At 44.5% G+C, this 288,358-nt stretch overlaps 4 protein-coding genes and 1 pseudogene across 21 annotated transcripts in view; 1 reads left to right on the plus strand and 4 right to left on the minus strand.

The window, feature by feature from the left end:
* Positions 1-7,596: 7,596 nt before the first annotated feature.
* On the plus strand, positions 7,597-78,907 carry CD99L2 (CD99 molecule like 2). 2 transcript variants are annotated; one of them, XM_081897673.1, is made up of 12 exons: positions 7,597-7,907; positions 50,010-50,075; positions 50,318-50,356; positions 51,897-51,989; positions 53,675-53,752; positions 55,203-55,295; positions 57,088-57,123; positions 61,087-61,152; positions 67,304-67,339; positions 69,563-69,685; positions 74,117-74,182; positions 74,272-78,907. In XM_081897673.1, the coding sequence occupies exons 1-12, from the start codon at positions 7,835-7,837 to the stop codon at positions 74,337-74,339; spliced, it is 837 nt and encodes a 278-aa protein (XP_081753799.1). In that variant the 5' UTR covers positions 7,597-7,834; the 3' UTR covers positions 74,340-78,907. The 2 variants fall into 2 exon arrangements, with proteins under 2 accessions (XP_081753799.1, XP_081753800.1); XM_081897674.1 differs by lacking the exon at positions 57,088-57,123 and having other exon boundaries at positions 7,598-7,907.
* LOC309362157 (PAT complex subunit Asterix pseudogene) lies at positions 20,784-21,259 on the minus strand (annotated as a pseudogene). The gene has a single exon. The product of its transcript is annotated as a PAT complex subunit Asterix pseudogene (transcript).
* A 1,423-nt stretch (positions 78,908-80,330) lies between the features above and the next one.
* On the minus strand, positions 80,331-131,897 carry MTMR1 (myotubularin related protein 1). 4 transcript variants are annotated; one of them, XM_081897616.1, is made up of 17 exons: positions 131,486-131,897; positions 126,220-126,325; positions 123,390-123,413; positions 119,553-119,603; positions 114,671-114,746; positions 111,651-111,745; positions 111,320-111,427; positions 110,912-111,010; positions 110,052-110,135; positions 109,023-109,172; positions 107,292-107,480; positions 106,247-106,432; positions 95,706-95,912; positions 95,303-95,395; positions 91,846-91,959; positions 89,638-89,814; positions 80,331-81,472 (listed from the first exon to the last, which is right to left on the minus strand). In XM_081897616.1, the coding sequence occupies exons 1-17, from the start codon at positions 131,668-131,670 to the stop codon at positions 81,314-81,316; spliced, it is 2,103 nt and encodes a 700-aa protein (XP_081753742.1). In that variant the 5' UTR covers positions 131,671-131,897; the 3' UTR covers positions 80,331-81,313. The 4 variants fall into 4 exon arrangements, with proteins under 4 accessions (XP_081753742.1, XP_081753743.1, XP_081753744.1 ...); XM_081897617.1 differs by lacking the exon at positions 123,390-123,413; XM_081897618.1 differs by lacking the exon at positions 119,553-119,603.
* Positions 131,898-134,611: 2,714 nt separating this feature from the next.
* Positions 134,612-165,657, minus strand: MTM1 (myotubularin 1). Of its 3 annotated transcripts, XM_081897635.1 has the most exons (14): positions 165,573-165,657; positions 165,168-165,234; positions 162,484-162,578; positions 160,083-160,193; positions 156,427-156,528; positions 152,520-152,603; positions 150,169-150,318; positions 149,247-149,435; positions 147,346-147,531; positions 146,466-146,672; positions 143,777-143,869; positions 142,502-142,615; positions 141,823-141,999; positions 134,612-136,657 (listed from the first exon to the last, which is right to left on the minus strand). In XM_081897635.1, exons 1-14 carry the CDS (start codon positions 165,639-165,641, stop codon positions 136,499-136,501), a joined length of 1,803 nt encoding a protein of 600 aa, XP_081753761.1. In that variant the 5' UTR covers positions 165,642-165,657; the 3' UTR covers positions 134,612-136,498. The 3 variants fall into 3 exon arrangements, with proteins under 3 accessions (XP_081753761.1, XP_081753760.1, XP_081753759.1); XM_081897634.1 differs by lacking the exon at positions 165,573-165,657 and having other exon boundaries at positions 134,612-136,654; positions 165,168-165,260; XM_081897633.1 differs by lacking the exon at positions 165,573-165,657 and having other exon boundaries at positions 165,168-165,260.
* Positions 165,658-188,852: 23,195 nt separating this feature from the next.
* Positions 188,853-288,358, minus strand: part of MAMLD1 (mastermind like domain containing 1) — a 131,429-nt gene continuing 31,923 nt past the window's right edge. For 3 of the 11 annotated variants that reach the window (XM_081897579.1, XM_081897582.1, XM_081897583.1), the window contains 6 exons: positions 279,909-279,980; positions 241,925-243,568; positions 196,607-196,750; positions 193,445-193,513; positions 192,358-192,439; positions 188,853-191,410 (listed from right to left, as the gene is read on the minus strand). In XM_081897579.1, the coding sequence (XP_081753705.1) occupies positions 190,362-191,410; positions 192,358-192,439; positions 193,445-193,513; positions 196,607-196,750; positions 241,925-243,568; positions 279,909-279,980 (3,060 nt within the window). In that variant the 3' untranslated portion in view covers positions 188,853-190,361. Of the gene's footprint in view, positions 191,411-192,357; positions 192,440-193,444; positions 193,514-196,606; positions 196,751-241,924; positions 243,569-279,908; positions 279,984-288,358 lie in introns of all 11 variants that reach the window. The other 8 variants (XM_081897576.1, XM_081897580.1, XM_081897581.1 and 5 more) reach the window with 4 other exon arrangements.

A 288,358-nucleotide genomic window follows, 5' to 3' on the forward strand; every position in this document is an offset into this window, starting at 1 on the left:
CCCTCTCTCCACATGGTGCTTTTATATCACAGCCCCTGCCGTTGTGCGATAATTTCTGTGCCCAGGTAAGAGGTGAGGCACTGGGCCCCTAAGAAGCTGCCAGGATTCACTGACAGGTGAAACCAAAGTATGATTAGCAGGAGACCCAGACCACACCCCACCACACCCCCGACTCTCACCCCCTCGAGAAAAGGAAGCAGGGGCGAAGGATGGCTGTCCACATTGGCTTTCACCAAAAGGTTCGCAGAGATAGAGGCTTAGTGGAAATGGATCGATGTGCACTGCCTGGGCAGCAGGGCTGGACTGCCCATGTGTCACGACCCTCCCCGCCCCCAGCAAGGCTTCAGCAGGGGTCAGCAGCTTCCCATTTTGCCCCAGGCAAACCTAGGGGTGGTGGTGGGGAAATGATTAGGCACAGTTACTTGGAATGCCCGTGATTCTTCCCACACAAACACATCCTCTCTTTTTTCGGGACTGACTCCAACCAACAATAGCAAAGGGTGAGCAACAATCTTTCTTAACCCACAGCTGTAGAACTGTAGAGCTGAAATAGACCATGAGAGTCATCTATTCCAACCGCCTGCCATACAAGAACCTTTTTGACCCACGAAAGATTAAGAGGCTCATGCTGTACTGACTGACCTGTCCCTTCTCCTTTGTGCAGCCTAAGAGCAGGGATGGGGAACCTCGGGTCTGAGGGCTGAATGCGGCCCTCCATGCCTCTCTGGACTGGCCCTTGGAACTCTCCCCAAGCCACATCCACTGCTTTGCACCCTCCTTGAGTGTTTCTGCCTGGCTGGAATGTGCCCCTGAAGTCTGATTGTGCCTCTTTTACGCCTGGGTGGAAGGCAGAAAGAAAGGTGCACATTTGTAAAAAGCTAGCCTACTGCACAAAAATTCACATCTGTTGCTCTACCCATGCTGGAATGTGGCCCTCTGGTTTTCCAGAAGGGAATTGCAGCCCTGAGGCTGAAATATGTTTTCCACTCTGCCTCAGAGTGTCAGACTAGGACTGGGGGGAGCCAGGTTCAAATCCCTATCCAGCCATTAATCTTACTGGGCAACTCGCTACCTCTCAGCCTAATCTACTTTACAGGGTTACTGTGAAGGTAAAATGGGTTGAGGAAGACTTAACAGGCACCAACCACCCTGATCTCCCTGGAGGAAGGATGGGTGTATTAGGTTAATGAATCAGGAACTCACGAATATTGCGATGTTTTTTCAGAAATGGCTGGGGAGTCGTGTCACCCATGAGGAGGTCACTGATACAGATCAGTAGGAACCTGTGATTCTTATTCTTCAGCAGCAGATTCCCTGGGGAAGGTTCACATCTCCCAAGGGGGGGGAATATGCATGAAAAATGTAATTTCATGGCATCTGAAGTGCTGCCTTGTGGCATGATACCCAAATCCTGTATGGCAAATTAAGAACAGTGCACATTTACTGTGCAAAGAAGCAAACACACTAACAAATCAACAGCAACAAAATTTGGAAATATCACCAGGCCATAGCTATTTGGGAAGGGGGATAAGCCTATGCTTTTTAAGGATATTTATTCCAGGGTTCTTCGCACACACCTGAGTAGCCCCTCCTCCCTTTGTACAGGTCTAATTCCCCTCCCTTTACAACTCACCCATTTCCTCACTATTCCACCCCCCTTTGCCCCAAGTCCTTCTACAGGAGAGTAGAGGTCTTCAGTGAGGGTGGAGGTGGTGCTACATGCTTAACCCTTTCCCCACCCCTGCTACTCTATTCCAAATTTTCCTCCAGCCTGTTTATTCCCCTCCTTTGGAAATACTCATCTAGAACCATGCAGGGGCGCAAGAGGGACTTGGAGTGAGTGGGGTTTGGAGAACAAAAGTGCTAAGATATGGAAGGGGTTCAGCAACTCCTCCTCTTGGCTGCTTCTTTTTTTTTGAAATCATCTGCTCCTATGGTGGGTTTTTGATGAAGGAATGAAGGAATGAATGAATAGCACAATGGCCAGTTTTTATTCAGTCTGGTCATCAAAAACCCTGCAGTTTTAAAGCAAAATGCCTCTGGTATCCAACACTCTGCTGTTATCCTTGAATGAGTTTAGCATGGGATGCAAAATATATTTGGTATGAATCTTATTGCACTTTTAAGCCCAAATTTGGTTTGAAGTGGCATGACGATCCATCTTAGCATATAATTTTAATCTTTTCAGCTGGATAACTTTAATTGATTTCAGTTTTGAAAACACACGAGTTAATTGAAAAACTGACTGGGCTCATGAGAAAGTTCTTGATACCCTTAAAACATATGAGATGGCATTTAAGTCACAGGATTTTACTATGTATTGATCTACATTCAGTTAATAAAGAAATACCACAATTAGTTTTCTCTCTGTGTGTAATAAATCACTTTCTGAGCCTGTTGGAAATTGGATTATACTGTCATTTTCTCGTACAAGTTTTGTTTATAGTTGCAGGCAACGTGCACTAGCTGCAGAAAGCTTCCTGAAACATGGTTGCATGTGATGCAGAAGGCAAGCAAGTTCAAAACGGCTGGGGAGAGAAACACAGACCCCCAGATCCAGCATGCTGGAGGGGCTTGGATGGAGCAGAGCTGAAGTGCCCCTCTGCTCAGCCCCCCCCAAAAAAACCTTTACCGGTTGTGAAGTTCCATCATTGGTGGGGAAACATCAACAACAAAAGCCACCCCAATGCGCTTGCCCAAATTATAGCAGAAGCTACCACAGGTGTCATCCCTGCTATTGGTAGCCAGCAGAACTCCAAAAACACCCCACTCCATGGGGTGGGAAGCAGGGCTTGGCTTGAGCAGCACAGGGTCTGCTTGATCCTCCTGCTGTCACATGTTGCCAACAGTGCTGCTCCAGGTCTTTTTGCTGCAACACCCTGGCAGTTGTTGCATTTTCTCCTCCCCTGCCCCAAGTCCATCAAGCCCATTCCATTCTTGAAAAAGAGAGAGGTTAAAGTCAGCAGTTTTAAGAATGTGCATGATAAAATGCAATTGCATATTAAAATACATGTCTGGGTAGAAGCCGCTCCGGTGCCTGGGACGGCGCATGAGCCGCTCCGGTGCCTGTAGGGCGCACCACGGGGCCTCCGGAGTCTGCCTGCCTCCTCCTACTCAGCTGCCCTACAGCTGGGGGGAGGCAGCAGGTGGACCATTTGCGCAGCGCAGAGCCTGCGTGCACTAAAGCCACCACATCTCTCCCAGGAGAGACACGTGGCTCTGGTGCACTGCAGGCCCCATGGTTAGTGCCCTCTCAGCGGTGACACCCAGGGTGGCCCGCACCTACCGCACCCACTTGCTTTGCCCCTGGCTACTTTAGCTTTAGTTTCAGTTGGTAAGGCTTGAGGATGTGGACAAGATGCTTGGATCAGTCAAGGCGACCACTTGCGCTCTAGACCCCTGCCCCTCTTGGGAGGGAACAGTTGGCTGGGCCAGAGAGGTGATCAATGTCTCTTTACAAGAGGGGGTGGTCCCTGCCTGTTTGAGGGAGGCAGTGGTAAAACCACGCCTTAAGAACTCTTCCCTGGATTCAGAAAGCCTAACTAACAACAGGCCAGTTGCTATCTCTCTTTTCTGAGCAAGGTTCTGGAGTGAGTGGTCGCAGACCAGATCCAGGCACTTTGGGAAGAAACTGATTACCTGGAACGGGGTTTAGGCCTGGTTTTGGCACAGAAACTGTTTTAGTTGCCCTGTGTGGTGACCTCTGTCTACAGAGAGACAAGGGAAACATGTCCCTGTTAATTCTTCTTGACCTCTCAGTAGTTTCAATACCATCGACCAGGTATACTTCTGAAGCGACTCTCCGAACTGGGGGTGGGTGGCACCGCTTTGCGGTGATTCCAGTCCTAATTCGATGGACATTCCCAGAGGGTGTTACTTGGGGAATGCTTTTTAGCCCTGTGGAACCTTCAATGTGGGGTTCTGCAGGGTTCAATCTTATCCTCCATGTTGTTTAACACCTACATGAAACTGCTGGGCCATTTTTATTTCCTAGGACTGCCAGTTATTAACTAGGGTTGAAATCCTAGGCACGTCTGCTCAGGAGCAGTGACACAGAAACCTAGGAAGCCGTCTTATAGTAAGCCAGACCATGACCAGTCCAACAAAGTTGATGTTGAAGAATCATTGCTTCGACACTGGTGATCTTTGCTGTACACTGGCTTTAGTTCTCCTGTCTTCCCAAGTGATGTGTAAAAATTTTCAGAGACACCATTGATAGAATCTTTCCAGGAGTAGGAGATGGCTTGCCCATTTTGTCTTTTCTCAGTTTCTCATTATTCAGTTCTCCACATCAGTTTGCCAATAAAAAACAACAATGAATTTTTGAGTTTTCCTCCAATATATGCACTGTATTTTTAATACTGCACAATATTTGGTTGGAGAACTGCATCACAAAATTAGAAGGGCAAATTTCAATAGATAGTCACTGTCTGTTTGCATAATGTTTTTGGGAGGGCAGGTTTGCATTAAAATGCGAATTGAATTTCTCCTCCCCCCTACTTAGAAGTAAGCTGTTTTGAACAGTGCAATTTATTTCTGAATGGTGCAGGATTGGGCTGCCTGTCACCTATTCTTTTCCTCCTCCTGAAATTTAGAAGGTAAAGTAATTCTTATCCCAGTGGTGAGAAAAACTTTGTCTATTTAATTTTTATGATGCTTTGCTGTTAAGGGGCTGGACACTTAAAATATATGTAACTGTTTGCAGAGGGTATGAAAATGTTTGTTTTTTCTCCTGTTTGTACATACCCCCTCTATGTTATATGTCTAGCAATCTATCTATGCCAGAAACCCCCTAATCCATTTCCTTCTGCTGAGACCAAATATATATTATAGCCAGCCCCATTTATCCAGGAGTCTAGACACCCTGAAGTATTTGTCTCTTGGGTAAAAGTAAAAGTAAAAGTGCAGAATTCAGATTTAAATTCACACTTCTGCATTTTTATGAAAAAAACCCTGCTACCATGGAACTGAAAGCTATCAATGAAACTCTGAAATGAGTTTGATTTCCTCTGGTAAACCTATCTTACAAACCTGTAAGAAATGCTAGAAAGATTCTAAGATTATCCAAGATGCTATTAATGCAACATATTTTGTTCTGCCATGAGAACTCATGGTTGCCATTATCTGAAAGTTTAAACAGGCATTTCTCATGGATTTCCTTAGCACTGAATGCATGTCAATATCATTTGAATCATTGTGTTCTATTAATTACTCACTCATGGGCAGTGGCCCAACCTAATATGTGGTTTATGTTGTAATCTGCATTTTTGTTACTTTCCACTAAAAGTTCACTTATGGTATGCTACCTAACTTCATATGGCAAGAACCAGTGTGGTGCAGTGATTAGATTGCTAGGCTAGGACCAGGGTAAAAATAAATTGGATGGCCTTGTGCCAGCAACCATCTCTCCGTCTCACAGAGTTAGGATGCAGGTGGCACTGTGGTCTAAACCACAGAAGGTGGCTGACCAGAAGGTCGGCAGTTTGAATCCCCACGATGAACTCCTGTTGCTCTGTCCCAGCTCCTGCCAATTTAGCAGTTTGAAAGCATGCCAGTGCAAGTAGATAAATAGGTACCACTGCAGCGGGAAGGTAAACAGCATTTCTGTGTGCTGCTCTGGTTTCTACCACAGTGTTCCGTTGTGCTAGAAGTGATTTAGTCCTGCTGGCCACACGACCCGGAAAGCTGTCTGTGGACAAACTCTGGCTCCCTCAGCCTGAAAGTGAGATGAGCGCCACAACCCCATAGTAGCCTTTGACTGGACTTAACTGCCCAGGGGTCCTTTACCTTTACCTCACAAGGTTATTACAGGGGTAAAACAGGGAGGCGTTGGGAGGGGGGGAACCATGCATGCCACCTTGAGTTTCTTGGTGGAATGGTGTGATATAAATGTGGTAATAAATAAAAGATAGACACCTCATTCAGGTGTACCAACTCTACGGGGCTGAGGCCTCTACAGCCCCTCCTCATGTCCACTGGGACAGGGCTCAGCCCCCCAATTGTGAGGGGGCAGAGGAGGCCTGGTGCTATGTTGCCCTGGGCTGTGCAGCATTGGGAAACGCCCTGCAGACCAGCGCAGCTTGGCACACAAGTGTTGCATCGGGAGGATGCCTGGTCAGCCTCTCCCAAATGCGACAGTCATCACGCACGCAATGTGCATCGCATGTGTGATATCAAACCCCCCACCCCCCATGTTGGCCGCAACTCAGCACCTGTGGCCTCACTGGTCTCAAAAAAGGCTCCACTCATCACTCCTTCTGAGAAATAAGAAGGCAAAACTCCAAGATTTGCAGAATTTTGTTATTTATTTTTTTAAAAGAAAAGCTGAATGTAGGTTGGGAAGGTGCATGGAAAACTAGAGGAGAGAGGGAAGGGGTATCCTGGAAGAGGGTGACTGAAATAGTGAACAGCAGCACTCCACTCTGCAATATTTTGTTGCAGAGCCCCTTTGTTGTCCACTTGCTGGATGGGTGGATCTGACCATTTTGATTTTCCTGTCCACCCTTCAGTTCTTTACACCTTCTCACCAGTTTGTGATTTTTTTAAAGTCTTAATGAAAAATTCACCTGCCTATTAGTGTGAATTCATCCTAATACCACATTTCTGTATGCAATTTTGCCTAGTGTACCCTCACATAATGCATTTTTGAATGCTATTTTCAGGTCTATATGCATTTTTACACTACTTGGCTGCACTGCCCTATTTGCAGAAGGAGGAATCTTGAAAGGGTGGCTGTATTTCGGCTGGTGCATTGTCTTGGAAAGGGAAGATTAAGTAGGTTCGGCTTAAAATGCGGACTGAGTCAAATTTCTCCCTAGCCCTCTTCTTATGACCCTTTTCTAAGGGTGGTCCTTTTGTTTTATTTTTGGTTTTATCCACTGTTATCATTGCCATTATCAGACAGCGACAGGCAGCCCTGAGGTCTTTTTTCCTCTGGCCTCTCCCTTGTGACATTTATCCAGTACTGTATTTACATGTTTTTGAAGAAGAAGGGGAAGAAGAAGACAAGGTTCATTGATGGAACTCAACAAGGACGCGCATCTGTTTCACTGCACTAACAGGCTACTTGTCAGAAATCTCAGATCTTTGTCACATAGAAAACAGTTGTCCGGCTTCAGGGACTCGGGAGAAATGGATCTGGCTGTCTTGGGCGAAATACAACGTGAGAAATTATCAGTGAGATAGTGGGGGTTTGCTGAGGAAGAACCCTGGCCAGCAATCCACCCGCACCCTGGAAACAGTGGCTCTCCGGCTTTGATCAGGTTTGCGGAGTGGGAGCGAAGGCGGGTGACCGGAGACGCCCTTTTTCGCGGCTGTCGGGTCCCTCAGGGTCAAGCCGCCGGCAACCAAACACCGCCGGCTCTTTCCGCAGCTTAGAGGTGGAAGAGCGCTCTCTCTCTGTCTCTCAGCCCGCCGCCCTTCCACAGCCAACCGGTCCAAGGGAGACTCCTACGACTGTCTCTCTTTCTCCCCAAACCCTTTTAACTCCGGCCTCCCCCTCCTTCCCCTGCCCTACTCTCTCCCTCTTCCCCTCCCCGCCCCTCTCCACGCAGGGCCTGCCTTTTTGCGACTCGTGCGCCCCTGCCCTCGCCGCGTCCCGCCCCCTCTCCTCTCCACGCGTCCCCGGCGCGCTCCTCCCCTCCGCGCCGCCGCCTCCTCTGCTTCTGCCGGCGCCTCTCGTGCCTATCTTTCGCGGAGGCTGCAACGAGCGCCCGACCGCCTGCCTAAGGAAGCCGCCGCCGCCGCCTGAAAGCGGGCATTTGCGCCACGTCGACCCGGGGGCTCCCTCTCCGCACCGTGCGCCTTAGCCGTGCGCTCCTGCCTCCCCGCCGAAATGACCGCGAAGCTTTGGCGCCCCCGCCTCCTCCTCCTCGCCGCTGTCGCCTTGGCTGCCCTGAGCGGGAGAGGTAAGCAGGATCGGGCTCCCTGTAGGGTAATCAACCGGCCCATCCCGCCCGCGTTGCGCTTTCCCTCAAGTATACTGGGGAGAGAATCCCCCCCTGGCCATCGAAGCTCCTCTCCCCTTCTTTCTCTCCGGCTTGCCTGAACAAGTAGACCGGTCGCCTCCGCGGTCCTTTTGTGTCCATCGCTCCTGCCTGCTGCTCCTGCTTATTCTTCTCCTCACGTCCCGCGGCTTGGGAGACATACGGCAGGATATGGGGGGCTCCGTGCCATGCTTGTCTGGGTTGGGCTGTCTGCATCGTTGCGCATGATCTCTCTGCCCCCCTCCCGGTGGCTGGATGCAGCCAGGCCTCACGGATGCAGATGAGTCCCTCCCGCACCCCCGCTCTGCACACACACACACACACACACACGAATAATAACATGTAATTGAATTATATAAATAAAAGATCAGGTGAGACAAAACGCATTTGGCTGGCGAAGCGGCTGCGGGCCTGCCTAACCATCGGCGCAGACCCGCCCCCCTCCCCTAACCTCTATTGTGGCTCGCGGCGTGCTCTGCCTGGGCTGCATAAAGAGCTGGCGGGGCGGGGGGGGGGGCGAGGACTGCAGATCACACCAGTTTTTCAAGCAAGGGCGAGATTTGGCTCTTCTAAGCCTCCGGGGAAAGGGCCCCGCTAATCCTCCAGGGGATGGGTGGGCGTGACAAATCAGTTCAAACTGCGTTGGACTGAAACGTACCCAAACCGAGAGCAGGAGCTGCAGCCTTTTGTAGCCTCGTTTATCTTTGCAGCCCTGTCGCTCCTGTGGGACTCATTCACCTTCCACTATTATCATTGCTCTTTTTTCTTTTTAAACAGCAGGGGATAATTTCTGATAAATGATCACGGTGCACCCAACCTGTCTTTCGGGCATCCTCAGAAGAGGGGTGGTCGGGAAGCCCCCCAAATAGCGCCTAATAGGAAATCTGTCCCTTACTGGAGAACAATAGATCCACCATGAGCTTGACTGAAGCCCAGCAGCCCCCGCCCCACTAGACTGGGTTCCTCCTGTGTGGGAATGTGCCTGCTTTCATACCTCCCCGCCCCCCGCCCTGTGCTCAAAAAATATGCTTGAGAATAAATATATTTTCAAATCTTGATTTAATCTCCACTTTGTGAGCCACTTAGAGGAGGCTTCCTCCATACTGACCTGCTTTTCTCCTCTTAAGTATTCCTCCTCTTAAGACACTGTATGTACAGCATCTCATGTTTCTGTAAGCATTAGAGAGGTAGAAACACATGTATATTATTCCCCTCCCCACTGACTTAAATAATAGGTAGTTTTGTCAACTACCTCTATACAGTATCAACTGACTTGGCATAGAGAAATGCCAGTACGGTGCACGCCCTCCAGTATCAAAGGACTGTAGGGTGTTTGAGGGTCTGCAGTTTAGCTAATCCACACACCCCCATCTTCTCCTCTGTGTCACTTACAACTGGTTCATCTTATATCCCCAGTGTGCTACACAGGTCCACTTCAGCTCATCCAGATCAAGGATCTTCTGCACATTTACCTAGGAATAAACATCACGGTCTGGCTTGCTTCTGAGTAAAAAGGATGTGTCAGATTGAGCTGTAAATTTGAGAGCAGAAGTTGTCCCAAGTTTTTGTGTTGTGCCCAAATAGCACCAGTGGGACAAGGAATAAGGGTTATTAGTAGAAACTGTTTGGAAGAACTCTCTGCAGGTAATAATTGTTTGGTCTGTCAGCTAGCATGAAATGTCACAATTCGCTTTAATGTTTTGTTTTGTTTTGTTTTTAAAAAAACTGCTTCAGGATGAGCTTATGAATAGAAGGCGTGTTATGTTTCACATATTTTGGTGTATATGTAAGATGGTTCATCAGTGTACAGTTAAGTGCTTCACAACTGGAACCACTCTTAGGCCTTGAAATAGTCCTGTGGGTCCATTTGGTACAGAACTGGCAGCTACATCACCACCACCATCATCATCATTATTAATTTATGACCCGTCCATTATCTAAGGTCCCTGGACGGGCTGCCACAATCAAAACACAGTGTGAAAAAACAGTTTGAAACAACTTACAATCACAGAAATAAGGTGGGTCCCAAAACTACACATCTCAAGTGTCAAAAAGCCAAGAGTCTAGAGGTGTGTCTTCAGCATATGATGAAAACTGTACAGTGAATGTGCCAGGTGGACCTCTGGGGAGAGAGGTCTACAACTAAGGGGCTACTACAGAAAATGCCCTCTCTTAGGTGAACAGCCCCCTAAGTTTCAGAAGGTGGTAGAACAACCAAAAGGGTCATCCTCTGCTGATCTTAACACCTGAGAGGATCTGTAAGGAAGGGGAATATTTCAGGTGTTTGAGGCCTGAGATGTTTAGGGCTTAAAACAAGTTGCTTGTGTTTCTGAATCACAACCATAATGATTGACGTGGAAACTTGCAGAACATGCCCAGCGTTTGAGATACACAACAGTTGGATTAGACCAAGGGTGGCTGTCGTGTGGCACTCCAGATGTTGGTGGACTACAGCTCAGTCGTAGAACACCTGCTTTGCATTCAGAGTGTTCCAAGGTTCAATCCCCAACATCTCAAGTTAGGGTTGGGGGAGGCTCCCTGTCTGAAGTGGGTAGACACCACTGAGCAAGATGGGCAATGAATGGTCTTACTTAGGCAACTTGCTATCTTCTAGCAGTGCCCATTATTCCTAACCGTTGGGCATGTGAGCAGGGGCTAATGGAAGCTGGGAGTTCAACCACATTTGGAAGGCAGCAAGGTCTACCTAGTTTGGTATTTTCCCCTCGGTAGTGGCCAGCCAGGTGTCTCTCAGAGTTGTAAAAAAAAAAAAAGAGGACTTTGAAGGTGATGGCCTGAACAGTGGGGAGAACAGGCCTGGGAAAGTGGATGTTCTATTTAGCTCACGAATTTGTCTAAGACTGGGAACCTGTGACCCACAGCCAGCATGGCCAGTATGTAGGGATGATGGGAACTGCAGTCCAGCAACATCTGGAGGGCACCAAACTCCCCATTCTAGGTCTACGCTATCTAAGCTAGTGTCACTCAATTTCTCGTGTGCAGTAGTAATGTGGAATCTGTGGTCCTCCTGTGGTCCTTGGGCCACAACTCCCATCATTTCTGACCTTTGGCCATGTTGCTGTGGGGCTGAGCCCAGTCACATCCGAAGGGCTTCACACCTGTGACATACAAGTCAACTTTGTGTTGTTAAAAAGAACCCAGTCACATCCGAAGGGCTTCACACCTGTGACATACAAGTCAACTTTGTGTTGTTAAAAAGAACCATTTTCTTCCTTCCCAGTCTGTTTTGCTGGATGGACCCAAGTTTTGTTACCATGATAGAGAAGTTGGACACTTTCTCCTACAAGCATTCATAATTTCATAAGCCTCTGTTGTGTTCTTGTCCACCCCCAGCCCTGATGCTCTAGCCTTTCTTCATAAGAAACAGATTCTTGACTAAGAGCTTAAAAGTGGGGACTTTGAAACCCATGATGGGGACTTGGAAACCTCTTGAACAGCCCTGCTGGGTGTGCAAGTCTGAGAGATAGGGAAGCGAAGATGGTCTACAGTGCTAGTTCATTGCACGGCTTTCTAAAGTTTGTTCAGCCTTCAAACCATAGGAAAAGCTCTGAAGGTTACTCCAGCCAGGTTATTCTTGCTTTGTAAGAGGTTAAGAGCCTCTCTCCTTACAGCAGGTAGAATATTTGGATGAAGAGGAATGGATATTAAACATTCCAGAAGAACTGTTTTTTAATTGTACCTCTTAGTGGGCAACAGATTAGTAGAACTGGCATTTGACATCCAAATAATTAGTTGCATTTACTTTTCTTAATTAATACTTTGCTAAATTATTTCTAGTGCACAGCACAGGGAGCATCTGAAAATCGGAATAAAACTTTGTGTGGGTCTTTTTTTGTTTTTTAAAAATCCCCTTATTCATCTCTGTCCTTCTGCCAGCTCCAAAGCTGCATTGCCTACCTAAGCTAGTTCTTTTTCAAACTGGCATTTGTTTTAAAAGTACACAAAAAGCAAGGGGAAAGCTGACTGTGTAGACAAAGTGGTAGTAAACAAAGGAGAACCAGTTAAGCTAACAACAATAGGGAGAATCAGTGAACTCCCCAAAATAGGTTTTCATGGCAGATTAGGGGAGAGTTCACTAACAGAATGAAACGGGCAGGCAGGGAATTCCTTGCACAGATAGATGTTCAATTTGGCTGAGGAGCCCAGTGAGATGAGGCATGATAAGTTACTCTGGATATGTTAAATATATAGGTACTGTACACCTGTTTTCCCCCTCCAGCCTAATTCTGTCTCGCTAAGCTTGTGAACAATTCCACAAACAGTTGTTCTTCCACTGCAATACAGAAGCAAAAACCAACTTCAAGATATGCTGCCAACCCACACATAATCAACAAAAGGTGTGGTGGCACATCAGAAGCCTGAAATAAACAGAGGTGCGAGTCTCTCCAAATTTATGAAAACATTGGTCTGGATGCCTGGAAGCATCTTGTATATTGCAAGTAGGAGACTAGGTATACAGTGGTACCTCGGGTTACAGACACTTCAGGTTACAGACGCTTCAGGTTACAGACTCCACTAACCCAGAAATGCATGAGGCCCTCCTGGATTTCTCATTACTTCAAAAATTCATATACGGCTTAATTAGAATAATGCTTGATCAGTGTGTGGAACTGAATACGGTGAAAATAAAAATGAGTTAAAACTATAAAATCAGAATTCTGTTAAAATTCCTGCTGGAATAAAAGAAATGCATTCAGTAGGCACCTGAAGTTCAACAGGGAAAGGTCCCATCTGACCTCAAGTGGAAGGTCATGCTATCAAATTGGGGTCACAGCATTGAGCAGTTCATGGGTTCATATGAGCAGTTGACTGGCTGCTGGCATCCGTGCACCCAAACCATAGGGGACCCCTAGTAGTGACTCCTCCAAAGACCTCAGTGATCAGGCAGCCCCTGTGTTATCCTGAACCCAAGTTGTTAAATGACATAAATTAATACAAGAGCCTGGAACCTCACCCGGTAGTATATGGGGAGCCATTGCAAGTGTTTGAGAACTGGAGTTAACATGCTGGTGATAGTCTGCCCCATCAACAGGCTAACTGGAGTGTTTTGCACCAGCTGGAGCTTCCAGACAAAAAGACCGAAGGTGGTCCCACATAGAATGCAAAGCAATGTTACTTAATCTTCTACACTGGTGTTCTTCAACTTCGGGTTCATATATGATGTTGGGCTACAACTCCCATCATCCTTGACCATTGGTTAAACCGGCTGTGGATGGTGGGAGTTGTAGTCCATCGTCAGGCAACCAAAGTATGACTCCACCATTTCAACCTGCTTGGTCACCTGCTTCTTGCTCTGCCGTAGAGAACAGTGGTGGTGAGAAGAAGGAGCAGGAGGTGCCCCGCCTGCTTACTCATTGGATTTCTGTCCCGCAAACAAACAGGTAGAAGCAGTGATGGTGAAGAGGAATCGGAGCCAGTGACAATGACTGGAGCCTGGAGCCAGCAATGGCTTATTTACAAACTAGGTTTAAAGGGCATTGACAAGAAACACACAGTGATATACAAACGGAGGAATGTTAGTCAGAGGGATACCTTTTGGTGCTGCTAGAACACCGAGATTGGAAAATAACCTGCTGGGCCAGAGAGTGCTTACATTTCCCCTCCTAGTCAGCTATTCTCACCCCGGTACATGCCAGCTGGCCTGAAAGCGGAAGTCGGCTGAGCCTGCTTCTGTCTGTACACCACAGACCCAGTTTTTACCTGACTGCTACAGGATATCATAAGAGCCTTTTTGAGTCTTTGGGTGCTTCCTGTTTCCTTTCATAGCTCAATTCATAGTACTGGTCTCAACGATTTAAAGGCATATATTGTCTGAGCTCAGGGTATCTAAAGGGCCGTTGCCTCTCATGTGGGACCTACCTGCTCACTCTGGCCCTCAGTGTTGGACGAGCTTTGAGGAGCAGTGACTTGGTGCCCAAGTCAGAGACTTCTCAGTGGTGGCTTCCAGGCTGTGGACTTCTCTGGTCTGGAAGGTTCTCTTAGACCAGTGATAGTGAACCTTATTTATTTATTTACCTATTGTTTATATGTTCCTTTGCAACACTTTGAAGTGATTTATCAATAAAAATACCAACAATTAAAACAGTTTCATAGATTAAAACAAAATAATTTCATATATAGTCATGCCTTGGCTTTCGAACAGAATGTGTTCCAGAAGTCTGTTCAACTTCCGAAACGTTCGGAAACCAAGGCGTGACTTCCACTTGGCTCCCGATTGCGCAGGTGTGCCGGAAACAATAGCTGAAGCCGCATTGGACTTTGGCTTCCAAAAGAATGTTTGAAAACCAGAACACTCACTTCTGGGTTTTGATTGTTCAGGAGCCGAAATGTACGAGTACCAAGGCGTTCCACATCCAAGGTATGACTGTATTAAAAAAATATATTGAAACAATTTCACATATAAAAGGAGATTCAGTTGGAGGGCCGTATTTCCTTTGGGGGTCCCCACATGCCTCCACTAGCTGAGTGGGGTTCACGTATGTGGACAGAATGGAAGGATAACAACATTTTAATTATTTAATTTTTTTAAAAAGACTTCAAACCATCCTGAAAAGTGTCGGAGAGTTGGAAAGGGATTTCAGGGGTCCAACCTCCTGCAATGCAGGAATATAAAATTAAAGGAAAAGCACAAATATATTGAGGACCGCACAAGGCACTCTAAAAGCCAAGGTCCTATAGGCTATGGCAGAACAATCATTTCAAAAGGCTTTTACATCTTTCTTGAAGGCAACAGTTGAGTCAGACAACGGTGAGTGGGGCATTCTACCCCAGAGAAGGCTCTGCTTTCGAGTGATAACAATCTGGCATCCAAAATGCTTGTTGATAAAGCAGTATTAATTGTAGCCCCTTAAACCTCCTCTCGGAAAGCTTACTTGGCGTTTGAAACTAGATGGGGATGCTCAGTTTGTCATGGTCTTTATTTGTTTCAGGAACTTTAAAATGAATAATAACATTCCATTCTTACAGAAGCCTTTAAGGGGGTGGGGCCAGGGTCAGAGTAGAAATAGTTAAACCAGGAGATACCTAGCTGCATAGCCACCACTAACCAGAAATGTCGGCTTCCATGGCTGTTCCAGCCAGGTGGACCGTTCTTTGGCAAACAGGAATAATTTGTGGGCATGGATGACCGTCTACAGCCACAGTTGGCATGGAGCCAGGAGGACCTGCCCAACCCAGCCTCCAACCATCCAAACCCTGGCAGATAACTCAGCAATGCGCACTCACTGGAAAAGCACATTGTGTGGGAAAGGAGGAGTGTCAGCTCTGGGTTTCCCCTTGTGATGTGGGAATGGGTAGCATTTAGGAATAATTGGATTGGAGGGAGACAAGTGTCATTCCACCCTCCAAAATCAGAAGAAGCTTTTTGCTGTTGCCGGTCTCAGGAGAAAATGGTGGAACGTGCTTTGGGGGGGGGGTTGAAGTCAAACTGTTGGGAGGTTGCAGAGAAAAGCCCCTTCTAGACACGGGGAGGCTTCTGGAGAGAATTTGTGGGGGTAGGAAGGGTCAAGGTCTCCCTCTCCTTGCCCTAACCTGCAAATAACAGGCCCACATGCACGCACCAATACACAAAGGGGAGAGGAATTGATTGCTTAAACCACTCTGGGACTGATAGCTCTGTGAGTGAGGGGAATAGGGGTCTCCTAGCAACTCTCAAGGGATGTGGGTGGCGCTGTGGTCTAAACCACAGAGCCTAGGGCTTGCCGACCAGAAGGTTGGTGGTTCGAATCCCTGCGACGGGGTGAGCTCCCGTTGCTTGGTCCCTGTGCCTGCCAACCTAAAAGTTCAAAAGCATGTCAAAGTGCAAGTAGATAAATAGGTAGCACTCCGGCGGGAAGGTAAACGGCGTTTCCGTGCGCTGCTCTGGTTCGCCAGAAGCGGCTTAGTCATGCTGGCCACATGACCCGGAAGCTGTACGCCAGCTCCCTCAGCCAGTAAAGCGAGATGAGCACTGCAATCCCAGAGTCATCCATGACTGGACCTAATGGTCAGGGGTACCTTTACCTTTAGCAACTCCCAACACCTTTAACAGCCCTCCAGATTCTTTGGGGAGGGGGTGCGTCATGACTGTTGAAAGTGGTATGATGCCTTCAGTGTGAGGTTCCAGTCTGGGTTGCAACACATTTTTTTAAAAAAAAACTGTTTAAAATATCGCTGCAGTTTCAAAACACACAAAAGCCATTCCAGAATGGAATGCATTGAAGTAAAATGGACACAGTGAGTTAGATCGTTCTCTAGGACAGGGGTAGCCAACATGGTTGCCCTCAAGATGTTGTTGGACTTGAATTCCCACCATTTCTGACCATTGACCAAGCTGGTGGGGGCTGGTAGAAGTTGCAGTCCAACAGCAACTAGAGGAATTTTGCCTTTGTATCCAAGGCAAGCAAATTCCAGCGTAACATCCCAGATTACTGATCACGCAATTAATTTGAATTAATTAATGTCACCTGGCTCTTGAGCTAGCCCCAAGGAGTGTCTTTTACCTAGAGCTGCCACTCAATTAAATATACCTTGGTTGATGAGTTATGTGAGTTTCAGTTTTCTAATCTATCAATTCTGCATGAATTTCCATACAATAGGGGGGAAAGTCTTGTTCAACCGGGAGGTGGGGAGGGAGACCACAAACTTTATTTTTAGATTACAAATGTAGAAGTGCATCATCTTAAAAAGAGTCATTCCCTGTCAGTCTTCCAGAGGGTAAGGAATGCCTCTTTCTCTATGACGTTTGCCACCGCCTGCACTATTTGTAAGTTCATCACTGACACGGAAGTTGGCTTTCTTTCATCACAATGAGATTATTGTTTGTTTATTCATGATTTTTGTATTTTGTGCTGAGCACACTGCCATTGGAAATGTGTGATAAAACTTATTTTTATTTCTGCATTGTGTATTTGGTACTGTGGTCTAAACCACTGAGCTGCCAACCTAGCAGTTCGAAAGCACGTCAAAGTGCAAGTAGATGAATAGGTACCACTCTGGCGGGAAGGTAAACGGCGTTTCCATGCGCTGCTCTGGTTCACCAGAAGTGGCTTAGTCATGCTGGCCTCATGACCTGAAAAAACTGTCTGCAGACAAACGTTGGCTCCCTTGGCCTGTAAAGCGAGATGAGCACCACTACCCCAGAGTCGTTCGCAACTGGACTTAACTGTCAGGGGTCCTTTACCTTTACTACCAGTAGTACTACAACTACAACTACTACCAGTAGTACTACAACTACTACTTCTAGTAATGGAAGGGGTTGGATTAAACAGTGGCCTTCCACTGGTCCAGCTCCGAGACTCGTCTCTTGACTCCCAAAATGTACCATGGGACCTACTTTCACAGATTCACTTTTGATTTTATGCTTAATATGCCAATGAGGTACATTATTAATCCTTAAATGAAAATTCACAAAGCGATAAACATAGTGTTACCTTAGTATTACTTTTAAAGGAAAACTGCTTTTTCTCATCCAAAAGGCTGAGAAGCTGCTGAAAACCGGTGATATTTCTCTCACAGTTGAGTTTCATTGAGACGTCTCAGAGGCATGTTTGTTCTTTCAGATTTTATTCCATTGAGGGGTAATATTAGAAAAGCTATCTCACAACTCATTTTGTACGACTAAACTGGTTTTTTGCTTTTGCTTTTCTTCTGAGTGTCACAAGCCTTGCTCACAAAAATAGATGGTACCAAATGGCAGCTGGTGGATGATTGCTTCATTTGCCGATTCTGGGTATTATTTACTGACTGAAATCCAAAACCCTGGTAATGTTAGTTGCTGAAATTGCACTTTTAAAGGTTGTGCCACAAGAGAGCTCAGTGAATTGTTTCTCATATCCTAATTCCACTGACTCTTGTGTTCTCAGTGAATAATGATTGCATTTGCCCTGTATGCTCATACAGATTTGTTTTTTAGTTTGTGTTCTGTTGCGTTACAAGGGAAGAATTTTGCCGTGAGCTGCATGTGTGTTGGTGTGTCATGTAGTAGATTTTAGTGTGTGGAGGAGGGAATTTTCTGCATTCTCCCCATCACAGCAGACAAACTCCTACAAAGCCACTCTATTCACTCCTAGAAGTTGAATAGAGTGTCCCTACCTGCTAGAGAGCTCCATCACTAAAAGTATACCTATAGGAAGTGAGAGCTGGACCATAAAGAAGGCTGATCGCCGAAGAATTGATGCTTTTGAATTATGGTGCTGGAGGAGACTCTTGAGAGTCCCATGGACTGCAAGAAGGTCAAACCTCTCCATTCTTAAGGAAATCAGCTCTGAGTGCTCACTGGAAGGACAGATCGTGAAACTGAGGCTCCAGTACTTTGGCCACCTCATGAGAAGAGAAGACTCCCTGGAAAAGACCCTGATGTTGGGAAAGATGGAGGGCACAAGGAGAAGGGGACAACAGAGGACAAGATGGTGGGACAGTGTTCTTGAAGCTACCAACATGAGTTTGACCAAACTGTGGGAGGCAGTGGAAGACAGGAGTGCCTGGCGTGCTCTGGTCCATGGGGTCACGAAGAGTCAGACACGACTAAACGACTAAACAACAACAAATAGGAAGGTGGAGCTTACAGTTTGCCAGAAATACCTTTCTTACTGAAAAACGCTCCTTCCTTTCTCCTGCTGCTTTGCAGTACTCATGGAAATTGATAAAATGAGAATGATTTCTAGCCTTGACGCCACATGTAGTGGCCAGAAGTATCAGGATTTTGACTTGGAAGTAGCAGTTTTACCGTGACCCACCAGCACAGCCTTCCAACCCACATGTGGGTCCTGTGGTTAGTAACTCTGGTGAGGAACATGTAATGTTCTTTCTGAGGTAGTTTATCTGCCTTTGGTCCTGTCTCTCTCCCCCCCCCCCTTGCACTCATCTTTCCCTTGTGGCTCCCAGAAGCTGTCAGCATGTGACAGCAGCCACATCCAGGGAATGGTTTCAACTGGCTTGCTAAGCCAGGTAGCCAATGGGTCTCAAACCCTCAGTGAGCTAGGGACTTTCCCTGCATTCGAAGGCAGGCTGTGTGGCAGATTGAGTAGATGAGAACCTGCAGTGAGTCCAAAGGTCAAAAAGGTGGTTTCTGCATGAGCTATAGAGGGAAGTGAGGGGCAGATGGGGCTTGTCAGCTTGGGAAGGTAGCCCATCTAGTAGGAAAAACTGATCCCAAACTCTGCTGCCTTGTGGCTATACTAATTCGTGAGAATGGAAGTGAGCCCCAGGAAAAATCTTTACCTGCTTCCTTGCAGACATCTTTGGGCAAAGAAAAGACCAATGAGTAAACACTACTCAAACTCTAAGATGGTTGGATGGCATCTTGTACGCCTCCTTCCGGCAACTCCTGCAGTCAAGACGGAGCCAAATATCTTACTTTGCTTTCCTTTGTTGTCTGGGCAGTCCAGGACCTCCATGAACACTGCCCAGGCTTGCGCCCCAGAGGGGTCAAAGGAATCAACAATATGAGACGTCACAGTTACCAGACGTTATGAGTTACCAGTCTCTGCAGCCACATTGAATGCTGTGATTCTCCAGTGGTTTGGCTTCACCCTAGAAGGTGCACTTCATTGTCTCCTGAGACAAGACAAATTCCAACAACTTGCATAAGAATAAGTTGCTTTTTTAAAAACAACAACAACAACTACATTGGTGTCTCCCTTTCTAACAAAACAGTTCTAATTGAGGAGATTCAACGAACAGCAAAATCCACTTCATGTCTACTCAGAAGTTAACTCCCATTTCGTTCGGTTTGGAGCTGCCCCCAGGTGTCTATACAGATTTGTCACCTAAATGTTGCATTTTAGGTTCCGTTTCAGAGTGGTCCTGAGGATGCTTACTCCAGAAATGACTAACCCCAGGACAAGTGGGTTTAGGGTTCCATCCTTAAAAATCTAGCCTCTGCTTCCGTTCTGTAAGGGCAGTGTGCCACACTTACCTTAACCCCTTAATGGTTATTCAGTCGGAGGGTAAAGGGCCGTGCGGTTGTTTCCATTGATTTTCTTTTTTCTCTCCCCCCCCCTTTTTTGAACAAAAACGGGACTTTATTCGGCCAATAAACACAAGACACGGCTTTTAAACTAACATAGTGGCTAAGACATGGTGAAAAAAACCATACAAGTCAAATATTTCTATACACCAAAACAGAAAGGTAAAAGGGGAGGGGCCCCATGGTTAAGAGGGATTCAGCAGGAGCCTGCAGTGTTTACATTGATTTTCTTAAGGCAGCCATGGCCTTGCAACCCATAGCATTGGCCGATCTGTGGGAACCACACAGTGGAAACAGGATTGGAGCTGTGCTTTTCATCTGGGCACCACTCTGTCATATTTATAGTGGTAAATGACTGTGGTGTCTCAAGACCCTTGAGTGTGTTCCAAGATGACAGCGAGACGTGTTGTATTTATAGAAGGCTTCACTTCTGACCTGGAGTGTGAATGTGTCTTGCTAGTGGGGAGCGTATTATGGATCAGCCTTCTGAAAGTCAGAATTAGGGTGGCTTGCAATTCCATAGAAGGCACTATACATCTTTTAACAATCCCTTCTCATACATCCTCCTATTTCTCGTCTGTGATTGGGAATTTTTAAAAATGGCCAACATTTTAGACATTTTGTATACTTCCTTTCCTAATTGCCTGGAGGTGTTTTTAAGTGCACTGCAGGTGAACACAGCTTTAAAATAACATAAATCAACATAGTGCAGAGGACAGAGTGCTAGAGTTGAACCTGGGAGACCTAGATTAAATTTCTGTTTGCTTTATTTTGGGCTGGTATCTGTTGCACAGCCTAGCCCACCACTCACAACCTTGCCCCCCCCCAATAACCATCATTTTATTAATGCAACAAAATGAGTCCTCCCAAGACATGTGCAAATGGATCTGCATTTCCTGAGAAAATAGTCCTCTCTGTTGAGGGAGTTCACCTCTGCTTTGCAAGAGGAGCTCTGAAGAGAGGCAATATCCTTGCACCAAGGAGGAGACATGGGTTTTGCAGATAGGAAGTCACTACAGCTGAGATAGACAACATGAAGCTGCTCATCATCTGTTTGGTGTCTTCTGAACTCTGAGAGTTGGCAAAGCTGATGAATGAACAGCATGCAGCTATTCAGGCACACCATTTTAGCTTCAGCATCAAGCCACACATACTGAAAATCATTCCCTGTAGATTCATGTAGTCTGGTGTGGGGTCTTCCAGGGTAGGGTTGTTCTCTGTGGATGGAGGTTTGTATCTGAGAACGCGATTTGGCCGCCATGGGTCTATTATGTTGTTACCGGCCATCGTGCTCCACCTCTGGCTAACTCTGAGCCCTCTCACAACCTTGTTGTGAAGTGATGTGGAATTGGGGGGGAGGGCAGATTGGTCATGTATACAGTGGATGCTCGGGTTGCGAACACAATCCGTGCGGGATGCACGTTCGCAACCCGCAGCGTTCTCAACCTGCATCTGTGCATGCACAGGTTGCGATTTGGTGCTTCTGTGCATGCGCGACTGCCGAAAATTCATAGAGGCCCTGTGATTTTCAAAAGGACCTACAGCCCAGTGGTGGAGCACAACCTTGTCATGCACAAGGTCCTGAGTTTAATCCGTGGAGTCCAATAAAAGGATTGCAGAGCTGAGAAGGACCTCTGCTGGAGACCTTAGACCAGGGGTGGGGGGACCTCAGTTCTGAGGGCTGAATGCATCCCTCCAAGCTTCTCTTTCTGACCCTCAGGATCCTCCCCGAGATGCACCCTGCTCCCCAGACTGTCCCCCTTGCTGTCCCTGGCTGGGATGTCTCCACTGCTTGCTTGGATGGAGAATCACAAGGTGGGGGTGGGCAGTAGAAAGTAGCCTGCCTGGTGCTTCAGAGGTAATGTTTACATCAGCTGCTCCTCCCAGGTTTGACTCTGGCACTGCCCACCGCTGGTATGTGGCCCTCAGAAGGTCATTCAAAAGGGAATGTGGCCCTCAGACTGAAAAAGTAAATGCCTTTACTAGACCAGCACCAGATTGAGGAGAGTGCCGGCGGTTCCCGTGCACAGGACGCTGAGCCGAGGGAAGTACCAAATTGGAAATGTCCATAATTGATAAGATCCACTTTTGGCCTTGCACAGCACTATGTTACGAAAGATTGCCAGAGTTTGTCCCTGGCTAGACTTAATAACGGCTTCCAGCCATTGCAGGCAGTGTTGGCCCAGAATCTCATTCTTGCTTCCTATAATTTGGTGGGTTGTCTTGATGAATAATTCAAGGAAAATTTGAAGAAGACCACAGCTGGAGAGTCCCTGCCAGCCAGAGTCAATAAAACAGAGCTGGATTTTATTTAACAATAAGACTATATATTCTGCCCGTCAGTCAAGCTGCCAGAGTATTTTGCTATTAATTTTTTTTAAAAAAAAACCCACAACAAAAACAATTTGATGCATAATTAGGAGTTAAAAGCGGCAAATCTGTAAACCAGCTTAAAAACAGACATGGAGTGGACCTTTTGAGAATCAGGGACGCTTGACTGATTTTAGCACCATGGATTGGAAGGGGTCTGCTCTAACAGCAGAATCCTAACCATGGCTACATGGAAATAATTTTTCTTATTCTTATGCAAAAGGTTTATATCCTGCCCTTCCCCATTTGGGTTGCTCAGAGCTGCTTGCAACAATTAAAATCTCAGGTTATATATCTCTAGTAACCTATTTAATGCTCCGAGGCTCTTCGGGAGTTACAGAAAAAGTGAAATCAACACATGAAGAAGGGCAGTGGAAGCCAGCACTTGGGTCTGACTGCCGTTTCGTCCACCTTCCAGCTTGTGGAAGAAATAAGTCCTGTATTTGTGGACAGGTGCCTCCCTAATCTTAGAAACTTGGAATGCAAAGAGAGCCTTCATGAATACAGGAGCTTCTGCCACATCCGTTTGGGGGAAGGTCTGTAGCTCGATGGTAGAGGACTGGCTTTGCATGCAGAAGGCCCCTGGTTCAGTCCCTGGCATCTCCAGGTATTGCTGAGGGATATTCACTGTCCAGAACCTTGAAGAGCTAATTCCAGTTAATGTGTACCTGAAGAAAGTACCCAGTGTTGCTTGGGAATTCGAAGGAACCCAAACAATCAGTGCAGTTTTGGAAATCCCTGGTTAAAACCAATGGATCTCTGAAAGATTTCATCCGCCATCTTGATTCAAGATGGTGCCCAGAAAACCACAAGACAGAAAACCTCTTTTCAGGAACCATGATGCTGAGTTTGATTACAAAATTTTAAGAGCTGTCCCAGATAGTAGACAAAGAGACAGCCCTCTTTTCAAAATTTACAGTAGGTGCTGACCCAGATAGACTCAGTATAAGCAGCTTCTGACTCTGTAATGCAGAGTCCAAATGCTTTGGACTGCAACTCCCAACAGCCCCAGCAAGCCTCCGGGGCTGATGGGAGTTGTAGTCCAAAACTTCTGGAAGCCACTTGGTTAAAAGGCTGCAGTATACCCTGGAAGATTTGAGCATATTCTTGTGACTGAGGGGTAGAGTTAGTGTGCTTGTTGTTCCCCTCCTCCCTCCACGTGTTGACATCACCCTAACTGTAATGTCCAAAGAAGGCTTAAGTCTGGATCCAACCCGTTCCATGGAATGAAATAAAACAGACCCAGAAATGTTAGACAGCCTGGAAAAATAAAAAGAGTCTTTGCCTGACTGGGCACCAGGCGAGCATCTCCCTGGAAAGAGTGTTTCGAAGCTGGGAGGCCACCACCGAAAAGGCCCTGTCTCGTCTAACCTCCTGCTGTATCTCATGGGAATCTGGAGAAGAGCCTATGATGATGAACTCAAAGTAGAGGCTGGCACAAGTGCAGGTAGGCAATCTCTCAGGTGCCAAGTTGTGAAGAGCTCTGACGATTAAGACTAGCACTTAGAACTGGGCTCAGCAGTGAACTGTTAGCCAGTGCCTTTGGTAAACTGCAGGTGTAGAACGATCAGAAGGTTCAGTTCCAGTTAGTAGTCTAGCCAGGTGTATTCTGGATTAACTGCGGTTTCTGAACCATCTTTAGGGTCGGCCCCAATCATAATGCACCATGGTTGCCTAACCTGTGCAAATAGTCCAGGAAAACTAGTTGGGACACTATTAGGCAGATTGCTATGCAAATACAGAAAACGCAAAATAGAGCGTCCCCAAATTATACAGAAACCACAGACCAAGTCAATGGGACCAGTAAACATTATAAGAGGTGATTGTTGTAATTGGTAGAAAAAAAACAATGCAATATATTGCAACAATAGTACACAAAAGCATGTAAGATTCTTATTATATGCAGAATAGGCTCACAGAGTACCCAGAAAATGAGACTGAAAATGCAAATGTCTTTGTGAAGCAGAAGAAGAATGTACTACAAACGAGATCTCTTTGTTTCATTGTTTCCTCAAAACCCAATTTAGAAAGGAGGAATTTCTCATGGTTGGCAGCTGAAAACAACCCACTTAGGTTTCTTCCAAAAACCACGCCCCCCAAAACATATTATTTGATGGGAATTGTCCAAAGTAACTTAACCAGCCGAATGTCCCCTAATGGGGCTGATTGTTCCCTGGAAATTTCTAAACGCAGAATTCAATTATTAGAATTAGAAAGTGTTGCAGGGCGGTTACTCTGCGTGCTCAAATAGTGCTATTTATTGCAAAGTTTGAATTTCAGTTGTGGAATGCTTGCAAACCCCTCCCCCTCCCCCCCACCCTCGTTTGTGCGGGAGGCAAAGAAATACTGAAAGAGTTGTTTCCCTAGATCAGTTCCAAGAGATTTCCTCTCTAAAGCACATTGTTAAAAAAGAACAACTGCCACTATTGATCTCCAAAGCAGAGCAGAAAGAAGGAGCTACAACCTTGCAATTTTTATTTTTTTAAAAAAGAAATGCGTTTCCCCTCTGAGAAGATGTGAGACGGGGGCGGCAAAGTTTACCTTGCCTGAGCCGGTTCACTTCAACGGAGATCACTCTGTAGGCTGGATTGTGAGCGTGCGCACGCACCTGCGATTTCTGGCACCACAGAAGTGAGTCCCGGTGCCGCGCCAGTTTAGCACAGCGCATGGGAACTCGCTGAGTGGGCAGCTTTGTTCAGGGGTGGCCCGTGGGCCAGTTAAATGACCCCTGTGAGCCGTTTGTGGCCCACGGACCTTAGGTTGCCTACCCCCTGATGTGAGACATTCACCTGGCAGGTGACCTATGGAAAGGGTTTGGTTTTCTTCTATCTGAAGCCTCCTAGGAGCAGGTCTGGTGCTTGATAGTAAAGGTAAAGGGACCCCTGACCATTGGTTCCAGTCGTGACCGTCTCTGGGGTTGCGGTGCTCATCTCGCTATATTGGCCGAGGGAGCCGGCATACAGCTTCCGGGTCATGTGGCCAGCATGACTAAGCTGCTTCTGGCGAACCAAAGCAGAGCACTGAAACACTGTTTACCTTCCTGCTGGAGCGGTACCTGTTTATCTACTTGCACTTTAATGTGCTTTCGAACTGCTGGGTTGGCAGGAGCAGGGACCAAGCAACGGGAGCTCACCCCATCATTTGCAGCGATGAAAATGGGCTTGAGCACAGGAGGAGCATTGCCTGCAAAATGCTTGCAAGAAATGCCATTTTTATAGAACAAAAAGCAGCCTTAGGAGGTTGCAGTTTTAGACAGCAGGTGGGAACACCCTTCTAGGACCCTTCAGGTGAAGCACTCCACTCCTGTCCTCCATGCAACTTTGCAGGCCACCCAAGTAAGCACCACCATAGCAAATCGGTGGAACCTTGTTAAATCCATTGGTGGGCAGCATGTGGTTTGCTCCTTTGAACTTACCTTTGTTCTGTCTCTTAGACCAGGGAGGCCCAGGGGCAAGTAAATAATAATAATAATAATAATAATAATAATAATAATAATAATAATAAATATTATTATTTATACCCCACCCATCTGGCTGAGTTTCCCCCAGCCACTCTGGGCAGCTCCCAATCGAGTGTTAAAAACAATACAGCATTAAATATTAAAAACTTCCCTAAACAGGGCTGCCTTCAGATGTCTTTTAAAGATAAGATAGCTGCTTATTTCCTTGACATCTGAAGGGAGGGCGTTCCACAGGGCCAGGGACGCGGACTTATAAAAAATATTGGGGGGGGCCCGGGAAAGCTCATGAATAATAAATAAGGTCATGAATATGCAAATAAAGTGGCGCTGCCTCCTCGTGAGCGAATAGGGGAGAGCGTGCTGCGCCTATTAATCAGCTCCAAAGGAAATTGGGTGGAGCTTTTGCTCGGGAGGGAGGGCAGGAGGCATGCAGCCCGCCCCTCCCTGTGCATTTTGGGCTGGGGGAGGGGCGGCAATGGCGCTCTGCTGCAGGGGCGCCGGAGATTATTGGGGGGGCGGAGCCCCCCCAAACGAATTTTTGAGGGGGCTCGGGCCCCCTCAAGCCCCATGGAGTCGGCGCCTATGCACAGGGCAGGTGCCACTACTGAGAAGGCCTTCTGCCTAGTTCCTTAAAGAGTTCCCAGCAAGGCATGCCATCTTTCCCTTGATCTTGTGACCTCCAGTGCTTTTGCCTGGCTGGAATAAAGCCTCTTCGCTGCCCCTGGTGGAGAAATGTGTGGCTTTAGCATGGCAGGAATGTCGTCTACAGCTGCTTTGCCCACATTTTGCCTCTGCCTGCATGTGCCCCCCCCCCCCCGGAGGGTGCCAATGAAGGAATATGGCCCCTGGGCTGAAAAAGGTTTCTCATTCTTGTCTTAGATTGGTTAGCTAGCAATAACTTGCAACCAGCAAGGAAGCACAGCAGAATGGTTATGTATTGCTGACCCCACCACTGTGGTTGGCTGGGGCCGGATTTGATAGGTGAAGCTTTTGTTAAGTAAATCTAGCACAGGGGTAGTCAACCTTTTTATACCTACTGCCCACTAACGCATCTTTCTTGATGGTAAAATTTCCTCACTGCCACCAGTGCTCGATGGAAGGAGGATTCACCTTGTGCCATAGAACCCCCTCCTGCCCACCTAGAATCCTGAAACGCCCAGTAGTGGATGGTAGGGACCAGGTTGACAACCCCTGGTCTAGCATATCAGGGAGGAAAGTTCTGTTGCAGCCCCATTATCTGCTGTATTAGTTTTATGACTGCAAAGTGCACGTGCGAGCATGCACACATACACACACGCGTGCACACGATGAGAGTTGTTACCCCTTGAAACTGCTTGAGAAGCATTCTAAAATGTGGTCCTCCACCAACATTCTGAAAGTATAAAATTAGTTCTACCACTGCAGGATAGCTCACTTGGTAAAGCATGAGACTCTCAACCTCAGGGTCGTGGGTTTGAGCCCCACGTTGGGCAAAAGAGTCCTGCATTGCAGCGGCTTGCAGTAGATTATCCTTGGGGTCTCTGCCAGCTCTACAGTTCTGTGAGTCCATTACATTCTACTGTAGGTGTCGAGCAAGCCATTAGATATGACGGGTGCTGGATCCTAAATTCACGATGGGCTTTTATAATAGAAAATTCCAAACCTGGATACCAGGAGTTTGATCTTCTTGCCATGAGCTGGGTGCATGGACAGGGTGAGTTATTTTGGCCCAGTCACTGCTCCTAAGCCTAACCTACCACACAGGGTTGTAAAGGAAGGACAGAACCATATACGCTATCTTGAGCTTGGAGAGAAAGGTGGGATATAAATGCAACAAATAATGATAGTAAAGATTGTGCTCAGGAGACCATCATGTGGAGGGTTGTCAGGAATCATTCTTCTTTCTGGGGATGGGCACATCACTTACATACCTGGAACTTGCAGATCCCTGGAAGAAAGATTCCTTAGAGGCAGCAAGAGTAGCAACTGCTATCTGGGGATGCTGCAAAGACACCAGCTCAACTTAGGATTGTTAACTGACCAGGTTAAAAAACGGTCTGGCTGGCGTGGTTAAACTGTGGAACTCACTCCCACAAGACATAGTTGCATGAACTTCCAGTGTGCTGGTGCAGGACTGGAGGCATTGCTGCCCTGCCTTCACATTGCTGAATGTACCTGCTGGTGGCCACAGTGGAAAAGAGCATTGGATTGGCTCCGTACCATGCTGAGCTCCCTGCTCCTCACCTGTCTTGGGAACCAGTGGTGATGCTTGGCATGGAGAGGCAGATGAGCAACACCCCTCCACCTGGGCTGCCCCACTGACTGCTACTGTGTAGTAGCCACCAGCTAAGATGACTTTAAAAGAAGATTAGACAAAATGAATGGAGGGTAAAGCTATTTCTGGCTATTAGCCAGAATGGCTGTGTTCTCTCTCCACTGCTGGAGGCAGCATGCTTCTGAATGCCAGGTACTAGGGATCCCAGGTAGAGACAGTGCTGTTGCTGTCATGTCCTGCTTGCGGGTTTCCCCGTAAACATTTGTTTGGGCTCCGCGAGAACAAAATGCTTGATTAGATGTGCCCTTATTCTAATCCATCAGGGCTCTTCCATTCTCCTGTATCTTTGAGCGCCAGTGTGCGGATATCAGTAGGTGACTGATAATCTACAGGCTGTTAAAAGCTTTCGCCTGCTAATTTCTGACCTGTAAAGGGGGTCTCTCATCTGCTCTGGTGCTTTTTACAGCAGCTTGATTTGAAGAATCTGCTGGGTTGTTCCTCCCAACAGTTTGGAGAGGAAACATCACCACCTGCTAATGTCAGGACATTGAACAGCAGCCCCAAGCCCTGCTGTTAGTGGACTGAAAAGTTGTCAGTCTCAGTCCCACCAAGTTGTGCAGTGTGCAAATTTAGACAGAGATCGCTGCTCACTTTTGACTGAAATACTTGCAAACAGAATTGTGCGGTGTAAGAGAGTCCCCTTGCACATCGGTTGATTTTTACCTCCTGAGATTTCCGCGGTATCTTTCTCTCTGCTCCACCCCACGTTTCCAAATAGCAGGTTCTGCTGACATTTGCTCAAAGGAAGCCACGTGGGAGAAAAGATCCTCTCCAGCAAAAAGTTCATCTGTTGCTCAGTCTCCTGATCCATAATCTGCTCTATCTTCTGGGTGCAGATCAGGAATATTGTCAAGTCTAGGACTAATCTCAGTAGCCCCTTAAAACATCTGTGGCACCTAGCAAGTGCTTGACCTTGCCTGTTGCAGGTGCCAATGCTGCTAACTACCAAAGAGTACCAACATGGTTTCTCAAGCTCTGCCAGCACTAATGTTTGTAGTGTTCAGATTTGGCACATGAGCCTCACTGCTTGGCTGTAATTACTTGTCTCGTAAGCACATGCCCTTCATGTTTGTTAATATCTCCAGAGGGTTCCAAATGGAGTGACACATATATTTTATTTTTCCCACACTAGAAATGAAACATTTATCTTCTGCGCGTTCCTAGTGAATGTGCTTAGTTGCCAGCTCTTCACATTTATCACAAAGTAGTAGTTCTTATGTTTTGAATGAGGCCTTCAAAGTTGAAACACTGTTCTGTTCCTTTGCAGATAGGAGGTGCAGGATTTGGAAGGGGGAAATCTGGAACTTGCACTTTTGCTTGTAAGGGGAAACTTGCAACCGTGTTGAAATGAATAATTATCCTTAACCACTGATAGACTCCATTCGTATGGCTGCATTAGACAAGAAATTATTGTGGCTGTCAATCAGTTAAAGGATTTTTAGTTGATTAATCGCCTGCATTTTGAAGGAAAATGTTTTGTCATAGAATCATAGATTTGTAGATTTGGAAAGGACCCCAAGGGCCATCTCATCCGGCCTCCTGCAATTCAGGAATCTTTTGCCCAATGTGGGGCTGTCAGACCCGCAACCCTGAGATTAAGATGGAGGAAGAGCAATATAACATGCCAATTTAGTAAGCAAAATTCATGGTTTGAAGGAAGGGTCTTTTTTCTTTTTTGAATCCAAAATTACCTCAAATAGGAAATTAGTATCGCTCAACTCTCAGATCCATTGATAAAAATCTGTCCTTGGTGGATTTCATCAAATGATGCTGTAACAGTTTATTAGTCTAGTTCAGTGTTTCCCAACCGGTGTTCCGCGGCACACTAGTGTGCCGCGAGACGTTGCCTGGTGTGCCGTGGGAGGGAGGCGGGCGAGTCGGGCGGCGGGAGCAAGGCTTGCGGACGGCAGCCGGCAGCGCGGAGCACGGCGCGCCCTTCGGAGGATGCCCCGTGCTCCGCGCTGGTGTCGGCAAGCCTTGCGCACCCGGGGGATCTCCCCCCGAGAGCGCAAGGCTTGCGGGCGGCAGCTGGCAGCGCGGAGCACGGGGTGCCCTTCGGAGGACTCCCCGTGCTCCGCGCTGGTGTTGGCCAGCCTTGCGCACCCGGGGGATCTCCCCCCGAGAGCGCAAGGCTTGCGGGAGGGAGCTGGCAGCGCGGAGCACGGGGCGCCCTTCGGAGGACGCCCCGTGCTCCGCGCTGGTGTCGGCAAGCCTTGCACACCCGGGGGATCTCCCCCCGAGAGCGCAAGGCTTGCGGGAGGGAGCTGGCAGCGCGGAGCACGGGGCGCCCTTCGGAGGACGCCCCGTGCTCCGCGCTGGTGTCGGCAAGCCTTGTGCACCTGGGGGATCTCCCCCCGAGAGCGCAAGGCTTGCGGGCGGCAGCTGGCAGCGTGGAGCACGGGGCGCCCTTCGGAGGATGCCCCGTGCTCCGCGCTGGTGTCGGCAAGCCTTGCGCACCCGGGGGATCTCCCCCCGAGAGCGCAAGGCTTGCGGGCGGCAGCTGGCAGCGCGGAGCACGGGGTGCCCTTCGGAGGACTCCCCGTGCTCCGCGCTGGTGTTGGCCAGCCTTGCGCACCCGGGGGATCTCCCCCCGAGAGCGCAAGGCTTGCGGGAGGGAGCTGGCAGCGCGGAGCACGGGGCGCCCTTCGGAGGACGCCCCGTGCTCCGCGCTGGTGTCGGCAAGCCTTGCACACCCGGGGGATCTCCCCCCGAGAGCGCAAGGCTTGCGGGAGGGAGCTGGCAGCGCGGAGCACGGGGCACCCTTCGGAGGACGCCCCGTGCTCCGCGCTGGTGTCGGCAAGCCTTGTGCACCTGGGGGATCTCCCCCCGAGAGCGCAAGGCTTGCGGGCGGCAGCTGGCAGCGTGGAGCACGGGGCGCCCTTCGGAGGACGCCCCGTGCTCCGCGCTGGTGTTGGCCAGCCTTGCGCACCCGGGGGATCTCCCCCCGAGAGCGCAAGGCTTGCGGGAGGGAGCTGGCAGCGCGGAGCACAGGGCGCCCTTCGGAGGCCGCCCCGTGCTCCGCGCTGGTGTCGGCAAGCCTTGCACACCCGGGGGATCTCCCCCCGAGAGCGCAAGGCTTGCGGGAGGGAGCTGGCAGCGCGGAGCACGGGGCGCCCTTCGGAGGACGCCCCGTGCTCCGCGCTGGTGTCGGCAAGCCTTGTGCACCTGGGGGATCTCCCCCCGAGAGCGCAAGGCTTGCGGGCGGCAGCTGGCAGCGTGGAGCACGGGGCGCCCTTCGGAGGACGCCCCGTGCTCCGCGCTGGTGTTGGCCAGCCTTGCGCACCCGGGGGATCTCCCCCCGAGAGCGCAAGGCTTGCGGGAGGGAGCTGGCAGCGCGGAGCACGGGGCGCCCTTCGGAGGACGCCCCGTGCTCCGCGCTGGTGTCGGCAAGCCTTGCACACCCGGGGGATCTCCCCCCGAGAGCGCAAGGCTTGCGGGAGGGAGCTGGCAGCGCGGAGCACGGGGCGCCCTTCGGAGGACGCCCCGTGCTCCGCGCTGGTGTCGGCAAGCCTTGCGCACCCGGGGGATCTCCCCCCCCCCCGAGAGCGCAAGGCTTGCGGGCAGCAGCTGGCAGCGCGGAGCACGGGGTGTCCTTCGGAGGACGCCCCGTGCTCCACGCTGGTGTCGGCAAGCCTTGCGCACCCGGGGGATCTCCCCCCGAGAGCGCAAGGCTTGCGGGCGGCAGCTGGCAGCGCGGAGCACGGGGTGTCCTTCGGAGGACGCCCCGTGCTCCGCGCTGGTGTTGGCAAGCCTTGCGCACCCGGGGGATCTCCCCCCGAGAGCGCAAGGCTTGCGGGCGGAAGCCGGGAGCACGGGGCGCCCTTTGGAGGACGCCCCGTGCTCCACGCTGCTGTTGGCCAGCCTTGCGCACCCGGGGGATCTCCCCCGAGAGCGCAAGGCTTGCGGGCGGCAGCTGGCAGCGCGGAGCATGGGGCGCCCTTCGGAGGACGCCCCGTGCTCCGCACTCGTGTTGGCAAGCCTTGCGCACCCGGGGGGCGCGTGGGGCACCCTGAAACAGAGGGTTCCCCATGCTGCGGACTGTAGCCTGCCGCCCGACGCGCGGGGCGCCCTGAAGCAGAGCGCCCCTTGCGCCAGGCAGACATGGGCCAGCCCCTTAAGCTCGGGGGACAGCGGGGAGGCGCAGCACCACCATCCCACTGTTCCCCGACCTGGTTTGGGGGGGGGGGAAATAAAGGGAAAAAAATTTCCTTTATTTCCCCCCCCCCCAAAAAAGTAGGTGCGTCCTATTTCATAATAAAGTAATTATAAAATACTTTCTTTGTGTTTATTTGATGCCTATTAAAGAGAGTTACTTTATATATAGTCAATATAGGCACACAGTTAATTTTTTAAACATTTTCTAATGGTGGTGTGCCTCAAGATTTTTTTCATGAAACAAGTGTGCCTTTGCCCAAAAAAGGTTGGGAAACACTGGTCTAGTTTATTGCAAGGGTGAAGAATTTATGGATGTTGTTGGACTCCCATCTAGGGGTGGGTGTTGTACATTCTCTTTTAAGTGTTTTCAGTGCTGTTTTTAATAGCATTACTTGTTTAACTGGTGTTTGTGTGTTTTTTTTAAAAAAAAGAATAAATTGTGTGTTTTTAGCTGTATTTGTTTTAACTCACGCCGTCTTAGGTCCTGCACTGGGAGAAAGGCAGGATATTAAATAAATAATGAAAAATAAAATAAGCCCCAGCCAGCATGACCAATATTCCAAGATTATGAGAGTTGGCGCCTAATAATATCTTGAGGGCTACAGACCCTGCATCCCTAAATTAAATTTTAAAATTATTTAAAATATTTTAAAAACATTTGTCTTCAAGGCCTTGTTTGGATATAACACTAATCTACATTACACGAATGAGCCTTGGGCTAGCGGATTTCCATTTCCATTTTTTATTAACCCTAAAGTGTGGTTAGTCTTAACACCGTGGTTTGAAGTTGGCTTGTTTTAGTCAACTATAATTGTGACTAATCAGTTCGTTTGGGTTCAGACACAGTGCTAAGCTAATTATATTTAAAACTTTAATTAGTTTGGAACTGAATTATTTTAGTAGGTATGTATGAAACTGCTTGGGCATTAAGATCTACCTCGAGAGTCCATGCTGGTAAGTAGGGTTGATCCAGTCAGCAGGCACGATGACCTGGGGCCTTTTCTGTGGTGACCCCTTAGATTATTGAACTCCTTACCCCATGAAGGCACAGAAAGCCCCCATGCAATAAGTGGATTAGAAGGCTCATTTATTTTCCAAAGGCATTTAATAATAGAAAACATCAACAATAACAACTTATATAAATACCATTTCAGATCAAATAATCTAAAATATTCTTAATTGAGATGGTTATTTTAGCAATCTGTTCTCAGATGTATGCCAATTTTTTGCAGTATTTTTTTTTTAATTTTTAACTGACCTGCTAGCTTTTAAAAACATGTTGCAGTCTTTTCCCATTATCCACGTGTATGTGTTTATTATGAGTTGTAAGCTGCTTTTGGTGCTTAAAGAGCCAGCCTACATAAAACTGAATAAATGTGCACACACGGCTGTGAAAATGATCTGCCTGAGTTTTGATGCTCTGTTAAGCAACCACCATGCTGTCATGTGACATCCAAAAATGACCATGGCTGCCTGCATTTTGCTTCCACCCTTCCTTTGAGGATGTGAAACCCGGGTTTGGCTGCTGTCTCTGTACCCTGCCTAATTTCGATCCCTGCAGCTTTGCGAGAGACAGAAAAGCCACTTCTGTTCACGTGAACTTCTGAGCAGCTGTGTCTTCTGTCTCGGCAGACAGCAAACCTTCAAGACAGTGTCTGCAAGGCTGAAAGTAGGGCAAGACACCGGGAAAAAAGGCCTTTTCTTTCTTTTTTCTCTTTATTGCAAATGAGGGAGACTGGGTCTGCCACAGTTTCCTTTGTGACAGATTGCTCTGTCTGGTTGGAGGAGCCTGTCTGCTTAAGCACGGAGAGGCTGCTTTTCACAAACATGGAAGCTTGCCTTTGAAGTTTTCTGAATTTCTCCTTCTCCACTGTCACGGCCACCTGTTTTCTCTGTGGTGGAAGGAGGTGGGTGGGTGAAAATCCCACCCCCTACAATTGGGTCACACCTTCCTTTCTAGGAAAACTGTTTTGACAGAGGTCTGCTCGTTATTAGCTAATCTCGCACCTTATGCACAGATGTGCACGCAAATTGTGGCTTTCTTGAGCAGCCCTTAACAGGAGATCTTCCCTGCGGTGAATCCAGGCTGCAGTTTTACCAGAGAACACAGAGAGAATGGGATGTGGCGTTAGGTGTGGAATTCAGAGATCCCTGTGTTCATTTTGTCCTGAACACATGTAACCAGTCCTTAATATTGCAAAGATGTTCTTGCCAGCTGCAGCCTTGGAAGCTAGGGAGTTGGCAGAAGAAATTTTTCAGGGGTTGGGCTTCAGAGTCCTGCCCTTTTCCCATAGTTAGCAATAACAGAATGAATGTTGCAAACAGAAGTGTAGCATATAGTTCCTTACATTTGCCATAATTTAAGAATAATAATAACATCAACAATAATAGTAATAATAATAGCAACGACAACTATAGTAAAGAAGAAAATAGTAAGAAATATCAGGGCATATTACGACAGCAAACAATGGCATATGGAAAGTAGAGACATGGAATCCAGGGGAGGGTCAAAAAATGAGGGGGGAAACCCCACCCTCTGTCTGTGGGTGCTTACATTTTTCATTAAAAGATAAAATGGGAAAAGATATAGGCCAGAGCAGTCCAAATCCCAAGATACAGTCATTCCTCCAGAGAGAAGAGGAATGTCCACCATGGAGCCTCTCCTGTGCCCATGGAAAATTGGGTTGGCATAGGTCCACAGCCAACTGTGTTTTAAGTCATGGCAGCTGTCATTAGGCTTCCAAATGGGTGGAGCTGTAGTTCAGTGGTGGAGCACCTGCTTTGCATGCAGAAGTTCCCAGGTTTGTTCCCCAGCAGCATCTCCAGGTAGTCTGGGGTTTCCCGAAACCCTGGAGAGCTGCTGCCAGTCAGAGTAGACAGAGCTAGATTGACTATTGGACCGGCTCGGTATAAGGCAGCATTCTAGGTTCCTATGTGGTGCCGATTCTTCCTACTGTCTCTTCTTTCCTGCGCTTATTTAACTGCCTTTCCAATCAGTCTAAAGCCTTTTGTTCCTTTTGACTCTCCCCATTCTAATGGGGATGCCTCTCTTTTCAACCAGTGTCTGGTCCTTCGATTCCAGGCAAGAAAATATTATGTCATCTTGCCCTGAACACAGCTTAGCATCTGCCCCACACCCACTTTCCTTTTCAAGCAGGTGTCAAGAGTCTTCCAGTTGGGGGAAGTGTGATGGCTCAGTCACACAGAAGTTGCTTTTGCATTCAAAGGATGCAAAGGTTCATTTCTCAGTGGCATCTCCAGGGTAGCGCTGGGAATGCCCCCCTGCTTGAAATCCTGGGGGGCTGTTGCCTTCCAGTCAGTGTACTAGTCATGGGACTAGATGGGCAGACAGTTTGCTTAGGTATAAGCCTTCCTGTGCTCCTATACAAGTGGAGCATTGTGTGTGTGTGAGGTGGGGCAAAGGCAGGCTTGAATGTGCTGGGTCCAAAGCTCATCTATTCCCTCAAGGGCCCCCAGGATTGGACCCATTACCGATGCCAGCCTAGAAACTTGGTTGGGTGATTTCTTCTCCCCTACTGGGGGAGTTTATTGCATGTTATTGTTCTGTATAATGCCTTTAAAGACAAATAAACAGTTAAAAGAGAAGTTTAGACCAGCTAATCTTACGCTGGTGGAAAGTCTCCATTCTGCTAACCAAACTTGGTCCACTAGGCTGTTTCCTCCCTAACCACAGCCACTTGCCCTGCACCTGATGTAATATGTGGGGCAGGTAGACATGCATTGCAGGAGGTTGGACTAGATGACCCTTAGGGTCTCTTCCAGCTCCACAATTCTATCATTCTATGTGGCTGCAATTGGGAACTATAAAGTGAGCTCTTCTCAAACCCTACACGATGCTTTGAAGTCCCAGCTTTGGGGCTTCAAAGCACCCAGTCACCTGATATCAGAGGCCACTAAACAAAATGCAGCAGCTGCTTACTGCAGTCCAGCAAAACTCAGGCATTTGAGAGTCAGCATATCTCAGGCAAAACTTAAATAAAATAAAATACTAAACAAAAACTAAGCTGCAGAGTTTTCTCTGGTGAGGTGGTGGCCTTGAACTGGAATCTGGAAGTCCAAATCCAGAGTCTCACCTGATACTTCAAGGCCCCACCAACCCACCAAATTTAGCCTGCAAGAATCTGGCCCACAGCGCCAAAAGATTTTCCTACCCCTGATCTAACAAAGTAAATGCAATTGAATTAATCACCAAGGCGGTTTACAGAAATGCAAATCCAGTTGCAAGGCATTCCTGGCAGTGCTGTCCTATGCATACGTGCTCAGTAGCCAGTCCTGTTGAAATCAGTGGGCCTTGCTGTGCTTGATAGGGATTGCATCCTAAGGACAACACAGATTGAGTCATTGCTGTGCTGCTGTTATCTCCTCAGGTGGTGCAAGGAGTAAGACACAGGGAAAAGCTTGGAGAGGCAGGGAGGGTCTTAATCAGGAAGTGGGCACTGCACTCTCAAGTGCCTCACCTTTTCCAGCCATTGGGAGACCTATGGCAGAGCACTGGGAAGCATAGTGCAGGTAGTGGGGTCAAGAGCTCAGGTGAGTAAGCGGAGCAGCTGGAACTCCAGCAGGATAAGGGCTGGGGCAGCCAAGGATGGGTGCTGGAAAGACCAGGGCAAGAGCAGGATTAGCCACTCACAGTGACAAAGGTATTGTTTGGGAGGAAATGGTGCATGGAGAATGCCAAAGCTGCAGCTACGATTTGGGGTGTGTGTGTGGAGATTGGGCGTAAGGCTGAAGGGAGTGTTTGCACTTTTGAGTTTAGCCTCTCTCCCCTCCCTAACTGGCAGCAGTTCCCCAGATGTTTTGTGCTAAAGGTGGGAAGGAGCAAGGTGGATAAAACACATACGGATCTGGATCAGCTGGTAGATGTTGGCAGTCCCGGATTTATGTACAGTGGTACTCAGGTTACATATGCTTCAGGTTACAGACGCTTCAGGTTACAGACTCCGCTAACCCAGAAATAGTGCTTCAGGTTAAGAACTTTGCTTCAGGATGAGCGCGGCAGCAGCGGGAGGCCCCATTAGCTAAAGTGGTGCTTCAGGTTAGGAACAGTTTCAGGTTAAGTACGGACCTCCGGAACAAATTAAGTATGTAACCAGAGGTACCACTGTATAAGCTAAACAAGCTAAAGCTTAGGTCCCCACTCTCCTGGGGCCCCCAAAAATATTTAAAGAAAAAAAACACTGGATGTACATTTCCAAAATATAAGATAAAAAACAATTACTTTGATAAAATGCATATTTTGTTATGTGCAAATGGCTTTAGATGCTTATTAGGTACATAAATTACTATATAACATATATTCAACACAAATTATGTTGTTGTTGGCAAAGGACAGCTGGACATATAAAGGGCGCCATCAAACCTAAATCCAGCCCTGGATATTGGGATGATTGCCTTGCAGTAGCTAGGCAAGGATTTCTGAAGTGCAATTGTTTAGGAAGGACAGGAGCGAAATGACCCACCCCACCCCAAATCATACTGCTGAAATTCAGAAAGCTTTTGGGTTAATCAGGAGTGGATTTCAGTGTGGAAGGACTGCGCTTTGTTAAGTCCTGGTACTAAAAGAACAACAACACCAAATTCCTGGGCTCAGAATTCTCTGATTTGTATTGTGTGACCTTTGGCTCCAGAAACACAACACAGAAAATGGTACTGTTCACCATCCTTGCATTGAAAATGTTCAAATTCATCCCAGACTGTAGGGCATATTTATGCTGTGCTCTTACTCCATTTGGAATGTCAATTAAGGAATTCTCAGAATTGTAGTTTTGTAGAGGTGCTGAGAATTCTTTTCCTTATCCCTCCCCACAGAACTACAATTCCCATAATTCACTGGGAAGACAACATGACTGACTGTTGAGCCAAGTTATGTTTGTAGTGTGGGCTGTTTAATATGATCCTTTTTTTTTTTGCAGTGGGGAGCCTGCCCTTTCTTTGCTGCTTTGGACTAACCTCTTTCCCAGTCCCAGATATCAGCAGCATTACGTAGTATTATGCCTGCTATTAAATTGTCAGAAGGTGACTTTTCTGGACCTTCAATCCAGTAAAAGATGGAATGAGCAGCTTTCATTACACAGATTTAAGCAAGTATCATTCAGGCATAATGCCAAGCTATGGTTCAATATTACCTGAACAATATCACATGGGTCTGTATGTTTCTTTCTTCTTCTTCCATGTTCTAAAACCTTTTCTTCCAGATTCTCAGCAAAAACTGGTTTGCAGATAACCCAGGAGCAAGAGAGAATAGTGCTTGCAAAGGGATATGGGAAGTGTGCAACCACAGGTGTCATGTTGAATCTGAATAAGACCAGTAGATTGATTATTACATTGTGGTAAACTGTGGTTTGTACCTACACTTGTTTAGCTCCCAAACTATGGTTATGTGCCTGTTTCTCCTAGGCCCCCACCCTCTCAGCACTCACCTTTAGAAGACTGCTCTCTTCTCCATTGTGAAGCAGCTTCTGGGATTGGAACATTGTTTTTGATTCTGGTTCCCTGGCTGATCGCACACCATGGTTTTACCACTTCAGGCATAATGCCCAACAACAGTTAGGCTTGTTCAACCATGGTTTGGTTGTGATCTCTGAATTAAACCTTTATGCCTCAGCCCTATTTTCTTATCTGTATTGCAGTTTCTCCAAGGTATGTCTAATCGAGTTACAGAATTTTAGGGAAATTCCTGGAGGGTGAATCTTATCAATAGTAATTAGCAATGACAATTTTGTGTGTGGAGGGGAAACACAATAGGAGAGGCCTCTATCTCTCTCTTGGATTTGTTTGTGAGATTTCCAAGGGCATCCTGCTAACTTCATCTGGCGATAACTAAATGGGACTTTTGGTCTGATCTAGCAAGGCAGTTTTATGCTCTTGCTTCCTGTGTGCAATCCTCCTCTGAGTAAAATACACTTTTAGTTTAGCAGCTGCTCTGCTTTGCTTACTCTCATTTGTCTGTGCCATTCCAGACAAAAAGACCTTCTTAGATTGCTGCGGATAGCAATCCAAGGCATCAGACCCACCAAATTGTTCCGAGAATAAATAAGAGAAAGAGATGGCAATAAGCCCCGGGTGTTGGGCAGTATGCTGCATACCTAAATGAACATTGGCTTTTGGTCCTCAGACTCTTAGCAGTGCATTCCTGAGCACATTGACACAGAAGTAAGTCACTCATAAGTTCAGTGGGACTTACTCTTTAGTAAGTATGTTTTGGATTGCTGGCTGAGCCTGCCACCCTAAGCCCAGTTACTTAGAAGTAAGTTCCATTAGTATCAGTGATGTATACATTTGAGAAGGGGGTCAAGGTTGTGGAGCTGCAGTTTGAAAAACACAGAACAAAGCCACCCCCACCTGCTACCCCTTGGCATGACTGGAACTGGGAAAGGGCTGTTGCACAGAGACAGAGAGCCCATTTTGCATGCAGAAGATCCCAGGCTCAGGCTCCAACATCTCTAGGTAGGGCTAGAGGAGATGTTGTTATTGGCTTCCTTCTGTCTTGGGAGACAATGGAGGAGTGGGCCTTTGGGAGTGAAGTCAAACTGATGGAGAGTTACAGCGCCTGCTGTGGCTGTAGAGACCAACGTGGGAGAGACATGTTTTGTTGCAGCTGGGGCAGGTGAAGGCATCTGGTTGTGCCGATGCAGATGCACCATGGCGTTCCTTCTCTCTGAGCTCCTCCCAGAAGTCATTCCTTCTCTGGTCACTGCTGTGGATGCAAGATCTGATTGTCTGCCTCCAGGCACTGCAGTCTCTGCAAGGGATTCCCACATAGCAGGGTTGATGTTGCCAGCTTTCATGTCACGTTTGCAGACATCTTTGTAACGAGAGTCGGTCTGCCAACGGGCCTGGTGCTGGAAGCCAGCTCCCCGTAGAGACACCTGTCTGAAATTCTAGAGAGCTGCTGTAGAGAGTACTGAGCTAAATGGCTAGATCCAGTACGTATAAGGCATATTCCTACATTCCTATAAACCTCTTTTGGAATCCAAATTCCCCAATAAAGCTTTTGAATTATGGCCTGGGTTTACAGTTGCTTGAGTGGATTTTGCATGGAAAAATGTTTTTCCTCAGATGTGAATCCAAGTGCCTCTCAGAAACATCTTGCCTATTGACTTCACACTGATTCAATCTCGCCATTGTCAAACGTGCCCAAAGATGTTGTCAGGCTTCCCTCAAAGGGATCATCTGACAGGGTCACAGCTCAGTGGCACAGCTCCTGGCTCTACCACCCAATGGTTTGTTAACTCATCCTGATCTCTCTGTCGCAAAGCCATTCTCTGCTGCCAGGGCTGCCACCAGTGCCAACGATAGATGCTTTGGTGAGAGATGGGTTTCCCTTGAGATCCAAGACACAGGAATTCCATGGAAAGTCCCCTTGTATTGAATGAGACCATATGTCCGTATTTTGGGGGGAAATGGTGTTCCCCCCACCCATTTACTTTCGAAGCCTACGTCCATACCCAGCATAAAAGCATAAAAAGAGTGTGCTGGGTCAGGTCAGTGGCCCAGCTAGTCCAGTATCCTGTTCTCACAGTTACCAACCCAATACCTGTGGGAAATCTGCAAGCAGGAAGTTGAGCACAAGATCATTCTCCCCTCCTGCAGTTTCTAACAACTGGCATTCAGAAGAGGGAGGGTGTGTCCAAAGGAAAATGAATTAATATATATATTTGTATTAATGTAACATTTTTATATGTAAGTGTATTTTTGTAATAATTTAAGTTGTGCGTTGCAGCTTCAGTTTTCTGTACGCTGCTTAGAGATATTTTAATATATTAAGCGGTATAGAAATTAAATAACCAACCACACAATCAATCAGTCAATTACAGCCTCCAGCCTAGAGGCAGAATGTAGCAAGCCTTATCCTCAATAAATTTGCCTAATGCTCTTTCATCCCAGAGCTGGCATTGTGAGGGCAATTGCTAAGGCAAACAAACAGTAATAACAGACTGCCTATAATCTTTAAGAATTCTTGGAGAACGGGTGAGGTCCCTGCAAATGTTGCCCCTGCCTTCAAAAAGGGGGGAAACAAGACCCAGGTTGTATTACATGACGACATCACAAGTGACGGGGGAAGCTCTTGCTCATGTTCCCATCATGTTCTGTGGAAATCCAACAGCCCAAGCAGATCCAGAATGAGGGAGTATTTTAAAGCACAGGCTCCAGCTGCAAAGGGTTAATGTCTCTCACTGTGTGGTGAATGGCTCCACTCTATAGAACTTTTATCAATAAGGAATCATAGATTCCATAGATTCCCAAGGGTCCTCTACTTCAACCCCCTGCAATGCAGGAATCTCAAATAAGCATCCATGACAGATGGCCACCCAACCTCTGCTTACAAACCTCCAAGGAAGGAGAGTCCACCACCTCTCATGGGAGTCTGTTCCACTGCTGAACAGCTCTGACTGTCAGAAAGTTTTTCCAAATGTTTAGTTGGAATCTCCTTTCTTGCAGTTGAAGCCACTGGTTTGAGTCCTACCCTCCAGAGCAGGAGAAAACAAGCATGCTCCCTCTTCCATGTGACAGCCCTTCAGATATTTGAAGATGGCAATCATATCTCCTCTTTTCCAGGCTAAACATACCCAGCTCCTTCAAGCACTCCTCATAAGGCTTAGTTTCCAGACCCTTGATCATCTTGGTTGCCTTCCTCTGCACACATTCCAGTTTGTCAACATCCTTCTTAAATTGTGGTGCCCAGAATTGGACACAGTATTCTTAAGTGTTGTTTGACTGAGGTAGAGTAAAGGTAAAGGTAAATGGACCCCTGACCATTAGGTTCAGTCATGGACAACTCTGGGGTTGCGATGCTCATCTCGCTTTACTGGCCAATGGAGCCGGCGTACAGCTTCCGGGCCATGTGGCCAGCATGACTAAGCTGCTTCTGGCGAACCAGAGCAGCGCATGGAAATGCCGTTTACCTCCCCACCGGAGCGGTACCTATTTATCTACTTGCACTTTGTGGCGTGCTTTTGAACTGCTAGGTTGGCAGGAGCAGGGACCGAGCAACGGGAGCTCACCCCGTCGTGGGGATTCGAACCGCTGACCTGATTGGCAAGTCCTAGGCTCTGTGGTTTAACCCACAGCACCACCCGCAGAATAGAGTGGTACTACTACTTCCCTTTGTCTGGAGACTATATTTCTGTTGATACAGCCTAGAATAGCATTAGCAGCCTAGAATAGCATTACTTGTTGGTTCTTCCACCTTCTGGGAAATGAAATTGCCAGCAAAGCAATGGAGGAATTTACACTCTTACACTCTTGGCAGAGTGTGAATTCCAACAGATAACAGGGAATTTGAAGTTTCCCATGATTACTATTTCTCTCCTTTTTTGAATGTTTGGTAATCTGCTCTAGTAAGGCATCATCCAAGTCTTCAGTCTGGCTTGGCAGTCTATAGCAGACACTCACAGTAAGGTCACTGTTGTTTCTCTCTCCTACAATTTTTACCCAGGTCATGGATTTCTTCACAAGTGTACACATCCTTTATATATATTGTAATGCTACTTCTCCTCACTTCCTGTTTGGTCTATTCCTTTTGAACTGGTTATACCCCTCAATTCCTACATTCCAGTTCTGAGTCTCATCCCACCAGGTTTAAGTAGTACTTACCAGGTCGTATTTGCCATCCTTTATTAAAAGCTCCAGTTCATCTTGCTTGTTTCCCATACTCTGTGCATTTGTGTAGAGACAACTGAAATCATGAGTTGTTCCCTGCAGCTGCTTCCTTCCTGTAATTTTTTGCCCTTTAGCAGGACCACCACCTCAGTTTCCTGTGCATCAATGAAGCTGTTATCCCCAGTGCCAGGTGCTCTTTTGTTGTTCGTGCTGTTTTCTCCCTCCCCCTCAAGATCTAGTTGAAAGCTCTCCTGATCAGATTCTCAAAACTCTTGGCAAACACATTCTTGCCAACAAGGGCACAGCACTGTGACTTGAAAGGAGCCTGCTTCTGTTTTGCAGGGTGTAGACGGCTGACGGAACAGGTTGTTGCTGCCTCCGCAAATTATGGTTTGTCTGTCTTGTCAGCCAAACCGGGGGGGGGGGGGGGAGGGGTGGAGAGAAAGACAACAACCACTGCCAAGGCAGAGAGAAGAAAAGAAGGAGGGACACAGAAGTTACGGGTCATTAGCTAGACAAATAAGAGAAGTTCCTCCGCAGAACTGTATGTGTCCAGCTGCTCAGGCTTCCAGTGGCTGAGGGCATTTTCTTGGCACAGGATGCGAAAGGAGACCTTTTTTTCAAAAAAGCTTGCTACTCATATGTGTGTGTTTGCGTATGCATGAATGTTGCTGATATAGGATGGAAAATAGAAATCTATTTTAAGTCTTAATGTATGTTCTACTTATATGGAGTTTGGACTTTGCAGCAAGGATTGGAATAATGCAAAGAAGAAGAAGGAGGAGAATAAGAAGGCTTTTTAATGTTGTCTGAGAACACAGTAATCAGGCCAGGGTCAAGGCTGGGGGCATGATGCAGCTCTCCAAGCCTCTCCTGACTGACCCACAGGACTCTTCCCAGCCATGCCCCCTCTTCCAGGCCATGTCTCTCACCTGCCCTGCTTTGTACACCTTCCCAGAGTATTTTTGCCTGACTGGGCTGTCTTTGGAATTCTGAGGGATTCAAACTGAGGGATTCAAACTGCTGACCTTCTGATTGGCAAGCCCAAGAGGCTTAGTGGTTTAGACCACAGCGCCACCCGCGTCCCTCAACCAAAAGTTACTAGCCTATTAATGCTTAACACATAAAAAGCCTGTTATAATAATTTATCATCTGAGAAGAGCTACATTTTGGTATCTCTTTCCTGCTTGATTGCCTAGGGTAGTTCTCACTCACAACAGGCGACTAGTCAAGTGGATTTTTCCAGGTTTGCCTCAACCATAAGTAGTACAGCAAAGTCGCCAAATCCTTACTGGTCAGTGGAAGAAAAGTCTTTCACTTCAGTACTACTCTATGCACCATAAAGAAAATGAAGGTATCTTATGGACCCTGGACAAGCAGGAATAAAATTTCTATCATGTGTTTTCTGACGGCCAAATATTCAGCTGTGAAAAGGCCAATTTCCACAGACACCCCTTCAAAAATAAATAAAAATCCTGACAGTGTTTAAACCCAAGAGCTGTGCCGTTTCTGCTTTGCACAACAATGCACTAGTAGCAGTGAATGCCATATTGACAGCCTATTATTGATCCATAAAGGTTTCACATGTCTCCGTTAACCTCCATGGGCAAGGCAGAGACGTTGGCTTCAATTAGCGGGCAATGCATTATTAATCACAGCCAACTTCCAGGAAATCTCTGCTTAATGCTCTTCCGCTGTCCCCCCAAAATGGCTTCTCTTTTGCCTGGTGCGTAGTGGTGGCAACACCAGGTGCGTAGTGTGTGGCAGACTGTGCCTAGAAAGCGTAGCTCAGTCTTTCAGTGCTAGAGCACATCACTTGCATGCAGAAGGTCTCATGTTTAGTTCCCTGCATATCCAGTTAAAAGGATCCATAGCAGGAGATCTCTGGCGTGGAGGGCCTGCTGCCAGTCAGAGTACACAACACTGGGTTGGGTAGGACACAGAGCCTGACCTAGAATAAAGGCAGCTTCCTACACACCTCCCTTTGTAATGTTCCCGCCACCATGTCTTTCCTCCCACGATGGTGAGTCCTTCCGTCGATACTCCCTTCTGACATTATACAACGTTCTAAGCTTATACAATCTTACACAGCAGCAATACTTAGGGACACATTTCAATCATAAGTGCATAAGCTCTCCGTGTGTTGCTTTTCATCTAGATCTACTATTTTCTGTGCAGAATCGTAGAATTGGAAGGGACCATGAGGGTCAACTAGTACAACCCCCTGCAATACAGGAATATATATATGTGTGTATATATATATATGCATGCCAAACATGAGGTTCGAACCCATGACCCTGGGGTTCAGAGTCCCATGCTGTACCGACTGAGCTACCCCAGGTATGTGTGGATGGAGGATGGAGACGGCTGAGTGAGCAGAAGCTGCAGTAGAGAGATAATAATTACCGTATTTTTCGCACCATAGGACGCACTTTTTCCCCTCCAAAAATGAAGGGGAAATGTGTGTGCGTCCTATGGTGCGAATGCAGGCTTTCGCTGAAGCCTGGAGAGTGAGAGGGGTCGGTGCGCACCGACCCCTCACGCTCTCCAGGCTTTGCACACCTCTCCGCAAGCAGCGGGAGCCCAGCGCTGGGCTCCCACTGCTTGCAGAGAGTTGACTGCATGCTGAAGCCTGTGCACACTGAGCTCAGCGCGCCCAGGCTTCGCGGACCTCTGGCAAGTCTCTGCAAGCAGCGGGAGCGCTCCCGCTGCTTGCGGAGAGTTGCCAGCATGCCGAAGCCTGCGTGTGCTGAGCACAGCGCGCCCAGGCTTCGCGGACCTCTCCGCAAGGAGCGGGAGCGCTCCCGCTCCTTGCGGAGAGTTGCCAGCATGCCGAAGCCTGCGCGCGCTGAGCTCAGCGCGCCCAGGCTTCGCGGACCTCTCCGCAAGGAGCGGGAGCGCTCCCGCTGCTTGCAGAGACTTGCCAGCATGCCGAAGCCTGCGCGCGCTGAGCTCAGCGCGCCCAGGCTTCGCGGACCTCTCTGCAAGCAGCGGGAGGTCCCCTTTATTTCCCCCCAAAAAAACTGGGTGTGCCCTATGGTCCGGTGCGCCCTATGGTGCGAAAAATACGATACATTTGATGTTCCAGCAACTTTTATCTCTGGTCCCATTGACATGTGGCCCTTGGGAAGTTGCTCAGGTGGGAATGTGGCCCTCGGGCTCTATTGTATCTTAAGTTTTTATTGATTTCTTTTCAGGTAAAAAGGGTGGAGGGCAGAATAGAAATCCCTCAAATAAACAGAAAGATGTCCCATTAGTAAATGCTTCCAAACTATGAAATGGATTTACTGTTGGTTTCTGTATGCAGCCCTTGGACAACAGCCCTCCAGCCGAAACAGCTCCTTGCAACAGTTGCATTCTTCTGTGTTAAAAACAAACCTGTTAATTGCATCACCTTGGAGTATAATGAATTGGTGTTCTTAGCATTTATTTAATCAGGGAGAGACAGGAAAGGGAAAAGAAAAAGGGGCAGGTGAGGAGAGAAAACCTTTTCTTGCATACAAATGTAAACTTTGGGTTGCCCCTGGGCCTTTCCCTTCAGCAAGGTTTAAATTGTTTCTATTGATTCTAGGATTAGAAGAAGCAATGCGGTCGTGTTTTTGTTTGTGTACAGACGTTCATTTTGCATCTTCACCAGGCCAAAGTTGCTCTGTTTTTGTAGCTGGCTCCTAAACCATAGCAGCTGCTTTGGTATGGCAAAGCGTCAGATCTGTACTCTTGACACTGATGCAACTTACTCAGACAAGATGGGACCATGGGGAGGGCACATGGGGGGACCATGGGGGGCACACTGGTGGATTCAGGTAAGCTGCAGCGATGCTGCTATTGGGAGATCAGCTCCACCCTGCCCATTGGCTGCTTTTGCTGCACATTAGCATTCTTTTATAACTCTTGTGTCCCGTTTTCTCAGAAAGCCAGCGTGGCTTGTCCTCTTCTCTGCAGAGTTCCCCAGTGTCACTGCTGAGATTGAGGAGGAGGAAGCCAACAGGCACTGCCACCCACTGGACTTGGTTGCAAGTCCAAAGGCAGGCAGGAAGACAGGAATCTCCCTTATAACAAGTGAGACCATCTAGCTCAGTACAGCCTACACTGGCTGGCAGGGTTGAGCCACAGCCTTTCCCCCAGACGTATTCCCTTAGTAGCATAGGGCTCTTTTTTGCAATGTGGGAGGGGATCGCCCCACATAACGAAAAAGGTAAAGCCAGCCTGGTGTCATGGGTGGAGTAGAAAACTGGGACTTGAGATACCTAGGTTTCATTTTCGGCTTTGTTTTTATTATGCTGTGAACTGCCCTGAAATCAATAGAGTCGGGAGGGGCCCCGGGGGTCATCTAGTCTAACCCCCTGCAATGCAAGGGCAGTATACAAATTTTATTAATAGATACGTAGGGTCAGATTCCCCACTCAGCCATGAATAGCCGGTGTTGTTGGCCAGTAACTACATCGTAGCCCAGTCTACCAGACAGAGTGACCACGAGGATAGAATTGGTGGTTGTGGTGGTAGGGGTTGCGCCTTATGGCTGCAGTCCTGTTCTCCAGAGGTGGGGAAGCTTTTTCAGCCCGGGAGCTACATTCCTTGGGGGAGGGGTACCATTCCAGGAGACCAAATGCCACATCAGTGGGTGGGACCAAAGCAAAGGTGGGCAGAGCAAGGAATGTGAGCCTTACCGTTGCGACTGGACCTTGTAGGCTATGTCCCAAAAACATAGGAGTCGGACATTTTTGCACCCCTCCCCTTTGCCCCTGCTCTCTCCCCTCCCCCCGGTTGAAATGCTGACATTCGCTTCCTTCCAGCCCTGGTGCATTCCCCCATTGTTGCTGGCCTTGTCACTCGAGCCTTAAATTTATTCATGGAAGATGTCAGAGCTCAGGTGGCAGCAGCTAAATCCATTTAGCAGCTGGAATCCAAGGGAAGCCATTTGAACATTCTCGTTTTTGTGTTAACTTCGCATGTGACGAGAGACGTAAAATCTTGGATGTGTGAAGGCAAAAACGCATCAAGAGCGGATAAGCTAACAGTCGGTAATGGGGGAGTAAAAGTAACAATAATAAAAAGGCTGCAACCATCAGTAGAGGGAGAACTCTGGGGCTCAAATGCGGCCCCTTGGGACTCTCCTCGGGCCACGCCTCCTCCGCAGACCCCAACCCTCATTTCCTCTGGTCCACAGCCTCACCAACTCCTTCTGCCTGACTGAATTGTGTCCTTGAACTCTGATATTGTTTCTTCACTGCCCAGATGGAGGCTGCAGACATGCCTTTGACTTGGGAGAGATGTAGCTTGCCTTACAAAAGAGGCACTTTTTTGCCTCTGGCCACACCCACTGTTGGTCCCAGAAAGCTTCTTCACAAGGGAATATGGTCCTTGGGCTGGGAGAAATAGTATTTGCCCTGCTTCTGTTGTGCTCCAGGCCACCCAGACAGCAATAATGCTGGTAGTATTGGGGAAGCATTGCAGAACAATGAATGAAGCAGAGTAAATTCACCTCCAGTGTACAATTGTGGTATCAAGAATACATTGCAGAATGCACCTGCAATAAAACACCCGTCTTGAGGGGTCCTTGGTCTCTCCCCACAACCGCTTTCTTCATTTCAGCAGTCTAGTTTGGGGAAATAGGTGTGTGTGTGTGTGTGTGTGTGTGTGTGTGTGTGTGTATTGTTAAACAGTCCAGAGTCAGAAATCCTTATTTACCATAAATCACTCAGAGATCTGCCATAATATCCTTATCTCAATTTTGCCCTCCCTTCCACCCCTTTCAGTGCAAATATACCGTAGAATTATTATCTTTCATCTTGGAATGCGTTTTGCTAAAAGATGCAGTATCGGCTAGGTGTTGTTTCTCATTCTCTCTCCCCCCGCCCTCTGTTTTGTCAGATGATGTGCCAATATTTTTACAGCGTTTTCCCTCCAAACGTATAATAACCAGGAGAACATCCACAGATGAGTGGCATATTGAGAGATGGAAGAATCAGTAGGCTCTGCCTTGACAAACAGGAGTGAAGCCCATGCATTTATAGACAAAGAGAGACAAACAGAGAACCTAAACTCTGACTTGCCCTGCAATTTCACAGCGATGAGATTCTGGGAAAGTGGCTGAACCCAATGGGAAGGGACAGATTTGAAAACGTGTCACAAGATGAAGCAATCTGGCTAAATGCTGCCTTGCCACCTTCTGTTTTCAATTGATGACCTCCCTGTATTGGGGATTAGAGACTGGTCATGTAGTGGTTAGAGCAGTGGTTCTCCAAGTGTGTGGCAAGCCTGGTGGGAAGATTCAAGGGCAATCAAATAAACATTCAGACATTTCTGTGTTGAATGTCTATACAATCAGAAATGGTATTCACGCCTCTCTTCAAGAGCATTGGCTATTCTTCTACAGTTCTACATATTGCGGTGAACAGTGATTTTCAACTCTTGACAAATATGAAAGACCAGAAAAGAGTAGGGCTTCTTTGTGCTGATGAGAAGATGAAAGCTTGTTCTGTCTCAAAATAGACCTTATATAAATGAGATTACCCAGCAAAAGCAAACTCACACCTCTCATTGAGTCTGTATACCTACTTAAGGTACATATGTAAGAGGCTCGTTTATAATTATATTTTGGGAATGATTCACGTTCTTATATAACTGCATTGTTTTATACTTTCTGGATGTCCCAAGATCACACTACAAAGTAGTTGTGTTGTATGTTATAAATCAAGCACTGCTAGGAGTGGTTTCTTTTTGTTTTCCAATGGATTTATTCCCATTTAAAAAAAAATCGAGCAAATTTTTATTCTGAAAGTGTGGTCCAGATAAAATTTTCTGAGGACCACTAGGTTAGATCGTCAGAGTAGGACCTACTCAGCCACAAAGCTTACTGGTCATGTGTGCATGTGTATATGTGTTTATATGCCGCCATCTGACTGGGTTCCTCCAGCCGCTCTGGGCAGCTTCCAACAAATTAAAACACAACACGACATCAAACATTAAAACTTCCCTGAACAGTTGCTGTCACTCTGCCTGCCTGTCTACTTCACAGGGTTGTTGTGAGGATGCAGTTCGGATGGGGAGAACTAGTATAGCTCCTTGAGTTCCTTAGAGGAAAGGTAGGATATAAATGCAGCAAATAACTTACCTGTGCTATTTCTTTGTCTCTAGGATATGCCGATGATTTTGGCTTAAATTTAGAGGATGCGCTGGATGATGGCATTCCAACGAAACGGCGTAAGTCACCCTTGTGCTGGAGAGAATTGGGTGGGGTGAGCAACCTGCATTATATATTGATGTTTTCACAGATGCAGGCACCTCCTACAGTTATTTACAGCTTAATAATAAACTCAGTGGGTATTGAACTCAATGGGACCTGCTTTTGAGTACACATGTCCTTGTGCTGTGAGATTCAGTGAACTTTTAATTCTTCATCCAGTTAAAATGTCCTTCCTTCCCTCTTTTTGTCTTAACTACAGCTACTCCCAAGCCACCCAAAAAGCCTTCCAGCGGAACAGGTGAGATGTTTTCCCATCTCTTATTTATAGCAAAAGAGTGGAGTGAATCAGGGGCAAGCTGCTGTTTGCAGGTGGGATTTAATCACATAGTGGCAAATTCAAGTTCTGCAATCAAAGATGATTTGAAGCTGTTGGCACAACTAACCTGCTTTGCTCCATAGAAAAGAAATGCATTGGAATCACATTTGCTTGACAAGTCATTGTCTAACCTCCCTGCAAACAAATCAAAATGAGTGCGTGATAAATAGCTGAAAACATCTAGACTCCATACAGACTTTGTGCAAACAGATCATGAGCAAACCCAGAAGGGACCAAACCCAGCAGAAATTGCTATTTGATTTAGAGACAACTAAGTGTTTCTGGGTAGGAATGGCAACTATTGATTGCAGGTTGTGGGGTCTGACAGACACTGCAAATGCTTTCTGTTTCTTCTTGTGGCTGATGCTGGCTAATGGAGTGGTAGGGGCCTCTGGTTGGGTTGTAGGGGCAGGATGAAGAAGCAATGCAGAGAACCAACTGGGCAAAGAAGTCCCAAGGCTCCTGCTACCACCAAAATTGCCACATGGCTAGGTCCTTGCCCATTCCACCTCTCTCACCTGTGGGGGATGTGGCAATGGAGGAAGCACATGCATGCAGCTCTGCCTCCCCCAATCTCATGTGTGTGAAATGTTGCAGTGAATCTGAGTTAATGGATCTGAGCTCAAGAAACTTGACTCCTTAGGTGGGCCACTGCCAGGGACTAGCTGGGCAACAAGGAGTTATGGAAGCTGGGGAACCCCCAAGGGAAATCCCGGAGGAAGAAGGCTCAAAGCCTGCGGATTGGTGGTGGGACAATCAGAGGGAGAAGATTGGGAGGAGGGCCTGGATGCCAAAGGGGCAACAGGGTTTAGTGAGCAGGAAGAACCGTTGGCAGAGAACAGTTCAGACTCGGAGGCTGAAACAGAGGAGAGGGGTCAAGGGGCACCTGAAGAATTCAGGGAGTCTCCCTCTCCCTGCTGCAACAAGTTTCCTCACCTTTAGTCTCCAAGAATGCGCAGAATAATTAGGGCAGGACAGAGGTCAGAGATGTGCAAGCACAGTTTGAGACTGCTTGGGAAAAGGGGGGAAGGCAGGGACCTTCAGTCCTGGCAACTGCTCCATAGTGGCAATGCCTACTGGGAAGAGTTGCTGAGCAGTATGCCATTTCCTTGAATAAAGAGTTAACTTCACTGACAACGGAGCCCTGTGTCTTTCTTGCTGACCTGCAGCTGACTCCAACCTTTACACCAGTAACGAAAACACTGTACCGTGCACACCAGTTGCAGGAGTGTCTGTATTTTAGTGGAATGCTGTCACTGCCAGAATCTCCCTGTGCTGCCTTAGGGAGTCCCTCTTTCATTATGGCATCCTGGCCTGCTTTAAAGGGTTGTTGTGAGGGTAAAATGGGGTAAGCCAGGAACTCCTTGAAGAAGAAGAGAAGATACACACGGTGCAGAAAAACCCAACCACCTGTGGCTTATTTGTCTCTCTCTGTGTGCTTCTGTATTTATCTGCCAAATAGGTGACTTGGACTTGGCTGACTACTTCGACACCCCACCAGAGATGACAACTAAATCAACCAAGGTGACCACTGGTCCTTATCCAAGGAAACCAGGTGAGTCCTTCCTTTCCCTGCTAAGCTTTATTATAGCAGAAGGACGGGAACCTCCAGATAATTGTTGGGCTCCAACTTCCACCAGCTTTAGCCAGCCAGGCGAATGGCAAAGGATGATGGGAACTGTAGTCCAGCAGCACATGGGGCAGGGGAGGCCCACAGGTTCCCCATCCCTGTTTTAAAGCTAAGTTTCCTAAACACCTGAGCCACCCACTGTCAACCTTCACAGGACTGAGAGTCGCAAGTTCTTCCTGTTGCTCCATTTTGGTTTCCATCTCTGCTTTTGCTTCTCCCTTCTCCCGTCTCTCCTTTTCTTTTACTTCTTGTGGGGGGGGCGTTGTTTGTACCAGGGGTGGGGAACCTCTCTGCCCTTCTAGGGGGTCCCCATTCCTCACATAAGGCTGTTTCCCCCCCAAAAAAAACACTACACCCACATGTCCCACACCTGATTTCGAATGTGTCACGACTTCAAAGGAACAATCAGGAGGTGATTGTTCCTTTGCTGGCCCCACACTTTGTTCCAGGAGTGCAAAGTGATTTCCACCGAAATAGCTGCTAAAAAAGAGGGGGGGGCCCTTCCCCTGGAGCAACAGCAGCACAGAGCTGTTTCAATGCCCTTTTTGCAAACAGCCCCATGCTGGTCTTTTGAGTCTCTTGTTCTCTGCACAAGGCTGTTTTGCAGAAGAGCTTTCAAGCCAACCCATGCTACTATTTGAAGTTCCAACTATTCAGGAGTGCAGCGTCACCTGACATTACAGTGATGTCAGGTGACTGATAGGTAGTTGGTGGCCTTGCTCACCTGCCAGATTTCTCCTGCTAGGGATCCAGGAGATAAGGATCTAGACCTGCAGCCAGAAAATGTTCCTCACCACTGATGTGTACTATGACCTAGCACATATGGACACAACAGGATCCTAGTGCTGTTGTTTTTTTGCTCATGGAAAGAGTTGTATGTGGGTGTTTTGTCCAATATTGCTTGTGGGGATGGGGGGAAGAGAGTTGGGTTGTATCTCCTAACTCCACCCTAGTTGTTGTGTCCCCTATTGGCTCTGCCCCCCTTGGCTGTACTTTATTAATAACAATGATATTTTATTAAGAGAATTTCATTTATGAAAAAGTAGAGTGAGGAAAGAAAGAGGGGGGTGAGAATGAAAAAAAAAATACTGCTAAATTGCCATACATTAATATACAGATGTGTATATTATAATTGTTAGTAACCTACCGGTAATATATTCTGTGTAAACTCATTCCAAATATCATGGTATTTATCCAAAGAGAGTTTGCAGCTATAAGCTGCCCATTCATGGGTTGCCACTGTCATGTTGTTGAGTCATTGATTAAGGGGAATCGTATCTCTATTCTTCCAGTTCATCAGTTATCAGTCTCTTGGCCACCATTAGGGTGTGTAGAATCCATTTCTGCTGTCCTGTTGTCAATTTCCATACAATGGGTATATATAGTTCAAGAGCAAATTCACCTCTTAAAATCTTAACCCTGCCCTCAATAGTGTTTTGTTTATACTGCCCCCTGGCTGTACTTGGTGGGGTGGGTGGGCAGTGAGAAGAGAGCAGCTCCCCTGGAAGAGGCTCCTCCTGTGGCTTAAATTGCTCCTTCCAATCTTTTCATTCTTTACCCAACTGCCACCACTTTCTGAGTCACCTTCCCTTGTGTTCCTCTGTCTTCAGATGATATCCACTGGAACGTGATGCATACCACCACCAAGCAGCCCAAAACTACCAAGGCTCCACCCAAGAAGGTCCCAGGTAAGGGACAACCTCTACAGAGCGCACAAGACACCCATGGCCCATGCCAGGAATGTGTCAAGGAACTTCTTACACTTTTTCTTCCTGGATAGTGTTATTTTCCCTAGGAAGTAAATCAAGTGTGTGATACTCCTGGGGCTATTCTGGCATACCATTCTACAAACAGGGCAACCATGGACGTCCTCATGCCCACCAGCTTTCATAAGTCTTGGCCAACATGATAGAGTACATCCAGGGACAAGGTTGTCCCAATGTTTCTCCTGCTCCCATCCTTACTGCTTTGGCCTCAAGTGGGAGGATGATGGGGCAGACAACGCTGTTAAGTGCAGGGCATGTCTTGCAATATACCCTGTTTCCCCGAAAATAAGACAGTGTTTTGTAGCAATTTTTGCTCCCAAAGATGCGCTGGGTCTTATTTTCAGGGGATGTCTTAATTTTCCATGAAGACGAATACGGTACACATTTATTGTCTAATTGTGAGTCAGCCAGACGCCGTCAGGGCAGAGCGAGCAGCAGGTGACAGCTTGTCCTGGCAGCGGCACGGGCTCTCTGAACAGCTGAACAGCTACGGCTGCGCTGCGGCCAATCACTGAGCTGCATGGTGGTGCCCGCCGCTACGGTCCAGAGGAGTGGGACGCCTTACGGTAGCTTCGGGGGCCTTATATTCCAGGGAGGCCTTATGTTCGGGGGAGACCTTATTATTGGGGAGGTCTTATTTTCGGGGGGATGCCTTATATTACAGCGAGAGGCAAAACTAGAAGTAGGTCTTACTTTCGGGGGATGCCTTAAAAGCTCTAAAGCATATAATAATCTAATACAAATTCAAACTGGGAAGGTTCGGTTACTTTGTTTTGTTTTCAAAAGCCAACCTAGAGGGAGGAAAAGTATAAATAGACCTATTCATTCATTCATTCATTCATTCATTCATTCATTCATTCAAAGACCTCTTCATATTTTCCTGCAATTTCAACTACTCGGTAATTCAGTTATGACCTGTTACCACTTTGCACAGAGGTTGCCCTGCACAGTGGATCAAGCTGCAGGGAAAAGCACATACTGTCTTTACCAGTTTGAATTTGTATTAGATTATTATATGCTTTAGAGCAGTGGTTCACAATTAGGTAATTACTGAGGACCCCCTGTTTTTCAAAAGCCAAGCCATGGACTCCCCTTATGGTAAATTCTGGTAACTCTTATTTACCTCTGCAAAGCAATTTTTTGAACAAAATGTGGGGTAGCCCCTAATAAGCAGATAATTTTGGCATACTAAAAAAAAGGCCATAAAAATCTGTGATACTACCATGTAAAAATGACAAAAATATAGTTGGGGGGATGGGGCCATAGACCTCCTGGGTGCGTTCTGTGGACCCCCAGCGGTTCCCTAATTGGTAACCACTGCTTTATAGAGCAACAGATACATTCAATAGGTAATCCATGTGCTATTTCCCAGCTAAAGATCCAATGGATTTCGTCTTATCTGATGATTTGGATGACCACAACCCTGGACAAGGTGGAGGAACGCCTAATGTAAATCCTGGTGGAGGTAAGTTGATAGATCAGTATTAGCTTTGTGCTTTACTTCTAAATTTTAGATGATTTGGCCAGCATTTTTCTCACAATGGTTGAGCACCCCAACCTCAATGGTGCTTAATATGCATCAAACTTTGACCCCAGATACCATAGAACTGGGTGGCTTGGAAGAGACCACATGGCTCGCGAGTGGCATTATAATAGGAATTGGGAACCCTTTACAGCCCCGGGGGCCACATGCCAGTGGAGTCTTGTGGAGGAAGGTCTTGAGTTGGCCCCTAACTTCCCATTGGTTCCCATAGTGCGAACCCCGTCAGCCACACAAAAAATGTCTACCAGACCAGGCTGCTTGCTGAACGTATCAATGTTAGCAACATATATCTTCTCCCTTCACTTTCCCAAAGAAACATTTTGTACAGTTTCCCTCCCTGGTCATCAGGAGATGGTTCTCCAGGAGGCCAGGTGAGGTGCTGTTCACAAGTCAAGCCTAGCCAACCCATGTAGGATGAGCGAGTTGACTTGGGTGAGCATCTGTGTGTCACCTTTCCCTCTGATGCAGCCAGGTGCAGTGGTTGTGGATGGGCCCAGCTTAAAGCGGGAGAGGTGACCCATGGCATTAGGGCCCAGAGAAGCTGGTGGAGGAGGCCCCACTTATTTCAAGCCCAGAAATCTTAGCACGTAGATTGGGTGAGTTGAAACAGAGGTCCCACTGAGTGAAGGAGATTCCCCTTGTCAGCCAAAACTGGGTTGGAAGAATCCACTTCCTTTAAGGCTGCGGTGCTCACATTTTGAGTCATCTGTGGGGCGTATAGGAAGGACTCTGTTCTCATGTTGATGTTACAGCGAACCAAACCTCTGATGCAGCCAAAGTCTTGGGGTGGCAAACAAAACAGGATACCTTCTCATGGCCAAAGCTTGACAGCTCAAAAGGCATACAGGAAGTCTGGATGACATGTTCAAGTCACGCTTGAGTCTGCCGTAGGAAGGGGTTGTTGTACTTCCCCATTGCACAAAGAAAGCCCTTAAAATAGCAATGGGAGAGGGACACAAACACACATTTTTGCCAAAAGGTAGGTCACTGTGACTTCACCTCTGGCTTTATGGCTGTGCTTATTGGTTCATGGGATTCACTGCATGAATCAACAGCACAGGCATAGTAGAGTGGATGAACAATAGTAATTTAAACAGAGGACCTGTAATAAAATCTTGCAGCGTGGGGTGTTGCTGTTCAGGGTTGCATTCCATTCCTCGTTCCCTGCCTCATCCCAGCAGTCAACATTCTGTGGCCTTAGAGCATGCTTAGTCCTAATGTGGGGCTAATTTGGGGTTCCCTCCCCTCCATAGGGTTTTTTCTAAAGGTTTTCTGGATTTTTGCAGGTGGTAGGGTTCCCCCAAATCTGCTGAGGACTCTCACTTGTGCACGGCTGGTGCTGTTTTAGCAACATAAGTGGTGGCATTTGCACCCTGAACATTGCATATAGAAGAAGTGGGCACGTTGATGCTTTGCTGTGAGAAACACGTGGCCCTCAGCTTTAAACCTCCTCTCCCCTTCATGTGACCTGTTTGACCAGATAAATTTCCTTATGGATCATTCATGTCTCCCTTGTTTGTCTCCCTCCACCCTATCCATATAGGTAACACTAGAGAAATAAACAGATGTGTTGGCAGAATGTTCATGTTATTGATACCAACTTGCACTCTTTTTTTCCTAAAACATGCGTAATTTGCTTTCATCGTGTTGCAAAACCTAAATCAACAGCTGCTATTTTCTGTGATCAGTTAATGAATAAAGAATCCTGTTCCAGGCTCGAAAGGTACAGGTGGAAGAGGTGGAAAACCTGGTAAGGAGTCTTGGATGGGCTCCCAGTTGCTACCTTTCCCCTTCCTGTCACAATCCTTTGTTTTCTGCCGTCCACTCCTTCTAAGCACGGGAAATCCATCCTGTTACTTATCTCTGGTTCTGTGCCATGCACTGGGGGCGAGGGGGGATTTTAAATGCTGAACGCCTCTACTAATTTTCCCTTTCAATTAGCATTCTCTAATTTTCATATTTATTATTGACTTGGTCAACTTCAGATCTTGTGAGATGGCCGTTTGCTGTTCCCTGCATTACTTTTTTCCAAAAATGGAACACTCTAAGAAAGGCTGCCATTACGAAATCGAAAACCGGATAGTGATCCATTTTGTACATCACAGCAAGCTGTAGCTAATAGTTTACCATCATGGTTCCTAGAGGGCACTTTCACTCCACCCCACAAGTAAGCAGAGGAAATGAGCCATGATCCCTAGCTTAGGTGTGCATCTGAGCCAGGCGCAATGGTCTGTTTTGCGGCAGCAACCCATCTTCAGTTACTACAGATTGTGGCTTCCAGGGAGCAAAACCAACTGTTGTACCTGGTTTGGATTTAACCTTAAGGCAAGAATTGTGGTTTGTATCTTCTGCCCACTAGTGGGAAGGAATGAAACAGATGGAGAAAGGCATAACCACAGTTTAAGGGAAGGTGTGGCCTAATATCACACTGCTGGAAAGCTTCAAGGAGGGATGGGGAACCTGTGACCCTCCAGTTGTTTGTGGACTACCTTGGCCATTGGCCGTGCCAGTTGGGTGTGACGCAGGGCAGAAGATCCCTCACCCCTGGTTCAGAGCAAGTTCCTTCCTGTATTTATGTGGAGAGAGCACACGGGGACGAGTGTCCAGGGAACACTTTTATTTGTTTTCCTGTTACCTAAAGCAGCACTTCCTCTTTTTCTTTTTTTTTTAAGCTGAGAGAGGTGCTTCCCGTCAGGGTTGTTGTGGGCCAGTTGCACTATTGACCTGTCAGCATCATTATAAGACAGGGACAGGGAACCTTTTCCTTGTGGGCCAAATGTGACCTATGATGTCTCTCCATTTGGCCTGCCAGGCCATTTTTAGAAAGCCATGCCCTACACCTGACATTATGGTGGGTAAAGGTGAGGTGTGAAAGGAACAAACAGGAATTCAGGTTGACTTTGAATTGTTCCTCTGCTTGAGCAAGGCAGACTCCCAACCACCCATCAACTGATGTGCAGTGAGAGCACAGCTTAATCAAGGAGGGTGGAGCAGTTCCCACTGAACGAAAATACCTCTCAGCAGGATAGGACTGATAGGAAAAGGGCTTTCAAACACCCCTGTGCAGTTCTTCAAATCTCCGAATTTCAGCGGTTTAAGGAGCAGCCTGGAGATGCTTACAAAGGGCTTACAAACACCCCTGAGCTGTGTTTTGAAGTCCTAACGATTGGAGCTTCAAAGCGCAGCATGATGTCAGGTGATTGACATATGGGTGACCCCATGCACCTGCAAAATTTGGCCTGCCAGAGTTTGGGGAAATTTAGATCTAGCTTGCTGGGCAGAAAAGGTTATCCACCCCTGTGATAAGGGCCTGTCTTTATATTCTCCAACCAGTGGGGCCTGGGAGAAGGATTTGCCATCTAGCTTTTCCAGTTCTCCTTTTTCTTTCCCAGCTCTCTCCTCTGCTTGCTCCCTTCTCCTCTCCACTGCTATCCAGCGTTGTGGGTTCCTTGCTTGCTTGCAGTATCACGTGGGAGAGTTTGGAAATTTGTACCTGATGTGCTTGGTCTTGAATTCTAAGCAAGCAATAACAAATTGATCTGTGTCTTAAGTTTTTGTGAGTTTTTTCTATACCAATTCATTTCTGAGGTTTCTAAGTGGCGTACATAAGACTTATAAAAGCATACAGCGGATAAAATCAATTAAAATGAATCATCTTGCATGTGGCTGATCAGAGCTGTTGTTATCCCAGCTGCCCATTGCCAAAGCATGGTGTGTATTTGTTTCCTTCTTAGCTACTGGAAAATTTCCTGCGCAACATTAATGCCGAAATGTTTGACTTTGGGTTTAGCTGGTTGCAAAGGAGGAGAAAGTCCTGGACTATACACACAGCTGTAGAAATCACTTTGATTCCCACCCCCAGCTGACTTTTAATGATATATTGACCTACATTGATATCTGCCATTACTTTGTCTTGTTTTAAATAGTTGTTCAGATTTTTAAAATTTGTTTTTATTATTGTTTTGTATTGTAAGCCACCTTGTTTGAGTACATGCCCTGAAAGGTGCACATAGGTCACATAGAATTGTAGAATGGGAAGGTGGCCTCAAAATACTTTAATATTAATAGAGAATAGGGTTCTGAAGTGATAAAATGCTCCAGGTGTTGGGAGGCAAATCAGAAGTTTTGAAACTCCCTTTTGTGAAAACACATATACAGGAAAAAACCAACCCCCTGAGAATAGAAAACTAGCGCAGATGAAACGAAAAAGGTTAGAAATCTACCCTATTGTCCTAGTGTTCTGTTTTCATTTGCAGCGAGTTTATATTGTGTGTGCACGCGTTCAGAATGTGTATCCCCCCTCACCTGTAGCCTGAAATGGTACATTCGGGTTGCCAAGTGAAAAAAGGAAAGAGCAGGACTTTTATCGTTGCGTTAAGCAGGGATTTCAGCAGCTGAAGCTCATCACGACAGGCGAAGAAGAGGACAGTGCTACTGCCCTTTAATGGAGGTGTGTTTCTACACATCTATTCAGAAGCTACACCTTCTGAAATTCCCCACCTACACAACACACCTATTAGGCACAGTGTTTCTCAGATTTGGGTCTCCAAGTCTCTGTTGCCAGACTACAAATTCCATCACTCCTGACCACTGATCCTGCAAGCTAGGGATGGTGGGAGTTGTGGTCCAACAACAGCTGGGAACCCAAGTTTGAGAAACACTGCATTAGAGGTAGAGGGGTCCTCTCTTCTTCACCTGCCCACACTAACCAGTCCTCCTAAAGGTCCCAGCATCATCATGTCTTGCAGGAGGACATCCATTAGTTCGTCCTGCACACTTAATTCAGTTTTATGAATTTAGCAAACCTCAGCAGATTGCTAAAACACAGAGTTTTCCATTTCTGGAAGTGTTTGGTTTGAATAGTCATGCTGTTGTAGAAGGATTCTTCCTGCCTTTAATTCCAATAGGGCAGGAGGGGGGAACTTGTGGACCTACAGATGTTGGTTGGACTGCAACTCCTATCATCCCTGATTGGTCATACTGGCTGGGGGGTGATCGGAGTTTGATTCCAACAGCACTTGGAGGTCTGCAGGTCCACCCCCCACTCTACTGTAGGGATACCGTAACACCTGTAGATGTTATTTTTTAAGAAACAATTGTTTTTAGTTTTGCCACATGTTTTGACTGCACTGGTCCCAAGAGCAGCGCACAGAAATGCACACTAAAATACTAAATCAGCAGTCTGTATAAAAACCCGAACAGTTCCGTCACAGGAAAACACACACCAAAAGTAACAACCAAATAAATAATCCAGCAAAACCACAAACAGACAGAATAATGGGAGTTGCACCAGTATCAAGCTGGCATATCTGTCTTGTGTGCACTAAAATGATGGCAGAAAATCTCTTGCCACAGAGTATGGGATTCCAGAGTGTTCTTTGCTACCCTTCTTCAAGGGCAGCCTCACATAGGACAAGTTAGAGTAGTCTAGAAGTCATTTGAGTATGCTCAGCCAATGGCAAGCGAGGGATGGGTCACTGACTCGGAGTTGCCCTTGTTGTTGTTGTTGTTTTGCTTCTTCTCACATCTTAAGTCCTTGTTTCCCAATCGGTACCTAACCAGCACCAGTCCAACTAAGAAATGCTTCTCTTCCTCCTGAATGCAGCACTTAAAGCCATCTTCCTTTTAACAAATAGGAAACAAATGTCTTTTTGAACCTAAAAACTATTTCATGGGCTAATACAAGCAATTCCATCCCCCTCCAACCTTTCAGGGTTTTCGGATGATGACTTGGCTGGAATTGTGGACGAGGGAGGCTACCAGCCAGATAAAAAGAAAGGTAAGTTCTCTTTTTGTTGCTTAGCTAAGAAAGGGGACACCAACAAAAAGGGACACAAAGTACATTTTTATATTGGGAGTCCAATTGCAAAGTTAATGCCTGTAGAGCAGGAATGGGGAAATCTGTGGCACTCCAGACTAAAACTCTCATGATCCCCGACAACTGCCCTTGTGTCAAAAGCGAGCCAGAAGTAAATCACACCCCGCTAGTTGGAGTTAACTCATGACACGGGTGGCGCTGTGGTCTAAACCACTGAGCCTCTTGGGCTTGCCGATCGGAAGGTCGGTGGTATGAATCCCTGCGAAGGGGTGAGCTCCCATTGTTCTGTCCCAGCTCCTGCCAACCTTGCAGTTCGAAAGCACGTCAAAAGTGCAAGTAGATAAATAGGTACCGCTGTGGTGGGAAGGTAAACGGCATTTCCATGCGCTGCTCTGGTTCGCCAGAAGCGGTTTAGTCATGATGGCCACATGACCCGGAAGCTGTACACCGGCTCCCTCAGCCAGTAAAGCGAGATGAGCGCAGCAAGCCCCAGAGTCGTCTGCGACTGGACTTAACTGTCAGGGGTCCTTTACCTCTGCCTTTTTATGCACCAATTTGGCAGAGTGTAAGGACGAATGAGCGCAGAGCTTGCCCCCAAGAAGCAGTTGCTTATACTGAAGTTCTCCCTGTCCCCACAGCTGCTAAGTCCCCTTCTCCCCAGGGTTTTTCCTAGGAATCTGAGACTGTCCTTTCATGTCTGCTTTTGCTTCTCCTGTTTCATGCCCCTTCTGGTTCTGGGAGACCAGGTGGGAGGAGAGCTTGTTGCAGCAGGAGGGGGAGACACCCATGACACTTCACCAGGCATACTCATCTCTCTCTCTTGGCCTCCTCCCCTGCTTCAGCTTCTGCCTCTGATTCTCTGCCACCGACTGTCCCATCTCATTGAGCCCTGTTACCTTTTCAGCATCTGACCCCTCCTCTTCCCAGTCGTCTCTCTCTTCTTGTGACTGCTCATCATTGTCCCACCACCAATCCCTGGGCTCTGAGCCTTCTTCCCTTAGGGGTCCACTAGCTGGTTCCTCCCACCATTCCTGTGCTTCCAACCAGTCCATGATACATTGCTGGCTAGTGCTGGTGGGAATCATAGTCCAGCAACATATCCAGGACCACAGGTCCCCCATCTGGTATAGGAAGCTGAGACCACTGGGTCCACCTTGCTCAATGCTGTTTACAGTCTGGCAATGGCTTTGCAGACTATGGACAGGAGCCTTTCATCTTGCTATGAGGACGGCAAGCATTGAATGAGTGGGCTTTGTATATGCATAGCTACACCCCTTCCCTGCTTAGAGATTAGGTATCCGACTGAAACAGTGGGCAGGAAATGACTTCTATAGCTTCCTTGATAGGTGGCCGGTCATTTGAATTTTCAGAAAAAACAGTGATGGGTTTCTTTGATTGCTCTTACCCATTTCCTGCTCTCCTAATTCAGATATATTTAGCATTTTAAAAGAAAAAGAAGTGAGGCAGCCACAGGCTGCAGCATTTGAAACCTCCACAGCAATTGGCTGTATGAACTCTGGCTTCAGTTGATTGAAGCCATTTCTCTCCAGCTGTAGACTCTGCTGCCAAAGGGGTTATGGAGAGTTTACAAGCATTCCAACGTTTCAGAGGCACAGGCCATTCCAAAGCATGAGAGCAGATGCGGACATCTGGAAATAGTAGGAAGGGGATTCAGCAGAGAAGTGTGTTTGTGGCGTAATTGAAACGTTGGTCAGCAGTTGCATGTGTGAAAGTTATATAGTATGTCCTAGTGGCGTGAATGAGGATAGCATTTGGACAAAGGGGTAATGGGCTTGTGTGGATAGTCACTTGTGTTGTGTCTTTAACACAGTGGTGGCTGGTGACCATTAGAGCTGGTAGGTTGGAAGGCAGGAAGCCCAAACAATAAAGGGAATGGAAGCCAACGAATTTGGCTAGTTTTGCCACCATCTACTTTGCAGAGTTCTGCAAGAGGAGGGGGCAGCTGACAGACAGTGGTTGCAAGTAATAAGGCAGTCAGAAACATAGGAAGCTCCTATTCCAGTATTCCATAGCTCAGTACTGTCTGCTCTGACTGACAGTGGCTCTTAGGGGTTTCAGACAGGAGGCATTCCCAGTCCTTAGACTTCCCAGGGATTGAAACTGGGTCCTTTTACATGCAAGTACCCAGCCACTGAATTGCAGCTGCTCCAGTTGGTGTGGGCTGGCCAAGGGCAGACTGGAGTTGGTGGGGCAGCATCCTGCTTGCCACAACGGACCAGCCTCCACCGATTAAACATATTTCCCCCCACAAGCTTCCATCTAATACTGATTTATCGCGTCGTCGCTTTCTATCTTGCAGACATTTGCATCGATGCAGATGACATTATTACTATAAGCTTACCCACTTCAAAAGGGGGGAAATAACTCTTCCTGGTTTTCCTACTGGACCCCTAGGGGTTACTTCAGTGCCCTAAATTGAAACCAGGGCTATGTGAGGAGCAATAGTAAACCCCTAGTTATGATTCTGTAGGAACACAATCTGTTCCTGCATCCGTCAAATTGGTGAGTCAGTTTCCCCAAAGATTTGTTGCGGTCAGAGATATTGTGTGCACTGTGTGTTAGTTTCTCCAACTTGATTACAAATGGGAAAAATATATAGCACAGATTCAAGTTACCAGTAAGGAGATTCTGACTAAACATAAGGAAGAGCTTTCTTGTGTTTAAGAGCTGTTTGGTGGTGGAACGAACTCGCATGAGAGGGGCTGGACTCTCCTTCCTTGGAGGGTTTTAAGAAGAGGTTGGATGGCCATATGCAATGTATGGTCTAGTTGAGATTCCTGCATTGTAAGGGATTGGACCAGATGACCCCCAGGTTCCCTTCCTACTTTACAATTCTATGATTCCATTCCCTGCCTATCATTTTGCACTTTGCTCTGGCAAGTGGATCTTCTTGTTCTAGTGAGGAAGGAAGGAGATAACCCAAGCCTGATGTTTTTCGTTCCCTGGTTTAGAATACAAGCAGTGACTGTTTTGCATGGGGGTTCCATTCCTGGCCCCTCTGCATGCCAGCGGAGGGTGCATAAGCCCACCCTGTTATGTCCTGCTCCTGTTCTGCCCTCTTCCAGGTCCAAAAGGAGCCGAGCGTTGGCGATTGCATGTCAGTTGGATGCGCCTAAAATGCTTTCCCAGCCCTGTTTCTGCAGGAGCTAGTGCTCTGGGCATGCCTCCTGCTAGGAATGAGTCTAGAGCAATGACCCATGAAAGGTGACAGCCTTTCTCAGGGCTCTCAGCTTATCTTCTCTAGGAACGATGGATTCACACCCAATGCAGAGATGCAGCGGAATCACCTGACCCTAGCAGAGCCTAATGGGGGGCTCCTCAGGAGGTGGCTACCTTCGGATCACAGGAACCTTTAAGCATTCACTTTAACTCCTTGCCTAATAATAATAATTTATTTATACCCTGCCCATCTGGCTGAGTTTCCCCCAGCCACTCTGGGCAGCTCCCAATCAAGTGTTAAAAACAATACAGCATTAAATATTAAAAGCTTGCCTAAACAGGGCCGCCTTCAGATGTCTTTTAAAAGTAGGATGATGTCTTATTTCCTTGACATCTGCTGGGAGGGCATTCCACAGGGCGGGTGCCACCACCGAGAAGGCCCTCTGCCTGGTTCCCTGTAACTTCACTTTTCACAGTGAGGGAAGCACCAGAAGGCCCTCGGCACCGGATCTCTGTGTTCAGGCTGAACAATGGGGTGAAGACACTCCTTCAGGTATATTGGGCTGAGGCCATTTAGAGGTCAGCACCAACCCTTTGAATTGTGCCTGGAAATGTACTGGGAGCCCATACAGATCTCTCAGGACCAGTGTTATGTGGTCCTGGCGGCCACTCCCAGTCACCAGTCTAGCTGCTGCATTCTGGATTAAATGAGACTTACCAACCCAAGGGAAGCACCTTTTGCAGTATTAAACTGCTGCTATCTATTAAGGTCCATGTGGATTCCAGCAGTTTTTGGACACATCAGATGATCTTCCACCCCCAAGTCTCAGTATCCTACAAAGCAGTCATTTTTTTCAGACCACCCCATCATTTTTTCCAAAGTAGGGTGGAGCAGGGAGGGGTGGGAGAGAGAAAGAGAGGGAAGAAAAATGCTGCCTATGCTGCAGAGTGCAGAAATTTGCAGACAAAGCCTCCAGTCTCTGCAAACCCCACCCACCTCTTGACTGCGCACAGCGCTAAATTTATAATCAATCTCATTTATTGCTCAATGCAGTGCTACCGAAGCAGCAGCTGGTTAATTAATATGAGGGCTACCAGTGTGTGTCTCTGTGTATGCGCAAGGATGCAGTTGCAGAGCAGTCGAGCCCTATTCACACAAGTTCCTTCGTCAACATTTTAGAAGATAATTAACGCTGCCCCAGGATTTCTACATTCTCTCCCCCACTTCTCAGAATTGGCTTTGGGAGGAGGGGTGTGAGAGGGAGGACATGATCCCCCCACCCCCAATTTGTCCTTGCTTTCAACTCCAAGATGTAGATCAGCCATCTCTTGACAGAATGATTTTCATGGAGGCAAACTCGGGGCAGGCATGACGTCAGGGCTGTAAAACGATGTGTGCATTAGAGGATGGCGGGGGGGGGGGGAAATCTCTGCACAACACCTGGTGGGGGTCTTAGCATTCTGTTTGTAGACCTTTCCTACTGTGCAGCTTTTCACATGTGTTTTTTTTCCTGTGAATATTGTTGCAAAAAAGCAGTTTGGAAAGCAGAAACAATTTGTTGGAAATAGCCCCGACAGAGCTATGTTGGCAACTAACCTGCACATTGATTGCATCCTGTCCGTAGTGCTGCTTTGGAGGTAGGCATGCCACCTGGAACGTTTTGTCCCATTTATTCAGCAGGGGGGCTGTCCCTCTGAACCAGAAGGTCAGATTTGAAGAGACTCTGTCCAGGGCAGGGGGAGTGTATAATACTTGGACCAACTGAAATGGCCCAACCCAATAGAAATAGGCTAACATTTTATCTGCACAGTTGAAACAGGCCAAGAAAAGCTGGATTCTATGCTGCCTTTTGTTGCATAATAATTGTTTTGAATAATTTATTGGACAGTTTGGCATCATCAGCCTGGTTCTGCGAGTCACAGGAGGAGTCCTCCACCCATAGCCACTAGAATCCTTACTCAGTCATCCTATGGGCTGCCATTGGCAATACGCTTTCGAGAGTATCATTTCATCAATGACCACTAGAAACATGTTGGCTTCTTTCTTAACAAAGGCTGGATTCTGCATCTCAGCTGTTCCCCAACCTGGTGTTCTGCCCAATGTTTTGGACTCCAGTCCCCATCATCTTTGCCCATTTGTTTTGGTGGCTGGTGCTGATGGGAGTTGTAGTCCAAAGCACAGGGTTGGGGAAAGCTTTCATAGAATCATAGAATCATAGAGTTGGAAGAGACCACAAGGGCCATCGAGTCCAACCCCCTGCCAAGCAGTGTAACTGTGTTACACTGGACGCTCAGGTTGCAAATGTAATCCATGCGGGATGCACGTTTGCAACCTGCAGCATTCGCAAACTGCAGTGTCGCGTTTGCGCATGCGCGGGTTGCAATTTGGCACTTCTGCACATGCGCGATTTAGCGCTTCTTTCGGCAGTCTGTAACTCGAACAAACACAACCTGAAACATCTGTAACCCAAGGTATGACTGTACTCTCCTTCAGCACACCTGAAGAACCACAGCAGAAGTATAACCTTGAGTATAAAAGGCAACTTTACATGTTTAAAATTGACCTTATGCTAGGTTATGAATGAAGGCAGATACTTTTGCCCCAAACAGCCACTGTCTCTAGCTGGAAGGGAAAACTTTTCCCCATCTCTGCACACTAACTGGACTGAATGGCACTGTACTACATCTCTTTCCATTCCCCCCACCTCTGACTCAAATAGGAAATGTACCTGCTCTGAAAAATTGCTCAATGCATTGTACAAAGTATGGTAATCATGTCTCTGCCTCTCTTAGCCTCAGCTTTCTGGCTCCTATCTGTAAAATGGGGATAATGATCCTGACATTTCTTCCAGAGTGGTTGTTAATGAGACAATACATGAAGTGCTTCAAACATTTACAATTGTGTTAAGTAAATACCTATTGTTATTTCCAGGTGGAAGTTCAGGAAGTGGCGGCAGTGACAATGACGGTAAGGACAATTCTGGAAATTGCAACTCCATCTCTGCTTCACACAGATCCCTTTCTGTGTCCTGTATCTAAGCTGAACTGCAGGTGCCTGAGTTGACTACTTGCACCTCCCCGCTCCCCAAATAGCTTGACTCTAACATCCATGGTACACATGGAGGCACACATGGAGAGGCCCCTGAACCATGCAATATAGTATCGCAAGTTTTGTGATTACCCCTTTGAGAACATGGGGAGTAAAAAAGAACACGGGGAGTAAAATGAGCCACATAATATATAAATGTGTTGGAAATAGTTGGGCAAGAGTTTTCAAAGTGTGATGTCGGGTAATATCAATTATTGCCCTTTTCACATTTCTTTTCAAGAGGGTCCCTACCATTGGGCTATACCTGTTTGAATTGACCCCTTGAAATCAGTGGGCATTGTCCATGGATTTCAGTGGGTCTACTCTTGAGTATAGCTGACATTAGATATCACACATAGTTTTTAAGTAAAGTCAAATTTCAGCCTTGCCAAAGGCCCTTTGCAAACAGGCACTGTTACCGGAAACTCAGGGGAGGGGAACCTTTTCGTCCCCTTAGACAAGATCCTTATCAGGATCTGATAAGGGTGGGGGAGGCTTTACGATCAGAGCAAGATTGAGGACTTAAAAGGGGAGAGGCAATCCTCTCCCCCCCCCCCTTAAAGATTGGCACTTGTGTGTTTCTGCACAAGCTGCTTCAAACAGTGCACAAGAAGTGTGTGAGCTGCTTCAAATAGCACTTTTGAGAAGCACTTGAAAGTAGCTGCCAAGGTCCCATTTTCAGCTGAAATGGGACCTTAAAGCACTTCTCAAAAGCACTTTTGAATCATCTCCTCCTTCATTTAAAGGACAAGGGGGCAGATGCTTCAAACAGCACTTCTGAGAAGCTATTTAAAAGAGCCCGTGTGATCTTGCTTCAGCTGAAACCGGACTGCAGGCTGTTTTAAAGTGCTTCTTAAAAACATACTTTTGATGCTGCTGCTCTTTCTCAGCTGATCTGCAGAGATTAAATCCTGCTGCTTTGGCTGTGCGATCCTGTTCTCTGATAGGAATAGAGGACCCAGCCGATCCAGGATTTAACACCAGTGACACAGCTGGTGGTTGGGTGTGGTTTGGAGAAAATGATTTTGTGGTCCAAACTGGACCACCTGATGGTCCGAAATAAACCTGCAAGCTAGAAGTTGCCCATCCCTGCTCAAGGCGGAAGCTCAATTCACCTAAAGGTAGGAGCTCCTCAATGCTGAATCAAGCACAGAAATTCCCATCTCTTTTTGGTAGATATTTGTTCTCGCTAAATTCATTGTACTTCTTCTTTACCCTAGTTTACTGTTGCATCTGAACTGGCAAGCTATGATTTATACTCCATACCTGAACTGCAGATGAGTTTGAGGTTCATTTGTAAATCCCAGTTTGGAGGACAAGCTGCTGTGTCTGATTAGGCAAGTTGCCACTTTTGATTGCTCCTCCAACCAGGATTACAAACCAGCTTCAAAATTTTAGTGCAAGATCATTCTATGGTATTCAAGCACAAACAATAACTTCCTAATTCAGACATCAACTGTGGTTTTCTGTAAAGACGAAGTAACTTGTTGAATCAGAGGGGAAAACATAAATAAAAAAGGTTCATTCACACAATGTCAAACTTTAATACAGAATTGGATGTGAAGCAGACCTTTGTGATACCTAGCAAACAAATCAACATAGCAATAGGTTGACAATTACAAGTATATTAACAAGCATAAATGCATGAAGGACCTGTATTAAATGTATATTAAACAGGCTCAGCCCAGTATAACTGAAGGAGTGTCTCCACCCCCATCGTTCAACCCGGACACTGAGGTCCAGCGCTGAGGGTCTTCTGGCGGCTCCCTTACTGTGAGAAGTGAATCTATAGGGAACCAGGGAGAGGGCCTTCCCGGTGGTGGCGCCCGCCCTCTGGAACACCCTCCTATCAAATGACAAGGAAATAAAAAACTATCTGTCTTTTAGAAGACCTCTGAAGGCAGCCCTGTTTAGGGGAGTTTTTAATGACTGATGTTTTAATGTTCTTTTAAGATTTTGTTGGAAGCTGCCCAGAGTGGCTGGGGAAACCCAGCCAGATGAGCAGGGTATAAATAATGAACTGGTTGTTGTTGTTGTTGTTGTTGTATGTTTTATTCCTTGACACATTTTTGCACTGGTTTGTTTTCTGCTGGCCTTTTGCAGGTGCCTTAGTAGTAGAGACGGGAACAATTGCTGGCATTGTCAGTGGCCTTGCCATGGCCCTGATTGGTGCTGTGAGCAGCTACATCTCCTACCAGCAAAAGAAGTTCTGCTTCAGCATACAACGTAAGTGACTCTTCCTGCCCCTGCAAGGCCTGTCTGCAAGTTGGAGTAAAGCCCCAAATGTGTGTTAAGGATTTGTGAAGGGGTCGAGAACCAGCCTTCTCATCCACTGTAGGGTCTTGAACCTTGTTCACAAAAAGTGCCCAGCAAAGGAACATCATTGCATTGCCAATATAGGAAGTGGGGTGTGTTCAAAAATTGGCTCTCTCTTGAACTTCTGTCCTGGCAGTGAAGAAGGCTTGCACAACTTCCAACCTGCCAGGTCCGATTCAGCCTATTGGGGTGCTTAAGGACATTAAGAACAGGAAAGGCTAACCAGGCATAATATATAGCTTGCACATTATTATTATTATTATTATTATTATTATTATTATTATTATTATTATTAAATTAATTTTTCATTTCATTTCCATACCACTTTATATTTTTAAGAAAAATCTCAAGGCGGTTTACAGCATATTAAACATCAATAAAACAACCCAGAATCAAACATTTTGGAAGAATGTCAAATATTATACATTCAAAGCAACATAATTAACAGTAAACGAAAATAGTATCTTAAAGATTTCAAAATAAAACATTGCAAAGGAGGTCAGCTACAGAATACATATTTGATGCAAACAAAGTTAACAACAACAAAAATCTTAAACATTTCAGAAAAACGAAAACCATTGCTAAATGAAATCAAGTATAAAATGCACGTTTAAAACAGCATAATTAACAAGAGAATGAAATATTATCGTAAGTATGACACGGCTGTTTGGCAGGCACGAAAAGATGGGGCAAAAGATTCCAGTAGTTAGGGTTTGCTGTCAGGCATAGTGATGTCCCTCGGGTTTCACCTGGTGCCTCTTTAGTAGAGCTGGTGAGTCTGAGCCCCGCCCTCTAGGCCAGGTGGAAAGGGCGTTGCAGGAAGCAGCCTTCAGCACCCACAGCCATGGTGGGGCCCATGGAAGGTTGTCTTAGGCCTGGCCATAATTTCATGCATATCCCAAAGAGCTGCTGCCGAAAAACATAGGGAGAGCCCCACTGGATCAGGGCAGTGTCCCAGCAAAGTCCAGCGTCCTGTACTCACAGTGACCAACCAGATGCTCCAATGGGAAGCCCCCAAAGCATGACGTAAGTGTGTGTGTGTGTGTGTGTGTGTTTGTGCGCGCATGCGCTCCCCAGTAACTGGCATGCAGAGGCTACTGCCTCTGACAGTGTGCATTGTGTAGACTGTGGGGTAATACTAATCTAGGGTTTCCAAGGGCTTTTATTAATAATAGTGAGAATCTCTCATTTTAAAATCAAATTCCTAGTGCATCTCCCTCTGCTAGCTGCAGGGATAGGAACCACACTCAGCCTCCTGCAATGAAATTGCTATTTTCACAGGAGTCTCTAAAACAAACAGGTGTGTGCCTGAGTAAATTAAGCCAGCAGGAAAGTCAAGAGGAATGTGATAAAATGAACCCCTCCTTTACTTGTGTTGTTTCTTTGCCCTATCAGTGATATTTTTGAAGAACAAAAAACTCTTTGCTTGCGCTCTGTCTCTCACACACACATGCTCTCTCTTTCTCTCTCTCTCTGGAAAAAAGCTTCAATAAAGGCAGCACTGAGAGAAGGCAAAACCCTAGAAAGACGGCAGGAAATAAAAGTTAATTATAAAGGAGGCTTAATTTAAGCCATCAGACATGGCGTGCTGGGATAATGTCATGCCTTAGATGCATTGCAATGCACAGCGGAGGCTGGCGCGTCAGCCACTGAAGTGACTTTTTATTGACGAACATAAAACTGCATTTGGTGCTATCATAGACACATGGCAAGAGGGAGAGGTCTGTACAGGAGCCACAGGGCTGCAGCACATGGAGACACTCCCAGGCAGATTCATACGTGATGCTGAGCTGCCCTTTTGCACTTCTGAATGACCAATGCAAACAGCCATTTACATAAACATGGCAGGAGGAGACAATTTGCACGAGTGCAGTAGGCATCTCCCTAAAGAAGCACACTTAATGGGGCACTCATCACACCAGCAGCCTCCCATGAACATATACTTACACTGAGTCACTGATCTATCTAGCTCAGCATTGTTCACACTGACAGGCAGCAAGACGTCAACCAGGGGACATTCTCAGCCCTGGAGGTCCCTGGAGATGCCAGGGCTTGAACCTGAGACCTTCTCGTGCAAAGCAGATGCTCTACCACTCAGCTAAAGCCATTCCCCTTTAGCTGAGTGGTAGGGTTGTGGGGTTCATGGTCAGTTTGTCCAATGACACCCTTTGTGCTATCCAATTAAAGTCACTTGAATGCTGCTTTCTGCTTGCCCTTGGTTGTAGAAGGCCTCTTCTTCCCTTTGTCTTTGTACAGAAACAAAGGAACTTTGTACAGAGTGGGGAGAGCTCATTTATTTCAGACCAAACTGTTGAACATGCGTTGAAATTGCATCCTCTTTTTTGGCCCAGTGAATAAAGATTGAACTGGGGGTGTGGCCAGCCAGAACTCTTCGGCCCATGTTCAATGTACACATGGATATGAAAAGCAGGAACGGCACTAGAGCAAAAGATATCCAGGCTCATTTTTAGCTTCCTTAGGTTGGCCCACCAATAGCAGGATGGGGTCCCTGCACCTTTTAAATAGGTGTGTCAAAGGGGGAATTTTTGGCAGGTGTAGCTTGCATGCACTTCAGAAGAATTTGTTAATACAGATGACTTGTCCAAAAAATGGAATGGCCATAGCTTAGTAGCAAAACTCTTCTTTACATGCAGAAGGCCCCAGGTTCAATCTCCATGGAGGGCTGTGAATGTCCCCCGTCTGAAACCCTGGAGAGCCACTGCCAGTCAGTGCAGGCAACACTGAGCTAGGTGGACTTGGAATTGGGCAGCCTCCTTTGCTTCAATAAATGCCTTCAATGTGGCAGCTGTAAATACCAACAAAAAACCAAAAACAAATAAAGGAACACCATCATAGTTCTCTGAACGATTTGAACAATGCTTGTGCTGAACACCATCAGTATACCAAGTGGGTAAAGCGGGAAACAGACAATACGTGTTATATAACATATTGAGAGTAACCATCAAGGCGACATCTGGAATCCCTTTTTAAAAAGGGACTATTAAGAACAGATTGATAAAATGAATAATTGCCACACTTTGGCCCAAAATCTATATCTATGAGATGCTTAAAAGCGTGATAGTTCTTGATTGAAGTAGCCAGGTGTGCTCAAATGTGTAAAGGTGATCCCCTACACTTGAAATACAACACAGGAGCCACAAGCCACAGGCAAGTTTATCATGCAAGGCTAGTGCAACAGCTCAGGCAGACTGAAAAATTCCTAGACCGTTATGTAAGAGAAACATTAAAACTGGCTAAGTTCAAACTTCCCAAAGCAGCTTTAAAAACCCTGTGATGTCATTTTAAAACAGGTATAGGCAAACTTGGCCCTCCAGATGTTTTGGGACTACAATTCCCATCATCCCTGACCACTGGTCCTGTTAGCTAGGGATGATGGGAGTTGTAGGCCCAAAAACATCTGGAGGGCCGAGTTTGCCTATGCCTGCTTTAAAACATTTTTTTTAAAAAAAACAAATATTAGTGTAAACAGCTAAGCTTAGCAATAAAAGTACAAAACCTTTCCCTTACTGTAGTCGCCAGCTGAAAATCCTACATATCAAAAGGTGTCTTTAAGAGTTTTAGTTTGCACTTGTGACTCGACTACTAAAGTGAGTGGGGCTTCTTTTTCTGTGCTGCCTGCAGAACCTGCTAAGGACAATCGCCTGTTAAAAATAACAATTGCTGTTTTTTGTCTCCAAAGGGAGAGCAGGCATATGGAAGCAGTGTAGAAAGAAAGAAAGAAAGAAAGAAAGAAAGAAAGAAAGAAAGAAAGAAAGAAAGAAAGAAAGAAAGAACAGTTGGCCATGCTGGCTGTGACTGATGGAAGTAGAAGCAAAATCTAGGTGGTTACAGGTTATTTACCCCTGCTCAAGGAGCAAACATTTGCGTTTTTCACTGCTTGTAATATAGTCACTTTATTGGGCAGGCTTGATTATTTTGAGTACACCTGGAGATTTTAGTCAATAACTTGAAATATATGTGGATTAATCTGGGTCAAAGTGCATTAAACACACAAGCAACCATTGCATCATGTGTCTGCTGGGTCTGCTTTTCAGTATATATGTGGCATTCTGCAGGTGCCAGTTTATACCATTGCTGCTGCTGCAAGCTCCCAGCTGGGTCAGGTGCCCACAGCCCTGTGTTGGTGCACATACACACAAACACACACACACGTATGTAAGAGTCATCCTCTCATTGCCATAATTGCTGTGCCTGAATGGAGTACCCATTGTAACCCATTGCAATGACACTCCTTCTCAAGGCATGAACCCTTTATTCCTAAACACCATTGCAAATGATGGTCTTTCAGTGCCAATGTTTTTCATCTGTCGTTGCTTTCAGAGGGTCTTAATGCAGAGTACGTGAAAGGAGAAAACATGGAAGCGGTGGTGACTGAAGAACCACAAGGTAAAATACTGTTTTCAGGCTCAAAGGAGGCAAACAATTTTGTTGAAGACTAATTCACACTGACTTAACTTTCGCTCTTTCCTTCCCAGTTAAATATTCTGTCCTTGAGCCACAGACTGCAGAGCCACCTCCGCCGCAAGAAAACGCAAAAGTCTGAATCCCAGACTTGGTCTGGAGAAGAATCAATGGCAACACACACACACGCTTCTCACATGCTTGTAATTTAGCTTTTTACAAACATTTGATTTGGATCCAAAGCTATTTAAATGTGCGTTCTTCTGATTATGACAGGCTTCTTATTGTGGTAGCTGGTATTCTGGTTTTTTTCTTTTCTTCGTGAAGAGTTGTAGGTTTACATTCACATGGTCATGTAGGAGTTTTGTCAGGTTGAATTCAAGAACAAAAGGGTGCTTCAAATTGGTGTTTCACATTAGAGGTAGGGATTTTCATGAAGGGTGGGGGGGGGAGAAGCAGCTGAGTTAGTGACTACAGGTGTGAGAACAAATGAAGTGCCTGTAAATTAACAGTCCAAAGCAAACCATTTAAAAAACCTTTATGAAATGACTTTCAGCCAAATTCCGGCTGTCAGCCATAAGCATGTAGCTTCCACTGATAACAGTGGAAGTTACATGAATGTTGGAGGGTGGAGTTTAGTCCTTTAAGTAGCTACACCTCAAGATATACAAGTGCCTGTGGGGTAGGTCTTCATTTGACAGAGGACAGCAGGTGAATATTACCCCATACAACTGGGCTTCTCTACAAACATCCTGAATTTTTTTGCTACCAGAACCCTATGCAGCTAGTTGTTGTGGATGCAATGTTTCCTATTTAAAAATCCAGGGACATTTCAGGAGGTCAGAATTTGAACCTATACCCAAGCCCTTCCGCTGGCAAAGAAAAGCAAGATTCCCCTTCCCTGTTCAGTCCCATAGACTTGGGCCGACAACGTGGGTTTTTTGCTCTATTTTACTCCAGATTTAGAACATGCTTGCATTTCCAGGACTGCAAGTCTGCTTGCTGCACTGGGCAATCACGAAGGTTGCAGTCGCACAATCTCTTGTGCAATGACAGAGGATATTGCAGTTCAACTGTTAGCTTGCTCCTCTTCGTTTTGTCAGCCTCTAATTCCTGGGTTGGCTAAAATCCAGGAACAGAACCTACGGGCTTTCAGCTAGGAAATTAAACCACAAAATGTGATGCAACCATGGATCAAGAGCTCAGTTAGTTTCCCAGTGATCTTGTAGGCCACTGGGTTGTAACCAAGGCTATTCCTATGCGAAGCAGACCCACTGAAGTTAATGGAGATTATTACGTTAGGTCCATTAATTTAAATGGGTCTTCTTGGAGTAGAACTAAGGCTGGATGCAACCTACTGACTCCAACCTCTGCCTTGATGCAGGAAGTCTAGAGTGAGAGCTCCCATAACAGTTGGCTGTTCATCCTCTGCTTGAAAACCTCCAACTTAGTTGCACTTTGGGCTCTGACCTTCTAATTGAGATCTCGTAACGAGATACCAAGGATGACCTGAGAGCCCTTTGGTGCAAAGCATGCACTCTTAACTACTGAGCTCTGAAGTAATCTAGATAAAAAATCTGGCCCATGTTGGTGATTTTTAACAGTCCCACTTTTCACTATTGTAGCAAGGTGTATACTTCCGTATGATTATGAATTATCATGATGTTAGCGAGTCATTAAGAAGGGAGTACTGTTTCTTTTTTAAAAAAATGCACACATCTGTATCATAAGGTGGTGAAAAAGAACTATTGTGGATAAAAGATCCATTTAGCTTTTGACTGTTTACAAACTTAATTTTTACTGATATATTTTTAAAGGGAATCTGGAAACATTAGCACCCTGCTCTAGCAAGGGAGATCTGCAGGTGGAAGTAGCGGGGGATGCTGCTATGCATCTGGACTCTACTGACATGGCTGGATAAATCTCTTAATGGAAATGGAACCACCAGTTGTTATGACCCATGATTAAAGCTGGCTTGGGTCTTAGGGGTATAGCTAGGATGAAATTTTGCCCTGAGATCCTCACCTCACCTCACACATGACCTCTTTGAGGCAGGTGCCACTGATTTCAGTGGAACATGCCTCCACGAAATGGTGCTTAAAACTGTAGCTTAGACGTTTGATGACAAATGTGCAAATTCCTTCTGCTCTGTTTTTGTTTCACCACTTGCATTTCAAGAGCCCTACAGTAGCTTTAAAGAAATTCACACCTTTTGAATGTATTTAGCTTCTATGACAAAGCTACGATAAGCTCTTTTACTCCTGTTGGCTTCAATGGGACTAAAGCAGGGCAATACATCTAAGAAGGAATGCAGCTTACTTGCTTATTGAAGGGTGCTTCATACACTGGTCACCAGAATGGAAGCCACAGAAAGTTGCTTCTGCCTGGAAGCCTGCTGTGCCATAGACGGTCTTCACTCAAGTAGGTGAAACCACGTGAAAAGGAGCGTTCAGTCTGGTGGAGTACTGTCATGGAAACAGTTTGGGGGGCTTCTACGTTTTGAGGTTACCCTTAAGTACTGTAGAGTAGGTTTTTTAGGAAGGCTGTGGTTTGCAATTTTTGCAGAGCACAAATTAGTCAGATACTAACAATACCACACAGCTGAATTGACATAATGGTAATTTCCAACTACTATAGCATATCTCTTTTTTAATTTTTTTAGTCAAGTACATAAAAGATTAGAGTAGGATGAAGTAGTGCATCTTTAGATAAATAGCGGGGAAATAATAAGTGTAACTATGATGCTAGTACTTGCACTAGGAGTCATTTTCTCAGATAAATGAATATAATTCCTTATTTCTTCTTGCCAATGATGGGAAATGTTTCTGTAGATGTAAATTGTCGATTTTGTTGTATTTCTATTACTGCACTGTCCAGCCACTGATCTGAATTTTGAAAAACAGTGCATCTGAGTGTTGAAAATAACCCACTAACCACTTAGTCATTTGAAATGTGTATGTATTGCAGATTTCTTTTGTGTGTGTGTAAAAAACAAAAAACTCACAATACTTCCAATAAGTAAGATATCGGGCTTTCAGGATAAGACAGTAGGTTAACCTTTAAGCTACTTCCTTCCCCAAAGCCTTTTTATATGAATTTGGTAAATGGTTATGCCTTAATGTAAATTTTAGGTAGAATATAAAAATCAAAACTATAGAAATGCACATCAAACAGGAGACACCTGTTTAAAATGTTATAGCACTATAATTCAGCATTAGGCATACAGGGCAATTATCACTATTACTATTGCCTGTAGAACCACTTTAAAATGTAGTTGAACGTATCCCCAAAGAAATCTGCTTTGTCGGATAATGGGGACTGACTGCATTCTCCACTCAAAAGTACACAAGCAGCTCTGTTCTCTGGTTCTTTGTGCTAGATCAGCAACTGAAGTCCCCTTTGCTAAGCCTGGCCCCAAGAGCTACCTGCCCACTCCCCACCCTCAGTCACTCAGCCAGGGATGAAAGTGGCAGCTACAGTAATGAGACCTGTCAGGTGGCCACTAATCTCCTCCTACAGCAGTGTTTCAGAAAAGCTAACTGCTGATCAGAGTTCTGCTTACACTATTACTATTAATAGAACGTGAAACAACCATTGATCTATTTAGCTCAGCCCAGTCTGCTCTGACTGGCAGTGGGTCTCCAAAACCTTAGGAGGCTGAGACAAACAGAGAGGGAAGGAGCGCTTTTCCAGGCCTAATATCTGAAATCCTTTTAAATAGATGCCAGGGATTGAACCCAAGACATTCTGCATGCAAAGCATGTGCTCTACCATTGAACTATGACCTCTCCCCATGGGGACCTTCTTTCCATTGTCTGTACACAACCATCAATATGTTTGGCTTTTCCTGGCTGATTTCTCTGTAGCAGTGCCAACTTTGTAGTACTACACCTCCAGAAGGGATCCATTTCTGTTTTTCTACTCTTGTGTTTTTATGTTCATAATTAAAACTATCTGTGCACTGAAAAGCCACATAAATAAGCTCAGCCAGATGTTCCAGAATAGGTCAAGTGACATGCATTAAAGTCTTCCATCAGGCCAAAGATATATATATAAAAGACCCCTTTCTGTGCCCTAAATTTATACACAACACACATTCTTGCAAGTAAAGAGAAGATGCCTAATTAGAGAATGGGAAAGTGGTTTCCTGTATTTTTCAGAATTATGAGAATATTGGCAGGGATCTAGCCACATTAACTCACTTAAGTGTTGGCTTGGCTCTTTTCTTTCTTAACTTGTGTCTTTCTTGGCAAAGTGTTTTAAGGCCACAGCGTCAGCTGTCACTGTCTCATGCAACTAACAGCAAATGGCCCTGTTTACTATACATTATCATTGTCAATAGATTGTTTGCTGTTGTGTGAATTGAGGTTCATCCGAGAGAAAAGTGCATAACTTTACAAACATAGAAGGAAACAAAAGCAAATAGATGAACTTGGCGAAAGGGAGGGGAGGGGGAAGAGAACCCAGACAGCAGATTAAGAGAGTAGATTGTGTCCAAAAGATGCCAAGCGTTTATTTAAGCAATACATACAATTCTTTAGCTAATACAGAAATGATCTGTCCCAGATGAAAATTGTGCATTATGCTGTCAAAAGGCGGACTCATTTTGCTAAAGTGCATATAAGAATTACAGGGGAGGGAAATCCGAACTTGATTGCTGAACTACAAACTGGAAAACAATAAAAAAATTAAAGACTTGTACAACAACAATGTGCCTGTGTGTGTGCTCTGTGAGCGTGCATTTGCAGCGCAAGGCCAGCAAGCTCTTTTCCAAAATGAAAAAGGAGGGGGAAATTTCAGGCAACTTGAATCTTTTTAAACAATAGCTGGGGAATTGTAAAGCATATACCTGTCTCTGCAACCATCAAGTCAGATTTCCAATGCAGCAATGCCTACTTTCAAATGAGACACACAAATGATCTTTTTCTACCCTTTTCCATTGAGTGAAAAGGATTGTTTCCTTTTGGTTGGTTTTTAAAATTAAAGCTCTGGTTGCTACCCTGCCTACTCTAGAGGAGACCAAAGGCAGGCTTAACATGAAACAATCTGGCAGTCAGTATCTAAAAGCAACATTGCAAAGCCATGACATGCACTATGTGGGACTTCATGACATTTTTCTTTGAGCAGCAGATGTCCTTGACACATCACAAGTTTCTTTTGAAACTTCCCACATGGCAAAGTGGGGCGGCACTTCGAGGAAACAAAAAGTCTAGAAGGGACTAGTTGCGGTTTTCTACACTTAATCCCAAATATTTAAAGCCTGTTTTATTTTCTAAACTAGAAAAATATAACCAACAATGTATGCCCCCACACTCAGTGTATCTAGCAATTAATGCTAGGCTTTATAATTTTAAGTGAAAATCTTCAACTGTTAAAAAAGAGTTTCCCCCTTTTTGAAATCCATTTGAACTGCAAATTTTCAAGAAATGTATTTCAGTTCTAGGACACTAAAAACAAAATGGGATTTATAAGGAAAGAGTTAGCATGGGGAAAACTAGTATTCTTTTGAGCATGTAATAAAAGCCAGTTGGGAGTTTTGTATGAAGCTTAACGTAAAAGGGAGTTTCAGCATCAAGCCTGTGAAAATAGGACAGATATGGCAGTGTAAGGTGGCATCTGAAGTGGCAGAGCTGTAAGATACCCAAGAGGTCACCCAATCCAACCCCCTGCTCAGTACAAGCTTTACAACTAGAGTATTCCTGACAGATGTTTCTCCAGCCTCCACTTTAATACCTTCAGCAAAAGGCAGCTGGCCACCTCCCCAAGCAAAACTGCCCCATTGCAGAACAGCTTTAACTCTTAGGAAGTTTCTTTTCATGATCCCAAAGCAAAGATGTCTTTACAGGGGCTAGAAAAGTGGGTGATTGGCAGTGGCTGTGAGCCTTTTTTGCCAAATATGCGACAAGTGAAGTCCGAACAGAATACTGTTGCACCAATGCAAATGCCACCTTCACTGCCCTCAGTGGTTCTGCCTAGCCTTTTACAAGCCAGAGAGTAGGCTGAAGTGCAGTCCTACTTCTCCACAGTTTGTGAGCCACCTTACTCCAATCCCTGTCACTTGAATAGACATGATGCTGGTTGGTCACTCGCGTTGTATGGGCAATGCAAATCCAGAAGAAAATGAACCAAAAAGGACTAAAACAAGTCTTTATTGTTTCAAGGAACCAATTAATGACAGTTTTTCCTTAAAAACTTACTATCATTACAATTTACTATCCTCCACCCCCAAACATTTGAAAAGAATAGTTCCTGTAACTCTGCTTAAGAAGAGTGTTTGGCCTTGCATAGACTTGTATGCAATAAGAACAACCGAAGGCTCTTGGTGTGTACAGATTTTTAACAAGATATGATAAACAAAATAACTGCAATTTACACATTTCAAAATCTAGCTAGGTGAAAAGGCCATTTGAAACTAAAGTTTTGTACAGAGCAATGAATGACACAACTAAGTCAATTCAGTACCTCACTCAGGTAGATAAATGGACAATAGCTACAGAAAAATTGCAAAACTTCATTTAGCAATCTTGGCTGTGAAGATTATACTATAACTACCAAGTGTCTCACAGTTGGCAAATCCTGCTCATCCTTTAATGGCATATTTATTCAAAATATACAACTGGCTATAATTAAAAAATTAAATCCATTTCAAAGTGCATCAGATCATCTACAACTGTCCCAAGAAATATAGTATTTGTTGTGGTCCCCCCCTAAAAAACGTAATAAGTACCAAGGAAACCAGAGGGGTTCCCCTTTTAGGAAGGATGGTCTCTGGGTATGTTTTGGCTCACTGTGGGCTTGGCAGTTCCATGGAAATTCTCCCTGCAGCATTTACCTGACAGATGAATTCCTAGTTTCTGAGCAGTCTGTTGCAGGTTGCTTAAGATAAAAATTAACTTTCTAATTGCCAATTCAATTAGAGACATCAAAAAGACACATTACAAAAAAAACACACCCTGGCAACCACCATCTACAGCGTTACACGCAAGGAAGCACTTTTTTTACCTCAGCATAACAGCAGGAAGAGTTGATGTTGACATATTACTCTCAGGGGTGGTGGAGTATTCCACTGTCCAGAACATGCCCATAGTAGAAGTGTACCTCCGTTTTAGCCTTGCATCAGACAGAGGTATGCACTGGTGTGGCTGCAGGAGAAGATCCTCGGTCTGATGAAGAAGAAATGGAACGTGTTGCTGCTTCCCTTTGCAGCTCTTCAACCCTCTTCTGGAGCTCGGCTCTGATGACAAGGAGTTCTTTCAGATTCTGATGAATTGGCATCTGTTGGAAATGAACACAGATTTTGTTTGAGTAATAAAATGCCAGATTTTGGGGGGTGGGGGGTGGAGTGTATTCCAAGTCAAAGAAATGCAAATCTACTATTAAATGTTTATTATTCAGCCATTCATTAGAATCAGGTTTATCCTGGCTTGCCGTTAAAAGAAATGCTTAGGGCAGTCAAAACCAACAATACAAAACCAACAAAATAAACAGCAGTTTAAAAAAAGATAGCAGATAACACAACTACACTTAAATTAACAACTTGGGGGAATTTGGAAAGGAAAGGCAAAGGCACGCAGGGAAAGGCATCTATGCACAATGGCAGGAAGCCATCTCAGAAGGGACAAGATGGGCCTCCCTTAGCAGGCACAGCCACAGAGAAGGTCAACTCTCTGGCTTAAGTCATTTGTCTGTAATTGCCTTTTGGATATTAAAACTGGAATAAATTATTCCCTCCAATAAAGTACACCTTTTACCAAACAGATAGCAGAGGCTTGGAAAACTTAGGAAGACAGGCAGGAAGATGTCAAAGGCATACTGCTTCAGTGTTCTCTTACCTGATTTATCATTGTTAACTGTCAGAGAAAATGGAAATTGCTTCTTCAGAAACTGAGGAAAACCTCATCACAGCTAGCCTCCTCCTATATTAAGACGGTAGTAACACTGTGGCCTCAACCCCAGATTGGTCTAATCCTGCTCTTTTCCCACATTTTGTGATATTTCTTATTTATATTACTTGTTCAGTTTTAACTGGGCACCCTTCATTAATTAAGGCCCCAGTAAGGTTCCTGCCAACCTAGCAGTTCGAAAGCACGTCAAAGTGCAAGTAGATAAATAGGTACCACTCCAGTGGAAAGGTAAATGGCATTTCCGTGCGCTGCTCCGGTTTGCCAGAAGCAGCTTAGTCATGCTGGCCACATGACCCAGAAGCTGTATGCCGGCTCCCTTGGCCAATAAAGCGAGATGAGCACCGCAACCCCAGAGTTGGTCACAACTGGACCTAATGGTCAGGGGTCCCTTTACCTTTACCGTTAAAGTGTCATTAAATCGGTTCCAGGAAAATCAAGGGGGGGGAGGCAGGGGGGGGAGGGCAAAACTAGAGCTGAAAAGGAGAAATGTGGGAGTTGGACATTCCCAACAAAATTGCTAATTGGGCAACTGGACTTCAGACTGCTGGTGTTGCTGTGAATTTGGCACAACCTGTGTACATGATTCCATATTCTTTAATACCCGACAACCCTTGATTTTTTTGCAAAATTGTTACAAAGGTACAATAATATATTCTCCATTGCTTTGTTCTCCAAAGGAATTTTACACTGTTGTAAAATTCTTGGTGGCTGTCTGGGGAAAGGGGAAGTGAGAAGCATGAAGCAACATGGGATGGAACTGTAAACCAACTCTTGAGTATAAGGCAAAAAGGGATCAGCTCAAAGGCCCATCTTCGAGCTCAGCTGCCCAATAAAGGCAACAAGAGTACACCTTGGAGCATGACACCAGTTCCTTCACTAGTGAGCAACCAGTCCCTTTTCACACCTGAAAGGAGACCAAAGAAACATGCATATCAGAGGGTGTTATTTGTAGGTAGGGTTTTAAAGCCTGATATGAAGAACAAATATGAACCAATTCCTGGTCTGTGTTCAAGTAGCTTTTGCAACCCTGCTTTCCTGAAATAGGTGTAGGTCTCTTCCCTTTAGCGAATTATTTCCCTTTAGTGAATTATGAGTGTCACTGTGGACAGCTTGTAGTCTGCTGCTAGGCAACGCTTTGAAAGCAATACACATTTTCTACTCTGCAGCTGAATATACCCAATATGGGAAAGTGAGACAGCCACACACCTATTTCAGTTTTCTGCACAGAGAGGTGGACAAGAACACCAGTCTGCTTCCATCTAGTAATTTCAGGGTTGGAAAGAACCATCAGTTTCCTAATCTTGCTGTAAAATTGACTGGGCGATCACTCAATAACGCTTCCAGTTTTCCTATAGATAATTAGGCTACAAATATATGAAAAGTCATTAGCACTGATAAACAAAAAGATGAATCCCTCCACTTTGATTCCAGAAATTAAATTACTTAAAGAGGTATCAGTTGTTCTAGTAATGTGTTAAAACAAACACATATGAAAGAGAGGGGAAAAGTCACAATGGGAAAACATCTGCTAACCAACACGATTTAATCTTCAAGGAGCCTTCAACAAAAAACTGATGCCCTGTTTGTTATGTTTCACGGAAGCGCATAGTTTGCTAAACCACTGGCAATTGGTCTACCAGGTCAGTTCATACGGCATTTGATTATGTGAGCGGTTGCTTGTTTTCTATCTCATCATTTCCCATGCCCAGAGTGATGTCTGATGAAAATGCATACAGCATACACTAACTAATCTGCAAAAGAAGCTGGGGGCTTATTTCCACTGGTTACACAGTGTACTATATTCCTTGCAACTGTTTTAAGTTGTTCTTTCAGTCAACACAGCTGAGTAGTGAAGTACACGTTTTAAGTTAGGTGAGTGATTCTAGGATTTCATTTCATTATTTATTGTGTATTTACTAAATTTTGAAAATTGCTGCCTGCCACTGTGTAGCTAATTATAATAAACCTGTGGATTTAGAAGTATGAGGTTGCTATGACAGTTTGATGGGCAAGGCTGAAAAATAAAAACCAAGGGAAGAGGCTACATGAAGCCAAAGCAGCTTCTGACTCCCAACAAACTCAACCACAAACCCACACAGATCCTTTATGCCTGCTAGAGTACCTTCTTTTTCAAATTATAAATGTCAATGACAATAGAGACTGCACCAATTTCCCCCCTGTTCTCTCAGCATTGTGAAGTGCGTCAGGATCACAAAATCCTCCATACCAACAAGGATAAGCATAAAAGGCAGTATAATAGCTACTCACTTACAGAACTACCAGTTCTTAATTGTATGGATAGCAAGTGTGCATTCTTGCACTTCCTTTTTACCTGCTCAAGAACAGCCATTCAAAAGAAAATTGTTCAGCAATGAATGTATATCTTCTATTATAGGCCTTCTCTTTTAAAAAAGAAACATCACAATTTTAGCACTGGGAAGAAAAGCAGCAGTAGAATAAAAAGACTATTTTAAATCAATTGCTTGATGTAGAGCAGGCATAGGCAAACTCTGCCCTCCAGATCTTTTGGGACTACAACTCCCATCATCCCTGGCCACTGGTCCTGTCAGCTAGGGATGATAGGGGTTGTAGCCCCAAAACATCTGGAGGGCCGAGTTTGCCTATGCCTGATGTAGAGCCTGATCCTATCCCCGCTTTTGTAGCTACTGTGGTGCAACAGGGAAGTTCTAATCTGCTTCCCTCAGGGCCTGGAGAGTTTAAAATGGTACCACTAACAGTGCTATTTTTCTAGAAAAAGAGGTGCCGGAACTCATCTTTGTTCTGGTATAAGGCACTGGCATCCAACTGAGAGGTGCCAGAACTGAGTTCCAGAGAGTTCTGGCTGAAAAAAAGCCCTGACCACCACTACTATCCTTATGGTCAAAAGGCTCTTGCAGATTTCTCAAGCAGTGCAAAACCAATTTGATTAGAGACTGTAGTGAGACAATAATAATAATAATAATAATAATAATAATAATAATAATAATAATGGCATGTGCACCAAATTTGCACAATTTGTAATCCACCATGGTGACAGCAACTAACAAGGCATGCAGGGAAGCCCCACCGCCACGTTTTTATTTTGTTGGCTGAAAGGGATTGCAAAAACAAGGGTTATCAATCACATAGCAGGCTTGATACATAGGCCTACTGCACACCACAAACAATGTTGGCTCCACGATCGCACTTTCAACTCTGAAGAATGGGGAGAAAGGAGAACCTCCTCTTCTCCACATAAAAAGGCTACATCAGCATTAGGAACCTTGGACTCACTCTGTCACCCTGGCATGGCACTATTATGTTCCTTAAGAGCTTCCAACAGTGGCAAAAGTTGCTGTTCTGAATCCAGCACAAAAAAATGAAAGGCTCTGGACCCAGTCCAATGAACTCTGTAGTAGAGAAGAGCATAAAACTATTATTTTATAGAGTCTGGACATATTCCTTTGATGGCTCAAAAGGACAATGTTCTACAGTTGTTGCTTTTGATAGTCTTTCAAACAGCAAATATTCCCACTAGAACTAATTTCAAGCCCTAAACAGCACTGCACAATGAGTCCCATGAACGAAAGCATCATAGTCACATTGGATCAACATTTTAAATCTACCATAAAAAGGAGTGCTTCTGAAACGTAGCAGAAATACAAACTGAACGTGCACAAAAAGCAAATGTCAATATCAGATCAATCTCCCAAGCGATTTACAAGCTTAAGAGGCCCTAAAAGGAACAGGGAATCTGAGAATTAAAGAAGCAACAAAAGAGCAAATGTGTTTTGAGGAATGGAAGCACAGCGTCGTCACTTTGGCAAAGAAAAAGTAGTTCAAGATCAGGGAAGACAAGGGGGGTGGGGAAACAACTCAAAACTTTGGGAGGCTGAGAAAATAAAATTGGCTACAAATTGGCAACTAGTATGAAAATCAGGATGATCATAAGCTAGACATACAGGCATGAAATGGCAACATGTTAAAAATTACCGTATTTTTCGCTCTATGGGACGCACCGGAGAATAGGACGCACCTTGTTTTAGAGGGGGGAAAACAAGAAAAAAAATTCTCCCCCTCTCTGCCCAGCGCCCCTTCAGTGAAGCGGCAGGAGGCGCTGCGCAGAGAGGGGGAGAATTTCCCTCCTCATGTTTTCCCCCTCTAAAACAAGGTGCCGTTTAAGGTGCGTTCAGTCACCTTCAGGCGGCTACCTTTGAAGCCTGGAGAGCGAGAGGGGTCGGTGCGCACCGACCCCTCTTGCTCTCCTGGCTTCAGGTTCCTTTTGACCTGCACTTTGGGGCTGGCGGGGGGAAAGAGCAGGTCAGGGAGTAGCGGAAAGGCAGGCAGCGGAGAGGCTGCTGCCATAGTCGCGTGTCACCTCTCCAGCTGGAAGAGGATCGCGGGGCTATGGCTTCTTTAGCCCTGCACGTGCTCTCCCAGCTGGAGAGGTGGTGCGCGGCTAAAGAGGCTCCTGCCATAGCCGCGCGTCACCTCTCCAGCCGGGAGAGGATCGCGGGGCTATGGCTTCTTCACTCCATAGGACGCACACACATTTCCCCTTCATTTTTGAAGGGGAAAAAGTGCATCCTATAGATACGGTAGTAAATGGCGCACTATACATATTTGGAGGCTCACCCATTTTGTTTTTCACTATAAAAATGCTGACAAAATATTCAGTCCTCCATTGAGTCACAGAATTCCACCTTTAGATCTAGATGACATCACTAATGGTTCCACTCTGTTGCTGCTCCCTTCTCGCATAGGGGAACTTGAGCACACTCGAACTGTCCTACTCACACAGTTCATGTTTGTTCAGAATTAAGTCTCACTGTTTAATGGTGCTTGTTCCCAAGTAAACGTGCATAAGATTGTAGCCACATTCTCAAATCGGTTTCTCCTGTCAAGTATTCATTATAGCAAGCAACTGCCATTTCAGCAGCTCCTCAGCTTAAAGCCTTTGAATACAGGGACTGTGGTTTTGCTCACTGAACTGATGGAACTAGCATTACTTTCAGCTGGGAGACTTGAGAGCAAGGACTTGCTTCTGTGAGGCACTTCCACAGGTCACTTGTTGATACTCCCTTTGTGCACTGGTAAGACACAGTGTCCTGTTTCAAGTGCCCCTCTGCCCACCTCTCTGCAACAGGCATGGCCACAGGCCCAGTGAAGGCACAGCAGATGCATGGCTTAGGCAGGTTTGTTGGTGGGATACAAGCTCCCCCAGTGCCACACTGTTCCAGTTAATTCTGGGGCTCCTTCCTTAGCTCGAAGTGCTTGATGGCAAAAGCCAGATAAATGGTTTTCTCCTTTTCAATCAATCATTTTATTTGCATACTGCCTTTCCAAAGTTTAGACCATGCTCAAGGAAGCTTACAACATATGACTTAACTATCTGTCAATAGCTGTGGTATGTAAATACTAGGATTTTTTGTTTTTGTTTTACACCCTATTTCTATTGAACCATGCATAACACATATACTTAACTATGGGTAGATGGGGATGCAATTCTTATGTTATGACCTGACCTCAGGCTGCCTGATCTTTCCTGCACAGAAGACTTTTCTGCACATTGCCACACTCCAAGTAGCCTTGATCCAACATCTCCCTATCAAGCACTTAGTGCATTCCTCAACAAAAAAGGAATGTCAGAACATTTTGTATGCCAGAACGTACAAAAGTGTTTTGGCACTTTTAGTAAGAACCAAAACAGAGGGCTTTATCAGATGCTAGTCCTACTCAGAGTAAACTTACTGAAATTAATGGACCCAAGTTACTAATGTCTATTGACTTCAGTAAGTCTATTCTGAGTAGGACCAGCAATGATTACAACCCAGAATTCTACACCACATGGGCACATGGGCACAAGCCTCATTATGGTTAGAATTGGTGGCATTCAAAGTTACTGACCAGATCTGTTTAGAAAATTCTCATCTCATCAGTAAAATAAAATTCTTGCAAATTTGCATTTTTAACTGATTTCTGAAAGAATACCCTGAGGAAAGAAAAGCTGAAAAATACTCTCTCACAGAAGGTGCTAAGGTGTTCCAGAGAGAGGGGTTAGGTACCTTTACTAGCAGTCGTAAAAGGTAAGTCTGCTTTTAGAAAAGGGAGAGAAAAGAAGAGTCAGCACAAACAGATAATCCAATCTGGCAACAAAATGAGCCTTTTTTTAATAGGTCCTATGAGACAATTAGTGATCATGCAGCTTTCGTGTCCAAAATTTCCTCCTTCTACAGCAACACAAAACCTAAAGGTAAAAAGATTTAGTGCTAACTGGTAACAGCTGAAGCCTTAAAATGTGGCTTCTAAAAGAGCTGAGTAGAAGGAAGATGGCCAGCTCAGATGTTCAGCCCTAGTAAGGTTGGGAAATTCAATTGGATCCTATCCCAGTAACTTTTAATTGTGTACTGTGCAGATACATATTTCAAAGAAGAACAATGCATAATCCTAGAAGGGCATCAAACTGAAACCGGGGAGAGGGGGGGTGCTATAAAATCAGCTACGGCCAGGTAAATTGGAGCACTGTGCTACCCACAGTTGCCTATCCTAGGTTTTGAATACTGACTTGTTTGAGTGAACTGCACCCTAGGCAAGGGTAGCTTTAATCCTATATTATCTCTGGGTCCTGGCCTCCAGTGTCTGCAGGACTGCCACAGACTTCTTTGGTACCTGAAAAAATGAGTGGGGACACAGATGGGAACTTGCCCATTGCTAAAGGTGGCAGATGAGAAGGTGAATAATCATAGATCAGCACAAATTATAAACCAAAACGATGCACTTGAGTCACAAATCCAAGAAGGAAAGCACACACAACGACTGCCATCAAGGAAACGTTCCCTCACAGCAGATCAGAGGTTGATTCATGGTTGCTTGGTCAGCATCTGACAGCTTGCACATGTGAAAATCTGCCACAGAGAGAACTTTCAGATCACCACAAAATACAGCAAAGCTGAGCAAAAAAATAAAAAATAAATGAAATGAATGAAATGGTGATGTGCGTGCAATGTGTTAAAGAGCTGCATCTACTACTTTGTGCTGCGTCCCTCCTCCCTCCCTAGTTCTCCACACATTGTCTAGAACTTGAAGGATTTTGGAGGGGGCTGGGAAAGGGAGTCTATCACTTTATGTTGGATGGAAAGAGATTTTGCTCTTCCACGGAACTGAATAGCATGTGCAGGGAACCATAGGGAGTGCCTTGGAGGCACTTGGAAGTAGCAATACTCACACAGCTCCCAAGCATCTTTGTAGCACAGAGTGGCAGGCTAAAGCTCTGCATGTCCCAGATTTGTGGGGGTGGGCAGGATTGCAGGCTATCACAAATAATTATTAGCTATCAAGGCCAGTCAAAATTTTGAAGCCCTCCAACTGGCCATTTTGAGCAGCAGCCAGTTGTTTAAAAATATGTTGCTCCAGTCAGAGATGAAAGGGACAGAATCACATTCCTTTGATTATTTTACCAAACAATCAAAGCCCTGACGGTTTCTAGACCTCTTTAGTATTTCCTTTAAAAAAAAAAATGGCAAAAGAAATTCAATTGAAAAGCAAACAAATGCATACCTGGGGTCTCATTCGTGGATTCCATCGTACATAGTAGTTCACCCATAATTCTAAATGACTTAGACTAGCAACTGGATATAGGACATGGTTTTCGTAGTTTACGTAGAAAGGGTTGCTGAATTCATCAAGCTGACTATTAATGTAGGACCATAAAGAGATTGTCTTTGTACTGATCTCCTGAAGGAAAAATAATAATACTTGTAAACAATTATAATGAAAATATTTTCAAACCTCTAACTATTAAGGAAGCATTTTTACATCAATCTGTTGGCTGAGGAACATCTTCTGTGGAACTCGTGTGCATTGGGGCATCATCTTAGGTAGGTTCTCTGTTTGGGGTACACTTGTTTGTCTTTAGAATGCAACCTAGAATACCCTGCCCTGTAAACAGACACAGCACACAACCTCACAATTTCCCACAGTGGCCACAGTGCTGGGGAAGACTGGCAAAAATGGACAAACCATCTTCCAGGGAAACATTTATTTTCACCAAGGAATCCTCAATGAACCTACATGGAATGCCAGAGCTACAAGGACCACAATAGGAAACACATCCACTCCGGTATTAAACTTGTAGATCTCTTGTGAAGGTTTTGAATTTACTAAGAGCTCATCTACACTTCTGCTTGTCCTGCCATTTTCCCCCAGGAAAATCCACTGCTTACCACTGAATCAGAGCAAACATCAATCGGGTTGTCTCCAGATTGACACTTGCTCCAATTTGGCACTGAAGAGCAGATTTCCTGGGGAAAGTGGCAGTGCAAAGGCAAAATGTCTCAGGCAAAACATGAGACAAGTGGAGAACAGCTCAGACTCCTGCTTTCTAGTCACAGAAGAAGTGGAAGTGTGGACAAGCCCTACATTTTGCACTGAGTTTCTGTTTTAAGAGGTATCATGGTCCCAAACTCATTTCCTTTTAAGAAAAAGACTGGCAATATTTTGATGCAACAATAATTTCTTATGATTTTTCAAATTTAACGTTATCAAATAAGCTTCCATTGGAAAATACTGAATTTCTACCTCCACCTATAAGGAAAAATAAGCTTAAAATGATAAAGGTAAACACTGAATGCTATCAGAAGGGGGGTGGAACCCACTGAAAAGTAAGAAAATTACTGAGATGTCAGGAAAGAAAAAACACTTATGTACAGAAACAACGAGGCAGTATTTTAGAAAAGGGTTATAACCTATTTTTACCAGTCTCCCTATACCTATCTAAATACTATGTTTCTAATTAAATGTCCATGTTTAGGTTTATTCTTAGCAGTTTTTAAATTCTATGACCAAATACAAACATCATTATGAAACCATTATTAAATCAAGGTTTCAGAATCTGAATTCTTATCAGCATCATCTTGCAATTTTATACTCCTCCAGTGCTACAAAGCATCTGTTTCCACTACAGCTGTCTCTTAAATTGCATTTTTTTAAAGGGAGCTGCATTAGATTATCCATTCATGAGAGGGAGCTGCCTGGTAGGCACATACTTGGTGAGAATATGTAATTCAGCTCCATCTTGTGGTGCAATTGTGCAATTTGCTGTGCTGAATCAGTCACTTAAAGTCAGATATATACTAAAACACAAAAGGTTATGTTTGTACTAACATTTTTCTTCCTGGGAAAAGGGGGGGTGACATAGTTTAGCATGTGCTTTACCTCTGCTCTCTCTCGAGGGTATAAATTAGCACGATTTGGCACATTAGCTGGGTGTTGTACCCAGGATCCTTCAAAATCCACTATTCAGATTTCTCATGCAGCTGACTAGAGAAAAATCCTGACTAGAGAAAAATCATATGTGCTGAACATATGGAACCACCTTATTTTCAGAACATTAGTCGATTGAGCCCAGTACTGACTACTCTGACTGGAAGCAACTCGCCAAGGCCTGCCAAGCCCAGAAGGCTTTCTTCGCCTTTCTATTTGATGTCCTTTTAGATGGAGAAGGAGGCTGGGACTCTCAACTTGCTCTATCACTGTCCCATGGGCTCCCCTCAGGTTTCATAGAGGCCCATGTTACCTAATGGATTCGAAGAGAGGGGAGACGTTGCCTGTATTCGTGGCATCTGGTGCCTATTTGGTATGTCAAGAGGAATATGAAAATTCATTTCTAGGTGACATTTAAAAACTTTCAGCTCTACAGAACAGGCAAAACAGCCTCAAATTTTCTTTTGGCTCCTGTAAAACCATTACATGGGTGATTTACTTTACCTCTTTCATTCGCTGATGCTCAGAGTTGTATAAAAAGGTGCCAAAAAGACAGCTATAAAGATGATCCAAAATGGTGATCAGAAACAGCTCATTGAATTCAAATGCTGCTGGAAACTAAAACAACAAAATATTTTGTTATACTTTTTGTTAAGGGGAAACAGTACAGTAAGCTTGTGCACATTCAGGCTTATGTGTGTGGCAAAAAATTGTTTAAAAATTTAAGAGGGTGTAGGAAAGGGGTGAGGTTCTGGGGGAAATGACTTTAGCAATCCCATCCGTTGTTGAACCCAATGTGTTTTGACTATACGCAATTTTGGATTTAGGTGTGATCCCTGGAATGTAAGCCAGATTTCAGGCCTATTGTATTTTATTTGAACAAATACACACACACAGGGGGGGGGGGGAGAGAGAGAGAGAGAGAGAGAGAGAGAGAGAGAGAGAGAGAGAGAGAGAGAGAGAGAGAGAAATCTCTAATGTAAAATGAGTATGAAGGTTTACAAAATGTCAAAGAGACATTTAAATTGTAAAACTAGAGTGCTGTACTAGCATTTGGCAACTCTGGACAAATGCACTGTATTGGGAGGGTGTTGTTTAGGAAGGTTCCCATAGGCTCTTAGTTTCTTTTCTGTGAATTCAAGAGACTCAGGTCTTTCCCTTATGAAAGGAAGCAAAGGAGGACTAATGCGGCAGGACTCACAGAGGATTGAAGCCACATCCAAATAACTACATTTTATTGCAGCGCTTTTCTGTAACAAAATACTTTTCACACATAACAGTGTCCACTGGAGTTCATACACTATCTCAATTGCATTTCATCAAGATTAGGAAGGTATTGTGTAATTTTGTGTGTGTGTGTGTGTGTGTGCTGCGCTCTTGCAAATGAAAAAGGATTCTTCTATCACTAGGAAATTAGAATTTTCTTTTTCAGGGACTCCACCATTCAAAATGTAGTTCTTGGAAAGAGTTGTCAGCTCAATGCTTCATCCAAAGTAGACCTCAGCGGCTGTGCTGTCACTTGAAACATTTTTACATCTGTTGGGGTGTGGATTCAATTCTGAGTTTAACAAGGCAGCTATTAAAACATTTGCCTACGGTATGAAGCAGTGATAAGTGGCATATGATGTAGGTTTAAGTATTTTTGCTGCGTCCACAGTAGAAAAATATGTGGCAATCTCTTTTAAGCGCTGCTGGATGGAGGCTGTGCCCACCACGCATAAGCTGAACCCATCTATCCTTACACCCCTTTTGTGCCCTCCTTCCCACCTCACCTCAAGCTTTTGACAATATCATCCAATAAAAAGGCAGGAATATAGCTAGGTAAGCATTGCCATAACTTCTGATCTAGGCGATCATTTTGAATTAACCTATAAAACAGTGGTCATCAACATGGCAGCTGTGGGTACGCATGTGCTCCTGGAGAGCTAAACCACATCTCACCCCTGCCTCTGCTAAAATGAAGCTTGAAATAGGTCTTCTATTGTAGCCAAGAGAACAAGTTGCACTCTATGTGTGTGTGATGTGCTCACGGCAGTTTCTATAAGAATATTCAAGCATTAAAACCCCAATAAGATATCAACTTATTTTAAAGCCAGAAGGCTGCTGGGTGTGGACCGGTGTCAAGGATAACCTTTTATGTAAGCATGTAGCTCACTTCCATTTGGCAGCAGCTAGTGTAATAGGTGGCTATAGGTAGTGTAATAGGTGTATAGCTAGTGTAATAGGTGGCACAAAGGTGCCATAAACCCTGTGAACTGGTACTGAGTCTGTTTGAACTGCTGCAAGTACAGGGTAATAAACTATATGAGGGGGAGAGCTCTTTTCTCTTACCATCTTTCAGGATCAAGACATTGATAAATGGTTTGGATGAGATTAAGAAATTGTGTTCTCTGAAAAAATATGAGGTGTCTGTCCTATGAACAATGTCCCAGTTTTCCCTTTTGGTTCTATTGCATTCTACTTCCCTCTCCTCTCAGGGCTATAACTGTTCAATGTTTATTTTAAATCTCTTGCTGGATTCAGATTTTGCACACATGTGGGACTGGCAAAGTCATTTCACAGTCCTTTACTAGAGGGAAACTAAACAGTTTATAGCAAGTAATAAGGAGCAATAAGGGAGATCACAAAAAACCCCAACAACAAGGCTGTTCTGAGTTAAGGGTCTGCCCCTAAGGGGTTTTTGCTGCTTCCAGGTGTTCAAAGCATTTTGGAAAATTTTCTCCTGCAAAAAATAGTTGCATGACTTTCCAAAAAGGAAGCAACATCCTTTAACTGAGCATACTGAAACAAACAAGGTAACATTAAGCACCTCATTCATGCAAAGTTCAAATCACAGAAAAATAAGTGAGCGACTTTTTGCAGAGTAGCAAAGTATAACAAGGTCCCAATTTTCAAGCTGCAATGCAAAATATAAAGGAAGGGCTGCTTGAGATGAATTTTGTTGTTTGTAAAGAAGTTTGAAAGAAGTATTATTTAAATCCACAACAGAATTACATAATAGAAGTTCAGAATTAATTTAGATCTAGCAAGAGGGCACCAGCAACTGCCTTGGGAAGAATAAGCTCTCTATGACAATCATGCTGAAGCAGTGTTGAGATGTGGTTCACAGTTCCTCAAATCAATTTATTGGAAATATGAATTTAAATGTAAAATGACAGTTATACAGATTTGTGGTATTGTGCATTTTTAAAAGAAATGCAAATATCATCCATTTTATAAAATATCTGCTCTAAACCTCAATTATAAATACAATGCATCACTATTAATTTGGTCCTAAATAGGCAAATCACAAGTGGGTATACATTAGTTAATGCCTTTGGTATGTAAACTGGCTAACATATCACAGAGAGGCCACAGACAGCAGTTTCCCAAACTATATTCATATTAAAAGCAAGGTTATCCATTCCATGCAAACTCAAGTTAATCAAAAAGCTGTGAATTTTCACTCTCAAATTTCTGTTTCTCTCCAGAAAATATTTTGTTTTGTTTTATTATCATGTCAGGCCAGAGAAAACTTTATTAAATGTTCAGGTATCAAACACCAATAAATAAGATGTATCCTTCCATGAACAGTTAGGTCTTTGATCTGATGTAGGCTTCTATTGAGGCTTCTACTGATGAATAGGGAAGTGACACGAACATCTATGCTGTTGTCCAGGGTCTTACAACCCTCTGGACCAGACTTTTGGGGCAGGGGGGAACTGGTGAAAACTGCCATTTTGGTTAATGGAGGCTAGGAGCAGCCTTTCCATGCGGAGAACTTTGCTCATAGGATGACAGGCCCCTTTGTGGTAATTTCTTAATGTTGAACTTGCAAAACCCACCAATTCACCTCTGCATACATTTATTTCACTCTGCTGTGTGCACTGAACTAGTTCCAAAATTTCACTGCCCCGAAAGAAAGAATTACTTCCTTTGTGGATTAGAAACAGAGAAGATATAATTAGAAAAATATCCTTACCTGCTTTGTCATTTGCCAAACGCAATCTATGAACTGAAGGAAAATGGGTGATCTGTCAGCATCAGCATGATCATCATCTCCATGACCTACACGCTAGTGAGGAAGAAAGAGTGTCAGGAGCAACGCTTCCTCTTTTCTTTTTCTTTTTTTGTCAAATGTATTTAAAATAGCTTTTTTTTAAAACTGCCCCAGAACAATTAAGAAGAGTTATCAGAAAAGCTAGGTTTCTTCCAGCAATTAGATACTAAATAAGCTACACTGAAATAACAACCAAAACTGATTCATGTTATCAATCATGCTTAGTATCCTGATGGGTAAAGAGAACATCTTACATAGACAGGTGGCACAAGTTTTATAGAATTTTATAGATAGCAGGAGAAATTCAAAAACCTTTTGAAATTACCATTGCAAACCGATGTCCAAAACTCATCCACTCCTTTTCTATGAGGACTTCAAAGCCTTTGATAGTTCTGTAATGGCTGTCTAGCATCAGCATGGCTAAAGAGGTCAGCTGAGCTGTACGGTCCCAGCCGTCACTGCAGTGCACCACCACTGATGTTTTACCAGATTCGATTTTGTCAGCAATTCTCACGGCTCCTGAAAGAAGCATCTTTAAAAAGACGGTTCCAAGTTGAAATATCGCACCAAAGCAAACTCGGCTATAATACATTTTGTGATAAGAGCAAAACAGCATCTCTGCATAATTGGACTGAAGACCTTTCTAGTCTAGCATTCTGTTTCCAGAAGTGCCCAGCTGCATGCCTGAGGGACCTTACAAGAAGGGATGGCTTTTTCTTGTTTCTCCCCAGAGCCTAGCATTTAGCGGCATCCTGTTGCCGAACATGCAAGTATTGATTTAGTCACCGTAGCCAGGCTCGTGCAGAGGGGGGCAGCCAAGTACATTTGCTTTGGGCCTAGGAGGGCTAAGCCAACCAGGGGCACCCCCACCAGCGGCCTGCCAGACTTATACTGACATGCCAAGAGCAAGCTTCCCTCCCTGGGTCTAAGACAAGCTCGGCACAGGCCTGATCATTACTAACAACTGTTGATAGACGACCACAAATGACATATAGGCTGCATTCATATGCAATGCTAAATCATGGTTTACTATTTTGTGGACAAACCTCCACAATCCCAAACAAAGCATCAAGCTCATGCAGATTCCCCACCCCACCTCCTTCTGTGCATCTAGTAGGAGGGCTTCTGCAAAGCTTAGTCCAGCATATCAAATAATCTTAGTGTTACATTTCTTGTAAACCACTAAGAGGTTTTACTGCAATCAAGGGGTATACAGTGGTACCTCGGGTTAAGAACTAAATTCATTCTGGAGGTCTGTTCTTAACCTGAAACCGTTCTTAACCTGAGGCACCACTTTAGCTAATGGGGCCTCTTGCTGCCACCACACCCCCACTGTGCAATTTCTGTTCTCATCCTGAAGCAAAGGTCTTAACCCGAGGTACTATTTCAGGGTTAATGGAGTCTGTAACCTGAAGTGTCTGTAACCTGAAGCGTCTGTAACCCGAGGTACCACTGTATAATAATATATCATACTCTAGCCTATTTTAATAACAGAGTTTCACAATCCATTGCTTGAAGTCGGCTTATTATTATAAAGTCAGTGTGTGGAAATATGTCCTTGTACTGCTAAGCCAAGGTTTAGCATTACATGCACACACAATGTTGAACAGATCAATGCACTAAACTGTTGCAGTGGTGTAACTCACTACCATCAACATTTCTCAGGTAGATGGGGTGAATGATTCTTGGCAGAATATATCTAAAAACTACACCAAGCATGAATACTAAATCCCAATTACAACTGCCTGGAAAGCACATCAAGATTAGATCATTTGCTTAACCTGTGGGAAAGTTTGATTGCTTGCTTCCTAAAATTTGTACAGTGGTGCCTCAGGTTAAGAACTTACCGTATTTTTCGCCCTATAGGACGCACCGTCCCATAAGGCGCATCTAGTTTTTTGGGGGGGAGAAATAAAGGGGAAAAAATGATTCCCCCCCCCAAGCGCGGGGCTGGGGCAGGGGAAGCCCGAGCTTCTCCCGACCCCAGCCCCCAGAACAGGCAACTCTTTGCAAGCCGCGGGAGCCCAGCGTTGGGCTCCCGCGCCTTGCGGAGAGCCGCGCGAAGCCTGGAGAGTGAGAGTGCACACCGACCCCTCTCGCTTTCCAGGCTTCAGCGAATGCCTGCATTCGCCCCATAGGACGCACACACATTTCCCCTTCATTTTTGGAGGGGGAAAAGTGCATCCTATGGGGCGAAAAATACGGTAATTCGTTCTGGAGGTCCGTTCTTAACCTGAAACTGTCCTTAACTTGAGGTACCGCTTTAGCTAATGGGGCCTCAGCCATGTGATTTCTGTTCTCATCCTGAAGCAAAGTTCTTAACCAGAGGTACTATTTCTGGGTTGACTTCTGGGAGATGATGGCACCTGGTCAAGTCTCCACTGAGTCTCTGCTGTGTGAGCAGGAGCTCTAATTATCAAATTACTCTGATAAAAAGGTTCAACCTATGAAATTAACTGCCAACTTTTATCAATAAAAGACTGCGGGAGCTGTCAGGTGGATTTTCAAATCTCCCCTCCCTTTTGAAGCTACTTAAATCAACTTTTAACTCCCCCCTTGCAAAGCCCTTAAAACTGTGGGCTGGATAAAGTAGCCCTATTTATTTCTGATTCCGAGCATGGTATGTACAAGACAATGTTGCAAGGAATTGGGGATTTCACCCACACAACCTGTAACAACCCCCCCAAAGAAAAAACAGGCCAAGATTTCAACCTACTTTCAACCCAAGGCTGATGAAGCAAATAATCCAGGAAACCTTCCTTCTCATGAGTGGTCTGTTGACCACACCTGGATTGGAAGGGAGGAAAAAACTAATGACGAACGTGAAGGAGTGGACCTGGCAACCGAACTAAAACAAGCTGAGCTAGCCAAAGAGGGACCTGAAGCAAGTCTAGATCAGGAGCTACTCCTGGAAAACCTAGAAGCCAGGTTAAACGAGCCTCCCCTACCCTCCCTATCAGGAGAGAAATTAAGGCACCCTCCCCCAACTGAGACAGACAAATGGCCAAACAGCCCAAGGTTACAGCACCCGGACAACTTTATCTTCTACCTGTCAGGGATGTATGAAGAGTTACTCAAAATCCATTCTACACAGATAAGCAAAGAACTTGAGCCAATTAAAAATTTCCTTTTGGAAAGCTTGAACCTGCTTACCACCCTAACTGAATTAATTAAGGCCGTGAGGTCGCTTTCCCTCACATGAAATCTAGTAATAGGACTAATGGAGATGAAACCAAGCCAGGATTCAATTACAAAAAAACAAACAGAAACAATTCAGTGCAGGAGGGAGGGTCCCTTGCTCCCAGGAAACTGGTCTTAAAGAGAAAATGCCCAATGCAAAAAAAGAAAAAGACCAAAAACATCAAATTGGGAGGCCAAAAGGAACAGTGACCCACTGTACTAAAAAAATGAATTTCCAAAAGCTCTTTAAGCTGCTGGAGAATATAACAACAAAGAACTCAGCTTCTACAACCCAAAAGAAAATCACAAACTCATGTGCACCGATAAAGCACTGAGGAAAAGCCCCACGCCCTAGCAGAACACACACCGCCCTCTCAGCTCCCAAGCAATCAACCCTTCTCATGGCGTCACAAGGAAATCCCGTCCATCCTAACATAACAAAAAAGGTTCAGGACAAAACAACACAGATTCGCTGGAAGCTAACGTTAAATAATCACAAACTTGCCTTCACAACTCTACCCACAAATAGAGGTCACCCATCGTATGCTCAAAGAAAAGTAAATATTCCTGAAAAAATCAGCATAGTCACCAGGGTCCTTGTGAGAGCAAAAAAACATCACCAATGTAAAATTCCTCCCACATCATACGGCCCAAAATAGGGCTGTAGTGACTTTTAAAGACGGGTTCTCAACTAAACGGACCCTTTCACATAAAGACAATTCCCTGAGGGCTGGCTTGCTTGTGCACCGTTTTTTCGAAAATATTGAAGACATTTTACCGCTTCTAGGAGCATATAGGCCAGCCAGACCAAAAACCAAAACCAGAACTGCAGAATCCAACAGCTCCGGAAACGTTAAGCTGCCCCACCCAGAGGCTGTCAATCTCAAACAGTCGGGCAGGCAGCACAAACCTCACCCTCATCAAACAAGTTAGAAAAGGATTTCTCCTCGAAGGATGAGCAACTCCTAACAACCTACCTCGAGCAGATCCAACTTTCCCAGGATGCACTAATTGAAAGACTGTTGACCATAAGGAAGTTCCTATCACTTCTAGCCCCGCCTCCCCCCATGGAATTTAATTACATCAATTGCAAATCAAAGCCTTTAACCAATGAGGAATGGACAACTTGACGATATCTGTCTCCAAAAGAAACAGGCTCTTCTACACCCCCTCCAATAGCCCAATCCAAAACGCAACAAGTCGAACTAGTGGTGCCAGCGCCGGGAATCGGCTCAATCTTCGTGGACTGCCTGGGCATCCTAGAAGCTATTCATGCAGAGGAATGAAATAAAGTCTTGGCGGGTGGCTGCCCAGACAGACAAATTAATACCCCTAAATTAGTCTTTCCCCCAAAAGGCTCCCCCATTTCTCCGCATCTTGGCTCAATCAACTCAAAGGACCTGAGTGGCAGAAAACAGCTGTGAGTGCCTGGTAGCTAAAAACCCAAGAATCAACTACTGCCCTAAACATCCTCTCCTGGAATATAGCCGGCTGGTCCAGATGCCTCTCCCATTCTACAGACATTCCCTTCTACTGCCAAAACTTTAATATCATCGCCCTACAAGAGACATGGGCGGCTGAAAACCCATCATTGGATACTATACATATGCAGTTAGAGCGGTCACAGGCAGAGGACCAGGGAGGCTCAAAGGGGGGTTATGCATCCTGATCTTACTATGCCTAAACACCACCTGTAAGGAGCTGCCCCCCCCCCCAGATCATCTAGCAATGGCCCTACTCATATCCTGGGGAAACTGCAGTTTACTAATTATTAACGTTTATATTCCCCCAACTAGCAAAAAAAACGGCATTGAGGGCAACTGGAATAGACTGGATTCTTATGTCAGGTTATTGCTAGCAGCTTATCCAGCAAAGGTCCTGCTAGTGGGTGACCTAAATGCAAGGTTAGGGCCTGATGACCCCAGTTTAGAAACTAAATACAGTGGTACTTTGGGTTAAGTACTTAATTCATTCCAGAGGTCCGTACTTAACCTGAAACTGTTCTTAACCTGAAGCACCACTTTAGCTAATGGGGCCTGCTGCGCTGCCGCTGCACGATTTCTGTTCTCATCCTGAAGCAAAGTTCTTAACCTGAAGCACTATTTCTGGGTTAGTGGAGTCTGTAACCTGAAGCGTATGTAACCCGAGGTACCACTGTACAGGCATAAAATAGGGTACCCTGATGCCTCTGGCCAGGAGGCTTTCCAACTACCAAGGCAGTCAAAGGACCAACATTCAAATTTTGCCAGAGCCTGCCTCCTCAAATTCTCTCGGCAGCTAAATTTTCATATCCTAAATGGTTGCACCAGGGGCAATATCCCCAGGGAATATACATTTATGTCTGGGGCAAAAACCAGCACAATTGACTACATGTTGGCTGATAGCAAATTGCTAACAAAAATAGTGAATTTGAAAGTGCTCCCATTCATAGAGGGGGACCATTTCCCTTTGCACCTGCCGGTGTCTCCTAAAAACAAGTCACCCTTCCTGAGAACAGTATACCCTGCAGAGATCACTGAATTACAGTGACCTGGCTGCCAAGTCAAATGGACCCCCGCACTTGACTCCAAACTGAAGGAGATTCTAACCTCTGAAAAACACCGTACAATTTTAAATGGCTCTGGGAATAATCCTAGGCTTGAGGACTCAATTTCCAAGTATGAGAGCCTGCTCCAGCAATTAAAACCCCATCTTTTTAATACCACAGAGAAAAGGCCAACTAAACCAATAACATCAAATAAACCCTGGTTTGATCACACCTGTTTTGAGGCCAAGAGAGCCCTGCAAAATGCTTACAAAACCGCCCTGACAGCCAAAAATTCTGCCAGACAGGAAGCCTATCTTGCTGTCCCTAAAAAAGAGTACAAAGACCTAATAATCCACCAAAAGAACGCCTATACCAGAAAATGTTGGCTGGAATTAATTAGTGCGGCAAAAGCAAAAGATCAGACACTATTCTGGAAACTGGTAGCTTCTGGCACCCATAAGGCTATTTCCCCCCTTAACCTCACAAATTCCCCCTAGCCTTTGCGTCTCATTCTTCCAATCTTTGTATGAGGATGATGAACCTATGTTACAGAATTATAATATAGAACAATTGGCTAAATGGCCACCAGTTTCAGTAACTGAAGTGAAATAATATAAAAACCAATTGAAAATGGCCAAAGCCCCAGGCCTGGACGGCATTACGCCAGAAATGATAAAAGCACAGGCGGATTGGTGGGCACCTCTCTTAGCCATCCTCTTTACTTACATAGATGACACTGGCCGCATCCCAAGGGAATGGGGAACAGCCATAATAGTCCCATTCTATAAAAAGGGCAACAGAGGAGACCCAGTGAATTATAAGCAAATTAGCTTATTAAGTGTGATGAGTAAACTCTACTCAAAGCACCTCCTTAATAAGTTTACAGAATGGCTAGAGAATGAAGATATCCTGGCAATAGAACAAGTGGGATTTAGACCTGGAAGGTCCACAACAGATCACTGTCTAATGTTACAACATCTCATTGACATATACAAATCAGAAGGGCAGGCCTCACTATATGCCACCTTCACTGATCTAAAAGCAGCCTTCGATACAGTCTCCAGAACCAGACTCTGGGATAGACTCCAGGGTACCACTATACAGTGGTACCTCAGGTTAAGAACTTAATTCGTTCTGGAGGTCTGTTCTTAACCTGAAACTGTTCTTAACATGAAGCACCACTTTAGCTGAAGCATATGTAACCCGAGGTACCACTGTAGATAGAAGGCTTCTGTTCTTAATTCAGGCACTGCATGCAAACACGGCTCTTAGAGTCAGGTGTATCCGCCTAGGACACCTAAGAGACCCCATTAAAACCTTCAAAGGAATCAGGCAAGGGTGCTATTCAATTTTTATTTAAATAATTTAGTATCTGCACTCAATGACTTAGAAACTCCACCCTCCGAAGCTCACAAATCGGCATATTTCGGTTCTGTTATATGCCGATGATGTAGTAATTTTATCCAGAACCCCCACTGGACTCAAAAGAGCTCTAAGAAAGCTCGCAGCATACTGTGAAACTGAATGTCTCAAAATTAACTATCAAAAGACCAAGATACTCACTTTTGGGGGAAAACCAAAGCTCAGAAGCTGGGAACTTCAAGGCCATAAATTAGAACAAGTCACAAATTATAAGTATCTAGGAATGGTGGTACAGGCTTCAGGAACCAACAGGCTTCACATAAACTCCATCGGGAGCTCAGCGGGAAAAACCGTAAACTGTATTCTTAATTTTTTTATACAAGGCCAAAACATTGGCACAGCTCCTTTAAGGATCCTTTCTGGGCCCGCCTTCCTCTGCTTTCTCCCTCTTGAAAGAGTTCAATCCAAACTCCTTAGAGCTTTCCTACAAGTCCCCAGATGTGTTTCAAACGCATGGGTTAGACTAGAAATGGGGATGATGAGTGGAGGCTTATATCTGCCTAACATCAATCTACAACTGACATTGACATTGAATCTGCTCCCCCGATGAATAGCCTCACTGAACCTTTGTGATCAGTTCCAGTCAGGCTGGCAGACAGCAGTCCTGAACACCCTTCAGAAACTGGGTTTTGCCCCTCAAGCTCTTCTAGGTCTGGGGTTGGGCCAGGCAAAAGCTCTGGTCAGGCAAACAATCATAGACACCGAGAGACAACAAGACTGCTCAAGGTGCCCCGACTATAAAATTGGAGAAATTGAGAGATATATAGCCACACCGGCAGCATATCTCTTCTTTCTCGTATCCAAAAATGCAAGAAGAGCTTTTACACTCGCCAGAAGCTCGGCTCTGTCCTCACCAGTCCTAGAAGGATCCTTTTAAAAAGTCCCATATGCTTTGCGCCTGTTCATTGGGGGATATAGGAAGCCCAGAGCACTTGTTCTTTATATGTCCCTTTTATGAAGAGGCACATAGTGAGACCATTGATCCCCTGCTGGTGAGGCTTGCTGACCTCCCGGAAAAGCAAAAATTCGACCTTTTCCTGTTAGGCAAAGATCATAAGATGACCTGGATGGTCGCCAGAGTCTGTGTACAGATCTGTAGGCGCAGACCATCCCCTGACTCAAAGTAGTTCGTTAAGAAAATCCCCAAACTTGGTTCCATGGGTGACTCTGGGTCATCTCTCTGCGGTAGCTTATCTTAAAGTTTTAAGAGTCTATACGCTTACCGCATTTATAAATTTTAAATTTATTGTTGCACATTGTTTTAAATGTTTGTTTTCCTTCTGGGATTGTAACCCCAAGTGTGTTTTATAAGCTGGCCTCCAACCGTAATAAATTATCTATCTATCTATCTATCTATCTATCTATCTATCTATCTATCTATCTGGGTTAACGGAGTCTTGTAACCTGAAGCGTCTGTAACCTGAAGAGTCTGTAACCCGAGGTACCACTGTACACCACTTGATTGTAAAAAAAGAAAAAAAAGCCTAAAAGCAGATTACAAAAGATAAAACAGTAAAATCAAGAAAAAATTACAACCCTGCTTTAAAACATAAAAAAGTTAAAATACTAAAACATTAAAATTACCTCAGCTTTCTGAGCACCTGGGTAGGCTTGTCTGAATAGGAATGTTTTTAGCAGGTGTCAAAAAGAGTACAAGGAATGCACCTGCTTGATATCAATAGGAAGGAGTTCCAAAGTGCAAGTGATGCCACACTAGACAATTGAATCCTTACAAATGTGGAACAGTTATTATATGCCACCTGAAATAGTACCAATTTTGCTAATTGAAGTGGTTGAGTGGGCACTTTTAAGGTAAGGTGATCTTGTAGGTAAACTTTGCAGTGCTCTGGTTTTCAAATGATTTTCAGAACCCGAACATCTGAAGTGGCTTCAAGAAGCAACTAATCAGAAGCCGTGCCACGGTTGTCGAATGTTTCGGAAGTCTAACAGTCTTCCAGAACTGATTATGTTCGACAACCAAGGTTTGACTGTGTAAGAATTGAAAGCACCATTATACAATGTAAGCTGATCCCCACAAAAAAGTCTTTTAAAATCAGCAAAGCTAATATTTAGACAGGGCAAACTTCACATTCTGCCCATTAGATTTGGAAATTTAATTAACAATTTCAGTTCTCTATAAAGCAATAACATGGAGTTGCCATCTTTCTCTTTACAAAACTACCATTTGCTGAATTTTCTGATGTCAATAAATTCTGTTAGCAGCTTGTTATTAAGACTATCAAGACACTAATAAATATTCTGTTCTATCTTCCTATGCCATGAAATGCTTGGGGTTAAGAAACACCATCTACAAAACCTTTTCAAAATCAATAAACTGGATAAAAAAACAAAAAACAAAAACACTAGATAACAAACTAAAAGGAAGCCCATTTCCAATGAAGTCAGTGTTTATCTCTATTTGCATCTGTGCTTTGATCCATAGACAATATACAAACTAAACCATGACACTGCATGTCTTAGCTAGAAAGCCATGAAGGTATGCAGTGTTTGCAAATAAGGCACTTCTGGTAGTTAGCCAAGCAGAATTGTAGTTCCCGTGGCAGTTTGCCAGAGAGAGGCTGGCAGAGGATTTGTCTAGATGTGTGTGTGCCCATATTCTGTGTTATGAAGAAACAGAGCCATGTTCAAGAGTGAAAATGATCCCTGGTAATTCCTACCTAAATATGAGGACTGGTGAAGCAGAGTGAGACTGAGGTGTCAATCGGTGCATTCACATCTCTTATCTGCTATGAAGTCACTAGATGACTTTTGGCAAGCTATCATCGCTCAGTTTTGGTCCTGCAAGTGCAATATGGAGAAAATAATACTGAGCTATTTTATAAGATTGTTGTAGGAACTACACTAACATTTATGAAACACCCAACTGTCTAAAAGAGCTGTGCAAACTCTAAATGTGGTGATGCTTCTAACTGCAATTAAGTCAGCCGTTCATGGCTAAACTTAATTCTCTCCTCTTAGGCAAAGATCACGAGACGACCTGGCTGGTAGCCAGATTCTGCACCCAGATTTGTAGGCACAGATCATCCTCTAGAAAAAAATAACTTACTAGGGAAAAGACACCCTTTGGGGCGCCTCAGGAACAATTTTTATGGTAGCCCAAATCTCAGTTGTATGGGTGTATGTATATATCTCAATTTTAACTCATGAACCATTGCTGCAATTGGCTCCAATTGTATATTTTATCTTTATGAACGCTGTCATTATTGTGTTATGCGAGCTGGTCTTTGACCATAGTAAATCTACATGGCTTTGTAATTTTGTCCAGGGCAGGGAGGGGGCAGGCAGGTGTTATTTGTTATCCTATTGCCAAGGCCAAGAATCCCAAAACTTGAGCTGAATTAGGGGCAGGGTAAGTAGCCGTCAGTTCCTCTGTCCTACAGCAGAAAGGCTTAGCCCATACCTAGTCAAACTGTAAACAATTTTATTCAAACATGTTTATAAAGCTGCCCTGAAGAGTTAAATGGGTTACAAATGTTTTAAACAGTGTTAAGTAGATAAAAAAATAAATAAGGATTGCTTCTACTGGAGTCTATAATACACACTAACAACATACAGCAGTAGTTTTATATAATCTGAAAAACCCAGATTCTGAAGAATTAAGGCATTTCTCCTTTTCAGATTATATAGAGAAGTGACAAAAGAATAACACATGGAGAAAGATTTTAACATTTTAAAGCAAAAAAACCCACAATTTATATTTTCAACAAGTAAATTACCCGTATGTATTCCAGCCAGTGTGTACTCTCCACATTGGACAGCCATCGAGATTCATCAATTGTAGGGTAAACGATTTCCTTCAGTTTACGCAGTGATTCTCTCATTACATGGATGTTTGGAATTTCCAAGAAAACCAACTCCACATTTGGGTAGGCACTTTCACTTTCATAGCCGCCACCTTTCGTCTGAAAATACATTTTAAGTAATTTAAATGTATCTTTAAGATTTAAGATTTCTTGAATGGCCACCAGGGAGAGAAAGCTAGCTGGCAAGAATGAAGGAAAGGGCTCTCTCAACCGTGGCCTCACACTTACAGAATTCTATTTCAAGGGAGATGTGCATGGCCCCTTCTTTATGGGCCTTTATTTACTTCTTTAAATATTTATGTACCACTATATCATAAAAAAGAAAAATACCAAAGAAGTTTGCAGCAATAATACATAAAATAAAAACCACATAAAAGATTAAAAACAGGTATCAAATACTCATTATGGAAATAAGTATTCTTAAATTGCCTGCATTGGCCTGGCAAAATAGAAAGGTATTGGTGGGATTTAAGACAGATATCTGTTTCAAATTGGTTTTTCTTAAGATATTATGGTTATGCTGGCATAAACCAGGGCTGAAATAGCATTAAAATGTTTTAGTTAGCTCTAATGGTATTTTAATTTATTATTATTATTATTACTGCTATTATTGCTCATTCTTATGAATTATGATTGTTGTATTAATATTGGTATTCAAATTTTAAATATATTTTTCATGTTTGTATCTTTGATCATGTATGTTGTATTTTATCTTTTATGGAAGATGCCCTGTGAGAGTTTAGTGCTAAAAGATTGGCCTTAAAATATTTTAGATAAAAAAGGTAATTTCAACATTTTAAAATTTAAGTATTTCAGAGCGAAATTGAACTAAGTCATACTCAGAGTAGACCCACTTAAGTCCATTAATTTCAGTTGCCCTACTCCAAAGTGTGACTTGGCTGGATGTTACCCTGAATTTTAAATAAATGTATATGTTTTCCCCTTATGCTAGTTCTACCTTATTCGTATCTGCAACACTGTTCTGTCTAGCATCAAAGATGAAGAGCTTATGGGACTGAGCATTGGCATCCATAATCGTCTGCAAATATTTCTCATCTTCTTTGCATCGCTTGTCATTTGGGCCCACTAGAGGTTGGCTGCAACGTGTGATGGTGGCCTGGCTTTCAGGGTGGATCCAGGATAACACCTAGGTTAAGGGGAAAATATATATACAGTACACCAATGTATATGCAGTAGTTACAACTGCAGAAGCCATATTAGCAACGGATGTAACGTCATAAGAAGACAGAGAATAAAGGTACTGGTTAAAAAATCAAAAATCACACATATTTTTTTACATGGCCATCAAAACTAATAATCCAGTTCAGCATGAAGTTTCCTGACAACAGCAAACCACCTTTGGAACTGATAGTACTTTCAAAAGTGTTTTTGCAATACAGTATAGCAACTGGGGGCTTGCCTGCTGTTTGATTCCCCCTTCCCCAAGACACACACAATTCTCTCAAGGGAACTTAATGGCTAGGCACGGGCGCAGTGGTGTCACAAGGTGTGTGGGGGGGGTTCACCCCGGGTGCCATGTCTGGAGGGGTGACAAGAAGGGGTGCTTGCCCCATGGTGCAGTGGCGTGAGCGGCCATCGCGCAGCTGCAGCCACATGTGGAAGATCCTCCGTTCGTGGCTGCACCGTCCGTACGGTGCTGGGGCTGCGGCAAATCACTATGTACAACACATGTGTGGTGTCACACGCATGCGCTGTACATAGCGGTTTGCCGCCAGCACTGCCTGAGCGCCATACGAACAGCAGTAGGACCCCTCCATCACTGCTACAGCCGCAAGTGGAGGATCCCTCCACTGCCACTGCAGCCGCAAGCACAGAATCCTGCCACCATCTGTACAGTACTCAGGTGGCGCCAGCGGCAAATCACTATGTACAACACATGCGTGGTGCCACATGCATGCGCTGTATGTAGCGATGCTGCACATGCGCCCTACATAGCGATGCAACGTGTGTGCAGCTGGCAGATTGCCCCACCCCGGGTGTTGGTTAGCCTTCGATTGTCCCTGCATGGGCGTAAGGGTAGCCTGGTCCCAAGTTATTTAAGGGTTTGTAAACAATCAACACTACCATGCACCTTATCCAGGAGCAGAGAGGCAGCCAATGGACCTACTTCAACTAAAGCATAGTATGTTGAATGATATACCTCACAGATGTATTTTGCACTAACTTCCAGACTAATCTTGAGGACAACCCCACAGAGTGAATTGCAATAATCAAGTCTTGAAGTTACCAGTGAATGGGACCATGGAGTGGATCATTAACCCCCTACAAACTTATTTCCCATACCATTACTGCTTATTGTCTAAACACAGAAGGACAATCTTCAGAAAATGGCGTTTCACAATAGGAATAATTTTGATTTCTGTTACTCCCAATTCTGACATCAAATATTATTCTTCGCACAAGCTGCTGAAGTGCAGTCCAACTGATTTTTGAACCTATGAAGTAGATTTTATGCGATCTTCCCACCACATTTTGCACAGACAGAATATAAGTGCCTTTTTACACTTGGGTACCCATCTTAGGACTGTTTCTTGTTTCCCTTTTTAGTTCACATATTCTTCCTTCCAATAGAGAATTGAGCAACTAGTTTTGGAGCTCTCAGATTAGGTGTCAAGCTGCATCATAACCCATACACCAGCAATTGTTCTAACTCAGGACTTTTACTTACTGGAACTCTGCCTTTTGCCCGAAATGCTGCTACTCTGGAGAGATCATCATCTTTTACACTAGCTGGCACAACAAGAACAGCAGGGTATGTGTCACAGAATTCATATGTGCTGTTGATTTTGGATATTTTCCAACTCTCGTTGGGTAAGCCCTGCATAGAAGCAAAACAATGTTTTAAGAAGTCAAGGTTTACCCATCTGATTTCAGGGTCCCCCAAAATTAAACCTAAAACATTTAATTAAACCTAAAACATTACAATTATATTGTAACTCATTTTTATTTTTATTTTACAAAGCTTCTGAAAGTTATAGAAAACCAGTATTAGTCCTGAATGCATGAGTAGATCTTCATTCAAAGTCTGAATGGGGCAGAGCTCTGCTGCATCTCCACAAACTACTTGCTTGCTGCAAATGGACATATAATAGCTAAAGGGAAATTTAAACACAATCCTGGCATATTGGTTTGTTATGTAAAAGGAGGTGCCAGAATTTGCTTATTTTCCTCTTTCCTTTTTTGATCATGTAGCTGTACCTTCACCTTTACCTACTGTATATAGTAACTCACACTAAATACATTAACAGACAGGCAATATGTAAATACAGTAAATAAGAACAAGGTGACATGCACTCCCCCCCCCCCACTAACTGCTCTCATGGCCAGGGCCTATAAGCGTATAAAGGTGAACACAAATATTGATTCACAATTAGCAGGAGGAGTAAGCATGAGTCTACACACCTTGTGGCACACCACAGAGGACATGCAGTGTGAGGTCATGCAGGAAGTGGATGCATTACTGGATGTGGGGCATTAACATGTGTAGTTCCACTCTCTAGTCCAACTATTATGTCCAGGAAAACAATGGAGAAAATGGCATGGTTCTTAACTTTTCAGTGTCCATCTAGCATCAGCAATGTGCCGACAAATTTTTAAGTACTTGACTTAGTCTTTTAGATCTTCCACAAATGGATATTCAGGCAAAATAGAAAACAATGCAAATTATTTTTTAAAAGTGAAAATTGTCATTACCTACCTGCCTCTTGTATTCTGCCATTGGATCATAAACTTTCCAGCCATTAACAGGAAATTTCTCTTTATAGGTGAATGCAAAGAGTGGCTAAATGCAGTGAAACAAAAGCATACATTACTACTATTTAATTACACTATTTCTCTCTTCATTTCTTAAGAGTTCAGAAGAGCATTTTACACTGAGATTAAAACTCAGTAAAAACATTCTTCATAAATATCTTAATTTCATCAACTCTGCCAAGTGCATGTTGCTAGCAACAATAGAGAACAATGAAACATTCACTTCCACACAATGGAGTATGCCTCCAGGGGTGAAACCAAACCACTGGAGAATCACAGTGCCTGCAGTGGCTATGATCTCTCCAAGGTGCAAAGCCTGGGCAGTGTGTATGGAGGTCAAGGGTTGCCCAGATGACAAGGCCCCCCTCTCAACCTCACTGATGTACTCCAGAGAAAAGCAGAGGAATACGTTTGGCACCAGTTTGGCTGTAGGAGTTGCTGGAAGGAGGCATACAAGATGCCATCCAACCATCTTAGGGACTCCACTCTGGATTTGTGTGGGGGTTACTCCTTTTAATTTTCTTCTCTCAAAGATGCCCCACAAGGTGGTGGGTATGGATTTAGACCCACCAAAATTAATGAACATGACAAAGTTAGGTCTATTAATTTCAACGGGTCTACTCTGAGTAAAACTTACTTGAATACTGATGTAAGTTCTTTTAACTACACTACTAAGAAGAGTGAGAATCATATTGATTTTTTAAATTCTTAAGCACCACAAGACTATATTTAGATTCCTCCCACTATATAGTTTGAAGAATGAACCAATGTTGAGGGTATAGAACTCCTAATTGTAATACTTACAAGCCCATGAGAAAGAGGAAATGCTCGGTTAATAAGGTTTTGAAAAATCTCCAGTCTATGTTCTTCCTGTTTATAGGCAAGCCGCAAGTTTCTCATATCCTGTGAAAAGATATCTTAAGGTTTGGTATGTTAAGTGAAAAATTACAGCAGTTACAAACATTATTCAAAATATTTTTTTGCACTGAATAGTGGTACTAAGGAACCTCCTCTTTTAATCCAGGTTTATCTGAAAATTAATAAAAACCTGTTCTAAACTTTAGGTCTTAGGACCAGTTACACCAGTGCATTCACAACAGCCATAAGAAATAAGCAAGTAACAGCGTCTTATATATCTAAGATATATCACTGGGATTCCACAATGAAATTAAAGCACAATTTAAGTACACTTCTGCAAAATTAAACTGATACCTTGCAAACAATTTCTATTCCACAAGAGTTGTCTCCATGGCTCTGCACTCCAATCTTTTCAACTCTGGCCATCACTCCAAGAGGCACATCAAGAACAAAATGTGGATCCTGAAATTTGAAGAAAAAGTAAACACCACGTTTCTTTATTGCAGGTGTGAGGAAATATGTAATATTCTGTTTGAGATAAAAATATACAATTATATTAGGCCACATAAAGCTGAAACAGTACTTTATGCTTAGTTTATACATGTGTCAGTTTCTGAAAAGGAAAGCACAGGAATAAGGCTATAGCAGAAAGATGCATGACGTGTAATAAGAAAAAAGGGCTCACCCTCTCAACATTCTTGAAATACATTTTGAAATCTGTCACTGATAGTGTACCACTGATGGCTCCAATAAATGGGCAGATATACATGACGTCTTTAGCTGGAAAAAATAAGATACTTTATTAGTACTAAAAATCGAACTATAGGATTATTTTTATTATGTATGAACACAGGCAAAATACCTGGTGCAAAAAACTTCTACTAATAAATGCCTTTTTGAGGCTGGAATTTACACATGGAATGAAGTGAGTTTATACAGCCAATTATTTCAGTTTTTTTAAAATAATGCCTATTTCATAGCACTTCAAAAGTAGGCATTTTCATAACTGAAAAAATAAAAATAAACAAAGGCCTAGCAAGTTATGGGTCACCTGTAAAATACTTGATGATTACAAAAAATAAGAATACCATCTAGGACATTAAAAATGCTTTTAAGGACACAATTTTTATTTTAAATTGATAGTTTTGTACAGTCATCTACATTTTCAGTAATAAACGCCACTGCACAATCCTACTTTGAGGGTGCCTTACAGTGCAATCCTGAATAGGTATACTCAGAAGGCTTCTGATTGCAATGGAACTTACTCCCACTTAAGAATATACAGAATTGCAGTCCCACTGTCTGCCATAGTGTGCATACTTCTCTACTAATATCTTCAGAATCCAGAACTTTGGAAGCTAAAATCAGAACTACAGTGGTACCTCAGGTGACAGACACTTCAGGTTACATGTTTTCAGGTTGGGCACCGGGCCGAACCCGGAAGTACCGGAACAGGCTACTTCCGGGTTTCGGCACTCGCGCATGCGCAGAAACGCTAAATCGCACTTTACGCCATGTGCAGAAGCGCCAAATTGCAACTCGCATGTACACAGACACGGCGCTGCAGGTTGCGAACACTGCGGGTTGCAAACATGCCTCCCGCACAGATCACGTTTGCAACCTGGGGTTCCACTGTAGAAGGCGGTAGCAGAGAAGAACTGGGTACACTGTGGACAAACAATGTCATAAATTTCAAAATGACCAACACATAAGCTTGGCAAATCAAACATGACATTTAACAGAACCTTTATAACTACATCTCATTCACTGAAAGCCGAACTTATGGCAACTGAGGGAACCATTCTATTCCTCCCAACAATGACAACGACATTTAGAAGCAGATCTGAAAGTTCTGTGAATTAGTCACATGGAAGAACTTATCTTGCAGGCAAATGAGCAGACATCAAATCTGGCTTTCCACTTCACAGCCCAGATACAGATTCAAGACAGCACCTTATGAATAAAATATGACCTAACAATTTCATTTTGCACTAAGGCAATACCAAGAGTTATGCTAAAAAGGTTCTGTGATACATGGTGGCAAAACATACGATTACGCACTCTCCACTCCCCCTAGCAGTGAGAAGTCCAGGGTCAAAGCCGAGGTTTAGTTTTCTTTGGGTGAGCCCAGCCACCACAGTTTTATTGTTTTCATAATATTTACTTTATTTTCGGATCCCTTTCTCTTCAGCCAGGCCAGAACGGCAGAAGGTTGGAGGACACAGAGGCACAGATTACACCATCCCTCCTCCACCAGCCCACTTCGTAGAAGGCATTTTCCACCCCCACCCCCATCTTGCTGCAAGGTTAGCAACCTGCGCTTCATGTTGGAAATGATGGAGAAAGAATCTTCTGTTGCCAGCATGAAAATTCAGGCTAAGAAAAAACATTGCAACTAATAACTTTTGTGGGCTTATCTACACGGCAGGTAAGATATTCTTGGAAGCAAGCAAGCAGAAAAATGGGCATGCATTGATTCCACACCAGAGTCCCTAAATTGCATCCAAGGCTGCTTCCGTGTACTCTCTGCCTTATCAGTCTCTAAAGCCAAGACCTGTCAAATGTTCCCCCTCTAAATATGTCACTTTTAAGTACTGAAATCCTCGGCAGCCTGTAAGATAGGTATCTAAAGGACTGCTTTCTCTAAACAAAACCTGCACATCAATTAAGTTCTACCTTAGAGATCCTTCTGTGAGAGCCTCTGCCTTCAAATGCTAGACAGAGGGCTATCAAAATGAGTGTTTTTCCCACAAGTAGTTCCCAAAGTATTGAACTCCATTCCCAGCTATGTTTGCCTGCAATCTTCTCTGTTGCTTTACTGTTCCTTGCTTTTTATTATATTTTATTCTAATTTTTCTATTGCTTTGGGACTAGTTTGGAGGGTAAAATACTTTAAATCAAATAAATAATGTACAGAGTGCTGTGAGCATTCAGAGCAAATCACATACTCACACATATACCCCTACTGCACATGGGGGAGAAGATACAGTGGTCTGAGTATGATCATGAACATAATGTCAAGTTATGGTTTGTATTAAAAGTGAAGGAGCAAATTGCAATGAAATTAATGAAGGGAGGTAGGCAGCATGGAAGCCTGAGGCATCTTGCTTCGATAGTTTAGAAAGTTTATAGGATCATGAAAATTATGTGTGAACCAATCCAATCCTTAGGAACACTCCAAACTTTTATTCCAAAGAAGGGGAGTGTTGAGGGGGAGAATATGTTGTATGCCATCCAATCTAGACCACTAGCATTCTACTCCAAAGGGCTGTGATATTATCACAATGGAAAAAATAAAACTTGACGAAAAAGCACTTGAAGCTGCATAGAAAAATTGAGTACCCAAGTACTTGGCACAGCAGTCTCACAGCTACTAATTTCTGAGCTAATTTATAGTTTATTAAAATTATTCTCAGATATGCTTGCCTTTTGTGCTTAGCATCTCCTATGGCCTAACTCAGGTATAAAGGCCGAAATAAATAAATAAATTGTCCAGTAGCACCTTAGAGACCAACTAAGTTTGTTCTGGGTATAAACTTTCGTGTGCATGCACACTTCTTCAGATACCAGGTATAAAGGATTAAGGATCCAGAATAAAAACTGATCAGTGTAATAATTCTGAAATATATAAAACCAAATGAGTAGCTTTCATTTTGTGTTTGGCCACAAACAACAATGTTCTCAGCCACTCAGTACTCCACTTACCAATAGCTTTAATTGATTCTCCAGGAAAAAGTGGAGCCTCTTCCATCTGGGCGAGCTTGTTTCCATCCCTCAGTGCCTGGCAGAAATCCAATGCTAAATGTAAATCTTACATTCCATCTGCACAGCTAAAACATCAACAACAACCACAAGGTGCTTTTGCTAGGAGGTTACCGTAGCAATACAAAAGATAGTGATTTCTTCTCAAAGCAGAGTTCTTTAACGCTACGGGCTGGTGTGAATGTACACATAATTGAAGTTAAAGAAATCAGGGGTGAATTATGCTCCTTCCCCCATCCCTTCCAACTTGGATGCAAAATCCCCCTCTCCTTTGCTGAAATGTGGTGTTTCATCAACAACTGCTAATCAACGTAACCAGTTTTCATCTAGCCAGGATCTGAAAACAGCTTGGAGGCCTGTTTAATCAGGAACCCTGGTAAAGACTTAAGTATAGTTATTATTGCTGCAAAAGTGATGGGAGAGGGTGAAATTAGTTCCCAAGATGCAAAAGGTAGAGAGGGAGAGGGAGATACACTGTGGTCTGTCCCTGATCTCTTAACCATGTATTAAGAGAATCTGCTCAGATTTTATGCAGCATTACTGGATTTACAGAATAAACAGTGTCAATATTTACAATATGGATTAGTAGCAAAGCATTCACACAAAGGTAAGACCAACTACACAAAGGTAAGACCAACTATTCCAATTAGCACAAGACACACAAAAATTCGGCAAATATTGTAAGTTGTTGGGTATTTTGACATACAGCTCCCAGAGTATTTTGCAGTATTATTTTTTATACATATGGCTGATCAAATGTTTTCAAAGGTTTTTTTCCTCACTTTTTAGCTACTCAATGCTTTTTAAGTTTGTTTTTCATATCCTGCCCTATGTCATATTTCCCCCCTGCTAATGGAGGCTCACAGGCCCCAGAATCCCTCCCAAAAGTAAGCAAGGAATAATAAATCATTTGGCTAAAATTTTACATAAGAAAAGCAAATATTAAGTTGCAATAACTAGATATTGCACTTTCATAATACATTTTTTTAATGTACACAACAGGTATGCAGCATGTAAATATACATATTTGTATGTAATGTGAGTGACCATTTACTCCATTAGCAATGCCAGCTAACTTTATTATGGAAACTAACTGTGCAAGAGAAGGTCTGTGGAACAGACTATATATCTGGTCCATAGATCACTATCTAGAGAATAAAGTATTCCCCAGAAAGAAAAACAGATTGACTAGCTATACAGAACTGAAGCACATCAGATAACTCTGGAAGCTTTAATAAAGAAATATTTTACTGAACATTTGTTCTAGTCCATTTTATTTTCTGCAGTTTGATGGTGCAGCCTACTTTTATTCTCCATTTTTAAAACACTCCACAGCTTTGCCCTGCCACAGCTCTTGCTGAACAGAGCTGATTGAGCTGTTCAGCTTTTTGCTCTGCTTGCTTAAAATCATGCTTCATGACCACAGCAGTATTTACTGAACAGAGGATAGTGGGAGAGAGCCGTTCAAGTGGCCTCAGGAGTCAGTTCAAGGAACAATGGATGGTATCACCACAGTGGCAGTCCTCTGTGGCAAAGGAGGATTTCCTTCAGCTCAGGGGCCTCAAGTGTCCCTTATGCAAGCACCGAAAGCATTCCAAATTAATCTCTAGCCATCCCCCACTGAAAACCAATCAGCATTTTGATGAAATACCAGTTGTGCACATGTAGGTCTGACTAAGGCATTTGCAAGAACTGAAGATTCAGTAAGTCAGATTATGAACAATTTTTCACCACATAAAACCACTGTGCCATAATAAGCAGATCGCCCAAATGGCTTGATGTTTTAATCAAACTACACATGATGCAATAACTCTATGTCCATACTTTTAGATCATGCTCATGGCTTGAGTTCACCCCTGACTGGCACTATTTTGGGAAAGAAATATAGTGTGGACTGTTCATGCCCAGATATTTTTTTGAGATCACAATGTATTTCCTTGTAAGGTTCAGAATAAAATTTGCAACATTTTAAGTTCTGGTATGTACAAACATCCAGTCAATTTAAAAATAAATGCTTGCAGAGGTCCACCACAACTTCTGCTGCATTTCTGATTTACAAGTCAGGATTAATACTGCAATCCTTCCAACAGTTGCCTTCCCATATGTCCAAATGATGTTCACAGAACTAGTGTTTGTTTCTGTGCAATACTGCTCTAGCAGAAGTGTGGTGGAATTATTTTTTTTAAAGCAATTGGCCAATTTATCATTTGACATTAACAGATTTTGATGTGAAATACTAATATGACATCTGGCATACTATGATTTATACTCCTTATCCTACATACAATATTAACTGGTGTAATTAACTTACTGATTCATTAACTGCATATTTAAAATGTAGACTTTAATAAGTTTTTAATTACAAACACTCACCACTAAATCATATTCAGTTCCACTGGTCTTGTAAATTTTGTGCCTCACTTCACTCACAGAATTCATTTAAGATTTGTTTCAAAATAACATATTATTCCAAGTCCAATAATTTGTATTTTTTTTGTCATTCTGATGTTTGTTGTACCATGGATCCATCTCTGTATGGACATGTATTAGTTTTTTATATGTTTTATTTATTTAAATGGTATAAATCAATAAAATCATATAATAATTGAAAATCATAAAATGTCACCTATATTGATATTGTAATATTTTAAGCAGCACCTTAATGGTTAAAGGGTAACTCCCTAAACTATTTTTAGTCAACGCTATTTATTTGATATAAAATTTCTTTTTGTGAACTTGAACAATACTCAACTATATATAAATTTATACAATCAATCAATCAATGTTTGGACTTTATGACTAAGATGCAAGTAACTGCTTAATCAGATCTTCATGGCCAAGGGGATTTTGACCTTGATTTAAGGGGAAGAGCCATAGCTCAGTGGTAGAGCATCTGCTTTGCATACAGAAGGTGCCAGGTTCAATCCCCAGCAACTCCAGGTAAGGTAAGGCAAGGCAAGGCAAGGAGAGCTGCTGCCAGTCATTGTAGACAATGCTGAGCCAGATGGAGCAATGGTCTGACTCCATATAAGGAAGCTTCCTATTTTCTTGAACAGTAGCCCTCCCCACCTCCCCCTGGCAAACTGCTTTTGCAATCAGAGGGACTTCAAGAAGCAAAACGTGGCAAGAAAGGAAGAGGGTTCCAACTCTTTCAATTATAAAAAGAGTCAAAAGTTTCTCTGCACATGTCCAAGCTGTTACACATACTCTTGGCTAATATATTTAAATAAGGAGTGCTTCGTTTTACTCCTATCTGAATTTACCATTCTTGTCTACACTGAAGTAGTTGCACATCAATAGGTTACTTAAAAAGCATTCAGAAATTGTGACTTCCCACTCTTGCCTACTTTCACAACAGCTGGAAAGCACAGGGATGCAGTGTACCCACAGCCCACACTGTCAAGCTGCTGTTGCCAAGTGCAATGAGAGGAAGGAAGGAGTCCTCTGGAGTGCAGATGTTGCACAGCTGCAATGGTCGCAAACCTATGCCATCACTGGACTGTGCTTGTTACTGAAAGCTACTGGACAACAGCAGAGCTCACCTTTATCCCTCACTTGCAACTTAGAAAAAATGGCCTTCCTTCTGAATGTGCCTTAAATGCTAAAAGTCTTGTGACCATCCCTGTCAGGCATTCAATGGGCTAAGTATCAATCTTACTCTGACTCCTAGTGTTCCTATTGTGAGTCACCTACACTGGGGGAGGGGGGCAGCAGCGTAGCTGGCCACTCAGACACCCAGGGTGATGTGTGCGCCCTTCACCTGGGGGCGGGGCAAGCAGGAGCAGGGCACACTGCACCTCACTGCCACCTCCCTCTCAGCTGTAGGGCAGCTGAGGGAGAGGCAGCAGGTCAAAGCAAGACCACACTGCCGTTTTGGGCAGCATGGACCTTGCACACAGTTCCCCCGGCACCTCAATCTCAGTCGCCTTACAGCTGAGGGGGAGGTGGTGGGCAGATGCAACCCCCATGCTGCCGTTTTCGGCAGTGCGGAGCCTGCGGGCACCCAAGCCAATGCATTACTTCCAGAAGAGATGCATGGCTCAGGCACACTGAAGGCCCTGCAGAAAGTGCCGCCTCCCACAGTGTGGCGCCCAGTGCCCCCCCCCTAGCTACACCTCTGAGGTGAGGGAAATATGGCCTAGGTCAACTGGTGTCAAATACAGATGGGAGCAGGACCCTAGGTTACCAATCCAAAGCCTGGTGCAATGGGGCATGTCTGCAATGGTCTTTAAATATGTGCTTTTTACAAGGAGCAGCCTGCCATGATCACTTGGAATGACTGTGTTCTGCATACCACTGGAAGTGATATGCCTATGGCCTCACTTCTAGTACATTTTAAAAGTAATCAAAGGAACTGTACATATTTACCAATGCTTATGGGAAAAACCATAGATATAATCTGCTATGTGCCTCAAGACAATGGCACTGCTCTAAACTATCCCCTAGCTTCAATGGACATTTAGCTATGAGTATGTGTTATACATCCTCAATTCAAACGAGAGAGCTTCAGAGAAGTATTAATTTTCACAAGTGGGGGAGGATTTAAGGGGAGTGTGTGACTGATTCACCTGCACTGCGCACCAAACCAAGAGGGCACTGCAATGGAAGGTGAGAGGTGGGGGGCACCAAACTGTGGCATCGCAAAGGGTGCTGCTGAAATTTTAAAGCCCAAAGTCCACCACTGTTCACAAGCACTGAAAAACAGTTTTTAAACTATTCTCGAACTTCTGAAGAGTAGGTAACAAAAATGAGAATTTTCACAACTCCAACATTCACAATGACATTCTATAGAGTTAGTGAACAAAAGATGAGTAAAACTTGCCACCTGATCAACTTCTGCGTCAGAAGGATAGCCATTGTGTCCATCCTGAATCTCCTGAATAGCATGATGCAGCAGTGGGCAAGCAGAAGTAAGAGAAAAAACATGCACATAACAGGTGAAAGGAGAGAATTTTAAAAACAGAGACAGTAGATACTCCAGAAGAAATGTATTTGGTAAGCTTTTTCATTCCTTGCAAAAATCAAATAGGTCAAGCAGAGACTTTAGCACCTATTAGATCCAGTCATGGTTTGTTTTTTAAAATATTGGGATGATCTGGAATATGAACATTCCTGTTCCTCCAAACGTAAGTCCAGGTACCAAAGAACACAAAGTATGTACTGTCTTTTCTTTTCTTTTTTTGAAACAAGCAATCTTTAAAATAGCAAAGACAAAATGCAGAGTATAAAGTAGGCCACATGCTTGACATAAAAGAAGGAATTGATTATAGACCAATGAGAGAATCCATGCAGTTATTTAAAGATAAAACAATTAAATATTTGTATCCTCAATAGAGATATTAAGACAGTTGAAGTAATGCTAAGAACTTAATGGCCCCATCTGCAGATCTGCCCATTCCCACAAACCCTGATACTATGTTGTTATTGCTGCTGGATATGCCAGCAAGACACTTCAGAATCAGGTTTAACCATTTCTGATCATTTGTTTCTTAAGATTTTGTTGCATCTAATATTTTTCTACACACCAGCTGGATCAGCAAAAACATAATTCGTCAAAATATATAAAGGTCCATTTCTTTGCATTTCTTCCTTCTCCAGACAAAACTTTAAGGAGGTGCTTTCTGAAGTATTTGCATTTCAGAGACTTCACTGGAGACCATGATATTTTTACATTTGCTTTGTATAGAGACAGCTGGTTAACAGCTTCCTTTATGAGATTGCTTTTAAGCCCAGGTGAGTTCCAGGTCACAACTGTTGAATGGGAGGAATTATTATTTGAACAGGCAACATCTTGTGTTCAAACCCCAAAAGCTGAATTTAATGCAGCTCTATAAATTAGGCCCCAAAAGTTACTAGCCTACAAATTTTTTACTTGCCTGCTTTTTAGTCATAAAAAAGACAGATATGGACAGAGCACTCCATCTCTCCTTTGCCAGCCCTACTCACAAGTAAAAACCAGGCTAGTAGTAAAAAGGCTGTAAACTGGAATGCAGCAGGCTGGTGTAGGAGGCATTCTGCTTGGTTTCTATGCTGACTGAGCAGGAAGAGACTTTGTGTTCTGTATGTTAAACACAGAAACACAGCAGACTGGGGGGGGGGGACGGAGTCAAGCTTGCATGCTTGATTTTTATGCTGGCTTCATCCCCTTGTGTTTCCAGCATAAGAGTGCAGCAGCCTGGTAATAAAGACATGAATCACTGCCCCTTCACCACAGGCCAATACTTTTTCTGATTCTGACATATCCAGCAAAAAATAAAAAATTAAAAAATAAAAATACAGTGGGCTAGCAGAGGAGAGATGGGTCAGTCTGCCCTTCCTCTGTCAGCATGATTAGTTTCTGTCCTAGCTATGGAGTAGCAGCCAGAATGCAAGCAGAACAAGCTGGCAAAGGAGGAACAGAATGATCTCCACCACCAGCAGCAGCCCACCTACATGGAATCCCATAAGCTTTCTCACAGTCAGCTGGCTTGCTGCCAAACATAATGTGCAAACATGGCCTGAGCCCAGCAAGGCGGCACCTTGCTGGGCCAAGTTTTGAAGCAACTGCGTAAGTTCTACAATACTCTTTTTTAATAATTCCTATTAAACCACAAAATAATGTTCAGTTGACCTAAAATATGCTAGCAGCTAAACTTTCAGATAATTAAGATTTGCAACATTTTTATAATTTCCATTTATAAAGAGAAGAACGATACTTTGAAGCAAATTTCCCCCACATCAGGAATATTGCTGAAGAATACAGATGCACTTGCATCGTACTGCAAGAAGAATTATGGCAGTCCCAGATATTATTATTTTTTAGTTTTGAACAAGAAGATGCAGATGCAAAGATCAGGAAGAGAAGGCTAAAGCAATGCAATCTGGAAAAGAACTACCAAAAAGCTTAGCAAGAAAAAAAATACACATAATTTTAACTGTAACCATTTTTACCTTGTCCTTAGATTTATGTATATCACTATTCAATAGATAATAGTTTGATGAAATTATACGTAAGCATTCTGGGAGTCTAGAGAGCAGGATAAAAAATGCTGTATTTTAAGCCTTTTTTGTAAAAGGCAGGTAGTAACCCACTGTTCCTCTTTTTGAGGAGCAGCCTAAATCAAGATTTACCTTCCACTTCCTCTCATTCTATGACTGGATAGTGGCTGGAGGGAAACTAAAGTTATGCCCCAGATGCTTCATTGGCCTCTAACATTCTATTGTCCTTTGAAAGCATCACCAACATCCAAAGAATGTGCCTCATCCAAACAAAACAATACAGAAGAGGGATGCCAGGACCAGCAAGAAAATGAGACTAGGATTTCAATGGAAGCAGACCTATGCTATGCTAGCCTTCCAAATAAGTCCTCAAAGGTTGCTAGAGCAGGAATATTAGCTCTTTATGGCACACTAGTGTATAGAAATGGGTGGGGAAGCCAACTGCATCAGTTTTAAACAGCCAGCCTGCCAGTTCCCCTGGAAATTATTTTCACTCACCACTGGAGACTGGGTAATTGGCTGTTCTATGTGCTATCTCAGGAGCAAAGCAAAGGACTGGGAGGAATATTTTCACCTGGGGCTGGGAGGGATGCACTAGATTCTAAAATAGGCAAAGGCAATCTCCAGCCTGAAGGCAGAATTAGGCCTACCAAGAGTCCTAATCTGGCCCAAGAGGTGTAAAGCAGGCTGCAAAGGAACAATCGAGAATGTTAGAATATACTCCTGATTGTTCCTGATTTGGTGCTCAATGCAACCCCTGCAGAGATTGGCTCCATCTGGGAACTCCCAATCTAGAGCTCCCAAGGAGTCAATCCCTTCTGCAAATGGGGTTTGCATACTTCCTTGGATGACATAGCTCAATTCAAGCCATACCAACAAACGGATATTTTTGTTTTGTACCCGGGCTTGACCTCAAGAAATGGGAGCATGCTAGATGTGTGTTCCTAATTTTTTCCTTTGAAGCTAAATCACCTGACGTCATGGTGACATTAAGTAATGGGGGAGCTCAGGATCCAACTGTTCTCAGCCCTGATTTGAAACTTCATTTGCTGATTTGAAACTGAAGGCAACAAAAAAACAAATACATGTTTTTTTTAATATTCAGAATGAACACTGGATGACACATTTTAGCAATTATGGGACAAAGATGTATGTCATTGCAGCAGTGCCTAACTTGGATCACAGATTTAGAATTTTCCACTAAGAGTCTTGCCAATATGGGAATGCGTGCATAAACACAAGCATTGATTGAAATCTTATTTAAGTAGGATAGACTAAAATGTATTGTTTGTTCTTTGGTTCCTTCAAATATCTGTAGCACACAGAAAACATTAACACTGGTAATACAGTACTCTGCACTCCAAAACATGTAAGCATCAGTTGAGGGGGCCTATTTGTCCGAATGAATGTAATAAAACTTAAATTAGTACCATGCATTTCCAACATAACTTAAATATACTGCACTCTCACACACTGGCTCTTACTGCTCATGACAACACTGTAATGTACATAAAACATTTCTATGGCAAACAAGCTGTTGCACTGCATAGCAAGATGGCCCGACTGGTTTAAACCGACCATTTATGAAGTAAAGAAGAACACTTAGCACACTGGATTCTCAACACAGCACAAAAACACAAAACAGGTAAAAGGCTGACTTGCCAATAGCCACATTTATTCTTACCCTTACAGTAGGCCTCCTGTATACCTGTTAGTTAAAATACAGATATTATCCAACAAGTCACGTATTCAAATCCTACATTTGGGAAATACCACCTACAGGCCCATATTACTAGAATCATACCAATGACCATGCTATTCTTTACATGCTCACTTGTGACACAGTTAAATAGAAATGAATCATGAGGCCCTATGTATCCATGATGATAGGGTAAGCAAAACAAATCAATACCCTTCCAAGGTTGGTGCAGTATGGTAGGCTGAATAAACAAACCCAAAGGGTGGAATATTCTGGCAGCAGATCTTGTAATACTGCTTAAGGAACCATCAAGTTCGCACAATTGTTTGTCTGATGTTTTAAAAGATTTTAATTTGTGACAGGAAAAAAAGGTATTGGTGAAATGCAATACTAGTCTATTCACAGCAGATGAATTTAAAGTTAATGGATATGACTAACTTAGATACATTAATTTCAGTGGGTCTACTCCAAGTAGGCCTTAACTGAATGCAACCTACACACTTTAACAAGAGCATGTGTTTCCACTGCTTCTACATGCATTAAAAAAATATGGAGCTGAAATAGGCTTCACCTATAATTCGATCAAGGGCAGTTAACCTTTATTTGGCCCAAGGGTGACATTGAATGTAGAAAACCTTTTGGAGATCACAAACCCTGATGGATGTGGCCACCTTAAACACACACACATGCCATAACCCCACACATCAGAGCTACACCCTTCTTCAAAGAGCTTTGAAAAACAGAGTGGTCTTTGAGGTGGGGGGGGGGCGAGAGAGAGTATGCAATGTGGTTTCCCTCCCCATGTGCAAGTTTCCTCTGCAGTGCCCAGTGCTGCAATTGGAAAGAGGCAGGGTTACAGAGAGAAAATTCAGGTCAGCAAAGGACCTGTGACCACCAACACTGCTAGGTAATCAAAGTGCTCTGGAATAAGGAAGGAGTGCTCGAATCTGTTAGCGACATTAGCAGGAAGAGGAGAGGTGCTTCATTCAGTCCTCCTGCTGCTGTTACTCTGCAAAAAAATTGTTTGGGGGCTGGCAGGCCAGAAGAAAATACTGGGTGGGCCAATTCAACCTGTTACGGGGGCGGGGACGACAGTTCACCATCCCTAAATTAAATAATAATGTGCAAGCTTTGTGTACCTATGCTTAACTGACAACAGATTGTATCTCAGCTTGATACAATTTAAATTTACTCCTGAAAATTTCTTAGAAGTGAATATATATCATACCATAAATAATGTGTCCTTTATTTTTGTCCACTTTAGCCTTTTTAAATAATCAGAAACAAATGTCTCCTTCTAGCCACCTTATAGATAGGCCTCGAGCACCCAAGCTGGCAGTGCATAGTCCCTACCAAAAATTGGAGCAAGAAAGATGAAAAGGAAGGAGACAGTCATGCTCTGTGTGGGCCCAAGATATTCTTTAAGACCCATGGCGGAAGGAATCAAATGATAAAAATCACAGGGACAACATGGCTGTCCAAACAAAGAAGAAAAAATGTGGGTCAGAACACCATCAACTTAGCCAACAAATAATCACAAAACGGATGACCTAATAATAATAACTAGAGGCGTGCTTTTGCTAATGGGTCCTCTTGCTGCTGCTGCTGCGCCGCCGGCACACAATTTCCATCCTCATCCTGAGGCAAAGTTCACAACTTGAGGTAACTCTTGCAGGTTAGTGGAGTATGTAACCTGAAGCATTTGTAACCTGAGGCGTTTGTAACACGAGGTACCACTGTATAGTCAACACACATTGGGTTTAATGGCAGGTGGGATTGCTAAGGTCTTTTTTCCTAGATGTCTGCCATCTTTCCACTCCCTTTTTTTAAATAAAAAAAATGGTAAGTGCATAAAGCTTAATGTGCAAAAGTTAAAGGCACATAAGCTGTGAGATACTTGTACTTATTCCAGATACACCTGGCATTAGCAATTTGCCCCAGTACAAGAACACTGACTGTTAAGTGGCTCAGTCATATATACTTGATGGTGCTGACTTTAAAAGATTCCTCTCTTTTCAAACGTGTGTGATATTTGCCAAAAAACAGAGATATGTTAAAATAAATACTCTGTTCTTGAGGTCTGCACCAGAATTCCCCAGTACATTGAATCCAAGCTCTAAAAACTCAGATTCCACAGGTAACGTACAATAGCTGTAATGCCAAAATTGCCACATTCATTTATCCAAGGCAGCAGCCGTGGTCCAGAGAGAGCATTACATTTTGCTGCCACATGTTACAGAAGTTCCAAGTACAAAATTCTGACTGCTTCTATAGAGAAAAACACACAAGAGGAGAATTTTAAAAATAGAATCTGATCAAGTATGCTTCAACAGATTCATCTCTAGGTATAGGAACAATCTATTTCCTATTCATGGGAGTTTAAAGGGTTTCCTACTTCTAGAGAGAATCTACTGCCTTTTGAATCCACAAAACACTGGTAAATGACTTAATTTGCTTTAAATGAAACAAGACAAATATTCATCTGGCTGCTTTACTTGAAGAATGCATGGCAATTTGCTTGCTTTTTAAAATCAAAAAGCAAAGGTGAAAGATGAAATAAAAGTATTTTCTCACAATCAATCACACTGAAGACCCAAACTAAGTGGCAATTTTAGATTTCAAATGGCACTAACACAAAAAAGTAACAGTTTATCAGATCTAACTGCTTCACATATAAAATCTTAACCCTTTTCTCAGATGACAGAAAGATACATTTTTTTGTTTTTGCTCTCCATTCCCTTGCATATCTTATTTGGGGTAAGGACTGATGTGGCACCATATACATAAATTAAAAGAATGAATAAATAAGACTTACCCGGTACTCTCTGGATACACTGTCTGAGGGCACAGAACCTGAAATCTGACTAGAAATTGTAGCAGCAATGAGTTGCTTGCACCATTCAACGTGTGATCCTGTGGGGCTACAAGAACAGAATATATAACAAGTTACTTAGCAGAAGATTCTGACTTTATAAATAACTACTGAACATTTAGATTCTGCATTAATTGTTTAATTCAGATGATCCTTCAAACCATGGTTTTACAGATTAGAAATGAACAGCACATTTGCATGACCACTCTCTGCCTCCTCATGTGCAGATTCCCTTCTCCATTTCCATGTTTCATTGACAGTACTGTAACATCCAAAAGGGAAAGACTATAGTTAGCACTAGCTGCAAAAGAAAGATTTTGAAAATGCACTTCAAACCATGTTTTCAAAATAGTAGTCTGGAGGTTTGCCTCAAACATATTTTGCCCAACAGACATTACAGCAAGCCAATGCTTGAAGTGAGTAGGAAACCATCCCACTTATAAAACAGATCTAAAACATTTTCTCGTCTTTTCAAGTGATGTAATTAAATGTGGCCTTATTTATATTAAATCATCCTGCTTTTTCTTCTTGCTCTTCCATTTTGAGCACTCCTAATAATAACCCAGAAATGGGGAAACTGGTGTATGTGAAGGCAGAGGCAATTTTTGAAGAAGTACCGTATTTTTCGCCCTATAGGGCGCACCGGCCCATAGGGCGCACTTATTTGGGGGGGGGGGATAAAGAAAATAAATTATTCCCCCCCCGAGCCCCAAAGAGCAAAGAAGCCATGACAGCGAGTGGGATAGATCCCGCTAGCTGTCTTGGCTTCGTTTTTAGCCTCGGAGCTTGGGGTCCGGGAGCGAAGGCAAGATTGCGTTCAACCTCGCCATCGCTCCCGGAGCTTGGCGGGCTGGGGGCAGGGGAAGCCCGAGCTTCCCCCGACCCCAGAACGGGTCCGGGAGCGATGGCGAGGTTGCGCTCAACCTCGCCATCCCTCCCGGAGCTTGCTGCTATCCGAAGCCCGGGGAGCACGGGCTGTAGCCTGCTGCGCACCCCGGGCTTAGAGCAGCTATCCGCAAGCCTGCGGCGCCTGGCGGGAGTTCCCGCCGGGCGCTGCAGGCTTGCGGATAGCTGCCCTAAGCCCGGGGTTTGCAGTGCTGCGCTCCCCGGACTTCGGGCTGCAAGCACCTATCCGCAAGTCTTCGGAGCCCGCAGGAGTTCCTGCCGGGCTCTGCAGGCTTGTGGATAGCTTCCTGAAGCCTGCATTCGCCCCATAGGAGGCACACACATTTCCCCATCATTTTTGGAGGGGGGAAAGTGTGTCCTATAGGGCGAAAAATACGGTATTTTAAAACATTAGTTAATTTTTCTATTGAGCAGACAAAAACAGTTAACAAAAACAAACTGTGCAAAGAATAATACTAGGAAAGTCTTCTGACTTGAAAGAATAACTGGACAACAAGAGGAGAAAACTGATATCTGTTTAAGCATGAACATTTGTAACTAGAAGCATACAGATTATAGACCAAGTAGGTTTTTAAGGTTAGCAAATCCCAGGATTTTAACTGGATGACCCATTAAGTCTTAGCAATAGGTTCTTTCTTCAAGAATGCCTAAACACTCAGGAAAAACGCGAAAGCAATTTCTTGAAACACACTGAAGTGGTTTGGCATCAAAAACTGAGAAGACTGCCAGATTCTGGGAAGTGATGTGGGAATTTGAGATATGCTACAACCAGTTTCAGCTAGTGAAATATTGAAAGGAATGGAGACAATGTATTTTCAGTAACTTATTTTTTATGGAAAATAAACTTTCCTCAACCTAATGAAAATCCACAATAAAGGGCAGGTTATATAAATAAGTCAGTGTTGTTGAGAGTTGTACTAGAACTGGGGAAATCAAATTTCAAATTCATGAGGCTGATGTGGGATGGATTTTTTCCTGAACTTTATTTCTCTTTTTTAAAAAAATATGTCTCATTGGTTCATTAGTAACAATGAATGCAAATATATTAAGCAAGCTGAGCAAAATGTCAAGGTTGTATTTGTTTCTGAGGTGATTGTCCCTAGTAAGTATGTGACACATAGTGACAGGTTAAATACTTCTGGGATATGGACAATTTTTTAAAAAACTTGGGATACTTTCTGTTAGCTCAATTAAAAAATACAACTAAATTACACATATAAAGTTAGATCAGTCTGGATTAGAAAAATTTTCTGATGCAATCTGAAAATATTCTGATACAAGTTACTCAATGGAAATTTTTCAAATTATAAATTTTATGGAGAACTCACACACCACTCCCCACTTCCTTTCTGCTCTCTCATTGCCTAGTGCCTATGCCTTAGGTGTGTGGGACCTCATGCCTGCATGCCAAAAGTGGCCCTCCAGGCCTCTCTATTTGGTCCTACACTTCCCAAGGCACATCTCCTCTTCTCAGTCTACTCCACCTCTATTTAGCGCTTCCTGTGTTGCTTCTCAATGTCTATTTTAGAGTAAGTCCCTTGGGTTTGGGACCTAAACCATTTTTAAAAAAAAAAACCAACAACACCATGTACGTCAATATTGTTATATAAATAAATAACACTATTTGGAGGGGAGTTGTGAGGAAAGGGGAGATGGAGGGACAGCAGTTTGCCTAAGGCTGCCTAATAATAAGTCCATGGCAGAGGCAGCATTTAAACTGGGTACTTCAGGGTTGGCAGCTCAGTTCCTTGTCACTATATTGCACTAGTTTATAGGATACATCATTTAATATCATCATACCCAATAGTGATTAATACATGTATTGAGCATTGTATCATTTTACTATTATTTTTAATAGTAAACTTCCAAATGACTTCTAGGCAGTTTATAAAGCATAAGAACCAACTACACAATACCGTTAAGATAAAGAATAATTAAAAGTACACAGTAATTAAAATAAACAATCAAACAATCCCATTAAAACAGAAGATCAATTATAACAGCAATTAAAACAGGAGGATCAGTTCAAGAAATCACAGAAACAGCCTTTTAATTCATATTGCTATATATGAATCCTCTGGTATGTCAGCAGGGAGTGCATGCCACAACACTGGTACCTGCACAATTCCCACCAAAGTGATGACCACCTTTTGAAATTAATAGGTTATTTAGTAGCCAAGCATCTCTCTCTCTGTGTGTGTCTCTCTCTCACACACACAGAGAGAGACTCATCTGGAAGTTGGGATGGCACCGGATCCCTTAAAACCACTATCAGCTGCTCAGGAGAGCTCTTCTAAAGCCCTTCTGGGCCTGATTATAGAAGCATAAAACTGTAAAGTTGGAAGGGACCCCAAGGGTCATCTAGTCCAATCCCTTGCAATGCAGGAACTAAAGCATCCATGACAGATGGCTACCCAACCTCTGCTAAAAAACCTCTAATGAAGGAGGGTCTACCATTAGCTCACTTCTCTCATTCAATCTCATAAAATGAGATACATACACACACACACAAATTCTATGTGGACTTTGGCAAAACATTTGCTGAGACTCTGTAGCGCTTCCTTGGAGTGTGCTGCCAAGGCTGTTATCTGCAAACATAAGGACCCACCACACTTTTTTCTTGGCCTGGATGTGTGCCAGGTTGAACCCTGCCACTCCTGGAATGGATGTGCACACTGTCTTCAGCTGAAGGCATATGAGCAACAGGGAGAAGAATGTGCCAAAGAGAATTGGGGCGAGAACACAGCCCTATTTCACATTGCTCTTTATAGAGAAGGCATCAGAAGCTGTCATACTGGACATTGATGCACGTTTTCATTGAAGGACACAATCATCTTGTGGAGGTAGGCATCTAGTCACACTGTGTATCCACAGCAGTGACCAGAGGAGGAATGACCACTGGCAAAAGCACAGAGAGAAGAAATGCCATGGTGCACCTGTAGCAGCAAAACCTCATCTGCCCCAGCTGCAACAAAACATATCTCTCCTGTATCGGACTCTACTGGCAGAGCAGGCGCTGTAACTCTCCAACTATTCGACTTCACCCTCAAAGGCACACTCTTCCACTGCCTTCCGAAACAGACGGATGCCAACAGCTATACCTATACATATATACAGACACACACAGACATAGGTGCATACATGCATATAGTATACATATATAGTATACACACACAAATACACACTCTCTCTATATTATATATATTATACTTATTATTATTTATTTCTATACCACCCTCCATCCAAGGATCACATGGCAGATTACAATACAGTGGTACCTCTGGATGAGAACGGGATCCGTTCAGGAGCCCCGTTCGCATCCTGAAGGCGAACGCAACCCGCGACTGCGCATGTCGCCGCTTCTGTGCATGCGTGTGATGTCATTTTGAGTGTCTGCGCATGCGAGAGTGGCAAAACCCGGAAGTAACGCGCTCCGTTACTTCCGGGTCGCTGCAGAGCGAAAAAACGCTCAACCTGAAGCACATATACCCGAGGTATGACTGTATAAAAATGTAAAAATACATGTATAGTATACAGAGATCTTCTTTTTCTTCTTCTCTGGCAACTGCTTGTAGCTGAGTAAGATTCTCTTCCTTGAACATGGTTTTAAGGACAAGTCTGTAAGTGACTGTGGAGGCCAATTCTGCATCCACACGTCCTTTCAAAGCAGGGACATAAGTTTCCGGATGGGAGTTGATCATGGTGAGGGTTTGCCAAACGTGCCTTCCTCTTGGCACCTTTCGTCCTGAGTTCAAACGTCTTCAAAGCCCATGGGAAAAGGCTGCTCTCCCATTGGAGCGCTTGCAGGCCAGTGTTTCCCAACTGTCAGTTGCATTTTTTTTGAGAGAGTCTTTAAACCTCTGTTGTTGACCACAGGCTTTACGCTTTCCATTCTTAAGTTGGTAATAGAGTAGTTGCTTTGGAAGACGATAATCAGGCATCCGAACAACATGCATGCAGACACACATAGGCATACACACGTACATATATGCATACACACGTACGTATATGCACACATATCCATATAAATGCACACGTATATAAACATGCAGACATATACACAGATACCTATGCATGCGTGCACCCACGTACCCACCCCATCCCCCCAGCCCTTCTCTCCCGTCAACCGATGCTCTTATAACGAAAGGGACACCAGGAATAGGGAGCGGCTTCCCCCTCCCTCCGACAACACACAAGCCAATCCCCCGGAGCGTGATGAGAAGGCAGCCGGCGAGCACAAAGCGGCGGCGCTGCCACCCCCGCCGCCTCCTCTCGGGGCCCGACCCTCCCTCCCCGCCCTCACCTGTCCAGGGTCTCCACACTCGGCTGGCGAGACCCGGCGGCGCTCGACGACGAGGCCGCCCCAGTCGCTGCAGCCGCCGCCGCCCCGGGCCCGGCCACCGACGCCAGGCGCGTGGGTCTCCTGAGCGGGCCGGCGGGTCCCGCTCCGCTCTCGGCCGCCGCCGCTGCCGCCGCCCTGCCGTCCATGTTGCCGGTGGCCGTGGAGTGCGGCCGCGGGCGAGCGGGCAGCGGGGGCTTCCTGCTCTCCGTCCTCGCTTCCCGGCCTGGCTCGTGAGGAGAAGCAAGGAGGCGTCGAGGCGGCGGCAGCAGCCGGGAAGCCAACTGTCACCTGGCGGAGGCGGCCGCCGAGGCAGCGCGCTGCGAGCTCCCTACCCACAGGCCTCCGCGGCAGGAGCACGAGAGGCGGTTGCTGAGGCGGCCAAGGCTGCGATCCTTCTCTGAGCTGGGGGGGGGGGGGTAGAAGAGGGCGGTTCGGGCGGAGCCAGCCGGCGGAGCGTTTGCATGAGGGGGGAACAATGTGCCGCGGCTGCCGTCGAGATTTCAGCCCTGTTCACGCGGCGCTTGTGTGTCCCCGCGCCGGCTGCGCCCAGTTCCTACTCGGAGTAGACCCGTTGGAATCCATTCCCTCCCCCCCACCCCCTGCTTCGACGTGTCTGCCTGCTGCTTCTCGGGTGTTTTTCCTCTGGCCTTGAGCATGATTGGAACGGCAGATCATTTTTCTCGCTTTTCTATCCCATTGGGATGGGTTCCCGCCACCCTCGCTTTTAATTCGTCCCATCTTAGCCCCCCCCCCTTTCTTCCCTTATGCCTTTTAAATCGGCGGGTGACAATTGCTGTGCGCAAATGGGACTCTCGAAATCTCCACCCTCTTTGTGGTGAAAGGGAAATTTGAGCAAGAGGGTGGTTTCCTTAAATTTCTCTCAAGGCAGCGGTTCTAAAACTTTTTAAAAAAATAAATTCCCATCTCTGGGGCACACTTTCAGAATGAAAATTTGCCACGCCGGATTTTTAATTTATTGGTAAGAAAAGCATTGGGAAACGAAGACACAACCCAGCAGTACTTGCTTTATAATACAGGACACGACTGCTTTGCAATATGATTGGTTGACATTGGAGAAAGTACAGTATAAATCAATGCTGCTACATAAGAACATGAACAATTCCCAAAATATATCAATAAACGAGTCTCATATGTGTGTGTATGTATGTGCAGTGTTTTTTTTCTAAAAAAATGTTTAGGGGCACATCCTACTCATCTTGAAATAGTGCCCCTCAACGAGGCCAAACTTAGATTCACAAAATATTTAGGGGTATGCGTACCCCTGTGCCCCCCCCCCGAAAAAAGCACTGTGTATATGTGTATAGAAACTCAATGAGAGGTGTGAACTTGCTTTTTGCCAGGTAATTCCAGGGTTGCAGGTTATCCCTGCATAGGGCAGCTGCATATTCCTGCATTGCAGGGCGCTGGTCTAGACTACTAGAGGGTTGTCAGGGTCCCTTTCCAACTTGACAATTCCATGATTTATAATATATAGAGTGTGCCTCAGATTTTGGCAAGCAGAGGGAGTTCTCCAATAAGGGTCTTACCAGGTGGTTGGTTTAGCATCACTGCACTAAACTGAAAGTATAAAGGGGATAAGAAAGGTGCAGATTAGGAGGGGGAGGGAGATTACCATTTCATAAGATTTCCTGAATTTGCTAACCAGTTATAGTGGAAATCACAAAGGACCATCAGAATCCCCAGGTAGTTTGTTGATGTTCTCTGCCTGAGATGCTGAAGCTAATACAGAAGATCCATCTGTCAAGGCTCTTGGGAGCTACCAATCCTTGATTTAAAATAAGAACACTCCTCACCACAATACTATTAGTGAAAACAACAGGTAATGTACCTCTCACCAGCACTGTACCCCTTAGATTTTGTAACATCCTCCCTCCTTTACATGTGGCAGAGCAGAAAGGAAACGCATATGCTAAAAATAAACCGCACTCACAGCTGCTAGTCACATGCGCTTAACTGTTTGATGAAGGTGGCTTGCATCTTCAAAATGAATTCAGGCACTTAAAAATCAAATGTCTAATATACTAGCCTATTTCACAGTCCACCGTCAATTCAGCAAGCCACTAACCAAATTAAGAATGCCCAATATAGCTGTAACTTTTAAACTTACAAAGCTTGGTGATCATTAATGTTATAGCAAGAAACATGGGGTTTGACCTATAAAGCCTTGTGGCTCAGAACCCCAATACCTCAAGGACTACATCTCCCCATATGAACCAATCTGGACCATACGTTAGCCATCCAAGATCCTTCTCCATGGGCCCTCTCCAAGGGAGATGTGGAGGGTGGGAACCCGAGAGTATACTCTTAGTGGGTGGTTCCCTAGAAACGGATAGATGGGAGACTGCCTGCTCCTTTCTGTGAGACAACTCCTTCTGGGGAGGCAACTAGCAGTAAATCTGATCCTGACCCCACCTCCAGAGATATGTCAGAGCCAGCATGAGCAACCTTGCAGACACAGCCCAAGTGAAGGAGCGCCCAGTCCCAGAACTCCAGCTTCTTGTCGCGCAAACACTCTGCCCCACACTCCAAAAGAAAGGTACAGAAGGGTGTACTGCTTGTTACAGGGGTAGGCAACCTAAGGCCCGGGGGCCAAATGCGGCCCAATCGCCTTCTCAATCTGGCCCACGGACAGTCTGGGAATCAGTGTGTTTTTACATGAGTAGAATGTGTCCTTTTATTTAAAATGCATCTCTGGGTTGTTTGTGGGGCTGACCCCTGGCTTGTTAGATCAATGTATTAAGGTTGCACTTAGCCACGTATATTACCTCTGGTGTACGTTCTGAAACTTGTAACCTGTAGTTTGTCTAATGTACTGATCTGATTAAGCATTAAAGCCTTTGGAAGAATGGAGGTTTGGAGTTCCAGTTCTTCGTAAGGTGGGGAGGACCAAGGCACCTGGGAAAAGCAGTCTATAAACTGGAGCTGCTACAGAGAAGGCCTCTTCTTTATCACCACCCTTCAGACCTTCCTTGGAGCTGGTTCAATAAATTCTGTTCCGTACAGTGTGGGCCCCTAGGAATGGTGTATAGGATTGGGCTGTTTGCTACCCAGAAAAGAGGCATAAAGAAATGTTCAGCTTTTTTATTTCATACGACTTAAGCAGGTATTAAAAAATCAAGTTATACTTTCCCAAACATTAAATTCTCTAAAATTCAGGACACAGCATCACCTGTGGTGGTAGAAATATCAATCAATGGTATGCAGATAAGGAGAAGGCAAATGTATTTAAATCTGTTTTACAATAGTCCCCGCTTTGCCGCAACCCCCCACCCCCAGCTGAGCGTGTAGTGTTTTACTTAGTAAAAACAAGCAAGATAGCAATTAATCCACACTAGACAGTATGAAACATACATGATGTTTTAAGGGTTCCCGTGAAAAATGAGATGCTTAAAAACTGCAGGCAAACAAAAGGCAATTATATCAGTCTGCATAGTTTTTCAGAGTTTTAGGCTCGGTCATTTAGAATAGGCTGATGGGATACATGAGTTTTCTTGTAATTCAAGTTATGCAGTTCATCTCAGATTTGTTACCCTTACAGAAAACAACAAGCCATGTACATGTGCAATGAGATAAAGACAAAAGAATCAAAGGTGTGTGAAATTTAGAGGACAGGTATCAAGTGGAAGGAAATAAATCATGCATCAACTAGTGGAATTTATTACTAGTACTTCAGTCTATCCCTGAAGAAGTAGTGCAAATTTATCAGTATACTATTAACCGTATTAATGTGCTCTGCTTTTCTTTTAATGAAAATATACTATTTCTAAAATATCCCAATGTCCTCTAAAACTAATAAATTTATAGTATTTTATGTCTTCAGTCTTTGAAACCGAAAATATTTACACTTTACAAAGAAAAGAATACTCCAAACATTTCAAATTAATTTACAAATTATTCCTAGGATATCCTTGCCACCTTACATTTTGTAGATCAAAAATTACACATATAATAATTTACAAATGGTAGACAAACACCCTCAAAGTGTCAAATATGTTGAAAATAAGTCACGTTAGCTGCAAACAGTTCTTCACAAATCCTATTCTTCAAGATATTCTGAACTGACCAAATATCACTTAATAAATTGTTTATCCTAAATAAAATGTGGATTAAAATATCAAGTTGCAAGGTCTGTGCTGACTTCACAAGTGCTTGTAATGTTTTTAAATGATTCCTGAAAGGAATTATAAAATTTAACCAAAAACTGACATGAAGGCAGACAGCAAACCGAGTGATCTGCAACATTTAAATATTTTCAGTGCACTCCCTATTTTCTGCATATTGTTTAATATATTTGAGAAAAATACTAATTTATTATGGGAACAAGTTATACAAGCTCACACATTATGTTCCATCTCATAAGGCTGCTGCTCTGAATAGGCACAAATTTAAGTCATGATAGCTTACCACTATCACTTAAATAAGTTTTCAGTGTAAGAAACCATATAAAACTAGTCCACACAGTAATTGATCCTCAAGAGCATGTGCCCTTAACAACTTTGCTTCTTACACCACAGGCTTCTTACATGTGCATATGATTCAGCAAATTTCTCATTGGCATCAATGGCACTTTGCTCAATATATGAACTTAAACATGCATTTTAAGTCTGAGCAGGAGAGCCTAGAGACAAAAATGTATTCATACTGTCTTTAAAAAAAGATGATGGCTATTATTGAAAGCGTTAGCTATATCTATTTGGATTGCAGTAGGAGGGGAAAAAACACCTTTAAAGATATTATAACTGCTAGTTGGATGACATTTTTCCCAGGCAAAAGTTTGTGAAAGGCACATAAATCTATTTTTAAAAGCCCATTTGTGTTCAAATCCTCTCCTATATGGACAAAGATTTTAGGAAAAAACTCTACATAAGGCATCAATGTTTTCCTCTTGTCCAATACATCAGAATAAGCACCACTTATAACAATGTTCAAAGAAAGTAATCCAACCAGTCTCCTTCAAAAGTGAGTTTGCACATGTGACATCATCTGTGAAGAAGATGAGGAGGAATTGGGAAATCTGGGGTTGTTCGCAATTTGCAGTTCTTCTAGTCGTCTCACGTAGTCATCGCGCAATGCCAGTAGCTCCATGTAACGCTGTTCCACTGGATTTGGCTGCTAGACACAGTTGAAAGATTTTAAAATATGTTATTTGGACTTCACTGAAGATACAGAATAATCCAAGATTTCATAGCTAAATCAGATCCAAGACCTCAATCTTCATGTAAAGATGACTGGCTGCACTCAGATATTATGCTTTAGCAAGATTTAGCAGGTTCGTGCATTTCCCTCCCAAATGGGCTCAAGGAAGAATTCAAAAACAACTGCTTTTTGTTAAGAGTAGCTTGCTGCGCCACCCACTCAGAGCTATGGTTAACATCAACTAGTTATCTTGCTTTTCACCAGTAAAGGTTCCAACATCAGTTTTTAAAAAGACAGTACGTGCCCCTAGGCTTACAATCTAAAAAGACAAGACACAAAGGGAAAATAGATGGGGCAGCGGGGAGAGGAGATAGGTAAACTGAGGAACAAGTTATTCTAATGTTGCAGTGACTGGCTCGGGTGGACAAGTTCAAGAAAAGTTGCCAAACACTGTCCATCTCTCAGCTGTGCCAGCAGAGTATTCCCACTTCCTTCCTCTGCTGCAGCCTGTTGTAATTGTTGCTGCCAGGCAACAGGGGATGTGAAGATGCCACCTCATTTGTTCTCTTCCCTCCTCTTATAACAGCCTGTAGTTAGTTCTCTCTGGTTCCGAAAGCAAGACTTGTTTTAAATCAACTATAATGAATTAACCACAGTTTTGTTAGTATGGATGAGATGACAAACTGTAGTTGATTAGGAGCAGAAGCAAAAGTTTCCAGGCTTCCTAGTCCTAGCCCTGCAGGAGGAGAGGGGAATGTGATCTGCATAAGCCTTGGAGCAGGTTAGATCGATCGTAGTTGAGAATGACACCAGAATTCCACCTTTCAATGAGGTCTTTCTTCAGGGTGACATTTACACTTACACACACACACACACACACACACACACACACACTCTTAATACAAATAATGGCAATACATGAAATTTCTCCAAGCACTTTGCTTTCCTAGGCCCTTTCAATAACAAATCTCTTAAAGCAGAGCCTAAGTCCAGCATTGATCTGCCTCCCCAAACCCTTTATCTGCTTGCTATTAAGCCAAAGAAGAGCACAAACGAGACCAGCACACCTTCACCGTTAACGCCATTTGCGGAGGTTGGGCAGTCATTCCATGTAACTGGGCTGCACCACCTGCCCTAAAATATTTAAATGTCCCCATTCCGAGTGCTATGGTTATGTATGTGGCTAAAAAGAAACAACTTTACATATCTCTCTCCCAGTAAACTAAAAAAAAATTCCTTCCAGTAGCACCTTAAAGACCAACTAAGTTCTTGGTATGAGCTTTCGTGTGCATGTACACTTCTTCAGTAAACTAATTTACAGGTGTGTTTTTATGTTCTAGAATGCATTTCTTTTCTATCCATGCAAAGACCTTCAAAGCAGGCACACTGGATTTATAGTGTCTGCAACTCTGAATGGCATACAGAGCATTGCCTGGCTTTCTTCCAGCCCCCAGCATGCTGTAAACACAACTGGAGAGAGAGTACAGAAAAACGCTGCCTTGAGGTTGCTGCTGCTTTCCAGTGGATTGCTGATAAAGACTGCTTGTTAAACACAGAAGCTCTCTTCTCTCTTTGCTCCCAGCTGTTGTACCAAATATTGAGGCTAAGAAGTATCAAGTGTATCCCATCTTTTCCTCCTCAGTAGATCGACTTTTACACAGTAGTTAACCAGGAAGAGAAATACGGAATGCTTGAAGAGCAGCCAGAAGGGGTTCAATACTGAGGCAGAAAAGGGGATTACTCACCTTGCATTATAGCTTTCTAATTCCCCAGCCCCAAGCACATTCCCATGGCACGTACTTCCAAGTAAATGTTCTTATGGCTGGCTTCCAGTATTACCCCAAAACAGGGAAGCAGAGAATATAAGCCCTGCTAAATCAGACCAAGGCCGATCTATGTTCTCATAGTGGCCAACCCGCAAACTACGAGGAGCCCCAAAAGCAAGATATGAATGCAACAGCACACTTCTACTTGTGATCGCCAGCAACTGAGTTTCAGAGGCACGCTGCCTCAGATACTGGATTTAATATAGCCCTCATGGCTAATAGCTACTAAGAGCCACATTCTCCCTGAATTTGTGACAGGGTGACAGCCTTCACTGCATCTTGTGGGAGGGAATTCCACAGTCTAACTGTATATTCTGTGTAATGTTTTATTTCTGACTATCGGAATAAAGGAAATTGTTGTTGTTGTTGTATATTCTGTGGAGAAGTACTTTATCTTGTCTGTCCCTCAATCTCCCATCATTCAGCTTCCTTGGATGATTCCCAGCTTCTAGTAAGCATAGCCTTCCTCACTTTCGCAACACCATGCACCTTTTTATACTCATCATATCCCTCCTTATTCATGTCCCCCCCCAAACAGCTACAAATGTTGTAGCCTATAACAACATCTTTCCTTTCTTTTTTTCCCCAAATCATTTTTATTAAATCTCCCTAAATCTCCCAGAACATTATACATTATTGAACCTTTAGGGTTTCTTTTTGACATCCCACCCCCATTTCCTCATGTGTTTGGTTTCTACTCCATTTCATTACCTGTTTTACAACATACAATTTTACTATCTAAACACCAGTATTGTTAATTCTTTCATTAATCTGCTGCTTGTATTTCAAATCCCGCCAGTGACTTCCTGTACGGGTGATACTTTAATATGTAATCATTTTCTGCAACTTTTCCAGCTCTACAAGGGTCCTTTTCGAGGTGCAACAGCCATAAGTGTATGCAGATGTGTCATTACCAAGGAGGCAGGCTTAGTCGTTGCTTAAGAACTAAACCTGCTTCCAGGTCTGGGTCCTGACCGGAAGGATACTGGAATCAGCAAGGGAAACCCACATGACCTGAAAGTGCTGCTGTGCAATGCCAGGTCAATGATTCATAAGACCACTGCCATCTATGACCTGGTTGTGGATGGAGGACTTGACCTGGCATGTGTGACAGAGACTTGGTTGGATGAAGCAGATGGGCCTCTCCTTGCCGCTGCTTGTCCACCAGATTTCTCTTACGCACAGCAACCCAGGTCATGTGGGCGGGGGGTGGGGGGGTTGCATTGATTTTTAGGAAGTCATTAGTTTGCACCAGGCGTCCTATTGGGAGGACCCCAGTTTTCTGAGTGCATGTTCTGGAAGTTGGGCAATAGGGGCAGTACAGGATTCCTTTTGGTGTACTGACCTCCCTGCTGTACCAAGGATTCCCTGCCCGAGCTGCTTCAGGTCGTGGCGAATGTGCTCCTGGAGACACCTAGTTTACATGGAGCCTGGACAGCCCCATGGTTTTCCCCAGAGCTGAGGGCGATGAAACAATCGTTGAGACGGCTAGAGCGCCGGTGGCGAAAAACTCATTGTGAATTGGACCGGACACAGTTTAGAGCTCAACACTGAGCCTACCAACAGCGAAGAGTACCTTCTTTACCGCCTCTATTGCATTTGCACAAAACAGCAGCAGGAGACTCTTTCAGGTGGTTTGTAATCTATCGGAACCACCTGTACCACCAGGGCCTGGTAGGGCCCCAAAGTCTCCTGAAATGCTTTTGCAAAGTTTTTTGCAGATAAAGTTGCTCAGATTCGGAAGGAGGTAGACTCCACCATGGGAACAGGGCCGGGGCAGGAGAGTGCTGGAGTCCTGCCTAGTCATGTTATATGGGATCAATTCCAATCTATTACCAATTCTGTTACAGAAAAGGGGGGGTATGAGTGTTCAGACCCCAGGGCTCTCACTTGTAGGGTGCCTCAGATATCCCATACTTTTTAATATCTATATGAAGCCGCTGGGAGAGATCTTCGTGGGGTTTGGGCTGGGTGTCCATCAGTGCGCAGATAACACCCAGCTCTACCTCTCTTAAATCAGAACCAGTGAAGGTGGTGCAGGTCCTGTGTGTGTGCCTGGAGGTGTGTGGATGGCGGCTAACAGATTGAGGTTGAATCCTGGCAAGACAGAAGTATTGTTTTTGGAGGACAGGGGGCGTTGGGGACTCCCTGGTCCTAAATGGGGTAACTGTGCCCCTGAAGGACCAGATGTGCAGCCTGGGAGTCACAGCTGTCCATGGAGGCGCAGGTCAATTCGGTGTCCAGGACAGCTGTCTACCAGCTCCATCTGGTATGTAGGCTGAGACCCTGCCTGCCCGTGGACTGTCTTGCCAGGGTGGTGCATGCTCTAGTTATCTCCTGCTTGGACTACTGCAACGTGCTCTACGTGGGGCTACCTTTGAAGGTGACCCGGAAACTACAACTAATCCAGAATGCAGCAGCTAGACTGGTGACTGGGAGTGGCTGCTGAGACCATATAACACCGGTCCTGAGAAACCTGCATTGGCTCCCAGTACGTTTCCGATCACAATTCAAAGTGTTGGTGCTGACCTTTAACGCCCTAAAAGGCCTCGGTCCTGTATACCTGAAGGAGTGTCTCCACCCCCGTCATTCAGCCCAGACACTGAGATCCAAGGGCCTTCTAGTGGTTCCCTCACTGTGAGAAGTGAGGTTACAGGGAACCAGGCAGAGGGCCTTCTCGGTAGTGGCGCCTGCCCTGTGGAATGCCCTTCCATCAGATGTCAAGGAAATATGCCACTATCCTACTTTTAAAAGACATCTGAAGGCAGCCCTGTCTAGAGAAGTTTTTAATGTTTAATGCTGTATTGTGTTTTTAATATTCAATTGGGAGCTGCCCAGAGTGGCTGGGGAAACCCAGCCAGATGAGTGGGATATAAATAATAAATCATCATCATCATCATCATAGCTACAGATGCGACATCCAAAGAGGGAGATTTTGATCCCTAGCATTGCCACTGAAAAGGATCTCAGCCAGCTGAACTAGGAGCCTGGGAACATTGCAGTCTTTCCCAACCTGGTACCCTCCAGATATACTAACCACAGCTCACATCAGCCCCAGCCAGCATGGTCTATAGTAAGGGACGATGGAGGCTGCAGTAAAAAAATACATATGGAGGGCACCAGATTGAAGAGAAGCAGGATACAGAACGGTTAGCAAGACAGACTGGTGGCTTGATGTGGCATGAGGTAGCTCCCTATTTTCATGCAACTTTGAAGGGGAGTGAGAGAGAAAACAGGTTACAAATCTATAAAGTGCTACGAATACTTCAGCAGCTGTCCAATACTTTAAAATAATCATAATCATAATAAACTTACTTGATGCCTGATTCTCGGGTTCCACCTAATATAATAATTGACCCAAAGTTCCAAGTGCCTCATGCTTGCTACTGGATAAAGAACACGATTTAATTCTTTAGCATAAAAGGGGTTGATATACTTTGATTTTGCACTGTTGATCAGGGACCACAGAGATAACGTTTTTTCGCTCAGTTTCTGCAAAGAAAACGAAAGTGTCAGCATTAATTTAAACCACAGTGTAGAAGAATGTGATGCAGCGTTTACATTTCACACAGCTGTTATCTTATAGAATCACACAGGCGATAGATATACAGTATCTTTGCTAAAAAGCATCTTCAAAAGTAGCCCTTCAAAGTGGCAACCTCTTCATTTTCTAACTGCATGTAAACGATGAATATGTTTTAATGCTAGTATTCTTCTGTCACCAACTTCATTTTAGCCATTCATTGCTTCAACCAAATGTAACTATGCAAAGAGCTTAATTTCAAATAAAGTTATTAAAGGCATGCAGCTTTCATCTTAACATGATCACTATTGAGTTCAGATTGATTTTTATGGACCTAGAGATGTTGTAAGATATGACTGGAATAACAGACCCCAAGTAACATGAAATGGTGCATATAACATGAATACAAAGATACACAAAGTCTTACATCCTTTCCAAACTCAGTCCAAAATCACCTGAGCACTAACTTACCTCTTTCTCTCTTACAGAGTCACAGTTATACAAGAAAGTACCAAAACGGCAGGAGTACAAATGATCCAGAATTGTAATCAAAAATTGGTCATTGAATTCAAAAGCTGTAGGGAACTAGACACAAGAGGAAGAGAAATCGGGAGCAGGTTATCTTTTATCTTTTTGAATAACAGAGGTGTCTGTTTCATATGGCAACAGTAACAAGTCAAATTTATTTTCCATTTATCCTCCTTCTCAACATATTTTTCATGCACCACTTTGAAATTAATTTACAAAAATTATAACCCACCTTACTCTGCAATGCAGATATAACACACTTTACAATAGCTTGTATAATACTGAAGGCGGGATTTAACTAATGGGTCCCAACAACAGTAGGCCTACACAAGCTGTTTGTTCTACAGGGCTTCTTTCCCCTCACCCCACATTGGCTCAAGAGGGTATGGGGAACCCCCAAAACAGCACACAGAGCAAGGAGTGGCAGGGGGTGGGGTTGTTCATCTGGCAAGCCAAAGAATGCTTGCCCTGAGAGAACAACCGCCTTAGTGTGTCACTGAATTCCTCCCTACAAAAATGCTGTTTTAAAGAGAAGCACAAAACACAAGACTCCAGGCAACCTATGACCAGGCATGTAAAAGCCAAAACCACCTCCCTGAAAGCAAATTGTTGGCCAGTGAAAGTGGTATAACATTGGCAGAATATGTTCCATCCTGCTAACTCCGGAACAAACTATGACTGCTGCATCTTGACTAACTGAAGTTTCTGGGTGGTCTTCAAAGGAAGCCCCACATAAAGTGCGCTAGAAAAGAGCTGAATGGAGTATGAAAGACTATTGCCAGGTTTGACACTCCCCAAGAAAGCAGATAGTTGGAAAACCAGATGCGGCTGATAAAATATACCCTTAGCCATTCCTACATCTGAACATGCATAAGCAGAGATGCATTAAAGAGCATCCCGTTGCAAAACATGCTGAACAGCTACTTCAAAGTCATCAAAACCCCTAATCAATGAAATTTTACCTTCCACAAATTCAGTTTGTTCACCTTCATTGATCCCACATGCCCCCCCCAAATGAGTCAGAACTTCCATTGCATCTCCAAAATTAGTCAGAGGAAACAAGAGAGAGCTGGGTTCATTGTCATATTGGTGATGCCACAGACAAAGTCTCTGGATGACCTCACACAGGTCATCTTAGAGAACAACTTCCAGTCAATTTACTAGGTATAACTAGACAGGATTGCATTCATTACATTAGTCTTAGGCAACACAACTTACTTGTTTACAGATCTGCCACACACAGTCAATGAACTGGAGGAAAATAGGTGACCTATCAGCATCAGCATGATTTTTGTCTCCATGACCAATTCTCTGAAATGAGAATCACACAAACCTCACTTGAGTCAGTTCACTCTGTCTTGGGAATCTCCATTAATAGGGTTGGGTTCTTTCCAGAGAGACAGAAAGATGGCAGGTGGCAAATGTAAGATTAACTCAATGTTGACTATTCTTCAGTGAATTTAAATGAGAATTACCGTATTTTTCGTCCAATAGGACGCTCCGCCCCATAGGACGCACCTAATATTTTTTTTTTTGGGGGGGGGGGAAATAAAGGAAAAAATTCCCCTTTATTTCCCCCCCAAAACCAGGTCGGGAAACAGCGGGATGGCGGCGCTGCGCCTCCCCGCTGTCCCCCCAGCTTGTGGGGCTGGCCGATGTCTGCCTGGCGCGCGAGGCACTCTGCTTCAGGGTACTTCACGTGCCGGGCGGCAGGCTGCTATCCACAGCGTGGGGAGCCCCGCGGGAACTCCCGTGGGCTCCCCAGGCTTGCTGATAGCTTCCTGAAGCCTGGAGAGCGAGAGGGGTCGGTGCGCACCGACCCCTCTTGCTCTCCAAGCTTCAGCAAAAGCCTGTATTCGCCCCATAGGACGCACACAGATTTCCCCTTCATTTTTGGAGGGGAAAAAGTGCGTCCTATAGGGCGAAAAATACGGTAATGGTCCAGGATGAAGTTCACTCTTTATAAAACCTCAATGAGATTTTATAGTTGCACTGCTTTGTGTGTTGAGCCAAAGGTGGCACCCTTTCTTTGGCACCCCTGCATCCAACCACCCCCACGAGCCTTCCTTTGGTCCTGTGGCTCAGAACACTTTGGCTGGCTTGTGTCCTTGAATTACCACAGTTAAAAGAACAATGGGCTTTTAAGTTACTGTATAGTGATTTCAAGAGTGAGTTAAAGCACAAGCTCAAGTTTGGCTGGATTATGTCTCCAATTCGGAGCTTTTTCTCTCAGTTTAGCACCCCAAGTATTTTTATACAGAAAACTGTGAACCTATTCTGTTTAAGAATATGCATTTCACAAGCATTACCCATTTCCACATTATGAATAAGGGGAGCATTAATATGAACCACAATAAGTCTATCATCTACAATTCTTGCAGGACCACCCCCATGTTACAACCCCCCAATCATTTTTCACTTTCCAAATGTTGAACAACACACTGCTAAAGTGACAGCTCATTTATTCAAAGGTGGCCCCATTTGCCAAATAACTTGAAACTAGATGGCACAAACAAAGGCTTTTAAAATGGACTTGGAGCCGTTTTCAAAGGACACATTAATTTATTGTTGAAGCAGCAGTTAGCTGCCAAATTTCCAGTTATGCTCCTATACAACAATGTGGTTTTGCTTAGGGCAAAGATTTAGAAGACATGTCTCTTTGGTCTGGGAAAATCTGCTCACATACACAGGTATGACAGCCCAAGTTTGCTGTAAAGGCCTAATGGTAAATGAACACAGGTAAATTAAGTTTGTGCACATGACTGCTTGACACAAAACACTATTCTTTAGATCAGTGTTAAACCAACAATGCTAGTGAAACTGTTTTACTCTTGCAAATATGGTTTTAATCTCATTACTAATTTATAATGGATTTTATTGTTTTTGTACTTTAAAGCTTCACGCAAGAGTCTTAAAATTTAAGAAGAGGTGATGTACTAATGTCTTTCTGGGCCATATTGCACACAGAGAAGCACTACTTCAAACGCATGTATCAAAATGTCACTATCAAAATGTTCCTGGCGGAAGACACATAGGATATAGGCTGACTGCAACTGAACTGATTCTTCCAAGTGTCAAAGCAAGTTTAGTATATCCAATCAAGTGTCAGGCAGTCTGCAAAACACATTTAAGTATAGGCTGCTGAACAGTACTCATGATTAAAGAGCCATAGCAAAAGCAAAAGAGCATAAAGCATAATGCCTTAAAATTACACACCAAAACTGGCACCCAAAATTGCCTTACTGTGCATCAGAAAAATAAACACTCACATTACATATATCTCAACAAAGCTTAAATGCACCCCGTGAGGTAGATTGTTATTACCCACATATTACAGATGGTCGGTGGGGGTGCTTAAGACTGTCTGAATACCTCTAAGACAGTCTCTGAGAGACTGTTATAGATTACGTGGGGGGGGGGGGGAGTGGCACTTGCCTAAGGACACACACAGAGCTCATGGCAGAGGAGATATTTGAACTGGAAATTTCCTAGTTCATTATTTCAGTCTCTAAGACAAATGTTACACCACAGCTTGGACAAAATTTAAAGGTCCACTTGTCCAAGAGATATGTGTGGTTGCACTTACACCCCACATGTGCTCATATGGGGGCTCATATGATTGCGGCATACATGCATGAAACCCGAAATCCCACAGATTATGTCTGTTCTCCCTGCCACCTCCTGAGATTGACAGTGTTTCACACCAAACTCATGTTTTGGCTTGGTGTTCTGTGTGAGCACCAAACTCAACAATGCTTAGCATTTTTTAATGTTCAAAGTGCTTCAAATGCACTCTCTCAAAAAGCCATACAATAATCCTGTTTGACTAGCCACCCACATATTACAGACAGGGAAACTTGTGACTGACAGATAGTGACCCTTCAGCTTGGTTATTATTTGTTCTCACCGAAGCAAACTTGTGTCCAAAGCTTATCCATTCTTTCTGCACCAAAACTTGAAAGCCCACAATCGTCCGGTAGTAGCTGTCCAACATCAACATAGCTAGAGAGGTGAGTTGTGCTGTACGGTCCCAACCATCACTGCAGTGTACCAAAACCGAACTCTTTCCAGAGGAGACTCTGTCTGCTACTTGAATAGCACCTGTTAAAACAAGCTGGCAAAAGGAACAAAAATACAGTTGAGGTAACACTAAAGTTCTAATTAAAAAACTGAGACCACAATCCTGTGCTGCATAAGTGCACAAGTGTCAGGCATAGGTCAGCAATAAAAATAAAAAAGCACCCAGTGTCAGTGAAGCTAATCCATTATTCAAAGTAACCAAAAGAGTGCAGGGCTAGTGATCACAGCAACATTTCCCAGTAGGTCTTGCCCCAATGAGGCACTTGCAAGGACTGAAGGTCCCCGCCTTCCGACTGCTCTCTAAGCTTCCTCTTTCCCCAGCAGCCTAAGGCTCCTTTGCCTGGTCTCTCATTGCGCCACCTTCTTCATTTCTCTCTGTGTTCTGGGAGTCCAGTGGGGAGAGAAGCTGGTCACAGCAGGAGGGGGAGGCTCCTTGGCTTCTTCAGCTGCCTGCTTCCACTCTGCCACCTGCCCCCCCTCCTCTCCCGCCTCTGAGTCTGAACCACTCTCTTTGCCAGCCTCTTCCTGCTCACCAAATCCTGTTGCCTCTTCAGCTTCTGTAACTTCCTCCTCCCAGTCTGCTCCCTCTTACCGCACATTGTCATCCCACCACCATTCCCTTGGGGGTTCCCCAGCTGGTGCCCCCCCCACTGCTCTGCATCCAGCCAGTCCATGACAATGAGCCAAGTGCTCTTTTTTATGCATACCTTGATATGTTCAAGCCAGTGGGTGGACTCCAGGCTAGACAGCCAGTGAGATTCCTCTACATGAGGGTAAACAATGTCCTTAAGCTTTTTCAAGGATTCCCGCATGACATGAATATTATGAATATCTAGGAAAACCAGCTCAGCATTGGCATATGCATCATCACTTTCATAACCTCCTCCAGTTGCCTGAGAGTCAAAAAAAGGAAGTGTGTGTGTTTACCCTCCATTGCACAATTACTACAATAAGGAAAACACAATTGGCAACTTAAAAAATAAAGAGTGGTTACATCATACCATATTCTCACCAAAAAGAAAGTAAATTTGAGTTTAGACAGTTTATAATATATTTCAAAGCTTTCCACTAAGCAGCAGTATCTATTTACCAAATAGATAGGATCAATAAGTATCAGTACACAGAGCAAGAAGGAACTACTAAGGGTTTATGTAAGTGGACATGGTTCAAAAGGCATTTCTTTCTATCACAAGAATAGTATGTTTAACATCAAACATCTAAGTGGGTATTATGTAACACAGTCCAAATTTGCTAGTTTCCTGCACCATAAGCATTTGACTAATTAGTATTTCTTTAATCACAGCCCCAGGGCCTTCTAATTCCATTTTAAAGCCTCCTTTCTTCTAATAAAATCTTTCCAGTTCAAGCTTTGGCATCCTAATAATTTTTTTTTTTTTGGCCAAGCACAACTTAAAAATAAGCAAATGGCACTACAAAGAAAACAGTCTCAGTTTTCATAAGCTTCGTAATTTAGTTGCTAAATATGTTCCATGGCAAGGGCTAGTAAAGAGACGAAAAGTACACACCCCTGAGGAGTTATGGAAACTCTGAAGAGACTTTCCAAGGCATTTGCTGTCATCACATTTCCCAAAGCAGAGCAAAGTTTAGCCAAGTTCTTTTAACTAAGGAAAAGCAAGTGCTTCTTTTTTTAATCAACGCTATGTAGTATGTTAGGCTGCAGAAGCCTATCTAGGCCCTGTCTGTCTGGAGCAAAAGGAGACAGTTAAATTTAGCTGTGGGAGGGGCTGAGTAATCCTGGGGTGTGGGTCAAGAAATAACAAAGCAAAGAGAATAGCCAGAGTGCAGGAGGGAAGGAATGCAACCACTAGACTTATCATAAACAATTTCCAAATTTTGCATTTTTCTCCATTTAAAGCAATGACAATTCCCCCACTGTTTCCAAAGTTTAAAAGGTCAGAAACACTGTTCTTCTTAGACTAAGGAAAGAGCTGCCAGATGCAGTCCTGGATATCATAGAAGTTGCACATGAAGAAAGCAGACACACAAAACCAAGAGAGTGCATTTGTATGCTTATCATTTCCTCTATGAACCTACCCATCCATTCAGATCTGCTGGCAAGGCACTACTCCAATTCTTACCCATTAGGGAGTCCTAACCTGCTCACCTTTGGTACTCCCTTTTCAATCAAAGCATTTGGGCAAAGTGGATTAAACTAGCTATTTTTTTATTTGCGGTTTCCTGCTGGGTTTATTGAAATTTTAGCATTCCTGTAGCTTGCATTTCATTGCCCATATATTTTTCAGTTATTTTTAAGTTGCACAGGGTTTACAGTTAACAGCAGCAGGGCAGAATGGTTTAAAATAAACCACATCTGGAGATGCCATGCCCATCCCCCGCTTGCCAAGTTTAAATCTTGTTAGGAGGAACTTGAACTCCTACCACAAAGGCTTACTTGAAGCAGATTCTGTGGCTGACACAAAATGATAACGTTCCGGTCAACCACCAAAGCTGACTGTGCAGAATATGACAAATGACAAATCCAGAGAGCATTCTGAAGTAGCAGCTATTTCTAATATCTACAAAATACATTGCAAATAAAAGGCTCTTTAGCTACTGTTAAAGTGGCGCTACAAAGACATTCACTTACCTTATTGGCTACAGCATTAACACTGGGTCTTGCATCATAAATAGTCAGTTTGGAGAGCTGGCCATTTGTTTCCCTGATGAGCTCCAGATACCTTTCATCATCTTTGTTTCTTTTGCCACTCATACCAACAAGTGGCTGGCTAGAGCGTGTGATAACGGCTTGGTTCTCGGGATGGATCCATGATAACACCTGTGGCACAGAAATACAGTTGGAGCCCAATTGCAGAAAAATCGGAAGAAAATGTACTTTGCATCTGCTGAAGTTCAATTCTCGAAGCAAGTCTGGAATTAATGTTAGATACCCTTTTCAATATTACATGAGCACCACAGAAAGCATATTTCTGTGGATTCATCTCACCGCACTCATGTGACATTGAAAGGCCTGCAGGTATATGGGTGAATCATGGAAGTCCTTTCTAAAGAAGGAAGTGCATGCTAAGATGATACGGTAACTTTTGAAAGGGCACCGCAGTTGAGGATGGGAAGTTAATAGTTCTGAAAATGCGTTCAACAACAACCAGCTCAAAGCTAGAATCCTTCACTCATACAAGGAAGATAACAGGAGTGTTCCAAATATTGACAAGAGCTCGACTGAAGTCCACAAGAGAAGTAATTAATTTACCTTTTTTTCTTTTTCAAATTGAGGCCTTTAATTTTGCTCAAGACTAGATAACAACTTTTAAGATATCATTCACCTTTACAATTAAGTTATTTAGTCAATTATACAATACTCTCACTTTAGAAAATGCTGAGGTTATTTAAATGTAAGATCATAAGCGGACAAGAATAATTAGCAACTTAGGAGGCATTTTATAATAGCTCTCTTCCTGCCTTGAAATACACAAACAGGTTTCTGTTTTCAAATGCTCATTTGCTCAGCAGTTCTCAACTTCAAAAAACAATTGACAGATGAAATCACTTACAGGAATTCTACCTCGGGACCTGAAAGCAGAAACCTTCTTGAGATCCTCATCTGTGGCATTATATGGGACTACCAAGAGAGATGGGTAAGTGTCACAAAGTGCATAGTGCTCATTGAGAAACGTTATCCTCCACTGTTCATTGGGCAGACGCTTAAAGAGAAAAGAGATAATATTTATGTGTCACCTTCTTGTATCTGCTTAAAAGCATGTGTCAAGGAACATAACTGGTGTGCTATTATGGCCACAGGGTGGCAACCACCTACCAATTTACCATGGATAGCTCTAAACATCAGAACAGGAAATTGAAGAAGATAAAGGCTCACATGCGAGCAGATGCCGCTGATAGGATGTTCTCTATATCTTAAAAATTATAAAAACAGTGAGGAACCTTAGAACCTTTTTCTTCTCTGAAATTTGACAAAAAAACAGAAGTACTTGGAATTTGCTCTGTCAGAAGGTATTTGTTGTCCTACAGAAAAATCAGTAATTAAAATGTAAACCAAAAACAGTACCAAAAATGGCAATGGAAAGCAGCTGAAAGGAAGCTTCCTTCTACAACCTCTTTTCACCATTATAACTCCCAAATATCCATTCCTTGTGCTTAAGGGTCAATGAAGTTGAAGGCAGCTTCTGTGTTCAAATTATACAATTAATTTCTGCAAGGAGTCTGCTGGCCTAACAGGATGTTGGAGGACGACCCCCAAAGCCCAGGACCTATTATTGAGAAAGGATGACTAGATCCCCATCTGCACTTGCATGCAAACTGGGATTTATGTGGGCTTTTGAATATTTTTTCACCTTTTCTAAGATCTGGATCTCTAACCTTGGGCCATACAGATGCATTCTTGAATCTGAATACTCCATATTCCATCAGAAAAATTACAAGAGGAAAAAATCCATGTGAGTTATGATTTATATTAACATGCATTCAACTTGTTTAAATCTATGTTTGTAATTCTCACAATGCAGTATGAAATGAGGCTTTGGGATTGTTCTGAGGTTAAATTGGATGCATCTTACTTGAACCTATTTTTCATTTTGTCATTTTCTCTTTTTAAACTGAAGTGTGGTATTTTGAAATGATGTGCACAGAAGAGGCCACTTAAATTGTGCCCTGACTGCACAAATCATTTTGAATTATGTGGAATAAAAGCAGCAAAAAAGCTGGGTGCATGATCTGTAAAGATCAGTAATGTCAGAAATGTCTAACTAAAGGTTTTTTTAAAATCCCAAGGCTAGGAAAAAACACCTACACGGCTATACAGTGAATTCCATTAAGAACTGAAATGCTTTACTAACAAATATTTTTCTTCTGGATTCAATATAGGATGCCAGTTGTTGTTGTTGTCGTCGTCGTCTCAAGAGACAATGGAGTGCACCTCTGGGGGTGAAGTCAAACAGGTGGATAATCACAGCACCTGCTGTGGCCGAAGAGACCGGTAACTCCTTAACTGCTGCCTCCTACATTGTTTCTGCTGCATTCGTAGCACCAAACTGACTTCTCTGTGGCAGATTATATGGAGGTCCTGGGCTGCCAGATGATAAGGCCTCCCTCTTGGCCTTGCTGAGCAATACATGTGGCACCAGTTTGGCTGCAGGAATTGCTGGAAGAAGGCATACAAGATGCCATCCAACTGTGTTAGAGACTCCACTTTGAATTTGTGTAGGGTTTGTTCCTTAGTCTTTTCTTCTCCTGAAGAAAAGGCAGTGGGTAAGGACTTTTCCTTTGGGTTTACTCCCAAAGCCTTTCTCACAAAGGAGTATAGCCTCAAGGCAGCAGAGGTTTAGGATCAAAGTCTTCCTTCCCATAAATGGGCTACCTTCCCAGGTTGACGAGCCCCTCACTTCCCTCTACATCACGTGCAGTAACTGCGTTCTTGAGCATTGGACCCACTATCGGTCTCATCCACTCAATCTGCAGGAGCCTGTCTTCACGTACAGGGGAAGTCCTAAGTCACTGAGGGTTTGAGACCCATCAGCTACTCTCACCTGGTTTAGCCAGCCAGTTAGCGACATTTCCCAGGGTGTGGTCACATACTGGCAGCTTCCAGTAGCCACAGGTAAGAGCTCAATGCAGAGTGGGGACCAAAGATGGACAAACTACCCCCAGAAGGAGGATGACATGTCCCCCACCAGTACAACCCTTCCCATAACACTCCAGAGATGGTTCAACATCACACCTGTCAGAAACTATTTCATGAGTCAGTTTTGAATGTTTTGTAACTTAAAAAGAGTTTCTCTGTATCCTATTTTTCTGTTCATTTAACCTGATTCAACCCCAAAGTATAAACAAAATGTCACACAGAAAAACAGCTCTGCAGATGCTGTGGTAAAGAAAAGAAAAGACTTACCTGTCTCCTGTATTCAACCATGGGATTGTAGACCAGCCAGCCATTTTCAGAAAACTTCTCTTCATTTGCAAATGCAAAAAAAGGCTAGGAATGAAAAGAAATATTAGTCCTCGCAATTGCAACAGACAAAAGTACCTTCAAGGGAACAAGGCTGTCTTCAATTACGTCCCTAAAATAGTCAGTGACTGCTTTGCACATGTTCCTATCAGAATCACTCTTGAAATTCAAGTAGCTTCCCTCCTGTTAAAAACATGCTTCCATTTTCATTTTGAAATGTAAATGCAGAAGAGAATTTATCTTTAAAACCTAGTTATGTGCAGTTCCCTGTTCCATCAAACAGAGAGATATGTATTTTCAAGCTGAAGACTATCCAATAACACTCATTGTTGTGTAAGACAGATTAGTTGCCATCAATGAGAAAAAAAGGGTGCTTATTGCTCATTTGCAGAATGACTCCTGAAGCAATTCCACCCAAACATTCAGGTGCAGATTTACCCTGTCTAAGCCTTATGGGTTCAGGAAAGGAATGTGGGAATGCAAACTGCATCTCTTGACCACATTTAGTTGTTTCTGTATCCATATTATTCAACTTCAAACTGGTTATAAATTATGGGTTAGGAATAACAGTGCAGACATAACATTAAGAGTGCGGGAGCGGGTATACAGTATGTTGGGGCCAATTCTGAACACTTCATCTCAAGTTGCAGTTTATTTAGGCTCTTGCCAATATTAGTAATCTGAACTACACCTGCCCTGGGAATTCAAATATTTTAGGTATGCATCTTTTATTTAGAAACACCTCCAAAGGTGGACTAATGTCTGCGAATATACCGGTGATTTTGTGCCTGAAGGAAAAGGGAGAGCAAGAATACACTTCAGTCTTAAATCCTTGTCACAGATGTAAGAGCCCTCTCCACCCATATGGCCAACTTTTAAATGGTCTCTGGTTTGTATAAGAATTGGCAAGGAAGGGTGAAAGTGAGGTGAACTGAATATGAAGTGCATCCCATGAGGTACAAGAAACCTTGGCAGATGTTACTAGAAAGATCTCATGCAGCTAGTGAAAAGTGAGCTGCTAAAATATGACAGAATAAGGTGAACTAAAGAAACGGGGCATCATTAAAATCCACAAACTGCCTCTCTATTCTTGTTTTTACAAAGGCAAGAAAATTAATTCCAGGGAAGGGGTGGGGAGACGATAATCACAAAAGCATTTTTGAAACAGACTAGTTCCAGTACCACAGGACTTACAAGAAAACATTGAGCAACATTCTTGCTCAAATTCTAGTCTATCTGAACATGTGGGATGGAAAACAAAAGGCTCTCCATAAAAATGATTTAAAATTGTATTAAATGCTCACAAGCAAGAACAGCAAATCAGTAGCAATATCCTTTGCATATGTTCCTGAAGAAAGCCTCCCATTATCTAGGGAAATTATCCAGCCTCTATCTGTCAAATGGATGGGAAAGCTAGTGTGCTGGGTGCCAGAATTTTTGCCCTCAAAACAATACTATTCACACAGGGGTATTTAAAACACCCAGAATCTCTTAAAACCACTAGAGTGGAGGTGGTAGAAAGAAAATACAAACAGTTCTGACTATAAAGAAAAAGTACTGAGTATTTTGCTCTGGTGTCGTAATTTAGAGATGCTTGAGATTTTATTTATTATTTTAATTAGAATTATATAGCACGTTTTGAATGGCTGGTGCATTCTTAATACAACTGTATATTCAACTTTTGAATAAAATTAAAGTGAGGGGACTACATCCATTCTAATCTTTGGAACATTTGCTTCAACATACTGTGCTCTGCAAAAGCTGCACAGTGCCACGCTGTCTGGAAAATAACCAGCTCGGTGTATTTGCAGAGTAAATGTAAAAAGCGGCATCAAGAACTGCCTCCCCTTGGCTAAAAATTGAGATGCATCCCTTTGTCCATGCCTGCCCAAACAGCATGCAACACCCTTGCTAGGCCCATCTGCACTTGCCTCCTAGCAGGCAGCCTCAATGCATTTTTTTAAAAGGGCTTTAGAAGATGCTGCATTAACAGTGCAGCCCAATTTTTCATTGTTGGGCAACTTGCAATTTTTTAGCTTCTGGAATTATATTGCGATGTTGATTTATTTCTCATTAGTTGCTCTCAAGTGTTTTTCAGAATACAAAATAGGAGGAATTGCTTTGGGAACAAATTTATTCAATATACAACAGTAATAACAAAATGCCCAATCCACAGCTGAATATTGAGCTTTGTGTCTCTGAAGAAGCCTGAATATGCTGCTCAACACACAGCACTGCTCATTAACACCTGAAGAGGTATCCTGATTACCCAAAGCAAAGCACCAACATCCAAGAAACTAAGGAGTGATCAGATGATAATCAACTTATCATGTTTTTCAGCTTTCACCTGGCATGCTGATAGCGTTAATACATGAAGCATTTATACACGATAAAGGAAAATGAGAAATCAGTTTGGGATTTCTTCTCTTATGTATTTGTAAGTTGTATGCAATCTCTGCGTGGGTACACACTGGGTATACAGTTATGTGCACAAAGGTTACATTCTGAAGATGGAACATATATGCATAAACGCATATACCTGAACCCCTGTGCAACCCCTCTTAAGCTCTCTTAAGTCTTGTTTACTCGACACTGGGATGCTCTTTCACGGGCTCTGGTAGGTTCTCGTGAGATCTCACAGGGCCATCCAAGTTCCTGCAAAAGGCTCCCAGATCCCAGTAAGCAAGCCTGGCACAAAAGGAGCTTTTAAGCTTTTAAGTCTAGTGTGCAATTAATTTGTGGGATTCCAATCGGCTGGCTTTCCACTGCACAAGGTTGAAATAGTGGAGGTTAACCGCGCCCAAGGTTGAAATCATGCAGGTTAATTATGCCCAAGGTTGAAATCATGCAGGTTAATTATGCCCAAGGTGCAATCATACTGTACAATACAATTTCCAACACCCTTCCATTTTAAAAGTGCCACATGTTGGCAATGTTTGATCAAGATCTTAAGAATGAAACTATTGATCATATAAGTAGGGCCTTGAAACAAGATGCAGCAATGTGGAAATGAACCACAAGCCAGGGTCTGGAGCGCACAGTGCACCAGGGCCATGCCTCATTTCCCAGCAGCATGGCAGCAGCAAGAATGGAGAGCAAAGAATTTCAGCAGCTTGCCATAGGACACTATGTTCAACTTTAAACCATTGCTCATTTCACCTAGGGGCTCAGTGTGATGTGTGAACCAGGCTAAAAAATATTGGCCCTCTGTGTGGTTATTTTGTATACATTTCACAAGATAACATCTTCCAAATCTCAGGGTCTTTTAGTCCCTGTTCACCAGCTTTCCCCATTTTATTCATGTATATGTATCACTCAACTTGGGATAATATTCCATGTTTCTGATGAAGAGGGTCCATGAAAATGAATGTCTCAAGAATCTTATTTGCATCCTTCCTTTCAACCAAGGAGCTCAAGGTAAATTGTACTCCTCATGATCATTTCATCCTCCCAAAAACTCTGAGGTAGATTAGGCAGATGCACAGTGACTGGCTCATGGTCGCGTAGCAAGCTTCACGGCCAAATTGGGATTTGAACTCCGGTCTCTCAAGGTCCTTGTCCTACTCCACCAAATTAGCCAGCAGCCTTTAAGATGGCACAGGAGTTTACCAAAGTTCACATATATATGTGTGTCTAAAATAATACATTCCCCTGCATTAGATTATGGAACATTATGACTGAATTCTAAGACAAACTTACTTGGAAATAAATCCTATTTAACTCAGTGGGATTTTCTTCTGAGTACATGTGGTTAGGAACAGATAGCAAGATTCAGACTATTATTTTTAAAATACTTTTTTTCTACTTTTTATTTTAAAAAAATTAAAAATGTAGTGTAGGAACAACTTACCGAGTTATATGACTGTGGAAAAGCACATTTGGTCAGGACCTCAAATATATCTCTTCTGCTGTGACCTTCTTGTTTCAATGCAAAGCGTAAATTTCTCATATCCTAAAATTTAAATCAGAAAATTTAAAATTTAAAAACACAAGGTGAACACAAAGAGATGAGCAGACAAGTCCATGCATTCCAGACAAATCTATGCATTCCAAGTGCCTCTTCTCTATTTGTTCATTTGGTTTAGTCCTTCTGAACAGTCTCAAAGTCAAATATTGTGGTTTAACTAGTTTGTGGATGAGGCATCTTGTGGATATATATGTGTATGTGTGTGGCAAATCATAAGACATTTATCAAGTTTCAAGAACTGGCCTTTTATAGTAGCAGGCTAACAGAATCCATTATGCTTTAAGTTTCTGAAATCAACTGACACTGGTGATATAAATAAAGTACTTTGATCCCTTTCCCAGAGCAAGGGAACATAGTTCAGTGGTTCAGCACTTGCTTTGTATGGAATAGGTCCCAAGTTCAATCCTGAGGAAAGACACAACATACAGTAGGCAATATTGATGGACCTATGGTCTCACTCAGTAGAGGGTAGCTTCCTATGCCCCAGGTATCTTTTTAAAATTATAATTAAAAAATGTATGGTTGATAACTAGATGAACAGAGCAGTACTGCAGTCCCATCTCAATGATCCTGTCAGCCTGAACACCCATAGTGAAACAAGTGATGCAATTTTATTACGCCAATTCAGCCAGGATTTCCTGCTTCATTTCTATCTTGCCAACATGTCTACCATCCACAAATTGCCAGCTCCATCTGCAAAGCTGCAGAAGGAGACAAGCTAGTTTCAACAAATTTCTACACTCCAAATCCCAGGCATCAGCCTTCCTTAGGCAGCTCCTTCCTATGAGTGAGGAAGACTCACTTGAGTCTTTCAGCATAGCTTTGTGCAACAGAGCATGTGCAGTAGGAATACCTTCTCCCTTATGTTCCCAAGATCCTAGGGACAGCCTCTTATTGGTGAAGGCAGGAAGAAAGAAACAAGGACTTTTCTGCAGAGGGACTTTCCTTCAGGAAATCCTTGCCTAAGGAAGACCCACCAGACTCGCTCACTTCAGTTTTTGACTGGCCTCGGATTGATTTCACTCCTATCTTGCGTTTATCTTGGATGCTTTATTTATCGTATTTAACCAAAGTTATGCACCACTTATTTGAGCAAAAGACTCAATCACTGTAAGTGGTTTACAAAGGACAATCTAGACTTCCGGGTTGGCGCCATCGCCGAATGGCGGACTCCCTCCGAGCTCCGGAGGGAGCCTGCTCGGCAGGGGCTGGGTCCTACCGCACCGGCGATGCGGGGACCCTTAAAAACCACGGCCACGGAGGCCGTGGACATGGAGACTCGGCTGGCACCGCTAGCGCCCTCCCGACTCGTGAAGGAGCCTTTTTAAAGGCTACGGATCGGGTGCCAGGGAGAAGCGTGGTGCTTTGAGTCCACCGCTATCCCTGCCGAGCGAAGCCGCATACCATCCGGCGGAGAGCGCTGACTTCTTCCATTGAGAATTCGGACTTTCAATAATAACCCGTGAGTAATTTGGAAACCGGGTTTAAAAGGAGAAAAAAAAAATTTTCGGATTTGATACGAGCGGGGGGGGGGATCTAAAAAGGAAGTCAGTCCCCCTCCCTATTGTAAATCTTCCAAAACAAGGACTGGGAGACCAAGGTCCAAAAAGAATTGTATCGCTGACAAAAACTAAGAATTCCACGATGGGAAATCATAAGAACTGTGCTGGAGGAAGAATTGAGGGAGAAGGAAATGTAACACCCCCCCCCCCCGGGAACCGGGGTGATTGAGGAGAGAGTATTGAGGAGAGAGCCTGACGAAAAGCGAAGGAGATTTCTGACAGCTGTCAAAGTAACTGTCAAAGTTGGAAATTCAAAGAGGACTTTATTATGAGGACCTTGCTGGTTAATCTTGTTATAATTTGTTACAATCTGTTAAAAATTGGATACAAAATGGCGAAAATATGGACAACAATCGGACTTTTGGACTAGAGAAAACAAAGTTACAACAATCCCCCTAGAGGAGTTTCGGGACACTACAAAGAAGGTCGTAAGTGGAAAAATACCATCGGAATTTTACAGGACTGGTTATCTCCTGGGAAAACTGCAAAACGGAAACAATATTGTGTCTACAGGGTGTTTAACTAAAGGAGACAATAGAATTTTCTATTGAAGAAAGAAAGGGACTGAACGCAAGTTCTTGTTCCTGAATAACAATAATCCTGCAGACTTATTAAATTTCTGAACTAGAACGTTTTAGCAGCGGAACAAGAGGAAACTGGACTACAATTTGGAAAGAACAATGGGGGGAGTTTCATTAAAGATTTGAAGTTTAATGGTTTAAAAATAATTTTAAAAATAAGTATAAATTTGCTCTCAGGTTATGTATGGTGTAAAAATAATTATAAAAAGAAAAAGCCAGCAAGGAGTTGGGGGGGGGGGGGGAAATGTGATTTATGGACTTTAAGAATTCCAGGCAGACAACATGGATTGGTGGTCAGGGGGAAATTAGACCGGGGACGGGGGGGGGGGGGGAGAATTAGAATCCAAAGGCTTGTTAACTATTTTCTGAATTGGTTTTCTTTTATCTATTATATTTCTTATTTTTTATTTCTTATATTTCTATTGTGTGGGGTGTCTTTATCATTAAAAAAAAAGGGGGAAATTGTGGAATGGAAAGGCGGTGGGTCCTAGGGAGAGAATTTTTTTTTTTATTAAGGGTATTGATGAGGATTGTATAAATTTAAATTTAAATTTGAAGAATGGTTTATAACAAATTAAGTTTTAATTAGAATCGAGAGCTTGTGGAGCCAATAATATGATAGGGGAATATGGTAGGGGTGGGGGAAGGAGGGAGCCCTGGAAAGCGGGTGTATGAAAATAAGGCCTTGAATGTATCCTAATCTTTTCTTTCTGCTATTTTAAAAAAATAATACAAAGGACAATCTAAAAGGCTCATCAAAATTAAATAAGAAAAGAATGCATTAAGAAGAAGTTGCTTTTACATTAAGAAGAAGTTGCTTTTACATATGTTTTTCTTATACTGCTGTATAATACTTAGCCTATGTAATATACAAATATACGTTGCACATTGTATTCAACCCTCCACTTGAACATACAATACAAGGAGAGATGGGATAACAGGCCCCGCTCCACCATTTACTGCTGGGAGGCCAGCTCTATTTGGCCCCTCTCCTTCCCGAACTACTTACATTCTAATGGATCATTATAGAAACTATGATGCAAGAAGGGATCAGGCTTGAGTTTGCTTGCCTTCACCTTCCTTTCACATTGCTTTTTCCTTAAAGACTACAGGCTTATGACAGCAGGGACTGTCCCGCTTTTACTGTAAGCCACTATCTTCTGTAAGCCACTATGGGAGTCTAGTTAGCTGGAGAGCAGGAGAGTAATGCTTTTATTACACAAGCCTTGACACCTGCCTTCAGAGCCCTGGCAGGTCACACATTTTAAATCAAAACTACTGCAATAACATATTATTGTATTCAAAATTTAGGAATCAACAAAATAAGATGTGCTATTGCCTAAAAGAACAAAAATGACTACTATTTCAAATGGCAAAGGATTGTTCTGAATCTTACCTTGCAAGTAATATCTAGCCCATAGGAATTCTCTCCTCTGCTGGAAGCGCCTCCCATTTTCTCAATCCTTGAAATGACACCCAAAGGGACATCCACTATTACCACTGGATCCTAGTTAGATAAATGATAAAGCAGATTATTTTTAACATGCTACATTAATTTTTTAAGCAAAACACATGTCTATCTTTCAAATATTTCACTGTCACACAGATGAAATTGTGTGACATTGATTTGATGGCAACTGCATTCACATGATGAACAGCGGGCTAACTGTATTTTTCCATGTATAAGAAGACCTTTTTCTGATTTTTTTTGGTGATAAATTGAGGATTGTCTTATACATTGTGATAAATTGTAATAAATAAATTTTGCGATAAATTGAGGGATGTCTTATACATATGCTAAGTAAACAAGGGCTGGTCTGCAGCGGCAGCAGGGAATTGTCAGAGAGGAGGCTGCATACTCGCTCTTCCCAGCTTAGGAAGTGCCAGTATGCAGGGTATTACGGCACCAGTTCCGTCAGCCAGAGCAGGGGATCGTCAAAAAGCTGCTCAATAGCTCAGCGAACTTACAAAAGAAGCACAACTGTTGAGGGCTCCCAAAAATATGGGTTGTCTTATACATGGGGTCGTGTTATACACAGAAAAATACGGTAATTTGCCAGTCAGACTAGTAGCGCTTGTAAAAGGTAAAGGACCCCTGGATGGTTAAATACAGTCAAACTTGACTATGGATAAGTCCAGTCAAACTCCCTCACTTCAGGCTAAGGAAGCCGGTGTTTGTCCACAGACAACTTTGCGGGTCATGTGGCCAGCATGATTAAACCGCTTCTGGCACAACAGGACACCGCGATGAGTGCCAGAGTGCACGGAAATGCCATTTACCTTCCCGCCGCAGCGGTACCTATTTATATACTTGCACTGACATGCTTTTGAACTGCTAGCTTGGCAGGAGCTGGGACAGAGCAAAGGATCTCACCTCGTCGCTTGGACTCAAATCAGCAACCTTCTGATCGGCAAGCCCAAGAGACTCAGTGGTTTTAGACCATGATGCCACCACTCAATGCAAATGTAGTATGGATGAGAGGCGGGGGGGGGGGGAGATTTAAGTTTTTCCTATATAACCAACTCAGCAATGCTGCCAGGATGTCACCTCTAAGCCGTCGCTGCCGCCACCACATCCTCTCTCTGTCACACTCTTCAGTTACAATACAATGGAAAAAAAAAAAGACTCCTGGATGAATGAAATACAAAAGTGTATCTCAAAGATAACTGAACAAACTACTGCAGACATCTATTGTTAATCTCATCTCAATTGAGTTTGGTGACCTAGTTTCAATTGCAGGTGTTTTGACAGAACTGTGAAGTGAGGCAAATTCTCTCTCTCTCTCTCTCTCTCACACACACACAGTTCTAAATTAACTACAATTATCAGCTGCACCTGATAAATCTGTCTATTTCCATTTTATTTGTTCTAAGTCCCAGCCATTGATCTCAGAGAGCTTGGAAGTTTTTGGCAAATGCCTGCGAAAGGTTATTTTGCATTGAACACCCAAAATCTTGGAGCAAGTTTTTTTGTCTCACTGTCAGCTGAAGAGGTCATAAAAACAGAGGCGACAGATAAAAGAGACTGCTTGGGTCAGGGAGGCTCAAGCCACACAGCTCCTCTACCCGAAGACTCTGGAGCATCACCAGGTTGGTACACCCATCTTGGAGATTTAAAATGTTTTTCAGAGTCAGCTGCTTAGCTCTATGTAAGTTCTAGTGGGTGGCACTGTGGTCTAAACAACTGAGCCTCTTGGGCTTGCAGATCAGAAGGTTGGCAGTTTGAGACTGCATGACGGGGTGAGCTCCCATTGCTCTGTCCCATCTCCTGCCAACCTAGCAGTTCGAAAGCACACCAGTGCAAGTAGATAAATAGGTACCAGTGGTAAGGTAAATGGTGTTTCTGTGAGCTCTGGTTTCCGTCACAGTGTTCCGTTGCGCCAGAAGTTGTTTAGTCATGCAGGCCACATGACCCAGAAAGCTGTCTGTGGACAAACGCTGGCTCCCTTGGCCTGAAAGTGAGATGAGTCCCGCACCCCATAGTCACTTTTGACTGGACTTAACTGTCCAAGGATCCTTTACCTTACTAGCTAGTGTCTAAGGCATGGACTAAAAATAGGTTTAAGTCAAAAAGCACACTCTGCAGAATCCCCTTTTGCTTTCTGAGCTGTAGAACGTGAGGGGAAAGTGGTGTTTGCTTCACATTGCATCTGAGCAATACAAGCTGGGCAAATTCATAACTGTAAATCAGGCAAATTCAACATGGCAAACTGCAACTATAATCAAATTTAAACCAGCAGATAAGCCACTTTAACCAATCCCTTCCATCCCACGATATGCTGCTAGAGAGTATTTACCGATTCCACACTTCTCAAGTACAGCCTGTAGTTTGTTATGTATAGTCTTCCTTTAACAGGTCCATTAAATGGGCACATGTAAATGACTTCCTTGTCTGTGGAAGCAACAGTAGTTATACATTTAAAATATTGCAACACAGTCAAAAATCATATTTATTTCTTTGGGACAAAACAGCAAGGATTTGCTTTCAATTCAGTTAAGTGGCAGAGCTTGCTTATACCAATATGCCATACCTCTTTAAAGCAGGAAATTGAAAATAGGAACACAGGAAACTTGAACTTAATCAGACCAGCTTAGTATCAACTACAGGCTGGAGTCTCTGTCAGCCCTGCCTATAGATACCAAAGATTGAACGCAAGACCTTCTGCATTCAAAGCAGAAGCCACTGAGCTTTAACACTTTCCAAAACACCAGACAAGGAGGAAATAACCGCATAAATAGCTCCAGGTGCCCAATAAGGCTTTGTGTTTGGGAATGCAGAAAGTTGCCATGTCCACTTATTGGTCCACTCTCCAGGGTTCCAGAGCGACTCTTTTGCTACCACTGAACCTTGGACCTTCTGCATACAAAGCACGTGCAAACCCTCTCTTCCTATGAACCTACCCAGATCCTGTAATCATAATCTGACGCCTTTCTTCCTGTGCCTCCTCCACGGGAGGTCCAGTGGTGGCAACAAGAGAATAGGCCTTTTCTGCAGTGGCTCCCTGTTTGAGGAATGCCCTCCCTGGGGAGGCTCACCTGGTGCCTTCATTATGCACCTTTAGGTGCCAAACAAATATATTCCTTTTCAACCAGGATTTGGGCTGACTAACATCCTGCATACTTTAAAATGTGTTTGTCTGCTGGGGGAGGAGGTGTCAGTCTTTTGTTCTGTATTTCATGTTTTGTTCTGTATTTCATGTTTTGATCTTGTATTTTTATGCTGTGAGCCACCATAAGATGAAAATAAATTTAACAAATAATAAATGCTCTACTGCCGTGTTATGCCCCTTGCCATAATATTCCTATCTATATTATTTTCAAAAAAGAGGTAATACAAAAAAAGGAACAGGTAAGTACAGCACTTTCATATTGCTGAAGAATTTTTAAAAATCTCTCCATACCCTTCCCACGAGAAATCCATATCTCCATAGTACTCTTGAGCAGCTTTTGGCACATGAGCAGCCTTCCTCTACCCTAAATACTGTAATACATGGGTTTTGAAGCTCACAGGATTTTCAAAAGCAGGATCTGTGAAGTTCCACAGGCAGTGTTCAAAGCTCCCTGTTCTAGGCGCATTTTGCAAAAGGTAAAGCGCAAGCAGTTTCTGAGCTCTCGGCGCAATACTGCGCCTAAGATTTCAGATTAAAACTGCCACTGCTGAAAGGAAAGGACCTTTTTTTGCCTCCCCACTTTCAGCTACTCTCTGAAGACTGGAGAAGAGAGCCTTTCAAGAATATTACAGAGGTGGGCAGGGGAAGGAGTAGACCATGTGAAAAATAAACATAATATTTCAGCTGCAGTTCATTCATTTTCAGCTTTGTATTCTTGTTCTAAAAAAATTCCCCTAGACATTCCATTGTTGCGCCCATTACCTAGGTTTAAGGTGCCATTTAGTTCCTAGCTTTCATATCTCTAACACTGTCCACAGGACAATCCAAATGGCTGAAAGTGCCCCTAGTGTAACTTGGAACCCATCCTGACTATGTTAAATGGACATTAGCAGCTGCACCAAGTGATAACTTGCACAAGAGAAAACAGCCACCACAGTCCAATTATGATAGGATTATTTCTGAAACTATTGTCTATCAGGCATAGATGGGCATTGCTTTACGATGCCGGAATTGAATATTGGCTTCTGTTAGGTCTTTTTAATGCCTGGCTGTGGTTGAACCGACAGCTACCAGCACATGTCCAACTGGTCAGGTTACAGTTAGTAACTTGAACTCAATACAGATTTAAGTTTATTATTATTTTGCATTATACAGAACCAGGAGCCACTGTTGACAACTTGAGAGAGCAAGAAGGACCAGAAAATTTGGGGATGTAGGGAGAAGAGCAGCGGACACAGGGGAATGGTTCTTAGCTCAGAGGCAGAGCATCTGCTTTGCATGAAAAAGGTCCCCAGTTCAATCCCTCCAGGCATCTCTATGTAGGGTTGAGTGAGATCCCATCTGAAACCCTAGAGAGCTACTGCCAGTTAGCGCAGGCAACAATGAGCTAAATGGTCCCTCAAAGGCATCAGTGATCAAGCAGGGATATAAGGGATCAGGCATTGTGGACCCAAGTTGTTAAGGGCTTTGCAAATTAATACAAGAACCTTTAACCTGGTCCAGTAGTGTAGGGGCAGGCAGTACAAGTTCCTAAGCACTGGAGTTATGTGCTGGAGACAGTCCGTCCCTAGTAGCAGTCTAATCACAGCATCATGCTCATTTTTGTTTTTCAGCTGAAAATACCTCACTATCACTCATGTTTCCACCCTGCAAGCTAGATGCTCTTTTATAAAAATAATAATACTCAGATAATACAATAAAGGACAGCCTAGATTCTTCCGAAAGTGCTAGCTCTTAACACGGTGGAGCTTATTTTAGTGGGGGACGCTAAAATATATTATCCTCCACTTGCCCTGTTCATGGATCTTCCTGTACATTTGAACTGGCTCTTGGGAAATTGATTATGCACAACTGTTGGTCTGTGTTTTTACCTGTCCCTCTGGTTTCCCCTGGTAGACGAGGTATTTCTTCATTGCGTTCCCAGTTAGTTCCATCTTTCATAGGCTAAGAGGAAAATAATATCAAAAGAAGAACCGATTAGATCATGCAGTTTTGCCATGGCCCTGCACCTGCAAACTTCATATCAGAAGAGGAAGCTGAGAAATTACAGAGCTCTAGTACACGCTTGGTGTTCCCTAACTTTCCTTTCAGGTATTAAGTTTGAAGTTTTAAGAGAAACAGACGTCACAAACCTAAAGATGTTAGGAACAATCCAGATCCTCAAGCACAAAACTAATGACAGCTAAGGGCTTCAGAGATAGAGGTCCAGAAATATTATTGATATATATAAAAAACAAAAAAACAAAAAGAGAAAGACAATTTAAACCAGAAAATACACTTGCCTTTTTAACCGAGGAGCCCTCGAAGGAATTTGAGTTACATCTAGGGGTTGATGAGGACGCCATGCTGGGGGAGGAGGGGATCTGTTAAGAAAGAAAGCATACAGGATGTAAAATTTAGCTGGATTGCATACATTATTATATTCCAATGCAACACTTTCAAGGGTGGGGGGGAAAGATCATTTCAATAAATGCCTCCACTTTTACAGTGGTGCCTCGCAAGACGAAATTAATCCGTTCCGTGAGGCTCTTCGTATAGCGGTTTTTTCGTCTTGCGAAGCAAGCCCATTGACAGCTTAGCGGATTAGCGCTACAGCTGTCAAGCGGCTTCCAGCGATCAGCTGTTAAGCGGCTTATCAGCAGAACAGCTGATAAGCGGCTTAGCGGCTTAAGAAAAGGGCGAAAAAAGCAAAAAAAACCCGCGGGGGGGATGCAAGATTTTTTTCGTCTTGTGAAGCAACCCCATAGGGGAATTCGTTTTGCGAAGCGCCTCCAAAACGGAAAACCCTTTCGTCTAGCGGGTTTTTCGTCTTGCGAGGCGTTCGTCTTGCGGGGCACCACTGTACTCATTATAATCACAATACTGGATGGCTTCCAAAGATCTCACATGCTCGTACACTAAAGGTTTTTTGGAAAGTGAATTAAAACATTAAAAGTGGTTCCAACAATGGTAGCCAGCCAAGCCAACAGAATCAACAGAATACTTAAATAGCAGAAGTTTCCATTTGGGGTTGAGTGTTGGTGGAAATCAGTTTAAAAAAAAAAAAAAGAGTTAGCCGTGTTCACCAATCCATTTTAGCAATACTGAACACACCCACAGAAGACAATGAAAACAGCAGTAAATTTCCAGTTTTGATTCCTGAAGTGAAACACTTACAAGATGGGTGCTTCCACCTCCTTGATGGGAATTCTTTAAATTGCTGTGCTAGTTTTGATTAATAGCAAGTGCATTGGTGGATTTTGGATTGAGGTGGGAGTGGCTGAAGTTCTCCTCCGCCTGATGCAACAGCCTCCACTACTGGCAATGCGCTTTTTTCGCTGTTCCAGGATCATAATGTACCTATCTGCCAATGATCTGATGAAGTGTTGTTGTTTTTTACAGCCGGGGCGCGGTTCCGGCACCTCTCAGGAGGGTACCATTGCAGGCCAGCACTCCCCCTGCCCACTTCTTGCCTTTACGTACACCGGAGAAGCCCAAAATGAACATTTCAAGTCAAAACAGAAGCTGGCCAGCATGTGCAAGTCTACACTTTTTAAAGATCTGACTCCACCTAGCTCCTAGCCACAATTGGTCAAGCTACAGGGCCGGGCCAATTCTTATTTCCTTTTCTTCAATCCAATTCCTGTGTAGCAGCACTGGGCTTTAAGCTTTCCAGCCAAGTGCTTACCATTGCATGACCGCACATTTACACAAGGGCTCTTCTGAGCTGCCCTCACCATCCACCTGAATCTAAGAGAACAAGGGAGGTTGGAGTGTATTTATTTGACCTGCACCAGAATCAGGGACTCAAACAAGCCAGGAAGACAGCTTGACGTAGTTTTTATCAGCTCTGCATGTGGTGAACGCATCTGCTCAAGTCTGCCCTGAGTCGCCTGGCTGCTTACTGTAACAACTTCAATGTGAGTTGCGGCACCTATTTTTTGGGGTGATGATGTTGGGAAGCACTGAATATACGGTTGCCAAGACATCAAATTTTGGGACCTCTCTGATTTCTCAAGAAGCAACCTGATCTGGTTAATAATAATAATAATTTATTATTTGTACCCCCGCTCATCTGGTTGATGGCAGAACATTGATGGCAGAAAGTGAGGAAGAATTACAGAACCTTTTAATGAGGGTGAAAGAAGAGAGTGCAAGATATGGTTTGAAGCTCAACATCAAAAAAACGAAGATCATGGCCACTGGGCCCATCACCTCCTGACAAATAGAAAGGGAAGAAATGGAGGAGCTGGGAGATTTTACTTTCTTGGGCTCCATGATCACTGCAGATGGTGACAGCAGCCACAAAATTAAAAGACACCTGCTTCTTGGGAGAAAAGCAATGACAAACCTAGATAGAATCTTAGAAAGCAGAGACATAACCTTGCCAACAAAGGTCTGTATAGTTAAAGCTATGGTTTTCCCAGTAGTGATGTATGGAAGTGAGAGCGGGACCATAAAGAAGGCTGATCGCCGAAGAATTGATGCAAGAAGATCAAACCTATCCATTCTGAAGGAAATCAGCTCTGAGTGCTCACTGGAAGGACAGATCCTGAAGCCAAGACTCTAATACTTTGGCCACCTCATGAGAAGAGAAGACTCCCTGGAAAAGACCCTGATGTTGGGAAAGATGGAGGGCACAAGGAGAAGGGGACAACAGAGGACGAGATGGTTGGATAGTGTTCTCGAAGCTACCACCATGAGTTTGACCAAACTGCGGGAGGCAGTGGAAGACAGGAGTGCCTGGCATGCTCTGGTCCATGGGGTCACAAAGAGTTGGACACGACTAAACGACTAAACAACAACAACAACAACATCTGGTTGGGTTTCCCCAACTCTGTGCGGCTTCCAACAAAAATTAAAAATACATTAAAATGTCAAATATTAAAATCTTCCCTAAACCGGGTTGCTTTCAGATGTCTTCTAAATGTCAGGTAGTTGTTTACCTCTTTGACATGTGATGGGAGGGTGTTCCACACGGCAGGCGCCACTACCGAGAAGGCCCTCTGCCTGGTTCCCTGTAACCACACTTCTCACAGCAAGGGAACCGCCAGAAGGCCCTCGGCGCTGGACCTCAGTGTCCAGGCTGAACGATGGGCGTGAAGACGATCCTTCAGGTATCCTGGGCTGAGGCCGTTTAGTGCTTTAAAGGTCAGCACCAACTCTTTGAATTGTGCTTGGAAATGTACTGGGAGCCAATGTAGGCCTTTCAGGACCGGTGTTACATGGTCTCGGCTGCCGCTCCCAATCACCAGTCTAGCTGCCGCATTCTGGATTAGCTGTAGTTTCTGGGTCACCTTCAAAGGTAGCCTCACGTAGAGTACGTTACAGTATTCCAAGCGGGAGATAACTAGAGCATGCACCACCCTGGCAAGATAGTCCACGGGCAGGTAGGGTCTCAGCCTGCGTACCAGATGGAGCTGGTAGACAGCTGCCCTGGATACTGAATTGAACTGCACCTCCATGGACAGCAGTGAGTCCAAAATGACTCCCAGGCTCCGCACCTGGTCCTTCAGGGGCACAGTTACCCCATTCAGGACAAGGGTGTCCTCTACACCCACCCACTCCCTGTCCCCCAAGAACAGTACTTCTATCTTGTCAGGATTCACCCTCAATCCATTAGCCGCCATCCATCCTCCAACCACATCCAGGCACTCACAGAGGACCTTCACTGCCTTCACTGGTTCCAATTTAAAAGAGGTAGAGCTGGGTATCATCCGCATATTGATGGGCACCCAGCTCAAACTCCCTGATGATCTCTCCCAGAGGCTGCATGTAGATGTTAAAAAGCATGGGGGAGAGGACAGAAGCCTGAGGCACCCCACAAGTGAGTTCACAGGGTTTTGAACACTCATCCCCCACCACCACTGGTGGTTATCGAAAAAGCTCCAGAGATGTAATAACACTAACAGTAGTTAACTTACAAACCACTGTCACATTAAAACAATTATTTAACACTTGCAATGTGAAATCACAGGAAACCCAACTATCCCTGTTAAGGTATCACCACAGTAAGATAGCACTTTTATACTGCAGATGGGGTACCAAGGCTGAAAGACAGTGGTTTGCTTAAGGGGTCTTCCTTAACCTGGAGACTTCCAGATGTTTTGGACTACAACCCCCATTATCTCTGACCATTGGGAGTTGGACTCCTACATACCTGAAAGGCACCAGGCTGCAGAACACTGGCTTAAGATGTGAGCTCATGGGGCAGACAATATTTGAACAAGAGCGACTTAGCTCATAGCTCAAGTTTCTTAGCCACTAGGCGACACTTTGCTCTCAAAGATTCTGAATGCAATCCTACACCCACCTACCTTGGATGGAAGCAAGCTTTATTTGAAGAAAGAAAGGGTGGGGGAGCAGGTCTTTTGAGGCTGCATGTCAAGTTACTGAACATTACTCTCTCTTATTGTTTTATTTTGTACCACTTGCAACTTGGTAATCTGCGGTCAATTTATTGTTATTATTGTAACTGCTTGCTTAATTGTTTTCATATCTGGCACGGTTCTTATCTTATATCTTATGTTAGGCATTCCGACAGCCCTTTTTGGTCTAAAGATGTGGGCTGCAACTGATAATACATATCTAAAATTAAACTTCTGAAGCTAAGACTACAATGCTGCAGTGGGTAGTATTTCTGCTTAAACACAGTACCTGCCCAGCAGAATAATATTTCCAAATAGCACCCTGGGAGTTTTGCCATCTTAAAAGGGGAAATTCAATATAGACGTTGCTATGTAAAGACACCCACTTTTTCTTCCCATAGAACCGATTATATGAGTTGTTTCTGGAAAGCTGCCAAAGAAAGACTGCAGCAGAACCTGAAACGGTACTCTATCCAGAGTCTTAAAATAGCAGAAACTATCCAATTATTAAGCAGCAGTCATCGCCATTCCAGAGTTCGTTTCTATTGTTTTAACCCGGTTTCCTGGAGCTTTGCATCCCTGTCTTTAGATTATCACTACTTGGGACTTCAGGAATCCCCAGAATATATATCCTTCAGCAGAAACTGCTTGCATTTCAAATAATGTACTTTATAAACTATTCATGAAAAGATAGCTATTTACTACTACTCAGAACGTTTTATCCTGAAACCCAAGGCTAGTAATATACCTCAAAATCTAGCTGCCAACATTTCTTAGATGCCATTTAATAAAATGTGATGCTCATGGGAAGATCCAGCTGCAGCAACGAAGCTCAAGACCTCTGTCAATTTCTTACTCATGCAGATTTGTAGCTTGCTACCTTCAGGCAAACATTTCCACGCTGACTTGCATATCACACAACACAAACATGCATCTGCTCTAGAACCTCTGTGCATTGCAGAATATTGGAGCACATTTTCTAACCAAGGGTGCGCAGCCAATTCTTATGGCAGATACCCCAGAGTCCAGGTCCACTTGGTTCAACATTGCCATGCATGGACTTCATATGCAGCTTAGAAGAGGTCCAATGCTTCCCTGAAGCTGATCATTGCATGAGGAAGAGGGAGCAGAAATCAACATGTCTCTGAAATCAGCCCCATGAAAGCTCCCAGGAGTCCCCAGGACACACAGTGAATACCTCAAACAGGCCACTGGGCAAAAAGACAAGGATTCCAAATAAGACCAAAGAGAGGGTTGGCCATATCTACAGCATGCATTTCAAGCCCATTTATACCACTTTAACAGTTATGACTTACCCTAAAGAATTCTGGAATTTGTACTTTACTCCTCACAGAGCTACAATTCACAGCACCCTTACCAAACTGAAGCTTCCAGGAATTGTAGGGTGAAGCCATGTGCTTCAGATGTGTGGTGTGGATATGACCACTGACCGAAACCCCGTGCAGGAGACAGCAGGCAGAAGATAAGAGTCATAAAGAAAACAAAGTTAAGGGATAAAGCCCTGCATCGCTTTGGAATGCTGAAACAAGATGTGGATCCTGAACAAAATCCAAAGTTTTCTGGAATACAAAACACCCCTGCAGGCAAATGAAATTTGTACTGCTACCAATGTGTACACTGGGACCTCTTTGTTTGTTTGGCAATGGCAAGTCCCCCCCCCCTGAATTTGTGCCCATCTTTTTAGGATGACGATGCAGTAATGCCTCTGAAAAAACATTTACTTTGGGACTGTGACCCAGGAGCTAAATGACCCGAGGTATTATATCAATCTGTATGTTTACTCAGCCGGGAATAGTTCCAACCCCACAAGCCTCCGCATGATTCCTACCAAACCTCTTGCGGAGAAAATTATATCAGTGCATGAGCTAGAGATGCCAAGGAGCCTGAGGCAGGTAGACAGATGCTTCTTCTTTTAGCTTCCGTCATGTGTGGCCGTCCTTTAGGAACCAGTGCTCTTGAGAGCAGCTTGTTCAGCTGTAGATTTGTCATGTTTTGGACAATTCAGAAGCATTGTAGCCACGTATTTTAATAATTCTCCAGTTTTTGCTAGCTTATTTTATCTCCATTCATGCCCCTTGGATGTTCCCTATATAGTGAAGTTGAAATGAAACTTGATAGTAAAAAAAAGGGGCGGTGGAGGAGAGTGCAAAGGCAAATGCAAAAGCAGCAACTTTCTCACTCTCCAAATTTTTGCTCTCCTACAACTAGCCTGTTTCAGAGGGATGAAGGGTATCATCAGCATATTTCAGAGTGGCTATAGAGCCTCAATGTTCTGGAAGACCTGCTCAGACCTGCTGGTAATGTTAGGCTGGCTGAGAAAATATGGCTGCCCAGGACAACCTAGCTCAAAGGCTTATTCTTTCTTTCAAACCTAAATTCCTTCAAAACAAATGTGGGGTTGTCCAGTAGCCCAGTTTCAGGCCAGAAACCCTCTGAACTAAAAGGCTACACTGTAGTTCTCAACACCCACTACCAACAGTTTGGGGGCACAGCAGACATTTTCTGCAATCCAATGTTTGCTTCCAACCATTTGTTAGGAATCATTGGCATCAATAACTTCCACCAGTAATGAATATGTACTTGCTTTTAAAAAGTATTTTTAGTCCTTATAAACAGGCAAAGGTTTCTTTCAAGGTGCAATGTTAATACGTTTTTTCAATCTAAAAAAACCCCAAATACTACAGTCAACATTTGTCTGTCTATAATAGAGCCTATACAGTGGTGCCTCGCAAGACGAAAAGAATCCGTTCCGCAATTCTCTTCGTCTAGCGGTTTTTTCGTCTTGCGAAGCAAGCCCATTGACAGCTTAGCGGATTAGCGCTACAGTGGTCTAGCGGCTTCTAGCAGTCAGCTGTTAAGCGGCTTATCAGCGGATCAGCTGTTAAGCGGCTTATCAGCGGATCAGCTGTTAAGCGGCTTAGCGGCTTAGGAAAAGGGCGAAAAAAGCGAATAAAACCCGCGGGGACTCGCAAGATTTTTTCATCTTGTGAAGCAACCCCATAGGGAAATTCGTTTTGCGAAGCGCCTCCAAAACGGAAAACCCTTTCGTCTAGCGGGTTTTCCGTCTTGCGAGGCGTTCGTCTTGCGGGGCACCACTGTACTGGCATAGAGCAGGCATGGAGCAGGCATTTATTATAACTGTTATGGGAAGAAGGTAGAAAGATGATGTTACTGCCTTCTTTTTAAGATGGCCTTCACATAGACAAGAGTGAAGAGACCCTTACCTCTGTAGACTCAAACCCAAGGCTTTCCTGTAATTTGGGCACTGCCTGCAAACTGGATGCTATTTATTGAAAACACACTGGGGGTGGGTTGAGGGGGGAATCAGCCCAGGGCCTCTATCAATAAGCCAACAGAAAAATTAAAAGTGATTGAGAAAACTTCTCATACATCTAATTCAGCTATTGCTTGAAACAGTTTCACACAGAGAGAAAAGGGAATGTCCTGTCAAGCCTTAGAACCAAATCCTAAAATCAATTTTACAAAAATAGTTCCATTTCAAGCAACATTTGAATCATAACAATTTGCAAGGCCTTTCACAATTTTGGAAGGCAACACTAAGCTGCCTCAGGAAAACATATATAAAATGAAATAAAAAATTGAGTAAAATAATAGCACACCCCAAAAGATTGCTTTAGAACAACTCCCCTTAAGTGCTATTAATTTTCTGAATTTCCACCTAGAACACTACTACATTTTTATCCAGTCAAAACATTACAGAGTATCCAATTCGTTTACGAAGAAACAACTTTCTAGAGCTAAAAATAGGCCAAAAGAAACTGAAGTTAGAATCCAAATTCACACAGCTATGTTGTATAAACTATTTCAGCACAAGGACTTAAGAGATTTTTCTTGTGCTGCCTATTTTGCAGATTCCAGCAATATTAATAAAAAGGAACTTCCTGTGTGAGAGTCTCTGCCTCACATAAATGCACACGCTCTCAAAGAGATCAAGAAACTTCAGAACTCTGGCATGCAAATGGCAAGTAAAGTTGCACGGTCTCATGGGGAAACAAACGCATGCAGGAGTATACAAGACAACTACATACTCACACATGCATGAAAGTACTGTAACGTCTAATACAGATTCCATATAAAAAACAATAGTATCTGCAACCATCTCTATAACTCACTGGAAGGTAAGACTATGGGGCAGCTTAAAAAACAACAACCCAAAACCAACCAACACCTGAAGTTTTCTTGGCTTGCTATCACAACACTGTTAAGAGTTGTGGCACTAATAAAGAAAGCTGTTATAATGCAGCACCTGCAACAAGTCATCATAATTGCGGTCGGTTTCTTATTTCCAACAGTGGGCTAGATCACCTGCTTGCCCACTATAACTTTCCTGCTGCAAAGGAGCACCCCATCACAAGTGATGCTATACAACGGGGTGGGGGGTGGGGGAGCTTTTTTTCGCTCAAGGGCCACATTTCCTTATGGGCAACAACCTTCCAGGTGCCACCTGCCAGTAGAAGAGGAGCCAAAGGCAAATGAGGCTTGAGCAATAGGTGCAACTCTTACCTTTGTACAGCAGGCAACATTCCAGCCTCTACAAAAGCCAAAGTTTTCTACACACATGAACACACAGGCACACCTCTCTCCATTCCAGCCAGGCAAAAGCATCTAAAGAGTGTACAGAACAGGGACAGTGAAGAGTGTGGCTTGGGGAGTAGGAATGCTCTGGAAAGAGCCCCAAGGGCCAAACAAACAGCCTTGAAGGGCTACATTTGACTCCTGGATGAGAGGTCCGCCATGTAATTACTGCAGGTTCTCCCAGTTCCTTACTGGAGGAGGAAGAACTGTGCCTACTGAGTTCCTGAGTGGATGCTACAGGGGAGGACCACAGAGCTTCTGCAGGCCTGTGAACCAGCCAAGACTAAAGGACTAAAGAACCTAAAGAAGCAAACTTTAATTTTTTAAACTTTGATTGCCTCCTTCTTGCCTTTAAAGTACCATTCCTATAATACATGACTGAGAACATATGGAATTGGGCAGAGGCCCTTCTTGGTACTGGTGCCCACCCTGTGGAACACTCTCTCACCAGATATAAAGGAAATGAGTAACTATATAACCTTTAGAAGACATCTGAAGGCAGCCCTATATAGGGAAGTTTTTTAATGTTTAATGTGTTGTTATGTTTTTATATATGCCGGAAGCCTCCCCAAGTGGCTGGGGCAACCCAGTCAAATGTGGAGGTACAAATAATAAATTATTACAAATAATAAATTATTATTATTATTATTATTACTATATTCTCCAACTGATGTAGGGGTAGCCAACATGGTGACTTCAAGATTTTGTTGGACATAAACTTGCATCAGCCCAAGCCAGCACAGTGAATGATCAGAGATGATTGCAATTGCTGTACAGCAAAATTTGGGGGGCTTCACACTTCATTTCTCTGCACCAATAATATGAGACTCATTTCAGCATTCATTTTATAAGAATGCCAAGTAGCCTCAAGATCACACAACCTGAAGCAAACATGTAAACCAGCGAGCAAAGCTTAAATGCAAGCTATATTTGCAAGATCATGACTTCAGTTTGGTAGCTGGGAATTAGATTACTGCTATGAAATCAACACCTATTATTTGATATATCTCCATTCAGGGATAAAAGAACATATGAAACAATACATGAGTCAGGGAAAGAATTATGTAGACAACGCAGCCCAATAAAGAAGACGCCCCAAACGTAGAATGCTACAATATTCCTCAATGCTCAAAATTCAGAATACAATGCGTTCAGAAATCACCTGGCATTACATTACAATATTTCCCCGACAAGAGGCTGAACCTCTGCTGAACCTAAACAGCAAAGCCACCATACTGTGAGAAGAACTTAGGCACAGCATGCTAAGAAAGAAAAGGCAAAGCTCCTGCACAAAGTCTTATTTGAATCCATCTAAAATAGGGCCAAATGAGGCTTTCTAAAAGCTTGTGGGAGGAAAACAATAGGAGAGATGAGGGAGTGGCAAAACACATGCTTTGTTCATGTTCAGTCCTTGGCATCTCCAGATAAAGGGTCTGGTGACAGGTGATGGGAAAGACTAGAAACCCTGAAGAGTCATTGCCAGTCAGAGTGGACAACACTGGGATAGATGAGAGAATCCTAGAATTGTAAAGTTGGTCAGGAATCTAAACCAAAGTATCCAGGACAGATGGCCACCCAACCTCTGCTTAAAAACCTCCAAGGAAGGAGAATCCACCACCTTCCATTCCACAGCCAAACAGCTCTTACCACCAGAAAAGTCTTCCTAATATTTAGTTAGAATCTCCTTTCATGTAACTTGAAGCCACTGGTTCGAGTGCTACACTCTGGAGCAGGAGAAAACAAGCTTGCTTTATCCTCCATGTGACAGCCCTTCAGATATTTGAAGATGGTTATAGTATCTCCTCTCAGTCTCCTATTTTCCAGGCTAAACATACCCAGGTTCCTCAACTGTTCCTCAAAAAGCTTGGTTTCCAGACCCTTGACCATCTTGGTTGCCCTCCCCTGCACACGTTCCAGCTTGTCAACATCCTTCTTAAATTGTAAAACCCGCCAAAAAATAAAATAAAATAAAAAATAAATTGTAGCACCCAGAACTAGACAAAGTACTCCAGGTTGGGTCTGACCAAGGCAGAATAGTGTGGAAGTATTACTTCCCTTGATCAGGACACTATACCTCTGGTGATGAATAGGATTAGCTTTTTTGCTGCTGCATCACACAGATGGGTAGGTAGTCTAACCTGCTCAAAGGCAGCTTCCTATGTTCCCAGGAGGTGAACGTCCCCTAGCAGACAAAACAGTGAGAGTGGGAGAAAGAAAAGAAGATAATCCCATCATAGGTTGAGACTGAAAGGGAAAATACCGTATTTTTCGCACCATAGGAGGCACTTTTTCCCTCCTAAAAAGCAAGGGAAAATGTGTGTGTGTCCTATGGAGCGAATGCAGGCTTTCGCTGAAGCCTGGAGAGTGAGAAAGGTCGGTGGGCACCGACCCCTCTCGCTCTCCAGGCTTCAGGAAGCTATCTGCTAGCCGTGGGAGACCCAGCTCTCCCACGGCTAGTGGAGCGCTGCATTAATCCCGAAGCTTGGGGCGTGCGGAGCTCAGCGCGCCCCAAGCTTCTGGGTGCCCGCAAGGTCTCGGCTAGCCTCTAGACCTTGCCGGCATCCAGAAGCTTGGGGCACGCTGAGCTCCGCACGCCCCAAGCTTCGGGATTAGCGCTCCGCTAGCTGTGTCTAGGCTGCGGATAGCAGCCTGCTTCCCGGAGCGTCGGGCGCCCTGAAAGCAGAGCGCCCGGCGCTTCGGGAACACACCCGCAGCGTGGGGAGCCTTGCACGAGTTCCCCGCAGGGCTCCCCACGCTGCGGATAGCAGCCTGCCGCCTGGCGCGAGTCACGCCCTGAAGCAGAGCGCCCCTCGCGCCAGGCAGACATCCGCAGCATGCGGAGCCCTGCAGGAGTTCCCCGCAGGGCTCCCCACGCTGCGGATAGCAGCCTGCTTCCCGGAGCGTCGGGCGCCCTGAAAGCAGAGCGCCCCACGCTTCGGGAACACACCCGCAGCGTGGGGAGCCTTGCAGGAGTTCCCCGCAGGGCTCCCCACGCTGCGGATAGCAGCCTGCTGCCTGGCGGGTGGGGCCCACTGAAGCAGAGCGCCCCGCGCGCCAGGCAGACATCAGCCAGCCCCACAAGCTTGGGGGCAGCAGGGAGGCACAGCGCCACTATCCTGCTGTTCCTCGACCAGGTTCGGTTTCCCTGACCTGCTTTTGGGGGGAGAAATAAAGGGAAAATTTTCCTTTATTTCCCCGCCAAAAAACTAGGTGCATCCTATGGTCCGGTGCGTCCAATCGCGCGAAAAATACGGTAACTAAGGAACTACTATTTAATACAAGGGACATCACAGCGATATAAAACTACAGGGGTGTAGCTACTGTAGAAACCTTAGGGGTATGAAGAAATGAAACTTAGGAGAAAATCTGAATTAGAGGAACTGCAAAAAAATTTAAGTGGTAAGTCAAACCACTTTACTGATATAGAAGTGAAAACAATATAATTAGAAGCAGCTCTCACTTAGTGGGGGAATACTATATAGAGAGAATATTCATCCATAAGGTATGCAAGGACATATGGGAAAATGTGTGTAAAGGGAGAGGCAAACATATTAAAGCACACAGAACACACATGGGGGAACCTGCTGAGTGTGTGCGTCCATGAAAGCAGGCAGGTGTGGGATTGGTACTTGTGTCTGAAAAAGAAGGTGGGACTGGAGTGGGATGAAGGGGGAAATTCCTTAAATGGAACAAGAGCACACCTTTAACTGGCAGGTGTATAAATGCATTGGGGGAACCTGAAGACAAAGAACAGCACAGGCTAGGAAGCAGCAGGTCTCAACGGGCACCGCCGCATTCCCAAGCCTGACTTATGGCCAGTAGCATAAAGATGGAGTAGGGCCCCGAGGCAGCCCAGAGGGGCTACTACTATACCAGCGTTTCCCAACCTGTAGGTTGTCCCCTGCAAATGGCCCACAGAATCCTGCGTAAGTGGGCTGCGGGCTCCACAAATTCCCTTTGCATTGGTGCCCCGAGGGACGGTTTCAGGCAAATCTGTGCCAAAGTGGTGGCGGCCACCCAAAAAGAACTCTTGAGTTCCCCAAAACTCACAACAATACACCATGCCAAGTAAACCTGAACGAAGAAGGTTGGGGACCACAGGGGGCAGCTGGGGAGGCCTCTCTCCATATACATATACATACACATATACATATACAGTACAGTATGTTTGTGTGTGTGGAGCCACAAGCCCCCTCCCCTCGCATGAGGAAAACTAGCACTTGCCCACGCACCCTGATGCGCCGCTTTCTGCTTGCGGGGGAGGGCGCGCTTCTGTTGCCGTTTCAAGGCGATTTAAATCTGTATTCCCTTCGCCCCCCCCCCCCGCGCCCTCCACGAGCTGCAGCCTGAGGTGGAGCAGTCGCCACCCACTCAAACCCGTCAGCAGCACCTCCCCCCCCCCCCCGCGGGCAAGGCAGGCCTCAACCGCCCACCTTCCAAGGAAGGGGGGAAAGGGCTGCCCTGAGGCTCACCGAGCTGTAGCGGCCTCGTCGTCTCCGTCGCCAGCGTCCCGCGCCCTCCTCCTCCCAGCCCCCGCTTTTTGTTTCCCCCCTTTGGGTCACGTGACAACAGCTGACAGGAAACGGCCGCCCTCTTTCGGGGCCGGAGCGAGCGAGGCATAGTTTATATGGGCAAGAGGGAAAGGAGCGGGGGGTGCCGGGAGCTGTAGTCCGAGGGGCCTACGCCCTGACGTCACGCGCCTCTCTCTCTCTCTCTCTCTCTCTCTCTCTCTCTCTCTCTCTCTCTCTCTCTCTCTCCCCCCCCCCCCCAGTGCTTGTCGGGAGATGTAGGCTGTTTATAAAGCAAAATCTGCACTCTGCCTTACCTCCGCTTCAGAGCAGAAACTGTTGGCTGCGACTTTTCAAGGGGCGATTCTGGACCCTGGGCTAAAATGATTTGTTTTGTTTAAGGAAACGGAACCTTGAGAGCTGGAATGGGCTCCCTGAGGGTCATCCAGTCTAACCCGCGAGCAATGCAGGAATCTCGTTAGGAGGACGCTGCTAATGTGCCAGCAGCTTTATCGATGCTGCAGCACCTGGTGGTACCACAGCAATATTACACAATGAATTAATTTCAACCTCCATAAGCGGCTTACATATATATATATATGTATATTAAAAATATCCATCAAAGTAATTAAAAAATATTCCAAAAGACAGTTAAAATTAGTAGTAAAATTAAAAAAAACAAAAAACCAGTTGAAATGCATCCATAACTTCTGGTCTAGATAGGCTTATTTATCTATTTCTGCTTTTATACCCCACCTTTCCTCCCACTAGTCTCAAGGTGTCATACCCATTGTATCCTCAGAAACAGCCCTGTGAAGTAGGTTTGGTTTAAGTGGCAGTGAATAGGTTAAGGGCGCCCAATGAACTTCATAGCTTTGTGGAAATTTGAACACTGATTTCCCCAAGACCCTCCTTGTCTAACACACTGTCTCCTATCTACATACTGCCGAATGCGTTCTGGATTTCTACCACAAAGTCCTGCTCTGATGGCACTACCTGGCTGGCGGACTGTAGAGAAGGTGGGTTGTAATGTCCTGTGTAAGGTTGGAAGTAGATTTCACCTGGTGCAGGTAAGAATTACACCCACACCTTGAAAAACACTTGACGTTCCAAGTGGCTGTAGCAATAGGCAGGCCTTATTACAGTACTTCCGAACTCTTACTGATGCAGTAACACTTTTTTGTTCATTCATCGCTTCTGAGAATGGTTCCAGTTCCAGTTTGTAAGTGCACCCTTTAAAGTAAAATAAAGTTTATGACTTATTTCCATGAATACAGAACAAAATCATAGATAGGTTTTCACATAGCAACATCTATCTATCAATCAAAAGTAGACAAACACATTGAATGTTGTCAGTACTAGCAGAGTAACTTCATTAGATAATAAATAATTCTTACAGAGAACACAACCATCTTCCATTCTGGAATGTGGGTTCTACACAGATAGGTTCTGGCAATATCCCTAATAGTGATGGAGCACTGATGAAAACGCTAAGGAGAGTGTGTTTGTGTGGCACTAGTTCACATATTACATTTGTTCACACCATTCTGCATCTGGAGAGAGTTGTGACTTCATAAAAGGAAGGTGGAAGGGAAAGAAAGAAGCAGATATGTATTTAAAAAAATTATATTAGTGGTTGATTTTTAAATTTTTCATACCAATACCTGCCCGGAGTCTTCTTGTAAAATAAGTATGGAATAGTTCCTTAAAACAATAAAACAGGCTTATGTCTTTTTGAGCTCTGTTACTTCTCTTTTTGTCTTTCCCCCTTCCATAGAGCTTTGCATGCACACACTGCCATTTGCAAAAAGAAAAAAAAGGACTGCACTGCTCACTCCGCACCCCCCCAATCCCTGCTTCCTTTTTCAGACTCATGTTTGTGTGCTGACCTCAATTCCTCAGCGGTGGCTCCGTCCTATTTAAAGCCCACTTCCCCACCTTGTCCTTTTACAGCACAGATTGCTGGCTGAATCCATATCTCCGTAGCTGAGCAAGGAATTACCTTGCAGTAAAATGAGGCAGCAGCCCGAGGCCTAGGCAGGACAAGTGAAAGAAATTGCCAGCGAGAAGCACAAACTCAAATGGCACATATTGCCCTATCAGCAGTAAAGTGCATCAGACCTGCCACACATGCTGTCAAAAATAAGAGAATAATTTCTCTCCCTCTCTCACAGTGCCAGAAATTAGAGCCACACACTGAAGTTGTGTACGGTGCCCCCAATTTGATTGCTACACTCACCGTGGAAAATATTCCACCAAGTGTGACGAGCTCCAGTCTCAGCCTTGGAGGTGGAGGAGGCAGTATGTACTGTATCTCCTCTCAAGGATGGGCCTGGAGAGGGGGTGGCTATGGAGAGTCACCCTAGAAGTCCTCCTTTTTAGAATCAAGAGGTGGACTTCGTGCTTTCAATTTTCAGCGGTGCTCTGTGCAATGCCAAAAATTTGGTAGCCCCTGCTCACCTCTTGCCTTCCATTCTAAGTCATTGGGTGGAACTACACATGGGGGATGGGGGGACAGGGACTACGACGCTATAAATAACTCAGAAATTAAATTGTTATAACAAAAAGAAAAAAAACCGCTATGGAAAATTGTGTAGAATTTTTTTTTACTCTCTGATGCCATCTGGTGTTGGATTTTTAAAGCGCGTTCAAAACAGTGTTTCCTTACTAACGTCCATTGCTGAGGTGCCCTCTGCAGCACCCTCTTCGCTCGACACCCGGTATGGGTTAACCAGATGTGATCCCCTAAACCTACCTCTGCTAGAAGAGCCTCAGAAGGGCAGCTCAAGGAATGACCTGCTGCCTCCCTAGACCCAGCTCCAGATGCTTGGAGTTGGGGAGGTGAGGGTGGATCATCCCTGGCCAGTGCCAGGGCAGGAATAAAACTTCATTCACAGAAAGAGGGTCACAGCCAAGAGGTGTCTTGAACCCAGGTCTACCTTGTCTGACCCTTTGCTACACCACACCGGCTCTATTTATTGCATACCCTTTTCTGGCTTGTGGGTCCCTCTCCCCTTTCATATGCTACAGTTCCCTTGTATGAACCTGTGTGAAAGTTTTTTCAAATTGAGACTGAACTCCTATGCAGCTGTATTGAACATGAAGCTATTGGGTGTCACCAAAATGTTACTTTATCTTAAGATGTCAAAACGACTCAGTAGCCTGGTTCAGACATCACACCAAGCTAAACCATGGCTTAGCACAAAGGTGGGGTCCAGCAGAGGCGGGTTGGGGGCAGTGCAACCAGTTCTGCTTCACTGGCCACCAACACTAGAGGGTGCTACAGGACTTGGCAACTATAACATAGTGAATTGACGGAAGGTGAGAGGCAGATGTGTGTGCCAAATTTTGGCCTTGCACAGTGTGTCACTGAAATTTGAAAGGCCAAAGCCTGTCGCTAGGACCAGGAGAGGAGATTGCAGCTGCTTTGCTCTTCCCCAGCCATTCTGCTGCTGCACAAAGCCATGGCTTTGCTTAGTTTAGTATGGCATCTGAATCTGGGTTCATGGTTTAAGACTCCCCAAACTCTGAGCTGTAACCATGGTTTGCCCTGTACGTTACAGCTTGTGGTTTGTCTGACTAAACCACAAGGTTTGAACAACAAACTCAGCCAAGCAAAGCCATGGTTTAGCTAAGCTCAGCACTGCCAGGAAGATGCAAAACTCTGGTCCAGGAGCCTGCACATTCACACGGAGCAAAATCATGGCTCAGCATAGCGTGCAAACAAGGCCAGTGACTCTGCATAGCCACCTAAGGCATAGCCACCATCTAGTAATTCTCTCCTCTTCCTCTTCCTCTTCCTCTTCCTCTATGTATTCACAGTACAGCTCCATTGGAAAGCCCAATGAGTTGTGTTCAGCATTTATCATTTTTTCTGGTAAATGTCCACTGTACTTTTTAATTTTAATTTTTGCATTAAGGAACATACTACTACTACAATTTATTGCTTGTAGTAGTAGTAATAATAATGTTGTTTCCTCAGCCACTCTGGGCAGCTTCCAACAAAACATAAAAACACAGTGAGACCCCAGACATTAAAAACTTCCTGATACAAGGCTGCCTTCAGATGTCTTCCGAAAGTTGTGTTGTTGTTTATTTGTTTTACATCTGACAGGAGGGCGTTCCACAGGGCGTGTGCCACTGCCGAGAAAGCCCTCTGCCTGATTCCTGGTTAGCTCACTTCTCGCAGCAAGGGAACCGCCAGAAGGCCCTCGGAGCTGGACCTCAGTGTTCGGGATGAACAATGGGGTGGAGATGCTCCTTCAGGTATATAGACCTGAGGCTGTTTGCGGTTTTAAAGGTCAGCACCAACACTTTGAATTGTGTTCGGAAATGTACTGGGAGCCAATATAGATCTTTTAGGACAGGTGTTATATGGTTCTGGCAGACACTCCCAGTCACTAGCCTAGCTGCCACATTTCCAAGTCACCTTCAAAGGTAGCCCCACCTAAAGCGTATTGCAGATGATCACATTGACCAGATGCTTGGAAGCTGTGGCTGGATGGTTTTGTGGGAGCTGAATGAAACTAAATCCTTTGAAGACAGAGGTCCTATGGGTGGGTCGGGATGGTATGGGGGTGAGGGACCAACTCCCTTCTCTTGCAGGGGACCCAATTAGTGCTATTGCCTTCCGTTAAGAGTTTGGGTGTAATCCTTGATGCCTCCCTTTCCATGGAGGCTCAGGTTACAGCAACAGCCAAGGCGACATTTTTCCACCTGCCCCGCATCAAACAGTTGGTCCCTTACCTGTCCCGCCCCAACCTGGCCACAGTGATCCAAGTGACGGTCACCTCCAGGCTTGACTACTGTAATTCGCTCTAAGCGGGGCTGCCCTTGAAGCTGTCCCAGAAACTCCAGCAGAATGCTGCAGCGAGGCTCCTCACGGGGTCTCTCATGGGAGCATATTCACCCAGTGCTTTTCCAGCTGCACTGGCTCCCGGTAGAGTACAGGGTCAGGTTTAAGATGCTAGTTTTGACCTTTAAAGCCCTTCACAGCCTAGGACCCTCGTACCTACGAGACCACCTCTCCCGGTATGCCCCACAGAGAGCCTCAACACCCTAGTGGTCCCGGGCCCTAAGGAAGTTAGATTAGCTTCAACCAGAGCCAGGGCCTTTTCAACTCTGGCTCTGTCCTGGTGGAACACTCTGCCTCATGAGACCAGGGCCCTGCGGAATCTGATTTTTTTCCGCAGGGCCTGTAAGACAGAGTTGTTCCGCCTGGCCTTTGGCTTGGAGTCAATTTGATTCCTTCCCCTTCTATTTTCCCCTTTCTCCTCCTGTGATGAGGCTGCATTTTAATGTTTTAATGTTGTATTTTAATCTTGTTTTTTAAGTTGTATTCAATCAACTTGTTTTTATTATTGGTTGTTAGCTGTCCTGAGCCCAGCCTTGGCTGGGGAGGGCAGGGTATAAATAATATTTATTTATTTATTTATTTATTTATTTATTTATTTATTTATTTGTTGTTGTTGTAGTAGTAGTAGTAGTAGTAGTAGTAATCCAAGAGGGCGATAACTGGAGCATGTACCATTCCAGTGAAACATGGCACAGGTAGGGAGTCTCAGCCAGCCTACCAGATGGAGCTGGTAGACACAGAATTAACCTGCACCGCCATGAATAACTGTGAGTCCGAAATGACCCCATAGTCTGTGCATTTGGTACTTCAGGAACAGGGAGTCCCCCACACCTGCCTGCCCCCTGTCCCCCAGAAACAGTACTTCTGTCTTGCCGAGGTCATAGGGTGCTGCCTTATTGAGCCAGAACACCAGTCCATGTAATTCAAGAGAGGTAGCCGGAAGGTAGCTTTCTGGGTAATTTGCAGTAGATCACTGGCAAGCGGATTCCGACTCCCAATTGCCTTTAACACTACCAACTTTCCACATCTAAATTAGGTGGCTGAAATGAAGAAAACTGACCATGTGTGGTTTTCTGTGTGAATGGACTGTGAACTTGGTTCAGTTCTAGTGCTGCTAACAAATCCCTAGTCTGAAACGAACAGTGTATTAATTTTAATGAATGTCTTTTGCAGATGGCTCTGGTTGGGAATCTTGCATGCAGTTCTGGTGAGTGGGGATGACACAATGGGTTGCATCTAACACTAAGTCCTGCGCAAGAGTAGACTCACTGTAGTTAATGGCTACGATTAAATTAATGGGTCTCCTGTGAGTAGGCCTTAGTTGGATGCCACCTAAAGTAAATCAGGGGAGCCTGTGGTCTGCACAGCGCCTGGTGTACAATTACCTAGAGAGTCCAGGGATTTAACTGAGGTTTTTCTGCACTGCAAAACCACTGAGCTACAGCCCTTGTTTTCTGCATTGCCGCATAGGCGACATAATTTTTTTATTTTTATGAATGTGTGTTGTGTTTCTTCAATAGGAAACAAAATCTTACAAACAATAGGGTAAAACAATTAAAAATGCTCAATAAAGTGTTACAGTTAAAAGAAGAGTCCTGCACTGAAGGAGAATACCACATACTCAGCTCTAAACTTCTTTAATCCCTGTCACCAATGAATCTTTTCCAGAAACCTGGTGTATTCCCCTAGGCTAGTGGAATAGGATTCTCCAGTCAATTAGCAAAGCTCTGGGCAGTTGCCCATGAGAATTATCCATTTTTTTTTACTGTACTTACATCCATCCTTTATTCCCCGCAGCTCTTTAGGGGATAATTCTCGATGGGGGGAGGGTGGAATTACATGATTTCTTTTCATTTGTATTTTAATGTGTTTTATTATTCCAAAGTGACCTCTCTTTGGGGTTTGGCAGATCAGAGTACTTACAGTAATCTTCTGAGGACTTCCTCATTACCAACCACCATTTGCACTCAGAGCAATGGAAGGAATTAAAAAGCTCATCTAGCAAATGAGCAGGGATGCCTGCACATATTAGCATGGAGCCAGGTAGCTCTTCAGAAACCCTGCATCCCAAGAACCAGCTTTCAGTTTCGAAAAGAAGCACATAAAATATTGTGGATAAAGTGTGTGCGTGAGAGAGTGTGTGTGTGTGAGTGTGTGGAGACCAGCCGAAGCTTTTCAGAAGCCAGTGCAACTTCGAGTGATCAGACGTTTAGCTTTGGTCTGGTGCTTCTAGCTGGTCCCCTGTTTCTGCAGATGTCAGTCCCCATGCCTTCCATTCAGTTGGTGCAGAGGTGCAGGTTCAGGCAGAGTCACCAAGGCAGTAATGGAAGACAATCATGCATGCATGCAATCAATCAATCAATCAATCTGCTCCTAACTCCAAGTGCATGGGCCCAGATGCAATGGGTGCAACACCATACCCTCCAAGTGTCCCAATTTTCCAGGTACAGTCCCAGAATTACGAAAGCCACCCCAGCCTCTGATTTCATCCCAGAATGTCCCTATTTCCCCCACCATGACACCAGCACTGATCTCGAGGATGAGCTGGCACTTGTCCTGAGCAGTGGCAGCAATGGCTGCTGCATGGCTTCTCTATGACGGCTGTTGCCAGCATCCTCCCTTGGGCAGCTAGTAGCGGCTGCAGGAGAGCAGGCGAGGAGGAGGAGGAGGAGAGGCTGCCGCCGCCAAGGCCCAGCCCCACGGTGATGTGCCAGCTTGGAGGGACAGGTAGATGGCAGGGCCATGTTGGATGTGGGGAAAGAGGGAGCAGAGTGCAAGAAGTATTTATTTTTATTTTTTATGCTTTGTGCATTTGTATCTAATATTGCCCCTTTCTAAAATTTATTAATTGGTGTGTGTTTTTCTTTTTTGTAAATCTACCAAATGATAAAATAAAATAGGGATTAAGGGTTGTTTTTTCAGAGCGGTGGAGTACGTGCATGCTTGGTCCCATTAGTAGCAGTCTCCCTTCTTCTGACAGGAAATGCTCTGAGGGGGACACACTGAAAAACTGGGGTTCAAGGAAGGTCAGTTGGAGGTGGGGAGTGAGAAATTTCATCTGAGGAATGTTGGAGGATATGCAAGTTGGCATAGGAGGCAACTGAGTAATCCTTGTGACTTCTTGTTTGCATTTATTACTGGGAAGGGGGATTGTAGCCCTCCAGATGTTATTGGACTCCACACCCCCCACCCCCAAGTCAGCATGGCCAGCTTCCCGCATCCCTGCATTAGTGGGAGGTGCTGGGCGGCCAGACCCACACACATCAAGAATCCCTGTATAAAAGGGGGCAGGGGCAGAAAGTGGGGAAGGGGAAAGCAAGGGGAGAGTGGCAGTGCTGCCTACCGCTGCTGCAGAGTGTGGAGCAGAAAGCACCCACAGCATGTGAGGAGACTTGAGCCAAGGCAGCAACACTTTCCTCTGAAGTCATTGCCATGCTCACCCAAGAGAATCCCCACTCACCAGCTCATCCTCCCTCCTCTCATGGAACAGAAGCTGAGATTATGGCAAGCACACCACGATGACGTACTGACAGGGCCGGCCCACCCCTGAGGAAAAGTGAGGCAACTGCCTCAGGTGGCAGGATCTGTGGGGGCAGCAGACCCAGCTTCCAAGGAAGGCATGGCTGCCATACACTCTATAAAGGTTGGAGCTGCTGCCTGCTCGGCAGTGCCCCCCCATGCTGCCTCTTCAGCGGCTTCTTGGCATTCGCCAGGAGGTGCTGCTGATCTCTGCCTACCCTTAGGGAGGAAATGGCAGGGGCTGCCCTACGGGGTGTCTGCACCCGCCCACCATGAGTCAATGGCCATTGATTCCCACTTCAACCATTGACCCCTTCTTCCATGATGCCATTTTGTGGCCTGCTTCAGGTGCCATGAGGTCTTGGGCCGGCCCTGAGTACTGACAATGTGTAAGATTACGGCAAGTACCTTACCTGCCTCATGGGGCCGTTGTGAGGATAACATGAGGAAGCGGGAGAACACCTTGAGGGACATTGGAGTGGAAATATAATAAACAAATAATGAAAATAAATTAAAACGCCCCATTTTCCTACAAGTGCGTCTGTGGGCCCAGGAGTAGAGCAGTGACGTACCTCTAGGTGTTTGCTTAGGGGCCTCCCCTTTCCTGTGGCAGAATTTCACACTGTGTAATTACCAGTATAACTGAGAAGAGAGCTTTCTTTTGCGGGAGGCCATGCTGACATAGGGGTGGCAACTTGAATAAAATATTCGGGGGCGGGCGGACATAATCCCCACTCTGCATAATCGATCTTATACACAGCACACACACATTCCATTTGAATGGCAATGCCCATCAACTTCTGCTGGGCGGCCCCCTCAAATATTTTGGAGGGGGCCTAGGAAATGGTTCCTATGCCTACAATTAATTAGGCTGCCTACAATCAATGGGAGAGGTGGTGAATGAAGATCTGGGGGGGGGGTGAAGTTTGTGAGCTTTAGTGCCAAAAATTTGGTTAGGAAATATGAGCTTCAGAAATAAAGTGCATGCATTTCGCTTAGTAATAAGAAACCTCTATAACACGGGGTTGATGTTGTTTTTACATTTTACGGTTGCACGTAATGGCAACTGGTGATTAATAAATATTTATTATATATTGGATTACATATGGACATTTCTTGACATCCCTAAGACCTTGGGGTTGAGGTTGATGGCAGCTTTATAAGCTCATCAAGGAGGCCAACAAGGTTTGGGAAATCCTGGCCTCTCCTGACTGACAGCAGATCCCAGAGAGAGAAATATCTGCCTCATCATCTGCTACCTGATTCTTTTGGAGCCTTCTAGATGCAGGACATGTGCTCTGCCACTGAGATATGGCCCTTCCCCATAAACTGGTGGATTCCTGCCAGCACTGTGCTATTGTGGCAGAAACCAATGGTGTCACTACAGTGGTAGGTGTTGCAGGGCCACAACGTGAAACCCTGCAGATCAGGCACCAATTCCCTGCTTCGTGTACCAGGGCTTCCAAAAGGTGTTGAGGCAGAACTACTACCGTCTCTCTGTCCTGCAGGTCTCAAAACCTTTTTCTAGCAACAGGGATTCAGTTTCCCCAAAAGAGTTGCAAGCCTTGTGACCTTGCCCCTCTCCAAAAATAGTAAATGCCTGCAAGTTGCCTAGTATTCCATTCCAGTTGCAGGCATTACTATTCTTACTTAAAATGCTGTTTTCTACAAAAACAAAACCAAAAAGAATAAATGAAAACATGCAGTGACTGCAATTTTTCCCTGGCAGTTTATTATGGTATGAAGGAAAAAAGAACATTTTGGTGTGCTTGAAGGTGGACATTGTCATACAAATGGATGCTGATGTGGCCATTGAAATCGGATCACACAAAGTATGAGCATTGTTGAAGAAAGCTTACAGTAGAACGGAATTCTTTTATAAACAGACTCTTAAATATACATTTAACAGGAAAAACATCGAAAGTTAAGCTATTAGCGTTTATAGACATTTTACCTGGGAGGTGAGAAATGGAAAAGGGGGGGAGGGGAGGAAGGACAGTCTCATCAAAAACAGAGAAGAAGATACGAAAGTTGTTTAGAACTAGAAACAGATAGCCTGCAAACTGCAAACTATACACTGCAAACTGCAACTATACACTGCTGAGGTGCGCAAGCCAGAAAGTGTTTCTAATTGCTGAAAGGCGACATTCATGCTTTCAGGCTTGCATGCGCTTCTGACACAGATAATTTTCTACAAAAGCACTTGGTATTTGTCACAGTCTTTCAGATCAACCACCTTCTTACCCTGTGGACCAGTTCACACATGCGCTTACATCACTGCTTGCTTACTCATCACCTGGTGACTTGTAGCTGATGCAAGCGGCAAATATTATATCTTGAGGTGATTCTGATGCTCGGCCTGTGGCTCGTCTGTACGGGCAACTCATGGTTTCGTGCTGTACTCATTCAGCACAAACACCGATTGTGTGGAACAGACCTTGGTCAACCACAGCCATAGAAAGAGCAAAAGAACAGTGTACAGGTTGTTGGCACCTTCAGTCCAGCAAAAGAGCTTGCCACAATGAGCTCCTTTATTAAGCAATTTGCTTGGATGAATTCCTGGGCCTGGTAGGGATTGAATTATTGTTGGCCAGATCAAAACTGATTTTTAATTCAGTTGATCTGTCATCTTAGATTTACACGGGCTTGGGAAGGCAAGGAATGTGGCAGCCCTTGCTTCCCGTTTACTCTGTTTTTCTGGACATAAAATATTTGATGCTGTAATACACAGTATTACTGAAACTAACATTTGCATATTTAGAACAAGATGTAACTCAACTCCTCTAATATACTAAAAAATAAGAAAGGAGAGAGAGAGAGAGAAATAGAAATAGAAAGAGAAATAGAGAAAGAGAAAGAGAAAAATAGAAAAAGAGAAAGAGAAAAAGAGAAAAAGAGAAAAAGAGAAAGAGAAAAATAGAAAAATAGAAAGAGAGAAAGAGAAAAGGGAGAGAATAGTCTATAGGATATTTACAAAGAGTCCAGCAAAGAAGTATAAATACTTCCATATTTAATGTTTAGGAAAACATAATTTACAAAAAATATTCAACTATATATACAGCGCTATTTGAAAAATCTGGGAGAGAGGTGAAGAGTTAGTTGGGCAAGTTAATTAAGAAGGGGAGGATTTCTATTATTATTATTATTGTAAATGCTTTTTTTTCTTTTTTTAGTCCTGCACAGATTATTTACATACCCATCAGCATCATCCCTCAAGAATCACACGTGTCCAGAGCTTTGTTGCCCCAAAATGTCATCTATCATTGTCAAATTATTCAGCCACTCTTCGTCGCTGCTTCCGCTGCCACCACTATTCTTCATGAGATTATCGATAAAGTCAACATCGCTGCAGTTATCAGGCAGAAGTGCATCATTTTGCTGGACCATGAAGTCGTACTGGGATTGCATCTCAGAGGCAGGGCTCATTCTGCTGAACGATCCTGACGACTGGCCAGCAGAGCCAGGATAAGTTGGTAGGCCAACTGCATGTGCAGCACTGAGCTGGCTAAAACTGGTTATGCCTTGAGGCATTGGCTTCATGACATTCATCGCTGCTTGCAAAGGTACTCTTGTCAGATTGGGTCTCAGGTTCTGGTTATTCAGAGGGCCCAAGTTCTGGCCTGATTGTCCCATACTGGCTTTTTGCATCTGTCTGGCATGGACCCCAGGAGCAATCTGATTGGGTGGTGCCACAGACTGGGTAAACGACGGACCAGAGAGATTTGGCCTTGCATTCTGCTTCGAGAAGATAGCATTGCCAGAGAACTGCTGCATACTGGCATCCATCTGGCTTTGATTTGGCATCCTTTGTGACCACATCTGAGGAGAGGTGGAGTAGACGTTAGCCATTCTTGGCATTGTCTGCTGCCTCAAGTGCTGCTGCTGCTGCTGCTGCTGCTGCTGCTGCTGCTGCTGCTGCGAAGTGTGGCTCGATAGGGAACCAGAGGCAAAGCTGGCCAGCACCATGCCAGGCCGAAGGGTAGGGTGGCCGTGAACCGCTTGCATTCCGGAACTCATACCCAGGGAATTTTGGCTTTGCCGCATTGGGAGGCTGAAATCGGCATTAGGTGGGTACATTCCTGGCTGCTTGCTGGGGTTGTGTGCAATCATCACCACTGCCCCAGTATTCTGGTTCACAGGGGACATCTGAGTGATCCCAGAGCCCAAGGTACTCTGCAACATTCCCTGGGGAGATGACATTAAGCGGTGATTTGGAGAAGGAGTCGACATGGACTGGGTGCAATCTGCTGACATGGGCTGGGAAACGGCTGCATAGAGGAGCAAGCAAGGCATTAAGTTAGGAAGAGTCTGGGCATGAGACACTTTGGATTCTGCACGCATCATTTCAATTCTTTAAGCACAAAATATCATACAAATATAACACACACATCCCAGTGCCACTTTTAACTGTTGCAAAGCTAGTTTCTCTCTCTGCTAAATAGAGTAAAGCTGGTCTGGTTTAATGGTTAAAACACAATTTGCCCTAGAGACAAATGATCAGCAAGATTACAGAGTGCAACTCTTGCTAGGCTTCAGCACTTCGGTTTGCAGGTAAACCTAAAATCTTACATTTGAATGCTCCTCCATGTAAAAAAATTCCCTGCACATGGAGAACCAGTCTGTCAGGGATTAGCTGGGGCCAAACTAGAACCCTCAGCTCCCAACAAGGTGGAAGGGTAACCTGAACATTCTTCAAACATGTTTTAAAAATCAAACTAATCTGCTGCAGCTCAATTTCCTCTGCTGCGTCTCAATGATTTATTTGCTTATTTATAGAGTTGCTATATTCACATTTCACCAGTGGCGTGTAAAATCTATCCATCCAATTTAGAACCAGTAATTTAAAATTCTGAAGCCTGCATTTCAAATATCTTAACTTTTCCGAATTCCACAGTTCAGCTCTAGTTTGCAAATGCAGGAATTGTGTTATATGAAATTAGCTTTGCTCTGCTGAAGTCCACGTTGCAGAACCTACAGTTCGGAGGCTATCACAACTAGAACTTGACAGCACCTTAGGCATGTAACCCCTTGTATTCCAAAGGACCCTTTTTTTTATTAAGGGTCAGGCTGGCTTATGCAAATCAGAAATGGAAGGCATGTGAGATCTGCAAGAAGGATATTTATGTATTATTAAGAGTTTCCTTGAAATCCCTGAATTAAAACAGCACACACAAAAGGGGTCAAGCTTTCGAGAATATGCTCTCCAACTCCTTACCAGTAAACTGATTCATCAGCTGCCCCACAAAATGACCCCTCTGCTCAGATGATACTCCCATCATGCTGTGTCTCTGCTTTTCCTAGGCGAAAGGGGAAAAAATGTTCACATCAAATACAAGTTCCACTCTTTTGTTGTTGTTGTTGCAATTATATTTTATTAAGTTTCAACATTTTAAACATATACAATCAATACATAATTACAATTTTCCCTCTTATTTTTGTCAACTTCCCGACCTCGTTTTTCACTGAGTGGTTGTTTTTCCCCTTCTGTTGCACCCTGTCACTCTCTTAAACAATCTCATTGGGTTGAGATCCAGGTGAAATGGGAAAGGGCTGCAATAGAAGGGTATTTTTCCCCCATTCCCCCCCCCACCTCTGTCCTCTCACTCTTTCTCTCTCTGTTTCTCTCTTTCAGAAAAGGATAAATCGTGTATCAGTTTTCTATTCCTTAAGGGCTGTTAGAAAGCACCATGATGCTTTGTATTTTAAATTGAATTATTGGGAACCCCAATGTTGGTGGGAGGCAACACATTATACAGAGATCATGTTCACATACCACTGTTGACTGCTACAAAAATGAACCTTTGCAATTGGAATAGTGTGACTGAGTAACAACAATTCCCAATACGCACGAACTCAATGAATTGTGGTTTGTTCAAACTGTGGTTCATTGGTAAAAATTTCTTGTGGATTTAGATTTGAACCAGGCATAGAAGTTTGGTTTTTATTAGAGTTAATAGGGATTAGGATATTAGTTAAAGTATTTATAGGCTGCCTTTTTGGGCAACACCATCAAAAGGCAATGTGTAACACTGAGACAAGATACATTTTAACACATGTATTTAAACAGAAATAAAAGCAAATAAACTTTTAAAGCTTTCTAACACATGTCCTAATCTAGCCAGGCAAACACATTTTGGCAGAGTGATTTTGGAACAGGTAACAGAAAGACTGGCTATTGATTTTCTCCCCAGATCCAGCAAGGTGGTATGGGAAGGGAAAAGAGAGAGAAACCCATCCAGAAAGTTTGCAGTTACGAACATAACCCAATGCAGTTACTCTATGGAAATGCAACGGATGTTTACCAGCTGTAGACGACTTTCTGAATGAGCAGAGACAGGTCTATATACTTTAATACGATGTCTTTGATAGCCCTGGAACAAAAGGTTTGCATTTCAGTTCCTGCATCCAAGTTGAAGAGCTGGTTTAGAGCTCCAGCCCACCCATTAGGCAAGCTGATCACATTGTTTTAGGTGGCAGTTTGGGATGGATGCTAGACCAGCGACCCCCTCAAGTCCTCTGCTGCTGACTGCCCCTCAATGCTATTTTGCTGGCCGGCTGGCCAGCCAGCTGACCACTGCCAGCCATTGTCCAGCCCCAAGACCCAGCTGCCTGTACCTTGGAGTCTAGGAGCCCTGCTGCCACTTTGACACTGCAGCAAAGTGTCACTTCTTGAGGGCTGCCCAGTCTGCTTGCCTATGTCTCGGTCCCAGGAAAGGCCCTTCTTCGGAACAAGGCGTTGGGGAAATTTAGTGTGAAGGATTTTAACAGCATCTGCTACTGCCAAAATGATGGCAACATCGGCCCTCTCCAAAGCCTTGCTCCAAGGAAAGAACCATTTGTTGCTGAGAACAAGACACTGGGAAAGATGGCCCAGAAGCAGGCAGCATGAGGAGGTGATGGGAGGACCAGAAGGCTGCAACTGGTGGGTGGCATGAACTGTGTTGCATTGGCCCCGAATTCCTTTATTAATGAAAGGAAGGGGCTTTGTCCCTTTGCTGAGCAACCTGTTTAAGAATGTAGACAAGACGTGATCTCAAGGTCTCTCTAGGACTAGGGAAGTTAGAGAGGGGGAACCACCTCAATTAACTATATGTGTGTTTTTCCTTCACACTGTAATCTCATCCAAGAACTGAGCATTTGTGCACAGAACTGAATATTTGGAAGACCTCTGTTTTCATTTAAACATAAGTCAGTTTCTAGCCATGAACTGGGATGGGGAGCTGTAAAAATAGGCCCTGGAAGAAAGAAATGTGGGCAGTGGTTTGTAATTTCCATGGATTTCAAGTGGGCAGGTGGTAGTTTATAATAAAACAAATGATGTAAATTAATAAATGGAAGTGTGCTTACTTGGAATAACTTCAAATCAGAACTGGTCTTTTCTGGTCAAATAAACTGGTCACTTTTAGCACAAGTTTGTGCTTTATAAACAGACACACAAGAATTGCACGTAGGTTTGCCCTGAGTATTATTAGACAGATCCCCAATAAGCTGTTTCATTGCCTTCCCTCTGAGACCACTGAGTACTGAGACCACCAGCTGTCTTCAATAACTATCTAGGAACAATCTATTTTGGTTATAATATACAGATGGAAGAGTGGGAACATATGAGGACAAAAGGGTTAAAATACACACTGTGTTATGATTTAAAAGAGAATTTTCATGTAAAGATGTACCATTGTCCTGAGAAGTTATTTAGAATGTATAAATATGTTCCAACTGTTTGCTGGAAGTGTCAAAAACACGAGGGGACATTTTATTGTGCAAAAAAGCTAAAAACTATTGGATACAAATAGACACATTGATACAGAAGATTCTGAAGCTTAATGTTCAATCAAACCAGAACTCTTCCTGCTGGAACTAATGGATATACAGTCATACCTCATGTAACGTCCGCTTCATGTTACGTTCTTTCAGGTTACGTCCCACGGCGACCGGGAAGTACTGGAAAGGGTTACTTCTAAGTTTCGCCGCTCGCGCATGCGCAGAAGTGCAAAATGACATCACGCGCATGCGCAGAAGCGGCGAATCGCAACCCGCGCGTGTGCAGAAGCGCCGCTGCGGGTTGCGCTCTTTTCATGTTGCGAACAGGCCTCCGGAACGGATCCCGTTTGCAACCAGAGGTACCACTATACAACAAGAAAAAGAGTATGCAAGATTATTGCAATACATGGACACAGCGGCAAGATTCTTATACGCACAAAGCTGGAAGGACCTACTATGGAAGAATGGTTATTGAAACTAATAGATTTTGCTGAGATAGCAAAGTTGACAAGTTTAATTAGAGAAAAATCATTGTTGACATTTATTAACGATTGGAAACCCCTTATGGGCTTTTTGCGCAAAAAGGAGAATGAGCTTGTGATATCTGGGTTTGAAGACTGACATAAGGTTGGTTTATGGAAATCAGAAGAGTTAGATACTGTTATGGAGCAAGTTAAGTCTATAAAGCCGATAGATGGAGAATCAGAAATCTTTTTCTTTTCTTTTCTTCTAAGTTTTTATGTTTAAAATGTTTGGTATTTGATTCTAACTTTTGCATATCGCTTTTCCTTTGTTTCTCTTTTCAAGCTTCTTTGGAGGTCTTTAAGCAGAGGCTTGACAACCATATGTCAGGAGTGCTCTGATGGTGTTTCCTGCTTGGCAGGGGGTTGGACTCGATGGCCCTTGTGGTCTCTTCCAACTCTATGATTCTATAATTCTAATAAAAATAGCTTTTGTAACAAGTGAGAAGAAAAAGGAAGAAAAAGGAAGTCTCTTCTTTTCTAACCTCACTAGGTATATTAATAGGAGAACCCCCTCCACAAACCCACAAAGATTACATACAGCCTCTTATGAACTTAACTTGTGCCTCCCCGTGTCCTGATTGAACACATCCATGCATTTGATCACTGCTGCCTCCTTCTCCTCCTTTGTTCTCTCCAAGAGGGAGAGGCTTTTCAAACCATCAAGCTTTCCTACCTGCCTTGCTCCAAATCGTCTGAGACCCCTAGAAGACTGCTTAAGTATTTACTCTTGCTGTCTTTTAATTTTCTTTGTTTTTTGGTGGGGAGTACGCTTTGCCCTTTCGGCAGGAACCGAAATGTTTCTTTATTTTTTTTTTAATACCTTTGGGAATTTAAGAATTTGTTTTGATTTTTTTAAATCATTTGCATTATTTGTATTTGCATTGGTGCAGTTGTTCTTTGTGAGCCACCTTGGGGGTGATAAGTTATTGGGAGCCAGTTAGACTTTGAACACCAGTACTGCTTGCCGAAGAAAGGAGGGCTGGTGATCAAGCATGAGGAAAGATGGCTCCCATTGCAAGACTTCAATCAAGTACCACAACTGCTGAACTAACCCTAGGGATAACAGCATTGCAATTTAAGTTCCATCACTCTGCCGTGGTAATCTAAAGAAGTCTCGTCACTTGAAATAACAGCCCTATCAGCAGTCATCTGGCTTCCCAGAGAAACTAAGAGACCAACCTGTAGCTGCTGCTGCTGCTGCCGTCTCATTATCTGCTGCTTCAGTAGATGGTTCCTTATGTTACAGCCATTCACCAAGGCTGAGGCTGGGACTGCAGGTGGGATCTCTAGTGGCTCCTGAAGTCTAGCAATGATTTGAGATCTCTTTAAAAAAGGGGGAAATATTGTTACTCTTTTAACCAGGACAAACACTAAAAGGGCATTTAGACCATCTGTCCAAACTTTCCAGATAAGACCGATGGAGTGGCTCTCAGTTCCAAAATCACACCAAAGCCCAGTTGTGCACCAACCATAGTTTAAAACCAAAACCATGGTCTGAGCTTCCAATCAACCATGGTTTAGAGATTACCGTATTTTTCGCTCCATAAGGCACACCTACTTTGGGGGGGGGGTGTCAAGAAAAAAATATTATTTAAATATTATTTATTGTATGCATCCCAGGCTCTGCTCAGCGTTCCCTTTCATGAGCCGCGTGGAGCGTGTGTGTCGCTGACGGGCTGCCCTTCTCCCTCCTCGGGGAAAAGCTTCCAAGAGCCACACACACACTCCACGCAGCCCTTTAAAGGGAGCGCGGCTCTTGGGGGCTTTTGCGGGAGGTGGGGGAAGTGAGAGAGCCACGCTCTGTCCCTTCCCCCACCTCCCGCAAAAGCCAGGGATAGCCGCGCGAAGCCTCCCCAGGGCGGCGGGATGAAGGCTCCCCACTGCCCTGCGGAGGCTTCGTGGGCTACCCCAGAGCTGCTCAGGAGCTTTGTTGGGGCTGGCGGGGGAAGCCAGGGTTTCCCCCCCCCATCCCCAGGGACCACACATTCGCTCCATAAGACGCACAGACATTTCCCCTTAGATTTTAAGAGGAAAAAAGTGCGTCTTATGGAGCAAAAATACAGTATCTGCCTTGCTTTCCTTTGGTACAGTTCTCCCATCTCTAGGTACAGGAACCTCTAGAGGAAGGACCACCCACCATAAATATGATTTGTCTATTCAGAAGTCACCACAACCCATATTTAAGTTTCCGAAATAATGAGGTATCTGAATTGTGCAACCAAGTTCCAACTCCTGTCTACGGGGCAAGTAAGAACTGTTGTGCATCTAAGCAAAATACGGACAATGTGTCATACTGGCTTGTCAACAATCACTCGCCCAATCCTCTGCATCCAGGCACATGAGCTTTTGCAAACTGAGGAAAAGCCACTTGAAGTCTGGCTTCACCCCCTTTTGGGCAGTTACTGTAAACCAGGAATCTTTCTAATGTTTGAAAGGCCAAATAGCATCTAAATTACCAGAAGCATTCTCTCTCTCTCTCTCTCTCTCTCTCTCTCTCTCTCTCTCTCTCTCTCTCTCTCTGTCTGTCTCTAAGACAGAGAAAAAGAAACAACTGTCGCCAATATATTCATGTTTGTCCATACCAGGTGATTGTGAATTTCTGTAAAGAAGGACAAGAGCGCCATTGTGGAAAGCTGAATGGGTTGGGCCAATTAAATTTTATTTTATTTACATCCCACCAAGGCAGCATGCACATAATAAGAACAGTTAAAATGCACCCTAAAACTACACACCACCACAGAAAAATACAAGAACTAGCCTAAACCTAGTCCATAAAAAAGGCCCGGTGGGATAAAAGAGTTTTCACTCCACATCTGAAGACCAGTGGAAGTGAGGATCTCCGAGGAATGCGAATTCCACAATTGTGGAGCCACAGTTAAGAAGGCCCTGTCCCTAGGATATACCAATTTGACTTTCATCAACGAGAGGGCCTCCGGGATAAATGTGAATGCCAAGGAAATTGCTATGAGAACAGGTACCATATTTTTCGCTCTATACCAGACCACAAGATGCACCTAGTTTTTGGAGGAGGAAAACAAGAAAAAAATATATTCTGAATCTCAGAAGCCAGAACAGCAAGAGGGATTGCTGCGCAGTGAAAGCAGCGATCCGTCTTTCTGTTCTGGCTTCTGTGCTAGCCGCGCAGCCTGCATTTGCTCCATAAGATGCACACATATTTCCCCTTACTTTTTAGGAGGGAAAAAGTGAGTCTTATAGAGCAAAAAATACGGTAAGTTTTCAAACAGTCTGGACCAAACCAGTTCACCACAAAATCAGTGTAACAGATGCTGGCCACATCAATCCTATCAGTTTCCTGGCAGATAAATTTTCATCCAATTAAATTTTCATCATTATTATTATTATTATTATTATTATTATTATTATTATTATTATTATCAGCATCACCATCATCTAAATTTGTATACTACCCTTCATCTGAAGATCACAGGGTGGTTTACAACATAAAAACAAAAAGGGAGAACACAAAATACATTTTTTAAAACCCTAATAATGGCCCTCCCACAAACACATTTAAAATGCCACATAGTGTAAATCAGCCCAAGTCCTGCTCTTAATGAGCTGTGAAATAAAGCCTTCGAAAAGGGAGGGCTAGATGAGGTAATAACCACAGGTATCCAAAGCATATAAGTGACTGTCAACCTTAAGGTAGGATATAATGTGTCTGATCTATGTTGAATTACTGGGAACAGGAATTAGTATTTTGGCCCAGATAGGAACAGCCTGTAGGAGGAGATACTTTTAAAGCATGCATTTATTTGATCCCATGTTTATACTCAATTATCTACTGTCCATGTTCAGGCTGTACTGTTGTAATGCTATCTTTGTGGGAATGCCTTTAAAGATGCTTTTAAAACCTTCAACCATGGTATCTTTCTGGAGCAGCTGTCTGAGTTAAGGGTGCGTAGCACTGGTTTCTGGTGGTTCCAGTCCTGCTGGGACAGTCATCTCCAGAGGGTTATGCTTGGGGAGTGCTCTTCAGCATCAATTAAAGTGCTGGTTTTAACCTACAAGGCCGGAAACAGCTGAGGACAGCAATACCTCAAGGACCGCCTCTCCCCATATGAACCAGCCCAGACCCTGTAATCTTCCTCTGAGGCCCTTCTTTGTGTACCTCTTCCACAAGAGGTCCAGAGAGGAGAACAGGAGAACTTTTCTTTGGTGGCTCCCCATTTGTGGAATGCCTTCGTGGCACATTTTTAGGTGCCAGGCAAAAAGAAGACTTTATTTCACAGCTCATTAAGAGCTTAATAAAATGCCATCTCCTGTAATCTGAAACCCAAAGATGAGCTATATATCTGACTACATTCTGTTAGTCTGGAGTGCAGAAAGTTTTGAGGTACTCAAAGCAACGTCAGATAGGACGCCAGAGTTAGCTAACTTTACAGCTTGTTTGAATGGCAGGGAAACACAGGGAAAAGTAATTTACTATTGCAAGAACCTTGCATCACTTTGGCCAGGGCTCTTTAGTGTTCTCCTACAAATCCCGCATCTAAGAGGAAGGAGGAAGCACCTCTGGATCATACATGGTGTTAGAAACTGAGATATGAAAGCTAGGAGCTAAATGGCTCCTTACACCTAGGTTATGGGAGCAACAACGGAATGTCTAGGTGCACTTTTTTAAGAACAAGAATACAAAGCTAAAAATGTATGATCTGCAGCTGAAATATGTTCATTTTTCACATGGTCTATTCCTTCCCCTGCCCACCCCCTGATATTCTTAAGAGGGTCTCTGCTCCAGTCTTCAGAGAGTAGCTGAGAGTGGGGAGGCAGAAAAAGATCCTCCTTTCTTTCCACTCTGCAGTTTTATTCTCAAATCTTAGGTGCAGTACTGTGCCCAGAGCTCAGAAACTGCTTGGGCTAATGAAATTTCCTGTCACAAAATGCACCTAGAATAATGGGAGTTTCAAACACTGACGATAGTCCATAGTGGGTGAGCTGAAGAGTTTGTGCTGCTCTGTTTCTTAAGCCTTTCACAAAAAGCAACAGCACTGGCCTGATTTGCACCACCTGGGGTCCTCATTAAGAATTAACACAAGGCTGGATCCCTTAGATGGCAGTCTTGGGCATCTGCAGGGGACCCAAGAACAGCAAAGGGGCCCACTGTCCCAAGAGCACCATCATTCTGGATTGCAGGGGCATCCATAAAAGTTGGGAGGCAGAATGAGAGAGTTCTCAGTTTGCACACCCTGATTCCTCCAGATTAAAAGGGGAGCCACTGAAGTTGTTCGATTCAAGGTCTTACATATCCTGGAACTAGCTGTAATTGGGTGGGGGGAGGCAGTGGTGAGGGGTGAGAGTGGTTATCTAGAAACCACTCACCATCAGTGATGAGGAGGGCAGAGACCTGAACCAAAATCTCATAGGGGATATTTGGAAAGGAAGAATCAAAACACACAGAATAGCCCAACAAGGTAGGAAATTATACTGTCTGCTCCTTCGTCGCCATCTGCCTCGTAATCTGCTTCAGCCTCCAGTACTATTTTACATTATTGATGACATTTTGTTATTACTGGCAAAGAAGGATATGTACATTATACAGCAAGCATGCTAAAAACTGGGCCACATTTCCTTTGTTTGCCAAATGGAAACCTGCATCCTTTGTTTGAGTGTCCGTGTTATCAGAAGATAAGGAACCAAGAAAAAGCGTAGCTGCCTTTTGACATCTGACAGTTAGGATCATGCTAGAATGAAGAAAACAGGAAGTCAGCAAGGAAACCTTGGATTGTGTTGTTGGAGAGCAAAGCAGAAAAGGGATTTTTGAGGGGTGGGGGAAGAGAGATGTGGGTGGGTGGGTGGGGCTGGCTGCATCATGCAAAGAAAGAAACACCACTTTGATAATAACATCCATGAAGAAAAGAAAAAAAAAACCAAAGGAGATAACTAAAATCACTTACTTTTATGGTGCATGTTTGCCGTAGCACTTGTTGCCTATACAAAGCCCACAATTGCTAGAATACAATCACTCGCGATACAGTTTCCTAGAAGATGCAAACCTCTACCTCACACTACACTTTGATAGCATCAGTGAACATGATACTGGTGAACATTTTGATCCCTTAACTATCTGGTTTCCTGTTTCACACCCTCTCCCCTCTGACCTGCACAGAAAAATCAGGGCCAGCTCCAGAGAGCAAAAAGGCTAGAAATTTGCAGCGAAAGGGCACCACTGTCCCACAAGTGCTACAATTCTCACTTATGGAGCACCCAGGAAAGTTGGAGGCAGTTTTGGAGAGTTCTTGGTCGGCACATCTCACCTCTTACAGGTTACTAGGGCTCCCTGAAGGTGCCTGGTCCGAATCCTAAAGCCAGCACCGATGCAGTAAACAAGGATTGCTCTCTAGGAGAAAAACGTACAGAGGCTGCAAGCCCACCTCCCCTTTCCAAATCAGATGATAGTCTGTAGCTCAGTTTTGAACAAATGTAGGCTGCCTGCAGGGGAAGATCTGAAGTAGCAAGGATTCAATTTGCTTGCCCTACACTTGAAAGGCACTCAAAGCTCTCATGCCTATTTCCTCCCAATCTGTCTGGCTGTGTATGCGCTGAAGCAAACAGGTTTATCACTGGGATGATCAACAGAGCCTTTTGCTGAGGGCAACTGCATTAAATAAGCCCATTGTGGAGGGCTGTTCTTGCGGGCAGAACTCCCACCACAGTTCTGACTCAATTTCATTCAGAACACAAGAATAATGTCCCCCCACCCTCCCTGTATTAGTAGGGGAAAGTAAGCATTCAAGCTCAGCGCTAATTATGGCTTTAATTATATAAAGGTGCTCTGTACATAACACTACAATAAAGGCAATTGGATTCATTTCTCTGCAAGGATGTGCGAAGAGTTGCAAAGCTTTGGAGTGAAGTTTGATACAGAAAATGTAATTAGCTTCTGAGGGAAAAAACATATTGTTTTTGTACGCTGCAACAAACACAACAATAGAGGAAATGACAATTGGCAATCAGCACCCTGCAAAATTACATTAAACAACAACAAGGAAAGTTCCTTATTTTCACCGCTAGTGGGAACTACAGTATTCCCTTCTGCTAAGACAAAAAAAAAAGGGGCATGCAAGTATGACAGCTAAGAATAGCTCACTGCACATGATCAAGACGACATTGCTATCTGCATCAAAGGTTAATGAACCTATTCCCCTCCCCCCTTTCATCATTTAGAAAGGAACTCATTTGCCTTCTCATTCAGAGGCTAAGTCAAACAAGATGATGCATAATGCAAAATAAGAGGGCTGTTTGACCAATTAAACAATCACCTGCCTTTTAGCAGATTATACAGTTAATCATGTAAAGTTAAACCTATCAACCAAAACCTCATTATAGGTACAATTGTAATTTACAACTGTATCAACAACAAAACACCATGCTTTCTTAGAGAAGCGATTCTTCATCTTCCCCTTGGCATTCCCCAATGCAACAACACACCAGATCCAATATACAGCCACAAACAAAGAAGTTCCTTTGTAATCAGTGATGCTACAAGTTTTATTTTCTCTTGTGGATCAAAATTAGTTACCCAATCAACTGCCACCATATTTGATTAATCTTCCAAATAAAAGCTTTCAGCCCTATTGCGCAAACAATTACACTGAAATCACAGGAAAATGATATACTGGGAAGATTTTCAAAAACAACAACTTGGTGGGGCCAGGTCAACTCAGGACAGTTAGATCAGTTCAGGATAGCACCCATGTTTTGGGAAGTTTAGGGTTCTTGTTGTCTTGCCTTTCTCTCCTTCCTGTGCTACATAAACTTTTCCTCCCTCCCTCCCTCGTCTCATAAATAAGTTTTAAGGGCATCACATTAGAAGAACCGTTAATTAAAAGCAAACTATTTTTAGAAAGTCTGAGTTCGTAAACAAGTTGGGACAGCCACTTTCCAATGCAAAAATATGTTTCTGGCAGATTTCGAGGACCAGAAGAGGGCTCTTCACTGTTACTGGCATCAGCAAGCAACAGGTCAGTAACAGGCACTTCAGAAATAACCCACTTTGTGCCCTGTGTGATAGAAAATAATTAGCCCCAGGCCCTCGAAACAGGAGTCTTAATATTGGCTTGGGAGCATCCTTTAAGCTGCCTTGGGAAGATCCTTCTGGACCCAAAGATGGGACAGAAATCAAAATACAGTTAAAGGTTTGTGGGCCACTCTTCTCTCTTAGAAGTGAAATTCTAAGAGAGGGAGGGAGCCAGGAGCTGCCTACATAACTCTGCATCCAGAGAGAGCACCAGCCCACACACACATTACCAAAACTGGACACCTGCCACAAATGTGTACAAGCTGGTGTTTAGCAGATGCACCAGAGGGCTCCATAAGTTGATAACATGGTGGTCCTTTTAAGCAGACTGGAAGAAGCAAAAGTAACTTTCCCAGGCCTATCAGCATTTATAAAGCCTCTTCAGGTGGCTGATTATTGTTGTTGCAAGAGTTCTGGAGGTGCAGACCCAACACTGCCAGGAAGTAACCTGCTTTGTTGCTCTGGCTCCAGGTTACTGCCAGTGCTTCAGCTTTTAGGCAACTTAAGCTCCGGCCCCTACTGGTGTCCTGTGAATATTCAGTTAATCAAAGCAAGGCAGGCTCATGCTATTGCTGACTCACACATGGCATTAAAATGTTGAGCTGTCTGCATGCTGCATTCTACTTTACCTGTGGTGCAATGGGTCAGTGCGTCTGGCTGTTCACCACAAGGCTGGTGGTCCAAGCCCACCCAGGGGCAACTGTGGCAGGGATTCCTGAATTGGGGTGTGGGTGTGTACTAGATGAACTTTGGGTTCCCTTCCAATTCTACAATTCCATGTAGCACTACACTGGTTTTTGACCCTTGAGATGTATATTTTTAGGACGCACCTTATTTCTGTGACTGCAAATTGTTTTTAAACTGCAAGATGTGTTTTAATTGTTGCAGCCCATCCAGGGGCCTTATTAATTGCCCACTCTTCACCTTAAGGTCCCAGGTTGGTTTGCCAGCAGGGTTATTTATATCTTATAAATGGCACTTCATCCAGAAAACGGTTTTTATGGTAGTATACAAAGAAATTTAAAAATTACATCCCCCCTCCAAAAACACACACACTCCATAAACAAAACATTAAGACAATTGAACAGTACAGTAAAATTAAGAGGAATAAAACCATTCAACCAGTTAAAAATGTCACAATCTGAAATGTCTGGGCAGAGAAAAAGGTTTTCACTTGCTGCCAAGAAGTACACAGTGTAAGTGCCAGATGCAATTCCCATGGAAGGACATTATTCAACCACAGAGAAGGGTCTCCTCCAACATTCCCAATGCAAGGACAGAGGTGCTCCTTCAGATACTCCAACTGGGCTTGGCAGCAAATAGGGAGCCAATGCAACTCCTTTAGAACCAGTGTAACTTGGCTCCATCTTAGTAAACCAGCCAAAATGCTGTACTGTACTAGACAATGTTTCAGTAAATGGCAGCCCTGTGCACAACACATTACACACTACAGCTCACATCATCCCTAGCTAGCAGGACCAGTGGTCAGGGATGATGTGAACTGTAGTCCAAAAGCAGCATGGGAAACTCTTGCTTTTTACAGTAATCCAATCCAGAGGTTACTAGAACATGGATCATAGCTTATGACATAGTGGCAGATAGGTCATGGTGCCCCAGACACTGCTCTTGTTACACGTGCACTGGGACAGTTTGCAGGGTGGGATGGGGGAGAAGAGTGAAAATAATATTATTTTATTAAGATGCAGGTACGCACAGGACTGTACCTGGGATTTTTCCAGGCCCAAGCTAAGATTTGGGACACTGATTTCTAGTAAGACATTTACCTGACTTGGCTACTTAGAGTAGTTAAGCAGACATGTGTGAAGAGTTCTGCATTAGTGACTCAGTTGCAGGAATGAAGAAATGAAACCTGCAATTAGCTTAACATCATAGGTATGACACACATCCCAATCAGGTCTCAGGGCTTAAAGAGTAAGTGGGTGTATGTGTGTGTTATAGAATGGATACAGTACAGCCTTTCCTCTAACCATGTGTGCATTATCTATTTCAGAAGCTCTCCCGCCCACACCCATTAAAAACTTTGCCCCTTTGTGTCAGGGCATTTAGTGGTTGCATACAAACAATAGTTTCCTGGAGACTTGAAAAGTTTTTCAAGAGGAACAAGAGATAGACCTTTCCTCCACCCTGCCCCCCCAGCCAATTTTATTATTTGGCTAGACGTGGAGATCATTGTTTCAGCACCAGGCATAATGATGATCCCTTTGCTCATCCTCTTCCCAGGGAAGGCAGGTGGTCTTAAACAACCTTACACTTGCTTTCTTGTTTGCTAGGGACTCCTTCCTTTATTTGCCTTTGCCTCCAGTTCAGAGATTCTTTTAAAGATAAAAATTGAGTCTTTCTGTTCTGAAATCTCTTGACGCTTCTCCCAGCCTTTCTCTCCCCCCACCACTTCTCTTTAAACACTAGCATTGATAAAAACGATGTAAGCTCAGCAGGGCCCCTGCTTCTCCCACCCAGTTACTTGATATATAACCATGTGAAATACTGTCAGACTCTGGTTTCGAAGCTTATCTCAGAGGCTGCCAGTCAAGGGAAGGCTTTGTTTGAAGTCTGTAAGCGATCTGACGGGGTAGACAGTTTTGTTAGGCGAAGCACTTTCAAGTTCTTCCTTTCCTCCACCCACCCCCCCTTTATAAGTGGCTGGCCCAATGTGTCTCACACAAAGCTAGCCCTGATTTCTTTGATGGAAAAAAAATGGCAACAAGAGCACAACTCCTGGTTGGCATCTATATCAAGGGCTACCCTCTCAAAAAAAGCAAGAGCCACCACTTTCCATGGAATGACTATTATATTGTTTCCCATTCCAAATGCGAGAGGCCCTGATCAAGAACATCTTCCAAAAATAACTGAACAATTATTAACAGGCAGGGCAGGGAGGTGAAATTTTATGGCACTGAGGCATCAAAACCATATTGTGCCATATTATGTTCAAGCCAGCCTTTTCCATTCAGCTTATGAAACACAACAGTAATACACTCACAACAGAGCCAAGCCTTTTTTGGATCTAATAAATTCCCATTTATTATATCCCATCTCTCCCTGTCTCTTCCTCACACGTTCACAAATCTTCACATTGGGTTGTCACATCGAAGTCAGAGCAAGCTTGTTTTCTCCTGCTCTGGAGGGCAGGACTCGAACCAATGGCTTCAAGTTACAGGAAAGGAGTTTCTGATTAAACCTCAGGAAGAACTCCAAGACAGAGCAGTTTTTAGAAGAGGAAAAATACACATCATATATTTGCCAACTTGCAAATGTGAAACAACACCGGTCATTCCAGCTGATTCACAGGACCAGCCCACAGCATTTAGGCACATGAGGCAGGTCCCCAAATGGTGACCACCTCTCTGCCAGGGGAAAAAGGGTGAGGGAAGATCTACATCAGCAACAAGGGGGAACATTGGGATCTGCTGCCTCTATGGATTTTGCCGTGTGAGGCAGTCACCTCACCTTGCCTCATGGGTGGGCTGGTCCTGCATGGTAGGCATTCAAAGGATAACTAGAACATCACAAGCTTTTCTCTTTTTATCTCAGGAGATTCAAAAAAGGGGGGGTTAAGTAGAATGTAGCTTTACCAGTCAGCAGAAGCCCCCCAGCCCCCCTTGTCCTTAGCATTGCTACTCTGGGGGACATTTGATCATTAGCATTTGCCAAAGAGTCAGGTGCGAATGGGGCAAAATCTCCTCCTGATGCTTCTTGTCAGACATGATGAATCGGGGTGCTTTGGGAATTACTTGCTCCCTGGGTTCTTCTTAGTTATAAAGAACACAAATACAACACAGGTACCATAATGACATTTCCCTCATTGCTTCACCTCCCCTTTCCCCCAGCAACAGTGATTTACAGAAAGAAGCGATTATATGAACACCTTATTTTAGCTTCTGTGAGGCACAGGTGAAGATAGCATGGAGTTAGCAGTGCGGTCTGAGAGTCATCAGGTGAGCAGAGGCGCACAAGCGGGAATCCCAATATTTGTTTATGACCTCCAGATTTGCTAATTTGCCTGCAAAAGTTTGCTTTATGAGTCCAAGGTTGTCTGCATATGTAACTAAAGACAACCATGTTGCAACCCCCCCCCCCAAAAGCGGCATCTGGTTTTCTTTCCTACGGGTCACTTTGACACTATGTGTAATCTCTTCTGATATTGCTGTTTTCCAAATGTTTTTTGTACCGCAGTTCAAAAGTAAGGCCCTGTAGCCATGCTTGGGCTATTGCCAGCCATGCAGCAGCCAAGAAGATGGTCAGCAGTTTTTTGTTTTTAAGCGGCCTGTTCTCTCCCTTGACGATGGAGAGGGGAAGCAACTGTGGGGTAAAGAGGACTGCTCCCCCGAGTGTCTTCAACATTTTCCTAACTCATTGTATCCCAGGCTGCCTTTAACCTTTGGGCATTCCCACCAGAGATGGAAATATGTTCCTTTATGTGTGTGGCTCCTCCAGCAAGAGGGTCCTACGTCCGAGCTCATGTGGAAATGCTGAACTGGGGCCTTTATGCCATGTGTGTGCAAGCTTATATCTGCTTTCCCCAATGCACGCATAAATTGATTTGGCTGGTTTACACAGCCACATATTTTTTCCATTCTTGATCTTCTGTGAAACTTTTGGTCTGTTTCCAGGGTTTGTTTCAGAGCTTCTCTCTCTAGCTAATGGCAGAAAAGAGTTTCTCTGAGCACAAGGCAAGTTTCTTAAAAGGGGCAGAGAGAGGGGAAGGGACTGGCTTTTTATTGCTTTCACACACACAAACCCTCTATTGCAGGTTGAGCTGACAGAGCAGTATACAACAAGCCCGCATTGCTGTCACTGCACTGAACCTCACTCAGCCATAAAGTCCATGGGGCCAGTCACAGTCTCTCAGCCTAAACCACCTCACAAGGTTGTTGTGAGGACAAGAGTGGGGAAAGCACTTACAGCCTGGAGGAAATGTAATGTGTTTAAATAAATGAACAAATAAATATACTATTATTGCAGATTGGAGAGTTATGCTGAGAGAAGGAGAGTAGCCCGTAGCAGCCCTGCTATGTAGTTCACTGTTATTGCTACCAGCTTGAAATGCCAGGGATTGAGCCTGGGGCCTTCTGCATGCCAAGCAGGCACTCTTCTGTTGAGCAACAGCTCTTCAAAAAATCTCTACGAAGAGCAAGATGTTTTCTTGCCCTGCTACTACTGAGACTTTTCCCCATAACCACCCAACCTCAGACAGCACCACACTCTCATTCCTACAGAGGGCAGCTTGCCCATAAATCCAGCAAAACCTAAAAGCCTTTTTCATCTTACGCAGGGTTCCCTCCTGCCTTTCCGTCTGGTGAGTCCTTCTGGTTCTCCCTACAAGGTTGCGGTAGCGCCAATGACAAACTGCCCCACCTTGGGCCTGCCTATAAAGGAGGGGTTGACTCATGCAATCAGTTTGTTGTGTTGTGGCAGGTGCTCGCTAACCAAGAGGCTGATGAGGTTCAGAGGAGTCAGGTAATTGCACATGCGGCAGAAACTGCCTTTAAAGGAAAGTGACAGCTGGATGTGTGAAGTGAGGTGGTGGTAGGAAATCTGATAAAATTATTGGTGAGAAGCTGAACACAGGCCTCATAGTTAGGAAAAGCAGAGAAAATGCACTATCCTACTGCTCTCTCTGGCCCTATTCTATCGCTGTGACACAGGGAAGGGAAAAGAGCAATAGATAAAGATGTTTTTGGAGTGGACAGGCCTTTTGAAGATTTACAGAATTGTAGAGTTGGAATCTTGCCCAACATGGGGCTCAAACCCACAACCCTTAGATTAAGAGTCTCCTACTCTACTGACTGAGCCATCTTTTGGCCCCCAAGAAAACAAACCAGTATTTACAGTGAGAGTGTCTACATGTAAGGCAAGTGATGCAACTTGCAACTGTGTCTTGGGTCTTTGGAAATCTAATAACTGTGGAAGGGAGAGATTGTCCTTAAGAATGCAGCACACACAGTGAGGGAAGGTTTAAGCCAATGGTGTGGGACTTTTGGCCCAGCAGTCAGATGCCTCCAAGCCTCCATAGCTGGCCCTCAGGACCCTCCTTAGGCTACAGCCCCTCCCCTGCTCTGTACCCTCCTCAAATTATTTTGCCTGGCTAGAAAGCGATAATTCAACAGGCTTGTTTGGATGTGGGATGCAGAGATTCAGCCTACTGTACAAATGTTAAGAGGGGGTCGGACTAGATTCTAGAAGATCCCCTGTGGTCCCTTCCAACTCTACAATTCTGTAATTCTATAGGCTACACCCAGTGCTCCCTCCACATTTGTCTCTGGCCCCACCCACTACTAGCATATGGCTGCTGGGATGAATAAGGCTCCCCCCTCTTAGTGCAAGTCAAGAGAATGGTGAACACACACACACACACACACACCTCATGCACCTAGCATGGCCATTTGCAGCAGGAAATAAATTCCTATTTCACAGGCTGTCCAACAGTGCAGTTATAGCAGGGTCACCACAGTCCCTGCTGTTAGTTAGAGGGAGAAGGCCATCTCAGGTGGCAGATGCTGAAGGACTTAAGAGCGGATGGAGTCATGTGCAGGCACACTTTCTGCCCTGCATTCCCTAAGCCTGGGGATGCCAATGTCGCACCTTCCAGATGCTGCTGCACTATGGCTTCTGTCATCCTTGGTCACTGGTCATTGAGTAAAACAAGCGCTGACTACAACCCTTGGTTGTTGCCTTTTAAAAGCTGGTGCCTGCCAATGCATCTAACACTTTATTGAAGCCAGTTATTTTTGCTAGTGATACCCTTGTCCTGAAGCAATGGGCCCCTGAGGTTGATCACCCTTTGTTTTAAAGGGGTGAAAATCCTGGCGGTTCCTACTTCAGTTTGTAGGTGAAGCACACCCAGGGAACAGCCATGTAAGATCACCATTACAAATGTCAACAATGGCTTTCTTCATTCTTTTCTGCCACACCAACACTCTAAAACCCTATTAAGACAGCAATGATATACTTTGCATTTACGCCATGCTGTTTAAGAGCTCAAGGCATTCCCCATTCATTCTCAAATAAATTCTGTATGCACCTGATAATCTTTGTCCTCATCTTTTTTGGGGTGGAGCAGTGGGGCTGAAGCTTGCCTAAGGCTATTCTGAGTTCAGAGCAGACTATCTGGTTTGCAGACCTCTCTCGCTGTGCCACACACTAGCATGGTCCACGACACCAAGGGAAGCACCTGATGCATTCTTCCACAGCCTCAAAAAACCGCCTAAAGGACACACACCTTTAAGGATTTTTCTGACCAAAGAAGATATAGAAACGTACTGTTGAAATGCTATTCAGGTCAAGTCCCTATTACCTAAAAGGCAAGTGCCGGGGAGGGGGGCGGTGTGCAAAGGAGAGAAGAGAAGAGGTGACACGTAAGAAAAAGAAACCATTCTATCCCTCCAATTGAGATTGTATTTACAAACTGTAGCCACCTCGATTTTTTTTCCTTGTGTCATTTCATTATTACAGAATTGAGATCACCAGCCATCTGCAGTTTCATTTCATCAAGCTCCGATTTGTCCTTGGAGCAATGTCATCTGGGACAAGAACATTGGGGAGAAAGGGGGAAAAAAGGCTGCTTTCTACTGCTGACAGCTCTTTCTGCCTTACTGTTAAATGTGCTCCCCGCTCCACCTGCCAAACACACACACACTTTTCAGAATTTTCAACACTTTGAATTGTTTGCATTTTCATTTCAAAACACAACAATGCACAAACCCACCGACAAGAAGCTCATTATTTAACCAGTGCATGATAACACACTCTATAAAGCAATTAACAATGTTTATTTGTAGATAACCAAAGCATTTGAAAGCTGTAGCTTACAAATCCTTGGAAATTGCTTATAAACTTCAAACATGTTATCTATGGGTCTAAAAGAAACATCCTCCTCCTTGCTTTCCCTCTGCATATGCTTCAAGCAACATGCTGTTCCGTCAAGAGGGAACGGGGGGGGGGGGGGGAGGAAAGCAGGAGAACATTTGCAGCATTGCAAATGATGCTCCAAAACTGTCATCTGCAAGCAAGCAAGCAAATAAATAAATAAATAATCTGAAAGAGGAAAGAGACTAATGTGAATAAAATGTTGGAAAAGTGCAGGACTGTTTTGCTGCAACATATCAAGTGATATCCCTGAAGAGCCAGTGGAACACAACCATAAAGGACTATTCCGTGGAGGTAGGGTGCAAAAGGTTTAGGACAGTTATCCAAGCCTTGGCCTTGAAAAACTTTTTTCCTCTGAGGTAGTTCAAAAGCCCCGAAAGTCCAGCTTGACCAGAGAACATAGCAGGGCAAAAATGAGTGAGAGCTTAAGACAGACAGCAGCAGCAGCAGCATGTACCAAATGCCTCGCTCTCAAAAATCATTGCTTACCTCTGGCCTTAGTAGATGCCTATGGAAAGAATGCGAAGCAACGTACAAACAGAAAGTGTTCAGGTATCATCATCATCATCATCATCATCATCATCATCATGATTATTAAGTGCTCAAAGATTATTAAGTGCTCCACAGTTTGGGTTACAGCACTGCACCACCTCATAAAACAAGAGATTTGAGGGGCATTGGAAGGGAAGAGACCCAGAAAGAGCTTAAGCAACTTGCCACATATTGTTTTAAGAAGTCTGTGGCATCATTTGGAACAGAACTGACATCTCCTGGACCAGAGCCTCGCACTGTAGCCGCAAGACCATTCTTTCTCAACACCAGCTTGCGAAATGAATCATGACATGAGCGGGTGAACAATCCTGCCTTCCAGATACATCTCCATGAAGCAAATTGGCAGCAGCTCAGCTATTTGGCCTGAGATGCCAATGTCCATCCTCTCTGCCCCTGCCCCACCCCCCAAACCCACACTCCCCCAGAAACATATACAGTATTCCATTTTCCCATGGGGCGGCCAAAATGCTGAGAATTAAGTAGATAAACGTGAAGGAAGACTAACATGTTTAATTATAAATAGAGCCATGCAGATTTACTTCAGAACATGGGAGAGCTTTCCGCACCCCAAAGTTTATATGGCATTTCTTAACAATGAGGGTGTTCCCTTACTAGGCTTGTGCATTAGTGCACAGCCAGAATGGGAAATGAAACTGAGTTTTACCTGCATACTGTTTTACCTGATCGGCTGGTGTAATCTTGCTTTCTATTGCTTCTGTTTTTTCTGCTATAGGGTGGTTTGTTGTTTTTATCATTTTACTGTATGGTTATCTTATATCAATATCTATGTATTGTACTCTTCCTTGGTATCCATATAGATGCAAGGTGAGTTGTTTAAATATTCTAATAAATAAATAAATAATTTTAAAAAAGTACTATTTTCAGATTACAGGTTGCCTTGGTCATGCTCTCAAGCTGCAGTACTACTACTACTAATAATAATAATAATAATAATAATAATAATAATAATAATAATTTATTTATACCCTGCCCATCTGGCTGGGTTTCCCTATGCAAGTTTTAAAAACAATACAGCATCAAACATTAAAAACTTCCCTAACCAGGGCCACCTTCAGTTGTCTTTTAAAAGTAAAATAGTTGCTTATTGCCTTGACATCTACTGGGAGGGCGCTCCACAGGGCGGGTGCCACTACCGAGAAGGCCCCTGCCTGGTTCCCTGTAACTTGGCTTCTTGCAGTGAGGGAATCACCAGAAGGCCCTCGGCACTGGACCTCAGTGTTCAGGCTGGATGATGGGGGTGGGGATGTTCCCATCTTTCGAGAGATCCCAGCTCCATTTAATTGAACATGAGACACTATGCAAGTTTCCCGAAACTTCTTAATAGTATACTTTCCCCCTGATTTTAAACTGGGAGGTACACCTTCACGTTCCACCCGAAAATGTGTGCTTTTACAGCATGCAACAGTAAAAGTCAATTTTCCCCTCCCCAGCATTCCTGCCCAAGTCACAGAGGTGGACATGCCTCCTCAGTGGGTATGCGCTTTGGGCTCTCAGCAGTCTTTAATTAAATTAATTTATTTCTCTCCACATGCCAGCGGTTCTCACAGAGCACTAGTGTGCCCTGGCACAGAGTTCGGGAATTAGCACACTAACTGTTAAAAGTTAATCTTCCTTCCTCCAGATTCAGGAAAAAAGGTGGATGTCCTGATTTTGCCTCTTATGATAAATTTCACTTTCAACTAGGTAGCCTAAGAGTTGAGCTTGTTCAATGAAAGCAAAGCCCCGGCTGTCCCTGCCCCCCAAGTCAACCCTGTATGACTTTTCATATATGTGCTATGTTAATTGCCATGCAACTGTTGATAACTCTCACCACATGCAAGTTTGGGCTCCTCAATTGTTTAAGTGAAGTCTCTTAGCGAACTCTTCTCTTCCCCCATCACTCCGACAGGAGACTATGTTTTTAAACAGCTGCAGGACAGCCATAAATCCAAACTTTCCTCATCACTGTATTTTCATGCCAGGAAACCCAGGAGTGGGAGGAGAGGGAGGGAAGGGGGAGGGGGCAACACCAGTTCCCAAAGGGAGAACCTAGTGAAGCACTGAGCTACAGAAAGTTCAAGAAAGATTCAACTTTGCAAACAAGTTGTTTTTTTCTAGTATCCTTTGGAGGGCCAAATTGCATGGCTTCAGGGCAATGACAGGAAAGAAACAGCAGGTGGTGCCTCTGATTTACAGAAAAACTGAGACCAAACAGGGTCTCTCAGTAGCACAAAAAGCTACATATATTGAGGGCAAAGAGCAAAGGGTAAATGCAATGGGGTTCACACCAGGTAAATAATGACATGAAGGCTGACAACATCAACCCCACCATGTAGGAATCCCTTGCAGATGACTGCAGTGTCTGGAGGCAAGCAGTCAGTGGCGTAGCATGGGGGTGGGGGGGGCGGCCGCACCGGGCGTAACACCTGGGGGGGCGCGCTCGCACTCGCAGGTCTCTGCCCCTACTAGGCGCACTCACTCTCTCTCACTGGCTTGCCCCGGGTGCCGACAACCCATGCTACGCCACTGCAAGCAGTCAAGTTGCGTATTCATAGCAGTGAGCAGAGGGGAAATGAGCACTGGGAGGAGCACAAAGAGAAGAAGCACCATGGTGCATCTTCAGTAGCACAACCAGACACCTTCGTCTACCCCAGCTGCAGCAAAACATGTCTCTCACTTATCGGTCTCTACAGCCAAAGGAGGAGCTGCAACCTACCAACAGTTTGACTTCACTCCCAAAGGATCACTCCTCCATTGTCTCCAAGACAGACTGATGCTGACGCATTTGCAACTTTTTAGAGAAACAGAGACAACAGTGACTCCCTGTAAGTACAAGGGGTAACTGAGGAAGGACACAGAATGTACAGAAGAAAGAGAAACAGATTATGTGAAAAACGGTTGTTATTTCTAACCTCTGCCACTCCAAAAGGCGATTTCACACCCTATGATTGCTACTCCGAAAGTGGCTTTTCTAAACAAGAGTGCTGAGAGTGACTAATGCTTCCACTGAGACAGAGCAAGTTAACAGTTAAAACTTCCCTCTGTCCCTGAACAAAGTGAATTAAGGTTAGAGAATGCCTGCTCAGTGACACCCCTGTAGTTAAAGCACTCTGGAGATCATCCTGAGAGCCCAAAGTTACTGCTGACCCCAGGGCTACCAATCCGCTTTGCAAGGAGCTGATGTCTGCTTTCGCTTTATGAATTATTTAATGGGTTAAAGCCTGGTCAAGGTTTTCTTTATGCAAGGCATGGTGATGCAGTAGCAAAGAGGACAGAAGCTTGCATTAAACAAGGTTAAAGTCATATCCAGCAACTGCACTGTCTGTCCGCAGCTTTATTGACTTAAATCATACTGGGCACTGCAGCCAACAAATCATTAGATTCATTCCATTCTTTTGATGGTTACCCACCACACACACACAACCACACACACACACACACACAACTGGCAAACATTAAACGCATTGGGAGAAGGAGGCTGACAGAGTATAAGGAGAAGACCCACAGGGAGGAAACAAGGGGCACAGAAGATCCCTGTGAAGTTGTGTCACTAAACAACAAACACACAAAAAAATTGTTTTCATAGAATATTAGATTCATAGAATTGTAGAGTTGGGGGGGACCACAAGGGTCATCTAGTCCAACCCCCTGCAATGCAGACGTTTTTGCCCAATGTGGGGCTCAAACCCACAACCCAGAGATTAAAAGTCTCATGCTCTACCGACTGAGCCAAGGAATAATGGTTGTGGGATCAAGACCTCTCTCCTATCAATCCTGTCAGGATAGAAGACTACATAGAAACTATTTGTACGTCCCCAGAACAAGGGCTAGATACAAGTGAAATTGGGAAATAGCCTGAATGTGATTAGTAGGCCTTTGTACACACACACCATACATTTAAAACACTTTCAAATGCACATCCCGGGAACTGTGGTTTGTTAAAGTTGCTGGGAACTGCAGCACTGTGAGAGGTAAGATGCAGTTCCCATGATTCTTGAGAGGGAATGTGCTTTAAATATATGGTCCATGTGCAGCCAAGTTTTTTTTTTTTAAAAAAAGCATTAGCCAGCAAGAAGTTCTGCTATCCAAAGGAGACAGATTTGAATCCAGCTCCAAACATCACAAGCTTTTGGTTTACATAAAGCAGGTTTAACGGAAGTGACCCTCTTGGGGGGGGGGGTATATGTGTTTATGTGGTAACACATTTGCATGATTAAAAAACAACAATCCTGTAGTAACTAATATTTCCCCCAGGAGAAATTGCTATGGTGATAAAAATGGCCTCATAATTTCATACTTTTCAAAAGTCTGCTATTTGCTACCCTACAGTAACACCTCCTCCCCAGAAAAAAACAACCATTGCCCACCACAGCCTCTGGCTGCAGTACCCTAAAGTATACTCATTCCTCTCATCTATTACAATTAAACCCTTATTTCTTTATCTGCCCATCCATCTTGTTTGCTCTTGCTGCGTTCTGTAATTCCAGCAGATTTTACACTTCGTAACAGAACACTTGCTTTTGGAATGCAACATCACAGAGAGGAGTCCAAGGAGGCTGCTTGGAACTCAGTGCTGAACTCTTAAATAGTTAGGTTTTCTTCCCCTTTTTTTAAATTACAGGGTTCTCTTTCAAATAGAAATCCACCATTATCTTAGGGCAAAGCTTTCACTCCTCCCAGCTATTAAAATGTATCACAGGTTCAAGAAACATAGGGGCCTCAAAAAGCATGTCACAGAAAAGTCAGTTTTAACAAGTTTGCAAGACAGAATCTGTACTTGTGGAATATATAGTTTAGCTGATTTTTTTAATAAAAAAAATAAGTATGTGTCAAAATTAAAAGCAACTAACCAACAAACCTTGCTACTTGCCTAGGCTTTAGACACACAGCTGTGTATAAAAAATAAAAAAGTAAATTAAAAACAGGTGGAATTCAAACCAGGATAATCAAGACCAGAACACTGTGAGCCACATGTCCAACAATTACTGTCAATGTTGATTGTATCCATGAACCTTTGGAAGGTTGTGAGCAAACATTAGCATTTCCTCCTCTCTGGTAGACCCATGACAGGATGCACAAAGAGAACAAACTTGCTATTCTGCAGCACACAGCCTCCCACATTGTATTTCCACATGGTGTCAATCCAACCTCCACCAATATGGTATGTGCCCTTCTGATGTTTTGAAATACAACTCCTATCAGTCCCAACCAGTAAGGCCACCTTCTGCGCAGGCCTTCAGAGATGTGCTTCCCAATCACTGTGCCTTATCTGTGCCATAGGGGCACAAGGTCCATTTCACAACACTGTTGGAAAGACATCTGAGAACAGGAATGCAGAGCAGTTGGTACATAGACCAGCCCTGGAACAACTGTGCTTTGAGAACAACCTAATCATGGGCTTCCAGGAAGGGCTTCTGTGGGATGGGCTAGGCAAAATTGGTTCAAGGCACAAACCGAGGTACAAAACAGCAGGACTTTTTGGGCGGCCCTCTGCAACATTTGATGCCCCCCCCCCAGCCCTCCTGTCACCTTCCCAAAGCTGGGGATATAAGGCTAAGGGCTTTGGGAAGAAGGTGTGAGGGTTTTGACAGGGTCCCTGAGACCTCCCACGTCCTTCCCAAAGCTGGGAAAGTGTTAACTAGGCTTTTGGAAGGAGGACTATAGGACCCTTACATCTCCTTCCCAAAGCCCAGCACCCTGAGCACCAGGCAAATAGGCAAGGCAAGGCAAGGCAGGCTCCTTGAGAGTTATTACAAAAAGGTAGACTCAAAGCAGATTGGGCTCTGTTGCTGAAGGTCAACGGGGCACTTAAATTCTCTAAGCCTAAGGTAAAGGGACTGAGAAAGAGAGAGTCATTCCCATGCTGATAACTTTGAGGAGCTTCTTTTTAAAAAAGCTGAACAACTTTGGTGGCTCTGTTTGCACAAAAGCTTGATGCAACCCCCACAAGGAACTTATGTTTTAGAAATTTGAAAGAATAATTCCAGACCCTCCAAGTATCCCTATTTTCCTGGGACATCCCCGTTTTAGAGAAGCTGTCCCAGTTTCTGATTTGATCTCGGAATGTCCCACTGCTCCTTAGGACGTCCCTATTTTCAATGGAGAAATGTTGGAAAGTATGGAGTTACCCAATCACTGAGCCGTCTGAAGGCAATCCTGCATAGGGAAGTTGTTGGTTTTTGTTTTTACAATGCTTACTGTTTTATTATGTTTTTATATATGTTGGAAGCTGCCCAGAGTGCAGGGCGTAACCCAGTCAGATGTGTGGGGTATAAATAGTAAAATTATCGTTATGGAATGGGACGTCCCTATTTTCATTGGAGAAAGGTTGGAGGTTATGTAACTGAAATTCACTCCCTCCCCTCACATTCCCCCTGTATCCACCAGTATTTTTCAAACAGTGGGCCAGAACCCACCACTGGGCTGTGTGCCATTTTTAGGTACCATGTAACGGCAGCCAGAATCCTGTTGGCCCAAAAGTGGAAACAAGAGGAGATACCGACGATAGAAGAATGGAGATCAAAACTGACAGACTATGCGGAATTGGACAAATTAACTGGGAAAATTAGATATACAAAAGACCAAAAGTTCATCGAGGACTGGGGAAAATTTGTGGATTATCTGAAAAACATATGTGGTATAAATACAACGCTAGTGGGATTTCAAGAGGCACTGTAAAAAAAAAAAAGTATTGTTTGTTAGAAATAATGGGAGTAAGGAGGAACAATGGCAATACGAAAGAAGGGAATGTGTATTAAAGGTATAAATATGGATGATTGTCAGAGACACTGAAGGAAGTCCAAAACAGTCATAATTTGTTGTATTCGGGATACAATGTATAACTGGATGAAAATTAATAAAATTTATTATATAAAAAAAAGAAGGTCGGCGGTTTGAATCCCCACGACAGGGTGAGCTCCCATTGTTTGGTCCCAGCTCCTGCTAACCTAGCAGTTCGAAAGCACCAAGTGCAAGTAAATAGGTACCACTCCGGCAGGAAGGTAAACGGCGTTTCCGTGCACTGCTCTGGTTCGCCAGAAGCGGCTTAGCCACATGACCCGGAAGCTGTATGCCGGCTCCCTCGGCCAATAAGGCGAGATGATCGCTGCAACCCCAGAGTCAGTCACGACTGGACCTAATGGCCGGGGGTCCCTTTACCTACCCTGAGCCATTGGTTTGACTCATGCCAGTACCAGCAACTCCTTGCATGCTGAATAAAGGGGTCCAGAAGGCAGAAAAGCGAGAGGAGGAGAGAGGAAGGTCTCTTTCCTCCGAGGGGAAAGGACCCGAGGACGTATTGAAGGAAATTAGGAAATGAGACAAAAGATTAACCTTTATAAAGAAATATAAGGAAAGGGAGAAAAGGAATAGGTGCCAGAAATGGTGCTTGGAGGGTTGCAGAACACGCTGACAGTACAAGAGGAAAGGAGAATAAATTACAGCGGATCTGGAGAAATACTTTGTGGGAAATATAAAAGAAAAAGCCTCTGGTTCAGTAAATTCTTACTAAAATGGGGAGGCTGTCAGAATAGCTCCTGGGCAGATGTCTGCACTTAGCCTGAGGACAGCTGAGCTATGGAACTCCTTGCCAGAAGGAAGCTGCTGATGGACTAGATATTAGTAGAAAATGATGACAGCGATTTCCAGCTGATTATACCAAGCTCTTGCTCTATCTGCCACTATTTTGTGAATGGTGGGCCTCAGTAATTTCCAAGGCATCTCAAGTGAGCCCTGAGAAGCCCTGCCCTATATAATCTCAGAACTTCATCAAATAGCCATTGCTTTGCTTTTTTAAAATCCTCCTCCATAGGACAGGATGAATGTCCACTTCATAAAATCTTGAGTCAAACATCTGCTGGAAGACAAACAAAAACCACGGTCTGGTACGGATAGCGGAAAGGAGATACCCACGGATTCTTTCTCCAGCAAATGACACACCAGCTGGAAAGATGCAAGGTTAGCCAGATTTTTGCTGGTGGAGAGCTTTCATGTAGATAGTACAGATCTCAGACACACACCAGCACAATTATGGAGTCCTTTCACAAAGATAGCATAAGAGAGAATTTATCTCCGGTAGAAACTGCAGGGAGGTCTTGAACAAGCCAATGGCAGTAACTACAAACAAAAGGAAGAGCCCAAACCCAAAACAAAACTTTTCTTAGCCTGAATATTTTGGCACTCCTGAATACATGACAAGATAAAAGCTATCTTGTAAGGCCTCCAGTCTGAAAAATTCCATATGTCTGAACATTCCATGTCACCCTTCCAAACAGGATTCTGAGCAGATTTTCACTGAAATTGATGGGTCTCAAACTCTTGGTGAGTTAGGGACTTTCCCTGCATGAGAAGACAGGCTCTGGCAGATTGAGTGGACGAGACCGATAGTGGGTCCAACAGTCAAGAAGGCAGTTTCTGGATGTGCTACAGAGGGAAGTGAGGGGCAGGCGGGGCTCATCAACTCTGGAAGGTAGCCCATCTAGGAGAAAGAAAACTCTGATCCTAAACCTCTGCTGCCTTGCAAGACATCTTTGGGAGATGAAAAGGCTAAGGAGTAAACCCTACACAAAACATCTGGCTGAGTTTACGTTTGTGCGCTCTTGTTCAGCTTTCCTTCGGACTGCATCAGAGGAGGGTCCTGTCATCTGGGCAGGCCAGGACCTCCATGCACACTGCTCAGCCTTGCGCCCCAGTGAGGTCACTTCAGTACTACTAATGCAGCAGTTTAACTTCACCCCTGGAAGCAGACTCCAATGTCTCTTGAGACTGACGGGTGCCAGCAACCAAAGGCTTGCAATGAATATGGGATTTCTTGTCTTATTACCCTTTCCTTCTACCTGCCCTGGCTCTCGCTGTGAACTCAGTGAGTGGCATCATGCAGAATCAGGCCACTGGGTCCCTCTAGCTCAGTAGTGTCTACAGTGTCTGGCAGCTTCTCTCCTGGTTTCAGACAGGGATCTGGCCTGGTTCTACTTGCAGATGGAACCTTTTGCAGCCCAAGCATGTGTTATGGGTGACACTAAGTGCAACACAGTCCACCACTTCCAGAAAGTTCACCAACACTGCAATCCTGTACCTTCAACTACAACATCTAATAGGACCTGTGTGAAAAGAATTCCCATCATTCTTTCTCTTTCAGTCTCTTCTTTACATATATTTGAAGAGCTCAAATAAAAAGCAGCAATTGCACTTAAACCATTGATAGAACAAGCCGGCACAGAAGCTTGGCCGCTAACCATTACATGCAGTTTAATGGGGAACTGAGGTGAGCTGGGGATGCAAGATCAGGGAGGAGACACACACAGCTGAAATAAAGAGGCTGGCCAACAGGAGAGGGACGGTTGTGCAGCTGACTGGCAATAAAGAACCTTTGGGAACTGCAAGGGTTTGCTTTTGGGGCTGTCGCTGCCCAGTCTTGGTGGCCTGTTCCTACTCAGTTTGCAGGTTTAATCAAAACAAAACACCCAGAGCCTGCAGTTCTTTCTCCTCGCTAGGAAGCCAGGCCTGCCAAGTCTGTTCTTGGAACTTCCTTTAGCTCAAGTAACTGGGAAGCTAGAGGCAAAACAATAAAAAAACAACCGTGGCCCAGTAACCTTAGTGCAAGAAACGTACGTGCAACAGAATATAGCCCACAAGGAGAATCAAAAGTAGTGGCTTACGCAGAATGTTGAGCAGGCATAAATTATAGCCACTGTGCAATTAAATAAAAACCATTTGAAAGAAACGGTTTTCAAATTTTCATGAAGCTCCTGCACATTATAGACAATCCCAATGCACATTCCAGCCAGTTGCATATTGCAAAAAAACAAAGGAAACATGTCACCACAGCAACATGGCAAAAATGGGACACAGATTTGCACAGAAACTGCATTAGCTAATTTTAATCTATATGAGAGCACAGAGGAGCCTGCAGAACCACACACCTGAGCGATAGTAGCAGTGGTGGTCCACAGGGCTTTCTTTTTCAGCCAGAACTCACCAGCACTCAGTTCCGGCATCTCTCAGGTAGGCACCATTGCCATTATAAGAGAACAAGGGAGATGTTCATGGTGAGTTCTGACACCTCTTTCTCTAGACAAAGAGTACTGGTGGTTGTTGTTGTTGTTTAGTCGTGTCCGACTCTTCATGACCCCATGGACCAGAGCACGCCAGGCACTCCTGTCCTCCACTGCCTCCTGCAGTTTGATCAAACTCATGCTGGTAGCTTCAAGAACACCATCCAACCATCTCATCCTCTGTCGTCCCCTTCTCCTTGTGCCCTCCATCTTTCCGAACATCAGGGTCTTTTCCAGGGACCCTTCTCTTATCATGAGGTGGCCAAAGTATTGGAGTCTCAGCTTCACGATCTGTCCTTCCAGGGCTGATTTCCTTAAGAATGGATACGTTTGATCTTCTTGCAGTCCATGGGACTCTCAAGAGTCTCCTCCAGCACCATAATTCAAAAGCATCAATTCTTCGGCGATCAGTTGTACTGGTAGTACAGAATAGCAAATGTGCTCCTTTCCTGGGCACACTGGTAGCAGCTGGGAAGGGAAAATCTGCCCCTGAAGCAGTGCAAAAACACACTCTGAGAGGTAGAGAGGATTCACCCTTCCACAGCTTGTCTACCAGGCTTCCCCCTTCCTTCCTTCCTTCCTCCCTCCCTCCCTCCCTCCCTCCCTTCCTTCCTTCCTTCCTTCCTTCCTTCCTTCCTTCCCCACAAGGGAGCTACATGCAAGGTGCTAATAGCAGCAGCAGTTGAGAGGAGGAAGGCAGCAGCTGCAAGTGCTAAGCTCCACTCCCTGCCCAATCCCTCTGGGTCCCTAATGAAGGTCCACTCTGAAGTGGCACTATATTGGGGGCCCGGACTCAGGCTCTGGGCAACTGCCTGACAGAGCTGACCTGCTAATGCCCGATCTGGCCCCCAAGTAAACCCATGTTTGGCTGCAAGTCACTTTGAGTTGTTTTCGGCAAGAAAAAAGTGACGAACAAATGTAATGAATAATAGCAATAATAATAATAATAATAATAATAATAATAATAATAAACTGAAGAGTCTCCTTTGTATACTTCTGCTTCTACCGGGAGTATTGTGCAGGGAAGATTGGGAGAAGCAGCCAAGCCTTAGTATATAAATGCAGGAGACTTGTTTTAAAACAGAGCATCTGCACCACCAACTTTTTATTAATGTGTTTGCTTTTTAAGGTTTTCTGGTTTTCCTCCTTAATTGCTGCTGCCTCTCAAGAGGCATGAAGGAGGGCTCATAAAATTATTAGCCAATGTAGAAAATTCAGCCCACACTTGGCAGGTTTTCTTTGGTTGGAACACTGGTGGGTGGAGAAGAGAATGCAAGCGGAGAGAGGGAGATGGTAGTGGAAGAAAAGAGGGTGGGGGTGGAAGGGTCAAAGCGAACAGCTGTGAGCCAATTAAGACCAACTCTGCTTCACTGTCCAAAGCAGTCAATCTAATTCAGCCTGGTGCCTCTCTTCCTTTAGCTGTCTGGTGCCTGACTGGGATTTAAGGAAAGGGGCTGTCTGACAGCCCACTTTGTCTCGCAAGACAGAGGAGTCCTTTCCCAGCTATGGCTTACAAGGGCGGGGGAGAAACAAGGCTTGGCTGATTGCGCCCTCTTGCCTTCTTTCCTGAAAAGAATGCAAGTGGACAGAGGACGAGGAGGAGCAGGGGAAAAAACCAACTGGGTTTTTCTGGCTCTAAATTGCAAACAACCCATAATGTGTGTCCAGGCAAAAGGCAGCGTGCCTTGCAAACTACTATCTCGCACCGCGTTAGAGCAATCAGAGTTGGATCTTTATTGCGAGAGCGGTATGCTTTCACATACAATTTTGGAGACGGATGTCCAGGGCTGGCAGTGCTCCGAGGAGTGGGTGGGTGGGAGAGGTAGCAGGGCCAGAGGCTGATGCAGGGGAAGCGGGTAGTGATTTATGGGGGTTTGTGCAAGAGCTGGAGGATGGGGAGGGGTCTGGGCAGTTGGAGATGGTAGAAGGAGGACAGGACCGTGTCAGGATTGAGGGAGACACTGTGACTGAAGGGAGGGGACCAGCAGAATCTCCTCTGTCCCCTGCCCTGCTGTCCCCTAGGACCCAGAGGGCCTTGAAGAGGTAGATACAGTGATAACTTTCATGTAGGAAAAGTTGAAGATGCTTGGCCGGAGGGGGGGCGGGGAGTAGGCATGGCCATCCTTTGCTCCAATAGTCCAACTTGGAGCAGAAGTCCAGGGTGTGGCTCCATCTACCTAATCATCAGAAGCATCTGTGTGCAGGGTTAGTGCACCTAAGGAGCTACTGTAAGTGTGTGGTTTTGTCAACAAGGGATATTAAACTACCGACCATTTGTCCTCCTCTGGCTGCATGTGACAGCACAAGAGATAAGCCAGAGCACCTGCACTTGCTGGTGCCTTCTTTCTCATTCAGCCTCAGTGGCAAAAAATACAGGGTACAACTGAACCAGCCTGACTGCATTTGTTGCCTTGCCTTCTTTTGTCTTTTCAGGCTTAGTTTATAGCACCCAAAACTATCTCCGAAAAAAATTAAGAGGGAAACACCTAAAAAGATGATTCAACATGCAGAGGATGAGAAACCCACTTTTGGTTTGAAAGTGAGGTGCTGTGATTTGACAACCCCAGCAAGATAAACAACAGGAAGAAATCAGTAAAATAGAAACTATGGTTTTGGCCACAGTCACTGACCGCTGGAGAAGAGAGAGTGGCTAAACATGTGCAAAGTGCCTTTCCATCACCGTAGATGGTGTTTCTCGAATATGGGTGCCCAGCTGTTGTTGGACTACAACTCCCATCATCCCTAGCTAGTAGGACTAGTGGTAGTCCAACAACAGCAGGGGACCCAGTTTTGAGAAACACTGCCATAGATCAACCTAAGCCAGCCCAACACACATGAGGGCCACAGCTCAGTGGCTGTGGCTCAAAAAAAAAATCCTGGATAGCGAAGCCTTGGACACACTGCAAGCCAAAGATGACAATGTTCTGATAGACAATCTGACTCAGGGTAAGGCACTTTCATATGTTCATATTTTGGGATGAGGTGGCTGGACTTCCTGCCAGAGGATGAGGCTTCCACTTTCAGATCTTTTTATTTTAACCACTTAGGCACCACTCATGCGCACAGTAAACAAAAGGATGAACACTTTGCTCTTCATTGCCAGATTTTTCTAGAAGCTCCAGAGCATCTCCTTGCCATTATGATGCTTAAATTTTACACTTTAAAATTCAAAGGCATTAAGGTGTCAACAGTTTGATACTGTGCAGCAGAGTTAGGCAAAACCTAAGTCAATTGAAACCAATAGCCGCCGGTGCACCAACCCTGCACAGGATCAGGCTGTAAATCTTAAAACGAAACAGACATTAAAACCTACTGAACTCTTCTACTGAGCCATTCCATGCTGAACAAAAGGCTTTCCCTAGATCTCTCAAGAGGCTTCAAAGACTCCCCACCCTCGCAGGAGCTGAATTGACTTCTCCTAAGTAACATTATCATGCTTCTCTTGCAAAACCACTCAACCTCATGGCAGTTTATTTTCCCACTACTACTCCAGTATTTTGCCAAGAAAACTCCATGGACATAAAAAAGGAGAAGCTTTAAGAAGAAAGTGAGAGTTTCCAAGGCATGCTCTGGTTCATGGGGTCACGGAGAGTCGAACACGACTAAGATGACTAAACAACAACAACAACTAACATGATAGACACACTTTTTAATTTATTTTTTTTGTGGATGAGATGCTATTCACCCTATTTTCCAACTGCATCAAATAATTGGAATTAAAAAAAAAAGTACCAGTCCGGTGCCATACAAATCTGCTTCTTTTTATAGAAGAACTGCAGGTAAAAAATAAATAAATCAGTGGAATGCTAAGTCAGCCTAACTTCCTTCCAGCCCTCCTGGCTGAGGATGGTTCTGGCTACAGCACGACTGCCAAGAAGCCGTAGAGGAAAAATACAGCGGGAACAGCTTAATTCTAGATCTAAATGAGCTCAGCAGGGAATCCAAACAGCCAAGTCAATTGCCAGATTCTGTACCTCTTCAGCCTCATTCTGCTTCTTTGATCAGAATAATTTTTGAGTTGCAGTGATTAATGAAGTAACAGAGGAAGTCACAGGACACCTCTTGGGAACAGGGCAAGGCCGGCTGGGGGGGGGGGGGGAACCATAGCTCAAACTAGTTATGCAATTATTCAGTTAACACATTTTCTTACTGAAAACCACACACAAATATCTGCAGAGTGAAAGAAACCCAGAGGAAGCATAGATTTGTGTTTGTTTGTTTTAAAAAAAGAACCAACCAGAAGTTGAACACATTATTTCAAATGGCGTCAGAGGGGGAATGTCCTCTCTTAGACTTGTCAAGTCATTCTGAAACAAGATGAAATCCGCCCCCCCCCAAAAAAACCAGGAACATTCATTTCATCAGAGAGATGGAATATTTGTCTAGGGAAGAGAAATAAAGCTGACAAATAAACAGGGCAAGTTAGTGGATCTGTCCCTGGTGAGAAGGAGTGAAAACTGCTTCGAAAGTGTACTCTGCTTCAAATTTCATTATGGATAGTTCTGAATGCATTGTTCCTGATTTGTGCTTATGGCTCATTACCTTTTTTTAAAAAAATATTCTCATTTTCAATTATTATGGGATGTTATTTTGTTCCTAGAGAGTATTTTCAACACAAATTCAGAATGGCTGTTAATTTACAGTGTTTTGCTTGCTCTTGTATTGTAGGCAAACCATGAATCATCCCTCTGTTTCTAGAGTTGCAGATGTGCAAGAGAACCAAATGAAGTTAGTTCAGTCTTCCCTCCCTATTCAGAGAGAGAGACAATGCCAGTTCCTGTTCACAGACACTTCTTTGTTTTCCCCACCCATATGCTGAAATTTCTCCAAAATGCCCAGACAGGAGGGAGAGAGGGAGAGAGGGAGAGAGGGAGAGAGGGAGAGAGGGAGAGAGAGAGAGAGAGAGAGAGAGAGAGAGAGAGAGAGAGAGAGAGAGAAATTTAGTTCACTTTACTAAGAAAGTTTTCTGAGGGGAATGGAATCTTCTAACGCCGTTTTTTTAAAAAATGAAACAGAAAACAAGAACGCAAGAATGAAAAAACAAAACTCCTGTCCTCTCTTTCCTACTGAATTCACATGAAAGCAGAATCACTTAGCATTTTAATCTCTTCTGGAGTTTTCAGGATTTCGTTTTTGAACCAAATCGTTATGCTACTAGAAAGTGGTGAGATAACATACATTAAAACAGCCATATTCTGACATCATACCGAATAATGCTTTACTTACCAACAGTTAAAACATTCAGTCCAGTAGTCTTCAACCTTTTCAGGTCCTGGACCTGCCTTTAAACCAACCATGCACTGAGGAGCCCTTTTATAACTTTTTTTAAAAAGCACACATTTCCATGGTAGTAGCACTGCTCTTGTGACTAACCTTAGATCAGGCCATCAACTGGAGGGGCATCCAGTTGAAGACAAGTCATCTAAACCAGGGTTGACTGCATAACCAGGCTGTGAACCCTATTATTATTATTATTATTATTATTATTATTATTATTATTATTATTATTATTATTTATTATTATTTGTACCCCGCCCATCTGGCTGGGTTTCCCCAGCCACTCTGGGCGGCTTCCAACAAAGATGAAAAATACACTAAAATGTCACATATTAAAAACTTCCCTGAACAGGGCTGCCTTCAGATGTCTTCTGAATGTCAGGTAGTTGTTTATCTCTTTGAAATCTGATGGGAGGGCGTTCCACAGGGCGGGCGCCACTACCGAGAAGGCCCTCTGCCTGGTTCCCTGTAACTTGGCCTCTCGCAGTGAGGGAACCGCCAGAAGGCCCTCGGAGCTGGACATCAGTGTCTGGGCAAAACGATGGGGGAGGAGACGCTCCTTCAGATATACTGGACCAAGGCCGTTTAGGGCTTTAAAGGTCAGCACCAACACTTTGAATTGTGCTCGGAAACGTACTGGGAGCCAATGTAGGTCTTTCAAGACGGGTGTTATATGGTCTCGGCGGCCACTCCCAGTCCCCAGTCTAGCTGCCGCATTCTGGATTAGTTGTAGTTTCCGGGTCACCTTCAAAGGTAGCCCCACGTAGAGCGCATTGCAGTAGTCCAAGCGGGAGATAACCAGAGCATGCACCACTCTGGCGAGACAGTCTGCAGGCAGGTAGGGTCTCAGCCTACGTACCATTGTAGGACTGGTTTGCAAACTACAGTTTGTGTTCACAGTCATATGGCATAACACTCAGGATCATTGTTGTGAGCTGCCCTGAATGAAAATTTGATATGGAGTAGCCTATAGATAAGTGAATAAATGGGGGGGGGGGACTGTTTTGCTGTATGCTTGGGACTTTAAGCAGGATTAGCAGCAACGGTAATGATAGAGTTTATTATTTAGAGATATTCTCCTTGGTGTTTAGAAGTCAGTAATTTGAAGAGTTGTCCTAAGGCCACGTGATGCAAAGGCATTAAATTGGCAGAACAAGTTTTGTCTTAGAAGCTCTTAAGACTCAAGTTGTTTCAAGTCATTCCTCTAGTTTGCTTTTTGAACCAGAATCATTACAGCAACTAACCAGGGTTAGCGCTAACCTTGCCTTCTGGTCTTCTGCGCCTCCACCGAGCCATTCTGCTGTTCGCAACATGCTTTCCCACCCTCTCACTGTTTCCGAACTTGAGTGACAATTTAAAAGTTACCGTATTTTTCCCTCTATAACACGCAGATTTTTTCTCCTAAAAAGGAAGGGGAAATGTCTGTGTGTGTTATTGAGCGAATGTGTGGTCCCTGGAGCCAAATGGCAAAAAAAATCAGGCAAAAATCAAATCGCGCATCTCGGAGAAGGGAAACCTGAAAAGAGGAAGCGGCTCCTTTCCTGCATTCTGCCTCAGGGTCTTATTGCCCACCCTCCTCTGTTTCATTGCTGTGTTTGCTCAAACGGAACAAAGAGCAGGGAAAGCCCCTCCCCTCCAGGCAAGCAGAGGGGAAAGCAGAGTGTCGTCTCTGTGCTCCAGTGCTGCTGAAAACATGCAGGAGGGAGAGAGAGAGAGAGAGAGAGAGAGAGAGAGAGAGAGAGAGAGAGAGAGAGAGAGAGCGCGCGCTAGCTGGCTGGCTTGGGTGGGTAGGTGGGTAGGTGAGGGAAAACTTTTGCCTTCCTTTCCTCCCTCCCGTTATACCCCTCTCCTGCATTCTTAGCCAGCTGCTTCTCTGCACACCCCTCTTGTGCTCCTTGTCCATTCTGTGTTTTTCCTTCCCTCCCCACTTAAAATGTGGTTAAAAAGTATGGATCCACATGGATCCTCAGGATCTTTGTATTGGGTCACCCCAAATTCACCATCAGATCACATAGCATGTCCATGGCTACAGCCTGACCCCCAAAAATCACGCACCCACTGTTGCCTGGGGCTGCAATGGTGCAAAAATGTGGTTAAAAAGCATGGATCCACATGGATCCTCAGGATCTTTGCATTGGGTCACCCCAAATTCAGCATCAGATCACATAGCATGTCCATGGCTACAGCCTGCCCCCCAAAAATCACGCACCCACTGTTGCCTGGGGCTGCAATGGTGCAAAAACGTGGTTAAAAAGCATGGATCTACATGGATCCTCAGGATCTTTGCATTGGGTCACCCCAAATTCACCATCAGATCACATGTCTGTGGCCACAGCATGAAGCACAAAAATGATACATCCACTGTTTCATTCAGAATGTTTTCCCCCTTGTTTTCCTCCTCTAAAAACGATCTGCATGTTATGGTCAGGTGCGTGTTATAGAGAGAAAAATATGGTATGTAGAAAGCCATTTTGGCTTTCAGACGTCTTTGCGCCTGGACAGAGTAGTAAGATGCACCAGTGTGCTCTGAACTGGAGCACACTTTAAAGAAAAATAATTTTAAAAGAAAGCACATGTAATAAAATATTGGGAAGGAGGCCATTATACAGCTTCCTGGAAACTGTTATTCAAATGGGTGCATCTTGTTCTATTAAAAGGGAAAGGAAAAAATGGAGGGGGGGGACACACGCACCCACAGCACCAGTGCACCTAGCTCTACACCCAAACTCCTTGCAAAAGTTAATTTTTGGACAAGACATAAATGGGAACCACCTAAGCTTCACACCTTCATCTGTCATGTAGGGATCCATTGCAATTATCCACTGACCTTTGCCTCCCCAAACTGCCACTACTGGGCTACCTAATGAGCATTTTGCCCTGAAGGGTTGGGGGGTTTCCAGCAAACTTCCCCCAGGCCTTCTGTCTTGTCTTTGCTGCTTTATTACTCATTTCGATCAATGCTTATTGTTTTACAATATCTGTGTAAGTCGCCCTGTGAGGTTTACATACATGAAATGCATTATAACAATTTCTTAAACAAATAATGAATTGCTAATTTGTTTTTATTCGGCATTCAGTTACAGCTCCCTTCCCCTCACAGCTTCTGAATTCGGCCTGGGATTTAACCATTTTACAAATCTGCTTTCTGACATGGAACAAGGAACAGCTATTCCCCCAGTCCAGGGTGCCTTTTCTGGTCATGAAGACACTTGCTAAAACTCATTATGAAGCCTGCCTCTTCAGGGGGAATGGGGCATAGTCTTTTGCCCAGAGAAAGCCCATCCCAATGAATATATTATTTGAATGCCCAATTAAAAACTACAGTTATAAAGACAACTCAAGTTGTCAGCTGAGGGGCCGGACAAGTAATTTAAAAACCTGCCCAATGAAGTAATGCAAAGAAGAACATCTGGCCAATCAAAGTTCAGCAGAGAAGCCCATACCCTCCAACATTCCTCAGATGAAAACAAGGGATTTTGAGCAGCTCAGTGCCAGAGCTGACTGTACCATTGCACAGCACTTTTTTTTCTTTTAAAAAATGTTTAGGGGTACTCTCATTTTGACTCAAGAAAATCACCCATTTTATAGTTCAAATTGGGAAAAATAAATACAGTAAATGGACAAAAGTACAAAGATTTGCAAAATGTTTAGGGGTACCGCTGCGTACTCCCAGAAAAATGCACTGCCATTGCAGACCACGTTTCCGGACAGGAAGCAGGGCAGGAAGTAAGGAAGAAAGAGGAGAGGGTAAATCTAGGGCAGGGTTTAATGCTTTTAAAGAGGCAGGCATGCACTCAGGAGAGCTTGGTTCTGACAGTGGGGTTTGCCTGTGTTTTGAACAAGGAAATCAAGAACTGGGACTAGTGCAGTCAAGTATTTCCACTCAAGGGAATTTCATATGCAAATACAATAAGTTTCCTGCAAGGAATATGTTTGCAGTTGCATCTTCACTCAAAGGCATCAAATACTTTTGAGTAAAAACACTGGATGATTTCAGTCAGATGGGTGGCTAATAATAATAATAATAATAATAATAATAATAATAATAATAATCCTTTCTGTTAAATGTACATTTTATGGGCCAAATGTGACACAGCTTAGGGGCTTCAACCTGACCCTCTCTTAGAAGAGACCTCTCCCCATCCCAAACTGGAGTCAATACTCTACTACTTCGGTTTACACTGCGGTGGAAGGTGGCAAATACCCAGCATCTCCACCCCCATCATTCAGCCTGGACACTGAGGTCCAGCGCTGAGGGCCTTATGGCGCCACTGGCAGAGGAAGAGGAGTGTGGGGGGAGCACACTGCCCCCAGCAGCGTGATCCCGGTGGGGTGGCATCACGTCTGCCCCCCCCCCCGCATAATCATTTTGCAGTTAGGAAAAAAAGAAAGGAAAATATTGTGCAAGAAAGTGGGCTTGCATTTCTGTCCCCTAAACCAGTGTTTCCCAACCGGTGTTGCCTCGTGTGCCGCGAGATGTTGCCTGGAGGGAGGCGGGCGAGGGCGTTTGCTTCCCGGAGGACGGAGCGAGGGCGCCCCCTGCTGGGCCGGGGCTCGCTCTCCCCAGAGGGTAAATCTGGATCAAATGGGGCGAGGGGCGGGCAGAATTCTGGGGGCCACTGATGCCCTACAGACCCCCCCCAAGTCCTCCGGGGCGCGCGCTCTGCTGGGCTCTTTTCGGTCGTCGTGCTTGTGGGAAGCCGCCCCTTCCCTGGGCGACGCGCCGCCTCGCGACTCCGGAGTCAGTCCCGCGGGCTCTCGGAGGGACTCGCGAGCGACGGCGCGGCGGCTCCGGGGCGCGCTCAGCCGGGCCGCCGCACGCCCCCGCGCAGCTCCTGCTGCAGCTGCCCGGCGTGGAGCGCGACGCGGAGCCGGCCGGGCTTGGAGGCGCCCAGGTAGGGCCGAGCCGGGCGGGGGCGGGGAGGTCTCGGTCTGCTGCGGGCGCAGGAGGGCGAGCGGGAGAGGGGGAGCCGTCGGGTCTCCTGGAAGGAAGCGAGGCGGCGGCTGAGGGGGATGCAGCCCCGTCCCCAGCAACAGGCGCTCCTCGAAGTGAGGCCACAAGTCGGGGCTCGGACAGGGCCTGGAAGCAGCGGCTCCGGCTCTTGGGAGCGGAGAAGGGGACTTCGAAAGCGGCCTGGAGGAGAAAAGCCCCGATGCAGCGAGAGCGGGGAGCGTGCTGCCTTGTCCAGGCCTCCTCGCTTTGTGCCGCCCGCTGCCGGGAGCAGGACATGGGGGCTCCTCGTTCGCATGCTTTCCCGGGTGATCAGTGAGGGTTAGGGTTAGGGTCCCTCAGTCCCTCGCTTTGCTGCCTCCTCCCCCCCCCACCCCCCAAAGCTTGGAGGTTCCCCGGCAAGGGGGAGGGGAAAAAATTGAAAGTTACACTTTTGTGCGTCCCTCCCGGCGTGACGCTGCGCGCTGACGTCACGGGGCTGTAATGGTGGTGTGCCTCGATATTTTTTTCATCAAACAAGTGTGCCTTTGCCCAAAAAAGGTTGGGAAACACTGCCCTAAACCACTCATCCAGTCCAAAAGGTGTCAAAAACCATATGTATACCCACATGTCTAAGACTCCTCTGAACTGGTCCTATTTTTGCTTTCAAGGCAACCAGAAAAAACCCTGGCTTATAAAACTGTTATAAATAGGAATCCACATTGGATTCTGATTTCTGCCATTCACACTGCATCTAGCTATTGCTCTTGCAGAATATGTTTCATGGATACCTCATGAAGGGCCCCTTATGAAATCAGGCAAAAAGTGAACAGATGGATGGGGCATAAGCCCTCTGCAACAGTTTCAGCTGCAGAAACCGAGTAGAAATTACCATTCAAGACAACATTTCCACATCTGTGGACAGGGCATACTCTTGGATCAGACTTACTGCTTCCTATCATTCCAATTCATCACCAACATCTTTTATTTGTGGACTCAAAAGGCACTTAATTAGCTGAAGAGCTTTCTGCCTTCCTTCAAAAGCTTCCCACCCCCTTCCAAGGCTAATCTTCAGCCATTGTGCTATCACTACTAGGAGGCTTTGAAATCAAATATAGGTTTCTCCCTTCCTCTGTGATGTTAAAGGGAGCGGGAGAGAGAAACATTTCTACAAGAATAACACAAACCCACAGAATGAGCAACAAAGGGCAAGTACCCACTTTGGTGTTGATGGATCAGAAATGAGCCAAATTAAGATTGTGTGTTCTCACCCATCATGCAGAAATCCACCACTTGCCCCACCCCAGTTTTACTGGTTTTACTGCACCGGCTGTGTCTTAAAGACCACTTCTCTCATTTCACAACAGCAAACCCAAGTTTGCCCCGGGGTGGTGTGCACTCAGCAAAGGAGCTGCAGCTCTCTGGTCAAGGGGCTCTCACATATTCGAACACATTGCATGCTGCATTCACACAACTTTATGAATTTAGCTGTGAACTTTCTTTGGTATAAACTTTTTTTTAAAAAATGTAATGTGTGAAATAGATCTGTCACAGAATACATTTCCCAAAGGATTTTATCTAACCAAGTGTTACACATCGACTGAATAGGATCCTAGATTCCTGTCTGACCAGTGTTCATGGATCAAGAATGGCTACACCAGAAATGAGCTACGCTCCTGGTGCAGGTGGCCTCCAATTCCCATCAGTCCGAGCCAACATGGCCAATGATCAGGGATGATGAGAATTGTAGTCCAACAGCATCTGAAGGACCCCCTACCCCAATGCTATGAAGTGCAAAGTATTTGCGTGGCGAGTTCTCACCCCCCACCAGGATAAATAAAGACACAAGACACCATAATTAAGGTTAATTGGGCGAATTAGGCCACAACTTTATTGAATTCAGGAATGAGAGGCATTGGCTTAGGCATTGGTCCTATCGACTATCTGGCTCCAGCCCATTTGCTGGAGACACGGGGAAGGGTTAACACTTTATCGGGGGAGTCTCCTGCCGAGGCACGTCGACTAGGAGCTCCCCTGGGTCACCGCTCTGGGGCGTGCCTTTGGCCCACACCTCCATAGGCTTCGGACAGGGCCACCCCCCCCCCGGAGTCCTTTAACGGACCACCCTTCGCTCACTGGGGGGAGGTGATGGCGTTCCTCCCCCCCATCCTCTTAACCCCTTCTTACCAATGCCTACCGCCACACAAGCAATCGCTCGCCGCCAATACTCTCATGCCTGAAACCAATCCCTTATCCCCTTTGCCATATCCATCAGCCAAATATCATTTCCCGCATCCAAAAGATGCACGCCATCAAACCGGTAGAGGGCCTCACCGTTGACACATATGAAGTGCAAAGTATTTGTAGAATGAACTACTGTACTGATTTTCTCCCACACAAACCCTGTTTCTTTTGAACATCATTTCACTCAAATGGCTGCATTAACACAGAATATATCCTCCAGGGCTCAGCTTTCCTCTATCGTGATGCAAACCTTCAGTGGCCAAATCAATACCTGTCAATGCGTAACAATAAAGACGCTGAGCATCAGATGAGAAAAGATTAGGCATTATCAGATCTACCAATTGTCCAGGCAATCTGGGGTTTTATGAACTGTCTGGCTGGGCTACAGAAAATCAGAGATCCAAGATAAGGGTGTTAAGAACAAAACAAAACAAAAAGCACATATAGCCTCAAGAAGGTTACTCTTTGGAATGCAAACTCATCCCTTTAAAATGTGCTTTAAAAGCCACAAAAAGCAAGGAAGGAAGGAAGTATGAAAACACACACATAAATAAGAGAGCAGCTGCTCCTTCTTGGGCCTGCTACAAATGTCCCGTTCTATGCATATTGTTCTTTTCCCCCCTACTGGCTACTAGCCACATTCTTTCCTCCACAAGACTTCACTTCCTGCTTCAAGGAGGAGCAAGGGGAGAAGAAGGGAGGATAGGAGTAAGCCAGTCTAAGCCACATTTGCAAAATGCATGTGCAGAAGAGAACCGGGTCAGCAACACCACAACACTTCAGGGCTCCTGCAGAACTGGCAAACAGGAAAGTGCATCAACGGTTAATCCCAAACATGTAGAAGTGGCCTCCTGCCTCACCAAATGACCTCTCTTTACCAGATGCTAACTCTAGCTCTGCTTTTTATTAGGGGATCTAAAAATTGGCACTTGTCTAGTAGTATGCTCTAGCCCAGGCATTTCCAACAGGTAGATTGCGGGGGTCCCAGGTAGATCGCGGCATGAAGTTTAGTAATTGCCTTTAGCCAACCCTCCCCTAAAAAAAGCTCAACAACAACTGGCAGTGAAAATGGGTAGATCACAGCTGGTCTTTTTATACTGTGAGTAGATCACAGTCTCTTGGGAGTTGGACGTGCCTGCTCTAGCCAATGTGGCAAAGTAGTGAGAAGGATGAAAGAGACTCAGAATCCAAGTCCGCACTTGGCCGTGAGGCTCACCTTTGGCCAGTCAATGGCTGGTTCAAAAGTCACATTTAACCACAGCTATATTTAATTGTATGGGTGGCACTGTGGGTTAAACCACAGAGCCTAGGACTTGCTGATCAGAAGGTCGGCGGTTCGAATCCCCACAACGGGGTGAGCTCCCGTTGCTCGGTCCCTGCTCCTGCCAACCTAGCAGTTCAAAAGCATGTCAAAGTGCAAGTAGATAAATAGGTACCGCTCCGGTGGGAAGGTAAACGGCGTTTTCCGTGTGCTGTTCTGGTTCGCCAGAAGCGGCTTAGTCATGCTAGCCACATGACCCGGAAGCTGTACGCCGGCTCCCTTGGCCAATAAAGCAAGATGTGCGCCGCAACCCCAGGGTCGGTCACGACTGGACCTAATGGTCGGGGTCCCTTTACCTTTACCTATATTTAATTGTGGTTTGAAGGTTTAAAGATGAAGGCACATCACACTAATAGTGCCCAGGTATAAAATCATGGCTGTTTTGCTCCTCTCCCCAACCTCTTATTCACTACAGGGAAGGTATGATTTGGCTTAGAATTATGCCTGAACCCTGAGTCATGGTTGTTGTTTCTCCCAAACCCAGGAACAATCCTTTGCTATTATTATTATTATTATTATTATTATTATTATTATTATTATTATTATTAAAATTTGTATACTGCCCTACATCAGGGTGGCTCACAACACAAAATTACAATATTAAAAAGTACAAAATACGTAATAACACTAAGCCAAATCATCACTTAACTTGTGGAAGCGCAACAGGAGCGGGGGAGGGGGGCAAAGTCACTGTGGTTTTAGCCCTTTATGCTGTGTGTTGACTTCTAAATCAAGCTGTGTCTGAAAGCGAAGTGCAAACCAGGCCACTATCTCTCAGATGAAATCAGGTGGTGTTGGTGGTATACTTTGCCCACTCTTGGAAGAAGGACAGGTTATCCATGTAAGCAATGACAAAGTTTTATTCACTTCCTCAAGCATGAGAAACCAAAGGGTAGTAACAGAAAGTTGTATTGCCTTTCATTGCGAGAGAGTGCACCAGACAGATTTATGGTGTCTCCAGAATATTTGTTTTAGATGCAAGTAAATAAGCACTACACTTTGGGAAATGAGCTGCATAATAGTGCATCAGATTTCCCAAAGGAAGGCGCTTCACCTCCATGCAAGCTGTGCCACTGGGTCATCACTACCTCCACAACTCTCTTTCTATCCTTCTTACCCTCTGTGAATTTAAATTTTGTTTCCCATTTATTTCGCCTTCCGCTAGTTGGAGGGTGTTGCCTCCCAAAGACTGTAGAATGATTCCAGACTGTAAGTCAAGGATGAGGAACCTGTAGCTTTCCAGATGTTCTTGGACTGCAACCCACATCATCCTTGACCATTGGCTATACTGGCTAGAGCTGATGGGAACTGTAGTCCAACAATATCTGAAGGGCCACAGCCTCAGCATCCCCTGCAATCACTCTTTTATATGTTCCGAAAATGTGAGTAGAATCAACACAAAGAGGAGGAAGGAAACTGAAACTGGGTCTATGGACCCCAACCTCCATATATCAATGGGTTCTTTGGTCACAAAGCCTCCATTCTGCACACTTTCAGAAGGTATGAAAAGAGGACTATATTGCGTAGATCAGTACTAACACTTCCTCAGAGTGTCTCCTTTGTGACAAAAGGTTGTGCTGTTGAAGTACCACTGTACCAAACTAGTTTCCACTGTTCCTTCATGTCATAGACTAACTGGATGCAGAGAAGTGGTGGGAGGAATCAGCTGGGGAACCCCCAAGGGAACCCCCAGGAGAAGGTGGCTCAGAGCCAGGGGACTGGTGGTGGGAAGATCATGAGTGGCCAGAGGGAGAAGAGGGAAAAGACTGGGAGGAGGTGGTGTTGGAAGCTGAAGAGGCAACAGGGTTTGGTGAGCAGGAAGAGGCTGGCAAAGAGAATGGTTCAGACTCAGAGGCGGGAGAGGAGGGGGGGCAGGTGGCAGAGTGGAAGCAGGCAGCTGAAGAAGCCAAGGAGCCTCCCCCCTCCTGCTGTGACCAGCTTCTCTCCCCACTGGTCTCCCAGAACACAGAGAGAAATGAAGAAGGTGGCACAATGAGAGACCAGGCAAAGGAGCCTTAGGCTGCTGGGGAAAGAGGAAGCTTAGAGAGCAGTCGGAAGGCGGGGACCTTCAGTCCTTGCAAGTGCCTCATTAGGGCAAGACCTACTGGGAAATGTTGCTGTGATCACTAGCCCTGCACCGTTTTGGTTTCTTTGAATAAAGAGTTAACTTCAATGACACCTTGTGACTTATTGCTGACTTGCTCCTGACTCCTGCCTTGACAATTCAACAGGGAGAGGTGGTTAAACAGGGCCACTGCAATGGCTCTGATGAATGACCAGCTCAACTGGGCCTTCCTTCCCTTGGCTGTTGCCTGACAGCTGCCATTCAATCAAGCTGCAGGCAAGGGAGATATGGGAGTGGGCCATGCCATCAGCTTAAGAGACCAGCTCCATTTGCTTCCTCTTCTGCCTGAACTGTCTCCTTTCCAGATGGGGATTATAAGAACTACTATTTAACTTTAAGAACCGATGCTCCAGTTTGCTTCTCCCCCTCATTTCCCTTCCTATCCCCTTTTCCTGTTGTGGTTTTTAGACTGTAAGCTTGTGGGCAGAACCAACTTGTTTTTATTGATCATATGTAAGCTACCCTGGAAGCTTTTTGGCTAAGGAGTGTGGTTAAAAATGCTTTAAATAAATATGTTGTGTAAAAAAGGATGGCAAACTCCCCATTCTTCTCCTTCAAGGAGGATCAGACTCAGTCAAGTCAACTGAAATCCCCCACAGCTTTCCCACTTTTGTTTTCTGGAGAAGCAGTGAGTGAACTCACATTACGAAAGTGGGCCAAGCCACGGACATGAAGTGTGTGTGTACTCCTTTAACAGGTTTGGAAGACTAGGAAAGCAAAAGTCAATGATGACCCAGTACTATTTATTTTCTAGAAAAAATGGTGCCAGAACTCACCATGAATGCCTCCCTTGTTCTCTTATAATGGCAATGGTGCCCACCTTAGAGGTGCCAGAACTGAGTTCTGGAGCGTTCCACCTGAAAAAAGCCCTATGGTGACCCAGCTATGAAGGTACAATCTAAAACCTAAAGAAACTCTCATCTTGCTCTCAAATGACAAATGAACTGAATTTAATTACTGCATCAGAATTTCGTTTTAAAAAAATATTTCATTGAAATACCATGTTTTTTAGATCAAACCAGGAGGAAAGATCATTCCTAGTTTTGAGAACAGCCCCCCTCAAACAGAATTGCGAGAATCAAGACTCTTAGGCAGAGTATGTGTTTGGGTTTCACAATCAGGTCACAAGCTCTGAACACAGTTGCACCAAGGGTCATTCATCTTAAAAAAACTCTGTTTAAAAACCCACACCATTGACTTGTGATTAATTAGTTGATTATTCCATCCTATTAATCAATTGATGCTTTTACCCTTAGCCCATGAGAGACAGACACACTGCAATATGAAAGAGAACTTTTTGAGCAATACCAGAATTGTGATAATCCATTTATGTCTCCACGGGCTGTTCCAAGGTTTGCACTCAGAATCCACGTTTTGTGATAAAAGCCATTAAGCTCTTAAAAATAAATGCCCTGATCCTCCACTCACTTGTTATTCAGAGGCAGCTTAACAAGCTATATAAAATCTAGAGCAGAGCTGTCGTTTAGTACATAATTAATGTTATAAGTCTTCCCTAGTAAAACCAGTCAGGCGTCATGAGCTTACCTAACCGATTTGAAAATGTGAAATTGTCTTTGCTCATGTTTATTGTTACAATAGACTTGGATTCTTATAGCTCATCAGCACAGAAGATTCCTGCATTCCCAGTTTGGTAGTTTCAAGAACAAACTTAAACAGGGGGAAATAGTCCAGGAGAAATAAAGACCCATGGAGAAGAGGGTGTTTTTTAAAAATAAAAAAATAATTAAATCACTGTAGCAAGCATGAGTACAACTGCAACTCAAGTGCTCCAGAAGCTGCTACAGCCCCCCTGTCCCGTTCCTCAGCTGATCTGTGCAGATAGACAAACTACAATGGGAAGAAATTGACCTGACGGTTGAAGAGGGTCGTTTCCCTTCCCATTGTGGGATGTTGCCGGCCACTTTAGGGAAACTCAAGGTCCAAAACTGTTTGCATGTCAAACCTGGCGCTTTGCTACCCCTGACTCCTTCTGTATGGACAAATTTCAGTCCATACCTCTCAAGAAGAAGATCAGGAGATCATAGCTAGTTGAGCAAAGGTGACCCCTAAGAGTTGCATGTTGAAGAAATTACCTGTGTTGGAGAACCTCTTCTCATGTGCCTGAGAGAGACAGAAAATGATACATTCCAAGCACTCTTAAACAGGTAGAGTACTTAAAAAAAAAAGAAAGAAATAATTTTTACTTGCAGGTGGGATTTTGCCTGCCGTTCCTGTTTGGTTGGCCTAATGCTACCTGTCTGTTGGGCAGTGGGTTCTATAGCTTTGCTGGCATGTGCCAAATCTGGAAATGTATGATAAATTATGCTTAATGTAAATTGCTTTGTTCCCAAATAGAATACAGGGCTTTCGCCATTTTTTCTGTCTCAAAAGCCTCACGGCAGATACCACCAGCTACTCTGCAATAATCCTTTGCAATCAACCAGTCACCAGAGAGCTCCTTGTAAGATAACTCCCAAGAAGCTGAACTGCCTGTGGCAATCCTTTTGTTTTATTGCTCTATGTGCAACCAGATCCCTTGCAGAACAGGCAAATAAGGTTATTTGCTTCTTCCCCCCCCCCAAAGGTCATTCTGGAAGAATGGCTGCATCAAGTATTTCAAGTCCTACTTGCTCCTATTCGAAACATCATCTGCAGGGCTCATTTGGCTTCACAACACCATGAAGCTCTTATAAGGAACATGAAATTGAAACTTGGCTTCAACCATAGCAGAACTCACAGCATATCACAACCATATACAAGTTATGGGATCCAATGCTGAATTGTTTTCCAGGGTCCGACATCTTCTTTTGTCTTAAAAAAAGCCCTCCTGTGTAACCACATCTGGATAGAAGTCTAGCAGCACAAAGCTCTGCCTGTTTGTTTGTTTGTTTGTTTGTTTGTTTGTTTGCTTGCTTGCTTGCTTGCTTTAAAAAACGATGTGTCACCACCCTCCAGGGACTCAGGACTGTTGCTTCATGACCCCCCTTTTTTCTTTCTTTTTTTTTTTGAAAAGTAGAGCCTGGCTGCTTGCAGGACAAAGTTGTCTCCAGGACACAGCCCAAGCTGATTAATGCCTTCCCCGAGGAAGTCTGCCAAGTCAACACACGGCTTAGTTTTATGAAATTCATCTTCTAACGGGCTGGATGCAGCTGGAGAATTTTAGACCCTGGACTCTTTAGGCTCGAAGCATATGAATTGGGTAAAGTAATGCCGCTCTTGCCTTCCCACCACCCAGTCCCATGCTTTATATGTATTTCCACCTTGAATACGTGCAGCTTTGCATTTTAAACTAAATTAGATCATAGCACAGTCATGAATATGGGAATAAAATGGGTATGAGTCTGCTGCTGTGATGGCAAACACGTTCGAGGGATAATGAGTGCCATTGTGCTGTAGAGAATTGTTGTGTTTTAAGGTAACACATAATGCATAAATGGACCCACCTGACCTCCACCCCAGCAATCCATATATTTAAAGAAAAATAAATGATGCTGTGATACACAGCATGAATCCTCATAGTCCTTTATATTTAGCCCTTTGTATTTTTAATTGTCCCCTCCCCACTCCCCACCTGGCCCGGTGCACCACCTTGAATAGAATCACAGAATTGTAGGGTGGGAAGACACCCCGATCTAACCCCCCGCAATGCCGCCCCCCGCCCCCCTGGGTGGGCTTGAACTACCAACTTTCTGGTTAACAGCCGGATGCACTAACCTGGGTAGTTTAAATAAAATCAGATTTCATACATGTTAAGAAATAAACTTAAAAAAATAATAATAGAGAAATGGACAGCAGCATAGCCCCTGCTCCCCAAAAGACACCATCAATTTAAATGCACACACAGAGAGAGAGAGAGCGAGAGAGAGAGAGACATACACCACCCCCAGTCACCCACCCCATCCTGCGTCAGGGCATCTTGCAGGGTAGATGCAGTCAGAAATGCACAGTTAGACAGCAGGCATCCACGTAACACGGGGTAGAAGCAAAGAACATACTAACAGGTCTGCCACCGGTAGCTAAGGGCATATGGTATAGGAGTGCAGAACAAAAAGCAGAAGAAGACGTTTGTACCTGTCGAGGCCGCGGAACCGGAGCTGGGTGCATCATTTGTTGCTGCTGTTGCTGTTGCTGCTGCTGCTGCTGCTGCTGCTGCTGTTGTTGTTGCTGCTGCTGCTGCATGACTTGGCCTTGGCTGCTGTTAACTTGCTGGTGCTGCTGAGAAGATTTTGGCGGTGGCGGGGGCACCGGCCCCGTTGCCTGCAGATAGTGCAGGAGTGTCTTCCTATGGGCTGTAGGGAAATTTATCTTCTGAGGAGCTGGAGCTGGGGGCTCAGAGCTGAAATGGGACAGCGGCTTGGTGTTACTGAAGGAGAACTGGTCTTGGCTGCCCAGGTCACTTTCGTTCATCAAGCCCGACTGCATGTTGTTGGAGGGCTGCTGCATCATCATGCCCATACTTTTGGCCTGGGTTGCCGACATGGGTTTGTAGAGAGAGCCCTGCATGCTGGCTGAGCTGCTTGTAGAGGCGGCGCTTGGCATCATGGTGCCCTGAGGGCTAAAGGGCTGCTGGTGCAGAGCAGGGCTTGACAGCTTCTCTGGCCTGTATGGTGGGGAGGGCCTGGTACTCTGTGGGCTTTTGATGCTGCTGCCGGATATGTTGGTCAGGATAGGATTTGGTGGGCTGAATGGCTGCTGGTTGAGAACTGGGCTAGAAAGCTTCTCGGAACCATAAGGAGGAGATGGACCGCCGGGCGGGTTGTTACCAGATGTTATGCTGGAGAGCAGGGAGTTCTGAGGACTCTGAATGCTGCTCCCTGGCACACTGCTAGAGCTCATGCCAGACACCATGACATTCTGAGGGCTGAACGGCTGGTGGTGAGGGGACGATCCTTGTTGATAAGGAGGAGAGAGGCCTTGTGACGACATAGCAGGCCAACTGGAAGCTTGAGGCTTAGCAGTTGGGCCTTGCTTGCTCGCAGCCAGCTGCTTTAGCTGCTGCGCATGCCAGTTGGTGCCAGGCATGCTGGGCATAGCTCCTTGGAGCATAGACTGAGCTTGGCTCTTGTTTGGTGCGTTGTTTGAAGAAACCGGTGAACCAATGTTCTTGATTTGGTTCGGAACCAGGTAGCTTGCGCCAGCTGATGAAGGCCTCATTTGAGGAGACCCCTGCGATAAGTCTTTGTTGGGCACATGGCTGTCGAATTGCGGGGTCTGCGGAGAGGCCCTTGGAGTGCTGCTGACGGATTGCTGCGGGTGGCATGGGCCACCGAGGGGATCTTTCTCCAAGATGTTGTCAAGGTCCAACTCGTTGGGAGAAGGATCAGGCATTTTGGTCAGCTCCTCCAGCAGATCTTGCAGCTCCTGGTCCACAGCATGCATGTTTCCTGCTTTCTCATCAAAATGGCCACCTAAGGGCCCCTTCTGTGCTACTTCATTGTTAGGTGGCACTTGAAATGGAGAACCTATACTGCTACCACTCATGTGGCTGTTTTCAAGCAGCATTCCATGCCCTGCCACTCCCATAGAGGATGCACTGTGGCTGGTGGAGAATGGGGACTGCTGCATATCTGCGCACGAAACAGGATTGGCCCCATGTCCCATGGAAAGAGTGACGTCGTCAAGACAGAGTCTCTTACTGTCGCTTGGAAAGCTGGCCTCAGGCATGGTGGTAGAGGTTGGAGAACCGTCATCGTCTAGCTTTCTCTTAAGGGGTCCCTGCAACCGTAAGACAAAAACGTTTTTAATTACCTGACAGGGAATTCTAAAGCTGCAAAGGAAATATACCTGAAATATTCTAAAAATAAATAAATATCAGAACAGATCAATTCAGGATTACCCAAAACATCCAGGCATAAGGCAAAGTTCCATTTAAACGATTCCCTCCCTAAAACCACCTTCAATTAAGTCCTTGTTTAGCTCCCACCTTTCTTGATCTCCACTGCAAAAATGATCTAAGTATGCAGTTAGGTTCGGGTTTCCTGTTGCTTCTCCCATTATCCTGCCCTTTTCATTTTCACCCTCCCAGCTTCTAAGGACTGCTAGCTGATTGAGGGCAGAGACCTATCTTTCTTTCTTATACTATAAAACTCTGTATATCATATTAACACATATTCTTAGAAATGTTTAGCATTTTCTGTCATGCTGTCATAATTAAGAGAGAACTCAGATCATTCATGTAGATATGTTAATATATGGTCACATTTTAAAGATCTGGGTTCTGCTTCTATTATGGCAGTATGCTTTGTGTTCCCAGTGAACAAACCAACCACCCATTCTATAGAAATTAATTTTTTGTTCAAACAATAGCAGGTTTGAATGAAATCATGGACCAAAGCTGGCAACGCATAGCCAGCAAGGGATATTAAGTCCATACTGAAGCAGCTCAACTATTTTACATTCCTTACAGGCAGAACATTTGAAATAATCAGCATACTTTTTAAACCAGGGAAAACAAAACTGTCTCAGCTATTTAAACAGACTATAATCTTTCAAGCTACCTAACCACAGATGTTTCCCGCCTGCTCAAAAACAGCAACTGACAGCTAAGGACTTAATTTATTTTAGCCATCCGCAATCCATACCAGTCAACCTGTTGTTACTTGGGGGGGGGTAGGCTTGTAAATATTATCTTAATTTATTAAACAAAAAACGTTAGCTTAGCATAGATTTTATAAAAAGAAGGACCTCTGTAACAGAGCAATTTGGGAAACCAGAAACCAGCAAGAGAAAAAGTAACTCCCCCCCCCACCGCCATAGGATCTCAATATTATTAAAGCAGAATACAGTGGTACCTCGGGTTACAAACACTTTGGGTTACAGACTCTGCTAACCCGGAAATAGTACCTTGGGTTAAGAACTTTACCTCAGGACGAGAACAGAAATCATGTGGTGGCAGCGGGAGGCCCCATTAGCTAAAGTGGTACCTCAGGTTAAGAGCAGTTTCAGGTTAAGAACGGACCTCCAGAACGAATTAAGTTCGTAACCAGAGGTACCACTGTACAACGTTTCAATCAGGGCCACTTGAGATGGCTTGTCAATCTCGTTAAAATGCAATTATCTGTGGCCCACCATGTTAATAAGCATGACCTAGGTGCCAACAGGATTAAATCATTTATTAATGCTGCTGCTTTGAGTTAAGGGTATTAAAATTATGCTCTTATTTATTAAGAGGGAGATAGTGCCTTTGGAAATTATCTAAAGACTGGCCATCACTTTTATAAAAAGAAGAGACTGTACTCAACGATTTTCCGAAAGGAGGCAGGAAGGCTCTTTCAGCAACATAATCTACGTAGCACTTCAAAATGCTTTGTAGTCTTTATTAAGATTACCTTCTAAAAAGTCTGGCTGTTGGTGTTGGGTGTTATGTTTTAATTTATTTGTCATACAAAATAAAAAGTGGTCTCTTACATTACACAATGTAAATTTAACCTTACTCCACAATCCTTCAACCTAGTTGCACCTTAAGATTCCACCTTAAGAAACATGGGCGTAATCAAGGGGGCCCAAATCAAGTAAAAGTCAGTGCCTGCTTTTGTTACACTTATGCATGTAGCATATCGTTGAAAGGTGTGAGCCATTCTCTGCAGAAGATCAGAATTTAGGATACAATGGTACCTTGGTTTAAGAACAGCTTAGTTTATGAACAACTTGGATTAAGAACGCTGAAAACCTGGAAGTAAGTGTTTTGGTTTGTGAACTTTGCCTTGGAAAATATGTTCCGCTTCCTGTTGAGTCCCCTGCTGCTATGGGAAAGCACGGTTTGGTTTAAGAATGCTTTGGTATAAGAACGGACTTCGGAACAAATTAAGTTTGTAAACCAAGGTACCACTGTACTACAGCGGTGGGTCTAACTGGCCATCTCTCTTGCTCAGGCAGCAATTGTACCCCTAGAGCAGTCATTCAGTACCTTGCAGAGAATAAGACCTGGCTAAAGTCTAGGGTGTCATGGGATTCAAGCAGATGGCTAGGGCAGCTCAGAAGAGCCCTCACACATGTCCAATGGCAGACGCCTGGCTGCAAAGCCCAGAGCCTGCCACCACTATATGGGAGACAGATTGACTGTTACTGTATTTTATGTTGAAAACGTTTAACAATAAATTGATATATATATTTAAGCCTCCTTATCAATCTGGAACAACTTTTAAAAATTTAGCCCCAAACTGGATTGATACGGATTAAATCAACCTTGCTAATTTGGAGCCCTTTGTGTGTCATCAACAGAACTCCCATGACAGAAGTCGGAGTCTAAAAAATCTGGTGGGCACCAACTTGGCAGAGGTACCAGGCAAAAACAATCCTTTTCAACCAGGCAGTTGGCTGTTAACAATCTATGGCCTTATAAAACAGATGTGAGGGGTGTTTCGGTGTATTTTTTTTGTAACGTCGTCTTGGGTTGCCTGCAGCAAGAAAAGTTTCTAATAAGTACAAAGGTATTGCATATTAGTGGTATGCTACAGATGGAGTATTCTAGAAATATCTCTCCCTCAATTGCTTATTTTCAGGAGCAATGCTGTTTGGCACCCTTCCAGAATATATTTACAGGAGGAAGGCCAGAAACCAGCTTCCTCCGTCAGTCATTTTAACAACTGGAGGTTTTCCATGTACTGTAATGCTTATCCAAATCTTGCATTGGAAGAAAAGAAGTAATTGGGAAAGAGATACATACCCTTTTAACTACCAAGCCAACAGGTGTTTAGGTATTTTTATATAGACAAATCACAAGCCTGGGCTCACAGATTATGTTACACCAAACCAAACCAAACCAAACCAAACCAAACTAAACCACGGCTTAGCTTTGGGTAGAACAACAACAGCAGGATTGGGAGAGGGGGGAGTTTTGTAATGCTAAGCTTTGGCTTAGCATTACATACAAACTGGGCCAATGAAATGCATAAGTGTGTTGTAACAGCATACACTATGCCAGCGTTTTCCAAACTTGGGCCTCCATCTGTTTTTGGACTACAACTCCCATCATCCCTACCTAGCAGGACCGGTGGTCAGGGATGATGGGAAATGTAGTACAAAACAGCTGGAGATCTAAGTTTGGAAAAGCCTACACTATGCACACAAATTGCAACAGACCATAGCAGAATTTATTGGGCCCCTTCAAAATATGTTTTCTGGATACACCATAGCTCAGAGTAACTGGGGGTGATAGGTACAAGTCTCCCAAAAACAAAACCATCACTCTGTCCATTAGGCTACCCTAGTTTTTAGAATTTGGTGCTACAGTTCTTCTGCAAGCATGCATGCCAATGTAGAGGGTGTTTGTGCAAAAGAAAAAAATAGTTTATTTTAAAAGCAAAAAGCCTCCTACTTTAAGTAGGACACAGCAAAATAAACTGGTAAATAGTTTGTGAAGTGTTCTGTCATTTTGTGCTGGCTTGTAGGTTTATCTTGTGCTGATCTTTATATAGCTAGTTGATACCATTTTTACAGAATTGATTTTATTGATTTAAAAGCTTGTAAACTGCCCTGAGAATTTGGTTGAGGAACGTAGGGACACAGGAAGCCTCCTTATACTGATTCAGATTACTGGTCTATATCTCGCTCATAATTGTCTACACCAGGGTTTCCCAAAGTTGGTTCTTCATCTGTCTTTGGACTACAACTCCCATCATCCCTAGCTAGTTGGACCAGTGGTCAGAGATGATGGGAATTGTAGTTCAAAAACAGCTGGAGACCCCAAGTTTAGAAAATCCTGGTCTACACAGACCGGCAGTGGCTCCACAAAATATCGGGCAGGGATCTCTCCCAGACTGACATTGAGACACCAGTGATTGAACCTAGGAGCTAGCAGTTTGAATAATTGTGAAAGGAAGCACTTTATTACTGAAGTTGTTGCTGAAGTGAAATACTGCTGTTTGAAAGAGTAGGAGCAGACCATCCCTTAATTTCTACCACTTCAGTGCAAACCAAGCATAAACCTGCACTTAATAGTTCTCTTGCTCTGAAAGAGTCATTTCAAGAGTGGAGCTAACTGACTTTTCTTTTTAACGCTGGCAGGCTGCAAAAAGCAGAACATTAAGACAAGAAGCAGTTGCACCTCAACTGTCTGTGTGTTTCAGATCCCAGTGCAAATAAGAGATCTAGTCACCTCTGAAGACACTCTAGGATTAACACAGGTAGAGAAATTCCTGAGTCATCAGTCATGTTATGACTGGGTACAATTACTCCAAGGTGGATGTGAGTAAGAGCGAGGGGTACCTACCCTTTAAAAATAGCAAGGGTAAGTTAGGATTCTGTCCAGGGCCTGAAGCTTGGTTTGTTTTGCAAAGGGGCTGTCAAAGCATTTGGAGAGAGGTGGAAGTCTCGGTTCCACTCTCTTCTTGGCTTTTATCCCCATTTCTCACAAGTCTGCAGTTGACATTTTGTCCAAGCTTAGCCTAACCTTGCAGCAATCCAAAGAATATACAATATACATTTGAAAAGTTAGCCTTCTTCTCTTATTCATCCCTTATCAGCGACTGCAGTGTTGCCGACATTTTTATTGCCTTATGTATTTGTACTACACTAAACAACAAAAGAGGTCTTCTCTCCTCCCTCTTAACAAGCAATGCCTAATCAGATCTGCCTTCCAGGATCACAACCTGCCTGTCAACATCACTTTGATCTGAGCTGATGTGACAGCAAGTTGAAGCTTACATTTGAAGAGCCCACTATCAGGCAGGTTAACAGCACTGAAAACATTCTCCTCCGTATCTGACAGGATGATCAACACCCTCCCCACATGAGCTTGTAACTAGGCAGAACACTGCATCCTTCAAAACTGTTAATGATAGATGCCTTCTTAAATTATGACCATAGGCCGTGTCACTTCCTCCAGACTAATTCACATCCTGTCTTGCATAACAGCTACAAGAAGGCACATTTCTTTAGCAGGCAACCCCAGCTAGAACAGCCTCTAAGCTGTATGACACACAGGCAGAAAAGAAGCAAGTTGTTGCAGAGTGCATAGAAAACTCCAATAGTGGCAGGCTAGAAAATGAGAACCTTTCATTTTCAATACACATTTCAGAGCATTTTAGCATTAATATCTCAGGGTGAGTTTTAACTCCCTGCATCACTTTAAAATATATAGCAAAGATTCCAGCAGATGTAAACTTATTTGTTGTGTCGGTTCACGCAGAAGAAATGCAAAACGAATAGATGTGGGATCTTTTCACAGACTTCTGTTAAAGAATATAAAGGACATCCGCAGAAGTTGTCTTCAAGACCAACCTTTAATCTCAAACTACAACTCAAACTACGTTTCCAAATCTTCATCTTGCATATCAATTCAAATCTTCATCTTGTACATCAATAACCTCTATTATATCTGTCTTTAGCTACCTTTCCCTCTTCCTCATTTCTTTCTTCAACCTCCCACCCCAAAGCCCCCAATGCAACAAACAGTCTTTGCTAAGATCACCAAACACATTTGCTCATCTACTAACTGTCAGCAATCCAGACAAACCAAACAGACACAACTCATAAACTGTGCAAAAGATGTCTAACATTTTTAATTTTATTTTAGAGTTTCGTGTAACTAAAAAAAAAAAGTCTGTAAAATGAGTTTACCCATGAGACAAATTTTAAAATCCACAGTTGAGAAATATCTTTCTTTGGATAAAAGGTCTGCAAACTCCCAATTTCACTAAAAAGCCACACTCTAAAACAGACCCACCAGAAACCACCAATAAGCACACGGTAGCATCGCAAAAATTGCATTTGACAAACATAGTTGTAAAGAACCAGACAACACTGTTTCCTCCCTATAACATCTTCTTTGCAGAATATGCCTCTTAATTAGTCATCCGAAGACTTAACGGCAGCCACACTGGGCATATTGTTTAGTTGTAACTTTCACATTTCATTTACTGACAAGTGTTATTAACTTGACAGTTGAAGAAAGAAGAACAGCTCTCCCCCCCCCGCTTTTTTTTTTTTTTTTTTTTGCTTCTCCTATTTTCTCTAGCTACAAAGCACAATTCTTTCATTTGTGGCTGTAAATCAAGATCAATCTCCAAACTCAATGCTTTCCCATCACCACTGCCTCACTTTACCTCTTTTCTAAATGCTTGTAGTAACATTTTATGTCACTTTCTTTTATAGTCTATTAATTTCAATGTCCTCTGGCACTCTTTACAGTAATTTCTTAGACTACATTAATTTCTTGTGATGCCACAATGTGGATATCCTCCACCAATAAATAAAAAATGGAGAGGTTTACATACACAAACACCCCAAATGGGATTTCTAAGGGGTCTGATCTTTTTTGTCTCCCTAGGGAGCACCAAGGCTGTTTCTATACAGAGCCCTGGGAGGAACACATCTACCTGTGCATTGTATGCCCAAGTCCTCCACATGGAAAGAACAAGGAATCTTTAACATTGTGCTTTCCTAGCTGTCCACAGTTCATGTAAGAAGTTTACACAAGTTTAAATGGACAGCTTTAAGCTTCTAATTATTTTTTATCTCTATGCTGTTGCTTACTATCTCTGTATCTCCCAAAGGAGTTTTGCACTCTAAAACAACCAGTACAGAAATAAATAGATTTCTTCAGTAAACCCTGGAACTTACCATCCTTTTGCCTGGCAATTTGCGCTTCATCTTTCCCAATTCTCTGAGGGCGTAAGAAGTCAAAAGCGATCTCAGCTTCTCTTGCCCAAAGTTACCGTCCATGCTCTAAGTCTGCACGCCAAGAGAGCGAACTCGCAGTTTTGGAAGCTTAAGTATGGGATTCCTCATTAATAAATTCTTTCCTTATCATCCTCTTTAGCTTAAATCATACGCCATAAACCATTCTTATCAAGGACTACTGTAAAAAAATGTGAAAACCTAACCAAAACATGTCCCGCTAGAACAAAACAAGGCTCTGCCTTGTCCAACATTCAGCATGTCATTATCTCCAGAAACCTCATACATAAAACGTGAAGGCCGCAGCCCAGTCTTGCTGATGTCCCACAGGAACTCAAATGAAGAATAATCTGATTCCATCTATCCACCACAGCCGGTAGTTGGATATAGGTCTATCCATCATGAACTTTATTTCTCATCACCACTTTAACTTCTAACTTCCATTAGGTTGAGGGCTAACTTGCCCTAATGAGGTGGGGGGGGTGAGTAATTTAATATCCTGGACCCCAAAAAAACTGTAAGCAGAGACCCCAGTTGTGCCCCAATTGTACAGAGTTTTGGGCACTGGGCTGCAAAGGACAAAAGTGTCATGGGTCACTCTGCGCCCTATGATTGGCCAAACACAGAGGGCATGCAGGAGGGTGTCAGAGAGGGCAGGGGGTGCGGGGGAGTGCCTCAGAAAAGGAGAATGATGCTCAGGATCACCGCCAGGGGAAAGTGTCAGCCCTACACAAAAGTGTCCAGCCCTATACAAAGAGTGCCCTACACCAAATTGTCAGGATGAAACAGAAATGAGGGACCTGGAAGAGGGGACTGGGACCAGTGGAGCCTGGTCAAAGCAAGAAAACAGCCCAAACAGCCCCTTCCCCACTGCTGCTTTCACCTCAAGCCCAATAGGCAGGCAAGGAGAGAACAATGTTGTTTGTCTAACAGAAGGAGCAAGTGGCTGCCTGCATGTGGTCAGCAGCCTGGAGGGAATGAAAGCTAAACACAGGTGGCAAATGTCTGAGGAAATGTTCACAGCTGTGCTTTGCCAGGCACTGGTAGGCTGGAAGCACAAAGCATGTGGTCTCTGTATTTGTAGCTGACCCAGTTTGGGACCCACACTGATAGCAGTGTCCTATTTTAGGAGATGGGGTGTATGGGGTGTTATGGGAGGGATTATTGTTCTGGTTAATGTGTCCACCTTTGGTCTGCACCCTGCACTCAGCGCCCACCTGTGGCTCCTAGAAGCTGTCAGCATGCAACAGTGGCCCAGTGATGGCACATGTCTTTCTGGCATTTGGGGGGGGGGGGTGCCAGCGTGTGTGTGTGCCCGGGGCAACAGCCCATGCTGCACCTTTGCAGTGGCCTCACCCTGGGAATAGCTTCACAACTGGCTGGCTAAAACAAGGTGAGGGCAGCCAGTGGGTCTCAAACCTTCAATGAGTTAGGGACCTCCCTTGCATATGAAGATGGAGCAGGCAAGACCAATAATGGGGCCAATTGTCTAGAAGGCAGTTTCTGCATGTGCTGTAGTGGGAAGTTGAGGGCTTGTCAGCCTGGGAAGGTAGCCCATCTAGAAGGAGAACTCTGATCCCAAACCACTGCTGCCTTGTGGACATACTTATTCAGGAGAAGTCTCCCCCACTCCCCTGCCTTGCAGGACATCTTCAAGTGAAGCAAAGGCTCAGGTACCATCCAACCATCTTAAGGACTCCTCTCTGGATCTGTACACAGGGTGTACACAGATCCATAGAGGAGTCCCTTAGATGGCTGGATGGTGCTTTGTACGCCTCCTTCTGGCAACACCTGCAGCTGAGCTGGTGCCAAACATCTTGCCCTGCTTTCCTTTGGACCACATCAGCAAGTCTGAGAGATGGGTCTTGTCATCTGGGCAGCCCAGGACCTCCATGCACACTGCCCAGGCTTGTGCCCTGGTTGAGGTTTACTTCGGTGCTGCTAGCACAGCAGTTTGACTCTGCCCCTGGAGGCACACACACACACACACACACACACACACATATATATATATGAGTTTACAAAGAAAAGAAAAGATCAAATATCTTTTTTATCCAACATTATTCTAATCTTTCTCGAGACAGATGGATGCCAGCAACAATTTAAGGAGGGAAGAGGCAAGTCCCAAGTGTCAACACAACTCTCCAGGGTAGGCATAAGGAAGCACTGTAAGATGTCGGAGTGCAGAGGTGAGCAGAAGGACACTTGTTGGGTGAAGGGTCAACAGAGACTATAGGAGCACTGGGGGGCTGGGGGATCATTGCACACTGACAGGGGTTGGAACATTCTGGGACTCCAGAAATCTCAGCAGAAATCCCTCAGACAGGGTCTCCCCAATCTCAGCCCTTCAGCAAAGGCCAACCTTGAAACAAAATGTTCTTGGTCCAGAATAGATAAAGTCGTGTGTCTGAAAAAACAACGCAGTTCTAGCCTTGATTGTTCTTGGGAAATCAATACTCCATGACGTTATGGTAGGCTATTTTGCGGCTTTCTTGACAGCTCAGAAAGCTGCAAATTTTCTAGCGCCATTTGATGTTGCAACCCCGTTGGAATCAGCAGGAGCCCTGAAACTAGCTGAGGTGGCATCTTACTTGCATGCTGAGTAGCCAATGCATGTGTGTCCCAGGTAAATCCATTATACCGGCTGATATCTACAGATTCTAAAGCAGGGAAGTACAGACTGCTCTCCTTGACCAAAAAAAGGTTTCTCCTATCGTCAGCCATAACCCCCACATCTGGGCTAACAATCACGTAGAGCCAGTAACCCAGGCACTAATATTTTAAACAACTCATATTGCAAGAGCAGTCTTGACTCTGCAGGTAACAGTTAAAAAGGTTCCTTATTGCAGTTACTTTGGGTGCGTTGTGGAAATAGAGACTCAAAAAAGGAATTATTTCTTGCTACTCTTATTTGCACAATAAACGCTCATCTTGGAGTTTAGTTTGGTTTGGTGTTTGTTTTTGTTAGTTGCAAACAAACCAAAAAACATGAATAAAGACTAGGAACTCTATGACTAACTACATAAAAAACCCAACAGTGTGAACCGAAAAATGCATTTTACAAGCAAATGTAACTTCATCTTGTTCAAAGAGTAGCAGCTTCGGGAAGGAAACGTTTAGAATGGAGGTGCAGTAACTAAGGTGGAAGTGTTCACACAGCATATGGTTAATGAGATTTATTGTGAATGAGCAGATCACTCCCACTTTGCACCTCTCCTGAGCCAAGCAATCCTTGGCTAGGCCTGGCAAGGCTTCAGATCATGGTTTGGAGTGAAACAAACCATGGCTCCTTTTTGGACATAACACAAAGCCAATCCTAAGCAATTTGTTGCTTTCATTCACATGTGGTGGGGTGGGGGCGAGCAGAGCGAGAACAATATTCTCTCTTAAGAGTATAAACTATTAACCATGTCTTACTGTGATGTGTCAACAAGCCCCTCTATGGCTCCTCTATGACCTTCCAAAGCCATTGCAAAGCAGCTGTCTGAATATTCCACAACAAGCCAAATTACACAAAAGCAGGATGGAGAACTTGCCAAGGAGTTCCAAACACAAATCAAGAAATTCACTGATATGTTCCAAAAGGCCTTTCATTGTTGTTGTTGTCTTTGTTGCCCTCACAAGAAGATACTTCAGACATGTATTCTGAATCTTTATTCGGCCTGACTGGAAGCTACCCTTCCATTTCTGATGCAGAGATTATGCCTAGAGCTGAATAAACAGCGTGCTAAAAGGTCAGACCATTTAAGCTGCACATACTTAGTTTAGGATGAAAGAACTGCTGTCGACTCTTAGTTATGACATTTCATCTCTAACCCCCCCTCCCCAGGAATTCCTTTGTCCCCCTTGGAAGCTTGGGAGGCCAATTCTGTTTCACACAAAACAATGAAAGTATCACTCTTTTAATGCAATTTTACTTACGTACATTAACTCATCACATCTGTCAACAAGTCTGAGGGTTCATCAAGGGACACAGAGGTTTGTTCACAAAGTGTTTAACCTAATATCAGAGGTGTTTGTAAGGATCAGCCTTAAGGTGTGTGTGTTTTTAAAGTGGGAGAAATCAAAATGAGCCGTTTTAATGGATGATTTCCCAAGATACCAGTTATCTCACCATGCCACATGAAGGCTGAACACACAGAGGAAAAAGCACGCGCGCACACACACAAATATCAAACAGAGTGGCAATGGCTGCCATTTATTTCTGCCTATCTAGTATTATTCATTATATGTTTATGCTCAGTGAAGTACCCATTACATTCACTCCAAAGTAAAAAACAGATCCAAATGCTGAACTGCTTGTATTAACATAGGAGCATGTGAAAGAGCAGTAAACTGAAAGCAGAGTTTGTTACTCACCTTTTTTCTGTTTACAGTGTTACATCTATGGTAACACTAAGGGCCACGGGTATAACATATTAAGATTTATAACGGGGGAACAAAGCTTAACAGCGAAATGCCCCCAACTTGGTAAGTGCAAAGAACACTTAAATGTTGTCCTCATGACATTTAGCTCAAGAAAACGAGGCACTGAACCTATTTGCTCTAGTTGCAACACACTGTGGATTGCATTGAGTAGCCATGGTCATGGAGCAAAGTCCTCTTTTTGGTAGGAGAGGCCTATCTCGTTCCCAAATTGGAAGCTGCACCCCCAGTTTACAGAGTACAAAGATTGCAGGTCATCATGCCCAAACCAACTCCTCATTATCTCAGTAAGTGGTCTGCATTGAAGGACAGGGCTCTGGGGCCTAAAATTGTTGACCAAGCAAGAGCAACCCGTTTTAGAAGTTTGTGTCTTACCATCTCCCGACTTTCCCCTAATAAGCTCATGTGATTATTTTCTTCAACAGGCTTGGCTTAAGTTGGAAGCCAGAACATGTGCGGAAGAACCACAATGACATCACAGGTGAAGGATTGGCTCAAGGAAGTTCCCCTTTCAGCATCTCATATTGTTTTCCTTTCAGAGAGCATTTCCTTATTTTTCAAAACCATTGTGCTCCGAGAACGCAGTTCAGTGTAAAAGTGACAAGCCACTTCCTCCCAGGCTTCCTTACTCATTTTGCACTAAAATATATCTAATCCAGGCCATCGTTCCTGAACAAAGGTGGGAGAAGATATTTTTAAAGTGTGCTAGTTTTTCATGTTCCCACAGAGGTGACAATTCATGGGGAATGGTGGTTATTAATTTAAGGGAAGGCTATTTGTTTTAAGATCACTGTTCAGAATGGAAACAAAACACACAGAAAGTATTGGGAGGGGGAAGAGTAAGTCAGGATCCCACAGGCTACTCCATTGTCTCCCGTGTAATTGATTTTGTGCGGTGTAATAATAATAATAATAACAATAATAATTTATTATTTATACCCCGCCCATCTGGCTGAGTCTCCCCAGCCACTCTGGGTGGCTTCCAATCAAGTGTTAAAAACAATAGTGATTAGAGCAGGGGTTGGCAATGTTTTTTGAGGCTGGGCAGTCCACTCCCCCGCAGACCTCTTGGTAGGCTTGAGCGTGCCTGCCAGTGCGTGTGCTGAAGCATTTCCAGTGCTCTTCCAGGTCGGGGTCTTCTACATCCCGGAAGTGTGCCGGAAATAGTGTGTACGCACACGTACGGGAGCTCTTCCGGGCGTGTGTGCATGCTATTTCCGGCACACTTCCGAGATGGAGGAGCGCTAGTGTGCATGCACACACACTGCTTCCGGCGCACTTCTGGAACGGAAGTCAGTCCCCGCAGTGAGGAAAAAATGGCGCCGCGGGGGGAAAAGCACGGAATCCCCACGCAGATGCACGGAACGGCCATGGGCCAGTTTCAGGAAGTGCATGGGTCGGAATCGGCCCATGGGCCTTAGGTTGTCGATCTCTGGGTTAGAGCATTGGACTAGGGTCAAACAACACATGCCCTATAGCTAGACAGGCACACTGAGGGTCATCTAATCCAACCCTCTGCAATGCAGGAGTCTTTTTGCCCCATGTGGGGTTCAATTCCATGACCCTGAGATTAAGAGCCACATGCTCTACTGACCGAGCCATTAAGCTGCCATTTGTTCCCCACATTAAAAATCCTATTTTATGAATGTTAGGAGGAACCAGTGCTTTTTTTTTTCAGGGGGTACGCAAGGGTGCATGGTACTGGCACCTCTTTTTGTCATTGTTAAAAAGTGTGACACTTATTGTAACAACTTCGTGGTGAGTACCAGCATCTGTTTTTCTAGGAAAAACTGGGAAGAACATAGGAATATAGGAAGCTCCTTCAAACTACATAGTTCTTTATGTATCCTTTCTCAAAACACACATTTTCAGAATTTATTTTGACACAGTTTTAGAGTCAAGAACTATATCTGAAAATTTAGAAAGTGAGAAGGCCAGTTGGTAGCTTAGGCCTGGTCATCGCTTGAGTTCAGGCAGTACAGATCAGGTCAGTTCACACAAAGGCTTCCTCAAACATTCCTACTCAAGGGCTATTCCCTGCAAAAAAAGAGTGCTACAATTTCTCCATCTCTGGTTTACAGAAAATGCATTGTAAGTACAGTACATGGCACCCGATCAAGAGCCCAAGCAAGTGGACTTCATGTTGAGCAATGGTTCTTCACCATTTCTGCTCCCTCTCTTGCTTCTGAGGCAGGAGGCCTGGGGAGAATGGACCAAAAATGTAGTGCAGCTACATGCTTCAATTGCCACAGCATTTGTATCCCAAAATTTCATAATGAAAGCTCAGGAGAGAATACTTAGAGGAACTTTTCTGCTTGGCCTCTGTGCTGGTCCTGGGGGGAAGGTTACCGTTGGCGTAGTCAAAGTCCAGTCCTGGGTCACTAGCCTGGAAACAGTTCACAAGGAGCGGGGCAAGGTCCGAAGCAGGAAGCCGGGCGGGCACAGGAACACTGGAGGGTCAGGTCTGGGTCCCGGCAGGAGCAGGTACTCAACAACGTTGCTCCCACAACCTGGGACTGGGCTGACTGGCCTTTAGCTTCTCTGAGGCCAGGGGCGGTCCCGGCCCCCAGGAGACCCGCCTCTCTTGGCCTTAAGGCGAGCACTCCTCCTGGGAGAAACCAGTTCTCTCCGCCTCTCTGCCCTAAGCCTCTGCAGTTCAGGAGAGGCTGGGGAGTTACTGGACCCAGGGGGAGACTCTCCTTCCTCTGGCAGGGCCGGGAGAGGCGCACCTGTAGGCACTGTGTCCTTAATCACCTCTGGAGCTAGAGTGGAATCACCTGGTGCCTGCTCCTGAGGATCCGGCACAGGTGCAGGCGCTTCAGATCCAAGGCCCTGCCCCAGTTCAGCCGGCCTTGGAGGTGGGGACTCCTGTGCAGGCTGGGATTCCTCCAGTTCAGCCTCTGAATCGGATTCCCAGGCCATCACACCATCCCCCCTCCCAGGCCCCCCCCCAATCAAGGGTCTGGACCCGGCTTGTTGGGGTACGCCGTATGGAAATCTCGGAGGCAGGCAGGCGCGTGGACGTTGGCTGCTGGTTCCCAGGAACGGTCCTCCAGTCCATACCCCTTCCAGTCTATGAGATACTGCAGCTTTCCCCTGCGGTATCGGGAGTCCAGAGTGCGTTCCACCTCGTACTCAGGCTCCCCCTGAACCAAAACTGACTGAGGTTGGGGACTGTTCGGGTGGAACTCGTCGGGTGGGGCCACCGGACTCAGAAGGGACCTATGGAATACCGGGTGAACCTTCAGGGTTGCGGGCAACCGGAGACAGAATGCCACAGGCGAGACCTGGTCCACGATAGGAAACGGGCGTCCAGCTTCCGCGAAGGTCGAGAGGGGTAGAGGTGGCGAGTGGAGAGCCATACCAGGTCATCGACGTGGAGTTCCGGCCCCACCTGGCGGTGGCGGTTGGCCTGGGCCTTGTACGCCTCCTTGGCCTGGCGCAGTTGCTCCATCAATAGCTGTTGCTGGGACTGGAGCTCCTGAAGCCACTCCGTCACCGCAGGGACCGCGAATGCCGGCAGCACATCTGGAAACAGCCGTGGATGATAACCGTAACTGGCCTGGAACGGGGTCTGCTGGGTGGACGCATTCACCGCGTTGTTGTAGGCGAACTCCGCCAATGCTAGGTGGTCGACCCAGTCATCCTGCTGGTAGCTGCAGTAACACCAGAGGTACTGCTCCAGCACCGCATTCGCCTGTTCCGTCTGGCCATCGGTCTGTGGGTGGTAGGCTGATGAGAGACAGACCTCTGTCCCGAGGGTCTGGTGCAATGCTTGCCAGAACCGGGATGTGAACTGAACGCCATGCAGGCAGAAGACATGCTGAAGGTACAGCTGAGCGGTTTCCTTAGCTGTGGGTATGGATGGGCAGGGGGCACAGTGCACCATCTTAGTGAAATGGTCGGAGAAAACTAGAAGGCAGGTACAGTCACAAGACGGGGGTAAGTCCACTACAAAGTCCAGCGAAACCGTGTGCCAAGGACGTGGTGGGACTGGCAATGGCTGAAGTAGGCCGGGGGGTCGCCCGGTAGGGCCCTTGGCCCGCCGGCAAACATCACAACCAGCGACGTAGTGAGCCACATCAGCCTTCAGGCGGGGCCACCAAAACTCACGGCTTACCAGATGGGTGGTCCGATACCGCCCAAAGTGTCCCGCTGCTGGGGCATCATGGGGCATCCGGAGAACCTCAGCCCGCAGAGGCCCTGGCGGGATGTACAGGTGACCGTGGTGCAGCAGAAGGCCCTGATGCAAGACCAGCCCCGGATACTGAGGGCATGACCCTTCGGCCAGTTCCCGGAGTTGTTCCTGTGCCCAAGTGTCGACCTGCTGCTGTTCCCGCACCCGAGCCTGCAGTGGCTCAGCCTCCTGGGTGGCCAGGAATGCAGCCGGTGGTAGGATTGTGGTGGGTACTGCTTGCTGTACTGTGTCTGCGTTGTCTTCAGGTTTCCGGGACAGGGCATCCGCCTTCTGGTTTGGGGAGCTAGGGATGTAGCGGATCCGGAACTGGAACCGGGAAAAGAACAACGCTCACCGGATCTGCCTTTGGTTCAGCTTGCGGGTGGTCTGGAGGTACTCCAGGTTCCGGTGGTCGGTTCTCACCTCCACCGGGTGTCGTGCTCCCTCAAGATGGTGGCGCCAGACCTCAAAGGCCACCTTGATGGCCAGTAGTTCCCGCTCCCACACAGTATAGTTACGCTCCGCTGGAAGGAGCTGGCGGGAATAGAAAGCGCAGGATAAGAGTGGCGCATCAGGTCCGTACTGCTGAGACAAGATGGCACCGAGAGCCGTACTGGAGGCATCGGTCTCTACCACAAAGGGTCGAGAGGGATCAGGATGTTGCAAGATTGGCGCTCTCTGGAAACAGGCCTTCAACCCCTGAAACGCCTCCTCTGCCTCCTTGTCCCAGGAAAACAGTGTCTTGGGGCGCAGTAGCCGGGTCAACGGGGTGGTGCGATGAGCATAATCTGCAATGAAGGTCCGGTAATAGTTGGCGAACCCCAGGAATCGCTGTAGGTCCTTGCGGTTCCGAGGTGCTGCCCAATCCCAAACCACTGCCACCTTCCCAGGATCCATCTGCACCCCATTTGGAGAGAGTTGGTGACCAAGGAAGTCCACTGACCGCTGATGGAACTCGCACTTGCTGAGCTTCGCATACAGGCGGTGCTCCCACAAGCACTGCAGCACGGTCCGGATATGACCCTCGTGGCGAGCCGGGTCACGGGAGAAAACCAGAATGTCATCCAAGTACACCACCATGTACTTGTCTAGCAAGTCCTGGAACATGTGGTTGATGTACCGTTGGAACACAGCGGGCGCGTTGCACAATCCAAAGGGCATAACCAGGTATTGGAACTGCCCGTACCGGGTCCCGAATGCTGTCTTCCACTCATCCCCAGCTCGGATCCAAATTAAATTGTAGGCCCCCCGGAGGTCTAGCTTCGTGAACACCTGCGCCCCTTGCACCCGCTCCAGAAACTCCGAAATAAGGGGCAAGGGGTACCAGTCTGGGATGGTAATTTTGTTCAGGGCCCGGTAATCATGGCAAAGGCGAAGCTCCCCACATTTCTTCTTAACGAAGAGCACTGGCACAGCGGTGGGCAAGGTAGACGGCCTAATGAAACCACGCTCCAGGTTCTTGCACAGGAAGTCCTGCAAAGCTTCGCACTCTGGCTGTGTTAGAGAGTATAAGCGACTCACCGGCAGGGGCGCTCTGGGCTGGAGGTCTATGCCGCAGTCAAAAGACCGATGCGGCGGCAGCTGCTCTGCCCCCCGTTCCTCGAACACGTGATAGTCCCGGTACTCAGCAGGGAGCGTTGATGCAGCCTCCTCAGTGGGCGCAGCTGCTAGCATCTCGGACTGAGCATGGGAACATGGGTCTGGGAAGTGCACAGTCCGTTTGACCCAGTCAATCTGAACATTGTGAGCCTCCAGCCAGTCCATCCCGAGCACCAGGGGGAACCGGGGCATGGAGGCACTGTCCAAAGTTCACATCTCCTGGTGCTGCTGGAGACACGGGACCAAGGGCTGGGTCTCCTGAGTAACGGCACCTGAACGCAGGAGCCGTCCGTCAATTGCCTCCACCTGTACCGGTTCTGGTTTGTTCTGAAGTGGCACCTGATGATGGGCAGCAAAAGCAGCATCCATATAGGAGCGGGTTGCCCCGGAATCCACCAGAGCATGGGTAAGAATCCAGGGCCCACCTGGAGGGTACAGATGTACTGGGACCATAAGGTGTTGCAATTCCATTGGTGCGGGCCCATTCTGCGGTGTTTGGGGCCCCAGGTAGCCAGGGCCATCAGCTACTGGGTTGGTGGTTTCCCTGTGGCTGGCGTTTCTCAGGACAGGACCGGGCGTAGTGTTCGCTTCCGCCACAGTAGAGACATAGATTCCCCTCCCAACGCCGCGTCTTCTCCGTGGGGGAGATGCGTGGCCGCACTGCCCCAAGCTGCATAGGCTCCTCCGATGACTCGGCTGTGGCCGTGGAGCTGCTGGTAAAAACTAGCGCCGAGAACTGGAAGTGCCGGCGGCCCCGGGCCTGACGACGGTCCTCCAGCCGATCGTCTATCTGTAGACTCCGTTGAATGAGGGTGTCTAGCGTGGTGGGCGCTCCATTGTGGCCAGCTGGTCTCATCTGAAAGCCCCTCGAGATACTAGTCCCGAAGAGCAGAGTCAGTCCAGGTCAAGTCCTGTGCCAGCAGCCGGAATTCCGTGGTGTATGCGGCCACAGTGGACTTACCCTGTTTCAACCGCCTGATTGCCTGATTCAACCTGCCTGGTTGGCTTGACTCCCCTTCTGGGGATTACCGAACGTGGCCTCCAAATGATTGCAAAACCCCATATAGTCTGTCAGCAAGGGGGAGTCTTGCCTGAGCAGCAGCAACGCCCACTTGGCCGCCTGGTCCTTTAACAAACTAATCAAAAAGTGCACCTTGGTGCGGTCGCAGGGAAGTTCCGGGCTCGCCCCTGAATATACAACTTGGCCTGGGCGAGGAACATGGAAAAGCTGGCCGGGGCCCCATCAAGTTTCTCTGGCAAAGCCACTGGGTACTTGCCAGGAGCCGGGGCGTCGGCCCCAGGAGCCGGTAGGGCGTCCAACCGCTGCTGAAGTGCCGTAACCGCATTGCTGAGCTGCTGCATGGTGTGAGTCAAGGCCTGGTTCTCCTGGGCCAATGCCACCAGCGCAGCTGCTTGGTCAGCCATGGCTTCTGGCTCTTCCCGAACGCACCCCAATGAAGAGGGAGTGGGTGTGCGGTGGGAGCAAACTGTGCTGGTCCCAGGGGGAAGGTTACTGTTGGTGTAGTCAAAGTCCGGTCCTGGGTCACTAGCCTGGAAACAGTTCACAAGGAGCGGGGCGAGGTCCGAAGCAGGAAGCCGGGTGGGGACAGGAACACTGGAGGGTCAGGTCTAGGTCCGGGCAGGAGCAGGTACTCAACGATGTTGCTCCCACAACCTGGGACCGGGCTGACTGGCCTTTATCTTCTCTGAGCCCAGGGGCAGTCCCGGCCCCCAGGAGACCCGCCTCTCTTGGCCTTAAGGCGAGCACTCCTCCTGGGAGAAACCAGTTCTCTCCGCCTCTCTGCCCTGAGCCTCTGCAGTTCAGGAGAGGCTGGGGAGTTACTGGACCCAAGGGGAGACTCTCCTTCCTCTGGCAGGGCCAGGAGAGGCGCACCTGTAGGCACTGTGTCCTTAATCACCTCTGGAGCTAGAGTGGAATCACCTGGTGCCTGCTCCTGAGGATCCGGCACAGGTGCAGGCGCTTCAGATCCAAGGCCCTGCCCCAGTTCAGCCGGCCCTGGAGGTGGGGACTCCTGTGCAGGCTGGGATTCCTCCGGTTCAGCCTCTGAATCGGATTCCCAGACCATCACAGCCTCACATCAACCATCTAAAGTAGGGTTGTCAACAGATAAATGATTTGTGAGGTTCATATCAGAGTATGGATGTCAATGCAGGTCTCCCTGAATGCAAATACAGCATACTACCCATCACCTCATGCCAGCTTAGTAATTGCCCTATTCTGATGCATCTTATTCATAATATTTGCTTGAAAACCAGATTTGCAAACCCCACCCCCCAAAGAAAACCCCTCCAACTCTTAAAAAGGCACCCGGGGTTCCTTCCTTCCTTTCCTAAATTGTTTATGGGAGGGGAGGTTATTAATATTCTTTCTTAAAAAGGTGCTGTATTGAGATGCAATTGCCACTGCAGTGGTATCTTGATTTCTCAAATGCCTTGGTACTCAAACAAGTTGGAACCCAAACACTGCAAACCCGGAAGTAAGTGTTCCGGTTGTTTAAAAGTCTGGAACAGATTAATCCATTTTGCATTACTTTCTATGGGAAAGTGCACCTTGGTTTTGGAACGCATTGGTTTTGGAACGGACTTCCGGAACGGATTAAGTTTGAGAACCAAGGTACCACTGTAATGATTAATAGTGTTAATGCACACTAATAAGTTTAGAATTAGGAACCAAGTAATTTCCCATCATCCCTGATCCGTCCAGGAGCAATGTTAGGCCTCTAGTCTCTTTCCAAAGGAAATTAAAATAATAATTCTGAAATGAGATTCGTCTTAACACAGACAGATAGAAATCAGCAGCGAGAGGTGTGGAAGCAAAACCCAGGACAAAGGACAGGCTGGATTGAATCTGCCCTGAAATTAGATGCCTCGTTAACTGCAGAGAGATGCACAACTACTCAAAATTTAAACTTCCTCTTTTCACTGGATTACAACTGTCATTACAAATCATGCAGATGAATGAATGCTTGAAAACGGCCCTTGTAGGTCTGTGATTTTGCTATGATGAATCAGATAATAAACGTGGGAGGCACGGGTGGTGTAATCTTTATATCAAGAACACATTTTCTGCAATGCATTGCGCTATTGTTCAATATGTAAAGTATACCACCACGCTGCTGTTCAGGAAAAATTGCTCCTGCCTTTCAATTGTAGAGAGGTATTTTATTAGAGATTTGCCCGATGGGTGATTCAGAAAACAAATATAAGCAAAGAGCTACATGGATATGGATTTTCTTGCTGCAAGCCAGGAGTGCTGCTGTTCAGAGGGACCCCTCACACAGAGATTCAGTGCCTGTTCCTGGCATCCCAAAGCCTGATCAATTATTTCTTTTGGTTGCAAAGATTTCATCAGGCATTGCTCACAAGATTTCAAAACCACCACTGCAGGTTTAAGGACTACAAACATTGCAATTCCTTATTTAGAGGTCATATGCATGTTCACAGTTCCAGCACCCCGTTACATCTCCCACCCCAGCCAGCAGCCAGTCAACATTTCATGGCCCCTGAAAATGTTCAGTCTTTGTTGGGCTCTTTTTTGCCGCCACCCCCCACACCCGGCAAAAATACGTTTTTATATTTCTGAAAACCCGACAGTTCCTGCAAGCCCGCCAACACCTAGCTCTTGCCCCTGGGCGCTGCTGTCCTTGCTGCGTAACCAAAACAGTCACAGTGCAAATGCCGGAAATAGAGGGAGAACATTATTTGTTTCAGTTGATGGCAGATTTATCAGGAGTACCCAGAAGGGACATGGGTGGCGCTGTGGGTTAAACCACAGAGCCTAGGACATGCCGATCAGAAGGTCAGCAGTTCGAATCCCTGTGACGAGGTGAGCTCCCATTGCTCGGTCCCTGCCAACCTAGCAGTTTGAAAGCACGTCAAAGTGCAAGTAGATAAATAGGTACAGCTCCAGCGGAAGGTAAACGGGGTTTCCATGCACTGCTCTGGTTCGCCAGAAGCAGCTTAGTCATGCTGGCCACATGACCTGGAAGCTGTACGCCGGCTCCCTCAGCCAATAAAGCGAGATGAGCGCCACAACCCCAGAGTTGGCCACGACTGGACCTAATGGTCAGGGGTCCCTTTACCTTGTTATGTACCCAGAAAGTACCAGTTTCTCCTGAATTGCAAGAGGCTGGGCTAGATGACCCTTGGATGCTTCCAGCTCTGCAATCCTGTGATTTCATGGGATGTCTTACAGGATTTGTTTTGACTGAATGTGGCCTTAAGATATGTTTTATCAGTGTAATCACTAGCCTTGGTATTCCTCAAGTGCTTACGTTGTTCTGATGCTGAACTGGGGCTGGGCTGACAGCTGAGAGAATACCTCAGAATTCAAATGGAGTCCAAATACCTTAGTTATATGGAATCTTATGAGTATCGCCTGAATGGGATAGATTATTGAGAGTGTTTTAGAAAAATCTGGGGTTGGCTTTTACAGCCCAACTCTGCATTAAGGGATTCAGTATCCCTTAAGTCTGTGCAAGGGCAGAGAAAAATGGATGGAGGGAAGGAAGCTTATTCTTTTCTGTTGAAACAGAGGTGTCCCCCCCACCACTCCTTGCAAGGAGGTGAGAGACCAAGAACAAAGGTCTGCAAGCCCCTTTAAAGACTTTTAAAATTCCTCACCCCTTAACCAAAGACCACCCGAAAAGCATCCTACATGCATCACAGAAGGAGGCAGTCTCCAACAGAAATATGACACATGGCAACCCATGTTAGCAGTGTCGTTTTTTGCTGATTTTCAATTAAAAAGGGCTCCACAATTTTGCCAAAAGAAGCTCAACAGCCCTAAGAATGATTCTTCTTTCCTGTCTGTCAAGATAATGTTTTGCTGTTTGTATTACCTGGGCAGTCTGGCCATTCTTTCGAGATGGTAAATACTTTAGTTCTTGAGTCCAGGTCCAGCATACCCTATTCATACACAAAATATACCCTCAAGACAGGATGTGAAGGATTTGTAAGTGAAAAGAATTACTGGGAAAGATTTCTCAAAGATATTTCCTTCTGCAGAGGAAATAGTTGGGGTCATTAAGAGTCAAGATGGCTTCAGTATTGCTCTCCTGTACTATTTCAGACATGCAGTTTATATAATTATTTATGTGTGTTTGCCTTGTGCATTTATGAACATTTCTTCTATATTCAAAGCCTTATAATTCTTATAACAAAAGCTACCTCATTAGTTCAAATTCCGTTAACTGTTTTGAACCATTTAACAGCCATGGAATGATGTCGAATCAACAAAACATACAAAATATCTAGGCACCAACACAAACTTTTTAGGTGCCAAGGATTCTCCAAGACATGGTATAACCATCACTGAATATTGTGCTATTTGCACAGTCATTTAATTAAGAAATCTATCTACTCTTGCATGCAGCCTGCTACCAGGAATTTTTTCTCTCTAAACCCTTTAGAAGTTAAAACAATTTTTCTTTCTAAAAAAAAAAAAAATTCCCAGGCTCACTTCATTTACTGCAATTGTCCTTTATCAGAAGAGCCCTCTAAGTTATGTGAAATGACATTACCTCACTGCTCTAGGCTTTCCAATTCTCTGAACAGGAAGGAAACCGGCACACATCTCTTTAAGAGCCATTTCCTCTCTGCTCTATTAATTCTGGAGTCAAGCAAGCCACTCCTTTGGTGCCATAGCAGAGCAAGATAGAAGCTGCTGCTAATACAATGGCTCTGTTTTTCATCTATTTGGTGTGGCAAGTGCTGCAGAATTCTCCTCTCCTCAAAGAGAATGCACCTTTCATTTCTCATCCGTCATTTAAAGCTCTTAAAGGGAATTCATAGAGGCAGACAGAGAATTTCTAAAGACCACAGTGTTTAATTTCTCAAGTGACAAGGACAAGAGTTTTTCCTGTAAGACCAACAGGGAAACTGTCCTCCCAACCCCCAAACACTCTGCAAAGGGCACTCTGTGCATGTTCAAAGACAACCTCTTTTTCATTAGCTGATCTCATTTTCCTAAGCATTACACTGAAAATACCATATTTTTCGCTCTATAACACGCACCCGACCATAACACGCACATAGTTTTTAGAGGAGGAAAATCCGTAGGCATGCCACCCGTAGGCATTCCCTCCATAACACGCACAGACATTTCTCCTTACTTTCTAGGAGGAAAAAAGTGAGTGTTATGGTGCAAAAAATACAGTAGGTTCTTTCCCAACATGTGCTGTGTTTCAATTTTAAAAGTCCTAGAAGGACTATTGGTTGTGGTTGTGGGGTGTCAGGAAATTGTTGTTAAAGAAAATTCTACACAAAGAAATTTTTTGATAACCATATTTTTTTAAAGGCATCCAGATCCCGGCTTCCAGATTCCCTGCCCAGTTTGCACAATCTTATCCTCTTTTTATTGTATTCTCTTTTTTTTTAAGTTAAAAGGCAGGCATCCATACCACAAGGCATCTCTTTGCATTCAATATTCATAGAGCACAACGGTCTTGTGACTGGGACCCCATGTGGTCAGACTGCAAAAGCAACTTTCGGGCTATGTGAACTTGTGATTTTGCCACATGTAAAGAAAGAAAAGCTATCTCTCATACTATATGAATATAATGGTGAATTTCCTCTGGTCGTGTGACTCAGCCCCCTTGCTTACGTTACTGCTTGACGGGCTTCGTTCCAACAGTGCATTTTCAAATATGCTTTCCCTGAACAAATTGTTGACTGATCTTTAGCAGTCTTGAAAAGTCAAAGGAAGTTCAGGCTGAGTGTCCTAGCGTTGGCGCAAAGAGTTCTCCCTCCCTTTCTCCCCCCCTCCCCGGTTAAACGACAGAGGAAATACCACTTTGTCAGAGGTGGGGGGTGCACTGAACAGTAAATCAACAGTAAATCATTAGTAGTTCGGCCACCTTTCCGGCACACCCAACCCATTAGCCTGCAAACACACTGAGAGACTGAACAGAAAAGTCATCAACACTGTTACAAGTATAGGAGAGTAAAGGAGGATGGTAAGCATAGAGGGAAGGTGAGGAAGGAATCGGGGGGGGGGGGGAGGAATGCCTCCTTTGCAGCATGCATTCACAGAGTGGGAGTAGCTAGGGGTGCTTTCATTACATAGGTAGATAGAGGTTACCCTTTAATGCTTTGGAGATGCCAAACTACTTAAGTAGCATGCATATGGGAGCACCAGGGGGCTCAGTCTCATAGTTACTTTCATTTCCTACAAGGACTCCAATATAGCATCCTCCAAGGCCATTGTGGTCAATTTAAATGGTGGCTCCCAAGCAGCCAGCACTACTCAACACCAGAAGCTGCCTTATAACCGAGCCATCCCGTTGATTCACCAAGCTCAGTACTATCTACACTAGGGCTGGGTGATATATATGTGTCATCCAAAACTGGTTTGAAGTCCATATTGTGATAATGGTTTTGTGATTTTTGGCCTAGCAATGTATCACGAATTATGATGGGTGTTGGGCTGGGTTATAGGTCAAACAAAACGGGTTTGAAGTCCATCTCGTGATATCAGTTTCATAATTTTTGACCTGGCAACATATCGCAAATCATGGGGTGTGGGTGTGCGCTACACATAAAATCACCATATGGGAGAAACTGTGAAGCCAGCCAATGCCTCTACATAGCTGTATCACTGTTTAAGACATTGTCATATATTGATATATCACGATGTTTAGGTTGTGAAAACCAGGTATCACCCAGTCCTAGTCTACACTTTACAGCAGTAGCTCTCCAGGTTTTCACTCTCAGCCTTCTCTGAAGATGCTGCTGGGGAGTGAATGCAAAACCTTCTCCATGCAAACCACTGAGTTATAGCCATTCCCCAAGAGCACTGATGCCAGGACCAGGGAAGGGGGTGAGGGTCCCCTCAAACCTGCAGCCAGCTTCAGAGCTTTAAATCACTGGCCCTGCTGTTTCTGCAGCTACAACCACAATATGCACCTTTTGAATGGAATAGCAAACAATAAAGGCGACGCACTCATTGTGGTTTTCACTGCCCAAGAGCCATAATAAAGAATGCCACCCCACATTTCAGGCTCATATCTGCCTGCCCAACGCTGATATAAAGTACAAGAGTAATCTCTTGCAGGATGTTCTTGGCCTGGTATCTCAACCTCTCTAGCAATACTCTCTCCTCGTTTTTGATTCCAACTTCTCCGGAAAGAGGCAGCTTTTTAAAACACGTTTAAGGAAGTGGTCCCATGCCTTGCTCACACCACAGAAAAAGAGTTCCCACTGCACAAGAGCTATTATGCTTGAAGGAATGGAGAAGCCCTCTGGGAAATGGTGTGAAGGAATCAGCATTCCATGGGGGATGAGAATCCAGAAGGGTGACAGGTACCTGATACCCGATCTCTGCTTAAACAAGATTTTAAAACAACACCCCCATGGCCCTGCTTAGCCAGCCAGCCAAGTGCAGCCTGCAAGGACTTGGATCCAGTTCAAGAAGGCTGCTTTGTGAAATTCTGGCAACGAGTGCAGGTGTCTGTTCTCCAAGGCAGAGGTGGCAGCAACCTGGCCCTTAATTGCAGACAACTATTCTACTGTGCACTAAGCAGCAAAGATAGTGAAGTGACTCTGTGCCAAACAAATTGCAAGAAACCACAAAATGAATAAAGAGCTGTCTGGATGGAGTAGAGTGGGAGAGAGAAAGGGAAAAAAGCATATCTTTCTCGCTTAGAAAAAATCTTTATGATGCTGTTTGACTCCAGTTCCCATAAGCCCCAGCCAGCCTGGCAATGGTCAGGGATGATGGAAGTTTTCACCTGCGAGGACACAGGTAACTCCCATCATTGCTCTAAAGGTTTGAAATGCTGCTCTGAGCACATACAGACTACCATGGTTGCCCTTACACAAGGACCACAAGGAAGATTAAAACATGGAAGATTAAGGTGGATTGCTAGCACTTAAAAACAGTTTAGTTCCACTTGCAGCAAGGTTACTCCCTCAGTTGAGCTATGTGTTGTGACAAAACGATTCTTTACAGTCTTTTAGTTTATTCACATTGACAGCAGTACCCTGTAAGGGAAGACACTGTTCCTGTTTTAAAGATTAAGCCAACATGACCATGACCACTGAACTACTTTGGTTAGATTTTTCTCTCCTCACTCCAAATTAAAAATGTGCATATAAAAGAAGTTTCTCTTTTGAGATTAGCACATGCAAGGTAGAAGGAAAGCCAAGGTATTGGACTAGTTCTCTCTACCTTGGGAAAATACCCACACACCCCTCTTCACTCAAAGCGTCAAATTAGTTTCAAGTTCAAGGAACTATTTAAACTGATACTTCACTTACAGCCGTGCCAAGTCAGAAGGATCTCAGCACATGCTTAAAGTGTTTCTGTAAAAGAAATGCCTTCTCAGTCTGGGCCAAAAACAGAATGAAGACCCCAGGAGAAAAGAGTGTTAAGTAACTGCTCTTCCACTTCATCTAGGTTAAAGACCAATTATTTACTAGGGAAACAAAGAATGTTGTGTGCATCTTCAAAAACTGCAGGGCTCCTTGAAGGAATATTAAGGAGGGAAAAGGGGGTGGGGGTGGAATTGCTAACAAATTGGGCAGCTCAGATGCGCGTCTAAGGCTTAACAATTCATAATAAATGGTCAAATCTGTCTATGCTTAAAAGGCATCTTTTGCCAAAAACAAAATGGTAGATAAATAATTACAGCTGTCTGCTTTTAAACACTTAAGCTCTAAAAATAGCTTATTAAAGCAAAGCAAAATAAAACCAGGGGGAGGGGATCCTTAATCTAATATAGACTTGGATTGTAAATGTGCAGACTCTTTAGCCCCCACCCTCCTTTGAGGAAATAAAGACCCAAAACGTCCCTCCTTTAGCACAACTGAATTCCTTTGCAATGTGACCTCAGACATGCTTCCCTCAGTCTTTATCTGCCGACACAGCAGAGCTGTTGACCTTTCACCAATGACCTGCGCAGTCAATAAACAGCCTACAACCTATTTGAATAGAAACATTCCAAGCAACGGTTTGCCTTTCTTTCTTTTTTTAAGTGTCCCCCCAACTATTGCTTTTTTATTGCTGTTGCTGTTTTTAACAATTTTCTCTCCTAAGATTCTGCTGGGCTTAAAACGATGCAATGAAGCCCTGCCCCCCTATCCAGCACCAACAGCAAATCACAGTAAATCTTTTGCTCTGGGCTACAGGCAGCCCTCTGAAGACTGCAGAAGTTTCATTCAAAGAGCGCCCTGCTCCTTTAAGGGCACTAAGGTAGGCTTTGCAATGGTGCTTTTAAATGTGCCCTTTCCATTTTAAACTGCTGGTCCCTGTCCATGGTTCCAATGAAGCATCACAATAATCCCTTCTTTTAGAGCTCGGTTTAGACTGCCCAGCATACACACCACAGTTAACATCATGTTCCTTATTTTTACAAAGCTGTATTAGCTTGCGACAAGCTAAATTTGTGTGCTGCTGAAAGTTTTTCACAGCTGTTTTATTTCACCTGTCCCGAAAGCAGAGAACAGAAAACTCTGCACTGAAGTCCTTAAGCACCTTATGTTGCTGGGATATTTATTTATTTCTTGCACCTTTTCCACAAGGAGCTCAAGGTGGCATGCATGGTTTTCCCCCTCCTCATTTAAATACCCACAAATAACCCTGCAGGGTAAGTTAAGCTGAGAGGCAGCGGCTACCTCAAGGTGACCCAGCAACCTCAAGGCTTAGCGGGGGATTTGAACCCTGGTCTGCTGGGTTCTAGTCTGACACACTAACCAGTACACCAGTAGGCAGGAATCAATACAGGTTGCATGCAGACCAAGAAGAACTGTCACACTTGACCAGACATCTGGGGGAGCAGAACAGTGGCAGTGGCCTGCCAAGCAGCAGGGAGGACATCACAAACATCTGGCTTGCATGCCCCACGCAGAATCGTGTGACTCAGTAAAGGGTTTTCTGCATCCCTGCCAAACCACTGATCACAACAGACATGAGAAATAATTCTGCTTCAGATCCCAGATGTCACTCTCTTGAGTGACAATGCATGTTAATTAAGGAGTACACAAATGGAAAGCATGAGACAGCCACTTGGCTTTCATGAAAGACAACTAGGACAACTAAGTAGAACGCCCTGATTCAGAGGCAGTGCATCCCCTGACACAAACAGAGGTTGGGGGGGCACCCAGGAATCAGCGGGCATGGACAGTGCCAGATTAAACCCTGTGGAGGCCACAGGAGGCAGTCCAAATCTCACCCCCACCCCTCATGTGTTTCTTCTAGTGGGATAACATTGAACTAAGAAAAGCTCAATTGTAATTTTCTTCCAATATTTTGATCAGTTGTCATGGGGCCCCTAAGATGCATGGGGCCCATAAGCCAGTGCCTATTTGGTAATCTGGCACTGGGCATAGAAACTCTCCCCCCCCCCGCAGTGGAGAAGAGGAGGGCAGACCCCTCTTCACCTCTATCAGGGAGAGATCCTCCTTCCCAGCCTGCCATAGAGCTCTTTGGGGATCAACTTGGTCTACAATGTGAGAAAGGCACACGGGGGGGGACTCTCTCCACCCCATGTACTGTCCTCCCCATGCCTCCCCCCCCCCGCTCAGCTTGCCCAAGAGCTGTTTGGTGGACTAGGAGGAGCATGAGCTATATGAGGAGGAAGCAGCATAAGGGGTTACTCTCCCCAATGTGCCTTCCTTCCCACCACAATTGCACACCTGCAGTTTTGATAGCAGGGGAGAGAACCAAGAAGTGACGAAGAAGAAAGGACTTTGACACCTTTGGTTCCATGGGCTCTAATGTTTCTCTGTAAACACGATGCCACGTGGCTTTTTCAAGTTGCATAATACAGTAGTATAATAGAGGTATTATATTATAAGGGAGGAAGCGTCCACTCTTCAGCTGCCGCCACACCTCCGCCTTTTAAATACTTCAATATTTTAACACCACTCAAAACCAAGGCAGACAGAAAGGAAGGAAGGAAGGACGGGAGAAACAAAACAATTCTAAAGGAGGAGAAAACCAGGTTCCCTTGCAGTGTTTACAGCTCAACTATTGCAGCACTTTAGCTTGGTGGATGAGAAATTAGAAGTGAAAATGATTAGAGAGGAACTAAAAATAGATGTGACTGGTGCATATGCCTTGTTCAGTTTCAGAAGAGGAGAAACTATTAGAATAAAGGGAGTGGGGGCGGAGAAAGAAAAGTGTAGCAGTCTATAACTTGACCCAACTGCTTTGCTGGGAAACAATAGATCCTGAGGTTATACTTTGAACCAGGAGTGGGGAGCCTTTTGCCCTGATGTTCCTCAGAAACGTTTTAATTATTGTTCCCCAGGTACCTAAATGCATCGTTAGGGTTAGGGCAGCAGAAAAGCATAAACTGTGAAGCCCTTGGTTCAGATCTCATCTCTTAACTGCCCCATACGGTAATTAGAGGAGTGATCTATTTGATGGTGCTTCCATAATGGTTCAGTGAGATAAAGTGATTTATGTCCAACACTCTAGAAGTTTTGATATGCACATAAGCATGCACACCTAACTTGTGTGTGTGAATATTCTGTAAGAATATTACAGAAGTGCTAATATAATTGCAAGTATATTTCTCTGGGTATATATTCCGCTCCCTCTTAGCTCCCCCAATAAAGGAAATATGCTTAATGATGCAATGCTGGGGGGAAAGAGAGATAGAGATTTGTGATTAAGGAACAGGAAAGAGGACAGCGAGATGAGGCGAGGGAAAGCAGATGATTCTGAATCCTTTGTCTTTCTCCCTATAAAAGATGAACACTTTCCCCATTATCTACCAATATTGCATTCAGGAAGTCTCTGTGCGGTCTCGGAAGAAACCCAAGCACTTAGTGCATTCAACACGAAGAACAATGTATACCTGCAGAAACATCCTGTTTTAATACTATATAGAATTACAGTGAAATTGGCTGAAATGTTATACTGTATATGGTTTATTTACTTTTAACCTGGAAATGATGGAAGCCTGCAAAAGGCATGCTACAACTTAAAAATAAAAAAACACAGCAAGAAGGGTTTAATTCTTAGGTTCCTTGTGTACCAACAGATGCCAACAACAAGATTAGTGCATGAAGAAGGAAAGGAAAGGAAACGAAAGCGCACGCTTTCGGAATCACTCAGTGAACACATCCAGCGAAATAAAGGTAAATTCAAAAACAAGCATGAAACACGGAAGTGACTGAACACCCACCCACTCTGCTATGTGGTGTGACAAATAGGTTATAAGACTGTAATAGAAGCTTTTGCCTTTCTGCTCACAAATATGCAGAGATCTGAAACCAACAATAATATGTTAATTAGATGCCCCCCCTTTGGGTATCAAGAGCCTATTTACACCTATTAATACGGATTACCATTACCTGCTTGGTGAATAAAATTAACCCATTTATCAAGCAGCAAGGTCTCCTCTCAGCTCTTATTGCAAACAGAAGGGGATACAAGATTGGTGTCCCTCTAATATGAAAGCATCCAATTAAAATCATTTGAACTAGAAGCAAAAGAAGGGGGGGGGAGAAAAAACACCCTTCCACTTAAATTTAGAAATGGCAAAACTGCTCACATTAGGCTAACATGACCTCTTGTGGTATCAAATATATTCTAACACACAGAGAAGTATATGGGGGAGGAACCTTCAGCCACCATCTGTCCACCAAATTGCAGAGTCCACACATGTGCAATTAAACACACTTCATTGGCTCCCTAGATATGTCAGTAGTGGGTAGGAGGTGACCGATTAAGTTAAACGAGGAGAGCAACCGTGAACATTCCACCTCTGTGTCCTGTGAGGAAAGAGAGGTTAACAAAACAGAACCAGGCAAATTCTATTATAAAATCGGGCTGGGAATAGTCTGCTGCCATAATGGTGCCAGGGGTAGCCCATGCTCTGCAAGCCGAATGAAGTGGGATAGCTCAGTTGGTAGAGAGCATGATAATCTTTAATCTCAGGACCAAGGGTTCTAGCTCCACATTGGGCGAAAGGTTCCTGCATTGCAGCAGGAGACAGACTAGATGACTCTCATGGTCCCTTCCAACTCTACAATTCTGTGACGAAGGTACCCGAGATAGATCCATGATGAACTGCATACTGTATACCCACTCCACAGCATTTTGCAGAAGCTGACAGCAAGAGGAGGGAGAGAAAGGACCAAACTAGCCATGTGAGATGGTGGGAAGGGTAATATAAGCCTCCTCTTCCCACCCCCCACCCCGCTTTCACAGAGAGAATCAGGCTCCCACGCCTCTGTAATTAGTTCACGAAAGCAAAATAGGTAGCTGTTCATGTCTAATTTGGCCCTTAAATTCCAAGGTGTCAGATGCCGTTTGCTTGTTGTAGAAATTTATATCCTACACATCCATGCCAGGACGGGCTGTGGGAGGTGGGATGGGGGTGGAATCCTGCACATTGCCAAGCATTCATTTATTTAATTAATTTGTACAGTGCCCTTCATCTGTAGATCTCAGGACAGTTCAGAACATAAAAACACAAAATACAAAATAAAAACAATAACAAGAAGGGGGAGGACAATGTCTCCACTCACATCATTCTGCCCAGACACTGAGATACAGCGCTGCGGGCCTTCTGACGGTTCCCTCATTGCGAGAAGTGAGGTTACAGGGAAGCAGACAGAGGGTATTCTCGGTAGTGGTGCCCGCCCTGTGGAACGCCCTCCCTTCAGATGTGAAGGAAATAAGCAGCTATCTTCTCTTTAAAAGATTTAATATTAATATTTAATGCTGTTTTGTTTTAACACTTGATTGGGAGTCGCCCAGATTGGCTGGGGAAACTCAGCCAGATGGGCAGGATATAAATAAAAAATTATTATTATTATTATTATTATTATTATTATTATTATTATTATTATTAATATCACAATATTTAGTTGGTGATATATCACATTGTTGAAAACCAGATTATTACTCAGCCCTAGCCTAAAGTTGTATAATGAAGGTGCCAGGCAAACCTCCCTGGGGAGAGCATTTCACAAACAGGGAGCCACTGCAGAAAAGGCCCGTTCTCATGCTGCCATCCTCTGAACCTCTCACAAGGGAGGCACACGACACGAAGAAGGGCCTCAGAGGATGATTGCGGGGTCTGGGTAGGTTATTGAAGTATTGCCATCCTGAGCCAATTAAGGCTCCATAGGTCAAAACCAGCACTTTGAATTGGGCCTGGAAAAGTCAGGCCAATTCATACGATCAAACTGTCTTGTCTCTCCCCCCCCCATCCCCGTGAGTTGCCAGGCTGCCAAATTCTGCAACAGCTGAAGTTTCTGAACTGTCTTCAGGGACAGCCCCATGTATAAAACATTGCAGTAATCTAACCTAGAGGTTGTCAGAGCAGATACTGCAGATGTTAGTCTATCCCTGTCCAGATGGGGGCATAGCTGGACCACCAGGCAAAGCTGATAGAAGCACTGTGTACCACAGAGGCCTCTGGAACCTCAAGCAACAGTAAAGGATCCAGAACTGCCCCAAGCTATGTACATATCATCACAAGGTCTAGAACCTTAAAAAGAGACAGAGGCATGGTTAGAGGAAATGCCAAACCATGGTTAAGCACAGTTATTGGGAACAAAATTTCATAGTGTGCTCCTTTTTCCTCCCTTCACCCATGGCAATTCTCTTCCTTCCCTGGCTTGAGGCAGACCATGGCTGCTTTTGAACTGTGGTTTGTAGGGCAAGCACAGAATGTAGTTGGCTGGATTGGATGCAACAGCAAACCATGGCTTGCCTCAAACTAGGAAGAGAATTTTGTATTTGACAAGAGGAAAGAAGTGTGCTCACGCATAAGGCTCAGGCACGTAACACTAAACAGTGGGTTTTGGCATTACACCTGTATCAAACCATTCGTGGAGCTAGAGTGAGCATCACTCGGTAAATAAAATATACACATAACTACTACGGTCCGTAAACTTTCACCAACAGCAGTTGGCTGAACAAGAAGATATTTAATACCCAAGCACCTGTACCCTTTATTCTAAGAGACTAAATGCCAGTGGAAACTTGGCCTAAAATCTGATCAAAGCTCAGTTACAGAACCAGTTTGATAGTTAGGTTACGGCCATGGAACATATGAAAGCCAACATGTGGCAGAGAGTCTCCCTCTTCCCACAATGAGTTATCACAGAAATTGAACTTTACACTTAGAACAATAGGCAAGCATTTCTGGGTCAGACAGTTTCATTTCCACCCTGGCATCCTTTGTAGACTGGGTAGAATATATTGAAAGGTGCCATATTATAAGCATCTTTTTTATTATTTATTATGTATTTTATTATAAGCCATGTTATTTTATTATAAGCCACGTGTTATTAGAATAGTAGATTGTCAACCATTAGGTGGCATCTTAAGGCTTTGCAATAGCAAACAATGAGAAAAAAATTGAACTGGGAGCCAGCCAGGGGGTTGTATGGCCCTCAATATTTTTTTGTTTTGCTGTCATGCAATACTGGATTACCTTGGAAGCTGTGAATCATAACCCTAATGAATTCTTCACCCCAAAAAGAAAAGAAAATGAAGGATGTCAGGGCTTTAAGTAATGAGCCACTGCCTTTGCAGTGCATAAATAAATCTTGGGTTAATTCATTTTCCTCTGACGAAGTAAGTTCTAGTGTGGTTTATCTGTTGTATATCACCAATTAACCATTCCTGAATTTTAAACAGAGCAGTTCATTATTATATTTTAAATTTTAGATACAGGGTTTGGGGGGGGGTTTAAAAACAACACCCTGCCCCAATAACACAATTACTCCAAATCTGGAGAAATAAAAACGATGTGATTTATAAAGCAAACAAACCAGTTAGAACGCAGCTAATTACATTCGCTCGAGACTAGCTTGCTTTCGCCCTCGGTGAGTGTTTGTTTCAGCTCCCAGTGCTCTGATAGTTCCTGACAGCTTGCTGGGACACAGGAAAGAAGTAGGTCAGAGTAAGCTAGAATCTGCAACAGAGGATCCCGTTCGACAAGCTTGTAGGGTAATACGGAGATCGAGGAAGTGTGTAATGTAGCGACAGTGTTTGAGACACATAACAAACAGCCTGAGGACAGCCTCTAGCGCAGCCGGTACATTTATCTTCTCTGTGTTGTAACACCCCTTGTCTTTCTTCTCTCTTTCTCTCTCTCTCTCTCTCTCTCTCCACCCCGCCCCAATAGCTTATCTAGTTGTTTGGGAATCCTAATACAAAAGATGGACTTGAAGTGTGTGAAATTATGCAAAGCAGGAAGGGCGGGGGCGGAGCTGCACTTCCCAGAGACTGCAGAGCCCTGATATCTGGGAGGGGGAAAGGGGCATAGCAAATTCTATGGCTATTTAGCCTACTTAAAATAAACAGAATAAGCCTGTTCTCAGGGCAGCCCACAAGCCAAGCTTTGTAGTTCTGCTTTGCCCTAGCTCAGACATTAAGGGACAGTCTCAACCCGATTTTGAAGGGACTGTCTATCCACAGATGTGTGTAAAACAAGAATAACCTTAAAAATAGCTTGGCACAGGGGCAGCCAACACCTTCAGATGCTCCTGGACTAAAAGTCCCATCGTTCCTGAACACTGTCTGGGGTTGGTGGGAGGTCCAACATCTGGAGGGCTCCACATTGGCTAATTCTGGCTTAGCAGGCTTGAAAAGAGAAAATAATACTGCTTATGCCTTTCAGAAAGGTGTGTGCTCAGTTTCTGTTTAAAATCCATGGAATGCCAGCTCAAATATGTGCTTAAGCTTAGGCTCTCCGGGCTCAGAATTGAAAGCACGCAGAATTAAAATGAAGCAGAGAATATCTGAACACCAGCTGCCTTGCGCATATTGCAGAATGGAGGCGGATCCTTCAGGTTAGAAAGTGTGACTTGCAGATAGGCATCAGCCAAAGTAAAAGGAATTTGTTCACACTGTGTTTGGGCTGTACTTGTACTTGTACTGTACTGTACTTGGGCATAATTGTACAAGTACACAACAATATTTTCCCCTAGGATTGCTCAACGCAGATCAGGGTGGTAGGCAACTGTTTATTTTTTCTTTTCCTTTAAAATGAAGTTTACATTTAGGCCTTTTATTAAGGCCGTTGGTGGTTCCGTGGTAGAATTCTTGCCTGCCACTGTTATTTTTCAGGTCAGGCTGTTTTGTATTTGGGATGCCTAGCACAAGCGTCTGGTCTGGGACCTGAAGCTGCCCTAATCTACATATTGCTTGACCACACTGACTCAAGCAAAAACCCCTAAACAAACCCCTGCTACATGCAAAAACTAACCATTTGTCTAAGTTTGGCCATCTCCTACAGTTAAGATACAATGGTACCTCTGGTTACAAACACCTCGGGTTACAAACACTTCGGGTTACAGACTCTGCTAACCCGGAAGCTGTACCTCGGGTTAAGAACTTTACCTCAGGATGAGAACAGAAATCACATGGTGGCCCCATTTGCTAAAGTGGTACCTCAGTTAAGAACGGTTTCAGGTTAACAATGGACCTCCATAACAAATTAAGTTCGTAACCGGAGGTATCATTGTACTCTGTTCCAGCATGAAGAGAGGGCTCACATCCAGCACAAACTACACCGTGCTTCCTCTAATCTGCCCTGCACATTGGTTTTTACAGAGCATATAGGGCTGCCATACACCCAGAATTTCCTGGACATATCTGGCATTTGTCTGCCAAAAATAGCATCTGGGCAGAATTTTCAGATACCAGTTACAATGCCTGTGGAAATTTGGGCGAATGGCAGCCCATATCGGAAGTGTTGACTGTTTGGTGAATTTCCTTTAAAAATAGCTTTAAAACTTAATTTTCAGATTTTTCAAAAAAGAACACTCAACAACTTTAGTCAAAACAAAACAAGCCCAACAGCTTTTGTGTCTGGATTTTCACTTTTGAAATATGGCAACCATACCATATGTAGAGGACAACCCCCATCACCAGCCCCTAAAATGCCCTTTAGTAAATAATGGATGTGCTGCCTGTACCACTTTCCCACAGGCTCGTCCATTGGCACGAGTGCAATGTTTATAGTTTCACTGTTCTGCTGCAAAAGAAGGCTACCACTTCCTGGAGAAAGGCTACAAGCCTTTAATGATCCCACAAGTACCATGGGATAAACCCAAAGAAAAATAACTGCCAAGCCACTCATCTAATGTTTAAATACACATTTAGATGTGAGGAATGCATAGAGAAGAAGTGGCGTGGTACATCTGCAGCAGAGCAACCGGATGTCTTCCTCTGCCCCAGCTGCAACAAAACATATCTCCCCCATTTCAGTCTCTAGACCCATAACAGGCAAGGTAACTCACCAGCAGTTCTCCCTCAAAGGTACACTCCTCCATTGTCTCCCAAGACGGATGCCATAAAGATGGGAACAAGTTCTGCTGAAATGAATGCAAGGTCTGAGTAGGTTTGTATAGGATTTGTCTGAGGTATGAAATGCAGCACAAAAAAGAGAAGTTTTTACTATACAGTGGACTCTCGGGTTACCTTTGGGTAATGCAAACCTCGGGTTGGAAACGCGGCACCCCCAGAAGTGTATGCTTCTGGGTTTCGCCGTGTGCATGTGTGCACAGAAGGGCACCTCTGGTTACAAAGTTTTCGGGATACGGCTGGGCCTCCAGAACAGATCCCGTTCGTAACCGGAGGTACCACTGTAGTAGTAACCTCCCCTCCTCACAACTCCCCATTTTTGGACAACTTGCAGTGGATTTGAATACAGCAGATCCCATCATCCCATGCCAGCAACGACCTGCACCCAAAGTTTGGGACTATCTACCCATCCATTATGCCAGAAAATTATAAATGTGCATCAATTTATCTTTCATGGGAACATTGTATTGCCTTAAGAATGAGTACCAGGCTAGTATGACAAATCATGGTGTGTGGCAAAAACTCATCATTGTTACCAGATCTGTTAGTGCACCACTGCAGACACATCTTACACATGTATTTATTAAAAAGCTAATTTTGAGGACATAGCAATTATGTCCTGGAGACCACTGTGCACACATAAAATTGCAGTGCCTTCAGTAACCTTGATTAATTTGTGAAATTCAGCATGGATCAATCCTACTGCACTCACTCCAGAAAGCTAGCACCACAGCTGCAATTTAATATTTATTTATAAATAAAGGTTTAAAGATTACAACACGCTGATATGCAATATTTAGGAGCTGTTTTGCTGCTTGAAATGCCAGTACAGTGGTATCTCGGGTTACAGACGCTTCAGGTTACAGACTCTGCTAACCCAGAAATGGTACCTTGGGGTAAGAACTTTGCTTCAGGATGAGAACAAAAACCACGCAGTGGCAGCGAGAGGCCCCATTAGCTAAAGTGGTGCTTCAGGTTAAGAACAGTTTCAGGTTAGGAACAGACCTCCGGAACAAATTAAGTTCTTAACCCGAGGTACCACTGTAGAGAAACATACAGCGGGGGAAATCAAGAAAACAGCTCTCGTGGTCTGCAGCAAGGACAGTGTTCTCATGGAGCAGAGAGAGCCAAGAAACAGCCTTTTTTTAGAGGGGGTTGAGGGTTATACCCACGTGACATTTCATGACAATGACATAGGTGGAGAAATTCTTGGGATATCCCGACTTGATTTCACTAACAAATGTGGCATGAGAGGGCTTCCTCTTTTAAGTGAAGTTCTTGTGCCCCCTACACAAAGTGGTTAAAACCGGAAGCTCTAAATAAAAGCAAAAGGGAAACTTCTTGCTTTGATTATTCATAGCTTCTTAGCAAGGTACCCTTACTCAGCTGAAAGGGGGCAGGGTTGTCTTTCCCTCAAACAGCATAAGAATCTGTGATTAATTCAGGTATCGTTGGGCATGCTTGCTGCTTGGAGACTATTTTGTCCATGGTGGGAGATTCCTTGCCAAATTATTGGTGTTATTTTGGATTAGATTTGGTACTGAATCCTGGAATTAATTAGACTGGGGACATCCTCCTGCCTGTGAGTGGCATGTGCTGAGATTACTGCTGGCATATACACTAGGGCTTTCCCTATCCATTGCTGTGATCCTCCAACACATAGCTCACAGCAAAGTCAAATTATACACAAAGACTAGGGATTTGTGCCATGTTCCAGCTGCACAGATCTTTTGAGTACACCATTCTAAAACCAATGGCTGTGAACTGCTTACAAATAAAGCATTTTTTAAGCAAAAAAAAAAAACAAAACTTAAAATTTCTCAGCTGAAATGTATAATTCAATCCACATAAGATAGTAAAGGATTTCTACTTAAGACCTCAATGGGCTTTGTTAGCCATAAGGCTGCAAACCTTGGCAAACCCACATGCATGAATTAAGGATGTGTCTCAATCAAACGTTTACTTCCTTACTATCACTGCATTTGATGTCTCCAGATGTAAAAGGAGAATTTTAAAAAATCTAGCTCCAGGGTTGCTTTGACAAGAGCAAGTGTCAGAATGTCATAAAATCCAGCGAATTTTCATTTGGAGGAAAATGAAATTGCTTTGTGAACCTACCATTAGAAGTTCAAACTACAGAAAACTCTCCTTGGCAGCCTGATTCACAAACCAAAAACAAAACAAAGCCAACAGAAAGAAACAAAAGAGCCGGTGTCAATTTTGTATATCTGTTTCTTGGGTTTACTTATAGAACAGCCCAGAGATTGTTCCCCTGTGCAGAACTGGGTAGCTTCTACTTAAAGAACGTATATCTTAGAAAAGAGGTATGTTTGACAGGAACAATTTAAACTGCCATGGGCATAAACAAACACAAATGGATAAGGTTGTTTTCTTTTTTTCTTTTGCTTTACACTCTGTACATTTTCTGCAATACAGAAAGGTCTCAGGCGGTGACTTGGTTTTAAATGTATAGTCCGTGGAGTTCTTTCAAACTGGAAAGATTGGCCATATAAATTTCACTTGTTTTTTTCTTTTAAAATGTTTTTGCAATCCTAGTTCACATATATTCAGTTATACGGGGGGGGGGGGAGTTATTTATACAGTGGCATTGATAAACATAGCACCTTATGACGTAAGACAGAAGATAGACAGGGCCCCAAGGATTACAGTCTAACCTCTGACAATGGGGAGAAAATAAGAGGGAGGATGGGAGAGGAAAAAGAAATGAAGACATGAAGAATGGAGAAAATGCTGCTATATATCCTTTAATTTCCTTGCAGCTGGGAATCGATATTTTCCATGCTCCATGGAAAAGGTAGACTTGAGGAGGGACTTGAAGAAAAGGAGATTATTATCTACATGCATCATATAAATATATGATACATCATATAAATATGATGTATGTTCCACACTGAATTTAGAACTGCAGAAATACAGCTATCTAAACTTATATTGTCAAAGCCATAGTTCCTTCGGGGTGGCGGGGTGGGGGTTCACCTTTATAATAAGTACAGTTCTCTCAGCTGATCAAAGTAAGAGAAAGCTTGACTGGCAGGGCAGGACTTCTGTCTCAATTTGCTTAGAACATCTGGCTGTGGTTCAAAGTCAGGATCTGGAGCTGCAGGTTGGAGTGGGATGGAGGCAGGTCAAATTTGCCAGTCTCCTGCAACCCTTTCCTGCCACCCCAGTTGCTAACGCACATCAGAACGTGGTCACAGCATCTGGAATTTGCCAGGCGCATTTTGCATCTGGCTATCGGCCACTTGCGCCCAGGCCTAGGTGCCTGGATGGTACCTGACATCTCTACCACCTGGAGGTACATGCCTGGGGAACTTTGGATCTTGACTATTTTCACATACTGTCAAATTCTATCCATTATATATTACCTACACAATCAAAACAAATGTCAGGAACCAAAAAAGTAATATTGAAAAATTCGATTTTCGAGCCATCAGATCCCAAAATGGCAACTAGACATTCCATTTTGGCGACTATAACCTTGGTTTAAGGAGCCATTTGGCACCTAGCATATGTGAGTTTCTAACAATGGGTGCACCTTGGCTGCTCCAGCATGCTTGCTTGATCTTAGAATTGATCTTCAGAATGGTAGGTGGGAAATCCCACTTGCAGGTGCCCCCCCCTTGGTAAAAAATAAATAAATCCCTGCTTATGGAGATCTTGGTTGCTTGGTAGCTCAGTCGGTAGAGCATAAGACTCTTAATCTCATGGACATGGGTTCAAGCCCCATGTTGGCCAAAAGATTCCTGCATTGCAAGGGGTTGGAGTAGATTGTTCTTGTAGTCGCTTCCAGCTCTACAACTCTATGATTCTATGATGTAGAAGAGCAGTCCCATGTGAGATTCCCCCCACATTCTGAACTCACTTTGTCTCAGCAGCAGCATGAGCATGTGGGTTGGAGCATATATTTATGAACTTTCTCCAGGGCAGGGTTCTGAATACTGGGCCTTTCTAGCCAATTACAGCATGCAATATACAAATTCTCTCTTTGCTGTTAGTGCTTGGTATTCATCATCATCATTATCATCAACAACAACAACATCAAGCAACTCCAGTTTTCAACTGGTTGTCTAGACCCATCCCACATACTGGGAGCAATCGACAAATGTTTAAATGGGAACTGGACAGAAGCCATATTAACACACATGCCTTGAAGGTTGCAAAGAAACAAGGGCAAGCTATAGTAACAATTAACATTTTAGAGAAAGACAATGAATATGATTAGTATGATCAAATCACCTGTGCCTGCTAGGGAAAAAGGAAGCTTTTAACAGTACTAAAATACAGAATTGATTTGTACACATATTTGATAAAATCGATGCAATTAGCAAGCAACTGAACACTAGAAAGGAAAATTGATTGCTAGAAGAGCCTAGAGCAGAAGGTAATCAGTCCATTCTTCTGGATCCTCTCCATACAATAAAAAATTGTTCTTCCTTAATCGCCCCTAAATTATTTCCCTATTAATAATGCCATTACATAGCTATTCTTTTATTCCTATTATCTACTGTCCTCCTTGAAAAGCATTTAAAAGCTGTTTTTAGAGCAGCATACTCTAGCAATTTTTTAAATATCAGCGGCACAATGCTACAAGCGGAAACTGAACAATAGCACGTAACAAAAGGGAGAAAAGCAATTTGGAAACTAGTTCTAACAACCAAATCAAACAAACGAGATTATCAGATAATGGGTTTTGATTTTGTGGGATTCTACCAGGTTTCTCAGTAGGTAGGAACTCAAGGTTCTACACAACCATGCAAGATCTGGGCCGCGCTGTGTAACCGGAAGGATAACAACTTTGTCGGCAAGGAATTAACATACAGAAAATAAGTAAGAAAATAACATACAGAAAATCAGCTCACTATGGAGTCAAAGTCTCTGCTAGTGGTAGGGTATCACTAAAATTAATAATAGTAGCAACTCCAGTGTGTTGAGCAAGTTCCACAACTTATGGGTTGCCATGAGAATGCCCTCTTAAGGGCTACTACTGCCCCAGCATACGATGGTTGTGGAAGCTCCTAAAAGGTTTTCTTTGCCAGTCTAAGTATCTGGGAGGGTCTGTACAGAAGGTGGTGGACTTTTGGTTATTTGGGGACTGAGGCATTTATGGCTTTAAACACAAACATGAGCATCTTGAATTGGTACCACAAAACAAACCCGCAACCTGTACAGTGGTACCTCGGGTTAAGAACTTAATTCGTTCCAGAGGTCCGTTCTTAACCTGAAACTGTTCTTAACCTGAGATACCACTTTAGCTAGTGGGGCCTCCCGCTGCCACCGTGCCACTGCCATTCGATTTTGATTCTCATCCTGAAGCAAAGTTTTTAACCTGAGGTACTATTTCTGGGTTAGCGGAGTTTGTAACCTGAAGCGTCTGTAACCTGAAGCGTCTGTAACCCGAGGTACCACTGTACAGTTGTTTTAAAGCAAGTGGGTAGGACAACCAAGGCATTTCTTTCAACCAGGAATCAAGTCCCATACCTTCAAAGATAGCAAGGTAGCCAAGATAGCCAAAGGCCTCTGAGACTTACCGTAACTGGACCCAGTGCTAAATATAAAGAACTGCAAGTACAGATCAGGAAGTCAACCCAGTGAGTGATACACTGCAGGGGGCGTCTGGGAGGGACACAGCACTTTGCCCCACACTGCTTTTACGGGCAGCGGGCACGCATGCCATGCCCCCCTCAGCTTCCTACAGGTGGAGGGCACCAGGGAGGGATGCAGTTCTGGCGGTGCCCCCCACTCCTGGGATGTCTTGCCTCTGGGTGCCCTGCCCTATGGAGTGGTGTCACTGGGGCTACGCCACTGTGTAGTTCCCATGTAGAGTTTTCATGATACATCTGCAAATACCCTGAGAAGGTGGTGATAAGTGTGCCCACTAGGGCAAATTTTAAACGAGTTGGTGTAGCACAACTGGGGGATGGGTGGAAAGGGCTAGGCTGCAAATCCTCACGTCCCTACTTGAACCTGCCCTTAACTAGTAAGATGACTGTAGGCAACTCATTTTCCCATCCCCAGTCATAGAATTATAGGATTGCAGAGTTGGCACCCTAAGGATCATCTAGCCAACCCCCCATCAGACCTGCAACCTTGGTGTTATCAGCACCACACACTAAGCAACTGAGCTGTCCAGGCTGACTTCCTCCCATCTGCAATGTGATGGTGAGGAAATAATCCTGATTCGCTACACACATATGTTGTTAAGGGCTACAAAAATATAATGCACATAAAGCATATGGGGGGGTACCAATGCTGCATACAATTTCTATTATAAATCAAGTTTCAAGTCGGCTCATTCTGGGTGGCTATTTTTTTAACACGGCTAATTTGCACTGCTACCTTTTTATTGGCTTCTCTAAAAAATTTAAGCCACTGCCTTGCCCAAAACCTCTGGCAAGCAGCACACACAGTATCAGAAAACCCCATACTGTCACAAAACCTTCTCTATTCAGGCAAGCGATGTAGGTTTATACTGTATAGCCATTTCCAACACGGTCCTTTGTTGCCACTTGGAACTACTTCCAGCCTCACAGCTCTTTCAAATTAATTTTGTCCAACAGTGGGTTTAGGCACATGAGTCTCAGAAACAATTTTAAATGGCCTAATTTTGACTTCAGCCGGTCTCTATGGAGATTAATTGAAATGTTGTATATCTAGGTAGTATGAAGGTAGGGGGGCGGGGAATAGAACAGGCATAATAAGGAGCTCATAGTAGATGTTTAAAGCCAAGAAGTGCAAAGTAAAAAGAAGAAGAAATCAACAGCTTAATCTTTCAAGTCTCCCTTAACCCCTATTATAAAGTGTTTAAGATTTGCTCCTGCATTGGGAACTGTGAGCATGTGGGTGCATAGGAGATAACGCCAGGCTGAACACCATTCCTATGCTCTAGTCAAGCGAGATCAGCTAGGAAGTTTCTAAACTGCAACAGGCCAGAATAGTCCTCTGCACCTCAGTCTCCTCCCCACCCTAAAGCAGAGTACAATAATGATCTATTGTAAGCTGACACAGTCTCTCCATTTACAAAGAATGATAAAAGTGGTCATAGCAAAAAAATAAAATAAAAGAGAGCTGCTAGCAGACTATCCCAGGAACTGTGTTCCTGCTGGACTCTATGCAGAAATGCTGGCCATTCATTAGCTTGTTTGTGTTCTGATTGCTTGGCTGGTTCCTCACTCCCTAGGCAGCAAGATTTATCCTCTTAGTTTAACACTACAAAGTAATCAAATTGCTCCATTACAGTTGAAAGGCTTTAGACAGCCTGGAGGGAAGTGGAAAAGGCGGGGCATTTCTGTGGCAGTCATGTATAGAGTAAGTTGTCTCATCAGTTAATCCTAAAGTTCATATTCCACTTGCCTCCTTTCATGAAATGTCGAAACACTTAACTTTAATGACTGATGTAAGAAGGACGTACAACTCTCAGCTGAAATTAAACTTGATCTACCTCCTGAGATTGTTGACCAAGATTCACTTCTGATCAAAAACAAAAAGTTCTCGTGCAGCCTCTTTCTTCTCTTTTTGCTTCAAGCCAAACCCAAACATCTTTTTTTGCAACCAAAAGGAAGTAAGCATTTGGGGCAACAGGATGTTCCAGCAAACAAGCCAATACAGGAATAAAGAAAACAGGAAAGGAAATAGAGTCATGGCTTGTCCGGCTGCACACTTAAATGCCAGAAACAAGAAACAAGACAGACCAGAAAGCTATCATTTTAAACGTACATCCCCATATTGTCAAGAATGATCCCTTATTGCAGAACATCAGGAATCCATAAAACCTGTGATGCCCCTTGCTACATCACAACTCTTTGAATTAATCTTATTTTTGAAAGATTGGTCATAGAATCGTAGAATTGTGGAGTTGTAATGGGCCCTGAGGATCATCTAGTCCAGCCCCCTGCAATGAAGGAGTATTCAGCAGTCCCATATGGGGATCGAATCAGCTGCCTTGGTGTTGACAGCACCACACTCTCACCAACTGAGCTATCCAGCCACTTGCATCCGTAGTAGAGAATCCCTGCTTACACAGCACTAAAGTTAGTGAAAATGTGGGGTCTGAGCATATAGAGTTCACATTGTTATCAACATGAAAGGAAGCACAAGGGCCATGTAGTACTACCTCCTGGAATGCAGGAATCTTTTGCCCAAATGAGCTACCGGTCAGAGCCAGATGCATAAGCCACATCACTGGAATTAAAGAACAGGGGAACTGCAGACATATTCTGAACATATTCTTATTTATTTTCAGTATTATTACTGAACAGAGCTCATGGTCTTCACAGAGCAATGAGCCTTCATTTCAGCTGCCTCGTTTGTTTGGAAAAAGTCACCTTAGATGATGCATCATTAGCCCCACACATGTGATTACTATTTA

The sequence above is a fragment of the Podarcis melisellensis genome, assembly GCF_964234715.1.
Source record: "Podarcis melisellensis genome assembly, chromosome: Z".
Taxonomy (NCBI): domain Eukaryota; kingdom Metazoa; phylum Chordata; class Lepidosauria; order Squamata; family Lacertidae; genus Podarcis; species Podarcis melisellensis.

Excerpts from the sequence above, each read along its gene's own strand:
- CD99L2 (XM_081897673.1), top strand. The coding sequence starts at position 7,835 with ATGACCGCGAAGCTTTGGCGCCCCCGCCTCCTCCTCCTCGCCGCTGTC. Across the intron at positions 50,357-51,896 it reads AAAGCCTTCCAGCGGAACAG|GTGACTTGGACTTGGCTGAC; the intron begins GTGAGATGTTTT and ends TCTGCCAAATAG. Across the intron at positions 67,340-69,562 it reads TGGCGGCAGTGACAATGACG|GTGCCTTAGTAGTAGAGACG; the intron begins GTAAGGACAATT and ends GGCCTTTTGCAG.
- MTMR1 (XM_081897616.1), bottom strand. The coding sequence starts at position 131,670 with ATGGACGGCAGGGCGGCGGCAGCGGCGGCGGCCGAGAGCGGAGCGGGA. Across the intron at positions 114,747-119,552 it reads CTGACGCAGAAGTTGATCAG|GCACTGAGGGATGGAAACAA; the intron begins GTGGCAAGTTTT and ends GATTTCTGCCAG. Across the intron at positions 106,433-107,291 it reads GTGTTGCAGATACGAATAAG|ACGAAAGGTGGCGGCTATGA; the intron begins GTAGAACTAGCA and ends ATGTATTTTCAG.
- MTM1 (XM_081897635.1), bottom strand. The coding sequence starts at position 165,641 with ATGGCGTCCTCATCAACCCCTAGATGTAACTCAAATTCCTTCGAGGGC. Across the intron at positions 165,235-165,572 it reads CCTCGGTTAAAAAGGCAAGT|AAAGATGGAACTAACTGGGA; the intron begins GTATTTTCTGGT and ends TCTTAGCCTATG. Across the intron at positions 146,673-147,345 it reads ACTGGCTTGAACATATCAAG|CTTGTTTTAACAGGTGCTAT; the intron begins GTATGCATAAAA and ends TCCTTTTGCCAG.